This window comes from Peromyscus eremicus, chromosome 11 (assembly GCF_949786415.1).
Source record: "Peromyscus eremicus chromosome 11, PerEre_H2_v1, whole genome shotgun sequence".
In the NCBI taxonomy this organism is placed as follows: domain Eukaryota; kingdom Metazoa; phylum Chordata; class Mammalia; order Rodentia; family Cricetidae; genus Peromyscus; species Peromyscus eremicus.
Genome location: NC_081427.1, coordinates 75,688,966 through 75,977,323, shown reverse-complemented (window position 1 = coordinate 75,977,323; position 288,358 = coordinate 75,688,966). Strand labels below are relative to the sequence as shown.

Below are 288,358 nucleotides of genomic sequence, written 5' to 3'. Positions count from 1 at the left end.
AGGAAAAGAAACTGAAAGTGATTCAACTCTGTTTATGAATTGGAAAGAAACACTAGCTCGCCTTACAAGAAACACACTCTGCTTTTGAGAAAAGAGCACTCTTTTACTCTACTGTGTTTCCTATAGGGCCAGAAGAGTAAGCTTGCTCAGAACAAAAGAACTGTGCTTCCTAGACACACGGGCCATATCTACTTCAACTCTGCTTAGGAAACTGACAAGAACAGTAGATTCTCTTCAATACAATACACTGTACTTGCTGGGAACAGATGCAAATGCTATTTGCTCTGTGTATGGCATGGGAGCACAATAGTGACTTTCCTTACCAGAAAAAAACTCTTGTTCATAGGAACAGAAACTGCATGTGATTCAACTCCATTTATGAATGGGAAACAAACACTAGCTCGCCTTACAAGAAGCACACTCTGCTTTTGAGAAAAGAGCACTCTTCTACTCTACTGTGTTTCCTACAGGGCCAGAATAGTGAGCTTGCTCAGAAAAAAGAACTGTGCTTCCTAGACACACGGGCCATATCTAGTTCAACTCTGCTTAGGAAACGGACAAGAACATTAGATTCTATTCAGTCCAATACACTGTACTTGCAGGAAACAGACGCGAGGGCTATTTGCACTGTGTATGGCATTGGAAATGCAATAGTGACTTTCCTTACCAGAAAAAAAACTCTTACTCTTAGGAATAGAATCTGCATGTGATTCAACTCCGTTTATGATTGGGAAACAAACACTAGCCTTCCTTACAAGAAACACACTTGGCTTTTGAGAAAGGAGCACTCTACTACACTACTGTGTTTCCAATAGGACCAGAACAGTGAGCTTGCTCAGAACAAAAGAACTGTGCTTCCTACACACACAGGCCATATCTAGTTCAACTCTGCTTAGGAAACTGACAAGAACAGTAGCATCTCTTCAGTCTAATACACTGTATTTGCTGGGAACTGACGCGAATGCTTTTTGCTCTGTATGGCAATGGGAGCTCAATACTGACTTTACTTATCAGAAAACAACGCTTGCTTGGAGGGCAGAAACTGCATGTGATTCAACTCCCTTTTTAAAGGAAAAATCAACACTAGCTTGCCTTACAAAAAACACTCTCTGTTTTTTGAAAGGATTACTTTTCCACTCTATCCTGTTTCGTATATGGCCAGAACAGTGAGCTTGCTCAGAACAAAAGAACTGTGCTTCCTATACACTTGGGCCATATCTAGTTCAGGTCTGCTTAGGAAACTGACAAGAACAGAAGCTTTTCTTCTGTCCAATATACTGTACATGCTGGGAATAGACACGAGTGCTATTTGCATTGTGTATTACAATGGGAGTGCAATAGTGACATTTCTCACCAGAAAACAATTTTTGCTCGTAGGACCAGAAACTGCATGTGATTCAACTCCCTTTATGAATGGAAACCAAACACTAGCTCGCCATAAAAGAAACACATTCTGCTTTTCAGAAAAGAGCACTCGTCTACTCCACTCTGTTTCCCATAGGGCCAGAACAGTTAGCTTGCTCAGAAAAAAGACTGTGCTTCCTACACACAATGGCCATATCTACTTCAACTCTATTTAGGAAAGTGTCAAGAACAGTATCTTCTCTTCCATCAAATACACTGTACTTGCTGGGAACAGATGTGTGTGCTATTTGCACTGTGTACGGCAATGGGAGGGCAATAGTGACTTTCCTTACTAGAAAACAACTCTTGCTCCTAGGAGCAGAAACTGAATGTGAATCAACTCCGTTCATGAATGGGAAACAAACACTAGCTCGCCTTACAAGAAACACACTGTACTTTTGAGAAAAGAGCACTCTTCTACTCTATTCTGTTTCCTACAGGGCAAGAACAATGCGCTTGCTCAGAACAAAAGAACTGTGCTTCCTACACACAAGGGCCATAACTATGTCAACTCTGCTTAGGAAACTGACAAGAACATTAACTTCTCTTCAGTCCAATACACTGTACTTTCTGGGAACAATTGCCAGGGATATTTGCACTGTGTAAGGCAAGAGGAGCACAACAGTGACTTTCCTTACCTGAAAACAACTCTTGCTCGTAGGACCAAAACTGCATGTGATTCAACTCTGTGTATGTAGTGGAGACCAACACTAGTTCATCTTACAAGAAACACACTCTGCTTTTGACAAAAGAGCACTCTTCTACTCTACTCTATTTCCTGGAGGGCCGGAGCAGTGAGCTTGCTTAGAACAAAGGAACTGTAATTCCTACACACACGGGCCATATGTAGCTCAACTCTGCTAAGAAAACTGACAAGAACAACGGTTCTCTTCAGTCCAATACCCTGTAATTGCTAGGAAAAAATGCGAATGTGTTTTGCACTGTTTTTGGCAATGGGACCACAATAGTGACTTTCCTTACCAGAAAAGAACTCTTGCTCGTAGGACCAGAAACTGCATGTGATTCAACTCTGTTTATGTAGTGGAAAGCAACACTAGGTCGCCTTACAAGAAACACACTCTGCTTTTGAGAAAGGAGCACTCTTCTACTCTACTTTGTATCCTATTGGACCTGAACAGTGAGCTTACTCAGAACAAAAGAACTGTGCTTCCTACAAATACAGACCATATCTAGATCAACTTTGCTTAGGATAGTGACAATAACAGTAACTTCTCTTCCTTACAATATACTGTACTTGATGGGAACAGACCTGAGTACTATTTGCACTATTTATAAAAATGGGAGCGCAGTATGACTTTCCTTATCAAAAAACAACGCTTGCCCATAGGACCAGAAACTGCATGTGATTCAATTCCATTTATGTAGTGGAAATCAACACTACCTCACCCTAAAAGAAACACACTCTGCTTTTGAGAAAAGAGCACTCTGCTACTGTATTCTGTTTCCTATAGCGCCAGAACTGTGAGCTTTTTCTTTACAAAAGAACTGTGCTTCCTACACATACAAGCCAGATGTAGTTCAACTCTGCTTAGGAAACAGACAAGTACAGTAGCTTCTCTTCAGTCCAATATACTGTACTTGCTAGGAACAGACGCAAGTGCTATTTGCACTGTGTATGGCAATGGAAGCACAATACAAGAAACACACCCTGCTTTTGAGAAAGGAGCACTCTTCTACTCCACTGTGTTTCCTATAGGGCCAGAACAGTGAGCTTGCTCAGAACAAAAGAACTGTGCTACCTACAAACATGGGCCATATCTAGTTCAACTCTGCTTAGGAAACTGACAAGAACAGTATCTTCTTCCATCCAATACACTGTACTTGCTGGAAACAGAGGCGAGTGCTATTTGCACTGTGTATGGCAAAGGGAGCACAATAGTGACTATACTTAACAGACAAAAACTCTTGGTCGTAGGACCAGAAACTGCATGTGATTCAACTCCGTTTATGAATGGGAAACCAACACTAGCTCGCCTTACAAGAAACACACTCTGCTTTTGAGAATAGAGCACTCTTCTACTCTACTCTGATTCATATAGGGCCAGAAGATCGAGCTTGCTCGGAACAAAAGAACTCTGCTTCCTACCCTCACAGGCTATATTAGGTAAAACCTGCTTAGGAACCTGTCAAAAACAGTAGCTTCTCTTTCTTCCAATACACTGCAATTGCTGGGAACAGAGGTGCATGCCATTAGCACTGTGTATAGCAAAGGAGGTGAAACGTGACTTTACTTACCAGAAAACAACTCTTGCTCATAGGACAAGCAACTACATGTGATTCAACTCCCTTTATGAAGGGGAATTCAACACTATCTAGCCTTACAAGAAAAACACTCTGCTTTTGAAAAAAGAGCACTCTTCTACTCTACTCTCTTTCTTATAGGGCAAGAACAGTGAGACTGCTCAAAACAAAAGAACTGTGCTTCCTACACACATGAGCCATATCTAATTCAGCTCTTCTTAGGAAATTGACAAGAACAGTAGCTTCTCTTTGGTCCAATACACTGTACTATCAGGGAACACATGCGAGGGCTATTTACACTGTGTATGGCAATGGGAGAGCAATCATGACTTTTCTTACCAGAAAACAACTCTTGATCATAAGACCAGAAACTGTAAATGATTAAACTGCATTTATGGAGTGGAAGCCAACACTAGTTTGTCTTACAAGAAACACACTCTGCTTTTGAGAAAAGAGCACTCGTCTACTACTCTCTTTTTCCTGTAGGGCCAGAACAGTGAGCTTGCACAGAACAAAAGAACTGCGCTTCCTACAAACATGGGCCATATCTAGATCAGCTCTGCGTAAAAAACTGACAAGAACAGTAGCTTCACTTCAGTCCAATACATAGCACCTACTGGAAACAGCGGCAAATGCTATTTACACTGTGTATGGCAATGGGAGCACAAAAGTGACTTTCTTTACCAGAAAACAACGCTTGCACACCGGACCAGAAGCTGTCTGAGATTCAACTCCGTTTATGTAGTGAAAACCAACACTATAAGAAAAACACTCTGCTTTTGACAAAAGAGCAATCTTCTACTCTACACTGTTTCCAACAGGGCCAGAGCAGGGAGCTTGCTCAAAACAAAAGAATTGAGCTTCCTACACACATAGGCCATATCTAGTTCAGCTCTGCTTAAAAAACTGACAAGAACAGTAGCTTCACTGCAATCCAATACACTGTACTTGCTGGGAACAGATGCAAGCGCTATTTGCACTGTGTATGTCAAAGGGAGAGCAATAGTGACTTTCCTTACCAAAAAACAACTCTTGCTCATAGGACCAGAACCTGCATGTGATTCAACTCTGTTTATGAATGGGAAACAAACACTAGCTCCCCTTATAATAAAAAGACTGTGCTTTTGAGAAGGACCACTCTTCTTCTCAACTGTGTTTCCTATAGGGCCAGAACAGTGAGCTTGCTCTGAGTAAAAGGACTGTGATTCCTTCGCACATAGGCCATATCTAGTTCAACTCGGCTTAGGAAACTGACAAGAACAGTAGCTTCTCTTCAGTCCAATAAACTACACAAACAGGGAACAGACACGAGAGCTATTTGCACTGTAAATGGCCATGGGAGCACACTAGTGACTTTCCTTACCAGAAAACAACTCTTGCTCTTTGAATCAGAAACTGCATGTGATTCAACTCCATATATGATTGGGAAACAACTGCTAGCTCACCTTACAGGAAAAAAACACTCTGCTTTTGAGAAAAGAGCACTCTTCTACTCTACTCTGTTTCCTACAGTGCGAGAAACAGTGAGCTTGCTCAGAACAAAAGAAATGTGCTTCCTACACACATGGGCCATATCTACCTCAACTCTGCTTAGGAAACTGACAAGAACAGCATCTTATCTTCAGTCCAATACACTGTACGTACTGGGAAAGAAGGCGACAGCTATTTGCACTGTGTATGGCAATGGGAGAGCAATAATGACTTTCCTTACCTGAAAACAACTGTTGCTCATAGGACCAGAAACTGCTTGTGATTCAACTCCGTTTATGAATGGGAAACAAGCACTAGCTCGCCTTACAAGAAACACACTCTGCTTTTGAGAGAAGAGCACTCTTCTATTCTACTGTATTCTACTGGGCCAGAACAGTGAGATTGCTCAGAAAAAAAGAACTGTGCTTCAAATAAACATGGGTCATATCTAGTTCAACTCTGCTTAAAAAACTGAGAAGATCAATAGCTTCTCTTCTGTCCAATACAAGGTGCTTGCTGAAAAAAGACGTGAGAGCTATTTTCACTGTGTATGGTTATGGAAGCGAACAAGTGACTCTCCTTACCAGAAAAAAACTTTTACTCATAGGACCAGAAACTGCATATGATTCAACTCTGTTTATGAAGGGGAAACCAACACAAGCTTGCCTTACAAGAAACACACTCTGCTTTTGAGAAAGAAGCACTCTTCTACTCTACTGTGTTTCCTATAGGGCAAGAACAGTAAGCTTGCTCAGAACAAAGAACTGTGCTTCTTACACACACAGGCCATTTCTAGTTCAACTCTGCTTAGAAACCTGACAAGAACAGTAGCTTCTCTAGCGTTCAATACACTGTACTTCCTGGGTGCAGATGCGAGTTCTATTTGTACTGTGTATGGCAATGGGAACACATTAGTGACTCTCCGTACCAGATAAAACCTCTTGTTCTTTTGACCAGAAACAGCATGTAATTCAACTCCATGTATGAAGGGGAAACCAACACCAGCTTTCCTTACAAGAAGTACACTCTGCTTTTGAGAAAGGAGTACTCTTCTACTATACTATGTTTCCTATAGGGCCTGAACAGTGAGCTTGCTCAGAACAAAAGAACTGTGCTTCCTACACACAAGGGACATATCTAGTTTAACTCTGCTTAGGAAACTGACAAGAACAGTAGCTTCTCTTCTGTTCAGTACACTGTACTTGCTGCGAACAGACACAAGTGCTATGTGCACTGTGTATGGCAAAGAAGCACACTAGTGAATTTCCTTACCAGGGAACAACTCTTGTTCATAGGACCAGAAATTGCATGTGATTTAACTCTGTTGATGAAGGGGAAAACAACACTAGCTCACCTTACAAGAAACACACTCTGCTTTTGAGAAAGAAGCACTCTTCTACTCTACTGTGTTTCCTATATGGGCAGAACAGTGAGCTTGCTCAGAACAAAAGAACCATGCTTACTACACACACGGGCAATATCTAGTTCAACTCTGCCTAGGAAACTGACATGAACTGTAGCTTCACTTTCGTCCAATACACTGTACCTGCTGGGAACATTCGCGAGTGCTGTTTGCACAGTGTATGACAAAGTGATCGCACTAGTGACATTCCTTACCAGAAAACAACTCTTGCTCATAGGACCTGAAACTGCCTGTGATTCAACTCCGTTTATGAAGGGGACCAACACTAGCTTGCCTTACAAGGAGCACACTCTGAATTGCGGAAATGCACACTCTTCTATTGTACTGTGTTTCCTATAGGGCCAGAACAGTGAGCTTTCTCAGAATCAAAGAACTGTGCTTCCTACATACACGACCATATTTAGTTCAACTCAGCTTAGGAAACTGACAAGAACAGTAGCTTTTTTTCAGTCCAATACACTGTGCTTCCTGGGAACAGACGTGAGTTCTGTTTGCACAGTGTATGGCAATGGGAGCACACTAGTGATTCTCCTTACCAGAAAACAACTCTTGCTCATAGGACCAGAAACTGCATGTGATTCAACTCCGTTTATGAAGGGGAAATGAACAATAGCTCGCCTTACAAGAAACACACTCTTCTTTTCAGAAGGGAGCACTCTTCTACACTACTGTGTTTCCTATAGTGCTAGAACAGTGTGCTTGCTCAGAACAAAAGAACTCTGCTTCCTACACACACGGGCCATATCTACTTCAACACAGTATAGTTGAAGTGTGCTCCTTTCTCAAAAGCAGTGTGTGTTTCTTGTAAGGTGTGTTAGTGTTGAATTCCTCTTTATAAACTGAGTTGAATCACATGCAGTTTCTGGGCATATGAGCAACAGTTCTTTAATAGTCAGGAAAGTCGCTATTGTGCTCCCATTGCAGTATACCGTGGAAAAAGCACTGGGGTCTGTTCCCAGCAAGTGCAGTGTATTGGACGGAAGAAAAGCTACTGTACTTGTCACTTTCCTATGCAGAGTTGAAGTAGTTATGGCCAGTGAGTTTAGGAAGCACAGTTCTTTTGTTCTGAGTGTATTGGACCGAAGAGAATCTACTGTTATTGTCACTTTCCTAAGCAGAGTTGAACTAGATAGGAACCATGTGTGGAGGAAGCACATTTCTCTTGTTCTGAGCAAGCTCACTATTCTGGCCCTATTGGAAACACAGTACAGCTGAAGTGTGTTCCTTTCTCAAAAGCAGAGTGTGTTTCTCATAAGATGAGCTAGTGCTGAAATCCGCTTCATAAATGAAGTTGAATCAAATGCAATTTTTGTTCCTAGGGTCAACAGTTCTTTACAGGTATTAAAGTAATTCTTGCGCTGCGATTGCCATTCAGAGTGCAAATAGCACTTCAGTCTGTTCCCAGAAAACACAGTGTATTGGACAGAAGAGAACCTACTGTTCTTATCAGTTTCCTGAGCAGAGTTGAACTAGATTGGCCCCTGTGTGTAGGAAGTACAGTTCTTTGGTTCTGAGCAAGCTCACTGTTATGGCTCAACCAGAATCACAGGAGCGTAGAAGAGTGCTCCTTTCTGAAAAGCAGAGTGTTTTTCTCGTGAAGCCAGTGAACGCTGCATTCCCCTTCTTGAACCGAGTTGAATCCCATGCAGTTTCTGGTACTAGGAGCAACAGTTCTTTTCAGGTTAAAAAAAAAAGTCACTCTTGTTCCCATTGCCATACACAGTGCACATAGCACTTGCGTCTGTTCCCAGCAAGTGCAGTGTATTGGACGGAAGAAAAGCTACTGTACTTGTCACTTTCCTATGCAGAGTTGAAGTAGTTATGGCCAGTGAGTTTAGGAAGCACAGTTCTTTTGTTTTGAGCAAGCTCACTGTTCAGGTTCTATAGGAAACAAAGGAGAGTAGAAGAGTGCTCCATCCTCAGAAGCAAAGTATGTTTCTCATAAGGTGAGATAGTGCTGAATTACCCTCCAAAAATGGAGTTGAACCACATGCAGTTTCAGGTCCTAGGATCAACAGTTCTTTTCAGTTAAGAAAGTGACTCTTGTGCTCCCATTGCCATACACAGTACAAATAGCACTCGAGTCTGTTCCCAGCAAGTGCAGTGTATTGGACAGTAGAGAAGCAGAGTGTATTTCTCATAAGGCAAGCAAGAGTTGAATTCCCCTTCATAAAAGGCGATGAATCACATGCAGTTTCTGGTCCTACAAGCAAGAGTTCTTTTCTGGTCAGGAAAGTCACTATTTTGCTCCCATTGACATACACAGTACAAATAACACTCGCATCTGTTCCTAGCAAGTCCAGTTTATTGGATGGAAGAGAAGCTACTGTTCTTATCAGTTTCCTAAGCAGAGTTGTACTAGATATGGCCCGTGTGTGTAGGAAGCACAGTTCTTTTGTTCTGAGGAAGAGCTCACTGTTATGGCTCTACAGGAATCACAGGAGAGTAGAAGAGTGCTCCTTTCTGAAAAGCAGAGTGCTTTTCTTGTGAAGCCATCGAGTGCTGCATTCCCCTTCATGAACCAAGTTGAACTGCATGCAATTTTTGGTTCTAGGAGTAACAGTTCTTTTCAGGAAAAAAAAGTCACTCTTGTGCACCCTTTGCCATACACAGTGCAAATAGCACTTACGTCTGTTCCCAGCAAGTGCAGTATATTGGATGGAAGAGAAGCTACTGTTCTTGTCAGTTTCCTCAGCAGAGTTGAACTAGATATGGCCCATGTGTGTAGGACGCACAGTTCTGTTGTTCTGAGCAAGCACAAAGTTCTGGCACTATAGGAAACAGAGGAGAGTAGAAGAGTGCTTCTTTCTCAAAAGCAGAGTGTGTTTCTCAAAAGGCAAGCTAGTGTTTAATTCCCCTTCATATACATAGTTCAATCACATGCAGTTTATGGTCCTAAAAGCAAGAGTTCTTTTCTGGTCTTGAAAGTCACTATTGCGCTCCCATTGCCATACAGAGTTTTAATAGTTCTTGCATCTGTTCCCAGCAAGTGCAGTGTATTGGACAGAACAGAAGCTACTGATCTTGTCAGTTTCCTAAGCAGAGTTGAATTAGATATGATGGTGTGTGTAGGAACCACAGATCTTTTGTTCTGAGCAAGCTCACTCCTCTGGCCCTATAGGAAACAGGGTAGAGTAGAAGAGTGCTCCTTTCTCCAAAGCAGAGTGTGTCTCTTGTAGGGCAATCTAGTGTTGAATTTCCTTTACAAAAACAGAGATGAATCATATGTATTTTGTGGCCCTACAAGCAACAATTCTTTTCTCATCAGGAAAGTCACTATTGCACTCCCATTGACAAACACATTGCAAATAGCACTCTTGTCTGTTCCCAAAAAGGACAGTGTATTGTATGGAAGTGAAGCTACTGTTCTTGTCAGTTTCCTAAGCAGAATTGAACTAGATATGGCCAGTTTGTGTAGGAAGCACAGTTCTTTTGTACTGAGCAAGTTCCCTGTTCTGGCCCTATTGGAAACATAGTAGAGTAGAAGAGTTCTCCTTTCTCAAAATAAGAGTGTGTTTCTCATAAGGTAAGCTAGTGTTCAATTCCACTTCATAAACGGAGTTGAATCCCATGGAGTTTCTGGTCCTTAGGGCAACAGTTATTTTCTGATCAGGAAGTCACTATTGCGCTCCTATTGCCATACACAGTGCAAATAGCACTCGCATCTGTACCCAGAAAGTGCAGTGTATTGGACATAAGAGAAGCTACTGTTCTTGTCAGTTTCCTAAGCAGAGTTGAAGTAGATATGGCCAGTGTGTAGGAAGCACAGTTCTTCTGTTCTGAGCAAGCTCACTGTTTTGGCCCTATAGTAAACTCAGTAGAGCATAAGAGTGCTCCTTTCTCAAAAGCAGAGTGGGCTCCTTGTAAGGCGAGCTAGTGTTGAATTCCCCTTAATAAACAGAGTTGAATCACATGCAGTTTCTGGTCCTACAAGCAAGAGTCCTTTTCTGCTAAAGAAAGTCACAATTGAGCTCCATTCCCATACACTGTGTCAATAGCACTGGCGTCTATTCGTACCAAGTGCAGTGTATTGGACAGAAGAGAAACTCCTATTCTTGTCAGTTTCCTAAGCACAATTGAAGTAGATATCGTCCGTGGGAGTATGAAGCACAGGTCGTTTGTTCTGAACAAACTCACAATTCTGGATCAATAGGAAACTCAGTAGAGTAAAAGAGTGCTCCTTTCTCAAAAGCAGAATGTGTTTCTCATTAGGCGAGCTAGTGTTGAATTCCCCTTCATAAACTGAGTTGAATCACCTGCAGATTCTGGTCCTATGAGCAAGAGTTGTTTTCTGGTCTGCAAAGTCACTATTGCGCTCCCATTGCCATACACAATGTAAACAGTACTCAAGTCGGTTCCTAGCAAGTTAAGTGTATTGGACAGAAGAGAAGATAATGTTCTTGTCAGGTTCCTATGCAGAGTTGAACTAGATATGGCCCGTGTATGTAGGAAGCACAGTTCTTTTATTCTGAGCAAGCTCACTGTTCTGGCCCTTTAAGAAAAACAGTAGAGTAGAAGTGTGGTCGTTTCTTAAAAGTAGAGTGTGTATCTCCTAAGGCAAGCTAGTGTTGAATTCCCCTTCATAAACGGAGTTGAATCACATGCACATTCTGGTCCTTAGAGCAACAATTCTTTTCTGGTCAGGAAAGTCACTATTGTGTACCATAGCGAAACAAAATGCAAATACCATTCATGTCTGTTCCCAGCAAGGACAGTGTATTGGATGGAAGAGAAGCTACTGTTCTTGTCAGTTTCCTAAGCAGAACTGAACTACATATGGCCAGTTTGTGTAGGAAGCACAGTTCATTTTTTCTGAGGAATCTTAATATTCTGGCCCTATAGGAAAAAGTAAAGTAGAAGAGTTCTTCTTTCTCAAAAGTGAGAGTGTTTCTCAACAGGCGAACTAGTGTTGAATTCCCCTTCAAAAATGGATTTGAATCACATGGAGTATCTGGTCCTAGGAGCAAGAATTTTTTTCTGGTAAGAAAAGTCACAATTGCGCTCCCATTGATATACAATGTGTAAATAACACTGGCATCTGTTCCCAGCAAGTGCAGTGTATTGGATGGAAGAGAAACTACTGTTCTTGTCAGTTTCCTAAGCAGAGTTGTACTAGATATGGTACGTGTGAGTATGAAGCACAGTACTTTTGTTCTGAACAAACTCACAATTCTGGCTCAATAGGAAACTCAGTAGAGTGGAAGAGTGCTCCGTTCTCAAAAGCAGAGTGTGTTTCTCGTAAGGTGAGCTAGTGTTGAATTCCGCTTCATAAACAGAGTTGAATCACATGCAGATTTTGGTTCTATGAGCAAGAGTTGTTTTCTGGTCAGTAAAGTCACTATTGTGCTCCCATTGATATACATAGTGTAAATAGCACTCGCGTCTCTTCCCAGCAAGTGCAGTATATTGGACAGAAGGGAAGCTATTGTTCTTGTCAGTTTCCTAAGCAGAGTTGACCTAGATATGGCCCATGTGTGTAGGAAGCACAGTTCTTTTCTTCTGAGCAAGCTCACTGTTCTGGCCCTATAGGAAACACAGTAGAGTAGAAGAGTGCTCCTTTCTCAAAAGCAGAGTGTTTATCTTGTAAGGCAAGTTAGTGTTGAATTTCCCATCATAAACGGAGTTGAATCACATGGAATTTCTGGTTCTAAAAGGAAGAGATTTTCTGGTCAGTAAAATCACTATTGTGCTCCCTTTGCCATAAACAGTGCAAATAGCACTAGCGTCTGTTCCCGGCAAGCACAGTGTATTGGATGGAAGAGAAGCTACTGTTCTTGTCAGTTTCCTAAGCAGAATTGAATGACATAGGGCTGGTGTGTAGGAAGCACACTTATTTCGTTCTGAGGAAACTCACTGTTCTGGCCCTATAGGAAACATTGAAGAGAAAAAGAGCTCTCCTTTCTCAAAAGTGAGTGTGTTTCTCATAAGGCAAACTAGTGTTAAATTCCTTTTTAAAAACGGAGTTGAATCACATGGAATTTCGGATCCTAGGAGTAAGAGTTCTTTTCTGGTAATGAAAGACACAATTGCGCTCCCATTGTCATACACTGTGTAAATAGCATTGGAGTCTGTTCCCAGCAAGTGCAGTGTATTGGATGGAAGAGAAACTACTGTTCTTGTCTGTTTCCTAAGCAGAGTTGAACTAGATACGGTCCGTCTGAGTATGAAGCACAGTTCTTTTGTTCTCAACAAACTCACTGTTTTGGCCCTATAGAAAACTCAGTAGAGTAGAAGAGTGCTCCTTTCTCTTAAAGGAGAGTGTGTTCCTTGTAAGGCGAGCTAGTGTTGAATTCCCTCTCATAAATGGAGTTGAAACATATGGAGTTTCTGGTCCTATGGGCAAGAGTTCTTTTCTGGTCTGGAAAGTCAATATTGCATTTCCATTGTCATACACAATGCAAATAGCACTCGCAACTGTTCCCAGCAAGTGCAGTGTATTGGACGGAGAGAAGCTACTGTTTTTGTCAGTTTCCTAAGCAGAGTTGAACTAGATATGGCCTGTGTGTGTAAGACTCACAGTTTTTTGGTTCTGACCAACCTCACTGTTCTGGCCCCCTAGGAAACACAGAAGATTAGAAGAGTGCTCCTTTCTCAAAATCAAAGTGTGTTTCTCATAAGGTGAGCTAGTGTTGGATTCCCCTTCATCAATGGAGTTGAAACACATGCAGTTTCTGGTCTACCAGCAAGATGTCTTTTCTGGTAAGGAAAGTCACTATTGTGCACCCATTGCCACACAAAGTGCAAATAACACTTGCGACTATTCCCAGCAAATTCAGTGTATTGGACAAAAGGGAAGCTACTGTTCTTGTCAGTTTCCTAAGCAGAGTTGAACTAGATATGGCCCGTGTGTGTAGGAAGCACACTTCTTTTGTTCTGAGCAAGCTCACTGTTCTGGCCCTATAGGAAACACAGTAGAGTAGAAGAGTGCTCCTTTCTCAAAAGCAGAGTGTGTTTCTTGTAAGGCGAGCTAGTATTTGTTTCCCAGTCCTAAATGGAGTTGAATCACATGCAGTTTCTGGTCCTAGGAGTAAGAGTTCTTTTCTGGTAATGAAAGTCACAATTGCGCTCCCATTGCCATACACTGTGTAAATAGCACTGGAGTCTGTTCCCAGCAAGTACAGTGTATTGGATGGAAGAGAAACTACTGTTCTTGTCTGTTTCCTAAGCAGAGTTGAACTAGATATGGTCCGTCTCAGTATGAAGCACAGTTCTTTTGTTCTCAACAAACTCACTGTTTTGGCCCTATAGAAAACTCAGTAGAGTAGAAGAGTGCTCCTTTCTCAAAAGGAGAGTGTGTTCCTCGTAAGGCAAGCTAGTGTTAAATTCCCCTCCATAAACGGAGTTGAATCAACTGCAGTTCCTGGTCCCATGAGAAAGAATTCTTTTTTGGTCAGAAAAGTCACTATTGCACTCCCAAATGCCATACACAGTGTAAATAGCCCGCATGTCTGTTCCTAGCAAGTCCAGTGTGTTGGACAGAAGAGAAGACAATGTTCTTGTCAGTTTCCTAGGCAAAGTTGAACTAGATATGTCCCGTTTGTGTAGGAATCACAGTTCTTTTATTCTGAGCAAGCTCACTGTTCTGGGGCTATAGGAAAAACACTAGAGAAGAAAGGTGGTCGTTTCTTAAAAGCAGAGTATGTTTCTCATAAGACGAGCTTGTGTTGAATTCCCCTTCATAAAGGGAGTAAAATCACATGCAGTTTTTGGTTGTATGAGCCACAGTTCTTTTCTTGTCAGGAAAGTCACTATTGTGCTCCCATTGACAAACACAGTGCAAATAGAACTCGTGTCTGTTCCCAGTAAGGACAGTGTATTGCATGGAAGAGAAGCTACTGTTCTTGTCAGTTTCCTAAGCAGAATTGACCTAGATATGGCCAGTGTGTGTAAGAAGCACAGTTCTTTTGTTCTGAGCAAGCTCACTGTTCTGGCTGATTTGGAAACATAGCAAAGTAGAAGAGTTCTCCTTTTTCAAAAGCAGAGTGTGTTTCTCATAAGGTGAGCCCATGTTGAATTCCCCTTCATAAACGGAGTTGAATCACCTGGAGTTTCTTGTCCTAAGAGCAAGAGGTCCTTTCTCGTCAGGAAGTCACTATTGTGCTCCAATTGCCATATATGGTGTAAAAATCACTGGTGTCTGTTCCCAACAAGTGCAGTGTGTTGGATGGAAGAGAATCTACTGTTCTTGTCAGTTTCCTAGTCAGAGTTGAACTAGATATGGCCTGTGTTTGTAGGAAGCACAGTTTTTTTGTTCTGAGCAAGCTCACTGTTCTGGCCCCATAAGAAAAACAATAGAGTAGTAGTGTGCTCCATTCTGAAAAGCAGAGGGTGTTCCTTGTAAGGCGAGCTAGTGTTGAATTCCCCTTAATAAATGGAGTTGAATCACATGGAGTTTCTGATTCTACAGGCAAGAGTTCTTTTCTGGTCAGAAAAGTCAATATTGCATGCCCTTTGTCATACACAGTGCAAAAGGCACTCGCAACTGTTCCCAGCAAGTGTAGTGTATTGGACTGAAGAGAAGCTACTGTTCTTGTCAGTTTTCTAAGCAGAGTTGAACTAGATATGGCCCATGTGTAGGAAGCACAGTTCTTCTGTTCTGAGCAAGCTTACTGTTTTGGCCCTATACAAAACTCAGTAGAGTAGAAGAGTGCTCCTTTCTCCAAAAAAGAGTGTGTTTCTTGTAAGGCAAGCTAGTGTTGAATTCCCCTTCATAAATGGAGTTGAATCACCTGCAGTTCCTGATCCTATGAGCAAGAATTCTTTTCTGGTCAGAAAAGTCAATATTGCGCTCCCATTGGCATACACAGTGCAAATAGCACTCACATCTCTTCCCAGCAAGTGCAGAGTATTGTAAGGAAGATAAACTACTGTTCTTGTCACTTTCCTATGCAGAGTTTATCTAGATATGGCCCATGTGTGTAGAAAGCATAGTTCTTTTTTATGAGCAAGCTCATTGTTCTGGCCCTATAGGAAAAACAGTAGAGTAGAAGTATGCTCCTTTCTCAACAGCAGAGTATGTTTCTCGAAAAGCAAGCTAGTGTTGAATTCTGCTTCATAAACAGAGTTGAATCACATGGAGTTTCTGGTCCTATGATCAAGAGTTCTTTTATGGTCAGGAAAGTCACTATTGGGCTCCCATTGCCAAACACAGTGCAAAAAGCACTCATGTCTGTTCCCATCAATTGCAGTGTTTTCGATGGAAGAGAAGGTATTATTCTTGTCAGTTTCCTAAGCAGAGTTGAACTAGATATGGCCGGTGTGTGTAGGAACCACAGTTCTTTTGTTCTGATCAAGCTCAGTATTCTGGCCCTATATGAAAAAAGGTACAGTAGAAGTGTGGTCGTTTCTCAAAAGCAGTGTGTGTATCTCATATGGTGAGCCATTGTTGAATTCCCCTTCATAAACTGAGTTGAATCACATGCAATTTTTGGTCATACAAGCAACAGTTCTTTTCTGGTCAGGAAAGTCACTATTGCACTCCCATTGACAAACACAGTGCAAATAGCACTAGTGGCTGTTCCCAGCAAGGACAGTGTATTGGATGGAAGAGAAGCTACTATTCTTGTCAGGTATTTCCTAAGCAGAATTGAACTAGATATGGCCAGTGTGTGTAGGAAGCACACTTCTTTTGTTCTGAGGAAGCTCATTGTTCTGGCCCCACAGGAAACACAGTAGAGTAGAAGAGTGCTCCTTTCTCAAAAGCAGAGTGTGTTTCTTGTAACAAGAGCTAGTGTTTAATTCCCCTTCATAAACGGAGTTGAATCACATGCAGTTTCTGGTCATACAAGCAGAAGTTCTTTTCTGGTCAGTAAATTCACTATTGTGCTCCCATTGCCATACAGAGTCCAAATAGCACTCGCGTCTGTTTCCAGCAAATGCAGTATATTAACTGAAGAGAGGCTACTCTTCTTGTCAGTGTCCTAAGCAGAGTTGAACTAGATATGCCCATGTTTGCGTGAATCAAAGTTCTTTGGTTTTGAGCAAGCTGACTGTTCTAGCCCTATAGGAAAAACAGTAGAGTAGAAGTGTGGTCCTTTCTCAAATGCAAAGTGTCTATTTTGTAAGGCGAACTAGTTTTGAATACCCCTTCATAAACGGAGTTGAATCACATGCAGTTTTAGGGTCTAAGAACAAGAGTTCTATTCTAGTCAGGAAAGTCACTATTGCACTCCCATTGCCATACACAGTGCAAATACCACTGAGGTTTGTTTCCAGCAAGCCCAGTGTATTGGACAGAAGAGAAGCTACTGTTCTTGTCAGTTTCCAAGGCAGAGTTGAACTAGATATGGCAGGTGTGTGTAGGAATCACAGTTCTTTTGTTCTGAGCAAGCTCACTGTTCTGGCCCTATAGGAAACACAATAGAGTAGAAGAGTGCTCCTTTCTCAAAAGCAGAGTGTGTGTTACATAAGGCGAGCTTGTGTTGAATTCCCCTTCATAAATGGAGTTGAACCACATGGAGTTTCTGGTCCTATGAGCAACACTTCTTTTCTGGTCAGGAAAGTCACTGTAACTTCTCCTACATCCAATGCACTCTACTTACTTGAAATGGACGCGGGTTCTATTTGCACTGTGTATCTCAATGGGAGCCCAATAGTGACTTTCTTTACCTGAAAAGAACTGTTGCTCGTACGACAAGAGACATCATGGGATTCAAATCCATTTGTGAAGCGAAAATTAACATTGATTTGCCTTACAAGAAAAATACTCTGCTTTTTAAAAAGGAGCTCTCTTCTACTCTACTGTGTTTCCTATAGAGCCAAAGTAGTGAGCTTGCTTAGAGCAAAAGAAATGTACTTCCTACACACATGGGCCATATCTAGTTCAACTCTGCTTAGGAAACTAAGAGGAACCGTAGCTTCTCTTACATCAAATACACTGTACTTGCTGGGAACAGACCCGAGGGCTATTTGCACTGTGTATCACAAAGCCACCACAATAGTCACTTTTCTTACCTAAAAGAATTGTTGCTGGTAGGACAAGAGATGTCATGAGATTCACCTTCATGTATGAAGGGGAAATAAACACTGACTTGCCTTACAAGAATCACTCTGCTTTTGAGAAGGGAGCACTCTTCTATTCTACTGTGTTTCCTATAGAGCTGGAACAGTGAGCTTGCTGAGAACAAAAGAACTGTACTTCCTGCACACACAGGCCATATCTAGTTCAATTCTGCTTAGGAAACTGAGAGGAATCGTAGCTTCTCTTATATTCAATGCACTGTTCTTACTGGAAATAGAGGCCGGTGCTATTTGCACTATGTATCTCAATGGGAGTACATTAGTAACTTTCCTTACTCGAAAAGAACTGTTGTGGCTCATAGGAAAAGAGACAGTGGGATTCAACTCTATGTATGAAGGAGAAATCAACACTGAGTTGCCTTACAAGAAACAAACTCTGCTTTTGAGAAAAGTGCTCTCTTCTATTCTACTGAGTTTTCTGTAGAGCCAGAGCAGTGAGTTTGGTAAGAACAATAGAACTGTGCTTCCTACTCACACGGGTCATATCTAGTTCAACTCTCCTTAGGAAACTGAGAACAACAGTAGCTTCTTTCCCGCCAAGGCACTGTACTTCCTGGTAAATGACATTAGGGCTATTTCCACAGTGAATCTCAATGAGAGCCCAATAGTGACTTTCCTTACCTGAAAAGAATAGTTGCTCATTCGACAAGACACAGCATGTGATTCAACTCCTATTATGTAGGAAAATTCAACACTGAGTTTCCTTAAAAAAAAGAGTACTCTTCTACTCTATTGTGTTTCCTATACAGCCAGAACAGTGAGCCTGCTCAGAACAAAAGAACTGTGCTTCCTACACACATGTGCCATATCTAGTTTAACTCTGCTTAGAAAACTGACAACAACAGTAGCTTCTCCCCATCCAATGATCTGTAATTACTAGGAACAGATGTGAGGGCTACATCAACTGTGTATCTCAATGGGAGCTTAATAGTGACTTTCCTTACCTGAAAAGAACTGTTCCTCATAGGACAAGAGACAGGATTGGATTCAACTCCGTTTATGAAGTGGAATTCAACCCTGATGCCTTTCAAGAATCACACTCTACTTTTGAGAAAGGAGAACTCTTCTACTCTACTGTGTTTCCTATAGAGCCAGAACTTTGAGCTTGCTCAGAACAAAAGAACTTTGCTTCCTCCACACATGGGTCAAATCTAGTTCAACTCTCCTTAGGAAACTGAGAACAACAGTAACTTCTTTTCCATCCCATTCACTGTACTTGCTGGGAACAGATGTGAGGGCTACGTAAACCTTGTAAATCAATGGGAGCCCAATAATGACTTTCTTTATTCTATAGGAACTGTTTCTTATAAAACAAGAGACTGCATGTGATTCAACTCAAATTTGGAAGGCAAATTCAACCATGACTTGCCTTACAAGAAACACCCTCTGCTTTTAAGAAAGGGGCACTCTTCTACTCTTCATGTTTCCTTTACAGCCAGAAGAGTGAGCTGACTCAGAACAACAGAACTGTGCTTCCTACTCACAAGGGCCATATGGAGTTCAACTTTGTTTGGGAAACTGAGAAGAACAGTAGCTTTTCTTCCATCGAATGCACTGTGCTTGTGGGGAACAGACTCGAGGTCTCATTCCACTTTAACTCAATGGGAGCCCAATTATGACTTTCCTACCAGAACAGAAATGTTGGTCCTAGGACAAGAGATAGCATGTGATTCAGCTCCGTTTATGAAGGGGACTTCAACAATGAGTTTACTTACAGGAAACACACTCTACTTTTCAAAACAGAGCCCTCTTCTCCTCTACTGTTTTTCCTATACAATAAGAACAGTGTTCTTGCTGATTTCAAAAGAACTGTGCTTCCTACAAACACTGATCATATCTAGTTCACCTCCTCTTAGCAAACTGAGAAGAACAGTAGCTTCTCTTCCATCCAATGTTGCTGTGGGATGTTCTGTATGGTGAACATGTTGCTAATTAGTCAATAAATAAAACACTGATTGGCCATTGGCTAGGCAGGAAGTGTAGGCGGGACAAGGAGGAGAATAAAGCTGGGAAGTGGAAGGCTGAGTCAGAGAGACACTGCCAGCCGCCACGATGACAAACAGCATATGAAGATGCCAGTAAGCCACGAGCTACATGGCAAGGTATAGATTTATAGAAATGGACTAATTTAAGATATAAGCACAGTTAGCAAGAAGACTGCCACGGCCATACAGTTTGTAACCAATATAAGTCTCTGTGTTTATTTGGTCCGGTATGAGGCTGTGGGACTGGCAGGTGATAGAGATTTGTCCTGACTGTGGGTCAGGCAGGAAAACTCTAGCTACACAATGTACTGTACTTGCTTAGAACAGATGCTAGGGCTATTTCCATGGTGTATCTCAATTGGAGCCCAATAGTGACTCTTCGTACCTGAGTAGAACTGTTGTTAGTAGGGCAAGAGGCAGCATGTGATTCAACTCTGTTTAAGAAGCGTAATTCAACCATGAGTTGCCGTACAAAAAACACACTCTGCTTTTGAGAAAGGAGCACTCTTCTACTCTACTGTGTTTTCTATACAGCCAGAACAGTCATCTTGCTCAGAACAAAAGAACTGTGCTTCCTACACACACGGGCCATGTCTAGCTCAACTCTCCTTGGGAAACTGAGAACATTAGCTTCTCTTCCATCCAATGCACTGTACTGCTGGTAACAGATGCAAGGGCTACTTCCACTGTGTATCTCAATAGGAGCTCAATAGTGATTCTCCTTACCCAAAGAGATCTGTTGTTCCTAAGACAAGTGACACCATGTGAATCAACTCCGTTCATGCAGGGAAATCAACACTAGCCTGCCTTGCAAAAAAAAACCACTCTGCTTTTAGGAAAGGAGCACTCTTCTACTCTACTGTGTTTCCTATACAGCCAGAAGAGCAAGCTGGCACAGAACAAAATAACTGTGCTTCCTACACACACACACACAATATCTAGTTCAACTCTGCTTATGAAACTGAGAAGAGCATTAGCTTCTCTTCCATCCAGTGCACTGTAATTGCCAGAACACACGCAAGCACTATTTCCACTGTGTGTCTCCAAGGAAGCCCAATAGTGATTTTTCTTACCCAAAAAGAACTGTTGCTCATAAGACAATAGACAGCTTGTGTTTCAACTCCATTCATAATGGCAATTCAACACTGAGTTGCCTTACAAGAAACCCACTCTCCTTTAGAGTAGGAGCACTCTTGTACTCTACTGTGTTTCCAAAACATGCCTAGCAGTTTGCTTGTTCAGAACAAAAGTACTGTGCTTCCTACACACACAGGCCATATCTAGTTCAACTCTCCTTTGGAACATGAGAAGAACAGTAGCTTCTCTTCCATCCAATACACTGTTCTGGCTGGGAACAGAGACTAGTGCTTTTTCCACTGTGTATCTCAGTGGGAGCCCAAGAGTGACTTTCCTTACCTAAAAAGATCTTTTGCTTGTAGGAGAAGACAGAAGCATGTGATTCAACCCCGTTCATGAAGGGGAATTCTACCTTGAGTTGCCTTACAAGAAAAACACTCTGCTTTTAGGAAAGGAGCACTCTTCTACTCTACTGTTTTCTATACAACCAGAACAGTGAGCTTGCTCAGAACAAAAGAAGTGTGCTTCCTACACACACGGGCCATATCTAGTTCAACTCTGCTTAGGAAACTGACAAGAACAGTAGCTTCTCTTCCGTCCAATACACTGCACTTGCTGGGAACAAACATTAGTGCTATTTCTCCTGGGTATCTCATTGGGTGTCTAACAGTGACTTTCCTCAACCTAAAAGAACTGTTGCTTGTAAAAAAAAAAAAAAAAAAAAAAAAAAAAAAAAAAAAAAAAAAAAGGACAGGACAGCATGTGATTCAACTCTGTTTAGGAAGGGAATTTCAACCCTGGTTTGCCTTACAAGAAACACACCTTGCTTTTGAGAAAGAAGCACTCTTCTACTCTTCTATGTTTCCTCTACAGCCAGAACAGTGAGCCTGCTCAGAACAAAAGAACTGTGCTTCCTACACACATGGGCTATATCTAGCTCAGTTCTGCTTACTAAACTGGGAAGAACCATAGCTTCACTTCCATCTAATGCACTACACTTGCTGGGAACCAATGTGAGTGCTATTTCCACTGTGTTTCTCAATGGGAGCCCAAAAGTGACTTTCCTTCTTTTTAAATTTTATTTTTTATTTTAATTTTAATACATGTCAGTCATGGATTCCCTTGTTCTCCCACTTTTCCCTCACCGCCTTCCCCCAGCCCACCCCCCATTCCCATCTCCTCTATTGCAAAGACTCTCCTGAGGATTGAGTTAACCTTGTAGATTCTGTCCAGGCAGGTCCAGTCCCCTCCTTCCAGACTGAGCTAAGTGTTTCTGTATCAGCCCCAGGTTCGAAACAGCCAGCTCATGCACTGAGGACAGTTCCCGGTCCCACTGCCTGGATGCCTCTCAAACAGTTCAATCTAATCAACTGTCTGACTTATCTAGAGGGCCTGATTCAGCTGTGGCCTCCTCAGCCATTGGTTCATAGTTCTTGTGTTTCCATTCGTTTGGCTCTTTGTCCCTGTGATTTTTACAACCTTGGTCTCAACAATTCTTGCTCATACAAACCCTCCTCTTTCTCGTCAATTGGACTCCCAGAGCTCCACCTGGGGCCTGGCCGTGGATCTCTGCATCCATTTCCCTAAGTCATTGGATGAGGTTTCTAGCACGGCAATTAGGGTGTTTGGCCATCCTATCAACAGAGTATATCATTTCGGGCTGTGTCTTGACCGTTGTTAGTAGTCTATTGTGGAGGTATCCCTGTGGATTTCTGTGGACCTCTTTAGAACCCTGCTTCTTCTTATTCTCATGTGGTCTCCATTTTACCATGGTCTCTTATTCCTTGTTCTTCCCTTCTGTTCTTGATCCAGCTGGGACCTCCAGCTCCCCAAGCTCTCTTTCCCTTGACCCTTGCCCTTCATTACCCCCACACACATCCAGGTTGTCCATGTAGATCTCATCCATTTTTCTGTCATTGGGTGATCCCCGTGTCTTTCCTGGGGTCCTGATCTCTCTGTAGCCTCCCCAGAGTTGTGAGTAGTAGTCCAGTCATCCCTGCTTTACATCTAGTATCCTCCTATGAGTGAGTACACACCATGTTTGTCTTTCTGAGTCTGGGTTACCTCACTCAGGATGATTTTTTCTAGATCCATCCATTTGCCTGCAAACTTCATGATGTCATTGTTTTTTTCTGCTGACTAGTGTTCTATTGTGTATATGTACCACATTTTATTTATCCATTCTTCAGTTGAAGGGCATCTAGGTTGTTTCCAGGTTCTGGCTATTACAAACAATGCTGATATGAACATAGCTGAGCAAGTGCCCTTGTGGTATGATTGAGCATTCCTTGGGTATATGCCCAAGAGTGGTATAGTTGGATCTTGGGGGAGATTGATTCCCAATTTTCTAAGAAAGAGCCACACAATGGAATACTACTCAGCAGAGAAAAACAATGACATCATGAGGTTTGTAGACAAATGGATGGATCTAGAAAAAATCATCCTGAGTGAGGTATCCCAGACTCAGAAAGACAAACATGGTATGTACTCACTCTTAACAGGATACTAGATGTGGAACAAGGATGACTGGACTGCTACTCACATCACCAGGCAGGCTACCTGGAAAACAGGACCCCAAGAAAGACACAGAGATCGCCCAATGAGAGAGAAATGGAATGAGATCTACATGAACAGCCTGGACATGAGTGAGGGTAGTGAAGGGCGAGGGTCGAGGGAAAGAGAGCTTGGGTGAGTGGGAGATTCCAGCTGGATCAACAACAGAGAGGGAGAACAAGGAATAGGAGACCATGGTAAATGAAGACCACATGAGAATAGGAAGAAATAAAGTGCTAGAGAGGCCCACAGAAATCCACAAAGATACCCCCACAACAGACTGCTGGCAATGGTCGAGAGACAGTCTGAACTGACCTACTCTGGTGATGGGATGGCCAAACACCCTAATTGTCGTGCTAGAAACCTCATCCAACTACTGAGGGATCTGGATGCAGAGATCCATGACTAGGCCCCAGGTGGATCTCTGGGAGTCCAATTAGCTAGAATGAGGAGGGTTTATATGAGCGAGAATTGTTGAGACCAAGGTCGGATAAAGCACAAAGACAAATAGCCAAACAAACAGAAACACATGAAATATGAACCAATGGCTGAGGGGTCACCAACTGGATTAGGCCCTCTGAGTGGGTGAGACAGTTGATTGGCCTGATCTGTTTGGGAGGCATCCAGGCAGTGGCACTGGGTCCTGTGCTCATTGCATGAGTCGGCTGTTTGAAACCTGGGGCCTATGCAGGGTCCCTTGGCTCGGCCTGGGAGGAGGGGACTGGACCTACCTGGACTGAGTCCACCAGGTTGATCTCAGTCTGTGGGGAAGGCTTTGCCCTGGAGGAGATTGGAATGGGGGGCGGGCTGGGGGGAAGGTGAGGGGGGCGGGAGGGGGAGAACAAGGGAATCTGTGGCTGATATGTAGAACTGAATTGTATTGCAAAATAAAAATTTTTTAAAAAAAGAAAGAAAAAGAAAGAAAGAAAGAAAGAAAGAAAGAAAGAAAGAAGGAAGGAAGGAAGGAAGGAAGGAAGGAAGGAAGGAAGGAAAGAAAGAAAGAAAGAAAGAAAGAAAGAAAGAAAGAAAGAAAGAAAGAAAGAAAGAAAGAAAGAAAGAAAGAAAAGACTGAGGTTACCAGGGCAAAAGCAGAAGCTAAGAGAAGCAAGGGAAACTAAAGAAACTGTAGCAGAAAAGCCACTTAGCAACTACAGAAGCCCGAAGTGACCTGTCAGCTTGCACGAACACTGTCTCTGAGTCATTGCTGCACCTTCCAGGTATCCCATCCATCAGATCCCCGAAACTGTTGAGGCTGGTCCCCAGCAGGACATTCATCTTCAGCCTGTAGGCCTAGAGCCTCTGGCATAGTTTTCAGTGAAGCAGAAAATTTGGAGGATTGCTTCACCTATTTTGGCAATTCATCATTCACTTTTCTCTGTGTCTTGCAGAATGTCTAGCAGTTTCTTCTGTGAAGCAGGAAACTGAAGGACCATCTTGCCCTGTTTTGGCCATGTTCAGTGGTCATTTTCCTATGGGTCATGCAATCCAGTTTATATAACATGCTGTCAAGCAGTCCAGGCAAGAGCAGTTTCTTGCCCAAATGGCTAGTCTTTTCCACATTGTAAGCAAACTCCATAACAAGTTTCTTCAATGCCCATCATCCTCTTTGAAGTAATTGGTGCTGCCAAGAGCAGATATGTCTCATTGTCCAGAAAAGTCTAAGTTATTAAAACATTTAAAATGCCATATTTGGTATGTCTTTGAGGTGTTTGAAGATCACCTACCTAATTGAAATATATCTCTAAATATCTAGAAAATCTAATTAACATCACTACAAGTTTGACTATTATACATGACTATTAATTTGTATTTTTAACTATACATTATATTTTTAAATGAACTGTATAAACATAATATCTTAAACAAGAATAGAAATATATATACAGTATAACAAAATTAGCTTTAAATTTGTATCAATAAACTGAAATCCATACCAATATAAAATATTTTGAGATTAACTGTTCAGTTTTTTGGATTAAAGTAGATTCAATAATCTACCCTTTTATCCTATCGTTTCTATATCACTCCATGGACAGAAAGACAAATTATAGCCAGAAAACAAGTCATTCTTTTAATATAGTTACTACAATTTTCAGAATAGAAGCAGAATAATTTGCAACCAAAAAGTATAAGGGAGATAGTAGTATATCGGGTCTCAGCATCTTTATTTCTGACAGGGACACTGACACAGATGAGCAGGAACAGAGAGAAGGTACTCCTTCCTACAACAGCCCATGCATGGTTGGCAACCAACTAAATTGCTTCATTTGTAAATTATACTGAAATTTCGTAATTTCCAACCTCATTGTTTTTCACTACTACCACTTGAATTCAATCTCACAATGTTTTTCTCTTGTAAAAATGACTCCAAATACAATACAGGTGTGACATATACACATATTGTTTATTAAGTTAAGATGATATTTTCTGCACTGTGCAGTATTTGTTTTAAAACAAATAGCATGCTTCTTGTTTCCATAAACCAGGGAGAAGGGTGAAAATGAATTGTAACTACCTTTGCACAACCACATGTGGGACAGGCTCTACAGCTGCAACTAGCTCTTGATTTTCAGGCCCTTGGTAGAAATGAAGAACATGGGCAACCATACTGTCTGTGGTTTGAAACATAACCAGTAATGAGATGATGCCCCCCTTTTTTCTACAAAGTGTGTCACCAGTAGCTTTTAACCAAACATACCAAGCCAAGGTTGAGATAGTGGCTTGGGACATTGAATCTCAGATTTTACATGTTTTTAAATTTCTTCTCTTTCTATGGATTTTAATATGAAATTAGATATCTATAGCCACAATTTCATGTGTTACCATTTACTTATGGTGATATTTTATTTGTACTGAAATGTGATTTTATTTGTATGTTAATAAATAAAGTTACCTGGGGGTCAGAGCTAATAGCAAGCCATTTAGCAGAAGTCTGGCAGTGGTAGCACACACCCTTAATCTCAATCACATGACAGACAGATCTCTGTGTGTTCAAGGACACAGCCAGCATGGAGGCACATGCTTTTAATCTCAATACCAACCATGGAGACCTGGAGGTCTGTATTGACAGGCAGTGACGAGGAGGTCATGTGGTTGGGTTTACAACCAATGAGAAGGCAGAACAGAAAGTCAATAGAAAGACAGACACAGAAGAAGTAGTCTCTTTCTGAAGGGAAGGACAACAGCCACAGCGAGGGGTAAGAAGGCAGTCTTGGTCTTAGCTCTTGGCTGCTGCTCTAACCTCTTGGGCTTTTAACTCTGCATTTGGCTCTGTGTTTCTTATTTAGTAAAATTGTTCAGAATTACATCTACATTTACTCATGTATAATATACCATTTACAAAACAGGAGTATCTATTTATCTTATTTTTCAGAGCTAGATTTGGCCATGTGACGTGTGAAAGCAAAAGAAATGTAGCTGAAGGGAACACAAGTCCATCCAATCCAGAGGACACTTGTCCATCCCATCCAGGCAGAAGCTCAAGAGCCAGCCTGTTGTACTTTTTCTATGCTGTCTCTACTCTGTGGCTGTGACCAGCATAGATCCCAGCTGCTTTCTCAGGCTGGGTCCCTGGGTGATGATAAAGTGACAGGAAGCAGAGTTCTCAAGCAACACAGGCGGGAACTAACTGTATCAGGAGCAAGAAAAAAGCCCTTGTCACAGTAGGCCACTGCAATTTGGTGTCATTTGTCTCCACAGTATAATCAAATCAACCTGTTTTGATTGATGAAGGGTATGTATATCTACTGAATACCTACATTATGTTGGAAATATTTTTACAAGAAAGAAATATTGAAGGAAAGATAGTGTGGGTGTAACAAGAAAAATTTGGTGGAAAACAGTCTTTAAATTGTCAGTAGCACTATAAGAAAATAACCCACTTGTTCTTTTATGTTTAAAAATATGCTGCTACAAAAATAATCAAATATTTTGTTTTAAGTGATTCAGGTTAGAGAAGGGGGTGGAAGAGTTGAGATTACAACATAATAAATACAAAGACATTGAAAGTTCTCTCTAAGGTTATCATAAAGCATCAAAAAGTAAATGAGCAGAAATGCCTCTAATCTCAGAACAGCACAGCTGGTGAGTGGGAATTTATGACTCCTCATCTTAGTTAACCTTCATTTCTCCACCTGTGATCACTTCTCAAAGAAGTGAACCATCATGTCCCTGATATCACTCAAGGGTCTCTGAAATTCCCATAAGGCGGGTAAGGTGAACCGTAGAACATTGTCTGTGACTTGAGGAACATTCTCCATGGTGTTTAGCACTTTACTACACTCATGTACATGTTGTGATTAGAAAGGAGTACCTGTCTCTGTCCAAAGAGTGTTCTCCACAGAGGAATGCATGGTGTGGGTTAAAAAGTCTGTTGTAAGGATACTGTGTTGTTATCTCAAAGAAATTCAGGACAGATTACTTCACATGTATCATGAAAGTTGTTTTTGGTGTGTGTGTGTGTGTGTGTGTGTGTGTGTGTGTGTGTGTGTGTGTGTAACAGAAATGTTTCAAACAGTTATTTTCAGGGGTCCAGAGAGTTTGGTCTTCTGGCTTCAATTTCTCCCACATAGGAGAAGTAGGAAGTGTCTGTGGCCACCAGCAGGTTTAGCACATTGCTCCTTCAAAAATAATTTAATTATTCTTTGACAGTTTCATACATGCATAATATATTTTGATCATATTTACCCTTCTTATCTCTCCCTCTTTCCAATCATCACCAAATCCCCTTTCCAACTTCATGTTGTTTTAATCCAGTGATTCTCCACCTTCCTAATGTTGCAACCCTTTATATGTTGTGGTGGCCCAAAACCATAATTTTTTTTCATACCTGAATTTTTGCTACTGTTATAAATTATAATGTAAATATCTGTGTTTCCAATGGTCTTGGGTGACCCCTGTGAAAATGTTGTTTGACTCCTAAAAGGGTTGTGACCCACCAGTGGGAACCTCTGTCTTAAACAAACCCTCACTGAGTCTAATTCATATCCCCTGCATGCACAGGAGTGAAGACCTATATCAGTTTTCTGTTGACCCATTGCCAAGGCAACTTATGAGTTTATTTGAGCTTATAGTCTCAGAGATTTAGAGTCCATGATGGATGGACAGAGGAAGCAGGTAGCAGATATGGCATCTAGAGCAGAAGCTAAGTGTTTATATCTTGAACCACAAGCTTGAACCAGAAAGAGGAAACTGGGAATGGCGTCTGACTTTGAAACCTCAAAGCCCATGCCTAGTGACTTGCTTTCTTCAGTTAGGATGCACCTCTTGAACCTACTCAAACAGTACCACCATGGAGACCAAGTATTCAGACATCTGAGTGTATGGGGGTATAGGGCACATGCTATTCCAACTATTACAGCAGATATCCACTGAAGCATGGACCACTTATCAGGGGACACACCTCCCATCAAGAGAATTGACTTTCCCCAGCACCCATCAACTACTAAATCTTCTCTGCTAGCAGTAGGGCCTTGGGACCCTTTCCCCACTCCATTCTGCAATGTTGAGAGTGGCTTGATTTTGTTCAGGTCTCATGCAAGGCAACTCCAACTGTCCTGAGCCCATGATTGTAATGAGTACATCTATTTTAACATAGTTACCAGAACAACACTAATTCAGTCAACCTATATGAAATAGAATCTTGGTAAGGAGTGCTTACATTTTCTGGATGTATGTGCTATCACATGGGCAGTGTAAGAGATTGGTATCTGCTCAAGATTTCTAAGATCAAGTTCTCAACACAAAGGAAATTTATTTGCCCCAGGGGGACAAAGGGAAGGGGATAAAAGACAAAGACAGCAGATAGAGGACAAGGGAGAGGGGAAAGAGGTATTTGTCTCAGAGTGTGACAAAGGACTGCCTCTGGATAGAGGAGACAGACATGATCCATAAGAAAATGATGATTTATACTGGTAAAAGGAGAAACCCTGTGTTAGGATGAGGTATTTAATTTTAATTGAGCATATTCATGAGGTGAGCCAAAAGGGACTTTTGATACTAGAACTTCGTAATCAGCCTCGGGAGGAGGAAATGACCAAATAACAGAATAGACCTTGGTGGCTAGCTTTAGGAGTATAATCTAACAGTTTTTATCAAAGTAGAGAGAATTGGGGAGAAGGGAAAGGCCTGCCAGACCCATATTTTCCACGCTGGAGCTGGCTAGAGTCCCTTTAGGCAGCATTTTCTACAACTCCAGAGGGAAACAAATATTACAAAAGAATGTATTATTTAAAAATAAATCAATATTTTAAGGTTTGTCTTTGAAAAAGTTCAAGGAGAAAACCCAAAAATTTAGTCGGGTAGGCAGAGAAATGAAGGAATAAATTACATTTTGTCATCAGTTTGGCTGGTATATACACCATTTGCCTAAGAACAGCTTGTGCACAGATGACAAATTCAAACATTGTGACCATTTGCACTTCCTGCTGTGGTGACTGATTTTATATGTCATAGTGACTAGCATAGGAACACCTGGGTTTCTAGGTGTGTTCATAGGAATATTTTAAAAAGCAACTGACACTGAATCTGCAGAGTGAATGATGACTTTTCCTGACCAGTGTGGGCATTTTTCTCCCATCTACCAAAGCCCTTCATTCAACAAAAAGATGAAGAAGATAAATGGGCTGTCTCTTCTGCATCTGGGCCATCCACCTCTGCCCGTAGAATCACAGCTGCTACATCTCAGGCCTCTGGACTCCCAGAGTCACACCCGTGCCTTGATAGTGTTGCTCCATTTTCTCCTAAAGTCCCATGGTTGCCACAGAATTTCCACAGCCCCTTTCCAGGAAGTCCTCCTCACTTTGTGGTTAGTATTCTGAAAATTCACAATACTTTGTCAACTATCCCTTGAAGCACTTAGTTCATCCCTGAACATAATAATCAGTTCTTTTTTCAGACTTTCATTATTAAAAAGTTGACAGTGTGGGCTGTAGAGACGGCACAGCTGGCAAAGTGCGTGCTTTGTAAGCATGAAGACATGAGCTTGATCTCCAGGTTCGAAGATAAAAAACAAAGCAAAACAAAACAAAACTGGGTGTGATGGTGCTCACTTATAACGCCGGAACTGAGGAAGAGGAGGAGGATCTCAGGAGCTCATCAGATACCCAGTTTGTGTACATGTGAGAGACTCTGTTTCCTTAAAGGAAAGTGGATGGTGCCTGATAAGTTTACACCTGAGGTGGTCCTTTGGCTCCCACACTGGCACATATATGTGTATGAGCACACACGTGTACATGGATACACATGCATTCCACATGCCATACATACACACACAAAGGTTTGTATTCTTCGTCTTTCATCTTTGATATCACCCCTCCATACACCCTGTGTGTGTATATATGTGTGGGTGTGTGTGTACATATATGTATATATTGCCTAGAATATATATATTCCCTAGAGTACTATTGTATAATCCTCCTACTCATGCTTCTCTTTTTTATAGTTTGTTTTTCTTATAATCTGTTTCATTATGTGAATTTAGTTTTAAATACTTGTCTATTTCTTCTATGTAAATAAAAAATTGATTTAGAGTTTCCTTCTTCCTGTGAAGGCTTTATCTAAGTTGTTGGTTGTAACATCATCCCCTACCCTTCAGGGTGGGCTCTTTCTTCCAGTCCCTGGCAGGCTCCAGCTGTCTGTCTGGAAGCTGCAAGTCTGGGCTTTGCTCTGCCTTGCTGCAGCTGAGCTATGTTGTCAGTGAACATCTAGCACAAAATCCTTAAGACTTCCTTCTCATGAGATAATATTCAGAGAGAAATGGCATAATCTCCTTTCCGATGTTGCATCACTCAGCTGCCAGAAACCAAAGATGCAAGCAGTAGGAGATGTGTGGGAACTTCATTGTTCAGGGCAAATTCTACTAACTGCATCTCTTAGAAGACTTCCTCTCTGTCCACATTTGGCTTTTTGTCTCTATCCCCTTCTAAACTCCTTATATTTTCATCTGTAAAATTGTTTATTCTTTATTGTCGCTGGTTAAGCTATGAGATTATATCAAACTAGCTCTTCTCTCTTTATATTCACTGCTAGATTCCCAAAGTCTGAAAACCATGCCTTGCAGATGGTAGCATGCAATTTTTAAAAAATCATAGAATGAATTAAGGTAGACCACATGAAATTTCTGCTACTCAACTCTCTTTAGCTACAAAGCACCAGTTTCAGGTAGTTCATGCCAAATAAAAAAGAACCTGAGTGCCTAAGAGGCACAGCCATTTTCTTGTGACAAAGAACCCATTATAGGAGGCATTGGATATCTTTTATGATTTGTTGTGTAAACATTGTCTTGTACCTAGTAAGCACAAACCCAGAAATGCTAAATTATTCTGTGACTTTCCCAAGAGCCCATGATGCTCAGCAATCGTAGAACTGGGACCATAGTCTGGTATATACCAAGTACTGTTATCAGCTCTTGGAAAAAACAAAACAGCAACAACAACACAAAATATGACTAAAATTGATGACTAACCATTTCTGGGAGTGAGGAAGATAAAAACAAGCAAGCAGACCCAGCAGGCAATTAAATAAAATTGTTCTGCACTTCTTACAATTTCAGCTAAAGGCCCCAAACTGAAGACACTGTAGCATGAACCTTTTCAAAGTAAAGAGACTGTGTGGAGCTGCTGTATCCATTCTCCATACACAGACTCCCTATTCTCTCTGGGAAAGGAATGCTGATTCTCAATAAAGGATCAGCTAAGCAGGGAGAGAGAGCACTGCTGTTTCATCTCACTCTCTCCTCCTGGGGCTGGGACATGGCAGAGCACAGATTTCTTTCATTATAATGTGCACTTCTTACTCAGAAGGTTGGACATGGTGGAATCACAAAACAAGTCTACAGAGAGACCAGCAAAAGTAAATCATAACTTCCAATTTTTCCCTGTAGAAAAACCAAGAGGGCTTGAGGAGCTATCATGAAAATCTCCCTGGAAGTCCAGTCAGACAGCACCCCTAACTTTATACAGACCTATAGGAAGTAGCCTCTACCATCTGACTCACTTCCATTTCCTAGTATCCACCTTCATTTTACAGGAAATGTAAAACACCCACTGAGCAGATGGCAGTCCCCCTATGAGACTGAAACACACTGCCTCGAAATCCACAGCTGCAGCGGCAACAGCTGTTGACCTGAGCTAGCAAGTGTCACTTTTCCATTAGCTCAATATTCACCAGGCCATCTGCAGCTCAGAGCTAAGCAAATGGAGCCGTTTTCCCATGGTTGGCTCATTTCCATAGGTTGTTATGTAGAAAAGCTGATAAGCCATGATTGCTGCAAAAGGAGAGGTGGGGTGTCAGAGGTCCAGGCAAAGTTTCCAGGAAGGCCATCATTGAAAAGGCTGCTCAGTAAGTGCCCAGAGATAATGTACTAATCCTGCAGCATCCTGAGGCAAAGGATGTATCTGCTGGGATTGTTGTCGAATAACCATTAGGTATGAGGGAGAACTTGGTGTATCCACATTTACTATATTTTCTCATAGAAAATGTGGTCCTTTTTTTCACACACATTGGCAACCAATGTTATGGAGTAAAGTATCTTATCAGACAACAAGACTTTAAAGGTGGAAAGTAGTACTCTTAATGTTTGTCTTCTAGTAAAAAGTTGAATGACAAAGAGGAAAGCTCATTCTGGACATTGTGTTCTTATTGCTTATCACAGCATCCATCACATAGCAGGTGCTCTACAAATGCCTGAGGGACAAATGTGTGATAAGCCATATATATTCCTCAGGAATTTAAGGTTACAGCCTAGATGGTAAGTCTATAAAGGGCACACCTATGATTCCAGACCTTGTGAGGCACAAGGAGAGGAACCATTGCAAATGGAAAGCCAGTCTTGTCTATACTGTGAGTTCCAGGTCAGCCAGGAGTATGTAGGATCCTGACTCAAAAAAATAAATAAATAAACAACAACAGAAAAAAAAACAAATAAACAGAAGAGACTGAGGAGATGACTCAGTAGATAATGTGCTTGTGGTGTATCTCAGTGGGAGCCCAATAGTGACTTTCCTTACCTGAAAAGAACTGTTGCTCGAAGGACAAGAGACACCTCCGTTTATGAAGGAGAAATTAACACTGAGTTGCATTAGAAGAAATACACTCTGCTTTTGAGAAAGGAGCTCTCTTCTACTCTACTGTGTTTCCTGTAGAGCCAGAGTAGTGAGCTTGCTCAGAACAAAAAAACTGTGCTTCCTACACACACGGGCCATGTCTAGTTCAACTCTGCTTAGGAAACTGAGAACCGTAGCTTCTCTTCCAAATTCTTTAAGGGAAAGTTTCATTTCCTCTTTAAAGGTCTCTGTAGATAAAATTCTAAATGGTTTTAGTAAATAAGAAACACAGAGCCAAATACAGAGTTAAAGCCTAAGAGATCAGAGCACTAGCAAAGCCCAAGACTATCTTTAGCTTACCAGTTGCTGTCATCTCTTCCCCTGAGAGAAAGACCTTCTCCTGTGTGACTTTTCTTTTTATTTCCTTTCTGTTCTACCTTCTCATTGGCTCTAAACCCAACCACATGAGATTTCCTTTTCACTGCCTGTCTATAGAGACCTCCAGGTCTCTATGGTTGGTACTGGGATTAAAGGTTCAGGTCACCACTTGGCTGTGTCCTTGACCACACAGAGACTCTGCCTGCCATGTGATCAAATTAAGGGCATGTGCCACCACCTCTGGACTTCTGCCAAATGGCTTGCTTTTAGCTCTGATCCTCAGGCAACTTTATTTATTAACATACAAATGAAATCCCATTTCAGCACCATAGGACTCTACCATCTTCTTAAAGTCATTTTTATGTTTGATTTCTTTTGCTTCTTCTGCTTTGGGATGTTTAGGTCTTGCTGATGTAGCACCACTAGGTTCTGATGGTCCCATATTGGTCTTTATGTTGTTGACTATATTTTTGTACTGCCATCTTCCCATCTCTTCCTCCACTCAATGCAAATGGTGTCTGTGTCTGAGGGAGTCTCTTTTAGTCTGACTGATATTCTTGGTCTAATAGGAGCTCTTGGTCTAATCCAGGCTCTTTGTCCAATTGTGCTGGTGGATTCTGTGTCTTAGTCCAAAGGGCACCATTGGGCTCTGTCTCAGGGAGCAGCTATTCCTGTTCCCAGTCAGTGCAGGGTGAGCTTATGACTCTGATTGTCACTGGTGTCACAGGGGGGTGTTTTCTTGGTGAAGAGTCAACTGGTTGGTCCCTGGGACTCCAACGGCTTGGAGGAGGGGCACAGAATCTTGTTTTTTGTATTAAAGCAGATTCTATAATTTACCCTTTTACCCTGTCATTTCCATATCATACGTTTCTATATCATATCCCTCTTTCTTCTTTTAGAAAGAGACTGACTATGACCTATAGCAATTTGTAATCAACCCACTAAACAAAGACAAACATCCATAGTCCATTTTTTTTTTGGAATGTGGGCATAGTTTTCTAGGCTACTTGCTGCTGATTGGGGCTGCTGGTAGTCTTATGGGAACTCAAAGGAAATTTAGGATTATAGTCAAGTCCTGACTGGGGTTGTCTGTGAGGCTGGATTATCTTGGCCAGCAGCCTTGAATCTGTTCTTTATGTTGGATCATCTGGGCTATCTGTTCCAACTGGAGATTTTTAGGGGGTCTTGCTCAATGAAACCATATTAACCTAAAAGGAATCCACAGCTTCTCATATTCTGTGAAAACAAAAGCAGAATCTCTTTTCCAAAGCAATATATCCTTAGACAAAAATTTTGAAGTCTAGATACCTTTAAAATATACATATTGGTTTAACTTAGTAGCCCCTACAATCAATTGTCTCTCTGCAGTTTAAAATCCCAAAGACAACACAATAATATGCAATATCTAGACTCTCTGTGTAATTCCATCTTTATGTGACTTACCTTTTATATTACTTTTTCTGTCTTTTTAAAGGCATTATTTTTTAATTATTTATTTCTTTATATAAAGACTGCCTATACTTTTTCCTCTCCCTTCCAAGCCTATGTACATTTTTATACACACTGTAAACCATTTAGCGGTTTTATTCCATCTGAGTCTGTCTTATTGTATATCTGTAATCCTTTTCTGACCAGGAGAGATTCTGAATTGTTAAGCTGCTTGGCTAGGACTGAATCTGCAGCTTTGTCCACTGGCTCTGCCTAGTTTGGCTTCCCAACATGGCAGAGGTACATTTACTGCCAATTCTGGGAGCCATACTTATTGCCAACTCTCAGAAGCAGTGGGTCTATGCCTTCATCAAGCAGCGTGTAGCCTAGTAACTTTCTTTGTCCATACTAAAAAAAACTAAAACCACCACAAAGCATGCTTCATGGCAGGCTTGGAGATGTCTTTGTGTACCTTCATGGAAATTCACCATGTTATAGGTCAAGCCTACATGCCAAGGTACCTCTACATCATGGCTCACATGAGATACAACTAGGAAGCTGTTTTTTTAGCTCCATTCTAGAATCTCTTCTTAAGTCCTCTCAGGTTTTAATTTTCTCTGTGCCTCCTGGTCATACCACTCTTGGGAGCTGCTATTTCTTTTTCTGTTACCCAGACCCATCTCAGCCTTAATATTTATGCTCATCTCAGATTCAGAGTGAAGGTTAGACACAGCATTGCAGTAACTGGTGTAACTGTCCATTTGAATCTGCTTCTTGGTATCTGCATTAGAACATGTTTTTATTACAAACTGTCCTATGGCTCAGGATTCTTTCCAGCTAGCATCTTCAAAACTGTGGGCTCTCCCTTGCTGGGGGCAAAAGTGAGTGAAACCAACTGGAATGGCTTGATTAATGTGGAGATGTACAATTCAATTCAAGGCTTGCTCAGAGCTAGCTCTATTAGTGTTATGTTTGGTTCCTCTGTGTGATAACTAGTGGTTTTGTTTTTGAAGCTCCCCATTTCTGGAACCCACTGTATTGTTAGTACAACCATTGGTTTCTCCCTCGTGGCAAAGGGACAAAAGGGTGTCAAGTGCTCTGAACTAATAAAAATTGTGACGTCTTGGTTCATTTCTCCACTGATTTCTGGTATTATGTCTGGAATTTTATTCTTCCTTGTTCATACATTCATCCTCCATAAGGTGTATCCAGTTCCTAATGGCTTACATGCTTTATCACTTTTTATGCCTGCACAATTTGAATAAACCTCTTTTCCATTGTGTAAACTGGAACACTATTGCTGGGCTTTGATAAACTTCTGTGGGGTACCATCCTCATCTCAGTAGGTTGTGCAGTTTTCTGTGCCCTTTTTGTCTGGTTCTTTGTATGTCCCAGTATGAAGAGAAAAATTGAATGAGAAATAAAGTCTAGTCCCTCCAAAAGTCTCTTAATGGAAAAAAAAAACAACTTGAAAGAAGACCATGAAGAAACAAAGATATTTCTTGGGGATACTGAGAATAGAAATCATGTGTCTGAGGTGGCATGTGCCACTGGGCCTCTCCAGGTTGTGGTAGAGTAGAAAACAGTGTCATTCAAATTGGGGACCTGGAGGAAACTCCAGAGCAAGAGCAGCTTCCCATCGACTTGAAGGAGGAGACCACCATAGATGGTACCATCAATGGTGCAGTGCAGTTGCCTAATGGGAACTTTGTTCAGTTAAGTCAAACAGTCAGCAATGAGATCAACCCCATCAAAGACCCAAGAGGGAAATATTACCTGAGAAAACATGAAATGCAAGCAAGCAACTTCCAAAAAAAATTGCACTAATTAACAGAGACAACTGGCAGCCTGGATAGTCACCTAATGTTTTTCAACACCATTGGGGCATCCATTTTTGGCTACAGACCTAGAATATATGATAGACCATTATCAGAAGTAGGAATTTTGAATGCAGATGGAAGTTTTTCTGCATCCTGCCTGGTCCTGCAGCCACTTGGTCCCAAGTAAACACATAGAAGCTTATATTAATTACAGACTGTGTGGCCTATGGCTCAGGCTTCATGCTAGTTAACTCTTACAACTTAACTCAACCCATTCCCATTAAGCTATGTTTTGCTATGTGGCTTTGTGTCATTACCTGTTTTCTCACATCTTGCTTCTCCTGGTGGTGGCTCACAGCATCTATCTGACTCCTTTCCTTTCGCTCTATCTCTCTTGGATTTCCATCTGGCTCCATCCTGCCTTGCCGTAGGCCAATACAACATTATTTATTAACCAATGGGAGCAACAGTGTATAGAAAAAACCCAGAGCTTATCTCTCATCTTTTGTTTGTAGCAGCAGTGTCAATTCTTCCTCCTCATGTAGATAGAACTGTGAAATAATCACAACAGGGCTACAAAACTCTGGCAGGGAGTGTCTATGCAGGGAATTATCATTATCTTACACAAAAGAAAAAGGAGAGAGGTGATACATGTTGGTTTGGAACATATATGTGTTAGTGAGACATTGGTAGTGAGTAGGCTTCTTGGACTGGAAGTGAAAACTGAATAGTTGGATAACTGATCAAATAGGAGATTATCTGACAGCTAAGAGTCAGTGAAACTTTTTTGTGGTCCCAGGGTAAAGGAGAGTGGTATTAACCAATACAGCTGTCAGCAGAAGTCTATTGCTTGATGTGCAAAAGAAACAGTGAGAGACATAAAATATCTTGGGGTAACTTTAACCAACCAAGTTAAAGACCTATATGACAAGAACTTTAAGTCTTTAAAGAAAGAAATTGAAGAAGATACCATAAAATGGAAAGATCTCCCATGCTCTTGGGTAGGTATGACTAACATAGTAAAAATGGCAGTCTTACCAAAAGCAATCAACAGACTCAATGTAGATGTAACCAACCATCTTATTAAATAAGAAACACAGAACCAATGCAAAGAAGAAAGCCAAGAGATCAGAGCTAAGAGCCTTATCCGCATGCTGCAGCTATCCTCTTCAGCCAAGAGACCTCTCCAAAAAAGACCTACTTTCTGTCTGTTTGTCTTTATATAGACTTTCTGTTCTGCCTTCTCATTGGTTGTAAACCCAACCACATGACTGCCTCATCACTGCCTGTCTATACAGACCTCCAGACACACATTGGAGCGTGTGTCTCCAATGCTGGTTGTATCCTTGAACACACAGAGATCTACCTAGCTCTGCTATGGTGGTATTTTATTTGTACTGAAATGTGATTTTAATTGTATGTTAATAAATAAAGTTGCCCGGGGGTCAGAGCTATTAGACCCATAGCAAGAGCGTGGCGGTGGTGGCACACACCTTTAATCCCAGCACTTGGTAGACAGAGCTAGGTAGATCTCTGTGTGTAAAAGGATACAGCCAGCATTGGAGACACATGCCTTTAATCTCAATCCCAACCATAGAAGACCTGGAAGTCTCTACAGACAGGCAGTGATGAGGCAGTCATATGTTTGGGTTTACAACCAATGAGAAGACAGAACAGAAAGACTATATAAAGACAAATACACAGGAAGTAGGCCCCTTTTTGGAGAGTTCTCTTGGCTGAAGCAGGAAGGGTAAGGCTCTTAGTTCTGACCTCTTGGCTTTCTTCTCTGAATCGGCTCTGTGTTTCTTATTTAATAAAATGGTTGGTTACATCTACATTTGGCATCCAACGTGACAAGAATCCATTAAAAACCACTTGACTTGGCTTGGCGGCAGGTCTGGTTTCCTGCCTGGGCGGCCAGCTCCCTAGCCCGGGCCCAGGTCAGCTTGGCCTTAGGCCGGACTGACCGTAGTCCCAAGCAGTTAGCTTAAAGCCGGTGCTACAAACAACTCAGGCCTGCCCTGCCAAAAAGGGCCTCTGCCTGTAAAGCCAACGCATGTGGTTGGAGATTAAGGAAGCCAGAGCCAAGCCTTGACTCGGCTCAAGAAGGAACACGTGGCTGGATTTAAGCTTTAGCCGGCTACGCTTTCTTGCGTTCTCTCTCTCTGTCTGTCTGTCTGTCTGTCTGTCTGTCTCTCTCTCTCTCTCTCTCTCTCTCTCTCTCTCTCTCTCTCTCTCTCTCTCTGGATTCACACCTCGGACACTAGGTGGCTGTTTTGAAATTCTCTCGGATTTCTACTGTTCTACACAGACTTGGTAAGTCACTTAACATATCAGATATTTTAAAGGAAACTATTTAAAAGAGAAATTTTTTCCACAATAAAAAAAAATGGGTTTTCTGTGAACATTGAAAGAAAATTGGGCTTTGTTTGCAATTTTAGGCAGTCTGACAATGGAACAACTATATGAGAAGGTTAATGTTGATCGAATTATGCAGTTTATTACTATGCTTATCTTCATTTTACTATTTAAAAAGATAGTCAATTTAAGTGCCAGGATGACAGCTTTAGAAAAACTTGTTAAACCTGTAAAAATTCAGACAGAAGAAATTAACAGTGAAGTGCTTCAAGATTGGATCATAAGGTTACAGAAAGAAAGCCTGTTTTCACAGGCATTAATTTGTCCAGTAACCATAGAACAGTTGCCTAATCAAATGACTACACAAAATATTTGGGTTCCAATTGAAATGTTAGATTTATGAAGGTTTAAGGAGGCAATAGTATCTTATGGCATGCATTCCTCATATTTAAAGCAAATGTTAAACTCTTGGTCAACATATAATAGGATTGTACCACAGGACTGGCGGGAGCTGGCACAAGCTGTTCTTGAACCCAGTCAAAGGCTTCAGTGGCTACTTGGTTCAAGGATGAAGCTAAAAACATAGAAAAACAATGGAGGGATAAAGGAATACAAGTCTGTCAGGATCAGCTTATTGGAGAAGGTCAATATGCTTCAGCACAAACACAATGTTTATATGATGTCCAAACCCTAACTTTATGTTGAACAGCGGCCTTGAATGCATGGGACAGAGTTGAGGAACCAGGGAAAAAACTGAGTCATTTACAAAGGTTATACAGGGCCCAAAAGAATCTTTCACAGATTTTTTACAAAGACTGGCTTCAGCAGTAAAGAGGATGGTCCCGGATTCAGAAGCTAGTCAGTTAATATTTGAATCTATGGCCTTTGAGAATGTGAATGCAGCATGCAAAAGAATAATCAGGCTGTTAAAGGCAAGATCTGCACCTTTGGAAGATTGTATTAGAGACACGGTTAATGTTGAGGCTCATGACCATGATGATATGTGGGTAGGAGAAGCAATTTCAAAAGATTTGAGGAATGTTAGATGTTTTGGATGTGGAAAGCAAGGACATTTGAAAAGGGACTGTAAACAGGTCATTCCTAGAAACAATGTTTCTTCAAGGAACAATGGCAACAGAATGCCCCTTCCTTCTCGAGTATGCAGAAGGTGTGGTAAGGGAAAACACTGGACCAATGAATGTAGATCAACAAGGGACAGACAGGGTAATCCTTTGCCTCAGTCTTTGGGAAACTCCCAGAGGGGCCTCATGCAGGCTCCCATAGCAAATCCAGTTCAAACCCTTTCTGCAGTCATAGAGGAAACCCCTACTCAGAGCAACTAAGTAACCAAATGCCTATTGGAATAAATCATGCTAGTCAGGATGATGAAACAGAGAGAATAGAAAATTCAGGAGAAAACATAAAGAAAATTTTTTGGCAAACTTCTATTAATGAACAAAGACCAAAATTAACAATAAAAATAAATGGTGTTTTGTTGTCTGGTCTGGTAGACACAGGTGCAGACATTACCATAATTGCACCATAATTTTGGCATCCAACTTGGCCTCTTCAGGAGGTAAACATTCAACTGTTAGGAATTGGGACATTATCTCAGGTGAAACAGAGTGCAAGATGGCTCGAATGTATAGGTCCAGAAGGACAGAGAGGAAAATTAAAACCATATGTGGCTAACAAAGCTATGAACCTGTGGGGTCGAGACTTGTTGCAACAATGGAATACTCAGATTAACATCCCTACAATCTCAGAAACAAATCATAAACTAGCACATGTTTCTGAGAGAAATATTAGAAGGAATTATTCTGAGTGGTCACCAGCCATCCATATTATACAAGAACAGGGCACAACAACTGATGATCTTCCAATGACACCAACAGATCTCCTTTAAAATGGTTAACAGATAAGCCTGTATGGGACCAGCAATGACCTTTAACAACAGAGAAACTCCAGGTTTTAGAAGAGCTGACAGAAGAACAGTTAAATGCTCAGCATATTGAAGAATCAACCAGCCCTTGGAATTCTCCTGTATTTGTTATTAAATGAAATCTGGTAAATGGAGAATGGTAACAGACCTCAGAGAAATTAACAAAGTAATTCAGCCAATGGGCTCTCTACAATCTGGAATTCCTTTGCCTACTCTGTTACCAAAAGGATGGCCTCTCATAGTTATTGATTTAAAAGACTGTTTCTTTTCAATACCCTTACAAGAAAAAGACAGAAAAAGATTTGCTTTCACAGTGCCTACTTATAATAATTCTCAACCAGTTAAAAGATTTCAATGGAGGGTCTTCCCACAAGGAATGTTGAATAGTCCAATTCTGTGCCAATATTTTGTACAACAGCCATTGGAAGTGATATGTAAAAAATTTCCTAAATCTATAATTTATCATTGTATAGATGATATTTTATTACCTGACTCAAATGCAGATACTTTAGAAAGAATGTTTGAAGAAGTAAAGAAAATTTTGCCTTGCTGGGGATTACAAATTGCTTCTGAAAAGATACAAAGAGGAGATTCTATTAATTATTTAGGATATAAAATAGAGCTACAAAAAATTAGACCCCAAAAGGTGCAAATTAGGAGAGATAGACTACAGACTCTTAATGACTTTCAAAGATTATTTGGAGATATTTCTCATCTACGAACTATTGTTGGGGTAAAAAATGATGAACTGTATAATGTGTTCAAAACCTTAGAAGGTGACAAGGATTTAAATAGTCCAAGAGAATTATCACCTGAAGCTGAGAAAGAATTGGCCTTGGTAGAAAAGAAAATACATGAAGGGCACGTGAATTGTATTGATCCAAAGCTGGATTGCATTTTGGTTATTTTACTTTCTAGGCATTCTCCTACAGGAATATTAATGCAGAGGGAAGATATTATATTGGAATGGATATTTTTACCAAATAAACCAAATAAAAAATTAAAAACTTGTGTGGAAAAAATCTCTAACTTGATTTGGAAAGGAAAATTGAGACTTTGTCAATTAGCAGGAATAGACCCAGCAAAAATTGTCATACCTTTAACTAAGGAGGACACTAAAAATTATGGACAGAAAGTGAACCTTGGCAAAGAGCTTGTAGTAATTTTTTGGGAGAGATTAGCAGCAAATATCCCAAAAGCGATAGAATTGATCTTATAAAGAGAGCTGATTGGATCTTGCCTCGAATTGTACAGGAAAAACCCATATCTGGAGTTAGTACATTTTATACAGATGCCAACAAACAAGGAAAGGCATGTTACAAATCAGAAAATTTAAGTAAAGTGGTTCAAAGTCCTTATAATTCAGTTCAAAAATTCAGAATTGTATGCTATTCTGTTGGTATTAATGGATTTTTCAGAACCTCTCAACATAGTAACTGACTCTCAGTATGCTGAAAGAGTAGTATTACATATTGAGACTGCAGAATTTATCCCTGATGCTTCAGAATTAACTTCACTATTTATTCAATTACAAGATACAATCAGGAAAAGGAGTCATCCTTTATATATAACTCACATTCGATCCCATACTGGTCTGCCAGGTCCTCTAGCACAAGGCAATGATAAGATTGATAAATTATTGATAGGAAATGTGCTGGAGGCCTCAGAATTTTATAAAAAACATCATGTCAATAGTAAAGGTTTAAAAAAGGATTTTTCCATAGCCTGGCAACAAGCCAAAGAAATAGTAAAGAAATGTCCTACTTGTTCCTTCTACAATCAAACACCATTACCAGCAGGATGTAACCCAAAGGGTATTCAAAGGAATGAAATCTGGCAGATGGAAGTGTCTCACTTTGCAGAATTTGGAAAATTGAAATATGCATACCATACCATTGATACTTATTCAGGATTTCAATGGGCAACTGCTTTGAGTTCCGAAAAAGCTGATTCTGTAATCACTCATTTGCTAGAAGTTATGGCCATCATGGGTATACCTGCACAAGTCAAAACTGACAATGCTCCATCATATGTCTCTGTTAAAATGAAACAGTTTTTTGCTTATTATAATATAAAGCATATTACAGGCATACCACATAATCCTACAGGTCAAGCAGTTATAGAAAGATCAAACAGAACTCTAAAGGATATGTTAAATAAACAGAAAGGGGTAACAAAAACCCCCAGAAATAGACTGCATAATGTTCTATTAACTTTGAATTTTCTTAATGCCAATGAGAAAGGAACAACAGCAGCAGAGAGACATTGGATAATAGAAAAAACTACAGAATTAAATCAGCCTATATACTTTAAGGATGTGCTGACCTCAGAATGGAAACCAGGATATGTGTTACGTTGGGGACGAGGTTTTGTTTTTGTTTCTTCAGGAGAAGATAAGCTGTGGGTACCATCAAAATTGATAAAGGTTCGATTTGAACAAGAGAAATCTCTTAATTAGAGGAGGTGATAACTCATCAACCAGCATGAACATCCAATTTAAACTAACTTATACCAGTAACACATGTCTTTTCATTTAATCAGATAATAACCTGCCAAAAAGGAACATCCCCAAAATTAGTCTTGGGGAAAGGTTTTTGTTTTTGTCTTTTAGGAGAATGAAGGTTAAGGAATCTGAAGAACACTGGACTAATGAGACAACTGAAGAAAAGGGACAAATCATCTATCCCAGGAAACAGAGTGAAATGGCATATGGGTATAATATTATCTAAAAAATTTTATGTCTTCCTAAATGTTTGTTTCTGTTTTTCTCTAAAGATTTAACACTATTGGTCTTCTAATAGTCCCAGTTCAATTAAAATTTAAAGCTGACTATGGAGTTGGAGAATGGCTCTCTCCTTCTTTAAACTCAAGCATGTTGTTAAAAGGAAAATGCAAACTCCCTGTATCATGCCAGAATAAAAGAACCATCTTCTGCTATGGGACAGGAGAAAAGTCAAATTAATTAAGGGATTATTCTATTACTAATCTCAACTTTTTGATTCTATTCTGATTCCTTAAACTTTTCTTAAAGTATAAATTTTATATCAAAATTTACAAGATTAATATATATAGATATATAGATATATATACATTTTAAACTGTTAAGATATGAATGGTCATATAGAGTACTAACTAATTCTAGAAAAAGGATTCAATTAGCTGCATATATATGTCTTTGTGTTCGAGTCTCTTATCAGTTTTCTGCAGGAAATCATGGCCAGGCCTAACATCAACTGAAGTCTCCAGGAAGAAGATAGGGCCCCACAACAACAACAATTCCACGTGGACAATAATAATATCACTAAGCTGACAAACATCATCTACAGATCAGCTTTGAACTACAAGGTGTTCAGAGCACTTTTGAGATGACTAGCTGAGATGATCCAGTCTCAAAGACTACTTGAATAAGGATTTGAGATAAACCCTGAACTTTGGCATTATACACAGACTGGATAATGAAGGATATAGTTACCTTTCCTAGAATTTGACAATTAACCTAAAATTTTTCTTTCAGGAAGCAATTTTAAGAATATGACGCCCACATTCCCAAAAAAGTGATGTGGGGCGGGTGGTTTTTTTTTTTTTTTTTTTGGTCTTTTAATGGGTTTTGGGTCTGGGATAATTTTCATTATTTAGGGGGGTTGGTTACAAGTTGTTGTCAAGGGTTAGGAAAAAGGCTAAGCAAAGGAGATTAGATTTAAGGTTCTTGTTTAAAAAAAGAGAGAGAAAGAAAAGAAAAGAAGAAAAAGAAAATTACTAGTTTTAAATACTTTACATTGGATTGGATTGTTTTATATTGTATACAAATTATATATATTGAAATTGATATTGTTAGAAAATGTTATATGTATATTTCTAATTGTACTTATACCGTTCATTTAACAATGCAATTTTCTGGTCCTTGAATGTTATTATTACCAACTATTAAGATATAAAGAAGTGAAAGTTAGTAGTTAGACATTACAATAGAACTTGTAGTCATATTAGATATGATTTCAAGATTGAGCAGATATATTTTAGATAGACAGGTCATCTTCAAACCCTTCAGAGATCTACAGAATATGGCATTTAAAAAGGTTTTAATAACTTAGAAAATTTTTCTTTTTGTTATGACTATGAGACATGTCGGCTCCTGGCAGTACCAATCTACTTCAGAGAAAATATGGGCATTGAATAAACTGTGTATGTAGTTAACTTTCATTGTGGCAAAAGTTAGCCACTGGACAACAAAGTATCCTCGAATCAACAGGACAGAATGGACAGACAGGACACGAAACAAAGGACTACTGATTCTTGCCAAAACAAGTGTGGTTATGGCTTTATCAAAAGGCATCTTCTGAGGCCAGGAAAATATGGCACCATCCCTGAAGTGGCCTTCCCAATTTGGAAAAGGTACAGTGCCCCTTTCTTTGAAGGCAGCTGAACAGACAGTGGGGCGATGGTTTCTGATGCACAATGGAACAGCAGCTGAAACAGTTGAAGAGTAACTAAGCTCACGCCTCTCAATAGTAGACTGGCATTTGATAGAGGGATGTGGAGAAGAATGGGATGCTGAGATGAAGCCACATATACACAGCCAAGAAGAATGGACAGCTGAATTAAAAATCATCAACAATTTCCAGAATTTAAAATCCTGAATCATGACATGATACTAGTGGAATTCAGGTGTTTCTGGTACATGGACTGCTCTTACCCAACGTGAGGTTGAACTGTTGACCTTGTGTACATCCTACTTCACAAATGAGTCTGTCAGATATGCTAAGCCTATAGGCTGAAAATGATGCCCCAGCACTGCGGAGAAACCTCAGGTGACTGTCCAGGCAGCTGGCTGTTTCTGTCAACTCACAAATTATTTGGAAATTGCTTGCATGCACTTCCTGTTTTTATTTTTGTTAGCTAATATTATTTCCTTCTTGGGTCTCTGAGGGAGTTGAAGATTAGTTAGTTATAGTTGAAGGTTAGTTAGTTATAGTTGAAGACTAGTTAGGATAGAAAGTGAATTAGGTACATTTTGGACTTACCAAAATAGGATAGATAATGGAATTATTTTCTCTGAATTTGTCAAATAAAAATGGACTAGATATTGTTTAGGTATTTATTACTTGTATATATTGTATATAGTTCTTGTATTTTTGTATATTGTTTTTCTTTTGTTAGTTATAACCTTTTTCTTTTTATTAAAATAGAAAAGGGGAAATATGGTGGTATTTTATTTGTACTGAAATGTGATTTTAATTGTATGTAAATAAATAAAGTTGCCCGGGGGTCAGAACTATTAGACCCATAGCAAGAGAGTGGCGGTGGTGGCGCACACCTTTAATCCCAGCACTTGGTAGACAGAGTTAGGTAGATCTCTGTGTGTAAAAGGATACAGCCAGCATTGGAGACACATGCCTTTAATCTCAATCCCAACCATAGAAGACTTGGAAGTCTCTACAGACAGGCAGTGACGAGGCAGTCATATGTTTGGGGTTACAACCAATGAAAAGGCAGAACAGAAAGACTATATAAAGACAAACACACAGGAAGTAGGCCCCTTTTCAGAGAGCTCTCTTGGCTGAAGCAGGAAGGGCAAGGCTCTTAGTTCTGACCTCTTGGTTTTCTTCTCTGAATCAGCTCTGTGTTTCTTATTTAATAAGATGGTTGGTTACATCTACACTCTGCCTACCAAGTGCTGGGATTAAAGGTGTGTGCCATGAACGCCCAGCTCTGCTATGGCTTGCTATTAGCTCTGACCCCCGGGCAACTTTATTTATTAACATACAATTAAAGTCACATTTCAGAACAAATAAAATACAACCATAGACTCAATTCAATTTCCATCAAATTCTCAACACAATTCTCTACAGACATTGAAAAAATAAAACTAAACAATGTGGAAAAATAAAAAACCCCGGATAGCTAAAACAATCCTGTACAGTAAAAGAACTTCTAAAAGTATCACCATCCCTGACTTCAAGCTCTACTATAGAGCTGTAGTAATAAAAACCATTTGGTAGTGGCATAAAAACAGACACAAGCATCAATGAAATTGAATGGAAGACCCTGACACAAATCCACCCACCTATGAACACTTGATTTTTGAACAAAGAAGCCAAAATTATACAAAGAAAAAAAGAAATCATCTTCAACAAATGGTGCTAGCATAACTAGATGTCAACATCTAGAAGAATAGAAATGGATCTATATCTGTCACCCTGCACTCAAGTCCAAGTGTAGACTGAAGTTTCTTGGTCTTACCTGGTCCTGCACAGAAGCAGCCATTTTTATAAAATAATCACTCAGAGGCTTAATATTAATTACAAACTGTTTGGTCTATGCCTCAGGCTTAATGCTAGCTGGCTATTACATCTTTTTTTATTTTATGTAAGATACTTTCTAGTTATTTTACATATCAGCCATGGTTTCCCTTGTCCTCCCTCCTCCCACCCCTAGCCTTCCCCCCAATCCACCCCCTATTGCCACCTCCTCCAAGGCAAAGTCTCCCCTGGGGAGTCAGCCCAGCCTGGTACATTCAGTTGAGGCAGGTTCAGTCCTCTCCTCCCTACACCAAGGCTGAGCAAAGTGTCTCAGCATAGACCCTAGGTTCCAAAAAGCCAGCTCATGCACCAAGGACAGGTCCTGGTCCCACTGCCTGGAGGCCTCCTAAACAGTTCAACCTAATCAACTATCTCACTTATCCAGAGGGCTCGGTCCAGTTCCATGGGGGCTCCTCAGCTATTGGTTCACGGTTCATGTGTTTCTGCTTGTTTGGCTATTTGTCCCTGTGCTTTTTCCAATCATGGTCTCCATATCTCTTGCTCATATAATTCCTCCTCGCTTCCATCGATTGGACTCCTGGAGTTCCACCTGGGGCCTAGCTACGGATCTCTGCATCTGCTTCCATCAGTCACTGGATAAGAGTTCTATCATGACAGTTAGGGCGTTCAGCCATCAGATCACCAGAGTAGGTCATCTCAGGCACTCTCTTGACCATTGCCAGTAGTCTATAGTGGAATCATCTTTCTTTTGTGGATTTCTGGGGACCTTTCTAGCACTCTGCTTCTTCCTATTCCCATGGAGTCTTCATTTATCATGGTATCTCTTTCCTTGTTCTCCCACTCTGTTCCTGATCCAGCTGGGATCTCCCACTGCCCTAAGCTCTCTTTCCCCTGACCCTTGCACTCCATTACCACCCCTCCCTGTCACCCCACTTTGCTCATGTAGATCTCATCCATTCGCTGTCACTGGGAAATGCCTGTATCTTTCTTACGGTCCTCTTTACTAGGCTAGCTATTATATCTTAAATTAACCCATTTCAATTAATCTATGTATCATCATGTGTCTCATAGCTTTAACTGTGTTCTATTACATCTTGCTCCCATGGTAGCTCACAGTGTCTCCATGACACTGCCTTTCTTCACTCTGTATCCCTCCTGGATTTCCCACCTGGCTGTATCCTGTGTTGTCATAGGCCAAAACAGCTTCTTTACTAACCAATAGTAGCAACACATATTCACAGCATATAGAAAGACCATCCCACAGCACTTTCCTTTTTCTGTCTAATCAAAAAGAGTATTTTTAACTTTAACATAGTAAAATTACCTATAACAAAAGAGTTATTAAGAATTATAGTTACAGCCAGCACTTGGGAGGCAGAGGCAGGTGAATCTCTGTAAGTTCAAGGTCAGTCTGGGCTACAGAGTGAGCTCCAGGAAAGACACCAAAACTACACAGAGAAAACAAACAAACAAAAAAAAGAATTACAGTTACAATATCTATTCTACTTTTATTTGGCAAAATTAAAGAAAATATTCTATCATCTATCCTATATTTGTGAGTCTAAATTTTCGTATCTAATTTACCTTTTATCATAACCAAGAACAAGTATAACAAATTACATCAAAGACCCCAGAAGAATATATTAAAAGGATATATAAAATTCTTAAAACATTTTAAATGCCATATTCTGTAGGTCTTTGATGTGTTTCAAGATTATCTACCTAATTGAAATATACCTTTGTATACCTAAAAAACAACTAAATGATGATAAGTTTGATTATCATAGATGACTATTAATCTGTATTTATTAATAATATACTATAATTTTAAATGAGTTGCATAAACATAATACCTCAAACAAGAGCAGAAATATACCTTAAAATTGTATTAATAAACAAAAATCCATACCAATGTAAAGTATTTTGAGATTAACAGTTGTTTTTTAGATTAAAGTAGATTTAATAGTCAACCTTTTCCCATAATTTCTATATCATATTCCCCTTTAAATAAAAACAAACATTCTATGGAATATCTTTCTGTATGCTGTGAACATATGCTGTTCCCATTGGCTAATGAATAAGCTGCTTTGGCCTATGGCAAGGCAGCTTAGAGGCAGGAGGAAAATCCAAGGAGAGAGACAGGAAAGAGAAAGGTGAAGTCTGGAGAGGCACCAACCTGCTGCCCAGGCAGCAACATACTAGCAGGCCAGAAAAGCCATGGAACACATGGCAAAATATAGATTAATAGTAATGGGTTAATTTAAGATATAAGAGCTAGCTAGCAAGAGGCCTGCCATAGGCCATACAATTGTAAATACTACTAAGCCTCTGAGGATTATTTTATAAGTGGCTTTGGGACTACCAGGCTGGGTGGGACCATGAGGCTGGGTGGGACTGAAGAAAACTTATAGCAACATTTGGCTGCCCAACATTTAGAGAGTCTAAAACAGAGCCAAAAACAGTTTCCTATTTCATGTCTCATGTGAGCCTCAGTACAAAGATGCCACAGTATGCCAAAGTACAGAGACATGACAGCATTCAGGCTTGAGGGCAGCATGGTGGATTCCCACAGGAGTACACAGTGCTGTCTCCAAGATGCACAGCATGCTGCATGACAGATTCAGCTTTTACTTATACAGACAAAAAGAGTTTATGAGCCAGCTGCATGTTGCCTGATGGAAGCATGGACCACAGAGTTGGCAGGGTAATCGTGACTCTCTTGGGTACCTCTGCCATGTAAAAAAGCTGAAGTGAGTGGACTAAGCAGCCAGGGTTGCCACTTCAATCTGAGACATGCTACAGTTTGCCATGATCATAAAAGGATTATAGATACACAAAAGACAGATTCAGATGGAATAAACATCTAAATGGTTTACATTATGTGAAAAAATGTATGTAAACAATTCCTATCCACAAATCCAGCCCTACAGAAAGCACTAGAAGGAAAAATCCCACCTAAGGAAGTTAGACACACCCAAGAAAACACAGGCAATAGATAATCTCACATCAACAAACACCAAAGAAGAGAAACACACAGCACTACCAACCAAAAAAAAAAAAAAACAAACAAACAAAAATTAACAATCACTGGTCATTAATATCCCTTAATATCAATAGACTTAATTCACCTATAAAAAGACACAGGCTAACAGAATGGATATAAAAGCAGGACCCATCTTTCTGCTGCATACAAGAAACACACCTCAACTTCAAAGACAGACACTACCTCAGAGTAAATGGCTGAGAAAAGTCTTTCCAATCAAATGGACTTAAGAAGTAAGCTGGTATAGCTATCCTAATATCCAACGAAATAAACTTCAAACTAAAATCAATCAAAAGAGATTGAGAAGGGCATTACATACTAATCACAGAAAAGATTCAAGATGAAGTTTCAATTTTGAACATTTATGCACCAAATACAAGGGCACCCACATATGTAAAAGAAACATTACTAAAGTTTAAATTACACATCAAACCCCTCACATTAATAGTGGGAGGCTTCAACACCCCACTCTCACCACAAGACAGATCTGCCAGATTGAAACTTAACAGAGAAATAAAAAACCTAACTAATGTTATGACTTAAATGGACTTAATCAATATCTACAGAACATTTCACCCTAACAAAAAAGAATATACCTTCTTCTCAGCATCCCATAGAACTTTCTCTAAAATTGACCAATACTCCATCAACAGATACAAAAAATTGGAATAACCTCCTGTATTCTATTGGACCACCATGGATTAAAGTCAGATTTCAACAACAACAAAAATTACAGAAAGCCTACAATCTTAGGGAAACTGAATAATGCCCAAATGAATCATCAATATGTCAAGGAAGAAATAAAGAAATTAAAGACTTTCTAGTGTTCAATGAAAATGAACGTACTACATACCCAAACTTATGGAACACTATGAAGTCAGTGCTAAGAGGAAATTTCATAGCACTAAATGCCCACATAAAGAAGATGGAGAAATCTCACACTAGTGACTTAATGGCATACCTGAAAGCTCTAGAACAAGAAGAAGCAAAGTCACCCAGGAAGAATAGACACCAGAAAATAATCAAATTGAGAGCTGAAATCAATAAAATAGAAACAAAAAGAACAATACAAAGAATCAATGAAACAAAGAGTTGGTTCTTTGAGAAAATCCACATGATAAACAAGCCCTTATCCAGACTAAGCAAAGGCAGAGAAAGAGCATCCAAATCAACAAAATCAGAAATGAAAGGGGAGATATAACAACAGACAATGAGGAAATCATCAGTTCATACTTGAAAACCTATACTCCACAAAATTGGAAAATCTGAAAGAAATGGACAATTTAATGGATAGGTATGACATACCAAAGTTAAATCAAGACCAGATAAACAAACCAATAACTCCTAAAGATATAGAAACGGTCATTAAAAGTCTCCCAACAAAAAATCCCAGGACCAGATGGTTTCAGCACAGAATTCTTCCAGATTTTCAAAGAAGAGCTAATACCAATACTCTTGAAATTGTTCCACACAATAGAAACAGAAGTAATGTTACCAAACTCTTTTTATGAGGCTACAGTTACTCTGATTCCCAAGCCACATAAAGATGCAACAAAGAAAGAGAATTACAGACCAATCTCCCTCATGAACATTGATGCAAAACTACTCAGTAAAATATTGGCAAACAGACTCCAAGAAAACATCAAAAACATTATCCACAATAATCAAGTGGGCTTCTTCCCAGAAATGCAAGGATGGTTTAACATACAAAAATCTGTCAATATAATACACCATATAAAATAACTGAAAGAAAAAAAACACATAATCATTTCATTACATGCTAAAAAGGCCTTCAACAAAATCCAACACCCATTCATGATAAAGGTCTAGAAAGATCAGGAATACAGGGAACATACCTAAACATAATAAAGGGAATTTACAGCAAGCAAATAGCCAACATGAAATTAAATGAAGAGAAACTCAAAGTGATTCCACTAAAATTAGGAACAAGACAAGGCTCTCGACTCTCCCCACATTTATTCAATATAGTACTTGAAGTTCTAGCCAGAGCAATAAGACAACAAAAGAGATCAAGGGGATACAAATTGGAAAGGAAGAACTGAAACTTTTACTATTTGCAGATGATATATGCAGATAGTATACATAAGTGATGCCAAAAATTCTACCAAGGAACTCGTACAGCTGATTAACACCTTCAGTAATGTGGCAGGGTACAAGATTAACTAAAAGAAAAATCAATAGCCCTCCTATATAAAAATGATAAATGGGCTGAGAAAGAAATCAGAGAAACATCACACTTTACAATAGCCACAAATAATACAAAATACCTTGGGATAACTCTAACCAAGCAAGTGAAAGACCTGTATGACAAGAACTTTAAGTCTTTGAAGAAAGAAACTGAAGAAGATAACAGAAAATCGAAAGATCTCCCATGCTCATGAATAGGTAGGATTAACATAGTAAAAATGGCAACCTTACCAAAAGCAATCTACAGATTCAATGCAATCTCCATCAAAATCCCAACACAATTCTTCACAGACCTGCAGAGAACAACAATCAACTTCATTTGGAAAACAGAAAACCCAGAATAACTAAAAGAATCCTGTACAACAAAGCCACCTCTGGAGGCATTACCATCCTTGACATCAAGCTCTACTATAGAGCTATAGTAATAAAAACAGCTTGGTATTAGCATAAAAACCAGCATGTGAACCAATAGAATTGAATTGAAGACCCTGACATTGACCCACACACCTATGAACACCTGATTTTTGACAAAGAAGCCAAAATTGTACAATGGAAAAAAAAAGCATCCTCAACAAATAGTGCTGGCATAACTGGATATCAACATGTAGAAGATTGCAAATACATCCATATCTGTCACCATGCACAAAACTCAAGTCCAAGTGGATTAAAGACCTCAATATAAAACCAGTTATTCTGAACCTGATAGAAGGAGAAAGTAGGAAGTAGTCTTGAACACATTGGCACCAGCGATTATTATCTAAATATAACACCAGTAACACAGACACTGAGAGCAACAATTAATAAATGGGACCTCTTGAAACTGAGAAGCTTTTGCAGGGCAAATGACACAGTCAATAAGACAAAACAACAGCCTACAGAGTGGGAAAAGATCTTCACTATCCCCACATATGACAGAGAGCTGATATCCAGAATATATAAAGAACTCAAGAAACTAGACATCAAAATACCTAACAGTCCAATTAAAAAATGGGCTATAGAGCTAAACAGAGAATTCTCAACAGAAGCATCTCAAATGGCTGAAAGACATTTAAGGAATTGCTCAACATCCTTAGTCATCAGGGAAATGCAAATTAAAATGACTCTGAGATACCATCTTTCACCCATCAGAATGGCTAAGATCAAAAGCACTGAAGACAGCTTATGTTGGAGAGGATGTGGAGCAAGGAGAACCCTCCTACACTGTTAGTGGGAATGCAAACTGGTACAGCTACTTTCTACTTTGGAAATCAGTATGGCACTTTCTCAGAAAATTGGGAATCAATCTCCCTCAAGACCCAGCTATACCACTCTTGGGCATATACCCAAGGTATGCTCTATCATACCACAAGGACACATGCTCAACTATGTTCATAGCAGCATTATTTGCAATAGCCAGAACCTGGAAACAACCTAAATGCCCTTCAACTAAAGAATTGATAAATAAAATGTGGTACATATACACAATGGAGTACTACTCAGCAGAGAAAAAACAATGACATCATGAGGTTTGCAGGCAAATGGATGGAACTAGAAAATATCATCCTGAGTGAGGTAACCCAGACTCAGAAAGACAAATATGGTATGTACCCACTCATAAGTGGATACTAGATACAAAGTAAAGGATAATCAGGCAACAACCCACAACTCCAGAGAAGCTAACTAACAGGGAAGATCCAAAGAGGGATGCATGGACCACCCTGGGAAGGGGAAATAGATGAGATCTCCATAAGTAAACTGGGGATGTGGGGTGGGCAATGGAGGGTAGGGGATAGGGTATGAGAACATAAGGGAATGGAATAGTTGAGCTGGAATAGGGTGGGAGGAGGAAAGCAATGAAAGAGATACCATGATAGAGAGAGATGTCATGGGGATAGAGAGAAACCTGGTACTAAGGAAGTTGCCAGAAGTCCCCAAGGATGACCCCAGCCTGGACTACTAGCAACAGTGGAGAGGGTGCCTAAACTGAACTGGATTGCCCCAGAGATTAGACCAGTGAATACCCAACTGTCATCACAGAGCTTTTCTCCAATGACTGATGGAAGCAGATGCAGAGATCCACAGCCAATCACCAGGCATAGCTCCAGGAGTCCATTCAAAGAGAGAGAAGAGGGATTTTATGAGCAAGTGCATCAGAATCATGATGAGGAAGCATGCAGAAATAACCAACCCAAACTAGAGGGAACTCATGAAAGTTGGATCAATGACTGTGGAGCCTACATGAGACTGGACTTGGCCCTCTGCATGTCAAGAGAGTTGTGCAGCTTGATCTGATTGGGGGGGAGGGGGCTGGCAGTAGGATCAGAATCCATCTCTGGTGCATGAGTGGGCTTTTTGGAGCCCACTACTTATGATAGGACACCTCATGCAGCCTTGAGGCAGGGGTAAGGGCTTGGACTTGCCTCTACTGGATATGCCTCCCCATGGGAGGACTTGCCTTCTTGTGGGTGGGAGTGGAGGGTGGGTTGGGAGGGGGAAGTTGGGGGGACAGGAGGAGGGGAGAGGGGGATCTTTGACTGGTGTGTAAAATGAACAAAAAAATTTTCTTAATAAAAAAAAGGGGGGAAATAAAGTATATATGTTGGTTTAGCTTAGCAGCCCCCACAATCAAATGTTTCTCTACAGTTAAAAATCCCAAAGATTATCAAGGGCTATTGAGAGCCAGCTTCAAGGCCCTCTCAGAGTTTAAAGGGAAGGCTACTGCCAGCATAAGGCTCAAAGTTTCTGAGGGTTAAAAAAAAATCTCTCACTCCATGCTTCTTCATGCCAATTTCTTTATTAATCCTCTTGTGCTGCAAAGTTTTTCGGGTTTATATACACACATATAACAAAGGCAGTTTTCTAGCAATCACAAAGTTACAGAGCTAGAATTTTTTCTCAGGAATATGAAGCAGATAGGAGTTATCCCATGTGTCATCATCAGCATTTTTTTTTTATTGTTCTGGGGAGGCATGACTAGAACAGCACCTGGGCAGCACCAAGAGGCAGAAAAGCTGATTCAATAAGCTTCTAAATTCTAAGGAACTTTGTGCATGATACTACACTGCTAGGTTAATACCCTGTATCAATAAACCAAGGTGAGAACAGGTATAGGGAATTAATAGTTTTTAGGGTAGATGGAGGTTAGCACTTTTCCAAGTCAGCAGGAGAAGTTAGGGCACTCACTCTCCCTTAACAGGAGGGATGGGAATCAAATGAGCTTGGACGTCCCTTTATCTCTGAAAATGTGATGTATTTGAATGATTCCCTTCCTGACCACATATCCTGCCAAATGGGAGATAATCACAGGGAGCTAGTTTCTAACGTTTGTCTCAGGGAATGGAGCAGAAATTAAATCATGGGAACCAAGGTTATTGATGGTGTGGCTAGATTCTCTTGCCAAAAGTCCCACAGAGTGGAGAAGTCACCCAATATGAAGCACATGGGAAAAACTGTTCCCAATAATTTACACACTGCTGGGTCTTTTTTGGGGATGGGTCCCATTCAAAGAGGGGAGAGCTTATAGTTTCACAAGAGATTCACTGCAAGAACAGACATAATAAAAGGCAATAATCCTAGCATCTTGTGACTGGGTCTCCTCCGTCAGAATGCATTAATTCTGGTGGGTTTCTTCTGCTTTATCAGCTGAAATCCTACTGTACCATAGCAACAGACAATACAATAATATGGAGTATCCAGACTCTCTGTGGTTTTTTTCCATCTTTACATGGCTTTTTTTATTACTTTACTGCCTTTTTAAGGATTTACTTTATTATTTTAAAACTATATATTTCTTTTTTATGAATGTCTATATCTTCTCTTTTCTCTCTCAAGCCTGTGCATTTTTTAAACAGACTGTGACCAATTTAGTGGTTTGTTTTTATCTGAATCTGTTTTATTATGTTTCTTTTAACCTTAAATCTTCCATGTAGCATGCTGCCAGAGCTTGTATTGATATCTTAAGCCTGCAGGAAATGGCTGGAAGAAGGCTCTCTGTACCACAGCTCATGTGAGAGACTGTGGGAGCCTGCCACACCACTTACCTCATGGTGGCTGGTGGCCAGCTCCATCTCACAGGCAGCTGAGGGGAGATGCATCTCTGCACTGAGACTAGGAAGCCCAGTTCAGCCCAGTCCCATCTGAAAGCAGCCTTGTTTTATAAAATAATCACTCAGAGCTGGGCAGTGGTGGCTCATGTCTTTAATCTCAGCACTTGGGAGGCAGAAGCAGGCAAATCTCTGTGAGTTTGAGGCCATCCTGGGCTATAGAGTGAGTTCCAGTACAGGCTCCAAAGCTACACAGAGAAACCCTGTCTCGAAAAAACAAAACAAAATCAAAAACACTCAGAAGCTTAATATTAATTACAAACTGTCTATGGCTCAGGTTTATTGCTAGCTAGCTATTACATCTTAAATAAACCCATTTCTATTCATCTCTGTATCGATACATGTCTTGTGGTTTTATCTGTGTTTTATTACATCTTGTTCCCTTGGCAGCTCCCAGTGTCTCCCCAACTCTGCTTTTCTTTTCTCTCTATCTCTCTTGGATTTCCCACCTGGCAATATCATGTGTTACCATAGGCCAAAACAGCTTCTATATTAACCAATAGTAGCAACACATGTTCACAGCATATAGAAAGACCATCCTATAGCATCCAAGTGGATCAAAGACCTCAACACAAATCCAGTTACACTAAACCTGATAGAAGAGAAAGTGGGAAGTAGCCTTGAACACATTGGCATAGGAGACAACTTCCTGAATATAACACCCATAGCACAGACCCTGAAATCAACAATTAATAAATGGGACCTCCTGAAACTGCAAAGCTTTTGTAAGGCAAAGGATACCATCAATAAGACAAAACAGCAGCCCACAGAATTGGAAAAGATCTTCATCAACTCCACATCTAACAGAGGGCTGATCTCCAATATATATAAAGAACTCAAGAAACAGACATCAAAATACCAAAGAATCCCACTAGAAATGGGGTACAGATTTAAACATAGAATTCTCAGCAGAAGAATCTCAAATGGCCAAGATACATTTAATGAATTATTCAATACCCTTAGCTGTTAGGGAAATGCAAATCAAAATGACTCTGAGATACCATCTTTCACCTGTCAGAATGGCTAAGAACAAAAACACTGACAGCCCACATTAAAGAGGATGTCCACATAAGGTGAACACTCCTACACTGATGTGTGAGTGTAAACTTGTACAGCCACTTTGGAAATTAGTATGATGGTTTCTCAGATAATTGGGAATCAATCTTCCTCAAGACCCAGAAGTACCGCTCTTGGTCATATACCCAAAGGATGCTCAATCATATCACAAGGATACTTGCTCAACTATGTTCACAGCAGTATTATTCATAATAGTCAGAACCTGAAAATAGTTAATATGCCCCTCAATTGAAGAATGGATAAAGAAAATGTGGTACATTTACACAATGGAGTATTACTCAGTAGAAAAAAAACATGATATCATGAAATTTGGAGGCAAATGGATGAAATTTTTTAAAAAATCCGGAGTGACATAACCTAGACACAGAAAAACATGGTATGTACTCATTCATTAGTGGATATTAGATGTAAAGAGAGATATTCAGGCTACAACCAACAGCCCCCCAGAGATGGTAAAAAGGAGGACACTAACAGGGATGCATGGATTTCCCTGGGAAGAGGAAATAGATGGTATCTCCTGGGTAAACTAGGAGAAGGGCGGGGGAGAAGGGAGGGGATAGGGGATAGGAACATGAGGGATGGGGATGGTTGAGTTTGGGATGAGACAGAGGAGGGGAATAATGAAAGAGATATCTTGATAGAGGAAGCCATTATGGGGTTAGGGAGAAACCTGGTGCCAGGGAAACTCCCAGGAATCCACAAGGATGATCTCTGTTAAGACTCCTTGAAATAATGGAGAGAGTGCCTAAACTGGCCTTCTCCTGTGATCAGATTAGTGAATACCCTAACTGTCATCATAGAGTTTGTCCAGTAACTGATGGAAGCAGATGAAGAGATCTACAGCCAAGCACCAGGCCAAGCTCCTGGAGTGCAGTTGAAGAGAGAGGATTATATAAGCAGAGGGGGTGTCAAGATCATGACAGGGAAACTCACAGATAGCTGACCTGAGCTAGTTGGAGCTCACGGATTCTGGACTCCCAGCTAGGGAGCCTACACAGGATGGACCTAGGCCCTCTCCATGTGGATGACAGTTGTGTAACTTGATCTGTTTGTGGGGTCTCTATCAGTGGGATCAGTACCTGTCCCTGGCATATGAGTTGGCTTTTTAAAACCTATTACTCATTCTGGGATGCCTTGTCCAGCCTTGATGCAGGGGGAGGAGCTTGGTCCTGTCTCAACTTGATGTGCCATGCTTTGTTGACTCCCATGGGAGGCCTTTCCTGTTCTGAATGGAGATAAAGGAGAAGTGGGGGGGAGGTAGAAGGGAGGAGAGGAGGGAGGGGAAATTGGTTGGTATGTAAAACAAATTTTAAAAATTTAATTAAAAAGAAAATTTTTACAGGTTAGTGTGCACTGGAAGTTCCACACCAGCTGTTGAGAAATATAAATATCAGCAGAGGGATGTGCAGCATAACCAGTGGGATATAGTTTTCCCACTACTCTTGTTTTTATGTTTTATTCCAGGAGTCATTTAGAATAATAGTGAGATGGTTATTTAGGTTTTGAAACAGGAATGGCATCCTTGATTGGGGCAGTCCATTGACCCAATCTCTTGGTTTTTTCCCTCATAGATTTCCTGAAGGGAAAAATATCAGTGATAGGTGTTGGGTTGAGAATTGGGGAGTTGAGCAGTTGCAGGACAGGTTTGTAATATAACAAAGACTGTGATTATAATAGCAGAGAGTATGCTTGGGATGGGGATTATAGCTTGGGCAGTGGCCACCAGATCATGGATGTCCTTTCAGACATCCTTGCAGAACAAGAACATCTCCTTTGTCCCTGACCATTCAGTGAGAGGCAGGTCGTATTTCTGGTTGGCAGGGTGATGTCATACATTTCTGGCTGGACCCAAATAAGCCTTGATTGGACCTTTCTGTGGAAAAAAAAAACACTTTCTTTTGTGAGAAGGGAGTCAGGTCTCTTTCATATTTTATTCATGGGGTAATGCCATCTTACCAAGAAGGGAGGATATTTGGAGTTTTTTAATATTGTTCTTTTTGTTTTTAAGTTGAGTCCTTAGAGTTTGATAGGTTTTGATTTGGTTGGGTTTTTGGATTTTTATGATCCCTTATCCCTGGGGATTGTAAGGAATCCCCAATGGGCAATCTCCCATTGTGGGCAGAAGGCCTTAAATTGGGAGCTAGTATAGGTGGAGCCATTGTTAGCTTTTTGTTAAATTTAGGACAAGGTATGTGAACCATACCCTATAACAAATAGGGACTGAGGGATACTGGGAGAACCTGGAAATCAGGTCTAGCTTTGATATGTTAAATAGGAACCTCAGCCTCTTTTCCTAGGTTTGAAAACAGATAAACATTAGGGACAGAAGATAAAGTTTAAAATTGGCTTTTATTAAAATTTTAAATACTGACCAAGATGGATTCTAGTTTACAGTAGGATCTAATAACCATCAGGCTAATGGAACCCAGATAGGAACTATCATTTAGTTATTATATTAATGATGTAAGAGTCAATAGTAATTAAGAGAAAGCAGAAGGGCCAAAGGCCTTGTGAAGAACAATATGTCTTTGTTCTGCATAAAGCAGGCCAAGTGTTTATTATTGAACAATTTTAATGAATCTACCTGTTGATAAATTTGAACCCATTTGTGTGTGTGTGTGTGTGTGTGTGTGTGTGTGTGTGTGTGTATGTGTGTGTGTCAGTTGGCATTATAGGTAGTCATTGTATCCCCTATGTCAGGGAGTTTTCTTTTGACTTAGTCTTATTTAGCAATTGTTATGGGGGCAGGGACAATATACTCTCTTCTGTTAGCTGCTTTCAGATGAACTGAGGCATAGGTTGTCAGTGCCCAGGAAGGCTGAAAGGCTTGTCAAAGGTTGGGCAATGGGGCATTTATTAAATACATTTAATTATCTGCTCTAGGTGAAGGGACAGGGAGCATTCATATCAGCTGGACTGGTTCACATCAGTTTTCAGCAAGTCCAGAGCTCAGCAGCTTGTAGTTTACAGGTTCTAGACTGGGTAGACGTTAAAATTTGGAGCGTAAGAAAAATCTTACATTTGGAACCTTTTTTGATTGATTTGTTGTCAGATGGATTCAGGCCTTATGACTCTCATTCTTTGAAGCTTATATAAATTTCAGTTTACCAAAGGAGATTGAAGTTTTAGATATATTAGCATAACAATTGTATTGAAATCCATACTGTAGAGAAGTCAGTTAACTGGTGTCTACAAAACAGCTAGAACAGAGCCAGGTGGTGGTGGCACATGACTTTAATCCCAGCACTCGGGAGGCAGAAGCAGGTGGATCTTTGTAAGTTCAAGGCCAGCCTAGTCTACAGAGCGAGATCCAGGAAAGGCGCAAAGCTACACAGAGAAACCCTGTCTTAAAAAACAAAACAAAAAACAAAACAAAACAAAACAACAACAAAAAACAGCTGGAACAGATTTATACACCTTGAGGTCATAGAAAAGTCTATGGCTTTGGTTAAAAAGCGTGAACTTTTTCCTATGTCCAGAGAGTCAGATAAAGGTTGGACAGAGACGTCTTTAGTGTGATGAGAAGCACCTTTAAGTCTATATTTAGAGAACAACCAAAGGAAACTTAAAATCGAGCTTGTGACTAAACAATAAGTAGTCAGTGTTTTCAGAACAAGATTAATAGCTTGTTAGAACTCCATTTGTTAATGTTAAAACTCTGAAATTTTGAAATCTTAGCACAATAATAGCATAGAATTGAAAAGAAATTTGAAACATTTTTATATACCTTAAGTCATCTTTATAACTTTACAAATTGTACTCATTTATTTATCTGAAAACACCCTTTTAAATCCTTACCACCCAGATCTTAATGTTCTTAGACTTCTGTAACTTGCATTTATACACCTTAATACATCTTCTTAGACTGTAAAATATTTTTATAGATCCTCACAACTTAAGGTTTAAACTTCATACCTTTTTAAAAATCTAATCATTTGCCAGGAGACATAGATGGTTGATTACTGAGAGCAGTCATTGTAGAGTGAGTTCTTTTAAATAATGGAATAGTAAAATGTTACATTAAAATCTGTTTTGCAGATTTATCTCTATTCTGAGTCTGGTAACAAGGTACACTGTATCTAGACCTAGTAGGAGCTCTAGGAGAATGAGGCCTGCAACCTGAATTTTACTCACAAAGAGAACTGAGAAAGAAGCTGAAGTTTTGTTATTGTTAAAGCTACTTATTTATCAAGATTATATTATAATAAAATCTTTTATGAACTTAAAATGTCTTAAAAACAGTAAATATTTTTAAAAGCTGTTTCTTCAAATATGTCTCACATTTTTGTAATTTAAATGTAAAGTTTTGAAAGTTCCTCTTAAGATCTTTCAAAAATAAAGTACATAAAGTTTAAGATCTTTCAAAAATAAAGTACCCTTTTTTACTTCAAGAGGAAAAAACAGAGCACAACCATAATCCACAGGAGGTAAAAGCAAGCTCTAATTGTGTAGATTATTGATTATTTTATATTTGAGATTTATTTATAAACCTTATTTTTAGGACAAGACAGGAATTATCACACAAAAGTCTATCCTAATATAAAAGTATCTTGGAGACCTGTTGTTGTCTCCTTGGGAGGCCCATTCCATGTGGTCACCTTTAAATGTAGTGGTGAAGTCACATGGCATTCATTTTCTCCAACCCTATCAAAAATGGCGACCACCCATGTGGCTGTCTAGAGATGGCAGCAAGCCACATGTTGCTTATATGCCAGAATGGGATCATGGCACACATCTCTTTAAGATTACCTATGCATTGATTTTTAACTATCAACCACATGTTACTAGTTAACCCTTTTTACAGATTTAACAGATTTTTAATGAAATTCAATGAAATGAACTTATAAATATTGAAGTGTAAAATGTTTACACAAACAAGTCCAGTTTTTTGGCAGTTCTGCTTTGCTCTCTGTGCCATGAAATTCAATCTGACACAGGGCATAAACATGCTTGAATCTACAGGAGGGAAGAGCCAGACCCCAACTCTAGAAACAGGTTTTTAATAAAATAGAACACCAAAAACCATCTAAGCTTTTGCTGAACACACAAGAATGCACAAACAAACTTTCTAATGACACAGATTTCTCAAGAAATAGACAAACAAAAACTTCTCATGGGAAGGATAGTTTGTTTCGAATTATATAGATTTTTAAACCATGCCTGATGGGCAACTTATAAATCTTGAGATAAGAGTTAACAGCATAACTTAAAAATATAGAGAAAAGATTTTTAGTGTCTTTTAGGCTTCTGCAGACAGGATCATAGCTCATGGGAGAGGGAAGGGAGCAGAAAAGGAGATCTCCAGGTGGTGCTTCAGGCTGTAGGAGCCAGCCTAGCACACACATGTGTAGGGGAGAACCAGCAGTTGCAGGTACTGCAGGGAGGGGTGGCTGCCCCCGCACTATGAAAGGAACAGTAATTCTGGCAGGAAATGAACCCCTTGTGGAAGGGAAAACATCTGTATGGGTGGAGCACCGAGAGGGGGGCGGGGCGCTGAGAGCCCTGTGTGGATATCTGGCTTCCTCATCCCTGGGATTAAATTCAGCAAGCACTCTTGCTAGGGAGTATCTGCATGCATGCTGCAAAGGCAGCAGCTTTAGACATTGCAGGGAAGGGCAGGAGCCTCTCCATTTCTGACTCCCATGTTGTAACAAACATACGGACATGAAATTTATGTAGTTTAGGGAGAGACAGAGAGCATAGAGAAACAAGCAGGTTTGGGAGCAAAGGAAAAGGAGTAGAAAGTGGAGAATTATTTTTATTTTTTGATCGCTCAGCAGTAGTGGCCTGCGACCCTGCCCATGCTATAGTGGCAGCCCTCGGCAGGTGGCTATGATGACACCCGCCATTGCCCATCCCTCACTAATAATGGGGCTCTTCAGTATTCTGTGGGCACCACAAGGAAGTTTATTGCCTACTTCAGAATGCTCTGAGTACACCAAGGGGAATCTATTGCCCAGTTCTGGATGCTTTGGAAATTGTATGAAACTCTATTGCCCTTATCTGGATGCTCTGGGTGCTTCCCAGGCATCTGCATGGGGACTTATCACTTTCTTCTGGATACTTTGGGTACTGCAAGGTGGTGCATCATTCCCATCTGCTCTCTGAAAGTACTTCATGGGAACCTATCACCCTCTTCTGGATGTTTTGGGTACTGCATCACATCTAACACTATTCTGCATGCTTTCTATGGTGGTGTGAATGAGTATAGATTCCATAGCATCAGCATCGTAGATTCAAATACTTGGTTACCAGGGAATGACATTATTTGAAAAAATTAGGAGATACGGTCTTGTTGGAGGAGGTGTTCCACTGGAGGTTACAAAAAGCCCATTTGAAGCACAGAGCCTCTCCCTTCTGTCAGCTGATCTGGGTATAGATAGAATTTTTGGTTACTTCTCCAGGACCATGTCTGATGCCCTGCTGCTGTTTTACACAATGATTATAATGGACTAAACCTCTGAAACTGTAAGGAAGCACCAATTAAATCCTTTCTTTGTAAGAATTGCCATGGTCATGGTGTTTCTTCAGAGCAATGCAAAACTGTATAAGACATTTGGGTACTGCATGGAGATCTATTACCTTCTTCTGGGTGTTTTGGTACTATTGCCTTTTCTGGGAGCTTTGGGTACTGCATGTGGATCTATTGCAGATGCAAGTGAATGGAGAGCAATCACCCATTTCCAGATTTTTTTTTCCCTGCAAGGAGATCTCTTGCCCTTTTCTGGATTCTTTGAATACTGCATGGGGCTCAAGTGGTCTCTTCTGGGTACACTGAGTACTATAAGTTAATCTATCACCCTCTTCTGCCTGTTTGTCTTACTGCACAGGGCTCTATCACACTCTTCTAGGTGCTTCATGTACTTCTGGGGACCTCTCGCCTGATTTTGGTTTCTTTGCATACTGCACGGAGATTTAAATTGGGATCTATCGCCTCCATTTAGATGCTTTGGATATTGCAAAGGATTCTATTGTTGATTTCTGGATGCTTTGGGTACTGCATGGGGATGTGCATGGAAATCTATTGCCCTCTTCTGTGTATGCCTTGAGTTCGAGTTCCTGCCTAACTTCCTTCAATAATTAACAGTGATATGGAAATGTAAGGCAAATAAACCCTTTCTTCCCCAACTTGCTTTTTGGTCATGGTGTTTCAAAGCAACAATAGAAACCCTAACTAAGATAGGAATGGAGGAATTATCACCCCTTTCTGCCTGCTTTGGGTACAGGAAGGGAATCAATGACAATCTTCTGTTTGCTGAAGCGACTACATTGGAAGCTATCACCTTATGCTGGATACTTTGGGAAAGGCATGGCATCTATCATCACCCTTGTCTAGTTGTTCTGGGTACTGAAAGTGGAACTTCCCCCTGTTTCTTGATGCCCTCTTCTGGGTACTTGTATATTACATGAGTATCATAGTGGGAATCTATCACCCACTTAAGGATTCTGTGCGTATTGAAGGGGGAATCTATTTACTTCTTCAGGAAACTTGAAGTACTCAAAGAGTAATCTATCGCCTGGTTCTGGATTCTTTTGATACTGCATGGGACTCTATCTCGCCTTTCTGGACACTTTGGGAAAGGCATGGGGATCTATCACACTCTTGTGGCATATTTTGTGTACTGTATGGGGTTCAGCATAGGGACCTATTGCCTTTTCTGGTTTCTTTGTATAGTGCATAGGGATGTATTGCCCACACCTAGTCACTGAAGCAAATGGATAGGTAGCTATCATCCTCCTCTGGATGTTTTGGATACTACATGAATATATACAAAAGAATGCAAATCTCTGTTCACTCAGGATGGGGCTGTGGGCTCATGTGGCCTAGGTTTGAAGGGCCAGAATGTACAGGCAGCTGCCAAGGCTGGGCAGATCTATTTGTACTTCCATACAAATTAGCCAGCTACAGACTTACACCAGTACCTCTGACATAGATGTTGGAATGATTAGAATATTGGAAGAAGGGTAGCCCATTGTGTATATATTAGGCATGAGGAGTAATGTAAGAACTGGGGAGACACCTTACTCATTCAGCTACCCTCCCAGTATTTCTAGATAAGAATGAAGTGTTCAGCTAGGCACAGTGATACATTTCTGTCATCCCAGCACTGCTGACATGAAGGGTAGAGGGTCAGTAGGCCAAGGTCAGTCTCCACTACATATGTAGTTGGAGGCTAGCCTGGGCTACATGTAACTCTGTCTGAAAAATAAATAAGTAAATAAATAAATAAAAATTAAAAAATAAGTTAAAGTGACTCTACTGGCTAATGGATACCACAAGGGCTGTGTCCATCCAGGCCAGAGTGATGTGACAAGGAGAGGTGGGGCTGGGTCCTGGAGGAAGCATGTACATGGGTTGAAGGAGTGTGAGCAGTGGTGCAGAGCAAGATTGATGTGGATATGTGGGTGAGGCAGATGTGTGGCTGACTTACATGCCCATGGTTGGCCAAATATCAGAATCTCAAGTCTGAGTACTAAGGAGTGGGGTGCTGGGGGAAGTCACAAATTCTTTATGACAGACAGGACAGACAGAGGCTCTGACTTCCAGGGAAGGCTGGGCTACAGAGGAATACTATATCTCAAAAAAAAAAATGCAATAAGGATCGTTGAGATGGCTCAGTAGATAAAAACACTTACTGCCAAACCTGACGAGTTGAGTGTGACCCACATGGTAGAACTAGAGAACCCATTCTTGAAAGTTGTCCTCTAAACTCCACACACAGATTGTGTCTTGCAAACACACAGATAAAGTAATAGTTGGTGTGGGATATGATTACACTGTGAAACTTTGAGATTGTATTGAGATTGTGGATCAAGGGCAGAGCCAGCAACTAGCTGACAGAAATTAGCCACAAAGAGGACAGAGAAGCCAGGAAGACAGATAGAGCACAGGAAGGAGAAGGGAGGTACTTAGAGATTTGCAGTCTTTTTTGGTTTGGGATAAGTAGAGAGATGCTTCTCTTGCTGGGTCTCCATCCCAAAAGGAAGTTCAGTTGATTGCTTCTCAGCTTCTCTGATCTAGTAGGTTTTCACCCCAACATCTGACACTTGAGTGTTTATTGGTAAATAAAATGATAGAGACTTTGTTAAAACCTATTTTGGCAGCTACTGCTGAGCCCATGGGACTTGAAATTCTGGCAGTCTGCAGTCTGAAAGGCTGGATGTTGACTGTGGGGCCATGGGGCACAGATAGTAGTTGAAATATCCATAGATTTAGGTGTGGCTCCTAAGTCAACAGAAAAACATTTGCCAAATTTTTGTTTTTAAATGCAGGGTTTCACTGTGTACACAAAATAAAATCAATCTTAGAGAAAAAGAAGAGGAGGAGGTGAGGAGGTACCTTAGTGTGCAATGTGTGTAAGCATGCATACCTGAGTTTGATGCCCAGACCTGACATATGCCAAGCAGATGCCTTTTTTCCAAAAAAGGCAAGCTCCAGGTTCAGGGAGAGGCCCTGTCTTAGTTAGGGTTTCTGTTGCTATAAAGAGACACTATGACCACAGCAACTCTTATAAAGGAAGGAAAACATTTAATTGGGGTTGACTTGCAGTTTCATAAGTTTAGTCCCTTATTATCATGATTGGAAGCATGGCAGTGTGCAGGCAGACATGGTGCAGGATAAGGGAGCTGAGAGTTCTACATCTTGACCTGCAGGCAGCAGACAAAGACTGTGTGCCACCCTAGGCATAGCTTGAGCATATGAGACCTCAAAGCCTGCCCCCACAGTGACACATTTCCTCCAACAAGGCCTCTTAATAGTGTCACTCCCTATGGGTCAAGCTTTCAAACTTGTGAGTTTATAGGGGCCATTCCTATTCAAACTACCACAGACCCTGTCTCAGGAGGAGGGCACATGTTGGTGTGATCACATGCCTGGTCAAAGAGCAGGGATAAACTCATTCTCTGAATCTCACCCTCATAGATATAACAGAAGGATAGATCTTGTTTTCAAATCCAATCTGTTAGTCTGTGTTTTGAGGAGGGATTTGAGACCATTGATATTGAGAGTTACCACTCTGGCCTCCATCTGTGCACCCACCTACACACAGGTACCCACACACATGTCAATATGTGTATACACATAAGAAAGTTTCAAATTAAAACACATTTTAGATGTAATCCCAGAGTATATCAAAATTTACAAGATATATATATATATATATATATATATATATATATATATATATATATATATATATATATATATATATATTCTAAATTTTGCTAAGGAATTAATGGTCATATAGAGTACTAACTAATTCTAGAAAGAAAAAAGGCTTCAATTAGCTGCCTACACATGTCTTTGTGTTCAAGTCTCTTATCAGTTTTCTGCAGGAAATCACGGCCAGGCCTAACATCAACTGAAGTCTCCAGGAAAAAGATAGGGCCCCACAACAACAACAACAATTCCATGTGGACAATAATAATATCACTAAGCTGACAAACATCATCTACAAATCAGCTTTGAACTACAAAGTGCTCAGAGCAATTTTGAGAGGGCTAGCTGAGATGATCCAGTCTCAAAGACTACTTTGAATAAGGATGAGATAAACCCTGAACTTTGGCATTATACACAGACTGGATAACGAAGGATATAGTTACCTTTCCTAGAATTTGACAATTAACCTAAAATTTTTCTTTTCAGGATAAAGATACCTTTGCCCATACCCAGCAGGAAGTAATTTTAAGAATACGACACCCACATTCCCAAAGAGGTAGTGTGGGGCGGGTGGGTTTTTTTGGTCTTTTAATGGGTTTTTGGTCTGGGATAATTTTCATTGTTTAGGGGGGTTGGTTACAAGTTGTTGTCAAGGGTTAGGAAAAGGGCTAAGCAAAGGAGATTAGATTTAAGGTTCTTGTTTTAAAAAAAGACAATTACTAGTTTTAAATACTTTATATTGGATTGGATTGTTTTATATTATATACAAATTATATATATTGAAATTGATATTGTTAGAAAATGTTATATGTATATTTCAAATTGTACTTATACTGTTCATTTAACAATGTAATGCAATTTTCTGATCCTTGAATGTTATTATTACCAACTATTAGGATATAAAGAAATGAAAGTTAGTAGTTAGACATTATAATAGAACTTGTAGTCATATTAGGTATGTTTTCAAGATTGAGCAGATATATTTTAGATAGACAGGTCATCTTCAAACCCTTCAGAGATCTATAGAATATGGCATTTAAAATGTTTCAATAACTTAGAAAATTTTTCTTTGACTATGAGACATGTCAGCTCCTGGCAGTACCAATCTACTTCAGAGAAAATAGGGGCATTGAAGAAACTGCATATGGAGTTAACTTTCATTGTGGCAAAAGTTAGCCAATGGACAACAAAGTATCCTTGAATCAACTGCTGATAATAGGACAAAATGGACAGACAGGACACGAAACAAAGGACTACTGATTCTTGCCAAAACAAGTGTGGTTATGGATTTATCAAAAGGCATTTTCTAAGGCCAGGACAATATGACACCATCCCTGAAGTGGCCTTCACAATCCGGAAAAGGTACAGTGCCCTTTTCTTGGAAGGCAGCTGAACAGGCAGTGGGGAGATGGCTTCTGATGTGCAGTGGAATGACAGCTGAAACAGTTATTCTTGAAGAGTAACTAAACTCGTACCTCTCAATAGTAGACTGGCATTTAATAGAGGGATGTGGAGAAGAACGGGATGCTGAGATGAAGCCACATACACACATAGCCAAGAAGAATGGACAGCTGAATTTAAAAAAAATCAATAATTTCCAGAATTTAAAATCCTGAATCACGACAGTACACTAGTGGAATTCAGGTGTTTCTGGTACATGGACTGCTCTCACCCAGTGTGAGGTCGAACTATTGACCTTGTGTACATCCTACTTCACAAATGAGTCTGTCAGATACAATAAGCCTATAGGCTGAAGATGATGCCCCAGCACTGTGGAGAAACCTCAGGTGACTATCCAGGCAGCTGGCGGTTTCTGTCAACTCACATTTTTTTTTGGAAGCTGCTTGCACACACTTCCTGTTTTTATTTTTTATTAAATAATATTATTTCCTTCTTGGGTCTCTGAGGGAGTTGAAGATTAGTTAGTTATAGTTGAAGATTAGTTAGGATAGAAAGTGAATTAGGTACATTTTGGACTTACCAAAATAGGATAAATAATGGAATTATTTTCTCTGAATTTGTCAAATACAAATGGACTAGACATTGTTTAGGTATTTATTACTTGCATATATAATATATAGTTATTGTACTTTTGTATATAGTTTTTCTTATGTTAGTTATAACCTTTTTCCTTTTTTCTTTTTATTAAAATAGAAAAGGGAAAATATGGTGATATTTCATTTGTACTGAAATATGATTTTATTTGTATGTTAATAAATAAAGTTGCCTGGGGGTTAGAGCTAATAGCAAGCCATAGCAGGCCGGGTGGTGGTGGCACACGCCTTTAATCCCAGCTCTTGGGAGGCAGAGCTAGGCAGATCTCTGTGTGTTCAAGGATACAGCCAGCATGGAGACACACACCTTTAATCTCAATACCAACCATAGAAAACCTGGAGGTCTGTACAGACGGGCAGTATGATGAGGAGGTCATGTGGTTGGGTTTACAACCAATGAAAAGGCAGAATAGAAACTCAATAAAAAGCACAAACACACAGGAAGTAGGTCTCTTGCGGAGAGGTAGGACAGCAGTGGCAGTGAAGGGTAAGGTTTTTAATTTCAGCTCTTAGCTATTGCTCTGACTTCTTGGCTTTCATCTTTGAATCGGCTCTGTGTTTCTTATTTAATAAGACGGTTACACCTACACCAGAGAGTAAGTAGACTCCAAATTGTGCCTACTGAAAAGACTTCACTATCTTTGTTTTATGAGTGAGTGGCTCCCTAATAATTCAAGCTGGGTTTGAACTCATGACGTACCTTAAGCTCGTCTGAAGTTCAAGATCCTCTTGAATCTACCTCAATTCCACATCCAGCATCTCAGTAGTTCCTAGAGTGGAGGAAAGTATGGGGCCTGAGAGACAAGGAACTGACATATGAGCACCCATGTAACTGACCACTAAAAGGGTGATCATTCCAAAAGGTGTCCTATCCTAAAGAACCTGAATCTAATACTTAATATGTTCTATCTAAGATATTATATATATATATATATATTTATATATATATATATATTTATATTTATATATATACACTACGTTGTAACTATAACTGCTAGTCTTCAATCCCATCAAAGACCTGAGAAAGAATATAATGGTACTTGAGAAATGGAAGATGGATGCAAGCAAGTTTTGGGAATCTTGCAAAAGTAGACAGAGACAGCTGTCAGCCTGGACAGTCACCTAATGTGACCATTTTGTGCCAAGAAGACAAACTTCCAAATGGAAATGTCTTAGAAGCCCAATGTTCTCTTGGGATCAAATTGGTGCTGCCAGGAGCAATTGTGTCTCATGTCAACAGAATTCTACTTTATTTAAATGCCATATTCTCTAGGTCTATGAAGTGTTTGAAAATTACCTGTCCATCCGATCTATGTATCTGTAAATCTGGATAACCTAACTAACATAACTATAGAGATGACAAGCATAGGTGACTATAAATCTATAAGTCTTATCTATCTAAATAAACTAAGGACTAAGGCTTCATGTAAACAAGTTAAACAGTCTATAAGCAAATGTATGGTAAAGGAAGATGACTTCAAAATTGTGACAATACACAAGATGTTTATAACAGAGGTAGGAATGTATAATGCAATATGACAATAATTTAAATATATATCAATATACAGAATATCCTAAACAGAAGTAGAACATACATACAGTATGACAGATACAAATTTACATTTGTATCAATATACAAATATTTCAAATAAGAGTAGAAATAGCCGGGCGGTGGTGGCGCACGCCTTTAATCCCAGCACTCGGGAGGCAGAGGCAGGCAGATCTCTGTGAGTTTGAGGCCAGCCTGGGCTACCAAGTGAGTCCCAGGAAAGGCGCAAAGCTACACAGAGAAACCCTGTCTCGAAAAAAAACAAAAAAAAAGAGTAGAAATATATGTACATTATAACAAATATAGTTCTGTATTTGTATCAATATACAAATTATCTTAAACAGGAATATAAAGATAGTTTACATTTGTATCAACATATAAGAATCCATAACAGTGCAAATTATCTAAGGCTGCTATTTTACTAAATTTGTTTACGAGTATATACAATAATCTACAATAATATCTTATACCTATCCATTCTATTTCTGTTTTTCCCTTTTTTTGAGACAATTTTTTTTTTCTTAAAGAGAATACTGAGTTTAATATTTTCTTCCACCCCCAACCCTATAACCATCATCCACAACCCTGAGAAATACCAAACCTTAGGGAGAAGGGGCGTCATTTTCTTAGAATTGCTTCCTGATGTTTAGGAGGTGATGGTATCTCTGTTGGGTACTGTGAGAAAGCTCAGACAGTTAAATCTCAGTTAGACTAACTGTAGATTCCACAGCAAGTCTCCGAGTAATGGATAAGATTGTCTGAAATTATGGCAAGAAGTGTAGTATGATGATGATTACCATGGCATCATTCTGGATTGGGTAGAATTGTTGTTGGGGCCCCATCTTCCTTCTGGAGACTTCAGAGATTGCTATTGGAAAAACTTATTTTTTATCAAAATGGAAAGTTTAGATTTAAAGATGACATGACATGTAAGAAAGGATTCCGAGAAATCAAGAGTAAGCATGGAGAGAATTAGAATCTTAAAGACAAAGGTCCCTTTTTATTGGTTTCCTTCTGTCTCACACCAGAGGGCTCTTTTAATATGGGACTGAAGAATCTCTCAACCTTTTCTTTTAGTAATATGCTTTGGTTTAGAGAAGGAGTGAACCAACTCCATCTCCAAAGCCAGCTTGATTTATAATTGAATTGGAACCACAACTTTTCTAGATTGATAGAGATCTGGATGTCAGACAGTGAGATTTTACCCTGTGTAGATTGGTACCAATAGATTCTTTCTTTCTGCTGTAAACATCTGGATATCCAAGGCCTTATGATTTCTGGAAGATGGGTAATTCCATTATCCTGGAAAGACAAAAACAGAACCCTACCCCAACCTTTGATTGTTAAATTTTTCTTACAACTTGTAGAGGTGTCACATTGGTGGGTGAGCTTTTGCTTCTCCTAATCAAGGGGTTTTTCCTGTTCAAATCGAATTTTTATTAATTTTGTTGGTATTTTCACAAACTCTTCAACTAGCCAAGAGGGGCATGATCTGTCATATTGGAAAGAACAACCTGTAGATGTAACCAACCATCTTATTAAATAAGAAACTCAGAACCAATGCGAAGAAGAAAGCCAAAAGGTCAGAGCTAAGAGCTAAAACCTTACCCTTCCTCCTGCAGTGGTCCTACCTCTCCGAAAGAGAGCTACAACTTGTGTTAAAGTCTTTATATAGACTTTCTGTTCTGCCTTCTCATTGGTTGTAAACCCAACCACATGACTGCCTCATCACTGCCTAGCTGTATAGACTTCCAGGTCTTCTATGGTTGGTGTTGAGATTAAAGGCATGTGTATCCAATGCTGGCTGTATCCCTGAACACACAGAGATCTACCTAGCTCTGCCTACCAAATGCTGGGATTACAAGCATATGCCACCACCGCCCAGCTTTCCTATGGCTTGCTAATAGCTCTGACCCCGGGGCAACTTTATTTATTAACATACAAATAACATTTTAATACAAATAAAATATCACCATAACAACCTCTTTAGAAAACCATGATCCAACTTTGCTCAGTTGTTGCTGAAGGGAAGTTTTCAGTGACTGAGCCACTGGTAACTTGCCCAGAAGCCAGTAAACAACCCCCATCCATGTAGACAAACGCAATAAAATACAACAAAAGACATGAAAATAGAATAGAAAAGATATGTTGAGAAGATGGTTCCAGAAGAATTGGGGTTCCAGAATTAACAAGAGGAGCATGAGAGAGGAACAGGGTGCATATAATCAAAATGCGTGTGCACATGTGTGGAATTGCCAAAATGCTGGCCTGGTTTACCACCCATACACACTGCATCAGGGCTCCTGTCTGAGAATTTAAGGAACACAGCAGCAATTAAAATCCACTTTGCTATTGCTTTTGAGACAAGGTCTCACTCTGTACACAGACTGGCCTGAAACTTATTGCATAGATTATGCTGGCCTAGAACCCACAGCAATAATCCTAAAATAGGCCTTCTTTATAAAGCAATGGACTGGTATGTACCTCCTCTGGCCATCTCTCATAGACCTTGAGGACTCACCAGGCACTTCCCTCTTCTGTTGCCCCAATTATCCAGTTCCTAAGTGCTGTCATTTATACTAGATTCACCTTTCTTTCTCCTCATGTGGCTCAACCCTGACTTATCTTGCAACTCCCACTCACCTCATTGACATCATAACAGCAGGGCCCATATCTCCCTCCTTCTGAGACTGGTCTTGAGGATGCCAGTCATTGATAGGGAACAGCATAGCTTTGGGCTTAGAGATGCTGAAGAGGAGGGTGGTTCAGAGTGGGCAAGAGGGACCCATGTGTCCTTCTCTAGAAGTCTATCACCCCTCCCTCTAAAGAACCCATTCAGCCTAGGCACTGACCCATTAAAGAAAACCTGGGCTTGAGCCTCCATAGAGAGCAGAAAGGAGGCCATGCTGCTTCATGAGTTGTTCAGATTCTTGCTACAGGATAGAGGTAAGAGTGAAGCAGTTTGATGAGAATCCCCAGGCACCAGGCTCTGATACCTGCCTCATCCTCCCTTCTTACATTCTTAGCTCAATCTCAAACAAGGCCCAGTCACTCCCAACCTGGAAGAAAAACTGGATGGTTTTCTTTGTATCTTGGGGATGAGAACAGTGAACTGAAGGCCACCCAAGAGCTGTGAAACAAGGAGGACTAAGGGGCTGTTAGTTGGGGTGTTTAGCTATGTGCTGAGGCAGCAGGACCCTGCCCTGTGCTCTCTCCCAGGCCTTCCTTTTCCACACCTGATTTATACTGGTGCCTGCCTTCATTGGGTTGCCCAGGTCAACCATCAGCTGTTAGCTCTGGTTCACAGCAAAGTAGTCACAGCTCAGGCTGGAAAAGTTCTGGGGACAAGTGGGCACAGGTCAGTCAGGTTTTGGTATCCCTCTTAAGGGGATCACTACTGCAGCCCCACTTAAGAGTCTCTTTCAGAGCCAGGTGTTGCTGGAGAATTTCTCTCCAGCTCCCGCCACCAAATCCCAGATCCCACTTATAAAATAAACACACAGACATATTAAGTACTAGATTCAGGTTCTTTAGGATAGGACACCTTTTGGAATGATCTTTGTAACATGCCATTTACCTATACTCTATACTTCTCTGGATTTTAGTATGTTTCTTGCTTGATATTGTTTGCATTGGTTGTAGTTCCATCTTATCTAGGTCATTATCCCTCATTATTCCTGGACAATATTTGATAACCATTCCTTTGTATATAGTCTTGTATTAGGTTAGAACCTTCTTATTTAGACAAAAAGGGGGAGATGTAGTGGGTAGCCATTCCAGCTTTGATCTGGAAGTTCCAACCCCCATTGAGATTTCGGCAACTGTCACGCCTACAAGGTGGGGCCAAGGGAAGTGCCTGGAGACCCGAGATCTGGATGGGCCAGTGCTCTCTCTGTTCCGGGACCTTGAATGGTGGAGGTGGACCGAGCAGAGCTCCAGAGAACACCGCTGGACTGTGATACACCTTCCCCAGACTCCGCGACCTACCTATCCCTTAATTTGTAAGTTATGCCATTAAATAAATCTCCTTATAACTACGTGGAGTGGCCTTAATAATTTCACCAATATTCAGGCATGGTAGTGCATGCCTTTAATCCTAGCACTCAGGAGGCAGAGGCAGGTGGATCTCTCTGAGTTCAAAGCCAGACTGGTCTACAGAGTGAGTTCCAGGATAGCCAAGGATACACAGAGAAACCCTGTCTCAAAAAAACAAAACGAAACAAAAAAGAGTTCCTCCTCATCCTTGGGTGTCTGAGAAGTCCTGAGTACTCAGCCTCCAGAGAGGCTATGACCCAAAGTTTAGCCTCATAGGTGCCACTCTCATCTATATTTTGGGCATGGAACATCAGGTTCAGTGAGTTATTATCACCCAAATACACATGTTTCTTCTCCCTAGAGGGGACATGCAGGGTAAGGACACTAAAGAATGAATTCACAAACCAGGGAAATGGGGCATGGTAATAACACAGTGGGCCCTAGTTCAAGCAGGCATAAGTCATTGTGGAAGTACTGCATTTAATTTGTCAAGAGCCAGAGAAACAAGTACTCCCTATAGACAAAGATAAAATCCAGGGATGCTCACAGACCTCACAAGGCTGCTCATCTAGGGTGTCCCTGACTCTTTGTCATGTGACAGTCTCATTCACCAACACATATCCAATTGTAGGTCAGGTACACAGATGTCCTCACTGCCTTGAGAGGGGTCCTGCCATCCCTTTCCCAAAGCCCTGCCTCAGGTTCCAGGCCTGTCCTCCCATGTTCTTTCCTTTCCTTGTCCTCTATCCAACTCTTGCTCTGGTAGTGTGGAACTGACCAGAGGTCATGACTGTCATGGGCACTTTGGGTCCAGGTGAAAGTTGAGAACAATGTGAATTGGACAGAATAGGGCCAGGGGAAAGAAGGGGGGAGTGCATAGAATCAGGGACTCTGGGGCCTCAGTGACCCTCCTTTTAAGTCTCCCTTCTCCCACTATTTGCTCAGTGCTAAAATCTGACAATCCTCATTGCTCTATAGGCCTAGGCACTTAGTGTCTGGCTCTTCTGATGGAAGGCCTTTTTTTTAGCCTCCCAAGAATCCCAAGCCCTTTGGGGGAACCTCCCAGACATATACACAGACAGATAGACAGACAGACACACAGACACACAGACAGACAGACACACACACTGCTGAAGTCTTTTGTTTTTTGAGGCCACCCCCCCCCAAAGCCAGGCCACCCCCCAAGGCCAGGCCACCCCCACCTGCAGGCCTTACCCTGACATAGATCTTCATCTCACTGCAGTCCTCCTGAACTCTGTTCTGGATAAGTATGGTCAGAGTAAGAGTGTCCTGCTTGGAGGCCAAGAACAGCATCCACCAGATCACCCCCTTTTGCTTCTGCCAGTCCAGTTGGAGTTCTATCTCTAAGCCTGGAGTCAGGAAACATGGCATGAGTCTGCCTTTAGTATCTGCTGGACTCAACTCTTCCATCCCATCTTGCACTCTGCCACACTCAAGCAGTCTCCCTCACCAATAGAGTTGGGGATGTGTTTTCTAGCGGCATTGAGGCAGAAGCTAAAGTTGACATTAGAGAAAGACCAAGGAGAAAGCGCTGATTGTTATGCCCAGATCACAGGGACCCCCAAAAGACCACCACAGAGACTGAATCCTATAAGTAAAAGCAAAGAGCCTTTATTCCAAGCTTGGAACTTGGTATCTCTGTCTGTCCAATGCAGCCGTGAGAGCAGATAGCTCCAAGCCCACACAGGGTGGGGTTTTTATAATAGCAAAGTTTGGGGTGAGGTGATTTCTTGGTTCCTGATTAGCTGACATTTGTCTATGGGTATCTACAAAAGGGAAATAGGTTTGTGCTAGGCTCAGGGAAATCTGGTGATCTTATCTAATCTTATCTAATGTTTAGGTTGGAAAGTTTGGAATGTCAGATACTTCCCCTTAGATGCTGGCCCATCCCTTGGTGGACCCTTGGGTGGTGTCAGCTTATGACTTTTCCTGGATCCAGCTGTTGCCTGTTAGTAAGCCTGCCACAGCAGCTATGTCTGGGCCCCAAAGCCTGCAATGGCAGCTGTGTGGTCAAGCTGTTTGGGGCCCCTCACATTCCCTCCCTTCACAAGTACCAGTGACAGGACTCAATCATGATTCCTATCTGTCCAGGGGTTTAAGGGTATTGGGACCTAATAACCATTAGCTAACAGATTTTTCTAGGGAAGTGACATCCATATCTATTGCCATTCTTTGAGTACAGCCAGTTTATAATCCTGAATGATTTATATAGAAATAATTTCTTTTTGGTTTTTTGAGACAGGGTTTCTCTGTGTATCTTTGGCTATTCTGGAACTCACTCTGTAGCCCAGGCTGGCCTCAAACTCACAGAGATCTGCCTTCCTCTGCCTCCTGAGTGCTGGGATTAAAGGCATGTGCCACCACTGCCCGGCCGAAATAATAATTTCTAAACTCCATATAATACCTCTTTGGTTCTGGAGAAAGAAGATCAAGGGTCTTATCTTATTGCAGAACCATTCTAGTTAATAAATTCATCAACTGACAACTCTGAACTTATTTTCCTGGTATGTCAATGGGCATATAGTTAGCCATTTTGTCCCTTGTGCCAGGGAGTTTCTTTTTGACCCATCATTTCAAACTATTTGGGGTAGGGAGCATAGGACAATGTATTGTCTTCTGGAACTACTTCAAGCTGACACTGGTGCATTATATATAGTCAGGGCCAAAAAAGACTGAAAGCCTAGTCAAAGACTGAAAGGCTAGTCAAAGACTGAAAGGCTAGTCAAAGGCTAGACAATGGGGCATTTGTCAGAAGCATGTGGCTATCTGTCCCAGCTGTAGAGTCAGGGAACAATCACATTGGCTGAACTGGTCCACATCAGCTTTTAGCAAGTCCAGAGCTTGTAGTCATTTGGAGCAGGTTGCACTCAGCAACTGAAGCTTGGATGTGTCTGCCAGCCAAGTGGGAACCAATTGAGACAAGTTGAAACTAGGAACAGAAGTTAAAATTTATGCACTTAATTGGAAATTTTAGGCTCATTGTTTTAGTAATTGGAAAGGGCAGGAGTGTCAAGAATAGGAAAGAGAAAAATATCATCCTTAGGAATAGACAGGTGGGGAAAATTTAAGCTATACTTATCTGGATTCCTTTTGACCTCTGTGAAGTGGATCCAAGTTTTATGACTCTTTTAATCCTCTAGGCCTATATGAATTTTTATCTTTCAAAATTACATAAAAGTTTTAGATATATTAGTATTACCAATCTGTACTGAAATGCATATCATAGACAAAGCAGGTATCTGTAAAACATAGACAAGTGGGTATCTGTAAAACAGCAGAAGTGGACTCATACCCTTTATGAGTCCTAGCAAAAACTATAGATTTGGATCAAAAGCATGTGCATTTTTTTTCTGTCCAGATATCCAGGTATAGATTGGACAGAGATTTCTTTGGCCTGTTGAGAAGCAGTTTTAAGTTTATATTTAGAAACAACCAAAATAAATCTAAAATGTTGAGCTTGTGACTGAACAGTAAATAGTGACTGTTCTACCAGCTTATCAGAACTCTATTAAATGTTAAGGTCTGAACTTTTATATCATAGAAGGAAAAGCAATCCAAAACATTTTCATAATCTAAATCATTTATTTATATCTTCAAAACTTGCACTTATATCTTAAATCATTTCCTGAGATCCTCAAAGCTTATAAGCTTTCATATCCTCAGACCTTTTTTCAGACCCATATTTAAAGTTTTATGGCTTATTTAAAATTTTCATATTTTAGAACATTTTCTTAAAAATTAAGTAACAAGATAGCTATAGACTTGCTGAAGGATCTGGTTGTCTGATGCTGCCAAGCTGACAAAGTTATAGCGAGCCTAGCCATCAATACTATCAGAGATCTGAGGATAAATTATAACTGAGTGCAGACCAAGCAGCTTCTGAATCTATAGAAAAATGACAGGGAACCAGTCCATACCTAGTTAGCCATACCCAGGTCTTCATTGCATTAGAGGCAGAGATATCAGAACAGCATCAATCTTCACCTGCTAGGCCTAAAGGGGAGAGTTTTTCCTGTGGAAGAGGGACATGGGGGAGATTGTCTTTACTTTGACTAGGCAAAAAGTGTGCAATCAATTCTCCAGTGTCATGCTACTTGTTCACAGTCTGGGCCAGGTCCTGGTGGCAGGTGTTGCATTGGGGCATCTTGCCCTGTGGTCAGCATTACCACAACCAAGTGGAGACATCATAGTGACATAATCTTTTTTGGAGACCTTAGGTCACTGCTAGGATCTGGGAGTATGTCTGATATAATAAACTTTTTAATCAATGTTTTAAATGCCATATTCTGCAGATCTCTGAAGTATTTGAGGACTGTCCAGGTATATATGAATAGAAAAACTTTATTTCTAGTTGCTTGTTTTAAGCTCAACCTTGAAAACATATACAAGGGACTATGTAAAGCTTATCCCTGTAATTAATTACATCAGTATTTAGCATGACTACAATTAAAGAACCTCACTATTTATAAGATGACTGACTATGTACCTGTGTTCTCTAATAGTCTACAATATATAGCCTTAAAAACAATGATTTTGAATTGAAGCACTTCTAGTATCAAATATGGGTTCAGTAAAGATTCCAAAACAAAAATAGCCATTCTGTGGATAAAAACAAAACAAGTTTGTTCCAAGCTGTTGAGGCTTTCTCCTGGGAAAGCAAAGAAGTGACAAGTTAAAGATCCCAGGGTAAAATGGGCACAAAAACTGATGATCTTCCAAAGACAACAACAGCTCTACCTTTAAAATGGTTAACAGACAAGCCTGTATGGATTCAGCAATGGTCTTTAACAACAGAAAAGCTCCAGGCTTTAGAAGAGCTGGTACAAGAGCAGTTAAATGCTCAGCACATTGAAGAATCAACCAGCCCTTGGAATTCTTCTGTATTTGTTATTAAAAAGAAATCTGGTAAATGGAGAATGGTAACAGACCTCAGAGCAATTAACAAAGTAATTCAGCCAATCGGCTCTCTACAGCCCATTGCCCATTTGCCTACTCTGTTACCTAAAGGATGGCCTCTTATAGTTATCAATTTAAAAGCCTGTTTCTTTTCAATACCCTTACAAGAAAAATACAGAGAAAGATTTGCCTTCAAGGTACCTACTTATAATAATTCTCAAATGGTTAAGAGATATCGATGGAGGGTCCTCCCACAGGGAATGTTGAATAGCCCAACCCTGTGCTAATATTTTGTACAACAGCCATTAGAAGTGATATATAAAAAATTTCGCTGGGCAGTGGTGGCGCACACCTTTAATTCCAGCACTTGGGAGGCAGAGGCAGGAGGATCTCTGTGAGTTCAAGGCTAGCCTGGGCTACAGAGTGAGTTCAAGGACAGGCTCCAAAGATACACAAAGAAACCCTGTCTCGAAAAACCAAAAACAAAAATTTCCTAAATCTATCATTTATCATTGTATGGATGATATTTTACTAGCTGACTCAAAAGCAGATACTTTAGAAAGAATATTTGAAGAAGTAAAGAAAATTTTGCCTTGTTGGGGATTACAAATTGCTCCTGTAAAGATACAAAGAGGAGATTCTATCAATTATTTAGGATATAAAATAGGTCTACAAAAATTAGACGCCAAAAGGTGCAAATTAAGAGAGATCAATTATGGACTCTTAATGACTTTCAAAGATTATTTGGAGACATTTCTCATCTACAAACTATTGTTAGAGTAAAAAAATGATGAACTGAGTAATCTGTTCAAACCTTAGAAGGTGACAAGGACTTAAATAGTCCAAGAGAATTATCACCTGAAGCCAAGAAAAAATTGGCCTTGGTAGAAAAAAAGTACAGGAAGGACATGTGGATCATGTCGACCCAAAGCTGGATTGCATTTTGGTTGTTTTACCCTCTAGGTATTCTCCTATAGAAATTTTAATCCAGAGGGAAGATATCATATTGGAATGGATATTTTTACCAAATAAACAGAGTGAAAAATTAAAAACTTATGTGGAAAAGATCTCTGACTTGATTTTGAAAGGAAAATTGAGACTTTGTCAATTAGAAGGAATAGACCCTGCAGAAATTGTCTATACCTTTAACTAAGGAGGACGTTGTAAAATTATGGGCAGAAAGTGAACCTTGGCAAAGAGCTTGCAGTAATTTTTTGGGAGAGATTAACAGCAACTATCCCCAAAGCAATAGAATTGAACTTAAAAAGAGAGCTGATTGGATTTTGCCTCGAATTGTATGGGAAACACACATATCTGGAGCTCATACATTTTATACAGATGCAAATAAACAAGGAAAGGCAGGTTAAAAATCAGAAAATTTAAGTAAAGTGGTTTAAAGTCCTTATAAGTCAATTCAAAAATTGAAATTGTATGCTATTCTGTTGGTATTAATGGATTTTTCAGAACCTCTCAACATAGTTACTGATTCTCAGTACGCTGAAAGAGTAGTATTACATATTGAGACTGCAGAATTCATCCCTGATGAGTCAGAATTAACTTCACTATTTATTCAATTACAAGATATAATCAGGAAAAGGAAGCATCATTTATATATAACTCACATCTGATCCCATATGGGTCTGCCAGGTCCTCTAGCACAAGGCAATGTTGAGATTGATAAATTATTGATAAGAAATGTCCTGGAGGCCTCAGAATTTCATAAAAAACATCATGTCAATAGTAAAGGTTTAAAAAGGATTTTTTCATAACCTGGCAACAAGCCAGGGAAATTGTAAGGAAATGTTCTACCTGTTCCTTTTACAATCAGACTCTATTACGAGCAGGATGCAACCCAAAGGGTACTCAGAGGAATGAAATCTGGCAGATGGATGTGTTTCACTTTGCAGAATTTGGAAAATTGCAATCATTCAGGATTTCAATAGACAACTGCTTTAAGTTCTGAAAAAGCTGATTTTGTAATGACACATTTGCTAGAAGTTATAGCCATCATCGATATACCTGGACAAATTAAAACTGACAATGCTCCAGCATATGTCTCTATTAAAATGAAACAGTTTTTTGCTTATTACAATATAAAGCATGTTACAGGTATACCACATAATCCTACAGGCCAAGTAGTTATAGAAAGATCAAACAGAACTCTAAAGGATATGCTAAATAAACAGAAAGGGGTAACAAAACTCCCCAGAAATAGACCGCATAATGCTCTTTGAATTTTTCTCAATGCTAATGAGAAAGGAACAACAGCTTCAAAGAGACATTAGATAATAGGAAAAAACACCGAATTAAATTAGCCTATTTACTTTAAGAACATGCTGACCTCAGAATGGAAACCAGGATATGTGTTACTTTGGGGACGAGGTTTTGCTTTTGTTTCTACAGGAGAAGGTAAGCTGTTGATACCATTATAATTGATAAAGGTTCAATTTGAAGAAGAAAGACCTCTTAATTAGAAGAGGTGATAGTTCATCAACCAGCATGACCATCCAATTTAAACTAACTTATATCATTAACACATGCCTTTTCATTTAATCAGATATAACATGCCCCAAGGGAAACTCCCAAAAATTAGTCTTAGGGAAAGGTTTTTGTTTTTGTCTTTTAGGAGAATGAAGGCTAAGGAAACTGAAGAACACTGAACAAATGAGACATCTGAAAAAAAAGGACAAATCATCTAGAAAAAATGTTCCAAGAAAAAGAGTAAAATGGCCTATTGGTATATCATCTATAAAATTTCATAAGTCTTCCTAAATGTTTGTTTCTGCTCTTCTCTAAAAACATTTAACACAAATGTGTCCCAGTTCAATTAAAAATTAAAGCTGGCTTTGGAGTTGGAGAATGGCTCTCTCCTTCTTTAAACCCAAGCATGTTGTTAAAAGGAAAATGCAAACTCTCTGTATCATGCCAGAAGAAAGAGCCATCTTCTGATATAGGACAGGAAAAAAACAAAACAAACAAAAACTAAGGGACAATTCTATTACTAATAATCTCAATTCTATCCTGATTCTTTAATCCTTTCTTAAAGTATGAATTTTATATCAAAATTTACATGATTAATATATATACATTTTTAAACTTTGTTAAGATATTAATGGACACATACAGTAGTAATTCTAGAAAAAAGGCTTCAGTTAGCTGCCTATACATGTCTTTATGTTCAAGTCTCCATCAGTTTTCTGCAGGAAATCATGACCAGGCCTAAAATCAAATATGAAGTCTCCAGGAAGAAGATGGGGCCCCATAACAACAACAATTCCACGTGGACAATAATAATATCACTAAGCTGACAAACATCATCTACAGATCAGCTTTGGACTACAAACTACTCAGAACAATTTTGAAATGGCTAGCTGAGATGATCCAGTTTCACAGACTACTTGAACAAAGACTTGAGATAACTTTGGCATTATGCACAGACTGGACAACAAAGGATATAGCTACCTTTCCTAGAATTTGACAATTAACCCAAAATTTTTCTTTCTAGAATAAAGATACTTTCACCCATAACCAGCAGGAAGCAATTTTAAAAACACAACGCCCACATTCCCAAAGAGGTGGTGTGAGATGGGTGGTTTTGGGTCTTTTAATGTGTTTTGGGTCTGAAATAATTTTCATTGTTTAGAAGGGTCAGTTACAAGTTGTTGTTAGGGTTAGGAAAAGAATATTCTTATTTAATATATATACATATATATATAAAATTATAGAATAGAGGGTAGATTATTGAATTTACTCTGAAAAGTAAAGATATAGATATAATATAGATAAAAAGATAGATTATTGAGTCTACTTTTAAAAGACAATTACTAGTTTTAAATACTTTACATTGGATTAGATTTTTATATATTGTATACAAATTATATATATTGAGATTGATATTGTTAGAAAATGCTATACGTATACTTCTAATCTTGTTCAAGATATTGTACTTATACAGTTTATTTAACAATGTAATGCAATTTGCTAATCCTTGAATGTTATTATTACCAACTATCAGAATATAAAGAAATGAAAGTTAGTAGTTAGAAATTACAATTGAATTTGTAGTCATATTAGGTATGTTTTCAAGATCAAGTAGATATATTTTAGTTAGACAAGTCATCTTCAAACCCTTCAGAGATCCACAGAATATGGCATTTAAAATGTTTTAATAACTTAGAATTTTTTTCATGTCAGCTCCTGGTAGCATCAATCTACTTCAGAGAGAATATGGGCATTGAAGAAACTGCATATGGCGTTAACTTTCATTGTGGCAAAAGTTAGCCACTGGACAACAAAGTATCTTCAAATCAACTGCTGACAAACAGGACAAAATGGACAGACAGGACACAAAACAAAGGAGTACCAATTCTTGCCAAGACAAGTGTGGTTGTGGCTTTAGCAACATGCATCCTCTGAGGCCAGGACAATATGGCACCATCCCTGAAGTGGCCTTTGCAATCTGGAAAAGGTACAGTGTCCCTTTCTTTGAAGGCAACTGAACTGGCAGTGGACCGATGGCTTCTGATGTTCAGTGCAAATGAAAGACCCTAACCCTTCAGGCTTACACCCCCCAAGCCCCAGGAGAATGAGGAACTAAAAAGCTAGTTCCAAGGGCAGACTGACTCAGCCATTACTCAACCACCTTTACCACAATATATGGAGATTTTTGTTAAGATATGTTGCTCAACTGTGACTGGGATAATTGCAAGTGTTCCAGGAAAGACCACTGTAACCTTTGTGTAACCTTCACTCCCACCCTGATACCCCCCCTTTTGAGGTTCTGGGAAAAATGTGCATATGGACGTTATTGTACCTACCCTGTGATTAGGCAATGATCTTGTGAAATTAGCCCCTAGACATAAACCAATCAGAACGAAATTGCATGGGAATTGTAATCTTATGGCTTTTTGTTGGTTTTTTCCTTTAAAAGTACCTATGTGGCTGCAGTAGGGCATGCTCTTGCTCTTGGGGGGAGAGAAGCCCAACTGTACAGCCGCATCAATAAACCTCTTGCTGTTTGCATCAACTGGACCAGAGTCTGGGTTCTTGGGGTGCCCACCCGAGAAGGTAGTACCCTGGGTCTGGGGTCTGTCAGAACAATAGCTGAAACAGTTATTCTTGAAAGAGTAACTAAGCTGAGAGAGTCTAACTTCTCAATGGTAAACTGGCATGTAATAAAAGAGATGAAGCTACCCACAAGCCAAGAAGAATGGACAGCTGAATTCCAAAAACATCAACAATGTCCAGAATTTAAAATCCTGAATCACGGCAGTACACTAGTGGAATTCAGGTGTTTCTGGTACATGGACTGCTCTCACCAAATGTGAGGTCGAACTGTAGGCCTTGCGTACATCCTACTTCACAAATAAATCTGTCAGATATGCTATGCCTATAGACTGAAGATGATGTTCCAACATTGCGGAGAAACCTTGGGCAACTGTCCAAGCAGCTGGCTGTTTCTGTCAACTCACAATTTTTTTAGAAGTCGCTTGCCTGCACTTCCTGCTTTTTTAGATAATATTATTTCCTTCTTGGGTCTCTGACGGAGTTGAAGATTTAGATAGTTATAGTTATTGTTAGTTGAAGATTAGATAGTTAGTTATAGTTTTCCTTGTTAAGAATTTCAGAAAAAAAACCTCACTAAAGAGGTGTAAGTGTATACATTTGAAAGACATTATAAGACAGTTCTCTGGTAGTAATATAAGTTAGGATAGAAAGTGAATCAGGTACATTTTGGACTTACCAAAATAGGATAGATAATGAAATATTTTCTCTGAGCTTGTCAAATACAAATGGACTAGATATTGTTTAGGTATTTAGTGCTTGTATATATTGTGTATAGTTATTGTACTTATTGTATATAGTTTTTCTTATGTTACTTATAACTTTTTTCCTTTTTTCTTTTTATTAGAACAGAAGGGGGAAATATGGTGATATTTTATTTGTGCTGAAATGTGATTTTATTTGTATGTTAATAAATAAATTTACCTGGAGATCAGAGGTCATAGCCATTAAGCACAAGTCTGGCAGTGGTAGCACACGCCCTTAATTCAATCACATGGCAGGCAGAGTCTCTGTGTGGTCAAGGACACAGCCAAGCAAGGTGACCTGAACTTTTAATCCCAGTACCACCATAGAGATCTGGAAGTCTGTATAGACAGGCGGTGATGAGGAAGTCATGTGGTTGGGTTTAGAGCCAATGAGAAGGCAGAACAGAAAGGCAATGAAAAGACAGGTCATACAGGAGAAGGTCTCTGTCTCTCAGGGGAAGGACGGCAGTGAGTGGTAAGCTAAAGGCTATTCGCTAGTGCTCTGATCTCTTGGGCTTTTAACTCTGTATTTGGCTCTTTGTTTCTTATTTAATAAGACTGTTTAGAATTTTGTCTACAAATAGGAGAGAGGGATGAGTTGGGTCCTGGCCCATGAGCAGGGACTAAGGGAGCCTAGAGGCTAGCATTGCATACATAGCCTGCCTTCTAGATCTCAGCCTGCTCCATTTAACTGGACTCCCTTCAGAATTCTAGCCCTGCCACATTATCACCTGGGTGATTCTTAAATTACAAAGTTTAGCTGCCAGAACAAGGTATATTCTTATGTATAAAAGTATTGAGGTGCAGCTTTAATATCTTATTATCAAATAACTTATTTATCAAACACATGCAGCCAGCTATTTATTTAAATTTTCTAGAAGCTTGCTGTTGAACACTTGCCAAAGACATAAGTACTTTGGTGTAAATCTCTAAGTTAGCTTTTGTTAATGTGAATACATTTTTATAATCTTAAAGTTTTATCAGTTAATACCAATCTGAAATATTTAAGACTTTTGCTTCCTTAGTTTAAAAGGAGATACAATGATCAGAAATAAATGTACTTACCCTTAGTAAAAGATGGTTGCCAGACACATGGCTGCCTGCGTCATGATGAGGTCACCAGCCAAGATGGAGGAAAGTCACATGGTTGCTGTTTAAAACATGTTTTTCTAAACAATAATTACATGCACACATATGCACAGTTGGATCTAAGTTAAATATACATAGATATAGAGCTAAAGCTAGCTTACATTCACACATATAGAGTTAAATCCAAGTCACATACTTGTGTACATACACACACGTATGTATCTCTATTTTTAATATAAACATTTTGCAGTGAAGAATTATCAACTATTTTTAAAATGAAGAAAACCAACCAGAATTAAACTAATATGATCAAATTTCAAATTCAGTGTTTGCAGGTATGAGAAACCACAACAAACATAGTTCACATCCCCTCTGGCCTTCTACAACCCTCTATATACCTTCAATGTTCCTTTGATTCCTCAGACATTTTTGCTTCAGACAAATTCCTCTTTCCCTTTCCTTCTCTCTATTACTCCATTCTCCTGCCTGCTTTCTTATTTTCTAAACACAGAAACTTTTACCAAAGTCTTTCTTGTGGTTCCCCTCAGTAGTCTAGAATATATTGTATGGCTACAATATTTTAAACAAGAACAGAAATGTGGCGAGCCACAAGAATATATTATAGAGATTCAGCTGTGTATTAAAGCTATACTTTGACCAGCCAAGGGTCTATCAAAAGGCAACCAATTTATTATGAATATTTGGTGTTATCCAGCTTTTAATATTTCAGCTGTCTTCTGCTATGAAATTCTTGTGTGCCCAAATATTTCCAGACCTGCTGAACCTAGAAAGGTAACTAACTCCCCCATTGAGCCTAGAAGACAAGCTGACTGGAGACACATAGCTTTGTTTCTTGTGCTAATGAAGTTCAGATCATTCTCTTGCCTTGAGGGCTAGTGGCTTTCCTGAGAACAAAGGAGGTTTTTACATATCAAGGTGGAAGGTAGGGTGGAGCAACATTCCTGAGGAGGCAGAGAACCATGACAAGGGGAAGAAGAGAAAGGCATTTTTCTGTAGAGCAAAGAGAATGGCGTGACCAGGGAGAAGTAAAGAACACAGAGGTAATGTAAATTTTAAGGCAGAACTCTTGAACCAGGAGTAGAGAGCAAGTAGACATGGAGGGGGAAGAAGCAGAAGATGAAGATGAGGCGGGAAGCATAAGAGCTTAGTTGTTAGCAGGACTTTGAGGAAATAATAAAGAGAGGAAAAAGAGGAACTGAGTGTCAGAACAGGATGGAACTGAAGTTATGGAGACAAGATTTCATTCCAGAGAAATAAAGTAGATGGATAAGGACCTTGGTGTATCTAGATTTATTCTTGTCCTGAATGCCTGACAGAGCTGTAGCTAAGTAGATGGAATTTTGTCTTAGAGGAATAAAGTTAACAGACATAACAGTATAGTGTATGTAGATTTTCTTTTCCCCTCAGATATCCCATGCTGGATGTAGTAAAATCCCCGGACCCTGAGTAATCAATACAGAAATACATGTATATATCATAACAAGAATAACTCTAAATTTGCATCAACACTGTACCAACGTGAAGCATCTGAAACTAGCAGTAGGTTTTTCTTTTTTTTTTTAACCAATAATAATTTGTAACCAACTCCTCTAAATGATGACAAATATTTATAATCCATTAGGTCTGAATGATCAAAGCAGCCCTAGCTGCAGCATTATAACACAGCCACCATAGCTTAGCAACCACAGACAGTGACTCTCCACCCTTGGAGCCATACCTCAAACCTCAGTCAGGTTTGGCAGGCAGCCTCCAGAGCAGGTCATGGGAGCTCCACCCACCAGCATGGGAGGGAACAAAGGATTGTTATTAACCCCAGATTCTCAAGTACACTAGATCGTCAGACTGGAAATGACTCCCTGCCCTGGCCAAGTCATTCTGAGGGAGGGGATGGCAAGTGAGGTCCCATCAGTCAGGCCTAGGGACCCAGAGACAGAAAGAGACCCCTGTAAAGGTGGGGAAAGGCAGAATGAAATCAGGAGAGACTGGCTGTCTCGCCACACTGCCAGTATTGAGCACAACCCTGCCCCCTGTGAGAGCTACAGAGGCTGCAGATCTCTTCAGCCCACCAAGTACAAGTTCAGCCTGCAGCATGCCCTTGTGGCCTGCTTCTGCCACCCCTGCCACAGGCAGGAGAGTGATGACAGAGTTCCATTTTGCAGTAGTGACTTGCTCTGCCCCAATTCAACCAGTGGACCCTCTGCTGGCCATCCGGCCCCAAAGGCTGTTAATGTACAGTTTTTATCTGGAGTCACAACACATACGTAAGCCCAGGCATAAAGCATGCATACTTGTGGCCACGTTACTCACACACTCATAGGCAGGACATTCCAACAGAAAGGCAAACAAAACATTTCCCAGGGAAACAGTGTCAGCCAACCAACTCAAAATTCCTAAAATAAGAGTCTACCATTTTCATAAGTTAGGAAAAGAACTAAATTACAATACTCAAGACAACAAAACAGCTCTCCTGGCACCCCAGAGACAAAACCAAAAGTGCTGTGGGATGGTCTGTATGTCAAATGTGTTGCTGATTGGTTAGTAAATAAAACACTGATTGGCCAGTAGCCAGGCAGGAAGGATAGGCGGGACAAGCAGAAAAGAAAATTCTGGGAAGTGGAAGGCTGAGACAGAGAGACACTGCCAGCCACCGCCATGACAAGCCGCATGTGAAGATCCCGGTAAGCCACGAGCCATGTGACAAGGTATAGATTAATGGAAATGGATTAATTTAAGATATAAGAACAGTTAGCAAGAAGCCTGCCACGGCCATACAGTTTGTAACCAATATAAGTCTCTGTGTTTACTTGGTTGGGTCTGAATGGCTGTGGGACTGGCGGGTGTCAGAGATTTGTCCTGACTGTGGGCCAGGCAGGAAAACTCTAGCTACAAAAAAGGAAGACATCAGCCTCATGCTGGTCCTGCAGGAGCAACCAGCATCATCTATACAAATCAAATTCAAATACAAATCAACCAAAGAGATCCAAACCCATTCAAAGGACCAGCTTCAGGCACTTACAAATTTTGGGCTCACTTACAAAAGAATATCCAAAAGTCCAACTTACAAAAGGATAACCAAAACAGAAAGACACAAAACTGACAGGCACCATAAGCCTAAGCGACACACATGCTGCCATATTTAGGTTTCTCTCCTCTTTTCTTAGATCTAGGCCTTGCGTAAGTCTCCATAGCACCAGAACCTCTTCTCACAGATACTAGAACCTCTTCTCAGATATCAGGTGAATGAGCTACAGTTGAGCCATTAGGCAGTTAGACAAGAGTAGATAGATAACCTTCAGAGCAACATTTCCTGCTGGCCGAACAGCCCACAATTAAGTCCCTTCCTGCTTGCAACCCCCATAATTAAATCTCTTCCTACTCCCAATCACCTTTGCCTACCTATATATGCCTTGAGAGAAAAATAAAATTTTGGAGCTTAATCAGATATCCTATGTTGGGGACCGATTCCAGACAGCGGCGTCCTTACTTTATCAAGCCTTACAAAGGCAGGAAGTTCCTGGCCTAACCGCGGGCAGTACAACTTCCTGGAGTACCTGCTAATCAGCCAGCTGCAGGGGCCTGGGACCAAAGTGACCTCACCCTCCCTTAGGAATTTTCCATCCTTCTCTCCGTGCTTCCCCTGTTCCCCCTCCCTGCCTGAAGCCCTGTTTATAAGCCTCAACACCCAGTCAATAAACGAGACCTCGACGCAACTCAGAATGTCTCTGTCTTCCTTTACGCGCCTGGTCTCCTTTCTCTCTCGCCCCCATTGATCTTTCAGGAGGTGCCTCCTCGGGTCTCATCAAATAACCTGGCCCACGGGACCGGGCAAGTGGCGCCCGAACGTGGGGCTCAAGGCACGGTGACCTGCCGGATGACGGACAACAGAAGGGGCCCCAGAGAGGATCAGGGTAGAGACGCCCGGACCGCATCACTCGTGCAACGCGGGAGAGTCTTGAGGTAAGTATGTCGTCCCATGGATCATGGGCAAAAATTTATCTAAAGAGGCTGTTTTTCCAAAGGAGATGAAAAGGTAATCTTAGGGAGAGAGGAATAAGAGTTAAGAAAAAGGATTTGATAAAATTCTTCCAATATGTGGAGGAGAAATGTCCCTGGTTAGTGATTAATGGACCAGGAATTCACCCTCTGACTTGGAACAAGGTTGGAAAAGATATTAACAAATTATTCAGAGATGGGGAAAATGTCCCCGACGCCTTTTTTAGTTTTTATGGTGTGATTAGAGATGTTCTAAAGGAAGCAGAGGGAGATGGGCGTGTTTCACATTTACTAGCCCTTGCAGAGGATTTTCTCTCAAACTCCCCCTGCCTGACACCCAAGGGTCCAGAGGTTTATTGACATCTACCGGTAAGAGCGCTCTCTGTCTTGTCTGTCTCTCTGTCTTGTTACTTTTGTTTTGTACCGGTCGATCGATTTGTACTTTGCAGACTCTCACTGGGACAGACGTGTCCGGACAGTGAACCTGGTGGCGAAGGGAGACATCCCAGAGCCCTAAGGCCACCTCAGAGGTGACCATTTGGTTTAGGAGCATCTTTGGGTATCTTCCCCCACAATGGGAGGAAGTGCCACTTTGTATTTTGTCCCAGGAATTTGTCAGAGCCATTTTGTGCGTTTTTTTGTATGTTTTGTTGTGATCATTGTTACTTTACTCTCTCCTCTTCAAAGAAAAAAAATTTTTTTTAACTAAACGAAAAAAGGGGAACTGCTGCAGGCCGCAGGAATATATCATAAAAAGTCAGCTGGTTATGGCAAAGTCACTACCTGGAGGAATCAGAGGAAGCCAAATCCCAAGGAGTTTTTGGTGTTACTTGGCTTGTTATATATCAGCTGTATTCTGTTATAAAAATCATGTGTGCCTTCATAGTTTTCCCAATTGATTTTTCCCTAAAAAGGGCTAACAATGTGCACTGATCACTCTCTAGACATACACATTCCAGGCATTTGGAGAACAGCCCCAGGAAAGGCTTTCTCTGGAATCAGATATCTCCCCTAGCCATTTTCAAGGACTAAAGGAGACACCACCCAGGTGGTCACACAACTTCCGAGGACTAACAGTGATAACCACCCACAGGCGAGTCTCCTGACTTAAGGTAAATTCCACAAGGAGACACCGCCCAGGTGGTCGCTCAATTTCCGAGGACTAACAGTGATAAGAGCCCACATACAAGTCTCCTGACTTAAGGTAAATTCCACAAGGAGACACCGCCTAGGAGAGGTGGATGTTAAGTAATAGCTTTATACAGTTTAGCTCGGACCCTCCCTTTTATATACCGGGACTTCCAGGGCACAGAAAGGAAAAGAAAAAAGAGAATGGAAGAACTGGATGGGTAAGAACTTGAGAGGAACAAACTGAGATGGGGAAGAACTAGATCGAAGGGCTAAAAGAGAGGACTAGAGGAACGAGATGGAAGATGAGGAAGAGCCAGATGGGGAAGAACAAGATGAGAAAGAGCCAGATGAGAGAGAAGGAGATGGGAGAGGAGCTGATAGGGGAAAGAACTAGATAGATGAGAACCTAGAAGGGTCAGAACTATATGAAGGAATTAAGATAGAACCTAGAGGTAGATAAATATAGAGAAATCAGGCAAGAAAGGAGCTAGACATGAGAGCAGAATAGAAGCTGTGTAGAGAGAGAACTGTCACAGAATAATAAAGTGTATGAACAACAACAAAAAAAAGGTGCATGTCTGACTGACAGGGATGTGGAAGCCCCTGATGTCTGTTTGATCAAGGACAGAGATCCTTGAGTCTGGATTGTTTTTGGTGTGACTGAGCCTGGAGGGTTACCCCCTCACCCCCAGAGCACATCAGGCTGTCATTGTTCTTGGAGCTTTGTTGGTTTTTTTGTTGGGGCAAAGTTTTTTCATGTGCCCTTGGTCTTGTGTGTAATGCATTAATTGTTCTCATTGTTGACTTGACTGTGACGGATGCTATGGGACAGTTCCCTTCTTCTCTACTAGACCTTTGCCTAGCCCACTGGAAGGATGTGTGAGCCACAATAGAGGGAACTGAGTTCCCCGCCCCCACTCCCCGATTGAAGTGAGATAAACAGGTAGCTCCTGCCAGGTGGGGCTTGCATACTGCAAGAGGGGCTTGCTGGCTGTGAATGAGGCCGTCGTCTCAGTGCTGATGTTCCAGTTCTTGGATTGTCTGTGTAAATGTTATTTGTTTCTGTCTGCTAACCTCCCTTATTTTCCTAGAGGAAGAGGAGGAGAGAGAGGCATAGCAAAGGCCACCTCCCTCCCTCCGTAGCTCTCCTGCTATCAGGACTGCAGCCAGCTGGCTGCTCTCAGGAGAGTGGGGGTGCGTGCTCTCGGTACAGGCGGGCAAAGACGGGAGCTTTGGACAGGGCAATGGGGACTGCCTGCAATTGACAAAAAATGTGTGAACACTAAAGAGAGAATCTGACCCTCCCTTCCTTTACTGTGATAACTTCAAGGTCTCTTCTGCCGGCCAGCAGCTTCTCTTGTTAGCCCTTCTCTGTCCTGATATTGCTTAAAAAGAAATGTTAAATTACCAGTTCAAGATACTGGAAAATTATGCTTTTGTTTCCACAGGACCTCAATAACCCCCCTTCCTCTATCCCCTACAGACAAAGAGGAGCCTAAACCAGGATTCCTAAGTGTAGATAAGAAGTTAGACCCCTTTTTCCCAGGTGGCTTTATCAGCTACAGAAACTTAGAAAAACACAGAGTCAGAATATATGACCATCTGCAGAGGCTAAGTGGTCATAAAACATCCCAAACTTCTCGAACCCCAGAGACAGCTCGTAAAACTCCTAGACACGGTTGTTTAACAAACAAGAAATAAAGATAACATAAAAAATTACTGATGTGAACCAGAAAAAAGGAAGGCGGGCTGTGAGAGATGAATTATGTGGTCTGTGTCTTTAAGAACTAGGCTCACAAAGAAAGGGCGCGCTCCTTCCAATCTCCCTGCTGTGCGTGAGAGATTTGGAACGAGCCCCCTGCCGCCGGCTTGTAAACTTTGACTTCGTCTGAATAAACCTTGCTTTTTGCATTCTGTAACAATGGGTTTTGGTCATTTGAGTTCAGTGGGTTACAAATACTTGCCATCATTTAAGAGAATTGGTTTCAAATTATTGTTGGTTAAGATAAAATATAATATTTTTATAAAAAATGGCTTGATATATATATATATATATATATATATATATATATATATAGAATTAAACATGTTTCAGATTTCATTGTCTTGCTATTCTGCTGTTACATTGAGACTCCAAAGGGTCATAGTTGTAAAAATGTCTGTCTACTCTACAGGTATGAATGAAAAATGTGGCCACATGTATGTTTGGTTTTGAATGTCTGAGTTTGCATGTCCTTTGTGTTAAGGAATACAAGTTAATACTAGTCATCTGGCTATTCAGATACTAGTTTAAAACATAAACTGTTCTATTTAAATAAAAAAAACTGAGAGGTATATTTGACTTATATATTTATAGGAGAACAAATTGGCCTGGTTATTGTTACCAAACTTAGAGATATTTTCAAGATTAGGCCTAGATTTGTTTGGCTCAGATACATTTAATAGATAATGGTCCTCAAACCTGTCAAGGATCTGATGAATATGGCATTTACATTATTTGATAAAAAGCTTACTATAGCAAACAGAGACTCTGAGCTCCCCAGCTCCTAGCAATGACTCCCAAGGTCTCCAAAGAAGATATGAAACAACGACAAGAAGATGCTACCTGAATTGTGGACAATGCTGTCCTGACACCTGTCCTGCCAACACTATGAAGACTATAGGAGCCTGGGATGATGACAGTCTGGGTAATGGATAGTCTATGTTGTTTTTTTAAAATAGACTTAAAAGTCTGCACTCAGGTAAAGTTTATCCTTCTCAGATCTTTGATGACATTGATGACTGGACTAGCTATAGCTTTCTCAGCTTAGTAATTGATTGATCAATGGATTAATTAATTAAAGCTTATAAGTCTCTTTAAAAAAAGATAAACAGGTTCTAAATATAGACTTACAGATGTTTTTTATTGGGCCAAGGAAATTTCAGTCCAATCTATATTTGGTTCTCTAGATAAAAAAGACACTATGGATTTCAGGGCAAATTGATAATACTATAATTACTAAGACTATGGGTCTAAAAGTTCCAAATAAGTTCGTAAGTTTTAACTCCTGTTCCTAGTTTATATCTATCTCAACAGGTTTCCACTTGGCTGACAGATACATCCAAGCATCATTTGCTGGTGACAACCTACTGCAAATGACTATGAACCCTGAACTTGCTGAAAGCTGATATGGACCAATTCAGCCGATATGCATACCATCTCTTCAGCTGGTCAATAAAACATTCCCTCTTGTCTTTGACTAACATTCTGGCTTTCCAGGGCCTTGACGACAACGTCCCAATGTCAGCAGGAAGTAATTACAGAAGAGAGAAAACATCGCCCCTGTTTCCCCCCCACACCCCAGAATGTTAGATCAAAAGGGAATTTCTTGTCATAGGGAACCTGAGATAAAGTTCCAAGTTCCTTGAGGATAAGGAACTCTGTCAGCCATCATAAGGCTTTTGGCCTTGTGCTTCTGCTAATTACTGTTGGCTCTTATATCACTGATGTCTTAACTAAATGATGATTCATGTCTGGGTACCACTAAACTGAGGATGCTAGAATTCCAATATCCACCTCTGAACCCATGACACACTTGCAGATGGCAAAAACTAAATAAGGGGAAGCTCACTTTGCCATTGATAATGGGAAAACTCTTATGTTCTGGTCCAATTAGTCTCCAATATGGAATTCTTTGAGCAGAGAGGCAGATACACTCGAGAACCTATGTCTATGACTATTGCCCTCTTGTTATGTATTGGGGCATCACTGCAAGAATTGGTACAGGAACTACTGCTCTCGTGCAGAGCAACCACCTTATGCAGTTACAAATGGCTATGACTACTGACCTAGAGGCCATAGAAAGATCCATTTCTGCTCTGGAGAAATCTTTAACCTCGCTCATAAGAGGTCTGGATTTACTATTTTTTAAAGGAGGGGGGATTATGTGCAGCCTTGAAGGGAGAATGCTGCTTTTATGCCGACCATACTGGTATTGTCAGGGAATCGATGGAAAAATTAAGGGAAAGGCTGGCTCAAAGCAAAAGGGAGATTGAAAATCAGCACGGGTGGTTTGACCTTTGGTCCCTGGGCCTTTCAGCGGTTGACTCGATTTATCAAAAATCAGATTGATTCGGCCTTACCACGACACGTCTCGATTCATTATCACAGAGTAGATTCCAAGGAGGCCGGCCAGGAGCCCCATCAAGGACTCAGATTCAGTGTCCTAAGGCCCTAACGTCCCCACGGTCCTGCTAGAGGGTACTCAATGACGGGAATAGTACAGGGCCCACGCCGGAGACAACAGCATACAGAGGTCGCCCGAGACCGGCTCAACACAGCATGCTGCTGAGCGTGGGAAGCCCCCTGTGTAGCCTAAGACAGGGACTCTCTCAGACCTTAGCCACCCCGATCACATGGACTTGATCCATTTTTGAGAAAAGAGGGGGAACTGTTGGGGACCGATCCCGGACAGCGGCGTCCTTACTTTATCAAGCCTTACAAAGGCAGGAAGTTCCTGGCCTAACCGTGGGCTGTACAACTTCCTGGAGTACCTGCTAATCAGCCAGCTGCAGGGGCCTGGGACCAAAGTGACCTCACCCTCCCTTAGGAATTTTCTATCCTCCTCTCCGTGCTTCCCCTGTTCCCCCTCCCTGCCTGAAGCCCTGTTTATAAGCCTCAACACCCAGTCAATAAACGAGACCTCGACGCAACTCAGAATGTCTCTGTCTTCCTTTACGCGCCTGGTCTCCTTTCTCTCTCGCCCCCATTGATCTTTCAGGAGGTGCCTCCTCGGGTCTCATCAAATAACCTGGCCCGCGGGACCGGCAATCCTATCTTGCTCTCATTCTTTGTGTCTCTTGTCCCTCTCATTTGCCGGCCCTCCCTTTAGGTCCCCATTGAAGACCCCGCTGGCCGGGGCACAAAACAAAAGTAGACACAGAAAATTTACCTGTGTTGCCGGTCAGTAAGCCTGTCACAGGGTTGTGCCAGATTGTGACCCCCAGAGAGACCACCAAAGATGAGCATGCCAGAATGCAAATGCAAGGTTTAATTCTGGATATCCAATACAAGCCTAGGCAGGGACTTCGTCCAATACATCCAACGCAGTAGAGGCTAGAGGAAGTGCCTGCCTGTCTGCAAGCTCAGTTTTTAAAGGGAAAAGTCATAAAGTTACATCATTTAGGGGTGCTAGTACGGGTACAATTCTGATTGGCTCGCTTCTAGGGGCTTTCTAGAAATCATGGCTTAAATCTTACTTCTAAGGGAGTGGTTACCCGCCACCACTTCTCATTGGCTGCCCTCAGGTGGGGACACTTTTATGGTCAGTTACCCTGGAAACCAGGGTTGGAACATTCTATAGTCCAGCAGTCATTCCCTCATGACTACCTTGTGACTCTGTACTTTTACACTTCCTGGTTTCTGGAATCTGGACTGACTGGTTTCAGTAACTATTGGCCTATTCCTAGAAGGAGAAATCTTAGGCCTTAGTTTTTGGGTGAAAGCATTTTGGTCTTATTTCTAAGATGGTTCATTTTGGTCTCACAACAGAAGCTATGTCTGGGCCCCTAAGCCTGTCATGGCAGCTGTGTAGTCAAGCTGTTTTGGGTCCCCCACACTGAGTGTAACTGGAACTGGCCTACTACCTGCCTCAGAAAGACCCAGACTTTTTGTTTGAGTCAAAGACACCACTGTTTGTCCCTTCCTGAGGCACACATGCCACCCCACCCCACCCTCGCCCTCCTCCTCCCACCTCCTCTCCCCCAGCCCCTCACTCCCACCCCCACCCCAGACTTCCCACTGACAGGTGCAGATCTCTGCAGGCTCCTGGCTCAGCTCACCAGAACAAGGGGGTTTCCTTCCAGGCTGCAGCTGTGCTCCTCTGGGTTGAACATGGAGAGCAAGATGGTGAGAGATGGCTGGCAGATATAATGGGGTGACCCCTGCTGAGAGTGAATTGTGGGTTAAATAGAATTAAGGCTCCCCTGAGGGCTGAGCATCCTCCCCAGGACTCCAGTTTCCTCCGCACTGATGTTCCCAGTCTTAGTTCTAAAAGGCCATTTCTAGTTCCCCAGGCTGCTTCAGTCTCCCTGAGTTCATACCTGTACACCAGAACCTTGTTCACAACAAAGGACCCAAATTAGATCTGCAAAAAGCCAAGATACCACCACGCTTTACAGCAAGCCCCAAGTCAGGATCCCAGCTTCCTCATTCCATGGCTCTAGGCCTGAGCCAGGGAGTGTGCCATCTGGTGGTACCTACCTAGAATTGCACCCTAGAGCTCAAATTCTAAAATGAAAGGGGCAATGGACACAATTTGCTAGGGTATCCAGACAGATCCAGGCCTTTTCAAAGGGGCTGCAACACCTGGGAAGGTTTAGTGCACAGTACTCCTAGGCCTCGAGGAAATATAAATATGACTCCCTGTTGGGTCTTCCCACCAAAGAGAGCCCCAAAGGTGACATCTGCAGGATATAATACTCATCAGATTAGGAGTCCAGGGGGTCTAAAACCCTGTCTTAAAATCTCAGGATCATATTTTTAGCCCACCTGTCAATTCCTATTCTAACGCCTGGATAGTTTAGCTGACAGAACCCTCCTACTAAATTCCTGTCCAACCACCTTTCCCCTGACACACACACACACACTCAGCCCCAGCCTCCTAGGCCATGACACTTACCATGGTAGCCAACTTGGTCCAAGTTCCCCAGGGATGCCAAGGAGCTGCCAAATCAGCCAAACTCATCTTGGGCAGTGAGGTTAAGGGCCCGTGTTGGTTCTATGCCAGCAGGTGCTGCAGGTAGATGTAAACCCTGCCCACCTCCAGAAGTCTCCAATGAGCTGTCTGCTCTATGATCAGGGGTACCCTTACCAGTAGGTCATCAAGCCTGGAGAAAAGGACAGACTGAAGCATCTTGATACTCTTGTCTTGCCACAATTTACTACCCTCATATAGAAAATCCCAGGCATTCTGGATCCCTAGGCTCCCTGCTGTGAGTCAGACCTTAGGGCTCTGATGTAGCATTTAGACTTCTCCTTGCCTTGACCAAGGGGAAGATAAGCATGAATGAGAGTCCAGAACAAATTCCCTGAGGGGGCACTCTGCCTGCACTGTCCCATAATTTTTAAACTACCATTGGCTTTCTAGGTTTCCTTATTTTCTTTGAAACTGCATGAATATAAAACACACTGTATAGTTGGAACTGTTATGCTCAACGAGATTGTAGATTATGAGGTTATATAGTTCCTAAATTATATGTAGTCATTCAGTTCTATAGGGAATGCCCGCTGTTGTTCTACATGCCTGGGCTGGGGTCACTCATTTCTCCTTTCATTGTCATTCTGTAGCCTTTTCACCTCTGTTTTGTGCCTGAGACTGGCCAGCACTTTTGGCCTGCCTTACTCTTAGGGAATGTGTTCTATTAGTAAAGTTATTTGGGTCTGTCAATGAGGATGTTACATGAACTTTGTTAAATGCTCAGTATTTCAAAATGTCTTGCAAAGGGACAACGTCACTCATATACTTCATAGTGAGTGGGGAGACTTGACCCAGGTATGTTGCCTATCTTTACTTCTGTGTTAAGTTGGTATTGCCTTTCCCTTTCCAATGTGCTATTTTTGAGGTAATCTTCTTGCCTTTGGGTCATCTTTCACTATAGTGTTTTTACTTCTGGACAATATTTATTCATTCTTTATAGCATACTCAATCATTTTTGTCACCTGAGAGTCTATGGACCAAAAGCTACAGTGTGACCATTCTGATTCCTTCTCTACACTGTGTACCGTGTTTTAATCTCCAAGAGAGTAATTATGTAGCTCTGATTTCAATTAGAAGGAGAAAGGAAAAGGAAAGATCCCAACAGTTGCAACTGACTCAGGCTTTGTTTTCTTTCTCTCACATTTTTAATTAAGGCCCAGAAGATGGCTGATGCTCCCTAGTTTAGAAGGCTGATACTCAGAAGGTCAATAAGTCTCTTATGTTTTCTGCATAAATTGTGGGAAATCCCTATATCCTTAGAGCAGTAGTAATAAAGTTATTTATTTTAAATAAAGCTTATATTCTCCCTGAAGTTTATTATCTGTTGTCAGGGTGTTCTTTGTTGTGTGGGTTGATCAAAGAAAGAGTTCACTCCAAGATAAAAATCTTAAGGCCTATGTGGCAGCATGAAGGTCGAGCTGCTGATGAGTTGAACCTCAAACAGTTGTCTAAAAGTATATTTATTGATTATTACACAAAGTTGTTCTTTTTGGGCAAAGTATTTCCTCATACCAAGGTTCTATCTAATCTATATGTCTCTCTAAAGGAAAGCATCACATGACCACATAACTTTAGTCCTTTATTGTATACCATTTGCAGTCCACAATAATCCAAGAGCTTCAGGTATGCCAGAGGTGTCTTATGATCAAAGTCATACAAAGACTGTAATGTCCCTTCAGAATACCAATTCTATAAATCATGGAAAACAATCATTGTTTTGCAAAATGAGTCTTCACTGTTTTCCACAATGATTCTTCAAGGTCAAAATACTTCTAGAAAACAACTATTCACCTTATGTTTATACCTTGGATACAGTGAAAACTATTCTAATGTCTACCCCAGATACAGTGGCTCTGCTATATTCCTTCATCTGTCTGTCTATCTATCTACCATCTATCTTTCTGTCTACCTACCTATATACCTATCTCTCTCTGTATCAATCTACATTTGAAGATCTATAGCATCAGGACTTCTCAGAGTGGGACTCACATGTCTTTAAAACAAAACAAAACAGGTTTCTTTCAGTTACTCTGGTTTTTCTTACATGTTCTTTTGCTCCAATTTGCATACTGAACCTTTCATCTATGACCAAGTTACTGATTACAAAAAATTTAAAAAGGAGTGAAACACCTGGGTAATTTGGGTATTTTATTGAGCAGTGCATTCAACAAATTAAGTACCTAATGTAAATTTTTACTTTATTATGATCTTGCTATTTTCTTTCTTGATGGTCAGGTTTTTTTGTTTTGTTTTTGTTTTTAGATTACTGAACTCATTCAGATTCTAAGGAATTTAGCAAGGAGAAAAGCAAATCTAACACAGCACCAACATAAAATTCAGAATTCACATTAATTTAACTCATGTAAGTTTAACATCTTTGATTCTGTCTTATTCTCTTTCTCTCTTACTTTTATTAGGTTGAAAGGTGGACCAGTGGCAAGGAGTTGTCTAGTACTTTGAGTCTCTTGAGACTCTCTGCTTTGTTTGTCTGTAACCTTGCCATGCTTGCCTGCTGAGACCTGCTCTGAGGTCCAGTTCTATGGTCCTCTTCCTTTGCCTCTCTGATGTAATTCTCTTTGACTTCAGGCTTCTGTTGGTTTCATATTGTCATCTCTGTTTTATAAAGGATTTAGTCACCTTCCTTACCAAATGTTTAATTCTAGTGACTGGATCCTGGTCTCCTTAGTAGTCATGAGGACAGGAAACATATTCTCCATGAGTTTGGCATCCATTCTTCTGGGGACCAAAAGATGACTCATTGTGAAAAAATCCTTTTGTACATTGTGAAGATGCATCTTTGCCAAGGTGCCTTTTGATTGGTTTAATACAGAGCTAAATGGCCAATAGCTAGGCAGAAGGCACAGGTGGGACTTCCAGGCACAGAGAGGACTCTGAGAGGAAGAGAGGCAAAGAAGCCAGACAGATAGAGAAAACAGAAGGTGTCAGATGGAAGAGAAGTAACACCACGTAATAGAACATAGATTAATATAAATGGGTTAATTTCAGTTATAAGAGCTAGTTAGGAACAAGCCTAAGCCATAAGGCAAGATTTATAATTAATAAGTCTCTGTGTTATTATTTGGGAGCTGGTTGGCAGGACAGAAAAAGACTTGTTGTAACTCAGTTTGTGTAAGTAAAAGATTTTAGGTAGCATTAACTTCTCATTAATATGTCATAATTTGGGAGATATAGAAAAAATCTTACTAGTTTCTAATGTCTAGTTTCTTCACAAATATTTAATATTTGTCAATTGTTTCTCTTATGCATGTATCTTTTATTTCAAAGACATAGACTATCAATCCTATGATTATACATAGGCAATTCACTCAGGTACACTCACAACTGTCAGTAAAAAATAAAGGGAAATGGGTTGGGGACAGGTTACTAAGAGTGTCTGCCATTGTAGTTCTCTAGCTTAATGAAGTTTCTACTCAGAAGAAAAAACCTACAGTGTTGGAACCAAACTAAGTGAGATGATTCATGAGGTTAACTTATAGGCTAATTTTCCTGACCTTCTTGGATTGTTTTTAAAATTTATATTACCTTGTTTTCTTTCTTTCTTTCTTTCTTTCTTTCTTTCTTTCTTTCTTTCTTTCTTTCTTTCTTTCTTTCTTTCTTCCTCTCTCTCTCTCTCTCTCTCTCTCTCTCTCTCTCTCTCTCTTTATAACCTGACCAAAGTTTCTTTCTATCCTCTCCTCCAAGCCCCTCCACCCATCTCCCTTCTGTATCCCACCTCTACCCCATCCACTCCTCCTTGGTTTCTACTCAGAAAAGGGCAGGCCTCCCATGAATATCAACAAAATATGGCATATCAAGTTGCAAAAAGGTTAAGCACCTCCCCTTGTATTAAGCCTGGGCAAGGAGATCCAGTATGAGGAATAGGATCCCAATAGTTGACAAAAGGGTCAGAGACAGGTCCTGTTTCCACTGTTAGGAGTCCCACAAGAAGACTAAGTTACACAACTGTAACATACATGCATGTATCTTATTTCTTTAAAATCTTTATTCTCAAACTATTTCCTTTTCTGTTGTATTGTAGTTAGTTCTTATCCCCAAGGGCTTCTTAATTCCTGGCTTATTCACCTTTTAGACACATTGCAAATAAAATAAAGGTTCTCCCTTAAAACACAGACAACTATGCAATACACAAATGATACGCATACTCATAGAAAGACAACTTACTTTTTGAACAACTGCTGTGTCAGAGGGACCTTTATAAAGCCAAAAAGCTTGGATATCAGCTTTAATGTGTTCAGATTGGCAATATACACAGAAAACTAAATGTTGAGTTGATAGTGAATTTCAAATGTTGTAACAGAGAAGGCCCAAATCTGCATATTATGAGCTTCATGTGATTCGTCCAGATATACTGCAAAAGGAAAGCCTTAACAACAATCATATTTTGCATTTTAACGAGATTGTCTTTTCCAGTGAGTAACAGATAATCTTTATATGACAAAACATCAATTTCCCAATAGATAGATGTGTAACAAACACAAAAATACAATCCTCAAAATAAGAAATAAAAGCAAAAGCATCTCTTATAAACATATGGTCCATGTATGATATGCTCAGTCTCATTAACAATGAAAGAAATTCCAATTTAAAGAAAAAAAAACAAATGTAATTATGATTTATTTCCTTGTTGAAAGGAGTGAAAAACAAAACAAAACAAAAAACCACCAAACAAAAAACAGAATAGGAATACAGAATGCCTGGAAAAAGGGACAAATAATATTCCTGTGTTCTGTCAGGCTACAAGAAGTAAAGACATGTCTGGGTGCCCTCTTGGCAGGTATAATGGAATGAATGCTTGAGAATGGAAAGGAAATAGGAAACATGTAATCAGTCCATAGAGTCTTAGGTAGCTAGACAGTCATTAGCTAGTCTAGAGGCCAATGAGAATGGACATCTCCCTCATAGTTTAGGACCCTACCTAGCCACACTAGGAAGGAAAGCAACAGCTTTTCAGGGCTTTGTTGAGGGCCATTAAGGGAAAGTTACTCCTCCTCGTCAAAATAATGGAATTGAGTTCTGTGTCTAGCCCTGGTGGAAACAAGCCATCCTGATCTGCCTTAAAGATTAGAACAATACATATTATTACTACCTCCCTTAAGACCTAATCCATCTGGGCCTGTCAATCACCTTAGTCAGGAGACTAAGTTTATGAAGGAGGGTGGATTCACCTGAAGATGTGCTGAGGGTGTGGGAAGAGTAATTATCCCCTTAATGAGAGAATGTACCCGTTCCTCCCAAAGCTCCTTCCTCAGTTTGGTTGCTTTCTGAGCTTCACTGCAGAGCCTACTTGTTGTCCAGAGTTCTCACTTGTCTCACTTTTTCTTCTTTTTATCACCTCTTCAGATATCAAAGAAAAATCTGTTTTTAATTTATTTATGTTTTATGTACATTGATGTTTTGCCTGCACAAGGGTGTCAGATCCCCTGGAGTTGGAGTTACAGACAGTTGTGAGCTGCTATGTAGGTGGAGGAAATTGAACCCATGTCCTCTGGAAGAGCAGCCAGTGCTCTTATCCACTGAGCCATCTCTCTAGCCTGACCCCCAAAAAATCTTAAGCATGCTTGCTCTGATACTCTTGACTTCTCCCATCTTCTGTGGGCCCTCCAGCTGCTTTCTATAGCTGCTTTGGACCTCCATGGCTAATTTAAAAGTAATAATTTTGTCTCCATCTTCTTCCTTCTGGTAGCTCCCAAGTTTATAGCTTGCCTGCCTTGTTGTTTTTCTTTCAAACTAGTAAAATGATCCTTGAGCTTCTATCTGAGTCTATTTTTAAATCTTCTATTAATAAGACTAAGAAGGGAAGGCCAATTCCTTAGTAACAACAGCACCTAGATTGCATTTCAGGACCCAGTGGTTCTGGAAATTCTAGAATAGTTTTGGTGCCTTAATATGTGATTCCTACCAAGGCTATTCATTGCTTCCTTTTATGGTGCTCTTTCAAGATGATTTGAACTCTTTATATTGTCTGGCTCCAATTGGGTGAATTAGAAAAGAATTTATTATTTTTCTTGACTGCAAAGTCCAAGAGTACAGCCTACTTAGCCCCAGCTGGACACAAGGGTTTGTTACTAAGTAAGATGTGGGAAAACAACTTGGAGGATTTATTGTATTCAGCTTTATATGTTTCAGTCCATCATGGCAGGGAGGACATGGTAGAATGAAATAGTGCATAGATTCAGGAAATAGAATGTCTTACTTTAGGTGCTCCCCTTCCCCTTTTGACCCCACTCTCTCTTAGTTGATGTAATAGTGCCACCTGTATTGAGGACAGACTTTCCCCCCTTTAGTAAATTCTCTCTTGAACACACACTTAGAGATGTGCTTTGCTAGTGTCTTAGGCGATTCTCAATCCAGCTGTCTTAGTTAATTTTCTATTGTTGTGAAGACACCATTACCAAGGAAACTTATAGAAGAAAGTTTATTGGTGTGGTGGCTTACAGTTTCAGAGGATAAATTCATAACCATCATGGCAGGGAGCAACATGACATCAGGTAAACAGGCATGGTGCTTGAGCATCTTGAGACAATAACTCTAAGGCAGAAAGAGCTAACCCCAAAGCATACCCCCAGTTACACACTTCCTCCAAAAAGACCACATCTCCTTATCCTTCCCAAATAATTCCACCAACTGGGGACCACACATTCAAATATATGAGCCTATAGAGGCCATTATCATTCACCCACCACACCAGCCAAATTGACAAAGTTGAACCATCACCGAGGCCTTCAGAGGGTTTGTTTGCTCTTTCTGTTTTTCTCTGAATTGGCTGTACTTTAAGTCCAGCTCCTATATGTGGTTGCCTCTGGCAGGTCACTTACCATTTCAATCCCTCAGTTTCTTCATTATAGAAAATTACACACATATCCAGCAGGAGGCATCAGAAGCAGAAGGCAAGGAATGAATGGATGGATGCAGTTATCTCTGTTACCAGGGCAACCTTACTTATTCTGTCTTTTCTCTAATTCAAGCTTCTGAGTAAGCCAAAAGGACAGTAGAAATATTATGAAATGGCAGTAACATTGACAATCAAATAAAATAAATAAGCCAAATTTTGGCATCAATTGACAAAAAACTTATTAAGGCAGAAGTGACTCAATTAGAGAGAAACTGAACCCTGCTTGTTTATATTTGGTAACATAAAACCAACAACAATTGATCTCTGTAATACACCAAATCTGAACCTGTTTAAACAGCTCAAGCTTAAGGAGGTGCCCCCAGCACATGCCCCCTCTCTCACTTCTCCTGCTCACTTTGGACTAAGGACAGTGAAAAGCCCTGGAAATGGATAGGCTCAACTGGGCCTCCTACACTTTATGGTCAACAGTATGGGTAGTTTTCCCAACTACTTATTCTGGCTGAGAAAACACCAGGGGAAGTGTTATATATTATTCAGCATTTAAGTGGTTTTAAAAAAGAAAAGATTAGCAATTCTCCATACTTTCTCTTTTCTGCCATAAGGACCTAGGGGGTCAAAGCTGTGTACACACAAGATGAGAAGCCTCCCCAAGTCCAAAGTGGCTGTTCAGGGTGTAGTACTCTGCCTAACAACAGTGCCTATGTAGGATGTGTGAAAAGCAGCTCTGGGTGCTTAAGGGATATCTTTTACTTTTTACAACATCAAAATTTAACACTGTACTCACTCAGGAAAAAAAATCTAGACATTTTAAAAAGGTTTCTTCAGGAAAGTTTATTCATAGGAGCTGGCTGTAGATGCACTTTTAACTGGAAGTGCTGAATGAAATAGAGGTGGGGTGAGTAAGGAGGAGTGAGTAAGAACTAGCCAAGGAAACAGATTTGATGGAAAAGAACAATGACCTCAGAGTCAACAGACCTATATGTAATCCAAATAGTTTCTTTTTGACTGAGCAAGCTGCAAATTTCTGTCTTCTCAACTATAAAATACAGTACCTACATTATAGGGTTGCTGGATGGATACGGGGGTGGGGGCAAGACAGATAGACACACACACACACACACACACACACACACACACACACACAGAAAAAAAGACAGGCAGACAGAGACAGATACAGAGAGGACAAGCGAGCTGTGACTTGCATTCAAAACAGTAACTAATGGTAGGTAAGTGTGAGAGCCAAAATTACATTTTAAGTTTTAATTACTATGCCTTAGAGATTCAAAAAACAAAAATGCCTCTGATCTGCAAGTCCCTTGCCCCCAAACAGATAGTTCCTGAATGCTGAAGGCTATTTTTTATGGGAGATAACAAGCCACATGTTTTCACTCCCCTAAACAAGTTTGTTTGACTCATCTGCACAGGAAGTGCTTGATCACATGTGGGCAGGAGGTACGTAGACAGGAAATATGTCAGGATATATGCTTGCCCCTGATTGGACCTGATGGAAAATGCAATGAATTATGGGTTTTTCTGCCCGGTCCCGCGGGCCAGGTTATTTGATGAGACCGGAGGAGGCACCTCCTGAAAGATCAATGGGGGCGAGAGAGAAAGGAGACCAGGCACGTAAAGGAAGACAGAGACATTCTGAGTTGCGTCGAGGTCTCGTTTATTGACTGGGTGTTGAGGCTTATAAACAGGGCTTCAGGCAGGGAGGGGGAACAGGGGAAGCACGGAGAGAAGGATGGAAAATTCCTAAGGGAGGGTGAGGTCACTTTGGTCCCAGGCCCCTGCAGTACTCCAGGAAGTTGTACAGCCCGCGGTTAGGCCAGGAACTTCCTGCCTTTGTAAGGCTTGATAAAGTAAGGACGCCGCTGTCCGGAATCGGTCCCCAACATTTTTCTTCTTAAGCCCTTGCCATACTTGATTCTGGGCCATTTCCCAGGAACATAGGTATGGATCTAGCCAGAGTCCATCTACCTGGCCAGTGTTTAATTAAATCTTGCTTCAAATTTGGCTTTAAACTGTGGTAGTGGTCTTATTCTCTATCAGTGGGATTAACATAAGCCACAAATCTAGGTATCTGTAACATGAATCTTAAAAGGTCTTATTAAATAAAAAACCAGGTATCAGGGTTAAAACCCAAGGGATCAGAGGAATAGGAAAAGTCACAGCTAACCTCACCTCACCAACTCCTCAGCTTCCAAAGAGACCTACTTCCTGTATACCCACGCCTATATGCCTTTCTGTTCTGCCAACTCGTTTCCTAACCTCCCAGCTACATCACTTCCTGCCCATCTACATCACTTCCTTTTGCAGCCCAGCTCTGTCACTTCCTGTCTGTCTGTACAGACCTCTAGACCTTTATGGTTAGTGCTGGGATTTAAGGCATGTGCCACCTGGCTGTGTTCCCAGTGTGGCCTTGAACCCACAGAGATTCAGACAGATCTCTGCCTCCCAAAAGATAGGATTCAAAAGATAGGATTGAAGGCATGTGCTACCACTGCCTAACTTCTATGTTTACTATAATGGCTGGCTTTTTTCTCTGATCCTCAGATAAACTTTATTGGGGGCAAGGATAAAATATTACCATAGGTATCCTTTCTTTTTCCCTCTGACTATTACTAAGTTTGGTAGTTTTCAAAGTTTTCATTTCACAGACTCTATAACTGATCTTACAATTTAAATTCTGAACTCCAAGATCAGCATTTTCAAAAATGTCAGGTAATGTTTGGAACTAGAAGTCAATGCTGCCAAATCTACTCTTTTTTTTTTGTTTTTTTGTTTTTTCGAGACAGGGTTTCTCTGTGTAGCTTTGCGCCTTTCCTGGAATTCACTTGGTAGCCCAGGCTGGCCTCGAACTCACAGAGATCCACCTGGCTCTGCCTCCCGAGTGCTGGGATTAAAGGCGTGCGCCACCACCGCCCGGCTGCCAAATCTACTCTTACACTCTACTCTATACTGCTCTTTGATTCTAGAGACTAAACCACAGCCAGTGTAACTGAGGGAAATTCTGAGTCAGAGTAAGTGCGCAGTGATGTTAGCTTTTTCCTTGCCCATTGGCCAAGCTCTTTCCTGCCTAGTTCACACAGAGGCATCCACTTCCTCCTGTATTTTCAACTGACTTCTGTATCAGCTTCAAGTCTTTTGATCCATTTGCTTCTACCAACCTGATCTTCAAGGAATGTCTTTATGTCTATGGGTATAGTTCAGTGGTTAAGTACCTGCCTAGCATTCACAAGACTTGTGAAGAAGGAAGAGAGGGAGGGAGGGAGGAAGATAGTATGAATATACTGATGTAAAAGGGAAGCTTATTATTAACAACAGGGAAGCTATTACATAAAATAATAATAAACAAAATGCAAAACAACGCAAGGGTCTGAACAAGCTAAGATAGCTCTGAGTTTTTAGAGATGCCTGGAGACTTGTAAAGCTAAAACTACTTAATGATGCAAACCATCATGTGGTCACAGAAATTACCAGATTACGAAGCCCACATAGTCCTGCTTAATTTTAATAAAACACTTCCCATATTTCCTCTCTATTTGAATCTGGGACAGGGTGCTAAATTTTCTAATACAAAATGTCCCAGGTGGTACATATTTTTGCAGAAGAGAGCCACAAGTTTAAAAAAAGTGCTGAAAATTCTGCTCAGAGACTTGGATGTCAAGTTCTTAATGGGCAGGAGGTTGAGAATCTAGCCTAACCAAAAGCCTGGGAAAAGCAAGGATGGTATTTGGACAGGGAATAGAATGCGGGATCAACCACAGCCTTTGGTGAATTTGGATACTTGTGTTTTATTGCTTCTGTTTAAAACTAGGCTTTTATGGTACTTTGGGAAAAAAATAATAACAAAACCCGAGGCGGTATTATATTGAGGGAAGCAGACAATCCTCTGTGGTGCAGTGTCTCTTCCTTATTAGGGATAGGGAAGTTCTCTAATCATCGCCTCCCCACACACACACACACAAACACGCACACATACACACCCTAAAACAGCATCTAAAGTACCTACAGTGCCTAGCAAACCCCAGAGTCCTCAGAATTTTACCACTGTGTACTTCTGGATTGTTTATTTGGGGGAGTGGCGTGGCGGGCGTGGCAAGGCTATCAGCCACTTGCAGAGAGGAAATGATGAACATCTCCATCCAGTGGGTGTCCCTGCAGTCTTGGCGGGCAAAGTCAGTTTGAATGCCTTACTGAGCACCAATCTTGCACATTGTTGTGTTTCCTCCGTTAGTGAAGTTAGCAAACAAAGTAAACACACCATAAGACACACAGAAAACAAAACAAAACACTGCGTTCTGATGCTCTGCCAGCCCCGCAGCAGCAGCATTCATTCCCAATCCGGGTCCCTAAATATGGGCCCGAGGCTGCGGTAGCCCTGGCCAGGCCACACCCCGGGCTTGCTCTTCTCTCCTTTAGCACCTCGGTCGGGGATAACCCGCGCCTGCCCTTGCTGCCTCTGCCCAGCTCCACTTTCACTTTCGGTTCCGGCGGCCAGGCTGTCGGCGGTGAAGGTGAGGCGGCTTGGCTGGGCCTGGTGGAGCGCTGGGTCGGCGGGGTACCGGGCTGAGGGGTGCTCTCGCTAGCTGGCACCAGCGGGGACTCAGGCTCCAGCCGGCAGGACGGGCGCGGTGGGTCAGGAGCAGGATTCTGCAAAGCACCTAGGAGCGCCGGGACAGGGCGGGCGGGCCCGGGGAAGGCGAAGGCCGTGAGGCCTGTGCACTCCCCGACTCGAGTCACCGTCAGGCTGGCCTGCTGCTGGCCACGCTCCGCCTCGCTGCTGGAGGCTGGCCAGCGGCTCCATCCCCATAAGGCCTAATGGCGACCAGGGAGGGCGGGGTGGACTTTGGGGACAGGCCTTGGAGGGCACCTTGAGGCTGTTCCGAGCGAGGGAGCGAAGAGGCACTGGGGAGAGCATGGAGTGTCCAGAAGGCTAGCTCCTTCCCTCTGGCTCCTGTACTCCCAGCTTCGAACCCCACCCACCCACTCCCACATTGCTGAACTAAAGGAAAGCAAAGTGAGTGCCTTTTCTGGGCGCTTCACTCACAAGGTATGCTGCTGGAGTGGTTAATTTCGTAAGAGGAAGGGAAGGAGCAAGAGAACACTTTCTTAAGCTTTCGATGACGGTTCTTTGAGTAACTCAGGTTTGAAAAGAACACGTTTTTCTTTTGAATGCCAGATTTACTGTCCGCTCCGTATATGGTCAACAATTAAATTTTTTTTTTTAATTGGCTACAGTTTCACAGCTCCCACCTCCAGCTCTTTTCTGCCCAGATTTGGAAATGTACCTTAAATTGGCAGCTTTTTAAGGTGGACCTAATAGAAAAATTCTGGTATATTTACATACATTTAACTCCACATTGAAATAATTTGCCAGAAGTGATGAGCCATTTTCAATGTTTGTTAACTTTACTGTTTACAAAAGTTTGGCTTATACTGGCGGAAGTTAGGAAGCACAGGTGTTGCTGGTTGTTGATTTGTTTTGCATTGATTGTCCTAATACAAATGGGAAATCGTGCAAACAGTGGCCTTTAACTTCCTTGAGGAGCATGAAAAGTCAGAATTACCAGACAGTGCAAATACGATTTCTAAAATGGCAGACACTTCTTAAGTCTGGCTTGGGTTAAAGTTAGGTAATAGAGCCTGCCACACGTTAACCATTCACTTTAACAATTCTTCAGTTTCATCATATGAAAAATGAAAGTATTTTACAATGTTCTTAAAATTAGAATGTAATCTGTGTTAGTGTCTGCTTGAAGTTTCATCTTCAGTTTCTTTTAGATATCGAAGTTAAACATTTTAATAAATGAACCCACGATCCTTTCTCCCTTTAAAAGTTACTGTACTAGTCTTCTCTAGTTCAATAAAAGACACCAGTGCCTACCAGATATTCATTCTACACATACTGTAGCCTTTCTTGATAACTGCCTTCTCTTCTATCCCAACTTCCAGCTCATCCTAAATACAGAGGAGCTCCACTCTCTCCAGGCTTACCCTCAGGCCTCCTGCTTGCTGCTTTCATTTCTCGGTGTAGCACCAGAAGAATTTTATTAGTCTGTGAATTGGATCCCAAGACCTTCTAGCTAAAAGCTCTGTTTGTCTTAGTGTTTAGGATTGTATTCTCCTTCCAGTACTGAACACATCTGCAGGAGTGTACAGTGGTCTGGCCTCTGGCCACCTCTGCAGAGCCAGTTCCTCCTTTGTCTCACCTTCACTGGCAGTCAGAATCACTGCTGTTTACTCCTCTGCCTACAAATGTGCTGCTGTTTCCCCTGTCTGGGAACACCTTCCCCTGTTCCTAGTTAACCTGCATTTTGTTCTTTAAGGCTTAGCTAAAATATCCTTAAGATAGCCCCAGCCAAAATGTAATTTGACCTGCTCTTACTCTCTTTTCCTGTGAAGGTAGAGTGTGTGTGTGTGTGTGTGTGTGTGTGTGTCTGTGTCTGTGTCTGTGTCTGTGTTGTATGTATATACACCCAGAGCTTCACCCTGTATCTGTATAAACTTATTAATCTCTTACCACCAGCACTGTAAACTTTGAGGCCAGGGACCTGTGTCACATTGGTATCCCTAGCACCAAGCAAAAGGCCACAAATAGGCTCTTGATAAATGTTTGTGTAATCCATTACTGAAAAAATTTAAACTGATTTGGTCTTTGCAACAACCTTGTGAGGGGATATTGCTCATTTTACTCATAAAGAAAGTGAAACCAGAACTAAAGTAACATGACCAAGGTCACACAGTTGGTGCTGAAGCAAAGACTAAAAGCCAGAATGTCCCTTTTGCCTATATATACTTTAGATACTCTGTGTGTGTGTGTGCGTGTGTGTATGTGTGCGTGCGCACGTGTGATTATACACTACTAGGTCAAGACAACAAGTGTAAAATGCTGATGCTTCACCAGAGCTTAGTAGTTATTAATATTTCTCCTTGACTTCTGTTCTTTTAAGTGTTAGTGAAGCAGTTGCATATATTGAATAAATTATTGTTTTAGGGAGCTTTCTCCCCATGTGTCACTCTTAGAGAATGTTTAATAAAGTCAAGTCTTAGGAGGCCATTCGGAACTATGAAATGCTGTGTTGAAATGAATACTTATACCAGATGAGAACAGCTATTTTTTTCAAAGAAAGAGCTAAACATACTGGAACATGACCTCGGATTGTTTGAGATTAGCCAAGGAATTTTAACAGTGAAATACTTCTCACTACACTGAGTTTTATCAAACCCTTCTCAGGCTGTACTTTTAGGTGCAGTGGGAATGTGAAGATAGATGCACTATTGCTCTACATCAGTTTCTGGTGCAGTCCGGCATGCATCATAAGTGCATCAATGACAGCATTAAGAGGCAGGGTTAGGAAAATGCTGTGAGAGGAACAGAGAAAGTACTGGGAATGGGGTGGGGTGGAGTCAAAGAAGTAGTTATTTGTGCCTGGTATATTCCAGGAAGGATTCTCAGGGTTGCCTCATTTGAAGTGGACCTTGAAAGACATGAGAAAAATGTTGAGAGGGAGAGAATCCCAGAAAGAGATGCAGAAAGAGAAAAAATTCCCAGGTAAATTCTGATAATAGTATACTAGGATGTTCTGTATGCTGTGAATATGTGTTGCTCTGATTGGTTGATAAATAAAATGCTGATTGGCCAGTAGCCAGGCAGGAAGTATAGGTGAGGCAAGCAGAGAGCGGAATGCTGGGAAATGGAAGGCTGAGTAAGGAGATGCCAGCCTGCCATCCAGGCAGCAGCATGTAATGTCACACAGGTAAAGCCACGGGACATGTGGTGACATATAGATTAACAGAAATGGGGTGAGTTTAAATGTAAGAGCTAGTCAGTGGAAAGCCTGAGCTAATGGCTGAGCAGTTTTAATTAATATAAGTATCTGTGTGTTCATTTGGGTCTGAACGGCTGGGCAGGATACAGAAAAACTTCAGCTACAGGGTGGGTGTGGGGTGCCTGGGTAGAGCCTTGGTTCCCAGACTGGGGGATAGAGAGCCTGATTACCTAGCTCAGCAGTCTAGCGGGGAGAGGAGCCTTTGAAGACTACTTTAGAGATGTTTTACAGTCTGGTGATGTAGAAAAAGAATCTGCATCTTAGTGATTCAGTTCCAAACATCCAGTGAGTACGTGTGGCATATCAGATCAAAGGACACAGTCCTATGGGAAGTTCTTTTAGAAAAGAGAACAAGACGTTGAAAAATATTGAGTCCACTGAAATGTTACAGGTCCAAGATGGAACTCTTCACTGAATTAGAACACAAAATTCAGTGGCTTTTAATGGTTATTGCTAATTATAAACATCTTACCTTAGATTAGGTAAAAATGAAAGATAATTTTCTTTTTAGGAAAGACCAAGAACTTAGGGCAGTTTGCCTCATTTACCCACTGACTTTGCATGGATAAGCATTGGCATTTGAGCTGTCTGAATCACACCCCATTTTGGTTTCCTGGCCCGGAAGCCTTGAGGCACAGCTGTGTTCTCTCTAGCTCTATTATGAGCCAGTTTGTGCTAAGTCTTTAGTGTAAGGCCTGACCACACCAGTTGCTCATGAGCCTGTCTGTCAACTCAAAACCACTTGCAGCTCTTGCATCTCCTCCTGTGCTGCTGGGAATGCTGGAGACTCCCCAATGCTTGCCTGTTTGAACCTGCCACATTCATACCACTTTCTTCTGTCCTGTGCCAAGGGCCACACCTTCCAGATAGAAGCAGGATATCACTTACCTTTACTCTGTCTATCCACTCAAGGAAGTCCAGCATTTTGTTACTGATTTGACATCGTGCCTGAAAATATAGGGGCAGTAGTTCTATACCATATTAACACTTAAGGTTTATTTTACTTTAAATTGTGCTGTTCCTTCAATATTCTGGAGATGTCTTTCAATTGGTTTTAGATTAAAAAAAAAAAGAAAGAAAGAAAAGAAAAGTAAATCCCAAATCAGTTTTCTCTGTTCTTACCATGTGCCCTTTCATTTGGGTGTTGTCTTTGGAATTCAGATTGTAGTCTCTACATTGATGGTCTGGGGAACCCTTTCTGTTCCGCTACTAAATATGCTACCAACAGTGAGAAGGTAGTAGTTTTAACTCTGAGTTAGGGAGAAAAAGTAGGATGGAGAATGAGTGGTGGAGGAGTATGCATCAAATATTGCCTTGTGGTAATGTCCTGCAGCACAGCTATTAAAGGGTAGAGCCAGAGTTCGGAAGGGATTATGGTGGAAGCTTTCAACCCTGGCTTGCCAATAAAATCCCTAGGAAGTTTTTTAAAAAGTTGATTATTAGATTATGTCACTATAATATCCAGTTTAATTATTGTCAGTAGGGATCCAGGTATCAAAAACTTGAAAGAGTCAGACATATATAGTTATATATGTTAGAGTGCCTCTATCTGGCATTAATGGATACAGACAGAATCTTCCAAAAGTACTAGGCATTTAAAATTGTCTTCCTTGTGCTGTTGGGAACACTCACCACTCTTTTTGTTTTTCCTGAGACATCCTCACTATGTATCCATGGGTAGCCTAAAACTTGCTACATAAACTAAGCTCACCTTCAGCTTGCACTGCTGCTTCTTCCTCTGTCCCCTGAGTACTCGCAAGCACATCTGGATAGTAGCACTCTTCAGATCCACTAGAAAGCATCATAGGATTTTCAAATTTTAACTCTTATCTTAGTTGAAAGTAATAAGACACAGGCAATGTAAATTTGCACCCCAAATATTTGAAATAGTTATTATAACTCAGAAATTTAAGCAAATAGTAACTCCACTAAAGTTAAATAAAAAAAAATAGATTGAAAAAAGCAAAGGAAAAGATTTAGTCAATTTTAATGATATAAAACTCTTCATAAGTGATGTAACTTTGCAGCCAGATTTGAGAACCTTTGTATCTTAGAGTGAAAACTTAGGGGGACATGATCATTTTGTAGGATCCACATTTCTAATTTGGTTCAAATGTCCAGAAGCCAGAGGAGTCTGAGAGAATTGGAACCATTCCCTCAAGCTCGTCTGTTAGGGACCATTCTGTAGTCATACTTTTCTTTGGGTCACCAGCTCATGAATAATGACATGGAGACTTATTAATTATGAAAGCTTGGCCTATAGCTTAGGCTTGTTCCTAACTAGTTCTTATAACTTAAATTAACTCATTTTTATTAATCTATGTTCTACCATGTGTCCTTATCTTGCACCTCCTGTTTCCTCTCCATGTCTCCTGGCTTCTCCTGTGTGCCTCAGTTCCTCCTCCTCTTCCTTTGTCTCCCTGGAAATCCCACCTCTACCTCCTGCCAAGCTATTGGCCATTCAGATTTTTATTACACCAATCACAGCAATACATTTTCACACAGTGTACAAATATCCCACAACACCCTTCCTGGAAAACTTAGGATAAAAAGGGGTTTGTGTAAGATAATGAAACTATGCTTGACTCTGGAGAATAGATTTCAAACACATATCTTCATATGCCCTTTAGCATAAGCACAAGCAAAAATATATGGGCTGTGGCATCATTTCCAGTAGACTGTAAGTATAATCTTTATATAACTTCCTTTGAGGCTAGGCATTTTCCCACAAGTCTCTCTGGAGTATACTTCTTTCCATATAAATTTCCTAGTCTATGGTCATACCGCCCTGAACTCTGATTTCATCTGATCTCGGAATCTAAGCAGGGTCAGTCTTGTTTAGTACTTGGATGGGAAGCCATACCAATTGCCCAACAGTTCTTTCTCTGTTCTGTCTTTGTGCTTCAGCTCCTGACCTGCTTACTCGAAATGCAGTACTTGTAATGCCCTGCTTTTTCCCAAATCTGAGATGTCCTTCTGGGCTGTAATCACATTCTGGCCTTGCATCCCAGAGTCACTGCAGCCAGATTTAGTCTTTTGCTTTGTAAATATCATTCTGTTCTTCCCAATACCAAGTTATTATTGTTATTAAAACACTCCACCATCCTATGTTGTGTTGTCCATTTGTACATGAATATTTAATAGCCTCTCTATCTTGTGAGGACTGCTAGGATGCAAGGCCTGTCACCTTGTGCAGAAGCTGAACAGTCTAGTTCCTTGCTGTTTCTTTCCCCTGCTTAGAGTTGTGGACACCTCGCTTTACTTCAGACAAGTGAACTTCAAAGCTGGTGAAGCTGTTGTAGAGTTTGTGGCACATCATTGTAGCCGTAACTGCAGCAGAACCAGATTCTGACTCCAGGGCAATAGAGCACTACAGGACCCACCCGCCAACCTCCCCCACCGCCGCCCGAGATTGAATGCGGATGAGCAATGGTGCTTTCATCATATTCTGCTGCAGCTCTTCCTGACAACCCTTACCTGTTTTATTCCCAAATATCTATTTATTGAGCTACTATAGACCCTTTAATATTTCCTCTTTTTTTGTTAGAGTTTCTTCTATTACTTTGTTATTTTATTCTATTATTTTAGTTGAACTAAAAGTTAAAATTTGAAAGTCAAATGATGCTTTCTAGTGGGTCTGAAAAGTGCTACTAGCCAGTTGTGCTTGCAGTTCCAGTACTCAGAGACACATGCAGGAGGATAACTGCATGCTGAAAGCTAGCCTGGTTTATGAAGCAAGTTTCAGGCTACCCAGAAATACACAGTGAGGCTATCTCAGAAAAAAACAAGAAGAATAAAAAGTGCTCCGAGTTGCACAAAGAAGGCAATTTTAAATATCTAGAACTTTTGGAAGATTCATCTGTGTCTGTTAATTCTTGACTGATGCATTTTGGCATGCTATAATAATAACATTTAATATTACTGACTTTTAAATTTGCTTTTCTGCATTTTGCTTTTATTGTGCCTGCAGGTAATTTGAGCAAAGAGATGGTGCCTCTCAAACAGCTGATGGCAAGCAGGCCCTTTCTACTTTCCTTACTATTGACTCTTTTAGCTGTGTCATCTACTTCTTGGTGTCAGAGCAGTGATACAGCATCTGCAAAAGCAAGTAATGGCACCCCATTCCCTTGGAATAACATTCGACTCCCTGAGCATATCATTCCACTTCATTATGATCTCATGATCCATGCAAACCTCAGCACTCTGACCTTCTGGGGAACAACAGAGGTAGAAATCACAGCCAGTCAGCCCACCAGCACCATTATCATGCATAGTCACCAGCTGCAAATATCTAAGGCCACCCTCCGGAGAGGCGCTGAAGACAGGCTGTCTGAAGAACTGCTGAGTGTCCTGGAGTATCCTGCTCATGAGCAAGTTGCACTGCTGTCTCCCCAGCCACTCCTTGCTGGACCCCTGTACACAGTTATTATCAACTATGCTGGAAACCTGTCTGAAAGCTTCCATGGATTTTATAAAAGCACCTACAGAACCCAGGAAGGGGAAATGAGGTAATGGGAAGTGTTTTCAGCTTCCAGTGTGCCCACACTAAATGTATTATTTAGATGCTTGTTCCTTTCACACTGAATTCTGTTCAGTCATGTTTTCATCTTTAGCCTGTTAAAAATGACTAAATCTTTTTCCTTGCTTTTTTTGCCTCATTTTTTTCCATTTCATTTTCATTCCTCCAGCTTTAGCAGAGTAAATGTCTTTTTGCTTATATAATTAGATTTCTGAGCTATAATAAATATTTTAATTCTTTGCATTAGTTTCCTGGGGCTGTCCTAACAGGTGCCACAAACTATATCCCTTAGAATAGTCTTGATCTTCTCCCAGTTTTAGAAGATAGAACAATGAAATCAAGTCCTGAGTAGACCTGTGTTCCTCTTACTCTGAGTGAAATCCCTCCTTGCTCTGTTGTCTCCTGATCCTCTCAGCTCTAATACTCCTTGCACCCTGAGTGTCTAGAATCCAAATTTTCAAATCAGAATACCAGTCATATTGCTTGAGGTCCAGTTCCAGCCGCATCTTAGCTTTATTTCACTTACAAAGATCCCATTTCCAAATATGGGCACATTGGACATACTGAGAGTCAGGACCTCGACATGTCTTTGGAGGCAATCACAGGTAATGTTTTCCTCTCCATTAAAAATTTTTTAAACATAACTCCAATGCCTTGCTTTAGTTCTTGCTTTAGCCCACACTTCTGGCCCAACGTTACCTGATATGACCAGCTAAGGACTTCATCAGTTGGAGGGGCCACAGCAAGACTGAGGCTATGGCAAATTTATTGAGAGAAATCAGACTTTTTATACCCTTTTCAGAAACAGAATATAGGGGCAATTTCCAGCATCAATACAGCTGTAGGTGCCAGGCTACAATGATGTTTGCTGTTGGGAACATAACAGGAAGGTCCTTGTGCCCATGGATCTCCAGAGAAACCAGGAATGTTAAGCACACAAGATTGTCTTTCCAATGGGAAGGAGGAAAAACCTGTTCTTCCATCCAGACAGCTGAGATTTGGAAGTGGTTAACAGCCTTATCTGTTGAGCCAGGCCATATCAAGCTCCTACAACCAGCATCAGAGGTGGCTAATAGTCCAAATGACCTCTACATTATCTGTATCACAAGACCAGGCCAGATCCTTAGGTCCTTAAGCTAATACAGGTACTGTGTCTCTAGAGCATACCTTCTTGGAAGAAATGATGTGTTCCCTGAGTTTCTATGTAATTATGATTCCTTGTAGAGTGGGGATTGTATTACACCAGGAAATTTTTTTTCCAAATTATACATTGGGAATAAACTGCTTGTTATTAGACTCCCCGAAATCTTATCCAGGTTGACAAGGTCAATCTGCACCGGCTGTTCATTCTTATCTCTTTTTAGGATTCACTTCCTCACCTGGATACCTGCAGTGACTCCCTTAGTTTACAAGCTATATAGGGTACACAAGATTAATGTCTAAGACCAATTGTCTGTCCAGCTTCTGTGCTTTCTTGATTTCTAAGGGAACATACAGAAAAACACAAACTAGCCTAAATGCTTCACTATCTGAGGGATTACCTCCATCTCTCAGGAACTGAAAGGCATACCATGCTGTCACGGACTGGCCCATCGGGGGTACCATGACTGTAGGAGAACCAGGGCTTGGGTAGTCAGGAATGCAAGGATTCAGCGAATGACAGACAGACAACACACTCAGAAGTGGTTTGAATCTGTTGCAATTTTACTTCTGCAAATCAGTAGTTTATATACAGAAAAGAAAACTATCAAGTCATATAAGGAATAACAAGAGCTTGGCAATAATTCAATTACATCATCTTTAAAAAACAGCAAGCACACAATTATTAACCGGCGCTAGACATATCCCTTCACCCACAAGAACTTTATGACCCAAAGAGCAGTCTGTGATTTCTAAACTTAGTACAGTCCCTAGACTTGTGTAGACTTCTTGCAGTTGCAGCTGTGTCCTTTATCTTATCTTAGCAGTTTTTTAGTTTATAATACATTTTTACTTTTCTGGTTCCCATGGCACACTTAGCCAATTTGGATGCTGCAGACCCTCTCTAAGTCTTTGTTCAGTTCTCCACCACCTATCTCTTTAATATAAAACATTTTTACCTGCTGGAATATGGACTCATACTTTTACACCTGGAAGGGGAAGGGGTTCTGCTGTAGTCCTTAAGTTTCCCATGCTGAACTTCCTCAACAGAGGGGCCCACCATCTGCCTCCTATGAGATAATGTTTTCTACCATAAATCACTTTCGTTGGGATTCCTAAAGGATTCCTAGTGGGTTAATGTTCATTCCCTAGAAGTGCCTGAACTTTCTTTATCTAGTGGCTTGGGGTCTTTAAAAAATAGCTCATTCTGCTATATTTAATTAAGATCCATGTCCAGCTTCCCCTTTCCTCCATAGTTCACAACCCAAGCATTCATTAATTTTGGCTGTGCTTCATAGATTAATTAGAACATTATCAGAAAAGCAGTTATACAGGACCCATAGCCTAGGGAGCTCATGATCTGTGAAGTACATCTTCTTTGAGAAGGAAGCATAACGTGGGCACTCTGCCAGGGACCTCCAGGGCGCTTAGTCCCGTGGGACACTTATCTCCCGTCCGCTATTATTGATATAATGTTCATGTTACATGGACGACACTGGAGTTGGTGTGGCACCATGCCCCAGGAGCTATGGACTTTAACCTAAAAAACCTACAATGCATGCCTCTCAAGGCAGCTAGGTAATAAAAGGGGAGCTCTTTTATTTAGTAGTTTTTATTTTTATTTTTTATGCTTAAAAGTATTTTTGCCTATATGTATGCTAGTGTAGCCCTGAAGTACCTGTGCCGGGGAGGCCAGAAGACAGCAGTGGAACTCTTGGGACTGGAGTTATTGATGATGATGAGCTGTCATGTGCATGCTAAGAGTCAAACCCAGGTCCCCTGGAAGAGCAACCAGTGCTCTTAACCACCGAGCAGCCCATCACCACAGACCTCAGATTAGGAACAGATTACAAATTATCCCCCCTCTGCCCCCTTCCCTCCCTCCCTCCCTCCTCCTCCTCCTCCTCCTCCTCCTCCTCCTCCTCCTCCTCCTCCTCCTCCCTTCTTCTTCTTCTTCTTCTTCTTCTTCTTCTTCTTCTTCTTCTTCTTCTTCTTCTTCTTCTTCTTCTTCTTCTTTTCTCTCTCTCTCTCTCTCTCTCTCTCTCTCTCTCTCTCTCTCTCTTTCTCTTTCTTTTGAGGCAGGGTCTCACTTTATAGCCCTAGCTGGCCTTGAATTTACAAGAATCCACTAGTCTCTGCTTCCCAAATGCTAGGATTAATGTACACAACCACACTTGGCCTGTTTGAGGAGAACTTATACTGAATTATAACATCAGATTTTCTTTGTAGATTATGTTGATTCTATATTCTTTTTGGTAAAATAAAAAGTCAAAATCAGATTATTCCAAGAAAAATTTATAGCCTCCAGCTAATATCATTGCAGAGTTATTCCTGGATATCCATGTATGTTATTATATATAAATGAACTCATATTTTCTGCTTTAGAAGCAAGGTTTTTAAAAATGTTTTTTTTATCACTGTTCATCATGTCAGTAATTTTGTTGAAATATATTAATTTATTTAATATCTAAAGATCTAATGTATAGATATTAAGTTGTTTCTACTTTATAATATCAACAACAGTTTAAAGAATACCCTTATACATATTCATTAGACTAAAACCAATAAGTCAGAGTCTACAATCTTCTGAAAACCCTGTTTTCTTACTTCTGACTAAGGTCATCTTTTAAGAGCAAAATGTTAAAAAATGATGTCTCCATCAATTCTTATTAGTTTACCCATTAAGAAAGTAGAGCAATTTTAGGCATGTTTATTAATGAATAAGTTTCCTTTCTGAATTGCTTATGTCTGAGATTCCACTTATTCATTGACCATTTTCTAATCAATTTTAGAGTGTATTGTCTAGGGCTATTAATTCTTCCTTGCATATTTTCCATAAGAGATTTTGTTATAGGATTTTTTTCTTTTCCCTTTTCTTTCCTTGTGTTGTATTTGTATGAAAGTATGTGTACGTGTGTATACAAAGTCAGATGTCTTCCTAGCACGCCCTCTTCCACTCTCCCTCCCTCCCTCTCCTCCCTCCCTCTCTCCCTTCCTTCTTTCTTCCTTCTTCCCTCCCTCCATCCTTCCCTCCCTCCCTTCCTTCCTATTTATTTATTTAATTCCCTCACTTATTTAATTATTTATCAAGCCACTGAACCTGGTTAATGCTCATTGACTGGGGAAACTAGGTGGCCAGTGATCTCTGGGAAGCTACCTGTCTCTGTCTCCCAGGTGTTAGGGTTACATGTTTTTATATCCAGCTTTTCATGTACGTGTTAGAGATCTGAATTCAGGTCCTCATGCTTGTAGGATAGGCATTTTACCAGCTGAGCCATTCCATAGCTCCTTTTTTTCTTTAAAAAATATCCGCTTGCTCCGGAACTTGGGAAGCAAAGGCAGGCAGATCTCTGTGAATTTAAGATCAGCCTGGTCCCCATAGCAAATTCCAGGCTAGCCAGGGCTACACAGTGAGGCCTTGTCTTAAAAAAACAAAACAATAACAACAGCAAAAAAACAGTAGTCAAATCCAAGGACCTTAAATTAACTCCAGGAATTAAGATGCGAATACTTACTTCAGAGTCCCTGGTGCACAGCCCTTGATTTCGTTTCACTTCCTGTGGTTGTAGAATACTTGCATCAACGCAGTTTGAACCCACAGCTGCTAGAATGGCCTTTCCCTGCTTTGATGAGCCTGCATTCAAGGCGAGTTTCTCCATCAAGATAAGGAGGGATCCAAGGCACCTGGCCATCTCCAACATGCCCTTGGTGAGTGTGAATGCCATCTGCTCCTGGGAAAACTGCCTTTCTCTGTGATGTCTGATCCTCCAACAATATTTCATTTACCTTTGTTTTTATTTCCTGATGGTTATATTTAGTAACTTTTCTCTTCACTTCCAACCAATGTGTTTGTTTCAAGCCACAATTTGTTGATAGCCAAAGAAAACAATATCCCTTAAAAACTCAGGTTTTCAGTATGACACATGGGAGGGAATTGTCAGGAATTCACACTAGGTTCAACAGTTATTTCCCTTCACAAAGTGCTTTCACCCTCATTTTCTCCTGTGATATTTTATGAAGATGTTAAATAGAAAGCTTTGTCTAATAAAGCCATACAGCATCTCCTAGTGACGTCAGAAGTGACACCCATAAAGTGTCACTAGCATGATTACCTAATCATGAGCTGAACAAGGACAACATTATACATGCCAAAATGAGCAGGGAAAGCCCATGAGGGGCCTCAACCCTACACAAAAAATTACAGGCAACTAAGGAATGCTGAGAGTGGGAGAAACAGTCTTTCCTAGGGAAGAGCATACCAATTGGTTGTTCAAAACCAAATGGCCAACTCTAAATACATGACAGTAAATAAAGAAGCTGAAAACATACATACAAGTAGCATTAACAGACTCATCAGCTTATATATTCATGTAACAACAATTAATGAAAAAAGTGGTTATGCATTTAAAAGAGAATTGGGGAAGGTATATGGGAGGGTTTGGAGGGAGGAAAGGGAAAGGGGAAATGATGTATATATTATAGTCTTAAAAATAAAATAAAGTAATAATAATTTCCATTTAATCTCTACTGTCATTAACTATACAGCAGATAGTTATATGTGTGATATTAAACAGGCATCCAAAAGAGCAGTAGTCTTTTCAGAGCCTCTAATGTCAGAGCAGAATAATAATAGTTGTGTTACCTCCCTTAAGAGAAGCCATTTCTCCAATTTCAAGGCAGATGTAAGTAGCACTCAGTCTGATTTTTAAGCATGGCAGGAAGATGTCCATGCCAAAGTAAGAAAACCACTCACCTACTTTCTTTATCTCATGATCTACTGAGTCAAGCATGACTGCAGCCGTGATGCACCATTACCAGGAAATACATGGTTTTGTTGTGGTTCTTAATTTGTTGACATTAGGTGAGACCCAGGGTAGAATTCTAAAGAGTTTCCAACTTCATTATGGTGACCATGACAAAGGGACCCAGAACCCCAAATAAACATTACAACTCTTTTGAACACCTGTAAGATCCCGTTATCAAGCAAAATTCTGCCCACCCTAGAGTGCTGTGTCCTTTGCAAATCCTTATCATCTAGCTCTGTCCCTGTTCCCACTTTTGTATATAAATAAAAAAATAATTAGGCTGTATTGGTATAAATTTGAGATAGAAAATATACATTTTCATATTACAGTTTCCTACCCCAAGCACTGTTATGCCACTGCTCTGTAGCACAGATAAAGTATTCTCTGAGAGTGCCCTAGCTCTAGGGGAAAAAAAGAACATCAAGGAATTTGTGGAAAAATTCATAGGCTTGCAGATGGAAAGCAGGGAGCTCTAGAAATAGCACAAAGATAATGGCATTCTAGTCCACTGGGTATCCAGGATCTGCCTGGAAGCACAGCAAAGCCTCTAGTGCCATCTTGCTCCTGGAGCAGGAAAGTCTCCCACTAATAGGAGTGGCCCAGCTTCCCACACAGATGTGGAGCTGAGAGGAAGAACAATGGGTATTTTGAGGGGCTAGAAAGACAAAGTTTAGGCAGTTGGCAGGGACTTAAGCACTTCTTAGATTAGTACAGTTAGGTTGTTTTCCTATTAATTAGCACACCAAAATGGAAATTTTAGCTGAGTGTATATCGAAGCCATTTAAATAGAAAGGATAGCTTGAGATTCTTGAGGAGTAAAGCTAAGTTGTTTAGCAGCGTTGGTTGAAATGACCGGAAGCTAACTGGCAAGTACCATACTTAGTGACTAGTAGGTGTTAGAAAGGCTGAGGGCACAAAAATGGGCAGGTGTGGGATCGATCATAGGAAAATGTCCATCTGCATGCTTTTCCCTAGGCTGGTCCTTTCCGTAAGTCCTCACCTCAATACTTATTGTGCTGAAGTATTAGGTTTTTCTCTGGGAGCATGCCTCTTAGACTGTAACCACAAACATGCAACTCTTTCTTCAAGGTTTCTTATTCCTCGATTGGACTAAAACTCATTCCAATGAAACCAGGCTGAGACTGGAAGAGAATTTGCATATTAGGCAAAGTAATAGGGCACTTTCAACTTCATAGAAAAACCAGAAGTTCTTTTTAGATAGTAAGTGGTTATGTACGTTTTGCCCAGTGTAGAGTGTACTTATATCCCAATAAAAAAGAGATTAAATCAAATGGTCTGGCCTTGGCATCTAAATTATAGTCAGATTTCTAATAGAGACTTTTAAAAGTAATTAAAGAAATATTGTGCTGTTCTCTTCAATATGTCTGTTACTTCTGGAGATTTATCTTTATAATGTGTGACAGTGTGTTGAACAATTGGATTACTTGGTAATTTACTCTGATAATAGGTGAAATCTGTGAATGTTGCTGAAGGACTCATAGAAGATCATTTTGACGTCACTGTGAAGATGAGCACTTACTTGGTGGCCTTCATTATTTCTGACTTTAAATCTGTGAGCAAGATGACTAAGAGTGGAGTCAAGGTGAGCATGTGATTGCCTGACAAGATGATCAACCTGTGCTGGTGTTCCTGTTTTCAAAACTGGAGTCCTGCTTCCTGGGACTCTCTCAACCTTAGGGAAAACAGGATAGCATATGATTCTATTGTCACAAATACTTACCTGATAGCAATGCACTAACAGTAAAAATGTAGAGAGACCCTGGCCATGCGTAAGTCATGAATTACGTGGCTCTATTGCTAATTGGCTCTCTGACCTTGGCCATTTTTCTTGTGGAATGTAGATTATGCTTCTTTTAAATGTATAAGTTGGCCAGGCATCATGACAGAGCCGATCAGATCTCTGTGAGTTCAAGGCCAGCCTGGTCTACATATAGTGAGTTCCAGGCCAGCTAGGGCTACAGAGTGAGACCTTGACTAAAAAAACAAGCAACAAAAAATAAGTAGGTTGGACTACATCTATCAGAGGTTTCTAAGCTTGCATCTGATTATAACTGTCTACAATATTGAAGGCAATGTTGTGGGGAGGAAAGGAGATAAAGTTACTTGCTGGCTTGGGGTAGAGGGAGTGTTTAGGAAGAGCAATTTATGTCAGAGAATATTAGAATGCTGGAATAAAGCCCTGCTTCAAGCATCATTTGCGCCTGAGCTCAGCACTTCTGCCTTCACAATGCTGTCGCATGGCCCAGAAAGGAAACATTTTAAAGGGGAACTGAAGTTACTGTAATGCTGTCCTGAGGCCTGAGTGGCTGGGTCACTCTGAGTTACCATCTGTTCTTCTAGTGCTTTGGATATTTGAAAGGAGAGTTAGTGACTTAGGTGAAGAGAATAACCTGCCTGTTGCTTTGCATGTTTTCCTGACTCTATTGTGCTCATGTTTTTATAATGTCTAAGCAATGCTCACATTTTTCATCTTCCTTCTCTTCCTTGAAACACATTAAGTATACATATTTTATATCCTGGGCATGGTCATCGTCATATCTGATGTTTTTGTGCATCTTGTTTCTGCAGGCTCTTGTTCATGGTATTTTATTTCTTTGCATTTCTTATTCTTTGACTGAGTTATTCCTCAGTCAAAAGTGGACTCTTCTAGAAAATGTGTCTCTACTTCTGCCAGGTGACAGAGTTATTCCAATGTAAAGATTACTTTAAATGAGGGTATTAGCTTCAAGATTTTAGGTTATCTAGTTACTGCAGTTTCAGCTCTTAAGTACTGTAAGCGTTCATTTTAAACTATAGTTTCTTTAAGACTTTCCCATTCTCCTTTGTGTAATACCATTGTATAGCAAAACCTTTCTTTTCTCCTTCCTTCCTTCCTTCCTTCCTTCTCTCCTTCCTTCTTTCATTCCTTCCTTCTCTCCTTCTTTCCTTCCTTCCCTCCTTTCTTCTTTCCTTCTTTTCTATCTTTTTTTCTTTCACTTGCAGTTTCTTTGAGAGAATTGCAATTTATTTTTAATTTACCCATACACTAAGGAGGTAACCTTTGGGATGTGGTTTTATGGAGGGTTGGTATCTCCTGTTGTATATATTTCTTGCCTTGGCCAGGACCTGCATTCCACTCTTTGTCCCTGGAGTCTGTCAATGCCATGAGAACCAGAGCTACAGTCCATCTGTGTTGGACTAGGATCCACAGGGGAAAGGCTGGATGTGAGGCCCTGCTGACTTCCTAGGGTCAAACTGACATCTTGCTATTGCTTTCTAAGTCATATTTATTGGCATATTATGAAAACATTTCAGAAAACTGCTTTAAGCCTATATTTGTAGCTTTTTGTCCTTTTCAGAAATGAAGATGATTAGAAGCAGACAGAATTAAAATAATGGAATTCCCAAATGTCTTCTTTAATATTGACATCCATATCCCATAGTAAGGACCATTAAAGCCATTCTTCTCTCTGGTTGTGGGGGAAAACCACTCTGTTACTTGAATATCCTCCTGTGCCTTCCCCTTTAGGTCTCTGTGTATGCTGTGCCAGACAAGATAAACCAAGCAGATTATGCTTTGGATGCTGCAGTGACTCTTCTAGAATTTTATGAGGATTATTTCAGCATTCCATATCCTTTGCCCAAGCAAGGTAGTATATTATAGACATTTCCAGGTGGCATTTGATTGCCCCCCAACATAGATCACATTATTATTATTATTGCTGCATCCCCATGGTTCTCCACATTGCTCTTCACATAATGATGTTCCCAGCAAAGTTCAAACAACAAGTTGATCCTTCTGAGTATCCCCTCACCTCTGCTTTATACAACCAACTACTAATGATAAATCACAGCACAATGTACAGTTCCTGGCAATGTGGCCTGAGGATGACTCTACATTCAGGTGTTATTAGAGACAGAAGAGTACAGAGGCTGCTTTTTTGTTTTTGTCATTATCAGTACATATTTGGCAGGAGAATAGAGAACAACTCAGTATCCTTTTCTGAATGAGTACATTTGCCTAGTATAAGAATAAGAAAATTGAGATTTTCTATGAACCCTCAAAGCTATTGGGTATTTTAAATATATGTAGTTGTAGGCATCCCAAATACAGTGGGTTATGGAGATGATTCTTTTTGGTTGTTCAGTCCCCAACTCATGGTCTAAATAGTAATGATGGAGCCAAGCCTGATTCCTCAGGCCTGTATTCCTAGGTACTCAGAAGGCTGAGGCAGGAAGATTGGAAGTTCAAGGTCAGACTAATAAATGGAGTGAGACCTATCTCAAAATAAAAAATAAAGAGAGATGTGGGGATATATATCAGTGGTAGAGCACTTGTCTAGCACGCATGCATGGGGACCTAGGTTCAAATTGAAGTATTGCCAAATGAAGTCTCTCTCTCCTCTCTCTCTCTCTCTCTCTCTCTCTCTCTCTCTCTCTCTCTCTCTCTCTCTCTCTCTCTCTCTCTCTCTCTCTCTCTCTCTCTCTCTCTCTCTCTCTCTGTGTATGTGTAGCAATCAGAAGGGATATCCTGAGAGGTTCTAGCCCAAGTCTGAGTCACTTTGGTAGCAACATGATAGTCATAGAGCCTCTCTTTCTCCACAAGGAAAGCTTTCTCTCTGGAGCTCCCTAATTCTGGATACATGGCTTAGCTTTTCATTTTATCCTAATACCCATCCATTCAGATGTTTATTTAACATGTTTTGGGGAGTATATAGCTGTGAGATTGATAACGAGCTATATTCCTTCTTGCCCAAGATCTTGCTGCAATTCCTGACTTTCAGTCTGGTGCTATGGAGAACTGGGGCCTGACAACATACAGAGAATCCTCTCTGTTATATGATAAGGAAAAGTCTTCTGCATCCAGTAAGCTTGGGATCACAATGATTGTGTCCCATGAACTCGCTCACCAGGTACAAACATTTAGTCACACGTAAGTTTTTTGATCTTTGGGAATTTCATAGGTGTATACAATAACATAAGATCATACCCATTCCTTATTTCTGCCCTCATTCATTTCTGTGTCCCTCTAGCAAAACATCCACATCCCAACTTCATATCTTCTTCCTTTTTAAAAACAATTTTTTTGACAACCCACTAAATACAATTAGTGCTGCCCATAGGTACATGGGTGGATCCTTCACTGGAGAATAGGCGGTCTAGCAGCCTCAGAGAAGAATGATTCTTAGGGTGATTTAACGTTCATGTCTCTTTTGGGACAAATGATGCTACTCATATAGTTACTTTTTATTTTGTCATTTCATAGAAGAGTTATTTCCGTAAAGCATTACGTTTCTTGATTTTTAATGAATGTTGAAAAGTTCTCATTTTTCCTCTGATAAATGTTTCCATTTATAAACTGATAGTCATTTTACATGTTTCTAAGTTTATTGAAGCTATTTCTAGCATAATACATAGCAGATAATATAATTTCTCTATAAATTTGTGAATAAGCAGTCATATTTTCCTTTCAGTGGTTCGGCAATCTGGTCACCATGGAATGGTGGAATGATCTTTGGCTCAATGAAGGATTTGCCAAGTTCATGGAGTTTGTGTCTGTCACTGTGACCCATCCTGAACTAAAAGTTGTACGTGGTTGTTATTTATGTTTTTATATCTTAGGTTAACCTGTTGTTTTTTCAATATTTCTGCAAAATACTCAGCATTTTTGATTTTTTAATTTATAGAAATGATAACTTCATGGAAGTTTAGAGATGAATCATGTTTGAAAATGCTAAATGAACTTCCTATATAAATGAAGTATTAAATTGTATTTTCCCTTAACAGTAAAGAAATAGAGCTAATGATAGGCTGAGAGTTCTGTGCCATTTTCCAAATTTCAGGTTGCTCATTGCAATTTAAATATTAGATGAATATTACTGTTAATCTGCATACAAACAAAATGACAAATTGTATGAGTTATGGCTGAAGTAACCACACATTACATTATCAACCTAGACTTTTAGATAACAGATTTAATGTTTTAGAACTTATATGTATATTTAAATATCACGTGTTAACCATGAGAAAATCATAAATAGCAAACAAAAATAAATTCACTTTCTATAAAAAATTAATTTTTTAGTATAATTTTTATTTATGTGTAGCTATTTCCCTTTTTCATATATCTATACCCATAATATGCTTATAAACAGTTGTAATTATAGGTACATATTGTATTATATTGGCATGCATCATAAGTGTATCCCATTTCTACATCATCTTTAATAATAAAAAAAATTATAGATACATATTTGGCTGAATATGCCAAGTAAAGAAAGCTGAGGTTGGAATTTCCTACTAATTTATTGTCTTTCACTACAATAATGATGGTGCTAAAGTTAAATATATATGCTTTGATGGAATCACTATACATTTTTACTTCTCTGTTTTTTGTTTTTTGGCTATAAGTGGAATGGTCTTGTTTTTAGATTAACATGAGATTAACTTTATTCTAAAGTGATAAATATCCAAAATAAATGAAATATAAATTGCTTACTTACAGCCACTGTTTCTTGGGTGCTTGGGTGCTCTTTTAAAAAGCTTAGCAAGACTATTGTATTAATTCTAGAAATATGAAATCAGTTGATATAGAAATTGGAATTCTAGTCCCGTTACCACAGATCAAGCCTTCCTCTTTTCATTCTTCTTATCTTTCTTTCTCCCCTTTCTTTCTTTTCTCTATGTCAATAGGAAGAGCATTTCTTTGGCAAGTGTTTTGATGCAATGGAAGTCGATTCATTCAACTCCTCACACCCTGTGTCCACACCTGTGGAGAATCCTGCACAGATTCGGGAGATGTTTGATGATGTTTCTTATGAAAAGGTAAAAGCAGATTGCAGAGAAGTTTGGGGACTAAGTCCATTAGTAGTTGGATAAAAGGGTTATAGCTCAGGTGTGGGATAGCTTTCTCTACATCAGGGGCAACCCAGATTTGATGGTTTTGGTCCTGACTGTGCTAGCTGACGTGAGCTCTTTCAGGTTGAACTTGTAGTTTGGTCCATAATCTTAAAGATTAGATTCTGGTCAATTCTTTACTCTTTCTATGGTCGAAAATTTTCAAAAACTAAATGCAGCTGCATTGAAATGTATAAACTATAGATAACAATTATTTTCTTATCTTTTCAGGGGGCTTGCATTCTGAATATGCTAAGAGATTATCTGAGCGCAGATACCTTTAAAAGAGGAATTGTGCAGTATCTCCAGAAGTATAGTTATAAAAACACAAAAAATGAGGACCTTTGGAATAGCATGGCAAGTGTGAGTAGTGCTAGAGAGCAGCCTTGGTTTTTTTTTTTTCCCCTGTATTGTGGTACTCCTTCACAAAGAACTAAAGTGCTTTCTACAGAAATGAGAGTGATGTTTTATTTTTGGTTTTAGATATGCCCCACAGATGGCACACAAACCATGGATGGCTTCTGCTCTAGAAGCCATCACTCAGCACCAACCTCAGTAAGTCTCTCTGTCTGTACCTGACCACCCATACATGTTCTTCTCCATATTCTTTAAGGGGTATCTCTGTGCCAAACTTTTTGAGGTCCTCAGTTAAATCACTTTCATCCCATTCAACTTAAATCATTTAAACCAAACCAGGCTAACAGCCTTTTACAGATTTTCCTAAGAATTGTCTATGTAAGAGGGTATCACAACCTTGGTGACTTCTCACAAACACTCATTTCTTTCACTCCTAATGCCCTAAAACGGAGTTAGGAAAAGTTTTATTGGTGAGCTGTGTAGATGAATTTCTAAATGGTCTTATTAGATAAAAAACGCAGAGCCAGATATAGGGGTGAAAGCCTTAGAGAGATCAGGGAAATAGAGAAAGCCACAGCTAACCTTACTTCACCAACTGGGCAGCTTCCAAATGCGAGTTACTCCCTGTCTACCCATGCTTATATGCCTTGCTGTTCTGCCATCTGATTTGCTCTCTCTGTTCAGCTACATCACTTCCTCTTCCTGCCCAGCTCTGTCACTTCCAATCTGTCTGTATGGACCTCCAGACCTCCATGGTTAACTAGTGTTGGAATTAAGGCATGTGCCACCACACCTGGCTCTGTTTCCAGTGCGTCCTTGAACACATAGAGATCCTGCCTGCTAAATGGTAGGATTAAAGGCGTGTGCTACCACTGCCTGACTTCTTTGTTTACTTATAATGCCTGGCCTTTTCCCTCTGATCTCCAGGCAATCTTTATTAAAGTACAAATAAAATATCACCACATTTCAGCACAAATAAAATATTACCACAGGGCTGGGATTAGATTCTATCAGTAAAGAAGATGTCAGTCATTTCCAGAGCACTGCATTTGAAAAAAATCACACAATGGCAGAGAAAAGTCTTGGACATTTACTATGCATCAGGCTCATGCTAAACAATTAGGCATATAATCTTTATTCCTCTCAACAGACCCATGAGCCAAGTGCTGTTACTATCCAGGTCTTTAAATGTCATAATGGGAATGTGAGATCTAAGAGTATATGGTGGTAACTCACTTGCATGAATTCCATTTTGACTCATGTTTTCAACTGTTCAACAATCAAGGATTCATACCAGCTGAGCCACAAAATAATCTGACTCTGTTTAATCTGGATTTGTGGAATATTTTCATAGAAAGCTATGGATGACTAGAAATTCAACCAAATTTACTTACCATATTTTTATTTTCTTGGCCTTTTTGCTTTCAGAGATAGCTTTATTAATAGTTTCTAGTTAATACAATAGAATATTTTATCCTTTATCTTTTCTTAAAAGCTTTTTTAGTGCCAAGAAATACATCTTTTGTACTTCCAACTGCTGGTCAAGTACAGGCCATCTCAGAGCTATTGCTTTAGAAGCACAGCCCATTCACTGAATAGTTTTCCTACCTTGGTTGTCCAAGAGCCAGCACAGTCATGCTGGTGTTGAAAACCTTGCTGTCCCCTTACCCCCTTCTCTCATTCTGTTGCTCATATGCCAGCTTGCTGTCCGATGGATATGCCTGGCCATTAGCTGTGCCAAACAGGGGCAACTGTACTACCAGTCAAGACACATAGGTTTACAGGAGATGATGAAAAGGTAGATAGTCAAGGCTCAATGTCTGGGGATAGGAGGGAAGGGCACCTAGGAAAGAAAGCTGAAGAACAGAGGAGACTGGAAGTAGCTAGTGGGTCTGGGAGCACAAGCTTGTCTTTTCTCCTCAGAGGTGGATCTCAGATGATGCATTGCCCCCCCCACCCCCACCCCTTTGTCTATAAACCAGCACTGGCTTCAGGAAGGCGTAGATGTGAAGACCATGATGAACACGTGGACACTGCAGAAGGGCTTTCCCCTGATAACCATCACTGTAAGAGGGCGGAATGTGCACATGAAGCAAGAACACTATATGAAGGGTTCTGAAAGCATCTCAGAGACTGGGTAATGTTCACAGGGGGTATCTCCTCCTGGGTGGGATACAATCTTCCTTTTGAAGTCCTGCCCTCACCCCTGTCCTTAGAATGTTTCAGCTGAATCTGTGTGTTCCACTCAGATAACCTATACCCCTACCTTCCCAAAAGGATTAAAGGGGCTTTGATTAAAGCTGGCAATCTATCATTACATCATTATTTTTACATTCTCCTGTTTAGTAGTTTAATAGGATGTCATTTCTAGTTGCTGGCTTGCAGTCAGCTCTGATCTAAGTAAGCAGCTGCTGCTAAGTTGCAGTGGTGCCTGGCATTAGTTGGAGTTGACAAAAGAATTTATGTGATTTCCAGGAATTACGAGACACTCAATTCTCTTCTTTAGAATTCTGAGTTACATCCTGGAGTATTATTAGAAATGACATGTTGCTACTTGTAAGATATTTGCTATATCTTGAACTAATTTCAATTGGAACATTACAAAAGTGGTGAAAAGAATCTCTACGTATACTTTACACAGATATGTGTTAATTCTATCAAACTTGATATTTGATTCTCTGTACATATAAAAAGAAAGCATTACATAATATATAACTTACATGTGTGTAGGCAATATGAATGCAATAGCATATGTAACATATTACATATATTATATATACAGCAAGATATACAGAGAAATTATATTTTTAAGAAAATAAAAACATTTACTTATGTAATCATAGCACAATTAGGAAATAAACTTAATACAATACCATAATTAAATCTATAATGCCTATTCAGTTTTTCAAGTTGTCTTAAAATGTCTTCATATCAAAATAGAAAAATTTTACTCCCAAATTTAGTATATTTTATGTTTTGTTGCCACATAATTTTGGTTTCACTTTTTTGTAGCAATTTTCCAGTCCTTGTGCCCCTTGACATTTTTGATTTTTCTAGTTCAGGGGAGTTACTTTACTAGAATTTTCTTCAATTATATTTTCTTCTACTGTTTCTTCTTGATCAGATTCAGGTTGTTTGGAGAAACTCCACAGAAGAGAAGTGACATGTATCTTTTTGGTACATGATTAAGGAGGGACATGATGACAATTTGTGCCATCACTAGTGATCTTTATTTGAGGTTAGGCTTTGGGCTGCTAGTCATTAATTACTTGAGCCTGCTTTTCTCTTCACATTAGAGTCTGAGAAGGAGGAATAGTAGCTGAGCTGGCAGGCAGCCTCGGCATGGTATCAGGTCTTGGCATAACCTTCTCAATACCACCGTTTTAAACTGGCACCTGATGGGTAGATGTCTTAAAAGCTGCTTGTTGAGTGAATACAAACATTGAGCAATGCATACTTGATTTCTTTTAGTTATCTGTGGCATGTTCCCCTGACATTCATTACCAGCAGATCAGACTCAGTCCAGAGGTTTTTGCTGAAGACAAAGACAGGTAATTTGTCACAGAAATAATGTTTAATTCAAGTAAGAAGTATAGAAGTGGGTAGAAATTAGCTACTGAACTTCTTTAGGTATTGATTTTGGCTAAAAGAAAAAGGAATAGGTGAGAATTCTTGCTAGACTTGGAAGGTGGCTCATTGGTAGAGTGCTTATCTTATAAATGTGAGGACTTGAATTTGATCTCCAGCACTTACACTAAGAGAAGGTGAGTGTTGCAGTACATGCTTGTAACCCCAGTGCTGGGAAAGTGCAGACAGTAGATCCTGGCTGTCAAGTCCAAGGCCAGTGAGTGTTCCTGTTGCATCTCTTTTCCTGACAAAATGTACAGAATCTGAGGAACAGCCAGTGTCATCCTCTGGCCCCCACATGTGTGTATGTATGTATACATACATACATACATACATACATACGTACGTACGTACGTACATACATACATACATATGCCCTCACATACAAAAATAGAGATTGGATTTTTACAAGGGAAATATACTGACATAAATTCAAACAGTAGAGTGCTATAACACTAAAAAGAATAGATTAGCAATGAAAATTCTCATTATTTAGTTAACAATACTGGGAAATATTTGTTGGTCAGAAATGTGGTTGCATCATTTCTATAAATATCACAGAACCTGTGTCTAATGCGACCATTGACATTTGTCTACTGGGTCGCTATTATTTGATTTCTACAAGAAATAAATGAACTCCGTTTGTTTAGTATTAGAGTTTTCCCCAATCTCCTTGTATAACCTCCGATCAGAAAAGCATCTATCCATCCAGTGAATAAATAGTTCTGAGATTTAGCCTGTTTGCTCTAGATGTGCTCATCCTCCCAGAAGCAGTGGAGTGGATCAAATTTAATGTGGGAATGAATGGCTATTACATTGTTCATTACGAGGATAATGGATGGGATTCTCTGAGTGGCCTTTTAAAAGCAGCACACACAACGATCAGCAGTAATGACCGGGCGAGTCTCATCAACAACGCATTTCAGCTTGTCAGGTAATGCAAGCTGCATCAAGTTGTAGTTTATTACTGAAAGCAGCTGTTACTGTTCAAATACTTGATTTCAATCAAAAGTGATTGGTTGATTGATTGATTGATTGATTGATAATGAGACTTTGAAAGGCATCCCCTCCCCACGTTCTTCTAACAGTGCAACATAGCTTTAGCCTGAAGCTTAATCTTCTGTCTTTAACTGCTAGTTGATGTAAAAAACAGAATCTGTATTTTAATCTTTCTTATTAATAATTGAAATCAGACTAAGGCAATGTGCAGGAAACCTTGAGACAGTATCCTGGTGAGCCTCTTGCCTATTTCTACACATTTGTCTTGCAGCTTTTCTGACTGTGTGTAGGGATGGGGTTTCTCTTTAAGCCTCTTGAAGCCTTTGTGTGAGACTAATTAATGCAGGTCCAATTGTTCACATTGCATCTACTGTCAAAAATATAGATTTCTCTTTTAAAGATAATGCATTCCACTGCATCTTTAGGGACTATAGTTTATATAATTTGGCCCTATCAAATGATCTTTGACTAATCGAGGCTAGAGTGAACATTACTTATTCTTCCTTGTTTTATGAAGGAGAAAGGAAGTATTTTCTGGGCTGAAAACACGAATGCCTCCATTATTTAGGCAGTGATGAAGTTCTAAGGGAGCCAGCTGGGTGGGATGAGACAGCTCTGTAATTTTCAGATTTGTTATCTCTCTACCCTGAATGTAGAATCTTTCCTTCCGGTTCTCTTATTACTACATTGAGCCTCCCACGGTGAAAAAAGCAAAGAGAAATTAAAGGTTGATTAACCAGTTGCTTTTTCCTGCACCCAAGTTTTTCTGCATGGCCTACTGTAACTGGAATTCTAGAGGGGTCTGATATCCAGTGTATTTTGTGAACAGAGAAAATGCATTTATGACAAGAATTCTTATTTTTTCTAAGCAGCAATCTCATTGGCCTGGATCCCTGAGGATCTTGGATCGAAGTTCTTAGCTTAGTCTGAAAGTTCAACACACAGTTTGGTGTATTCTATGTGACAGACACTAACATGCATCATTTCATCTTAGCCACAAGCTAGACTTTATAATTATGAATCTTCTTTCCCAAGGTCATCTTGTGTGCATCAGAAATGATTCTGTTGCAAAAATTCATTATTTATAAATGATTGCTGCTTTTCTAGAAGATTGTTGCAATATATGTTGAAGCAAAAAGATTATCTATAAACCTGTAACCATGTTGTCTCTTGCTCAGCATTGGAAAGTTATCGATTGAAAAAGCCCTGGATTTAACTCTGTACTTGAAAAATGAAACAGAAATTATGCCTGTATTCCAAGGTCTGAATGAACTGATACCTATGTATAAGTTAATGGAGAAGAGAGATATGATTGAGGTGGAAACTCAATTCAAGGTAAAACCTAAGATAAATCAAATAGCTATAGTATAATTGCATTTTTTCTTGTGAATGAAAAGTGTGCTTATTATTCTATTTATTTGAAGGTATATACACTTACAAATACACGTATATGTCTGCTTATAATTAAGGAAAAGCAAAAATTCAGTTTGGATTGACTGAAGCAAAGATTAGGCTTTTGATACTAAATAGGAACAGTGGTGTTAGATTCTGTACTTAATTTTTTTCCCCACAAATATTTTATTTCACTTGACTTATCTGCTATAATTTCTAATCCTGATATTTTCCAGGATTCTAAGTGGCACTTGAAGAAGAAACCCAAAATTGCTATTTTTGAGCAAATGTGACAATTTGTACACTTTGCTCATAAAATTTAGTCTGTTCATCCTAATTTACATAAATGGGAAAAAGTAGATGGGATACCTTTAGAAAAGATTACTGTGATAATGTTAAAATAATTTTTTTATTTTTGTTCCTTTTATAACTGAATTAAATAGAGTTGCAAACTTTTAAAGAAGTGGAGTAGTTCCATTTGAATTTTTTTCTTGTAAGGGGGCCACTCACTCAACATTATTAAAATATGTTCAATATGTGTTTATGTGATTTTTCTCATCACCAGGAGAACTAGGCTGTGTGAATATGAAATGCTGTGACAGTACTCATATTTGTCACTGTTCCTGTTGTGTTCCTCAGGCCTTCCTCCTCAGGCTGCTGAAGGACCTTATTGATAAGCAGACATGGACAGACGAGGGCTCTGTCTCAGAGAGGATGCTTAGGAGCCAGCTCCTCCTCCTTGCTTGTGTGCGCAAGTATCAGCCCTGTGTGCAGAGGGCAGAGGGCTATTTCAGAGAGTGGAAGGCATCCAATGGAAACATGAGGTCAGTTCACACTGAACATGCAGTCTGTTAATGTAAAGAGTATCCTTCCTGTTCCCCATATTGGCACTAACCACAGGGAGAGGCTGGATAGATAAGTCTTCCCTATTCCATGTGTTTGGAAAATAAATTGCCTTTTAAAATTTATACATTTCTCAACTTTCTATTTTAAGAAATGCTACAAAGAACTTCTGTGCCTAAAGATCAATGTCTAGGGGTGGAGTTAAAACACAATTTCAGTAACTCTTACTTTGTGTAGTGTGTATAAAATGATTGAACTGATATGACCATGGCAGGCTGAAACAGAGACAATTATATTTTACAGGAATTTATGTGGGGGGATCTTCCCCCACTTTTCCCAGGGTACTCTTGAGGAGAGAGGATAAGAAACTTGTAGATAGAAATGATAGGCCTAGCAAACGAGAGGAAAGACAGAAACACAGGGTAGCTTCGGGAAGACCTGGGTCAGTACCCAACGGCCCAGAACTTTATTTAAAAGGCTTTTTATAACAATGCCAAGGGGTGAGGCAAAAGACATCCCCCTTGCTGGATACAGCCAAGTGTAGAATCATTTTTGGTAACCATTTGGATACTTGCCTTTAAAGGACATGTTTACTAACCAAAATGCTATTGAGATTCCTTTTCTTCATGGAATAAAGTTTGAGTCTCAATTGAATTTCTTCCTCATCATTACAAAGATAGATGCGTAGGCATTTATGAGTGACATTTATTACTGTATTTCTGAGGCTGCTTAAATCTAATTTAAGACATTTTCTCTTGCCTCTTTTCATAAAGTGTAACAGAAGGAAACAGTATTCATGCTTTCAGGAATGAACCTGTGAATATGAAACTGGTTCATAACTGTTCCCCCTTATGTATCCTAGAGCACTTGCTCTGTCTCAGGACCTTATGTGTTTATTCTTTCTCACAGCCTCCCTATTGATGTGACCATGGCAGTGTTTGCTGTGGGGGCCCAGAACACAGAAGGCTGGGATTTTCTCTATAGTAAATATCAGTCATCTTTGTCTAGTACAGAGAAAAGCCAAATTGAATTTGCCCTCTGCACAAGCCAAGACCCGGAAAAGCTTCAGTGGTGAGTCATGGTGTGATGTCCATGTAGCCAAGGGAAACTGAATAAAAGAGATCATTCTGGCTCTTGTTCTTGCTCTATTACCCACGAATTATTTATTTTGCCAGAAACACTGTGTAAGTGGGCACACATCTACTAAGGATGCCAAGTAATCAGAACCAAGTATTGGGAAAATATTTAAGGAAGTGTGTATTGTGTGTCTTTACAGCAATAACGTATTTGAAATATTTAGGGATACTTGTAGAAACTGTTTTGAGGAAATGAGATACTATATAGTATAGGTCTTTTAACACTATATAAATGTTATTAAACACTATATAAATGTTAGGTCTTAATCATGTTGCTATAGTGGGTTTATCAAGACTCTACCAGTTTACCTTTTAGGACTTTATTATTGGCAAACAGATTTTTTTCTTTTATAAAAGTTATTTTATTGAACATTTTTGTTACTCTTCAATCACTTAATTAATTACTAACATTTCTTTTAATCATTATAGGCTTCTAGACCAAAGTTTTAAGGGAGAGATAATAAAAACTCAAGAATTTCCACATATTCTCATACTCATTGGCAGAAACCCAGTGGGTTATCCATTGGCCTGGAAGTTTCTGAGGGAAAATTGGAATAAACTTGTACAAAAGTAAGTAGTGTCAAAAATTGTGGTAGGACTGTGTGCACTCTTTCATCTCCTTCCTTCCACATGTGCTTACCCTTTGCTATTTATATGAAGGAGTATCTTAGGTTGAAGATAATTTTCAAATTAAAATATCCCTATGTGATTTACAACCTGAGTCCATTGCTAACCCATGCGTCTGGATAGTAATGCTTCCCACCCCATCTGCTTCTTCCGGTACTCTTGGGCTTGCCTGACGCCTCCCTCCTCCACAGTCAGTGTAGCTTTCCCCTAACTCTTACAGCACTGCCTAGAGCTGTCATAAACTTTATGTACTTGATCTTTTAATTACTCTTGGTATAGATTACATTTTACAAATAGATTGTTTAAATGCTATAGGATATACAAGACACTTAAAGTGTAAATTGAATGGATACCTTTTGTCATTTTCTAGGTTTGAACTTGGCTCACCGACCATAGCTCACATGGTAATGGGAACAACAAACCAGTTTTCTACCAGAGCTCGCCTTGAAGAGGTAAAGGGGCATGCATGTGTGTGAGAAATTCTTTCTTTTGAACTTAAGTGTCAGTTAGCTATTAGAAAAAAGCAGAAACAAGAGGTGTGGTATTCTGAGAATGAATCTTGTCATATGATGCAATTTTTGAGTTCCAGTGTGCATGCATCTCATGAGACAAGCTTTGCTCTGCAATTAAAAACTTGGACTTTGCCAGGTGTTATGGCATATGCTTTTAATCCAAGCACTCTAGAGGCAGCAGCAGGCTGTGAGTTAAAAGCCAGCCTGGTCTACAAAGCAAATTCCAGTTTAGTCAGGAGTATATAGTGACACCTTGTCTCAAAACAAAATTAAAAAACAACAAAAACCTTCAGCTTAAAAAGAAAATGACTCAATATAATTGGCCCTCACTTAAAGAAGTTAAAAGTGAATCCTAGAGGTGCAGATGGACAATATGCTGACCACCTATTGTGGAAGAGGCAGGGAGGGTCCAGGTGTTTCCGGATCTAAAGTCATGTTTCTCTTTTCACTTATAGTATCATATACTTCTCAAAAGAATTTTAGGCATCTACAAGGTTCATCTGTAAAATAAATGTTAAAGAATGAAAAGCTGCATAGAAGACAGGAGATAACTATATGAGGGACCTACTACTTATTGCAATGACATTTGACAATTATCACAGAGCTTCCTAGTGGTCAGGCAAAAATAACAAATTGGTATGAAACTAGTCAGAGGGACTAACAGACATATAAATTCTACAAAAGGGGACTTTCTTCCACCCTTCTAAGCAGCGAGGCACATCTGAATTGGGTACTCAGCTGAATCTGTGTGACAGAAGACACAATCTGGGGTCAAGGAGAAGTGTTAAAAGCTGGCTTTGCTAGAGCTTGTGTAGAAGTCCACATTTCAGCCATGACACCATAATGGGCTCAAGGATAAATGAAATATTTTAGATAATAAGTGAAGTGAAATTATTGATCTTATTAACTTGCTGAGTGCCCAACGTAATAAGGAATCAATCTTGTGTCCTGCAGCAGTAGACTGAGCTGAAGCATAGGTTGGGGCAGAGAGAAGGGAATGTCTCCTCTCTCCCCCAGCCACTGGACTTTCAAGTAATTTTAGAACAACTCTGCATCATTACTAACTGGAACTTGATCTTTCTAAAAGTCACTCTTTCTCCACCTGCTATTGATAAATCATAACATGGTGTTATGATATGGGTTTTTGAGGACTTAGCTGTCTGGAATTCATAATTAATAAAACATCTTGTACTATACTTCCTTCTTGACTCCAAAAAAATGGATAAGTGCTGTGAAAATTTATGGGTTGTTGTTACAAACTCTTGAAGGTGACAGGAAATAGTACTATTTTCAGTGCTTTGACAAAGGCAGCCTGTCCATCACTTGAGCTTAAGGATTCAGATACCCAGGGATGCAACAAGAACAAAGATACATTTTGAGGAGAGAGTGTTGCAGTCTCTTATCTTTCCAGAACTGTGGGTAACTCTATGTAGATTTAATCTGGAGGGAATAAAGAAGGAATTGTGGATTGGAGTTAAAATATTGGCAAGGTTTGGGATCTTACCACCATTAACTTACTAAGAGTCCCATTTCTTTATAGTGTTGGCAGTAATAAAGGACAGGCTCCAGAAAATGACTGCACTTAATGTCATTGATAATGTTTTACTTGGCAAAGAAGATACTCTGTACATTGTGCTTTTCAGATATATTGAGAAACTTAAGTCTTTATCTGTGTATATGTAACAGAATCCATATTAAATAGACACACTTTTAAACCTTAATTATGAAATGGTAAACAGTAAAGCCTTTTAAAGTCTGGCAACTGTGAATAAATAAAAGAGCTACAGAATAAAAAAGAACCTGACATCATGTGGCATGAGCTCATTTTGTGTAGCTCAAACTTAAGTTATACATAATCATATCCAGACCCCTTGGACTTCCTTCTACATGGAGTTCTGGCTCTACTTTTCTTTTAACTGGCTTTAAATAACCATTTGCTTAATGTAACAAAACTAATGTTTTAAAATTCACCTTTTCCTCCCAAGGTAAAAGAATTCTTCATGTCCTTGAAAGAAAATGGTTCTCAGCTCCGTTGTGTTCAACAAACCATTGAGACCATTGAGGAAAACATACGATGGATGGATAAGAATTTTGAAAAAATCAGACTATGGCTGCAAAAACAAAAGCTGGAAATATAACAGTTTGTTTCTTACCAAGTTCCTGTGATTTGTAATCAACAAAATTTTGTTCAATTTGAGTATTTTCAAACTAAAGATAGTTGTTTTGGCTCCCACTGAAGATATTTTCTTATTTCATTTCACTTGACCATGTCAGAGAAAAGTTTGTCTTCAGTGTCTGTTGCTACCATGGGCCTGGCCGACAGTTATGGCCCTGCAGTGTAAACCCAAGTGCCCAGTTCCTTGCCACAGAAAAGCCAAGGGGCTTCTTCTCATTTCATACTTCAGCTCTGCAGCTCGCAAACCCCTGTGCCTCCTGTGTCGGTCACTCATCAATGTGTCTTCAAGACTGTGGCTAGTGAGGCACATGTGTAGCAAATGCTTGGATCGTTAGCCACACTGGAAAACGGCTGTGCAGCAGCCCTCCTGTTGCTCGCTCTAAGTCTTCTGTCCATCCTGTCTTGCTGGCTTCATGTCTGGGTGCTGCCTTGCAGGGTTCAGTTAACTAGGCATCTTTGCCCTCTGGGTTTTTACTGATAGATGATTCTAGGACTCTGGAGGAAATGGGTAGAGGCATTTATTTCCCTGTGTTTATGTCTGGCAGGTTTTCACAAGTCTTCCTCCTGAGAGATAGTCTTCTTTTCCACACAGTCCTTTTCTATTTCTTGTCTCTAGTAACTGCTCCTCATCCATTCAGGGCAAGGGACAATCGTGGGAACCTGGTGATACCAGTCATGGCAATACTGGTCATTTTTACATACTCTACTTAAACCTTTGTAAAAACATGTGCATCTAGAACCCTCCTCAGATAAGTCTAAATATGACAGCCACCTACTTCCTTTGGAACCTCACTCCTAAAAAAATAGAGTGCATTCAATTCTGTATCAGAAATACCCTTCATTTTAAGATACACTGGAGAGTCACTGATCCTAAAGGAGGGAGTTGTGTTTTAAATTCCTGAATGACTCATATTGGCACTTATTGCAAATATATTATTGAAGACTAATAAAGGATAATATGAATAATGTACTTATATTAGTACAAGGAAAGAATTCTTTAAGTCTTACATAAGAATTTTTAGATGAATGGCATGTATTTCAGGATAAATGAATATGACTGATAAGAATGATGTCAAAAATAGAGTGCTGTAATATACTATGGAATAGAGATACTGTGGGGCTGGGGACTCAATTATCATATTTTCACTGCTCTAAAAAAATACCTTAAATCAGCTCAAACGAAAGATTTTGGCTCAGTGCTTTTAATCTGTGGTTTGCTGGATCTCTTGTTAACTGGCCTATGGTGAGACATTATGGCAACCATAACAGTTATCAGGGAAGAGTGCTTACCTAATAGTGGCCAGAAAATAGAAGAAGAGCCAGAGAGTAGTCTGGGGACACAGTGTACTGTGTCACAGCATACTCCCACAGACTGGACCTACTTCCTCCAACTAACATCTACCTCCTAATAGCCCATTCAAATATGAAGTCATAAATGCATTGGTGACTGCAAATAGATTAACCCACTAAAGAGCTGAGCCCTCATGATCCATTCCTCTCTCTTACTATTGCCACCAACTGGGAGCCAAAACTTCAACATGGGAGCCTGCTGGAGGGATACTTCATATCAAAACTACAACGAATGTGTTTACAATTCTATTTTTTATAGTGACTCCATGTGATGGCTTGAGAATAAAATGAAAATAAATCATTTGTAATTTTTGCACAGACTACATCTAAAAAAGAACACATAGCCAAGATTTTCATGTAAAATATTTTCCTTTAATTGCGTTTTATATCTTGATTAATGAAACACAAATACTGATTTTTGCTTTGGTCACTTACACTTTTGGAAAAATCCCATTTTCTAAACAGATAAAATATTACATGTGCAGCAACATTTTGGTAATAAAATCCATCTGTTCTTTACTTCTAAGGAGATAGCTGCAATTGTTTTCTCTTGACTAGATGGATTTAAAAAGTAAAAGGCAAAAAAGAATGAAAAGGACTTCTTTAGTTCCATGGCTTATGCAAGTCACTGTGAGTTACCAGCAAACGCTCAAGTCTTGAGGATATTCCCAATTAAGAAAAGTATTATAGGTACCTTAAGTGTATGTATGATTTTATAGGCACTCTTAAATTTATGTATTTTGTTACATCATTTAAAAATATTCCTATATGTGTATGGACGATTGTATACTACAGCCATAGCCTTGGAGGTATATTTGTCAATGTCAAAGGTTTCAACATGTTTTTAGAAACAAAAAGAGCAAACACCTATATTGCCCAGATCCAAGTATCAGACACCAATGGGTTCAAATCTCTCAGGGAGTATATTCTTTTCTTGTCAGTTCCTTGAAAACAGAACAGTACCACCCTTTTTATGAGACTGGGAATTCAACACTTTTGTAGGTAGAATTTGACATCTAAAAGATGCATGGATGAAAGTACTTTTGGATGCAGTTAACAAGTATCATGTTCATTATGAGTGTTATTACTTTTGCTTAGTCTTACCTGCCCCCAGGAATCACTGGTGATGTTAGTTATGTTTAGTAAAGTTAATTAAAATCCTAATAAAATCTTTGCATTGATGGCAAAGAAGGCTGTGGTCTCTGGAAATAAGAAAATTAAAGACTGGTTTATATATATTGACATTTTTTTCCAGCATTCAATGTCAGGAAGTATAGATGGAATTGTTTATCAAAATTCCATCAGTAATATCAGTGCAGTGCTCAGAAAAATCTGAGATACCATTCAAAGATGTTAGGATACCTTAACCTGCTATGGTATAGAAGCAGATTTTAAATTTCAGTATATACATATGTATACTATATGTATGTGTGTATGTATGTTATTTTAAAAAAATTCATTTTTGTGTTTGGTAAATTTGACTTCCATAAAACCACATATAGACAGTGTGGCAAATGACTCTAAGCAAATGATTGCAATCTGGGGCTCATGCAGAGAGTGGAAACCATAGTTTAATGTTATGGTAAACCAGTATAGTTTAAGCCACATGAATAGTCTAAGAATTCCAACTTTAGTGTTGAACCTCCTGTACAGTGACATCATTAGCCTGTGCTTTGCTCTTCTGCTGACTTAGTTCAAGTCTCAGTGTGACCTCTCTGAGCATGAGTAGAAGTCCTCATTCCTAGTAAAGGAGAGATCAGGTACAAAAGGAGACTAGTGCTTCCTGGTTTGCCCAGGTTATCTATCAATTTATTACTAGCAGCCCCAAAGGAGTTATGTGCCCAACGTACAATATTTTATACTTGACTTATCAACATTAACCCAAAGATACATCAAATACAGTTCAAAAGCCGAAGAGGAAAAGAGGTAATAAGAAATCAGAATACTGACAAAAGATGAGAGCATTATTTTTCAAATGCTAAAAACATTAAGTGCAAACCAAAACTACTAATGAGATTTATAGGCACTGTATGTATAATGTGCAAAAGTTTGCAAAGGTTTTCTGGTTTGTTTGTTTGGTTTTTTTTTTTTTTTTTGGTGTTTTAAGAAACTATGAAATATATTTCTTACAAATATAAAGTTTCCTTCTCCCACCTAAAGGCAATTTAAAATCTTTGAAGTTTAATCCATACTCAATACAGTAACACAGGTAAACCAGACAAATTCATTTTCTTTTTGGAAAAGAATAACAAACCAACGTTTAAGATGTCAAAAGACGTAACAAATACCACTGTCTAGAAGCCACCCAGAAAAGTTGTCACCAAAGCCATTGTTCTTCAAAAGTCACCATCCACCAGCTGAAGAATTTCTATTCAGATACCCTGAAAATACAAGTACATATGAATGGGTTATGAATATAAAATCATCACTTAATTGAGAAAATATGGAATAGTTCTAGTTGGTGTATTGATTCCTCTATAAGAAATGAAATGGATCATGGTAAAAGAGCTGGGCCTGATTTTATCCATATTTTTCTTTTGAAAAATTCTCACTTTAAAATTTCATTTAGGTGTGTATGCCACACTGTGCGTATGGGAGTCAGGGGGTAACTTTTGTGGCTCTACCAGGTGCGTCAACAAGGGAACTTGGGTGGTCAGGCTTGGTGCCAAGCATCTTTACCTGCTGAGTCACCATGCCAGCCCCATTTCAATTTTTTTTTAGGCTTTGTTGAGCAAGCAGTTTCATTTTATGACTTGTAGGAAGGCCAGAGCCCGTCTATTGAAGGATAGGTCAGAATCAATCATTGTTCTTTCCAAAATTGAGACAAATAAACAAGGTTAAAAAGTTTAAATTGTCTCTATTTCCAAACTCTATCATTTCCACCACTCAGCATGATTGGTGTTTCAGATATCAATTAATGCCATTTTGCTACAAATTGTAATATGATAATTTGCTTTGCAAGAAAAACCTGTACAGAATCATCTGGATTTTAATGATTCCACTAGCTACTGGTGTATGATTTTCTTTAAAAATCTTAAAAGTCTGAGTACCTTAAAAGGTTTTTTTGTTTGTTTGTTTGTTTTATTTTTTGTTTTCCAAGACAGGGTTTCTCTGTGTAGCCGTGGCTGTCCTGGAACTCACTCTGTAGACCAGGCTGGCCTTGAATTTACAGAGATCCAACTGCCTCTGCCTCCTGAGTGCTGGGATTAAAGGTGTGTGCTATCACCACTCAGCTCCTTAAAAAGTTCTTCATCATATAATTCTTTTTTAAATTCTAGTAGCACAATAATCCCTTTAGTCCTTTTTGGAGAATGGAATGCTTTGAACTTTGCAACTTGTGTTTCCTGAAAGTAGTCCACAAGTATGAAGTACTCAGGACATAAACCTCATGTCTCTCCCCATAATGCAGGTTGCCAGAAGGGACAGTTATTGCTATCTACCATGAAAACTCAACTTACCAAACGTGTAACTTTAGCTTTCCTTTTCGTCCGCCTTTGGATTGGACACTTCTGTCTTCTAAGGGGGAAGCAAAGCTAGAGTCAGTGCTTTCATCTCTAAATCAGTGCTCAACCCTGTTTCACCAGGAAAGTTTAATGAGAAAATGGGCTCCTAGGGACTAAACAAATAGAAGATAAAGGGGATGGGGTGAGAGGTGGGGGAATAAAAGAGTCTAGTCTATATTTTTCTTCATTTGACACAAACATAGTCTGTCCTTTCACTCTATTTTTTTTTTTTTTTTCGAGACAGGGTTTCTCTGTGTAGCTTTGTGCCTTTTCCTGGAACTCACTTGGTAGCCCAGGCTGGCCTCGAACTCACAGAGATCCACCTGGCTCTGCCTTCCGAGTGCTGGGATTAAAGGCGTGCGCCACCACCGCCCGGCTTTTCACTCTATTTTTAAGTTATAAGCTATAAGTAGTCTTAATTAATCCTAAATTTTCCACTTTAACCTTATTTTTTTATTGGCCACTATAAGAAAGCTTTAAAATGCAGAAGTGTTTCTGGAATTAAAAGGACAACATCTCACCATCCCACAATGACCCAACCCTCTTCTGCACTGGGAAGGGGCCGACTGACTCATTTCCACTGTGTAGAGCCATTACATTTTCTATTTTCTGTAAATGGGTTGATCAGGCCCCTTTATAATTATAATTAAATGATAAGGGATTAATATTTTAACCTATTTGAGACATAATGTTCTTGCATCCTGTGATAAAATCAATTACATGAAAATTTCATTAGCTTGTTCTTAAGAAGTACTGATGAAAAAAAGAGGCCATGAATTTGAAAGAGAGCAAGGAGTTTGGAGAGTTTGGAGTAAGGAAAGGGAAGGGGAAAATAATTTAATTATATTATAATCTCAAAGAGAAAAGAAAAAAAACGAAGTGTTGATGCAACTAGATAATGAAGGTCTAGTTTAATTTCTCCTGGTCAGAAGATTGTAGTTAAAGTTATACATGAAATTGAAAGGAACTTAAAAATTGTCTGAGTCAATATCCATTCCTGACTCCAGCTTGAGGGATTTTAGTGATAGGAAGTGTCCAACTATTGTGCTACATATGCCCAGTTCTCAACACTTAGTTTGAACCTGTAACTTTCACCCATTGGTTTTCATTCTACTTTTCACAACATGGAAAGTTATGTACTGCTACATGAATTGGATATGGAATGCCCCTCGAAGAGCCATGAGTAAAATTCTTGGCTGCAGGCAGGAACTACCAGGGGTGTTATAGACTTTTACAAGGCAAGGCCTTATCTGATGTCCTTAGGCCATTGGTGGTGTGTCCTTATCTCTCTCAGAGTTGTGGTACCCCATTCTCTTCTGTGTTTACTGACTTATGAGGTGAGCAGTTTGCCCCCCAATAGACTCAACCAGGGGAACCAAGCAATAGGAACCAAGCAATAGGAAATAGATGGAACCCTTAAATTGATCAGAATCAATCTTTTTCTTTGTAACTTAATTATCTGAGGTATAAGTGACATAATGCTGGTCATTATATGAGTTGTCTCATTATTTACTATCTCCCTCACAAATACTGTGCAACTAATACATTGGACTGTGAAAACTCTAATAGCTTTCCTAACTTTACAAATTACCTTCTGTCTGAGTTAGAACTTTCTGTCAATTTAACATTGCCTAGAGGCACCTGAGAAGGGATTCTCAGTTGAGAGATTGTTCAGTTCAGCCTGGTCTGTGAGCATGTCTGTGTAAGACTGTCTTGACTGGTAATTGATGTAAGAGGGCTGAGCCCACTGTGAGCGAGCGACATTAGTCCCTGGGCAAGTGGACCTGGCTTGTATAAGAAATCTGGCTCAGCATGGGTCTGTGAGAGAGCTAGCAAGCAGCATTATTTCCATGGTTTCTCAATGATTGAATGTGATCTGAAGTGTGAGCCAAATAAACCCTTTCCTCCAGTAAGGTACTTTTAGTCAGGGTGTTTTATTATTGCATCAGAAGTCAAACTAGAATAAATTCCCTGTTCTAAAATCTATGTAAGCCATATGCTCTGGTGGTACTGTAATAAAAGCAAGAACCACATGCCACTTGAATTGTGTGAATGACACATTTCATTTATATTTTCAAAGCACCGGTTACTTAAAAACATTATATATGCATATGTGTTCCTATCTTTAAAGCTTCAACTTAAATAGCTTTTAAAATCTTTTTTTTTTTTTTTTAATTTTATGTGTACTGGTATTTTGCCTGCATGTATATCTGTGCACCACATGTATGCTTTGTGCTCCAAAGGCTGGAAGAGGACATCCTATCACCTGGAACAGGAGTTCCAGATGGTTGTGAGCCACATGTGGGTGTCGGGAACCAAATCCAGATTCCCGAAAGAGCAGTCAGTACTTTTAATAGCTCAGCCATTGCTCCAGCCCCCAAGAGATGCATTTTATTTATTTATTTATATACCTATCTATTTATTTATTTTAGTAAAGCATGCAAGGAGGTAGCTATTGCTTAAAAGATGTTTGCTCTAAATAGCTTACAATAACAAGCTAAGTCGCTAACAAGTAAATCTTACTTCTTTGCAATTGTTAAACTAATACTGATATGTTTATGGCCATGTTTACCTTGGAGGAATCCTTTGTTTTCACTCCATTCTTGGGTGCTTTGGAACTTGAACCCATCTTCTTGCTCTTCTCCTATAGCAATGGAAATGTAATGAGGCTAGTATCATCATCAATCCATGGAGACATTGGTCATCAGATGAATCCAGACTACTCTTGTTAAACAGCCTGCACATTCCCAATTTAACTGAATAAAAATGGGTAGCTTGGTACTGATTTTTAAAATAATAGTGAATATACTCATATTTTAGTCTGTACACTTAAAAAAAAAAGCTGGTGTGGGATGTCTTTCTGTACACTGTGAGTATGTGTTGCTCTCATTAGTTAATAAAGCTGGTTTGGCCTATGGCAAGGCAGGATAGAGGAAGGTAGGAAATAGAAGCAGAAATACAGGAGAAGAAGGGCAGAGTTGGGGAGATGCCAGCAAATCACCCAATATGCAAGATGTGAAAGTATTGGTAAGCCACTGGCCACATGATGATACATAGAATAATAGAAATGGGTTAATTTAAGATATAAGAGTTAGTTAGTAATAAGCCTGAGCTACTGACCGAGCATTTATAAATATTATTAGCCTCCAATTCAATTATTTAAGAAGTGGCTGCTAGGTATTTAGGAACAGGCAGGCAGGAGAGAAACTTCCACCTACAAAAGACTACAAATAAGAAAACTGTGGTTCACACTGGTGTTTAATCATGTCATGTGACCCCAAATATATACCTACAAGTTTATTTTAGAAAACCAGAGGTTTAAAAAAAAATTCAGAGCTTTTCTTTACTTGGACTGACTTTTATGTGCCATGGAGGAAAACAAAAACAAAAACCCAAACTCTTGTTTTCAGCGTTAGCAGAGAAATGAATCTAACAATAGGAACTGTTACAGAAAGATGTATAGGCTGCATGTAAAAGCACAGTACATTTACCAAAAAAGAAGAAACAAAAGGAAAGAATGGATTGGAACCAAGTGGAGAGAAAACAGGGGAGGAGGGAAAATAAAGTGAGACAAGAGAATAAAGAGGAAAGGAGACAGAAACATCAAGTAGGCATTTCTAGAAGAAGCAGGAGGCTGAAGGAATCTGTCAATTAAATCACTTGGTGTGGAGGGCATGATCATGTGTTGTGTTTAAAAGCACCTAAAACAACAGCAAACAGACAGCAACATCCACCCTTTTGTGTGATTTCAGACATGTGCTTTATAGGTTAAGTGCACCACAACTGTTGTTGAATTACACATTTGTTTTCATTCATTTTACTAACATATTAATGGAACAAAACAATGGGTTTAGTTTTTTATTCAATTCAAATTACATGTTTTGAGCACTTATTAAATATTAGCACTCTGCTAATCTGAATACAGAAATCAAAGATCCAACTATAGATGCAGTACCCAGCTCAATGGGAAATAGGTAGCTGGTGACAGGTGACCACATGAAGGGAAACTGGGCAAATGCTGTAAGGATGGCCTAAGAGGGGACAAAAACCAGAAATGGCCCTGCAGAGCCTGAGTCTGCCAGCTGCACCAAGAGGGACAGGAGGAAACTCCAAAGAACAAATGAGTGGAAGAGAGTCTAGGGGTTCAAAGACTGTCATGAAAAATGAGCACAGACAGACTTACTGTCACTCACAAAACCATGTGGCAAACAAAAATGATGGCTTTGGAAGCTATAGGCCACATGCAGAACCTTGATGGAATTCTGTTAAATTATGTGTAATAAACAAACCATGAGAACAATTTTGTAAAAATATTTACTGACAAAGACAAGGAAATACAACAAATAATAATGCTGTGGGCAGTAGAATTATAACTTTCCTTTAAGGTTCTCTATAACATTATTCTATTCATTCTACACTGTAAAAATCGTATAGATGTATACACACATGCTCATGTGTATTTCAAAGAAACAAGTATGAAAAAGCAGAGTACCTTTGCTATATTCTGTGAGGTCTCTGTAGTTGAGGGGCAGCTATCCAAATCTTCTGAGAGGGCATCAATGGGGTCCTGGTCATGATCAGGCTTCTAAGATGTTAGTAGAAACACAAGGGGATTGCCATAGAGCAACATCTCACATTCTTAACAGTAAAATATGTTTAAGAAGAAAAGCTCACTGGCATTTATTTTCTTAAAAATACTACACTATGTAAAGGAGACACAAAGCATGAAAACCTGAGCATTCAGTCTTATGTATCCTGAACCAACCTCAAATTCACTATGTAACTATGAACTTCGTATTTTTCTGTTTCCCTTACCAAGTGTTGGGGTTATAGGCATGTACCACCATGCTTGGTTCATTTTATATTCTTTACTACAAGTTTTCTCACTCAGAAATCTGGTGCTATTTTTAAAAGGCTCTTGTAAGAAATAAATTAGAGTTAGTAATATATAGGCTTATCTGCACACACTGACACAGGACAAAAATACTTAACAAATTTTAGTTTCTTTAAAATTTAAAAGAAGGCTACATCTATACTAAAAAGAATGAAAGTATATATCATAGTATTTACCTTTGATTTCTTTGTAGGTGGCTTCTCTGGTTTGCCCTTAAAAATAAGTTAGACTTTTGTTTAACCACATTATCTCTGTATAGGCTCACTCAGTCAAAGACAGTATTTTTAGAATCTATTATTCAAGGACTATACAGAATTGATAAACTTGGCACCTAAGCCAGATCTCTACCAGATCTTCATCTTCACAGCCATTTCAATAGCAACAGGGATACAAGGATTTGATTCTGGAAGTGACACAGAGACTATGTAGAAATTTTCTCCCACTAGATATTAAAATTTATATCCACTTAAAATATTACCAATGATACTTTGAGTTTTTTTCTTTGTTTCATTGGTTTGGGTCATACTGGAAATGAGCCTAAAGTCTGGTACATTCCAGGCAAAGAGCTCAGTGAGCTACATGCCTAGCTATCTTTTTTTTTTTTCTTTTTCTTTTTGTTATAGTTTGTTGTTGTTTTGTTTTCTAAGTTACCCAGGATTGCCTTGAACTTCCAATGCTTCTTGCTCATCCTTCCAAGTAACTGACTATAGGCCTGCACCAAGGCTGATGCTCATTGTATTTCAAAAGATCTGAAGATTCTTTTTAGACAGGAATTATAAGTACCACTAACTTAAAGGATTTTATTCTTCTTAAGGTGAGAACACTAAATGAAACTCCTCCAATGATGGCAAACAAGATGATATGGCAATATCAACATGGGGGACGGTGAATGATAGCAGGATACAGAATTGCCAGGAACACTTAGTGTAAGCAAAACAAAGGACTCCTATTTCAGCACGCACTGAGGCCCCACCAAAGGCTTCAGAGCATGTGGATGAAACTTGGACTCCCTTGCTCCATTTGATGAGCAGGACTGGGAAGGATGATTTATCCATCCCCAAACAGAAAGGGAAGGCATTCAGATGGATTTAAGAAAACGAAAATCTAGGGACTCTGTGATGAAGAAATAGACCGATGACTACAGAGAGGTTTTGTCTGCCCTCAGGCTCTGCAGTACTGCAGGAGAAGGGAGGCCAGGGTGGGAGGGCAGTCTTGTTTATTTGTCCTCTAAGTTTTCCCACCACTGCTCCTCCTCTGGTCTCTTTATACACAGACTGCTTCCTTTGACATCTCATTCCTTCAGTCCTTTTTAGAGACTTTTCTTGAAAAATTAATTCTTAACTATATATTTTTTGGAATCATTATTAAGAACCAGTAAGCATTACTCAACAGTGTTTTCACAGCAGGGCTCAGAACATGAGTACCTAATAAGACCATCTCAAGAAGATATAGCAGAGGGGTAGACAGCCTGCTTGTCACCTCTGGAGGGCCATGAAAAGTACTGTCATGATGTGCTTTTATGCACTGTAAGAATGCAGGTTCCATTCACTTCCAGTGAAGTTAGAGCAGTGGCCTAATCTAGACTGTGTGCCTTAGTTTTACCTGCCCATCATTGTCCAGGAGATGCCTATACTCAGGTGGGATAGTGTCATCTCTTTCTCCAAGTTTCTCACGATGTTCTGCTTTAATTTTTTCCTATAAACATTGAAGAGATAAAAGGATGTTCATTTCCTTTCTCACTTACAAAATACAATTCAAGGTGCAGATGCTACAGTTATTGTATTCTCCTGAAGCAAAACATAAGAAACAGAGCAACAAAATGGATGGTAAGCAGAGAGTTGCTGAAAAATGTGAATATAAATTCTTCTCTATGTCAGCCCATATCTGTGAATTTTCAAATGAAAGGGTCAAGTAGCTATCCTCAGAAAACTTACTGGTAGCTAAAAGCCCATAGGAATAAAATTTATTTTCCTGATTGAATTTTGCTTTTCATATTGAAAGTAAGGTCCCCATGCCATGGCAGGCAGAGAGATAATATTTCCAGCTCTATTTTAAAGCACTGTAAAGGAGCAAGCCAGGAGAGACTGACCATACCCATCCTGGTACTGCGCCCTGTGAGGTTCCCTGGTCTCTATCACAAATTCTACGGAGGACAGATTAATCTCTGTGCAGCGTTACAATTTAGTTTTTAAAATATCAGTTAAGTTAATCTCAATATTCATACAATGGTGAGAGAATGACAATGACAATGTCTTGTCTTTGGGACATTGTTTCAGATGCTCAGAAAGTTACTTCTCTTTTATTATTTTATTTTTTGTGTGTATGATTTGTGTGTGTGTGTGCGTGTGCATGTATGTGTGTGCACAGGCATGTGCATGCCACAGCATGAATGTAGAGGTTGGAGAACAACCTTGAATGTCATTCTTCCACTTCCACTTTGTTTAATACAGGGTCTGTTGCTTTTCCAATGCACATGCCAAACTAGCTGGTCCACAACCTTCCAACAGCTCTCCTGTCTGTGCTGCTGATCTCTGTGTGGGCTGGAACTATGGACACTCACACTACATGACCAAGGATTTGAACTCATGTTGTAAGGCTTGTGTGGCAAGCACTTTAGCCACTGAGCCATCTCCCCAACTCCAGTTATTTCTTGATTCTAAAATATGATCAAGTCAGTTGAAATGGCTTGTTAAATGTTGTGTCTTAAATATAAATGTTTATACACATTGAACATAGTGCAGTTAGTTCACTGTGTCTTTCTAGATATACCTCTGCGGAATAAAGCTTCTTACATACAATTTGAATTCAGATTCAGTTATGCTTGCAAAAGAGATGCAGGGGAAACCTGTGCTAAGCATGTGATCTCTGCCACTATGAATACAAAGTGTAGCCACTCAACAAGTATATTCCTTTGGGTAATGGTCCCAAGTAAGACCAGGAAAAAAATATTAGAAGAGAAAAAACTTAAAACATAGCTTTATAATTCAGTCTGGAAACAGGAATGTTTCCTGTAATGCAATCTGCACCACAAACATAATCTTTAGTGAGAAAAAAGAAATGCAAACTACACCACAAAACAGGAAAATTAGATGGAACAGTCGAGCTGTTCACCACCTCCAGACAATGCCAGAGTGTCTTTCTTCTGTGTGGAGGGTAAGGGATTATCATTTACCTTCACTTTATCATCTACTGGTTTGTTCTCATCTGGGTCAGGCTGTCTTTCCCCAAGACGGTCAGAGAGTTCATCCAAGGCATCACTGAGTTCTTTGTCTCTGTGCTAAAAGATAAATAATTCTGAATTAGTCACAAGTTAGTCAAACTGTTCATGGAAATCACCCAGCAACCCCATCATTTTAGAATGGACATCTAGGAGTAAGTCACAGGGATAGACTGTCAGAGAACAGATATGCTGATGGTGGAAGAGACAAAGAGCAGTGAAAACGTTTCCTCCCCTAGTCAGCTGCCTCATGAAAATACCACCAGGTTAAGGAAGTCTTTTAGTGGAAACATCAGGGTCTGCACACAAATAAGTGACCTAAATCTTACTAGAGGCTCCACCAAAAAAAAAAAAAAAAAAAAAAAAAAAAATCACTTTCCTTTTTAATCCACTGATAGAGTCAGATGGCTAGCGAGCAGAATTTTCAGTAGAGCATGAACATGTCTTTGGTTTGTCTTTGGCTACTCTAAGATCAGATTGGGGGAGGGGTGGATATGACAAAGTATAGCCATAAAACTCAGTGCCGTTATCCCCCCATTTCTTGAAGCACAAAACTCCACAGAAGTACAGTTGGTGTCACTGAGTGAAGAGAGTGTCTCTGACACATTATGTGGGTTCCTAAAAAACTTCAGAGAACTTTGGAACTAGTGGAGAATCTCTTTTTTTTACCTCCAGGAAGGCCATGAAAGCTAAACTGAAGAAAGTGATGGAAGGTATTCTAGGGGAAAAAACTCACCAGATCACCGTAGTTCAAGCTAACCAGAACAACATTTAATTTTACATTTGTTTACTGTACAATTCAGGTAAGGCAATTCACCTCTCAAGCCTGAGTTTTCTCAGCTAGGAAAACTGAGTGATACCTACAAGTCATACTGTTGAGAGGACTATGCACTGACACTCAGTAACAGTAAGTAAATAATGCATCATTATTGATCTTGTTATTGTAGTAAAGTTCTACAAAGCTATTCCAAACTATCTTAACATAATAGGTTCAAAATGTTGGCTGTCTATATCTATGTGGGTTTAGTTTATATCCATACAGATTCAATTTAAAATGTCTAACGTCTATATTGTACAAGACACTCTGCTGGGCTGTGTCCTGCACTGTTCTGTAATTACTCGGAAAATGTGCTATCATATCCAGTCTTATTTGCTGTCCATGGGAATCCTCTGGGTAACACAACAGTGTATTTCAGAAGAAACAAGCACAGGGAAGCTAAGCTAACTGCTTAAAATACATTGCTAAAGAATGAATGGAAGCCAGGTCCTGGACTGGAAGCCAGCTGAAGAGAGGAAGGAGAGATTGTATGAGCAAGGGGGTTGAAGAGCATGACAGGGAACTCACAGAGACAGCTGACATGAGCTCCTGGGAGCTCACGGACTCTGGACTGACAGCTAGGGAGCCTGCATGGAACTGACCTAGGGCCACATTTGGCTGACAGTTGTGTAGCTTGGTCTGTTTTGGGGGCCTCTAGCACTGGGATCAGGACTTGTCCCTGTTGTATGAGCTGGCTTTTTGGAACTTATTCCCCATGCTGGGATGCCTTGTCCATCCTTGATGCAGGAGGAAGAGCTTGGTCTTGCCTCAACTTGATATGCCATGCCATGGAGGCCTGCCCCTTTCTGAACTGAGGAGAAGTGGATGGGCAGGGGGGAGCATAAGACAGGAGGTGGAGGTGGGGAACAGGGAAGAGAGGAGGGAGGTGAAATTGTGGTTGGTATGTAAAATAAATGAAAATTTTTAATTAAAAAAAAAGCATGGTGAACCTTTCCCTGCTATTCTCAGTAATATTTATGTTTTTTCTAGATCCTTCTCAAAAAAGGCTTTCTTGCAAGGGTGATTTAATCATATAGCTTTTTGAAAATATTTCTCAGGGTACTCCACACATATACAATTTTTCTGACAGGCTGTTAGACACAGCAAAGAAAGTTTGCATGAATGATGATAGTTTAGTTAACTCTGATGCTCACATATAATTCATTAAAATAAAGCTTTTCATTTAGTTTTACTGACATTCTAAACACACACACATATGGAGAGAGAGATTACACATCACTGTGCTTAAAATAGACCAACAGCAACATTAAGTTCCTAGGCTGGAAGTGAAATATTTTCATGTTGTTCCCTCACAGACAGGATTTGTCATCTTCCAGAATCACCAATCTAAGTTTTTCTGTAATACAAGGTACTGGATTTTTCTAATATTTTTTCCTGTTTTCATTTGTGCTAAACAGGTGCCTTGTTTTCTTTCTTGTTGCGGTTTTAAGACTATTTCCCAAGGACGGTATGTTGCTCACCTCAGTATCAGGCGGAGGGGCTGCTGCATGGGTGCTAGGCACAGGTGTCTGGGAAACGACTTCAGAGATGGCAGCAGAAAGTTTGGCATCTTCAAATTCCTTTCATTAAAAAAGTTATTATTAACATGTTGCATATAATATTATGACCATAATATCATTGTTTAAAATACAGGTCTTAAAACCATTTTATTTTATTTCTTTATTCAAATACATGCCTCATGGCAGTGTTTAAAGCACTGTTTTCCCATTTCTGTCTCTACGGTATTTTTACAATTTCTCATTTTTATTTTCTTAGATCTATTTTTATTGTTAATTATGTGTATGTATGTGTGTCTATGAAGGTGTATGTGTATGTGAGTACAGTTGGCCATGACGGTCAGAAGAAGGCATTGGATCACCTGGAGCTGTAGTTAACGTAAAGATATGAGCTACCTTATGTGAGTGCTGGGGACTGAATTTGGGCCCTCTGGAAGAACAGTATGTGCTCTTAGATACTGGGACATCTGTCCAGCCCATGATTTCCTGTTTCTATTTCACATCTGGTATTCTAAATGTCATCCAACAATTTACTCAGAGTTCCGTGACTTATTTATGTGTTTCTTCTTGGACACTGGGTTATTAAAAGTTTTTAAAATTATTTTGCAATTAAGTTCTATATAAGTTATAGATGTGTCTTTTGGAAGGGGGCACTTAAAATGTTTTTTCCAGCTTAGCTTCTGTTCAAATGAATTCAAGGACAGAGGCAAGATGTAATGGGAAGTGCCAATGGGATAAGACCTATCAAAGTTATGAATCTAGCATCTTGGAGTAGCCGAGAGAGAGTATATTCAAACGTGGACCATTTCCCTTAGATGGACAGAAGTCTTTGGGTGCCAAGATGAGGAGGGCTTTAGAAGGAAGAGTATAGCCTCATATCTGATGCTCCAGTTAGATAGAGAAAGTTAATCTTTAAAAATTGTCATATTCAGTGTTACAGTCATTGACAAGAGATAGGAATTCTGTAGAAGAGAAAATTTTAAACTTGTTTATTTTTAACTGATACAGAATGGGAAATCTGTACACATTAATGGAGTAAAGTACAATGCCAAAATGCATTTATATATTATGTAATGTTTAAATGAGGTTAAATCTATTTCTGCAAATATTTATCATTTCCTTATGGTAAAAAATTTCAAAATATTTTCTTCTACCATTTAGCAACATTTACCTCATCATTTTTTTAATAAACGAGTCTTTAAAATCCACAGCACTGGCACTCTCTAATATGAATACATACTGCTGAAAAAAATGGACAACAGTCCTGTTTGCTATTGCCATAGTTAGACTTTTATATCATATGTTCACTTCTGGTAACTGCACAGTGACATACTTCTGTCACTGTCACACTGTGCAGTAGTGGTTTATTCTAAATGATGCACAACAAATTATTTCTGAAACTTTCTGAAATAATATTTATTCTCTGGTTCCCTTTAACATGCTACATTTCTCGTCTATGTTGATTTCCTTTTTTACTCCTGTGAACTCTGTTGTAAGTTTATTCTTGGAACCAGTGCTGTAGTTTTTACTTATTATTACTGTATCAAAGGCCCAAGGTTTTACTGGGTAATAATACCTAAAACAAAGCTGGGCAGTGGTGGCACACGCCTTTAATCCCAGCACTCGGGAGGCAGAGCCAGGTGGATCTCTGTGAGTTCGAGGCCAGCCTGGGTTACCAAGTGAGTTCCAGGAAAGGTACAAAGCTACACAGAGAAACCCTGTCTCAAAAAACAAACAAACAAAACCTAAAACATTTCAAAATAAATATGCTTTCATATTTTTATACATTTACTTCTCAAATACATTTTAGAATAATTTTATTGAGTTATAGAAGGTATCTTAGGGATATTTTAATAACAAAATAATTTATTAACTAAACAAAGGGATAGCCATTGTTCTTTTAAGAAAAATGAACCCATCTTAGATAAATAGATTCCTATTGCTTTGCCTTTTTCTATTCATTTTTTATTTTGTGTTTTTTATGTAAATTTAGAGTCTCCTATTAATGAAATTTACTGATTTGTTTTTAACAAGAAACTAGCACACATAATGTCATTTATATGTCTTATCTCAAACAGCCATACCCACAAATATATGAAGGTATTCCTTTTGAATGTTTGTGAATTACTTTTCAGCTATTGCTAATGACTTTCTCTTATCACATTTAACAAAAATTAAAGTTTTATAATTTTAGAAAATGCCTCTCATTTTATATTAAATATTTTGTTCTTGGCAATGAACAGATACCATTAAGGGACTGCCACTCTTTTAAGGTTTTTATTTAAAGCATGAATGTATGCTAAATTTCAAATATATAATTTTGTTTTAAAGATTTATTTCATGTGTTTGAGTGTTTTATCTGCATGCACATATATATATACCATGTGTATTCCTGGTGTCTGTGAAGGTAAGAAGTGGGCATCAGATCCTTTGGGCCTATAGTTACAGACAGTTGTGAGCAGCCATGTAGGTGCTGAGAATCAAACCTGGGTCCTCTATAAGAGCAAGTGGTTAAGAGATCTTAACTACTGAGAAAACTCTCTAGTCCTGTTTCAGTTTTTGAGACAGTATCTTACTATTTACACCAGGCTGGCATTGAACTCACAGAGATCCACCTGCCTCTTGCTGAGATTAGAGGCAGACACCATCATCCCTGGTCTTTAAATGTATCTTTTATATGGACATAACTATTTGATTATTTCTAGTGGCTATATTGGCAATTTCCTTGCCAATGAATATGATTTTGGCAAATAATGACTTCAATACATGTTATAGTGAATGTCAATACTTTTATACCTGTCAACTAAAGTGACCTTTACTGACACTGTTATAATTGATGAGATTTTTAAAGTGAGGATGATTATTTGTAAGAAGCAACTTTGCAGAACATCCCCCTTTTCCCGACATATTTATGTCACAGCGGGGCTAACCAGAAAGTGACCTTTAGAAGAATAAGCAGTTCTCACATTTTCTTTAGTTTTGCTTTTTATTTTTTTAGGTTTTATGAATTGTACTGACTATGTTTTTGTCTAGAATTTCTTTAAAATTCTTGTGCAGTTTCTCCCCACATCAGTTTAACTCTGCTACTGCCTGTTACATCTTTCTTGTTTTTACATTAAATTTGAGTTTACTGTATTCTTTTTTCCTCTATTATGTCTACCAGAACATTTTAAGATTTGACATTTGTAAGAACAAATTAATGGTTGGCTTTGAAATATAAAAACAGAATTGGTGTCTGACATGCATGTGTACTTGCCAGTATTTTACAAAGCACTCATGTTTTCAAAAGAAACAGCTTCTGGTCAGTTAGCCACGAGGCTGTGGTCCTGTCCCAGCATGTCAGGCTCAAACTTCCTATACTACATACTATGGCTGTTAGAAAATTAAAATTCGACAGATATCTATTGAGAGCCGCTGGTAGCAAAAAAACCATGGGAGTATACAGCAGGTGACAACTAGAGTTCAGAAGGTCAACCTATCAGAACTAAGGGTTCTGTTAGAAGAAACCATCACACAAGGCATTATGGAATTACTGCCTTTTGGATGAACTGGCTGTTTCTTGTTGTAAACTTCTTGTGCAATAACAGCCATGATTCTCCCCATTTACCCTGCATCTCCATGTCACGTGTACATGTAATCTCACGATTGCATCTCAATCTTGGGCACAACTTTCCCTATACATTTGGAGTAATTGCATAACTGTCCCCAGCTGTGCTTATTTTACATAAATCTGGCCAGGGCCATTCTCCAGACAAAAGTATTTCAGCTAAGATACCTTTTTCCAAGGACAAAACTGTACATTAACATTAGCTCATCTCACCCACAGCTAGAGAAAATAACCACTAGCAATTAAATCCTCAACTCCTTACCTTCACCCCTGAGTTATTTACACAAGACCCTAATTTAAGGTGGATTTACTGCTCGCATTCCTGGGATGATGTTTTAGTCACTTGCTAGTTACTGAGTTAAAGTAGTTACTTCCCACTGACCAAGGAGATTGCCTTCAAGGCCAGGCAAGTGATAGGTGCCAAGCTTCCTTCTTGTGCAAATCAAGTTTTAATTCCTTCTCAGCCAGGGGCTATTCCTAGATTCCCTAACTGATCTTAGCCTTTAACCAGAGAACTCCCTTTAGTCACTCCCCTTTTGGGTTTTAATTGGAAGCTGACATTTATTGCTTTATGTGTGGGTCCTTATCACCTCTCTCTGCAACCCTGAAAACTCCAAGCCTTGAATTGCTTTGCCAAAGAACCATTGCTTGGGTATACGTACTGGTTCCCGCACAGCACTGAGGGAATTGATTGAGAAGAACAAGATGAGGATGAAGATGGAAAGAACTAGATAGGGATGAGAGAACAGCAGAAGGGACTGAGAGCTGAAGGAACTGAGAAGAGCTAAGTATGAGAACAGAAAAGAAACTGTGTAGACATAATTTACTTAGAAGAATAAAGTGAATGGACTAAAGAACTCAGTGTGCTTAAATTCATTTTATATCCCTTAGATCCTTAGCTGCTTGTAGCTTCTATTCTGGACCCTGGTAGAAATCTCCTCAGGGCAGGCACCTGGGGAGAATTTGTTAGATATCAGATTTATCAAATTTACCTGGTTTTGTTTTTAAAGATGAATGGCAGGAAATACATGAATACTGCTTTGGCTACTTTTTAATTTAACTTTATGTTGTTTTATTTTCAATAGTGTATTCTGAATTTATTTCTTGACATTAGTATTATTTGATAACATTTTAAAATTTTACTTACCCCATAATTTCCTTTCTACTTTACTATGACCAACAAGGAGGGCATATACAGTAGTTACTCCATTCTATTTGAATTATGAGTCAAAATATGAGACTTTGTCACTAGAGTTTGTAACAGTGTCCCAAATAATGTTCTAGTCTGTTATCTGTTATTTACCAAACTTAGTATTTGTATTTCATTTACTATATTTTTAATACTGACAATTTTTTCTTTGATTGTTAATTTTCTAAAAAAAAAAAAAAAAACATGGTAAAAAGTAAATTGCTTTAACTCAAATCTGCTTAGACATGTAGACATGTCTCAGAGAGGGGGTGACACATTCAGTCCCAAGTGCTACAGAGAAACCCTGCCTCAAAACAGAGAGAGAGAGAGAGAGAGAGAGAGAGAGAGAGAGAGAAAGAAAGAAAGAAAGAAAGAAAGAAAGAAAGAAAGAAAAGAGAGAAAGAAAGGAAGAAATGACAAGACAAGACAAGAAAAGAAAGCCAGTTAACCAGGCGCTTCATACTTACAAGAGACGATATGTTTGTGGTACTGCAGAAGTCCTGAGACAAGGCATCAAGAAGGAAGTCATCACTCAAGGGCTGCAAGAGACAGAAAAAATATCAACAAAAGGAATGCTGGCGTACCTCTTCTTTGGTATCTACCATATCACACTCTGATAAGCTCACTAAAAGGGAAAGCTATGCCCTTCCCAGATTACCAATCAGAGGACACAGAAGACTGACTCAGAGAAAGCAGATGGCTTACTGGAAGTTGTTCCTTGGGCTCTTTTGGCAGGAGTGGCTTTCCATCCTTATCCTATTCAGAATAAAAACATGGTATTAATTATTTTACATACTATCCCAAATATGGAACCTATACACCTTATAAGGAATTAACAGGCTAAACCTACTGTATATTTTCACATGGGTTATTCATTTAAGAAACATTATCATAGCAGAGAATATATACACTGTAATTCCATTCATATCTAGAGTCAGTTTTACATGCATCATGCCTTCCTTGGCCAAGGGGTCTAACAGCACATTCAGTGTGGCTTGTGACCCAAAGAACAGAAATGAATACAAAAGAAAAATATGTGAATTTTTTAAGTGGTATGTTTTAGGGGTGTATCAGCAAACCACTCTTTTATAAGGGAATACTGGGACCTCAATCAGCTAAAGTTCAAATGCTCAGGGAGCTTGTTTTCTGGATGGAGGACTCTCAAATTTAGGGCTCAGATTATGTTAAGCTTCAAATGTGGTTTCAAGTGGTACTTTTGAGTGACAGAATAAAACCAATAAATTATTTGAGCCTCCTTAATAAAAGAAGATCTATAAATTAATGACAGATTCCATTTATTTGTCTGTACAAAAATAAATGAGTTCAAGGGTACATTCAAAGATTTCTCCTAGGAAAGTGGTCAAAATGTTTTGCTTTGTTTTCTGTATTTCAAATGTGCTATGTAAATGTTTAGAGCTATCTGCTGCTTTCTTATAGCTAAGACAACCCTTCTTGCCCTCTGAATTCACTTGTAGCTTTAGCCCCTTTTAAAGGAAGAATCTGCTACTTCCAGACCATGTTTTAGCTGAAAAGTCAGTGAAGATCCCAAGTGAGGCATGGGACCCTGAAGGCTCCTTTGCTCTGCATTAAAATGGAAATCTACCTTTTACTACCTCATAATCGAGTAGCAGGAAGGGGAAATTTGAGGTCTGACCACAACAGAGAGCAGACCCTCACTATAGTGACCTGATGTGAGGTAGGTAATTAATGACAACAATATTTAAACAAGAGGTCAAGCCAGCAACCTGGAAATGTGACAAAGCACTGGGTAACTGACAATGTCTGAGATAAGTTCAGAGGACAAACTAACACTAAATAAGGGGGGACCAGGGAAAGCAATCCCTGAAGTAGCACTACTAAGCTTCAGTGAGGGCAGGGAGAAAGTAGCCAGCTTCCTACTGAGTAACTGCATATGGCCTGCTTCTATGGAACTAGGATCAGAGACAGATCTGTGGCCTTGAAAATGTCCTGAATAATTTTTAAAACAATGTATGTACGAGCTGCAAATAATTGAAACTCCACCAGTTTTGGATGCAGTATGAAATGCAGAAGTGTTCAGGATAATAAACTTTAAGTAAAGGAGAATTCAGTGTAAGATCTTGAGTTGCAAAATAAACTAGTGCATGTGGATGGGTGAGGACTCTGAATTCAGCTTCTCAAAACTGCTGTTAAAGTACATTTGAACTTTCCTGTTGGTGGCACATTATGAAGATGACTATTTGTTCAACTGCCTATGTGTCTACTCTGTTTAAAATGTACACTGGAACTGATAATAATGGGATCGCTCCATTGGTTACTTGGTCTACATATCCTGTCCTTTCAATATGAAGAGAACAGGTCAACTTATCACTCAGTGTTTAACAAGTTTTCATGTTTTCAACTTATACTTAAGGATTAAAAAGTTTCTGTAGGGTTGGGGATTTAGCTCAGTGGTAGAGCGCTTGCCTAGCAAGTGCAAGGACCTGGTTTCGATCCTCAGCTCAAAAAAAAAAAAAAAGTTTTCTGCATAACTTCTGTTTAACCTGCAGAAAGTATTCCTATATTGCTTGTGTTATCACAAACCACATGTCTGAAGGGAAAAATATTTGGTGGCCTAGATGTTAATTTTTCTTTATATTAAAGGAAGAAAAGGCTACTTAAGAATATATTTTAGTCTCTATTGCTATCGCCCTTGGTTGCTTCCCAGAATTTGAAGGTAAGTCCCTATTGCTGACACCACTACAATTTTGGACACAGGACTTGGAGGAACTGACCTGGAAGACTCCTCCCTGAGGACTAGCTTTCACTGTATTAGAAGATACTATGCAAGCTGCCCAGGGAGAAAAGCAGTCAAAAGTCCTACCCAGCTATGATGGGTATGAACCACAATGACTAGAATGACAAGATATCTCTAAAGGTACAGTAGTGACATATATCTTGGTGCTACCCATCAGCTTTCTAATTAGACTTAAATCCTGCCCAATAGTAAAGAATTTGTGTTCGGTACTGTATACATAGCCAAGAATCCATGGCTGGTGAGGCCATGGAACTTTATAGAGAATCTATTATTGCACCTTTCCCAAACCAATATTATCTTTAACTGCATTCTTTTGTTTTTGATATTTTATTTTAATTACAACATCTCTCCCTTTCCTTTTCTCCCTTCAAACTCTCCCTTACACCCCTCCTTACTCTCCTTCAAATCTGTGGCCTCTTTTTTCATCAATGATTATATGTATACATGTATTTGTATATACATGTCTATTCCTAAATACAAGCCATTGAGTTCATATAATGTTACTTATTTTGTTTTTTGTTTTGTTTTTGTTTTTTTGTTTTTTGTTTTTTTGTTTTTCAAGACAGAGTTTTTCTGTGTAGTTTTGATGCCTGTCCTGAATGTCGCTCTGTAGACCAGGCTGGCCTGGAACTCATAGAGATCCGCCTGCCTTTGCATCCCGAGTGCTGGGATTAAAGGCGTGTGCTACCACCGCCCGGCACTTATATATATCTTAACTGTGTTCTTAATACAAATCCTTATACCCACAGAGAAGTGTAGCTCTCATCCCTCATCAGAGAAGCTTCTTGTTGCAGCAGATGAAGACTATTACAGAAAGCTACAACTGACCAAAATGCACAGAACAACTGACCATGAGGTGTCCAGCTCCAACTGATATATCTTCAACACAACCCCACAACTAAGGCTTAGGGAACATCACAGACAAACAGGCAGAAAGAGTGTAAGAGCCAGAAGACCAGCACGTCTGCTGCAGGATTGCATCTTCTATATGATGGGAAAGCTGCACTCATGAAATCTCACAATTTGATTGCTTAAACAAGACTTGAACAATGACAATATCAGCTGACATGCCAATGTAGAAGAGGGAAATCTTAAGGGGTCTCATGTCTAGATGAAGAGTATAGGTGACTAATGAATGCTGAGAGAGGAAGAAACAATATTCCCCAGGGATGAGCTCCATAACTGCTTATCCAAACCAAGTGCTAAGTCCTAAAAACAGACATACAAACAAAACTAAATGACTCATTAGCTTGTATTTATATATTAACTTATGTGTATACATGTATGTGTGAATGTGTGTGTGTGTGTGTGTTTGTATGTTTTCAAAAATAAAGAAAGAGGCCTTGAATTTGAAGGAGAAGGGGAAAGGTAGAGACATAGGAGGAGTTAGAGAGAAGGAGGGGAAATGATGTAAATTCAGTATACACACACATATATGAAATTAAAATGAACAAATTTTAAAAGAATATGATTTAGCTCCATATCTAGTATTCTAACATGGTATTAGTGCTCACTGACAATTTAGGGTCAGAACATAAAGAAATGGCATCTTTATATTCCAGATCTATTATCAGCTCCCTCTTTATGATTATAAAATTTAGTTAGAAAATGATGTGGGAAAATACTCAGCCTGCTTACCTTGACCTCTTCTAGTTTATAATCAGGAGGAATTGTTTCTTCTTTTTCACCAAGTTTTTCATAGTCTTTTTCTTTAGCCTTCTCCTAGATAAAAGTGGTATCATTTTTTAGGGTTAGTGTCTCCTCCTACACAATGCATTCCTCAGAGATTAAATTTTAGGTTTCTATTGTTAGCTGCAAACATGTATATGACCATTGTTAACAGATCCTCAACAGCTTCAACTTTTAACAGTTTCCAGTTAGCAGGCTCAGATACCACCTCTCAAACTGCTGGGCTAACCACCTGTTGGGAGGAGTATTATTCTACTTTTCTTAGGAGCCCTCAGCAAAGGATGAATATAGGTAGACAAAGATGGGATTCATGAAACTTAGACACAGGCATATCACCTATCCACTATAGTGATTCAATATTGGCACTTCCTAAGATTTAGCTTATTAAACAGGATATATGCAGTATCAGAGAAAGACCACTGATCATGCTTTAAAGATAGATTTTTAAAAACAGAGTGTTAACTTATTGGAGGGCAGAGGTGGATGGTTAATAAGTCATTTTGTAGACGCATTGGAGCTACCATTACTTTGACTTTATCCACTACAGGCTTTTCATCTTCTGGATTTGCTTCTTTTTTCCCCAGGCTTCCAGCCAAGGTTTCGACAGCATCATCTGGCGCCATGCTCTTCTGCAAGGACAAAGGTGGTAAAACCTAAGTTGTTACTCACGCGTACCAATTCAGAAAGGCACATGCTTATTTCAGGTCTACACTATCTTTAATAACTTGAGCCATCAATTTAATTAGAATGGAGGTTTTGAAATGTTAAGAATGTTAAAAATTAGAGCAAGTTTCTCATATTAAAAACTGTGCATGCAATTTGTATATGGACACTAAAGACCTTACAAGATCCAGCTAGAATTTTGGCCCATGAAAAAAGAAGATAAAGATAACAGAAGCTGACAGAAGGGAAAGAAGGCAGAATTTCTGCCACCAAGCTTGGCCAGGCCCAGGGAAGAAGGCACAAGTTTGTTCTCTGATGCTTCCACTAGCCACATGGTTAACATACATGGGCTCAGGATTCTCCTGCTTGTGACTGACCATCATCAATGCACAATGAGAATGACCTACCTGAGTCTCGCTATTCTGAACGAAATATGCTCACTCATGATGTTATAAGCCAGATTTGGCTACACCAACATTCAAACAAATGAACAAGAGTACAAATGAGGCATGTAAGGGGGAAATGAAGAAACCATGTATGAGTCAAAAGACAGGACATGTTTTGGCTTTCCAAACTATGGGTCATAAATGTTCCTTAGTGGTTTTAAAAAATTTATTGAATGTTTCCTGGCCAGAACATTTTTCATAGATAGAAAACAATACAACACACTTAACCTGAATAAATACCACTCATTAAAGTGTTTCTTTTTTATTTTTATTATTGTTGGTTCTCTCAAGCATCTAAATGAACATATCCAAGTACACCAAGTGCTTTGCATTTCTGCCTCACTGTTTTCCTTGGGAAATGTTATTTTCACTTCTCAGTGTGACCCTGCCCTCTACATGGAAGCCTTTGTAAATTCCTAAAAGAAAAGGTTCCTTCATCCATGTTCCATCTGCCTGTTTTCCATACATGAAAGTTCAGACTGTGTCATAACTTGATGTCTGGCTCATATCTGTAGAAAACTGAAAGGTATCCAAGACCACCACCATATTTCTCATTCGCATTACAGTTAAGGACCAGGATACAGGTACACTGCTGAAGGTCAACAAAAAGCCTGCGTTCCTCATTTATACAGGAAGGTGATTGGAAAAGACTTTACAGTGTCTTTGTAAACATCAAATAAGGAGACTAGCAGATGTAGGTCAGTTAAGGAATGCCTAGGAAGCATGTCTCAAGCCCCAGCACATCCTTAGTGCCACAAACAATAATGAGAAGATGCTATGGAATCTGGAACATATATGTCCTAGAAGAGCAAAGCTAGTCATTCAGAATTCAGATTTTGTAAGTATAAAGCAGTAGTCTCCGAGTCATCAGAGGATAGAAACTAAAACCATAGAAATCAAAATTAAATAAGGATTTAGGTAAACATCACTTAACTCAAAAATTCAAAGAAAAGCAGAAAACAAGAAACAGTGAAAGCCAGGCAAAGGGATGCTTTGATCTTTCCTCCAACGTGGAAGGGGGCAGAATTGTGGTCATGATTTGGATACAAAGCCAGGAAGAAATGTGACACTGGACATTCAGGACACAGGGACTATTGGAGATAGTTATGGACCTACAAGGAGTTTCAGAAGATAAAAGCAAAGCAGCAGACAGCACCTGAATTAAAATAAAAGTTAAGTGCAGATGAAGTTTCCCGCACAGCCCTGAAGCCGGAAGAACAATGAATAGCAACTCTGTATTAGCTTTCCCTTCATTTTCTTGTCATAGTATGGCGACATACAGTAGAAAGTGGGGGGAGACAGAACAGGGCCTGCTCAAGACCCTTTCAGTGCTAGGGCATCACTCACCGAAGATGCTGGTTTGGGTGGTGCTGACTGTATACTGCACATGGAGGCCTGAGGCACAGCCTCAGCCACAGGAGTTGGGGATGTGTCCTTAGGTTTCTGAGAAAAGAAGCAAGTATTCTGAATAATTTTAGAATTACCTGACTAATAAAACTGAACAATAGTGACTCAATTAGACACTACGAGATGTAAGTTGTAAGCACGAGTCTTTTGAATGCTTATTGAGCGATATGCATACCAAAGCATGTTAAAAACTTTTCAATTACTATAATTGCAACTTGCAGACTCAGTTTCACATTTGTGAAAGGAAAACATTGATAAATACACATAACATCTCAAGGATTGATCTGAGAGCATATTTTAAGTTATAAATCTGCATGAATGTAAGGAATGATACTGAATAGGAGTCTCAGAGTGGTCCCTGGACTTGTAACCTCAGCAGCACTGGATATCTTGTGAGAAATATATGTTCTTAGGCACTCACCACAATGCAGTGAGGAATTCTAGGGGCAGGGTCCCAGTAATTTCCAAATGCTTTTAATCCAGACACTTTAGCAAAGCTTTCCTACATGCAAAGCACCCAGGAGAAAGAGTAGTGCTAAAGCATGCTCTCATCATCCTTGAGAAACTGTACTGTTTACAATGACAGATGTTAGGGTTAAAGAAGCACCAGTATAGCTCAGAACCTTTTAAAGTAATTGCTTTAACAGGGATACACACACACAGACACACACACACACAGAAAAAAAAACAAACAACAACAACAACAAAAACCCATAAACAAACAAACAATAAAGCAACTAAGAAGCCCTGCCATGAGAATTTCTTTTAATAAAGAGTGTGTTGAATGAGGAACGGAAAGTACCAATAACAAAAGGTTGCTTTTGCAGAGCCTTCCCATCGAGTAATGCAGTAATGCAGTAACGCAGTAAACCTGGTAGAAAGGAATCCATGACTAACATATACTCGTGGCATGTACAGAATCTGTTCACAGGGAGTGGCAACTTCAAGGTTGGAGTAGGGGAATGCTGTAACTAGAAACATCCTTCAAAAAGGGTGACTCTGGTGGACATAAAAGCGGGAAGGGCTGAGAGGCATGGCAATTTCATTTAACCAGCTCCGTGACAGCAATCAAAAGGGAAGCTTGGATATAAGCACTTCACTGAAGGAATGACTGCAGGTTTTAAACTTCAAGAATATTAGGGATAGGCTGGGAATAGAAAATACATCTAGAAAAAGGCAAGAAGAAAACACCATGTACAAAAGGTGACACGTAGACCTTCATGGGGTTCCTGTATCCAATAATAATCAGGGCTTCACACGTTTTCAGATTAAAAATGAACATTAAAACCCCTTAAGACATTATTAGAACATACTTCTATTTTCTCAGCTGGTATAGATGGTTTGTCTTGACATGTAGATCGGCCAAAATCTTCTGAAAGTTGCCCAATCAGCTCTGCTTCACTCAGGCGCTGTAACAAGAAATGCTGCATTATGAAGATGCTCTGCTCTGTAAAATCATAGGGCAGTATTTTTTTTGAGGTTAATATGGTTTAGCTACATTGTATTATCTAAAAACAAAAGCTAGCTTGATAAGGCATATTCTTCATTTATTGATGTGAGGGGGGAAAATGGCACACACGTATATTTTACTTGCCACCTTAATGCTGTGAAAGTGCTAAAGGTTTATTTACTCACCTGATAGGTCAGCTCTAGGACCTACACAGAAGTCCATGGCGAGGTCCAGACTTTTAGTCTGGCTAATCTCACTTTGTGATGATTTTATTTACAAGTACGTTACAATAAAGTTTTAATTATTTAAAAAAAATAGAGTAAATCATTTTTCAAAGTAACAAAAGGATTTGCTGTACACCTTTACTCAAATAAGATTTCCTGTTTTCTCCAGTGAGTATTGCAGTTATTAAAGGTGACTATTCATTTCCTAGTCCTTAATGATTTTCTTTCAGAATAAAGCAGAGAAAACACATTAATGTACTCATTTTCTATAACCAGGGAAAGGAAGGGAGGGAAAGTAGGGGGATAGAAAACGGTCTGTGGCAAGAAAGTTTGATAGCCCCCATTCCCCCAGCAGAGTCAGTCCATGCGGGGATTCTATGAAAATATCCTGTGGAGAAAAGGAAGAAGGAGCAGAAAGAGAGGCAGTGGTGTGAGTGCTGTTTCTAGAAAGGACATGGCTGCTGCACTGAACTCACAGCAGCTCAAGTCTGAGTCCAGTTGCCTGCACAAGATTGAGCTCACTAGCATTCCATCACAGAGGGGGAGGGGGTCAAGAAGCCACATAATTCTTTGAGGAGCTACTGACACAGTAGCTCTACCAGGCATTAGAACACAGGAGCTATTTTTCTTTAGTGGTATATCTACTGAGAAATTGCCCATGCTCTAATAAATAACCCCACTCATGGGCTCATGTAAGCAACACTAACTTTATTCAATGGCTCATTAAAAATGAAATGGAGATGTGAAAAGCACTTAGAGCAATGTTAAGCACATAGTAGGTGATTAAAAATGCTGATTGGTGTCATCATGACAGGAAACTGACTATATATATTTAAGACAAAATAAAAGTGTTAAGAGTAGTTACTAAATCAAATTCTAAATTAAATGCCAAAATAATATAATGTAAAAGCTCTTTTAGCATTAACTCCTAATGATTGGTGAATGCTGCTTAATAGTCTGGTAATAATTCATAAGAGAAACCATCATTAAAATATATGCAAAAGAGCAGAGGCCTCAGCCTTGAGTTACCATAAGAATTCACCCCAGTACTAGGTTGCATGTGAAATGTGGTCTTTTAAAATGATCCTAATTTACACTTTATATTTTTGCTGGTTTTGAGTGCTAAGAAAATTTTCCAACCTTAGACTTTTCTTCAGGCTCTGGCAATAGTGGTTTTCCATCTTTATCCTGAAAATAAAATTAGAAATTTAATGGAGATAAAATAGAAAAATTTGCTTTCATGTTCTATTATGTTTGTTTTAGGCAAATCCAGGATGTGAGAGGTAAGCTTATTTTTTCTTATGCTCGAGTGAATTAATTTTAGATTTAATTTCTATAACTACCAATATAGAAATCTTTTCTAAGGATGCTATGATTTGTTTTTGATTACAAGTTACTGAAAGATTTACTGTTTGGTAAGGCAAAAAGATAAATAAATAAATAAATAAATAAATAAATAAATAAATAAATAAATAAATAAATAAATAAACAAACAGACAAAGAAACAAAGAAACAAAAGAGAATAGTGCAGTTGTATTAATGAAATTGTTTTTTGAGTATTTATTATGTGTATGGGTGTGTGCAGAGTTAGTTTTTCCCTATCACATGGAATCCAGGGATCAAACTTAGATAGTCAGTCTTGGTAACAAGTGTCTCTACCCACTGAGTCATCAGGCTATCCCTTCCTTAATGGGATAAATAAAGAAAAAACTCAATTCTACAGAGCTGGGTTTGTAATCCCAGCAGTTGGGAGCTAGAGGGGATTAGTCCAAGGATGGTCTCCACTTCAGAGTGAGTTTGAGGATAGTCAAGTACACCTTGAGAACCTGTCTTAAAATATAAAAAGCTTCAATTCTCCAACCCAGGATTGGGATAAATATCATTTTTGGATTTTAAACACCATTTAGTTTTTGAACATGAGTTTTCACAATTTAGGAAATGTTTTCTCCTCTTACCAAATACTCAAATAGGTTAGAGTTTTAACGACTACTTTAGAAGCCATGAAAGGACAAACCATCCCTGGGGGATTGGTCCTGTGGCTTCAGAGAGCCAAGAGAAACAGGTCCAGCATGTTCACAGTTAATATCTGCAGTGCGACAGCTTTGTTCCTGGTATCAAGGGGAGGAATATCATAAGCATGATGCCGATAAGTGTGCTGTTATGCAGAGAGCTTACCACAGCCGGCTTTAACCTGTACTCAGCCGGGACTGTGTCATCGTCTTCACCACACTTCTCCTGCCTTTCTTCTTTTGCTTTTGCCTGATGAAAATGGGAAGGAAAAAAAAGCAGCAGTTAGATGATGTAAGTAATATAAACTGTTATCACCTACTTCGTATACTACAGAATAACCCAGAATAAGGTTAGAGTGTTTGGAATGCTCTGTAAACCACAAAGCGCAAGTCTGTGGAAAGCAGTTGTGAGCAGGCACTGGGACAGACACTCTGCTTGGTCCAAGATTTAGGAAGTCATGATGCCCTTGAGAGTGTTGCCTCTCTAGCTAATAATCCTTCCTTAGCTCACTGACTCTGAAAGTTCACCAAAGTAAATAAAGGCCCCTTGGAGGACAGTAAGTATAGGCAGAAATTAGCTGCAATTATTTTAATAGCTTTCATATATCTTGCCCAACAGGGCAGTTATTTAAGAAGGGAGAAAAGCACATATCTAATTCTCTCATCTAGTTCAACAATGATAGAAGCAGATAGTCACAAATGTGGCTTCTTCATGGAGAACTGGCTTTAATGATTTATAAAGGACTCATTCAATAGCAGCAGGACTTACTTCACAAGATCACTGAACCAGGAGCAAATAAATACATTAGAAATAAGTACCTCAACAGTACACGACTAATTCTCCTCTATAGCATCTGTAATGGAATCTGCAGGTGAGTCCTATAAAATACCATGTGTAAGGATTTGTATCTATTTCAAGGCATGGATTTATAATTTAGAACCTAAGGTATGTGGTATAATTTACTTAAGCAAATCAGGAGTCAACTCACTGATTCCATCTCCACCTCAACCTCAGACTGGACTGGCTACTTTCTTGATTAATTCTTAAAAATTATCAAGAAACTTTAGTTAGCCATGCACTGTTCTTTGTTCTGGGACTAGAGTTGTATGTTATTTAGGATGGAAAGGTCTTCGTCTCTTTTCAGATTTCAGGTTTTACTCTATTACTGTCTGTGGGCATTCTGATATGCAGCAATACTGCCCAACTCAGGGAAGTATGCCATGTCTAGTCCCTAAGGAGACTCCATGAATATCAAGGTCCATCTGTACAGGAAGACTATCTCCATACTTCCAGGCTATGAGCAGATATACACACAACAGGATCCATTTTTTTTTTTACCTCTTTGATCTTTATATTTTTAAAATGGCCACACTATTCAAGACACCAAAAACACCAAGAGGAAGTCTACCACACTGCAAACATGCTAGACCAGGTACACATACCTAAAAAATGAGAGTGGCTTAAATGATATCATTATAGGCAAATAAATGTTCATTTTATGGTATGATGTAATATAAGACAAAGTAGGATTGGGTCTGTTTTCTAGAGACTTCCATAGTTTGTACAGGTGCCATTTAATAGGGGAGGTGATGGGACAGCCATAGACTCCTATAAGAAGCAAGGACCTTTAGGGGCCTTATCAAAACACCAGGCTAATCATTATAAACAATCACCCCCAGACTCCATAAATTAGCTCAAGAATTTAGAGGATTGAAAGATCTTCTTAGGAAATATAGTTTAGGACTAGCAGAAAGCTAGCAATGACATGAATGGAAAGTTATTTAATTAGTTTATTGATACTGGTTTCTAGGACAGTGAACACACTCCTATACACACTTCATAGAGTAATGGCATTGTGAACACATTGCTATATACACTCTGGAGAGTTACCCATGCTGCTGCATGAGTTCCTTTCATGTCACTGTTTTCCACTTATTCATCTGGGTTAGTGACTGGGTTAGTTAGACTGTCCTGGGACTTCTATCAGGTTTACACGTTCTCTTTCCATATATATTATCTTATTAAATTACTCTATTTATAAAAAGCCTGAGGCAAAAGTGAAATCCACAGCTCCCAGGTTATAGAACCATAATATAGCAGCTCCTGGCTATACCCAGGGCTCCACCAAGACCACCCTCCTTAGAGACAACATGACTCTGAGTAATATGCACCTCACAGTGTTTGGACCCATGTTCTCTTTCTTCTGAGCACATTACATGCTCCTGAAGGACAGGGATTGTTTCTCCAGCTCCTTTGCGTTCAACATCATGAAGCTTCTCATGCCACACTGCAGCAGGTGAGCCCTCCCAGAAAGTAGAAGACAGAAACTGGCCCATAGTAGACTTGGGCCAATTCAAACTCAGGCAGGGTTCCTGGGAGTCAGGAAGACTGCCCTTCCCTGACAACTCAGAACAGGAAGTGACAGCAGAGTCAGGGGCATTGTGACAATGCTGCTTGCCAGTTTCCTTTCCCTGATTTGATAGGGTAGTACTCCCAAAGCCTTTGATTGTCTTCCTCCAGGATTCCTGCCTTGTTAGATATAGGCAGCTTACTTCTGTCCTTTTTCTTTTCCCCAGAGAACTGATTTGGAAAAGCATACAAAAATCCTAACTTAATATCACACTTCTACACCAGCTACAAGCTTGGATGGATTTGCTAAGGGCATGGAGGCTATGAGACAAACATGGTGTAAGTGTGTGTGAGCTCCAGTAAGCAAGTAGTTGAGTGATTGTGGCTCACTTTATTTCAACCTGAGACAATTTTGTCAACCTTCTTCCTCATAAATATACAAAAGAAGGCTCATCGCATTCTCCCTGATCATCTCCCTCCATAAGCACTCTTTGGAAAATACAAATTCACAATTCTCAGCAAAAGCTAACTTTACAGGTTCTCACCAGACTACTACTGTTATCATGCTTTGGCAAAGCAGATTATTGTTTCTTTTTCTCCCTGCCCACCCCCCATCTCCCTTTCTTTCTAGACAGGGTCTCACTACACAGCCTAGGCTGTTCTAAAAAGTGTTCACAATCCTTCTGCCTCAGCCTCCTAAGTTCTGGGATCACAATATATGCTAACATACTGGACCAAAAGGTTTTGCATTCTTGAAGTGCTGGATTCCACCCCAGGTCCTTGCACAGACCAAGCCCAGTACCCAACCACTGAGCCACACCCCCACTTTTCAAATATTGACACAGTAAATGTTTTACACAAACACTTAACCATCTGCCTTGGTTGCTCACTCCCCAGCAATAAATATCTACATTTACCAGACTCTGAAAATGAGAAAATGAAGAGTAATTCTAACAATGTAAAAGAATTCTAGTCATGTGCCAGTGCTCAGCTTTGCATATGAATTACAAGGCCAGTACCTCTTTGACTTGTTCAGCTTGGCTAAGATGGCTCTCAGGGTCTGGCTGCCGGGTGCCCAGTGAATCTGACAGAGCCTGCAGGGCTTGATCACTCATGACATCCTGTTAAAAGGGAAAAAGTCTGTGCATAAAAACAAAACAAAAAACTCTTCAAAGTTTAGAGCTTAGATAATCCACATAATCAATTTTCTTATTTGTGAAATATATATTTTAAATTCACAAAAGGTAAATTGTGGATTGAGAAATTACTATATGAAGGAAAATTAAAACAAGAAGAAAAAAGGACTTACCTATGAATGAAAACTTGGTCTAAGACACCAGACCTCTTATTATAGCAACAGCTATAGGGCACACTTCAACACTTACTTTGCAAGTAAGATATATGATTATAATAGAAATGATATTACAAAAGACTCTTATCAAAAAAGCTGCCAGCAAGTAAACTTGAATGACCCTGTTTTTCTTGTAAAATGTCTTCTGAAAGCTTGGCTCTTCAGCAAAACAGCTAAGCTCAATCAAGTGAGAAAGCTGAAGTGACCTCTGAAGATACAATTTCGGGGCTATGAGAACTTCCACTGTCAGGGTGTGGTGCTCCCCACAGCTCTCTCAGCCATTGAGATAAAAATAAACTATTCCCTCCAGCAGGGCAGAAGCAGGGGCAGCCCTGATAGAAGTGGTCCTTAGCATTATCAGCACCATTCACACAGGGCGCACCTGCCCACATCTAGCCTGGAGCTGCAGGATCAACTTTGAAGACAGAATCAGCTTGTTGCTGAGGCAGCAGAAACAGCTGTGCTGGCATTCCTATAATGATCCACAAAGCTCCCTTTAGGAACTCAAGCCTAAGATTTCATATTTCAAGAGCAGTTTCTCTGTGTTACAACATAAGATGGTCTTGTATGACAACAGTAAAGACTGTGCTTTAAAATTATTCATAAATAAGCAAAAATCAGGTAAGTAACTGTTGTCATATAGGCCCTTGGCTATTTAAGGAAGTAAGTACCTCTTCCACCTTCCTTTTTTTCTCCTGGGGAGGAAAAGGACTTCTGGTCACTCCAGCAGCCTGAGCTTTGAAAACGTCCCCTGTAGATTTCTGAAAAAGAAAATTCAAAAGATTTTTACAGGTGATGGAAATCCAATTGTGACAAACAGAACTAAAACATTATTTTTATACCCAAGATACTTTCTAGCAAAGTTCTCTTTAATAGGACTAAAAACAACACCTCTTTCTTAGTTTGCTTCCCAGGCGGAGAACTACAGGTGAAGTCAGATGACAAGGCATCTATAGCATCATCAGGTCCCATGGGTTTCTAGAGAAAAGAGCACAGAGTAACTCCTAAGAGCCAAACTAGAGATTAGGAGTCCAGAAAAGAAATATTCTTTGCATTCTTTAGATATCAAATGAGAAATGTTAATGAAATAACTCAGAAGGAAGCCTTGTTTGGAAGGCAGTGGGTGCGCCTCCTCCTTTTCCCTCCTTCTAATGTAGTTACATGTGGTTACATGTGCTCATACTACTAATAATTTTTAGCATTTACTATATCTTTCTATCTTCTTGACCCCATCATCTCCACCTCCATACATATATATAGACAAGGAACAGTGAAACAGCCCCATGTCCACCATCTTTCTAGGAACAGAAAGAAACATCTGAATGAGAGATTACCGTGGTCATCACCTTCAGATACAGAATTGACAGGGCTTTTTCATTGTGAATCCAGGCCCTCGTGCACACAATGCAAGTACTCTGCCACTGAGCTATAACCCCATTTTACTTTTAATTTTGAGACAGAGTATAATTTACCCAGGCTGGCCATGAGCTCAGCCTCCTGAGTGACTGGGATTATAGGTGGGGTAGTTCTATGGCCCCCAAAATGGTGACATAGACCTTAGAAGACATGTACACAAACTCACAGAATCTGAAGGAGGTCCTGTGATCCCTTCCTTTTTCTGAAACAAAAATGAAAGAAGTTGAGAAGTCAAAATTAATTCTTCTGATTGATAAAAATGTATTCTCAGTCTATGATGAACTAAATTGTGTGCTCTCTCACTCATATGATGAAGTTCCGAAGAACCTCAGAATAGTACCTTATGCGGATATAGGATCTCTATATAAGAAATCCAGTGAAGCTAGGTCATTAGTGGGAATCCTTATCAAGTGATATTAATGTCCCTATGAAGAGAGCAAATAGGGGCCCAGAGAAACACAGAGGGAAGGTAATGTGAAAGGACTCATGGAGAAAACAGCCATCTATAAGCCTAGCAAGCAGGCCTAGAAGAGAGCTACCTCTCAGAGTTCTTAGAAGGAGCCAGTTGTTCCCAGACCCTAAGTGTGACTTCCAGCCTCTACAAATAACAGAGAAATCTCTTGGTTAAGCTATCCAGTCTGTGGTACCTTGTCAGGTTCCAAAAGGTTAACACACAGAGGGTACTTTTCAATAATAACAACTGTATATGCCCCATTCAATTTTCTAAATTTTGATATTGATATGAAATTATCTTCCAAGAAATAAATGGTGAAATAAAAGTGAAAGATAACTTACAGCCAGAAGTTCTCTGTACTCTGGAGGAATAGTCCCTTCTTTTATACCCAGTGCCTCAATGTAGGTAGAATCCATTGGGTCCTGGAATTAAATCACACATAAAGACATATTATGCGATTAATATGCTGAGAATGATATGTGAAACCAAAGTACTATTCTAGTACTAATTTTCTGTAACTATTGAGATGAAAATAAATCATTAAGAAGCTACAACTGAACATAACCCTTAAGTTCTAATGGTATGCTAACAATTATTTAACTAGCTTTATAGATAGAACCCTGCACTTTAAGTTTATCATTTCCATCATTTTCTATTGAATTATCTTTTTCTCTGTGTTTTTTATTCTTTATAAACTTTAGAAGTAAATACTTTGTTACTTTTGAAAATATGGTTTATTTCTAATACCATGATACATGTAATTTTTATCATTTTTTAGAAACTAAACTGGAGCATATTTTAAAAATATTCTGCATGTAGGAATTCATAAACATTATACATAATAACTTTGCATGTTTTCAAATGTTATATAAATAGTATCATTTTGTTGCTCTGGTTTATTTTACCCAAAATTATGGCTTTATATTATACAAATGCATGAGGAAGCCATTTTCCCTTTAGAAAAAGGAAGCACTGAGTAGCTTCCTATATTGTTAACCACATTGTTTCCAAATGTTCTGCCAGTTATCCTTCTCTGTACACACTAGTAACACTTCCAGGCTCTCTCTCTGGAAGGGATCTGTAACTGAAAGGGACACTTATCTTTAGTACCTAGTGCCTTAGCTGAGTTGTCAAACTTTTAAACTTCTGGTAGTCTGGTCACACAAGTGGCACCACACCATGTGGCTTTATGTCATTTTCCTAATTCCCTGGTAGACCTTCATGTTATTTGTTCATTGTCCAAACAACTTTTTCTTAATTCTCTACTCAGTTGTCTTTTTCTCTGTTTTTCTATTTATTGTAAACTTTAGAAACTAATGTTTAATGGTATCTATTGACAATGTTTTCATCTAGTCTATATTTTTAATACCAGGAAACAAAATTACATTACTTTTTGGAAAATAAGAATAGATTAACTTAAAAGATCATAAGGATATAAAACTCAAAATAAGTTCAAGTCCACTACATCACATCTAAAGGACAAAAAACAAGACTTTCTGGCCTAGTCAGTTGTTCCAGTAAGTGCTTTAGCACCATCAAATATTTTCTGAATCAATGCAATTGTGTAGCTGTCACAAGGCAGACTCTTTCCACCTTTACCACTAAGTTTTGGTTTCTATTATCAATGCTGATACCATCCTGTTTCTACATAATCAACAGAACATGAGATTGCCTCCTGTGCTTAACAGTCATGGCTTTACTTGCTTTCCTATTCATTGAGGATGAATTCTTACTGGCTTCCAATCACATACCAAAACTATTGGTCCAGTGTATCGTGGATCATCTTTGTTAGTTTCTTCAGGTTCCCCTAAAGTGTCTATCAGGTCATCTAAAGCAACATCCATGCCTGACTGGAAATGAAAGAGAAAGATATGTAAATGTTATTTGGTAGATATATTATCCTTGATTTTTAACTACAAAACATGTACCAAATACTGTAATTTTTCCAAGCACAAAAATAGTTAAAATTCAGTCCATTTTTATTATGAAGATGCAGAGTCTAGATTCTGAGTTGGAAAGATAAAAAGCCACATTAAGGAAAGAATAACCATTTCAAAATGTACCAAGTCATTAACTACAGCAACAAATTTATTAGTTCACAATGGCTATCAAGCCAAGGTACTGACAATTAAAATGGAAAAAGAAAAAAAATGCAAGGATTAGCCATGTGGCACTTGTTGCTTTTCAGTCCCCCAACTTCCAAGTTTCATACTACAAAATCTGTAGATAGCCCCTCTTCCAAATAAAATCTATTTTTAAAAATGAATTTTCCTGTATTTTTCCCTTTCTTTATGAGCATTGTTGTTTATCACTTGCTTGCCCAAAGATAGCTCTGAAGAGAAATCATGTGAGATCAATGGTAAAGACATATGAACTGACAGTTTAGACTGTCAACATGAACTCAATATATTAATGAGAGGCTTCTGCCACCCTGTTTTGTAGTTATGGATGACTCAATATGAACAGGCACCTGAAAATGGAAAGACCCTCACTACAGACCTCAAATCTAAAAGTATCACTGAAGATGAGCACATTCCCATGATGGTTTTAGGACTCATCATTATTGATATATGCAATAGAAATTAGGGCCCATTAGCTTTAGACTATTTTTCCTTTTTAAATTATTGTTGTGGTTTCTTGGGGGAAAGGGGATAGATTTCAAAGAAGTACCATATATTCTTTACCAATAGAGAGGCAATACAGAATACTTAAGACAACCCCCAAGATGTTCTCACTCTAAAACCAAGTGACAGAAAGAGTCACTTTCCAAGTCTCAATCAGCTATATGTGTTGCTAAAGAACACATATTTATAGACTAGAAACTGTTAATAATCTCTGTGTCCTGGAACTAGAGTTTCAAAACAGAGGCTTGTACCGTGAATTGGTATAAAGTGTGAAGGTTGCACTTTCAATTCAGTCATAATTTCTTTAAACTCTAAGTCATTAAATTTTTCCTTTAAAACCACAAGAAATCAGGCTGAGACAAGCAGCAGAGGACAAACGTGTGATGATGAACTGGCATGTGATTTCCATACCTTGCCAGATGGCTTGCTTAGTTTGGACTCCAATGGTGAAGCTGGCGTTAATGACTTCTTTTCTTTTTTCTAGTGGGGATTTAGAAGGACTTTAAAAACTTTCATATACCTTTATGAAACAGCACTATGATACAATGAAGATGAATTATTCAAATATAATAGCCTCGGTCATGTACTTAGTCCCCTGATCTGCTCTGGATAGTAATGTTACATGTTTAGAACTATCACAAACATTAAGCCTATTTAATGATGAGAGAGAGGGGCTTGGAGAGATCAGGTTCATGGACAAAATTGGATGTATCTGATTTGTGATAGACTAATTTAAGCACATGACAAGTCTAAGGAAAGACAGATAGAAAGGCAATAAGAATATTGTTTGGTATATGAAAGAGACGGAGGTGGAAGAGGAGGGAGAAGAAAAGGAGAGAAGCAAGGCAGAGGAGGACAGGGAGGGAAAGATTGAGAGAGGGAAAAGAAGAAGGAAGGTGGAGGAGATGAGGCAGAGCAAGAACAAAGCCATGGTCTGCACCAGGCCTGCCTGGCCCTTAGTTCACCATACTTGTCCTGGGCCTTGCAACCCTACTAGTTCTTTCTGAAGCTGCTACTTGCAGCCACTGTTCCCTGGGTCTTTACTTCCACTCATCAAGACCACTGTGTGTCTTGCCTTAGTATATCATTGTTCTTTTCGTAATTTTCCTCTCTCACCATTAATTATTGTGGTTCCTCTCAAAGACAGTAACTTTCTTACAACCTTCCTGCCTCTGTTGAGACATCAAGTATCTCTGAGGAACATCACTGTGTCAGCTCTCACCTCTCACACCTGCCACAGCAAAGGAACATTCTGATTCTGTGTTTGTGCTCTTGCCCTGTCACCTTGGGCATCTCTTCTGCTTTGTTTCCAATAGCACATATTCTGTATGTTCCCGACTCAATATGGTGGTCTATTCCAAATTTTCTAGGGCAAGGGACTAAGCTCTTGGCAGGAGCTTATTAAATTGGTGAGGCTATTTTATTAATTTATGGTCATCCAGAGCCATGTATCATTTGGAAGCATCATATTTGGTAAGCAGATCCCAGGCTGCCTGCATTTGTACACCAGCAGTGATGTGCATGGCTGTTTGAGACTTCCCAGTCACTTCCCCTGTCCCTTGGTTTCATAGTGATATGAGGACAACGATGCTACCTAACTAGGGGTTGTGAGGATTATGTTAATGATAACTAGTGTTTGATACTTGGAAAGCACAATGCAAGTACTTGCTATACAGTTAAATACTAAATAATCAACTGCTATGCTTTTAGTGTTGAAAAAAAGGTAGAAGTCAGAACCCCCTTTTGGGAGTCAGTTACCACCTTGTGTAGACACACTCACACACCTTCCTCTTCCTTCTTCCTGTCTCAATCTTTTCCTTTCTCTCCATTATCTCCCTTACCTCCTCTTTCTCCCTCTTCCATTCTACTTCTTCTCTTCTTCTGTGCACCGAACAATACTTTAATTACTTTGTTACATATCTTTCCTTAGGCCTGTCATATACTTCAATCCAGTCCAGCCTGAAGTAGGCACCCTTTCCCCACATGAATTCTACGAGCTTCTGTTGATTTTTGAAAGGTAACCAGAGGCTCAGGGACAGTGCTACAAGGCCCCCACTCCACTCATCCCACTCATAAGGAAGCACTTGCTCTCAGTGTTGACCCTGTGCTTGGACCACATAGTGAGAACTTCCAAAAGTCTTGTGCTATGGCACCTGTCTTATCTTACTTCAGTGTTATCAGCCTACTCATGCCAGATTCTGAAGCCCCAAAACATTGTACATTTTACTTTACCTCTGCCCTCTTTGGCCAACTCCCTCCTAAATCTGAAGGTTTCACCTCTGTAATAACTTTGACTAGCTCCCCCCTTCTATTCTAGCTCTAAGCCCCACTATATAATTACTCACCAGCACCACTGAGACAGGCCCCAAGCAACCTTCACCTCCCTGTCACTACCCACAAGCTCTACAGCATTCTCTCCAGCAGCCTTAACCTGTCTTTCTGGTCTTCCTGCCACCCCTGGACTCTTTGCTTTATGACACTGGAATGTGCTTGTGCCCAGAACTCATCTGAAAATTTTCAACACTTTGAAGTCTTTGCAAGCCTGGAGGAATCCTGGCTGTCCTTCCATGCCTACCGCAAAGGTCTATACCCTCTCAAAGTCCTGTGGATTCCCCAAGTCATATGAAATCCACTCTTTTCTCACAAAGTGTCTCTCCTACTCTGTCCTGAGTTAAAGTTCCACCTACTTTGACACTAGATGGGCTAGCCTGCAGCTAGCACATTCTAAGGTCAATTATGAAATGCCACATACTAAAATAGGACAGATCTAATTAATACTACTGAGTTGGGGAATCAGTAGTAAAGTCAAATAAAATAACTTATGGAAAGGACCAGAATCAAGCCAATGCATAACAGAATTCCATGCAAACTTTTCTTAGTAGGATCATTTAGCTTTTACCGATAACTTGGGCTAGTTTATACCTAGAATAAAATCTCAAATTTTGAATACATTTAAAAGAATTTGTTGTAACATATCTAGTCCTTGACCTTAAATCTACTCATTTTCAAATTAGATCATTTAAGTACACCCACAGTAACAAGACTGTTCCAAGGGATGGTGGGGTCCTGAGGGAATATACAAATAATTTATTGCAAAAACCCATATGTGAGTGTTTCTACTTAAAAGTTTTTATGAGTTTGGTTAAAATAATGTGCCTGGTATCCCAAGATCCAAGAAAGCAAGATGTTTCAGGGTATGTGTCACACTTTTTACCTTTGTCTGTGACTTTCTGCACACTTCCAGACTGGCATCTGAAGCTCCTCCAAGGCTCTAAGGCAGGCTTCCTGGACTGGCCAGGACATCTATAATCGTGCTAAGAGGGCTTGGCAAGCTATCAACTCATGCCTCTGCTGTGCCTCTGACTTAGTGTTAAGGCTGCTGATGCAAACATTCAAAGCTGAGTGTAATGTCTACTTAAGCACTTGTGAATGTTTTATGTCCTTGATTTTATACCTTTGAGTCTGGAAGGCAGGGCCTGAACCAACTCACATTTTAATTCTTTTAGTATTGATATCAGGCTTTGTATGCCAGGTGCCCAATAAGAATTTAATGGATATACACATTTCAAAAGTATTTTAGTATTTTTCTCTCTTTAAATTCCCAAAACATATAATCTTCTTCACAAAAATTCATACACAGTGCCCATTATTTCTGAATGTCAGGTTGTCTGTTGTGTGCTTCTTAGAACAAGTCTGATAAGCAGAGAGGATCATGTTACATCTGCATGTATGCTCACCTTGTCATCCGCCTTGTCTGATGCTGCAGCCACAGTCACACCAGCAACCACACCCCCTCCAGCAGCAGGAGCATCTTGTGATTTTGTCTGAGAGCAAAGATAGAAGAGTGACAGGACTAAATAAGTACCTTTGACTATGACCAAGATCATGAGTTTCAGATGTCACCAACACCTGGCAGTTTGCTTTCATGGAATCACTGTCGAGAGAGTTTACTAGCTTCTTCTGCATATGGTGCAATGTTGGGCACAACATAGGGCTGGGCTCAAGAGCCTGCAGAGTCCATTCAGGTTACACAGATGTGAAAACACCATTGCACATGGCCAAAGAGTCAATGTGCTGTGGTAAACTGGATCCCACAAAGGAGTTGTGGTTGCCCTGTCAACTGATGTCATCAACTGATGTCATGGATGTCATGTGAACCCAGTTCTCCAGATAGTCTGACTTTTTTTTTTTTTTTTTTTTTTTTGGTTTTTTGAGACAGGGTTTCTCTGTGTAGCTTTGCGCCTTTCCTGGAACTCACTTTGGAGACCAGGCTGGCCTCAAACTCACAGAGATCCGCCTGGCTCTGCCTCCCAAGTGCTGGGATTAAAGGCGTGCACCACCACCGCCCAGCTAGTCTGACTTTTAAGAGAAGCTGTAAAGTGGGATTTTATGTGAAATGTCCTGACATCTTTTGCTAGCACCTAATTAAAAATAATTTTGAGACCGTTAAAGATAATTTTCAACATTTTTAACCAAACAAACAAGGAGTTGTATTTAACTCCCGAGTCACGTATTTGTGAACTCTGATATAAAACGCATTGTAAAGTGGGCCTAGTTTCTATCTTCAAATGTTCTGAATGAGAAACACCTCATAGATATTTCTTCTTCTAAGAGTAAAGTGCCTTTAACTGTATAATTACAGAATAGATTTCTGAGTTTAGGTTTCATGAGTTCATGTCTTCCAAAAGATCCTACAAATGCATCAGGACTTCTGTGTAAAAGCAGAGGGAGTCAGTCATGCCGCAGTCCCAGGTTGAGGCAGGAAAATTATCTGAGCCCATGGATTCAAGCATAGATGGAGTAACACACACACACACACACACACACACACACACACACACACAGAGAGAGAGAGAGAGAGACTGGAAAGGGAAAGGAGAAAGAGTGAGAGAGAGAGAGAGACGGACAGAGAGATGGACACAGAAAGACACAGAGACACCCAAACACACAGAGAAACAAAAAAGAAGAGACAGGGCAAATATGAACGAGAATGTAAGGCAATAGTTCTCTGACCCATGTTTAGAGGGGACTAGGAGGCAGCCTCATTTCAAACCTTTCTGCTTGGGAGACACAAGAGTCTGCTACCTTGTTGTCATGACTGGTCACCATGAGCAGCATGAGAAGGTTGGACAGTACGTTTCCCTAAATCTATTTGCTGGCCTTACTCAGACCCTCCATAATTCCACATTCCTTCAATGCCTCTTGCAAAACCAGTGCAGCAACAGTATCAAATCATTACAATACCAAACGCATCCAGTGCAACCCCACAGATTCAACCTTGGGCCAATAGGAGCCATATCCTAATAGTACACTGATATTAGTTGCTTCATATTTATCAAGCTCACCTTCGGTTCTGCTGATTTTTCTGACACCATCTTCTCATTTGATCTGGAAACTGCTTTTTCTTTATGAGCATGCTTACTTCCTGTATCTGATGCATGCTTGGGAAGGTTTTGGGGCTGAAAGCACACACATATATTATTAACATGATGGTGGTTTAAAACAGCTCAAATATTTTTCTTTATAGAATAAGGGCTGTATATAACAGTTGTGCTTTTTGCAGTTGTGAACTGAACAAATATCAATCAGTGTGAAATAAATGCCATTGTACTTTACGTACAAAATCTGAAATATTGCAATTCCTCCCAAAACTATCATTAAGAATCACTGAACATGCCAGGCCATGGTAACACACACCTTTAATCCTAGCACTTGGGAGGCAAGCAGATCTCTATGAGTTCAAGGCCAGCCTGGTTTATAGAGCTAGTTGCAGTACAGTCAAGGATACACAGAGAAAAAACATTATCTTGGGGGGGAGGGGGGATCAATGAACACTGCTATTGCCACACAATGGCGCTGGGTCAGCTGAGTAAACAAGTCAGTCTCACAACAGAAACTGCTACCTACACAGGGTCAAGTCCTAGTGAAAAATGCTTACCTCTGAGCCTTCCTTTGGCTTTCTTTCTTGGGACTTTTTCTCATGAACCACAGATGGCTGTTAATTTCAAAGAAGTAAAAGCTGAATTAATGTATTGGAATCTACTATTTTTATAATTACATTGGCCCACGAACACAATTCAGACTAAACCACTCTGTCCTCAGGAGAAGCTCCAGGCATACACAGTATCACCAGTGACCTGCCAACAGTCTCCATTGATGGCAATTATCAGAAAAAGGAAAACTGAGTCTTTCCTGTAGAAAGATGTCACCAAAGACACACATTTCTCTAAACTCTGGGCTGCTTTGCATATTCCTTAAAACAGATCAGTAGTTGTCAGACTATCTACAAAGGCATCAAAAGATTAAGGTGAGCATTAAGTTTGCTGAGCAGTGATGTGCTCTCTGCCCCCTATGGAAATCATTTGGAAAATTCTCTGTCCATAGGAGATGAAATATGGTCACATCCCCAAAAGTCCAATTCTCTTGACATTTGGTAGATAAACCACAAGCATTGAACTATGGAACAGAAGACAATTTTCACCTAGTTGCTAAATTCTTCCCTCTAGAATCCACTATGCAAAGGCTTCAGTGGGCAGGGCCCACTGACAGACAGTCCCTTTACAGAATCAGATAAGCCTTACCTTTCACCCCATGGCCCTATCTATGTGTCTCTGCTTCCATGTTCCACTCAGGTCTCTGCCCTACAGAAAACCCTGTGGTCTTATCTAAGTATTTGCTTACACAGTTGAAAGAGTGAAGTGCAGCACCACACTGAAGACAAAGATGTGCTGCTGCTGGCACTCTGGAATCACCTTTCTATGGAGGCAGAATGACTTTCAGAATGGACAGCCAGGGAGGCAAGAATAGTTGTTCCCAGGGGAAAGGGCTTGAGTGACTCATAACATCTCCACAATCCCAGAGAAGACTGTCAAGATTAATTCACTCTCTGTCATCAAAAGATGTAGGGCAGGTTCAGCACACTGCTCCTAGTGTTTGAAGGTACCTCTAACTTGCACTGTCCTTTATCCTTTTAAAATATTAGTGTGTGTGTGCATGTGAGTGTACATGTGTGTACATGCATATGTGCCTGGGTGAGTATGTTGTGTGTGTGTACATGTGTGTGTATGAGTGTGTGAGTGCATATGTGTAAGCATGTGTATATGTGTATAGGTGTATGAATATGCATGTATATGTGTGTGAGTACTTTTTCTGTGTGCATATGTATGCTTGTACACACATGTGTCATGGTAGAGTGGTAGAAGTTAAAAGGCAACTTTCAGGAATTGGTTTTCTCCTTCTGCTGTGGGTTCTGGGGGTTGAATTCAGGTGCTCAGGCTTACATAGCCAGCACCTTTATCTCCAAGGTCATCTCCTCTGCTTGACCTTTCCTCCTTTGTTTCTTTCTTTAAAAATATTCATTAAGATCTAGATTTGAATAAAATAACTTGTGAAATACTTTAGTTTATAAAATATTATATATCTTTTTAACAATGTATGCATTTAATGTTGTAAATATTTTATATGCATTCCAAAAATTTATATTCAACAGAATAGTCAAAGTTATTTAAATTAGCTGACAAATCCCTTTACACATATAGGAAACTACTAATTCATTGTTATTAAAAAAGGGTCAGAAAAATTCACTCACAGACTTAAATTACTTACCTTACTTGATTGTGACTTCTCAGACTCTGTTTTCACAGCCTAAATTAAATAAAAAAAGAAAAGAGAAGTTAAAAAATAACAATGGAGATACTTTACTAAGATTGTAATAAGTTTTCTTCAACTAAGTAATTTTGCTATTATTATCAATATAAAATTTATGACTTAAGTTGATCACTCACTTCAGCTATTACTAGTCATAAGGCAAATAACACTTTATTTCTTGTTGTGTGTATGAAGGATATACAAAGAGTTTTACTAATAACATTGTAGTAAACACGGAAGCAACATAAAACGTAAGTCTTCCTCCTTCAAATCCAAGGGCTGTCCTTCCAAGTTACTAATGTAATTTTTTTTTTATCATTGAAATCCTTACCATAGATTGGGTTCAAAGTATTAAAGAGTAGGGTGGTGGCAGCCCCGAGGCACAGAGAGCAGAGCAGTTATTTTTAGTACCAGCATGTGCTTAATGGTTAAGCCTAGAGGAAGCCTGTGATGGAGTCATGCTGTTACAGATGACTGTGGACTGGAATTACAGTGTGTGCTGAGAGGATGAAGTGACTAGTAAACAGAACTGCCAGGCACAAGTGAACCACATCACCTGTTTTCTGTGCCTTTTCTTGTCAGGCAGATGAGGTCCTTCCATTTGTTTGCATTCTGGAATGGCCTAATAGAAGAGCATATCCCCAAGAGTGATTTTATTTGTATCTGACAATCTACATAATGGGCCAAAATGTTCATTCAAGATCCATTCTTCTAGCCTAACATATCTCCTCCACAAATACATATCTAAATCTTACGGGATTTAGGCACATAAACACCTGGTACCAAGCAAGTCTTTCAGGTTGTATATGTTTTTTCATGAGGATTTCATCTATAAAATTAATTTTTACAGTTACATCTTTGTGTAAACTATTATATTTCTATCTGTATTTCCCATGTTTGACTATGACCAAAAAAAAAAAAGCCACAAGTGTCATTATCAGCTTTATGAAATTCCATCCATAGTTTTAAAAACAAATTGGTAAATTATGTGTTATATTCCTGAGTGTAGAACTGTATTCTAAAGTTCTAAGCATGCTTCTAAAGGGCTTCTTGGTGCAATATTTTACAGACTTTTAACCAGCTAAAGGTGACCTGTCCATAAATGCATACAACCAACACTGATGGAGGCAAGGTAGAAATCAGAACTTGATTCCTTTTTATAGACATTCCAAGGCAGTGACCACAAATCAGTCCCAATGTCTCCCGTAGCCTTTTCCCTTTTGGCTGCTTGAAGATGTCCACAAAACTTCAATTTAAATTGTATTATTTGAAGAAGCTAAGTAAAATACTGTTTTAATTTATCATGTCTGATGCTTTGTTGGTGAAGGTACAGTCATCTTCATGAAATGCCTCCTAGTTACACCAGTATTCCTATTGTTTGGGGGGAAAATAAGTTTATTATTAAATGTTTCTGAAGAAATTTGGGGTTCTTTCACACTGTGTCTTTGCTGATGAATTTTTGTTTGCATTCCTCTGTGAATGTTAGTTTGCACAAATGTAATTTATTAAATAATTTACAAAGGCTAGCATTATCATAATTAAAATTTATTAAAAGCTTCAAATTCACAATTTGGTAATCAAGATATTGCTTGGGAAACCTTTAAACTACAATTAACACTGTGTATTCAGACTTAGAAAACTTTTAATATAATGTACATTTAAATCAATAATCACAACAATGATTTTTGGTAGTAATGGTGCCAAAGTTAATCCTAATGGGACAAATAATACATTAGGGCCTACCCATCAGATCACAGTTACCAGGAGTTTTCCTAAGTTCAACTCACCACTCAATTGTTATGGGCCATGACTCACAGAGACAATATTATTATCATACCTCTTTTCAGTAAATAATTCAAGATCTAAAACAAATAAGTGCCCAAAAGGAGTGAGTGATGGAGCTGGAGTTGTGTATTTAGTCACAGGGCTTCATGGTCTCTCTTCATGGCCAGCAGTTCACTCACAGTGGGCATTGGCTTGGGGACAGGCACTGTTCACCATTTGTTTCCTTATGCAGTCCTCTGAAATGGGTGCTATTATCCTTTTTCTTCACATTGTTCAGATAAGGGAACTGAAGCAAAGAGGGACTGTGCAGTACCATACTGGTAAAGAAACAACATTCTCTGATGTGCTGTCTGGCTCCAATGTCCATGAAGCACAGATTGTCAGGAATTTCATCATGACTACAACTTATCTGACCTTTCATCCTACAATCAATGGTATGAAAACCAATCTAACATTCCAGGGCAAGAAATACAGAACACAAGTCTAGACACACAATCTTCTTCATATATAGTCTGGCCTACTTGAAAAATGTAAACAAGACAAGGATTTGTAATTACTATATCCCTGAATTAGCATATTTTCATTAAAAGCTCAAAGTATTTGCAGACATGAACCTATAAAACTCAAGATCCAGACATCTCCAATAAGAGGCTACTACAATCATCACTGCATAATCATGAGAAACAGCAGAAGCAGTGAAGATTTGATGATTGAGAGCTGTGTGACTGAAATACACCAAGGAAAGAAAATAGAGAACAAAACTAGTTTAAACCAGTCAATGGTAATACTTCATCACATGGGTCTCATTCTTTGTCCCAAGCCCTCTTTTCCTCTCCTATGTTCCTTCCTTCTTCCAAGGTTTTGTTTGTTTTGACTGCCAGGAATAAGCATGATTGATGACTTGTGATGCACGAGGATTGCTGATACATGCTCTGGAAACCATGGGACCTGGAAATAAGCACTAGCCCTCAGGCTGCAACATGTGATCCCACCTGAGCAGTGGCTACATGAACCAAAACAATAGAAACAGCTCATATATCTGTCTTTCCTAGCCTCTGATGACAAATCTAATGGGGTTTCATTTTGCATTTTGTTTTGTATATGCTTCTTCTTTAGTCTTTTAAGATTAAGATAGATTGAAGCAGCTAGGGACATCCCTCAAAAGTATACTATGTAGTTGCTTGCATACATGAAGCTTCAAGGTCTTTTGTTCAATCCCCAACACTACAAATATATGTATGCATATTTGTATAAATGATTTTTAAAAATAATTGAACAAATGACAACTAATTAGTTACTGATAGTATAGTTAATATTTTAATATGATTAGGAAATCAATATAAAATACTAAATAAATACCAATATCAAATACTAAATAAAACAGTCAGGAAAATACAAAATTTAAAGCTAAACTTTATAAAACTTAGGTAAATGGACACTCTCAGATATTTGCACGGTTCTAATTCAAGATAAGGCAAGAGGATCCCTGGTAGTAACTTCTGCTGCTACATCCCCTGGAAAAGGAGACAGACTGCTGAGGCAGCATAGTGACAGGGGACACAGACAGCAAACGTAAGCTGGAAGCTGTAGATAGAGCAATTTGATAATAATGGAACTGGGAGTTCTTAATGCAGTCAAATATGGGAATACACAAACAAACAAGTTGAGAACACTTTGCAAATGCCTCCTTTTTAATTTCTACCATTAAATAGTTCTAAGAAACAGCTTGAGTCACAGTAACTAAGGTGGAGACACTAAGGCACCTTCAGTCATCTGTCAGAACTGGATTCACCCTATGCAGCAACTATACTTCTTTTATTCTTCTGAAATTCCAAGGAATAAATATAAAAATAAATACCTAAGAGAGCTCTAAGGAGTTTTTCATAGAGACAATACTCTCCTCCATGACCCACATATCAGAAAGCATCTCAAACCATCAGTATCCTGTTCTTTTGCTTCTGTGGTCACTTAGTATAAGCTTTTTCTATTCTAAATGTCTACCAAAATATTACAACTGTTACCAAAAAGAGGGAATCCCTATTCATTCAGTTCCAGAGGAATATACTCAGAAAGATTATCTCCTTGCTCTTGAAAAACGTAATCAAAGGCAAAAAACTCCAACAGTGACACTTTTGAAAGATTCTGAAACAATAGAAATCTCTTAGAGGAAAATTTGCACAAGATTCCAACTCAGGAAGAAGCTGCTGACTTCCAGAGTGTGAGCTTCCTAAGCTAAGGAACCCATCTGTCAACAAGCATATTGTTCACAATCAACTTAAAGTGCATTTGCTCAGGCTTCCCCTTGAATGTTCTTTACCTTAGCTTCTGTGGTACTCATACCGGGAAACTTGCTGACTGCAGCAGATGAAGCTGGCACCTAGAAAGGAAACAAAAAGTCAGACTTGCCATAATCCCCCCTGTACTGGCTGGTTTGTGTATCACCTTGACACAAGCTATAGAGTCATCAGAGAAAAGAGCCTCAGCTGAGGAAATGCCTCCTTAAGATCTAGCTGTAAGGCATTTTCTCATTTAATGATCAATGGAGGAGGGCCCAGCCAACCTGAGTTTTCTCAGGTCCTCTCAGGCCCTGTGGTCCTGCCTGGCCCTACAGTCCTGCAGTCGCTTATAAAATAATCACTCAAATGATTAATATTATTTACAAACTGTATGACCTATGGTGGGCTTCTTCCTTGCTAGCTCTCTCATCTTAAATTTACCCATTTCTATTAATCTATGTTTTACCACATGGCCATGGCATTACTGGTCTGTTGGCATCTTGCTTCTCCTTCAGTGGAAGCTGGCATCTCTCCAGACTCCACCTTTCTCTTTCTTGTCTCTCTCCTTGGATTTCCTACCTGAACCTAAGCTGCTTGGCCAAAGCAGCTTATTTATTAACCAATGAGAACAACATATATTCACACCATACATAAAGATCTCCCCCAGCAGCCATCCCTGGGCTGCTGGTCCTAGGTTCTATAAGAAGGTGGGCTGAACAAGCCATGGGAAGCAAGCCAGTAAGCAGCTGCTATTAATAACCTCTGCATCAGCTCCTGCTTCTGGGATCATACTCTGAGTTCCTGTTCTGACTTCCTTCAATGATGAACAGCAATGCTGAAGTGTAAGCCTAATAAACCCTTTCCACCCCAACTTGCTTTTCGTCATAGTGTTTTGTCACATCAATAGAAACCCTAACTAAGACACCTACTTAAAATTATCCTCAGCTTTTCTTTACACTGCCCCTAACTTTCCACCTTGGTTTCGCCTAGTTTATTGTATCATGTTCACAACATGTACACAACTCCCAATATGTGTTGCCGGACATGGGATAAAAGTCTGTGACCAGATCAAATGGGCTCAGACTTAGAGTCTGTTATGTGCTACATAATATTAGCCAGTTACTGTGTTTCTGATCTTCAGTTTCCCACACACAACTTTTCTTCAGTAGATAACAATTACCTTGCAAGTTTATATACATTACTGTTTGGTAAATTTGTTATAACTGTCAATACTATTTTTAAAAAGAATGTGCACTTTGACACTTGTTAGAACCCTTTTTAAACTTTGTTTAAATCCTAGCTTGCTCTGTTATTTACTAGCACTGTGACTTTAAGCCTCAGTTTTTCAGATATGTAAAATGGGACATAGTATCTATTTCACAGGTTTTATAAATATTTGCAATAATTGTGTAAAATTTCTGCGACATTATAATGTTAACAAAATTACTAGCACATTATTCCTAACAGGACATAATTTGAGTGTGAAGGAAGCTCCACGTATATTTGAATACTTGGTCCCCAACTAGTACTTTTTTGAGAGCTATGGAACTTTTAGAAATGGACTCTAGCTGGAGGAAGTGGGCCATTAGGATGGCATGGTTAGGGATGGACTGTATCCCCGAACCCACAAGCTAAAATAAACTCTGCTTTCTTTATGTAAATTCTTTCAAATATTGTATCACAGCCATTAGTAACTTATCTATCTATCCATCTATCAACTCTCATCTATCTATCTATCTATCTATCTATTTATCTTCTATATATTATAAAATAGAAGAAACAAGTATGTAACATGAATGGCAATTGTCCTTTTAACGCAATATAAGAAAAAGAAGATGGAAGATGGATATAGAGAGAAAGTTGCTGTATATCTGTCTCATATCAACTCCTCCTTAGAGCACAAGACTTAATAAATAGTCCTCCTTTGGAATGCATGGGGGAGGTGGAGTCCTACAAGTGAATAAACTAAGCAGTGAGTGACACCTGAGCATGTGGATGCAAGTATGGTATTGAGTACTATTCCATTACTTAGCTTGTATCGTTGTGATAATATTAAAATAGGCATTTATCATGTTGGCAAATACCAATCCAGGTTCACTTAAACCTTTTCACATTTGAATTCATTAGGATTTCCAGCTCAGGGATCCATCTGGGAAAAAGCTGTCTACTTAACCAATCCACTGTCAGTAATTAGTTGTGACTATCAGGAAGATTGAAAAGTCTATAATGTGGGTCTCACTCTGTCTCCAATATCTGGCCCAGAGCCACTTCAGAAGCTATATTAAGAGCAGCATAAGCCTGTCACTGCTCTTCTCCCACTCACATTCCCATTCAAGGGGATGTTAGTATGACTCTGTTACTATCTGTTGCCCATGACCAAAATCACTTTCCCACAGACATCAACTAACACTATAGTTGAACTATGGTAACTTACAGATAGAAGACCACAGTTTTAGCACACTGACTTTTTGAACAAAGTCATATGAACTTACTCATTTCTAAGCACTCTTAGGTAGCAATCAGGTGTGTCTTTCAACAGCATGAGCATACACACACACACACACACACACACACACACACACACACACATTTATTTAAATGTTAATATTATTATTATTTATTTTATTTGTATGAGTATTTTCTTGCATGTAAGTATTTGCTATGTGCAAGCCTAGTGTCCAGTGGAAGTCAGAAAAGAATATCATGATCCCTGGTACTGGAATTGTGAACCACCATGGGTGTGCTTAGAATTGGACCAGGATACTCTGCAAGGGTACCAAGTACTCTTATCCATGTAACCATCTCTCCAGCCCATCAAATATTAATTTTTAAACATATAATTTATTAAACTGTTTATAAAATCATATATCTTCTGGTTATTCCTGCCTGACTAATAATCCCTGAAAGTGAGCCTCATGTCCAATAATGGAGACACTCAAAGGCCCACCAAGAATAATCAAACCTCTCCATATAGCAGCTACAAATAAGTATGGTCATAACAGGATTTTAGCTTAAGGCATTGGCTCCACCTGTCCTCATCATGGAGTCCTCCATGGAAGTTTCACATTAAGACATGTCAGGTTTTCTAAAACTGAAATACAAATGCTGATTCCTGGGGACTGGGGGCAAGGGGAAATGATGCTATCCCATTATTGACCTGCTCAACTCTGGGTTATTGCATCTTGTTCAGCTCTTATTCTAGAAGTGAAGGTAAAGAATGTTTAATGTTTATTATCTCATGTAAAGGACTGAATATGCTTTCATTTTGTACCACTTGAGTTGCCAAGCATGAATGTAAATAATGAGTAAAAAGTTATGAAAAGTTAACTCCTAGATCTTTAAAGAATGTGAACCTTAGCAATGAATGACCTTGTTAAAGACTAACATATAGACTTTAAACAGATGAGAAAATGGAATCTCATGTCCAGGGGTCACCACAGTTTACTGGTTCCTTCATTTTATGTGGAAAAAATGTGTGTACCTCTGTAAAGTTCTGGGGATACTGTGGTGAGATAGATAGATATGCCTCTGAAATACCTTTTCATGGTTGGCAAGAGTTAAACAATCACTCCAGCAAATCAGAGTCTCATGAAAACTCCGACCATGAAACCAGAGCAGAGGACTGCTGAGACAGGTGATTCTGAAGGTATGACAGATTATATGGTGGCATAGGACAAGGAGGAACCACAAAGGCAAAAGGCCAGTGTGATGGTTTGAATAGGTATGGCCCCCACAGACTCATGTGTTTGAATGCTTGGCCCACGGGGAGTAGCACTCTTAGGAATTGTGGCCTTGTTGGAGTAGGTGTGGTCTTGTTGGAGGAAGTGTGTCATTATGAGGCCTCATATATGCTCAAGCTGCATACACAGTCACTTCTACTGCCTGGGATCAAGTTGTACAACTCTCAGCTCCTTCTCCAGCACCATTTCTCTTTGTACACTACTGTGATAACAGACTAATGTAAGCCAGCAAATTAAATGTTTTCCTTTATAAGAGTTGCTGTGGTGATGGTATCTCTTCACAGGAATAGAAACTCAAACTAAGACACCCAGGGAGATGCATCCTTAAATAAGGCATGCATAGCTGTATATGTCAGCTATGCCATATACTAATGCCAAGTCCACCTGTGTCCCTGTACTGCAATGCTTAGCACCATTGGTCCTCGGAATGTCAAGGGGCTGCCAGTTTTCAAGTATTCCCATACACTGAAATGCCTCCATGGAGCTAGCACTGGGTGTCAGACCACATTGCAGCTGAAACAACACTTGCCCTTCCAAATATCCAAGGAAATTTCCTAGTACCCAGAGTAGTACTAATTCTTTATAATATGAGCTAAGGCAAAATCAGAGTAACAAGCATCAGAGAAATGCCCTGATAAAAATAATGCACCATCCTCCCATTCAAGAGCCATTATTTAAAAAGCACTGCTCCAGGAGTTGAGAATACACAGACAAAATCACGTCCTTGAGGAGTTGAGTCTAGTGAGGCAAAATAATCACCAAGGTTTGTCACATAACTTAGGTGATTTAGCAGAAGTGTTAAGAATTTTCTCATAGGATATGACAAATGTTTGATTTTTAAATAAAGTTCAGGTCGAACTCAAGCTTGTTATGAGGCTTCATGAGAAGAGAAGACCATTTGTAAAGGTAGAGTAGATTTTTGTCCCTGAGAGCCCTTGAAAATTCTGATAAATGGGAAAAGGTGGGAGAGTAGGGCGTCTGATAAAGGGATGGACTTCTGTAATGATCTTTTATCCATTGTGTTGACGTTAAATCCAGTTAAAAGAAAAATTATTCCCTCAGCTCTTTACTTCTCTGGCTACAGAACAGAGACCTAACTTAACGTTTGTCTGCCAGAGGCACTTGGCTTCTTTTCAGGCATGTTCACGTCTTCCGTTATCCTCACTACCTCTGCTGGAGCCAGCCAGGCTCACTTCAATCTCTCCTCACCTCTGCCTGCTGATTCAGTGTAGAAAAAACAGAGTGGAACATCAGATGTACTAGATTTTCTTCTTCTAAACTAGACCTTGCTTCGTTTTCCAACTAGCAATACCAGCCTTAACATTTCCCCACATGCAGCATTGATGACCCTTCATATTCTTGGGCCTGCCTTTGTTGAAAGTGACCAAGACATCAGGCCCCATGCTTGAGCTCTTCTTTTCCACTTGATAATTCAACAGCAGCTTCATCATGAAACATTGACCCTTTTCACTTATTGGCTGCTGTCACACTGGGAGTCTCAGGTTCTTTCCTCATTCTTCTGATCTGCTTCCTTCTGGAAGCTTCTTTCACCTACTCCATGATCCTTACTACTCACAATCTCATCAGTTACTATGACTTTTAAAATGCTTTCTTAGAATATTGAATTCTCTAGAATTTTAAGTATCTTCTATTGTGAGAGCAATTCACTTTATCTTATCAACAAGCCTGCTTTGTCACGAGACTACCTTAGAAAGAGGAAACTGAGAGAGACTCAGACTAAGATTCCTGCTTTGTCACTTATTTACTCAATTATTGAACTCTTTGGGGCCTCAATTCGACATCTGTAAAATGGGCATATCACCCGTTGGCTTTGGACTTGCAAGAAATTTATCCCATTCAGAATCATCTGTATTCAGAATGAGTGTTGGTTGTCAACCTCCTACCATTTCATTTTTTTTTTTTTCATTTCTACTGCCAAACACACTCCTGGTCTAGTCACCCACACCAGCACTTAGATTATTCCAAGGTTCCTCTAATAGTTTCTGGGCTTTGTTCTCTCCCACCTGCATCCCTCCCTATTCCAATTTATCTCTCAATCCTTTTGATCTAACTAATGTTTCCAAAATAAATAAGTCATCCTATTTCCACACTAATAATATCAATAGTCTTCTAATATATGTTGGATATAGTTCAGTGCTTTCTGTCTTTTTGAAGTTCTGCATTATTTGATCTGTTTAGTCATTCATTCTCTTACTATGACTCCCTACCCTGTATTCCCTCACACCAGAATGGAGTCCTTATCATCTCATCAGAATCTTAGCAGATAGTCCTATGCTCTAATTCATAGTGCAATGGGAGAAATCTAGCTTTAAGACTGCTTGGTGGAATACAGCTGACAATTCAATGCATGCACAAACTCAAGCAAGTTATTTAGCCACTCCGTGACTCAGTTTCCTCAGAGGCAAAATGAGAATAGTTATAATTTTTATTAGTTAAAGCATTTTGAAAACTGTTTTAAGGGTAAGCTAAGGTATTTGAATGAATGATGACTGGTAAATAGCAACCGCTTTAAAATCACTACTTATTGTCAAAGCTTCAGCATCATGCTCCTCCCATCTCAGACCTCTTAGCTCTTCACCATGCCATCCCTAATGCCTAGGAAACCTTTCATAATGGTTCAAGGTATAATCCATAAATTCTATACTTCTCACTTGAAGTGTAATGATATATTCTACACTGGAGGCTGACCCAGCTCTTGTGATGAAATTGGGTCATGATTTATCAATGAAGCTATAGGCCTATCAAGAAACAAGGTATTCTCACTCTTTCCAGTGCCTATTATGGTGCTGAGTACAGGGTAGAAGAAAGGAGCTCAAAAATCATAGGTTAATTGAAGTCTTGATTCCATTTCTAACTGTAAATAATAAACTATAGTTTTAATACATTGGTTTTTTTTAATTTTAGCCTACAACAATTATATAATACGTCATAAGATTTAAGTTTCAGTCTTGGTGGCTTCTTTGTGCCCTGTGCAGAATGTCAGTTAAACCTAAACATCGCCTGACTGCAGGACCAGGTGCTCTATGGGGTTATTATAAGATCTATTTCTATACCCCAAAGCAAAGGGCAATTTGGACAAAACACAAAATACTAAACCCTATATAAATTTAATAAAAAGACTGACAAATCAACACTGATTTTTAACTTTTAAAATTAGCATTACTAGATGTACAAGAAAAAAGTAAGTCATTCATTTCTGATTCACAAACTAGGTTCTTACTTAATAACATGTTTCAACTAATATAAAAGAAATCAGCTGTAACCACAAGATCTCTGAAATAAAGAAGAATGTGCACTGCACAAGGCAGCAGCCAGTCCCATCCCAGGTGGTGTGTACCCTGCCAGTTCCCAAAGCTGGCCAAACAGAAGTTGTTCATTGTGCATTTCTATGAAATCTGTACATCAATAAACACAAATTATTAGTATACAGTTCAAATGCTGCACTGTGTGAACTTTACTGCATGATCTCTAGAAAATTCACCTACAGACTAGAAGAGAAAAGTGTAAAGATAACATATTCTGAACATTTCATCATTTACATGACTACTGTCACTATTTAGTTGTTGAACATCTTAGAAGATGGAGATATAGACAAACAAGCCCCTGAGCCTCTTTGTACAGGACACCTTTAAGAAACACTTAGTAAATGCCTTATTCCCTAGCAAGCGCCTTCTTAGGGAAAGCTACACTCTCTACAAACAGCAATACTGCACCCAGTGAATACGTTTACATGTTTCCTTAATAATGGGTTATTCACTTCAGGGAATGAATATATAGACATTCAGACTTGTTTCCTGTATGCCATGCTGTCATATCATAGCATACATTGGTGTACTGTTAACTATTAAATACAACTGTGCTTTAATAACTGAAATTTCTTGTGGGGTCATTTAAATGAACATAGAGGTTACCAAAATGATGCCTGTAGCTACAGTTTTCCTGTCTGGCCCACAGTCAGGACAAATCTCTCTTACCCGCCAGTCCCACAGCCACTCAGACCCAACCAAGTAAACACACAGAGATTTATATTGCTTATAAACTGTATGGCCTCAGCAGGCTTCTTGTTATCTAGTTCTTATATCTTAAATTAACCTATATCTATTAGTCTATAAGTTGCCACATGGCTCGTGGCTTACTGGTACCTTACATCTCGATTGTCATAGCAGCCACTGGCAGTGTCTCTCCAACTCAGCCTTCCTCTTCCCAGAATTCTCTTCTCTGCTTGTCTCGCCTATACTTCCTGCCTGGCTACTGGCCAATCAGTGTTTTATTTATTAACCAATCAGAGCAACACATTTAACATACAGAGCATCCCACAGCAGATGCCAACAGTAAAAGATTTCTAAACATGAAATGACAAAAAATTAATTCAAACACATAAGAATAATTGTGGGCTCTAGAGCATTAAGATGGAGGGTTTGGGACATATTGAGAGCCTGAAGGGCTCCAGGAAGACCCACTGAAGATCTTTGGCAGGATCCTCCCGATTGGAGGTTGGCAGAGCTCTGCCTAAGTTTCAGGCCTTCTTGGAGTTGAAGATGTAATCTCTCAGCTCACTGCTCCTGCTGCCCTGCCTGCCACTAAGCCATAATGGACTCCTATTACTCTGCAACCATAAGCACAAACAGACTTTCTTCCATTAAAAAGAAGAGGAGGAGGAGGAGGAAAAGAAGAATTAAGAAGAATTGTGAAGTGCCCATCTATGTCACATGATGGGACTTTACTGTGGCCTCGATTCTGAACACACAACATAGCCAATCTGCACTGTGCCTGAGATCACATCATTCAGTGGCAATAAATGCTTCCAGAAGAACCTCAGCTGAGATTGTAGGCTACCATTATATTATGAATCACAGAGGTTTTATTGTACATACAAAGTTTCCTGATTTTAAAGACACATAATGACTTAACTGTGAAAAACAAAGACTTTTAACATTTCCCTCTTTTCATTCCTCAACATGTAAGTATGGAATTGGTTTGAATTGTGTTGTGGTAAAATGTTTGGTTTTCAAAAACTGCTCTTTGAGTTGCTGCCTTGAATTTCACAAAAATACAATTAAGTGAATTTTGGCTTGGGATTAGGACAGAGTTTTCAATAATTTTTTTAAGTAGTCCTACACATCCTTCTGCCATTTTGTGTGAAATAGCATTCTCAGGTCTGGAAAGTATAAAATCAAAACACTGACCAACTACAGACTACACTGAAGATGTTGTATGTCCTTCAGTATCAAGTGTTCAATGAAGATTTAATTCTTAAAGTAGAAATGAACAATCACATCCATCTTATCAGTCTGCAATTTGACTTTTGTCTTTAATGGTAAAATTATGAATATAGCAAATAATTATTTCAAAATAAAATTTCCTCGTTATTTATTATCAGTAAATATTCAAATTGTATACCTATTCTATACACCTTGTATCCAGGGTTATATAAAATTTCTTGTGCTAAAAGGGGTTATTGTGGAAAAGGTTTAAGACACTCCGATTAACAACATATAGTGCTAAATATAATAAAATAGGAATCTGATGACATATAAGCAAATGGTCATTTATAAATGAAGGTGAGCTATCTCAGGGAGAATACAACAGTGTGCTAGCAAGTTGTTTATATTTCAGAGCATAGTATATAACAAGGCTGATCATGGGGTCTGGAGAGATGGTTCAGTGGTTAAGAGCACTGGATTAAACATCATAGGTGGTCAGCAGAGACAATCTGCATTTCTCAAGGATGGTTCCAACGACGATTAGGAAAGCCTTGACAGAGGAAGAAGATAGTATTCACTGCATATTTAGTGCAATGTGATCAATAGGGAGGTGAGGAGCTATAAGAATCTTCCCCTTGTTACGAACTGGGTCAAATGGTTTACATAACTAATTTCAGGGTACCTCTACAAACATTTAGGAGGTAAACATCATTATAAGTAAATGAGCAAAGTGAGGCTTGGAAGTGATGGACCCTTGGTTTGAACACAAACCTGATAACAAGGTCCATGAATATTTTGCTATGACAAATTCCATTCCTTCACTTAAAAAACTAAAAATAGTTGGAGGTTGCAAAAACTACAGATGAATGCTTGAAATGAGGAATCATTCCAGATGAGTAAAATAGCTTAGGCAAACTTGGATATGGAGAAATCCTGCAGCCACTCAGTGCAGAGTGTAGCAGATCTAGTACTCCAAAATGAAGCAATCTGAATATCACCTTGGGGGAGGGGTGGACCATGACAGCTCAACTGAGAATGTCATACATTTATGAGGTATATTAAAGAGATGAACATATTTAAGATAAAAATAGAGTGTCAAAAGTCAAATTGCTCTTGGCAGTGGAGCATACATGAAACTTTGGCCTCTGATGTAATCAAAATAAACAGGCAAATGTTGCCTAGCAACTGGGACAATGGCCACAGCTGATGTATGATCTCAACACAAGCTAGGAAGATCAGAGAGTGGGTGACTATTCTTATGTGTATCTGATTATAAGTCCTATCACTGGGCACAGGTCCACAGAAGTCATGAAGTCAAGCTTTTGTAGTGAGTCAAGCTGTTCCAGCATGGCAGGCAGCCCTGTAGTTACCATTGCTTTAAGAAGTTTCATACTAATTTTGTTTATCTTTCTCAAAGAAGAAACTGTCTGTCTTTGCAATACTGGGATTATAGGTATGTATTACAATGTCTGGCTCTGAACTGTGTTCTTAACATGAATGTTAAGATGGCAGAAATTATAGCAAGATTCTCTTATCCAAGATGACTTTCAGAAGAACAAAATTAAAACAGGGAATGAAAAATAAGACGGCACGTGGAAATTCACAATACACAAGGATCACAAGTCTTCATAAATACTGAAGAGTCATTGTGACAGTAAAGAGAAGAGTATCTGTGGGTCTTGACTCTGTATCCTGACTGCATGAACTGCTGTGTGACCTTCAGCAAAGTCCTGAACTGTTCTGTGCCTACTTCATATAGCAGTGCCTCCCAGTTTATTACTAATTCATCCCACCCTTGCTTCAGATAGAAATGCAGTGGGATAGAGTATATTTTAAGGTACAATTGATTTGAAATTGAATTAAACAGTGTGGTCAATTGCCACACCAACTCCAGTGTCGTCCGTGTGACATGAACAATTATGTCAATAATAGCTGATGGGAGATACGTGTCCCACGGGACTAAGCTCCCTGGAGGTCCCTGGCAGAGTGCCTGTGTTATGCTTCCTTCTCAGAGATGTACTTCACAGATCATGAGCTCCCTGGGCTATGGGTTCTGTATAACTGCTATTTTGATAATGTTCTAATTAATCTATGAAGCACAGCCAAAATTAATGAATGCTTGGGTTGTGAACTATAGAGGAAAGAGGAAGCTGGACATGGATCTTAATTAGATATAACAAAATGAGCTATTTTTTAAAGACCCCAAGCCGCTAGATAAAAAAAGTATAAAGGTTCAGGCACTTTTAGGGAATGAACACTCACCCACTAGGAATCCCTTAGGAATCCCAACTAAAGTGATTTATGGTAGAAAACATTATCTCAAAGGAGGCAGATGGTGGGCCCCTCTGTTAAGGAAGTTCAGCATGGAAAACTTAAGGACTACAACAGAACCCCTTCCCCTTACAGGTGTAAAAGTACAAGAGTCCATATTTCAACAGGTAAAAAGGTTTTATATTAAAAGAGATATATGGTAAAAAAAAAAAAAAAAAAAAAAAAAAAAAAAAAAAAACCTAAAAAGGACTTAGAGAGGGTCTACAGCATCCAAATTGGCTAAGTGGGTCATGAGAACCAAAAAAGTAAAAGTACATAATAAACTAGATAAGATGAAGGACACAGCTGCAACCGCAAAAAGGTCTACACAAGTCTAGGGACTGTACTAAGTTTAAAAAACACAGACTGCTCTTTGGGTCATAAAGTTCTTGTGAGTAAAGGGATATGTCTAGCACCAATTAATAATTGTGTGCTTGCTGTTTTTTTTGAAGATGATGTAATTAAATTATTGCCAAGCTTTTGTTGTTCCTTGTATGACTTGATAGTTTTCTTTTCTGTATATAAACTACTGATTTACAGAAGTAAAATTGCAGCAGATTCAAACCACTTCTGAGTGTGTTGTCTGTCTATCATTTGCCGAATCCTTGCCTTCCTGACTGCCCAAGCCCTGGTTCTCCTACCGTCGTGATACCCCCGGTGGGCCAGTCCATGGCAGTCAATGACGGTTACCTTTGAATGTGAGCAAAAGTCTGTAATTTCCTACATACTAAGGGAATTTTTGGTTATATACTACTATTAATTCTACAGTATAACAGTATTAATACTACTATTAATATTTACTACTATTAAATAAAATAATATTTTTTACATTCAAAGATAATGAACACTTCTTTCATGCTGCCTATGTAAGGGATCTAAATAAGCCCAACTAAGCTAGTATCTTCTGTCTTAGGGTTAGTATTGTTGTGATGAAACACCATGACCAAAATCAACTTAGGGAGGAATTGGTTTATTTGTCTTAACATATACCAAGTCACAGTCCATTGAGGGAGGCCAAGCAGGAATTCAAACAGGGCAGGAACCTGGAAACAGGAACTGAAGTGGAGTCCAAGTGGAGTGCTGCTTACTGGCTTGCTTCTTATTGCTTGCTCATTCTGTTTTCTTATAGAATACAGGACCACTAGCAAGGTGTGGTACCACCCACAATGAGTTGAGCCCTCTCCCATCAATAACTAATTTAAAAAATACGCCACAGGTTTGCCAATCTTATGGGGGCAATTTCTCAATTGAGGTTCCCTCCTTTCAAATGACTTTAGCTTGTATCAAGTTGACACAAAACTAACCAGCAGATCTCTGATTCTAATCAGTTAACATAAACATAAATAAAATCAGGCAATATTAATACAATGGGCACAACAATAAAAGTGTATGATTGATTTCCATTGCTTACTTGAATTCAGATACAAATTCTGCTTAGTTATTCATATAACATAAATAAACTAAGCATAGGACTGCATAAGATCAGACACTAACAATAACCAGAATTAAATCAAATCTTCCTATCTGTGTGACACATGTTAAATTCTCTGGGGCTATGGTTTTTTATTTATAAATATGTCTTCATATGAATATGATATATTATATATTATATTAGAATATGATATATTAAAATGTCTTAATACATCTTCACCTTATGAATATACAAATACTGAGAAGAATAAATGAAATATTATGTGAATCCTTTAGACTAGTAGTTGTTGGAGAACACCTCTGAGCATACTGGAAGATGATTGGCTCACAGTGATGTCAGAAACAGACCTAATAGCTGGAACTGGGAACCCAGTATCTCAAGATGAAAGGAATCCTGGCTGCAGGCCTTGTACAGAGTTATTGGCATAAAGCTGGGAAATGCAAAGAACAGACTATCCACAGCACATATTAAGCAATACCACCCCAATAACCTCTGCCCTGGGCAATGGCAATGCACTTTTTCTCTGGATGGAACCATGAATTTAAAAACACACTTTGACAAAGAGGAAAGCCATACCTATGCCATTGAACATTCAGAAATCAAATCACTCTCTCCGTGTGGCACAGGGGTTTCAAGCACAGGCATCCACACACATAAAACCTGAATGATCACAGGTAGGATGTTTTATGAATATCTAGTAGAAACAGGTCTACAACACAAGGAGATAGACTCCTGGAAAACAAGCTTCCCTAAAGAAGTTTCAAGTCATATGTTTCAAATGCCGTTGGGGAAGAACACACTATTAGTGAAAGTCAACAGTTTCAAACACTGAGGAAATGATCTTCAAGGGCTGAAGACAACAAAGTAATATGAAACAGACTTTATACTTTTTAAAGTTCAGAGACAAAGGAATGAAAATGCCACATCATTCATAGACAAAGATGTGAATTATGGTAGGCATCCCTGAACAGTGATGAACATAAGTGAGTGGATGAGACAATTGCAGATATTAATCTAACTACAGCAGAGGAAAAGAGATGGAGAATATTAAAAAGAAGTCACAGTGGTGGACAGTATAAATTATATCCATGAGTTTCAGTTCCTTGTTGTAGGGCCAGCCCTCGGAACTGAATACATCTTTGAAATTGTGTCTTATAAAAAAGGCACACCTCTAGAAGATTATAGTATGTGACTAATGATGGCTAGTCTTTGAAACTGAGTTATATAAAATGATTTTATTTGTCCTATTGATATTGCAGCATAGAAAAAGCACATATAACTGGAAAACGGACTAATAATTCTATTTTCTGCAACTTTCTCTGGCTACATTCTTAATATAGCTGATGACAAAGTAGAATAAGAAAAAAGCCGAGCTTCCGATTTCTCTGAGGAACAGTATTCTTTCACACTTTTCACGGTAACTGTTCAGGATATCCTTGGAGGTAACAGGGTCTGGTTACTTGAATCACTTGTATGAGGAACCTTACTCTATCACAGGGTTCAGGGGGTGCAACAGCATACTAAGAGAACTTGCTGTCTTCTATGTGATCAGAACTCTAATTCTGACTGATGTTTTGCTGTGCTGGGAAGACTAGAAGGCTGCTTACAGGTGGGATCTTTGTAGTCTCATTCCTACTCAGAGCAGTGGTCATCAAACTTTTGATAAATATTAAGAACTTTTCCAGAGATTTAGATTCTTCAGTGGCCCTGGTTGGGTGGCCAGAGAAAGGGCTTGAGAAATTTCTCAAGAGAAATTTTAACAAAATTTATCCATGGGACTTTAATGCAGATACACCCCAGTTGACACTTCATGAAGCACTGCCCAATCGATTCCAGAAAGTTGCATGACACCCCCAGGATAAGACTGGGAGAGCATAAGTGTCATGGTCAATCTAGAGTCACCCTAGTGACCCATTTCCTCTATTTGAAGGCCTCCTCTTCTCTAAGGAGATTCCAACTGCTAAAGCATAGATCACTGTGTCTAAGGAGACCTTTGTTAGACATAGCTACATTCATCACTCTTTTGATATCCATCAGAAAGTCTCTTATCAATGTTCCCCTCACCATTCACCTCACATATGACCCATGTCATATGCACTATAGAGCCTACATAACAGAGGCAAATTATATAAGGTTAACTCAGTGAGCTCAATAAAAGCAGATACGAATCCTTTCCTAACATATAAATATCTCCTCTCTCCAAATAAATCTAAATATTGGATTTTTTTAAAGACAGATTGTATGTAACCTTGGCTGGCTTAGAACTTGCATATACACCAGGCTAGCCTTGAATCTGCAACAGTCCTTCTATCTGTGCCTTATAAGTACTTGTTGGATAGAACACAAAGGTTTCCTTAAAGGACTGTTTTACTTTCTGAACTCTAATTGACAGTGGTCACCTGTCAATTTATTTTATTTTATTTTTTGAAACAGGGTCTCACTATATATCACTAGTTGTTCTGGATCTCGCTCTGTAGACCAGACTGGCCTTGAACTCACAGAGATCTGCCTGCCTCTGCCTCCCAAGTTCTTGGAGTAAAGGCATACACCACCACATGTGGGCTCAAAGTTATATTTTTAATCTTTATGACTTTAAGAGTATTTCAGGGGCTGGAGAGATAGCTCACTGGTTAAGAGCATGTACTACTCTCTTGGAGAGGACCTGAGTTCAGGGAGCATACAGCCATCTGTAAATCCATCCGTGATCCGAAACCTACAGTCTCCATTGGCACTCATACTCACATGCACATGTCTACACACAGATACACACACATACATATAATTTAAAAAATCCAAATCTTAAAGAGTATTTCAAAGGGATTGGTAATAAAACACATAACTACTATCAACTCTAAATATTAAAAACTTTGGAATGAATGTATTTGAACCATTTGTGTGAAAGGAGCTAAGCAAATAAATTTTCTAAGTAAGCAAAACTGTATGTGATTCTTCTTATCTAGCTAAAGGCACAAATCCTCCAGATGTTGGATGCCAAATATGAAATCAGAAACTAGACTGAAACAAATATGTCATTAGAGATAAGAAAAGCATGGGATTCCAGAGCAGGTGAGTCTAGCTTGCCTCTCCTTTTTTTATACCTTTGTGTTCTTGGCAAGGAAAATAAAGACACTAATGCGTACAAACCAAGATGAACAGCTGGAAAGAATGACTCTCAAAGCTGGTTTGGACTGCTGCTGTGAGGCTTCCAGTTTACCTGTAGGAAACCCCAGGACAAAATGAAAATCTCTGGCACACATGACAGTGGATGGAAGCCTAGTCTATGCACAGGGGAAAATAGTCAAGGGTATCTCACTAGAGAGTTTTAGAATCATCCAGATTAGTTTTATTTTAGTATGAACAGAGTCCCTGAACACTGTTGTATTAATGTAGAGACTTGTTTGAGGTTTGAAAGAAATGATAAAACAACATTCATTGTTTTTCTCTATACATTGCAAATAGTTTTTGAAACTTAATATGCTCATCATTTGACTAAAGCTTAAGAGTATATTATATAAAAGATAGAAATAAGGAACAGATAATAATGCAACAGCATCCTGGGGTTCTGTTCATATTAAAATAAAGCTAATATAATTTGCAATTCATTTAATGTAATATTTATTGAGTAAGTGCTGTGTGGAAGGCACTATGGTAGATGTGTGGAGGTTCAAAGATGAGGTTGTGTTTCTGGCAGGTTCACAGGATAGTAAACCTTAAATTCTGAAAACCAAAATGAGACTGTAATAACTTTTCATGCATTAAGACTCAATGTTTGGGAAGTATTTTTCAGAGAGCTGTTGAATATATACTAAGAAATAATAAATGGGGGTGGATATTACTTTCCTAATCTTTAAAATAGATACAATAAAAGTATTTTATATTTTCATCATTACCATGTTATATCAATACTCAGGGTAAGTCAGAACACAGTATTTTTCAGTAAATGTAGCAATGAGTATTAACATTGTTTCAATACAAATTATGCTAGCCTATTTTCATGGGGCCTATTGCAGTCACTTTGAAATAACTTATTACTGTTTAGTATAGACAAAAGAACACTACTGTGCATGAACTAAGCAATGCCTCTTTGCTACTAGCATGAGTACAGTTGTTACCTAAATAGCTAACGTTCAAATAAATAGACTTACTCAAGTTCTAGATATTGTAAATTATCCTTAAAATATGAAGTAACAGAATAACTCAGAACTGTTACAGAAAGTGCCAAAATAAGTCCGTTGAAAAGCATTGGGTAGCTGATGTGCTTTCCTTCAAGCCATTCAGAAGGACATATGAAGAACAACTGTGCTTTCCCAGAAGTCCTATTATTAATACAGCATATTAGAAAAATATGTTGTTCTCAGGCCAAACATAAGGATGCTAATACATATGTTCCAGATTCACATCATCTCCAAAACGAAGGAACTGTAAGCTATAAAAAGGGAGAAGATGCAAAGACATGTGTGTGTACAGGAATACAAGCCTAGTTTCATCAGACAGTTCATATTTTAGTAAGGGAAGTATTTCTACCTAAGAAGTGGTAAGGACTTAAAGGTATAGCTGTTGTTATAAATCATCAATAGGGAAACTAATACCTGACCAGTTTTAAGAAGCTAGCTCAAACTAATTACTCCTTTTTCGTTGGTTTCCTTTTGGTTCCATTCTTCTAAATTATTGTTTTATACTATACCTCTTACATTTTCATTGTGGGGGAGATATATTCTTGTCCAGTTCTACCAGAGACTAGAGGAACTGAAACTGAAATTAGTGGGGACTAATTCTATGTAATCAGCTCCTTCCATGCACTGGGAATCGTCTCTCAAAACTGAACTGCAACACAGACAGCATTCATATCAGAATGACTGCTTCATAAACACCATCTCACAAGTTTGTAACAGATACAAAAATAGTTAAAACACAGGCACACACACACACACACACACACACACACACACACACACACACATGCTTTCCCTCTTTAGCCTCTCACCCTAATCTCTTCTTCTCCATCACTCTCCAATGTGAGTTTTCTAGTTTGACGTGAATTTGCTAACCTCTGCCACTTCACTTCAGCCCTTTATGCTTCTAGAGCCCAAGTGTAACCCCTTACCACATCCCCATGAAATCAATACTCCTTTCAGATACTGAAAAATCAAACTCATCCCCACAAGCAAAATATCAGCTCTTGGCCAGAGAATACACTTCCTGCCTCTGAGCAGTACGTGCCGCTCCTTATTGAACTGCTCTGCAATGCAGAAATTTCATCTAGAAAAACATTTTGACAGGCAGGAAGTTTCCAGAGCTTCTGAATAAGCACGCCTGTTTCACTGATGCACAGGAAGACTCCTGACTCCCAAGACCCACTGAATAGGGGAAGCTGCATAAACTCTTGGCCTCATTTTCTCAGGGTGCATGCACAGCGGGAATAATGAGCTTGCTTCTCAGAGAGTAAACAACTGGAGAATGTGAGGCCCTAACACTTCGGGAGACATCCTGAAATCTCTGAGAAGACACCGTGTTCTTGAAAGAGCAGAAGTCTCTATCAGTGATGTTATCCTACTACAGTCTTGGTTTGTGTTCAGGGAAACAGAGCTAAAACATGTTACAACACTTGCCCTACCACACCCAGTATGTGTCAGGTACACAGAAAGGTCACGCACAGTGAGCTCATTCTCTGAAACAGAGGTCATAGACTGGGGGCCCTAGGGAGTGGGGGGGTGGGCGCAGGCCTCCAGGGTCGGGTAAGGGGCAGGCGTCTAATGCTGGAGACCAGAAAGTGTCAAGCCAAATCATTAGATAGCTACTGCTGTACTTTCAACATGAGGTCCAGGGGACGCAAACCCCGGTTTTGTAAACCTTCATGTCCTGTCAGCAGATAAATTCCCAGCTGTAAGTCCAGTAAGAGTGTTCCAGACAGGAAGGGTGGGGGACAAACTCCTTCAAAGTTAGAACCTATCTGGAGAGAAACGATAGCTTCAGTCGTGGCAACAGTAAGAGAACGAGTCCCCGGCCGGGAGTCAGCTGGCCAGGGGATGCTTAGGGCCTGCAAAAGTCACACGCGGTTTTGGAGCAAAGCGACCCAAATCAGTACTCACCGTGAGAGTGACGTCGGGCCAGAAGACCTCAGCTTGGTTTGGAGGATGATTGCATTCGGGTTGAAACTCAACCTCTGCCTTTCAGTTCCGAGCCTAAACTGAGCCCTCAGAGTGACGCACAGGGCGGGGCGGGGCCTGCCGCAGCTCCCGCTCCGCTCTGCAGGATGATCGCCCTGAACCAGCGAGCCTGGGCTGAGGTCCCTTGGTGCTCCCTAGTGGTGCTTGGCTTCCCCGGGCTGGTTAACTTAGCCCACAGCCTGTGATGCAGACCAAACGCCCTATGTGCCCTATGTACGCGGCAGGGGATGGCAGGTCTACTGCTCCAGAATGTCACTTGTTGTTTTTTTTTTAAGATTTATTTATTATGTATACATATCCCTGCAGGCCAGAAGAGGGCACCAGATCTCATTACAGATGGTTGTGAGCCACCATGTGGTTGCTGGGAATTGAATTCATGACCTCTGGAAGAGCAGCCAGTGCTCTTAACCGCTGAGCCATCTCTCCAGCCCGGAATGTCACTTCTTGAGTAACAATATAAACAGCAATGGTGGGCGCCCTTCGCCAGTACACTCCCTAAATAGCCCTTTGAAGCCCTGAAGCTAATGAAAGGTTATAATCCCGGATTCCAAACACCTAAAACTGTATATTATATATATATATTTTTTTAAGAACAGTCTAACAGAATACAAATTGTACTAAATCATTGTACATTATACAGTTTCATGATTGAAAACTTCAAAGAACGGATTTGAAACCATTGCATAAAATGTGTGAATGCATAAATTGATACTGCTATTCTAGACTGATAAATTAATTAATTAAGGTAACAGTCTAAGAAGAAAGCCAAGTTATAGAGTGACTGATGCAGTTAGTTACCATATTTTAAAAGACATGCAGAAATCCAAGTTTTCCTAAAGCCACAGACCAACCAAGATAATCACTCTGGTCGCTGGGCTTGGGGTTGGAGTGGAGGAGTGACGGTGACCAGTGTTTGAGGAACAGAGGACCCAGCGAAGAGGACAACAGCGGAGCAAAGACTCAGTGCTGTGTTCAGCCATACAGAGGTGAAAACTGGGAATCACAAAGAGGGAGCTCTCCCTTTAACTGCGGTGTCAGCCGGGAAAGGTGCTGCCCTCCACCTTCCCACTTAGGAAGTCCCACACAATGGACTTGTTTTCGTTTTCCATTTACTTCCATCAAATAGAGCCTGAGAAGTAAGACAATGTCCAACGCTGACATTTTATAATGCCCCCCCAAAATCTTGTTAGAATTCTTCTTAATGAAAATATAACCTAAATTTCACTTCTTGTTTATAGCTAGAATTGTCCTTTCTTTGGGAGAAGTTAGGTACTTCAGTCCTAGTTTTCACTGAGTTATTTTCCTCCTGATAAAAATAGCACAGACTTAGTTGGGACATACTCCAATAGGCACGAACCCGGCTCGGAGCTCCCAGAATTAGGCAGCTGTGACTTCTTCAGTGAAAAGTGGGAGGAGGGAAGGGTTTCTGTGCTGCAGATGAGTCAGAATAGTAACCACAGGGATAGGAGCGCTCTTTCCAGAAATTCTTAGCCAGGGAGAAAGGGGCTCCCAGCTCAGAAATGAGCAAGCATGTTCCTTACTGCCTCCTCTGCCAGGCAATGCTGTGCCTGTCACGCTCTTTAAGGGTTGTCCCCTGTCTGAGTGTGATTTTCAGATCACATGGTGTTTTCATTACCTGGCAGTGCCTATTCAATACTTAAATACTAGGCCTTGCTCCACCCTGGGAATAAATTCTTTGGCCTCAAAGCTGAGCATCTTCATTTTGGACAAATTCTCCACTGATACACAGGTAACCTAAGACAGAGTCGTTAAACAGTTGGGAGCTTGTAAGAAAAGCAGGGCATCAACCTCACCCTAGACTTTCTGAATCAGAAATCTCATTTATTTTAGTAACTCCCAATGATCCAATTGCATATAAAAATAACATGAGGGTTACCAACAGGAATACACTGCCAAACGTTGGTTACTTATACATTACTCTACATAATATTTTTAAATCAGCTACAATTATATTATGATTACTAATTTTAAAATAGATTTTCCTTTAAAATCAGAATTTATCCTTGTCTTAAGCAAAAATATTGATATGATTATGAACTTAATGTGCCACTTCGTAGTACATTAAAGTATATGTATAATTATTAAAATAAAAACGTTTCCTATCTACCTGAGTCATCTCACAAACCACATGATACCCAGAGGATTCTAACTCTGAACGTCAGAATTAATCCAGTTCCTGGCACAGATTATGGAGAAGAAAAACAGGAACTGTAGTTCCAAAGTTAAGAGAACATAACCCATGCACAAAGCATTTTCCCAATGGCTGCTTTCCTTTTGTTGATCTCCTCCCTTTCAGATTGGGGAAAACATTGCTTGCAGCTTCTTCTGTTTACAGACAAGTTGCTGCTGAAGAACAAACCATCAGTGACCTAACCAAACTTTCTGTTCAATTAGAGAGTTCTCCTGCCTCTCTATCCTTAGTGGATACTTGCCAGTTGACAGCTGATGGCATATTCAAAAATCTTCAGCATATTGCCAATTTTCCATTTCAACAATGTGTCTCCCAAAACTAGAATGTAGAAAAATTATATATCTGTAGTCTTTTGTAGAAAGATTGAGTCATGCCGGGCGGTGGTGGTGCATGCCTTTAATCCCAGCACTCGGGAGGCAGAGCCAGGCGGATCTCTGTGAGTTCGAGGCCATCCTGGGCTACCAAGTGAGTTCCAGGAAAAGGCGCAAAGCTACACAGAGAAACCCTGTCTCGAAAAACCAAAAAAAAAAAAAAAAAAGAAAGAAAGATTGAGTCATTTTTGTTACATTGGCCAGTCAAATATGCTATACTCAGAGAATTCAGAGAAGGCTGGGGTTAAGAGTGCTTGCTGCTCTTCCGGGACACCTGAGTTCATTTCCTAGTACCCACACAGGGCAATTTACCATTGTCTAAAACAGCAGGCCCAAGGGATCCAACACCTTCTTCTGGCTTCTGAGGGCACCTACTCACATGGCCCATACCCCCACATAGACATACACATTTACATAAATAAAAATAAATCTTTTGTTGTTGTTAAGATGAGCTTGGAAATAAGCAGCGTGAGGACCATAAGGACAGCAGTTCTACAGATAGGTTTTGACAGCAACCGTTTCTGGTATCAGCCCTAACTGAGGTAAATGCTGAGCTGTGGTTGTAGCAGGATTTAGGCAGAGAAGCTCCATGTGCTGTTATATAATACTCTAGGCAACAAAGCCTGAGTCTCCTTCTCCTGGATTCCTGTGAGTTGCCTTTGAGCTGCTTACTGTCCCTGAAGAAATTCTTTTCTACCCTAAACTAGACAGGGTGGATTCTAATCAGAAATAACTTTAACTATTATATCTTAGTAGCACATTCTTCTACTGAGATATTCCATACAATCCATTTTGATGGTCCAAATAGTTGTCAGAAACCTTCCAGCAATAAAACTGGATGACAAATTATACATCACAATTATTGTCATATTGACTCTAATCGGAGTCTATATAATGTCAACAATTTCATTAGTGTTCATTATCAATTTATTAAAAACTGAATTTTTAGTGCTCAACATTTTGCAGTAACTATTTTGAGTTAGATCTATCTAAATTACATCAGAGTTTTGGATCTTTTAAGCCTATAATTACATGGTAGATAGGATATTGTTTACAGAGATAATCACTCACTTTGTTAGGACAAATTCTGTTTTGGAGTAGGCAGAAACATTCTATAAACACATCACTAACATAAAATCCAATATATGTTTATTTCTGAATACCAATATAATCAATAATTACAGTCATTAGTTATTTTAACTGTCATGTTGAATGTGTTCATAATCAAGCAAACTAGGACTAAACTGCTGTGGGATGTTCTGTATGACAAATGTGTTGCTCTGATTGGTTGGTAAATAAAACACTGATTGGCCAGTAGTCAGGCAGGAGGAAGTGTGGGTGGGACAAGGAGGAGAATAAAGCTGGCAAGTGGAAGGCTGAGAGAGACACTGCCAGCCGCCATGATGACAAACAGCATGAGAAGATGCCGGTAAGCCACGAGCCACGTGGCAAGGTATAGATTTATAGAAATGGATTAATTTAACCTGTAAGAACAGTTAGCAAGAAGCCTGCCACGGCCATACAGTTTGTAAGCAATATAAGTCTCTGTGTTTACTTGGTTGGGTCTGGGTGGCTGTGGGACTGGCAAGTGAGAGAGATTTGTCCTGACTATGGGCCAGGCAGGAAAACTTTAGCTACACTAAACCTCAAAGCCTCCACTATCTGCCATTTGGTCATGACTTCTCTGTTTCGGGATATTTTCTTTCTTATATGTATTATGGTAATTATGCAGGAAAAGTCTTCACTTATCTCTCACCAATACCCCCTGCTTTTTTCATTGAGGCCTGAGATTCTGTTACTGAGCTGTAGCCCTTTCAATAAGGTATCAAAAGAAATAAGAGAATGCCTATGTGGCAGTTTGAATGATAAATGTCGTCCCTAGGCTACTGTACTTGGATCCTTGGTCGTCAGTTGGTGGTGCTGTTTAGAGAGGTTTGGGAGGTGCAGCCTTGCTGGAGGAAGTTCTGCAGCGGTGGCATGCTTCACACTGCAGCCAGTTCACTCATTTGTTTGGTGATTGATGTTGAAGACGTGTTCTCTCAGCTTGCTACCATTTCTCTCCACTCTAATGGACTCCTATCCCTCTGTCACTGAAAGTCCAAATAAATTCTTCCTTCTTTGAGTTCCTTAGTCATCATATCTGATCACAGCAATAGAAGGTAACTAATACACCTTAAAACCTAAGATTTAAGGTTGTGAGAGAGGTTGGAGAGAAGAATTAAACCCTGTAAAATCTATATTCTTCCAAGTTTGCCTTTAAACACTAAAACAAAAAAGATGTGGTCAAAATGCCTCCAGTTTCCACCTATGCTATGTCCCTCTGTTTCTAAAGATAGAACAGGGTTATTGACCACATAACCTCAGAAAGGTGGGCTTGTAGCTTCTTGTGTGGAAAAAAAAAAAAAACTGATGGAAAAGGCCTCTCAGCTCACAAACCTATTCTAGAAAAAAAACTAGGTGTTGTGTTCCGCTCACTAGTACTTGCTGGGGGATGGTCTGTATGTCAAATGTGTTGTTGATTGGTCAATAAATAAATCACTGATTGGTCAGTGGCCAGGCAGGAAGTATAGGCGGGACTAACAGAGAGGAGAATTGAGAGAACAGGAAGCTGGGTGAGAGAGACACTGCCAGCCGCCATCAGGACAAGGAAGATGTAAGGTACCAGTAAGCCATGAGCCATGTGGCAAAGTAAAGATTAATAGAAATGGGCTAAATATAAGAGTAAGAGCTAGACAATAACAGGCCTGAGCTAATGGCCAAGCAGTTTAAATAATGTAAGAGTCTGTGTGTTTATTTTATAAGTGGGCTCTGGGACTGGCGGGACTTGGTGGCGGGAGCTGGAGAGAAATTCTCAAGCAACAAGTACTGAGTATCCAACAGTTGCAGTTAACAATAATTCTGGAACCTTCAAATGACTTCACTAAATACCACTGTGTACATGGGTTTGCTAATGAATTAGATCATATTTTAAAGGCATTATTTAGATGTAAGTTAAATACAGGTCCCAATTACATAAAAATTAAAACTTGGAAAATCTTCTCCAGCACATTAACAACAAATACTGAGGACTGACCAGAGGGACCACAGTGAGCAGGTTTCCCAGGAGTTGGCAGCTGTCCAGCCCTAGTGCAGTGCTTCATAATTTTATTTCATTTCCCCCTTTGCAGCAGCCATTACAACAGAGATTGTATTCATCTTCTGCTGAGCTCAGTTATACTGAGGAAATACATGGCAAAGAGTAAATCCAAACTTCGGACTGTTAGACTGAAGAAACAGTACCTCTCCGGTGAGCAGCAGTGTTGTGGGGTCCCCAGTATCAGCAACAAAGGTGAGAACAGTGCAGCTCTAACATAGCAAAGCATCCCTGTAGTTAAGAGTCACGGTCTCTCAATGTTATTTGCCATTGTTACTGGCTGATAGAAGAGAGATTTGAAAAGGTCTGTAGATACACTCAAGATCTTAAATTTGGGTGGTACTGATCCCAGTCTAATTTTACAGGTTCAACATCTTTTCACTGACTCTTGGATTGAGTACCTTGAGGATTCTGAACACAATAAAATATCAACCATTCATCAAATAAATGGTATAAATGTAAAAATTAACAGACTTCATGGGGGTAATCATGAATTTTAAAGAACAGGTACTTAAATGAAATAGTGTGTGGAGAAATCTGAAATAGCATAAGATTTCAGATAATCTTGTATATAACTGATCACACACAGAGTTGCAATAGGATCAACAAAAATTTTTCTCTTATTTGTGGACTTGAAAGGTGATGTTTCAGTGATTCCTTTATAAGTTGCAAAGCTCAAAAGTGTTAATATTGCAAGAAAATACTCAGAATTTATGAAATTGTCAAGGACCATTCATGAAACCAAGGTCAATCCTACCTCTTATTGTTTGGAGAGCTCATCAAGGTTACCTAAATTCTCTGAGCTATTGTTCCCTAAGGAATAGAGGAAAAATAATATAAGGTTCTGAGAGGGTTTTATAACATAATTATACACAACACTCAGCAGAGAACCTGGTGTGATGAATGATTATGAGAGATATTTGAGTCACTTTTTGAATAATTAGAAGAACAGAACAAGAGTTCACTCACACTATATGCAAAAGCCCAAGACTATCTACAAATATTTATTATAATAATAATACCTATTGAACACATTATATGGCAGCAATAATTATAGCATTAATGGTTTTAATAGATTTTAAATCATTCGAATCATTTCAAGTGGCTAAATCCAGGACGCAAGAGATGGCTCAGTGGGTACAAGCTCTTATTGCACTTGAAGAGGACCTGTGTTCATTTCCCACTCATGTCAGCTCAGAACTGCTTGTAATTCCAGTTTCAGGGGTTCCAACCCCTCTTGCCTCAGAGGGCACCTGCACTTGTATGGTGCACAAAAGCTCACACAGGACCTAACACACACATAAATAAAATGTTCTTAAAGAAGCTACATCCTCTCTCCCAACATAGAAATAATATGATACCCAATAAGTTTTCATATGTCATGCCCTTCCAATCAGATGTCAAAACAAATAAGCAAGCAGCTATGTGGCTGTATGGATGATAAATGCCTCCTGTAGGCTCCAGTACTTGAACACTAGCTTACCAACTGCGGTTTAGGGAGTTTTAGGAGATGCAGCCTTGCTAAAGAAAGGATGACACTGAAGGCTGGGGTCCTGGGGTGTATGTGTGTTTGTTACTTTCCCTCTTGGCCCCATTGACTGATGCCTTCCTTGTAGAGCAGAGAGGATCAAAGCCTTTCTTGGATTCAGAAATGACCTACTTTGGTGGCTGTAGCAGCTCCACCAGCATGGTCTTTGGAAGGCTGACTGCTCCCCAAAATTGCTGTTTTTTTCTTGGAAACAGAAATTATTAATTTCAGTGGGAGAGAACACCTTAACAGTGTGTAAATTATCATCCCACTAAAAACACTTTATTAAACAACAGTCAGATTAATACACTAAACACATACACAAAGTAAACAATCATTCATAATGTTGCCTGGAGAGTATATAAATAATGAAAAGGAAAGCAAGTTTCACAAAAGTTCTCCCCTGAGCAGTCATATTGAACCATAAAGCCTTTCCAAAAGTGTCACTCCCTGTGTAGTGGCTACGTCCTTTTTTTTATGGTTCAACAGAGCATGTGTAATGAGCGACACAACCTCTATGGAGGGTGATTTTAGTAATAAATCTTAAAGGCACAATTATACTTAGAAAATGTCTTAGAAAAATAAAAGCAAGAACTTTTCAATTAAAATGTGAACTACTATAACATCAAGAAACTGAAAACAGTATACACAATACTTAGGAATATTGAGTACTTATGATGTGCTAAATACATGCTCACTGCCATCCACAAATGGAAGAAAACTCTGAGATAAATATGGTAGGAACAAATACATATGAACAAGACACTATTCACACATATCTGGAATGTATTAAAAAGTTATAAGATAAGACATACACAGACAAAATAAAATGCAGCGCTATTTTACATACAGTGTTTCAAGAGTAGGTGTCTTGTGTCCTACACCTGTATCTTGACTGAAGTGCTGGCTACACAGACCTGCACATATAATAACATGGCCAGAACAATGTATACATGATGGATAAATATCAGTTCCCTAGGATTGATATTGTACTATGGATATATCATCAATATCAATATATAATAAATATGGATATGGTAATCAACATCGATATGCCATTCTTACAACTTCCTGTGAATCTATAATTATTCTGAAATCAAATGTTTTAAACGTGTTAGGGAAAGACATGGAAAGTATAATAAAGATATTAGCTGAGTATCTATAAGCAAAAAGCACAGTGCCTGTGATGAAAATTAAAGCAAGTACAGTTAAGAACTGATTAGATGTCACAGAAGAAAAGACCTGGAGACGGGCAACAGAAAACATCCCAAAAGACCCCAGAGAGCAAAAGGGCCAGAAGAAAGTTATAAGGAGCATGTGGGTGTTAGTGAGGGAAACCAAGCTGCTAGCTCACATGTAACTGCCAACTTCCAAGGAAAGGTTTACAAACAAAGTACTTAAAAAATACGGCCAAAATATTTCCAAATGTTATGAAAACTATAACCCTAACAGTCCACGAATTTTAATAAATCTCAAGGAAGGGTTGGATATTGTGACAATGCACTATTATGAAAATACTTCTTACATTCTGAGAGACTGGAACTTTTGCTGGACCGCACAACCAGAGGTCACCTTGAAGTCACTTAAGACTAAAGACTGCTATCCTATTGTGTACTCTGCCTTTAAGAGGACAACGTAACAACCAATCTTACTTGTCTTGGATTTCCAGGTAATCAACGTTTATTATCCAAATTAAGGCATAGCTGTAATCTTAAATTATGTACTCTTCCATGCCTTGACCCAGAGTAATGCATATGTGTCAATTGCTGAAGGCAGCAAATACAGAGGTAGAAAGCAACTGCCTAAAATGCACCATAAAGGTTGAACACGTTAATGGACATTGGCTGATGAACAATGATGTCTTTAGCACTGTCTGTTGTCAGGACCAGTTGGGATAAGTTGGATCCAGTGACATAGTCCCTTATGAAGCTGTTAAAGATTTCTGTGAAGTATCCTGTTCTTTCCCCCGTGGGATACTTACTGTGCTGTTCAATAAAGACAGAGCAAAGTCCTTTGTTAGGGACAGAAACACACAGATACACATAGTGAAAGACCACACAGACACAGATTCACAAGACAGCCTTTAGGCAGGCACAGATTCAGACTCATGCCACAGAGAGAAGATGGAAGGCATAGAGAGCATAGAAAGGAAAATTCAAGTCTGGACCACTCTTGGTTAAATGACTCCAAGAAGTTCTTCTATTTCTTTCTTTAATAAAACACTGATGCATTATTGGTGACTTGAGTTAATCACTATTGCAGTTAATTCATGCAGAGTATAAAATAAAGGAACAAGCAGATCTTCAAGTTTATATCCCCCAGATACCCAGTGACGATGCCATCTGCCTCATGCAAGGAAGTTGGTGAGACTGCACCTTCTCCCAACCCAGCAATTCTCTTTTCTGTGTTCACATAGAGTAAAGAGGAGTGTATGAGGCCACTGGCCTGCCTTTCTACTTAAGACACAGAAAACAGTCTAGAGTCTTCAAGGGAGTGGGATGCTGACTCTAGCTCACAATGATTTACACAAGACTAATCTGATGTTACATGTGACAGTTTTGAGTACACAAACTTTTGGGTCTGAATGACTGTGGAAATTTTTAAAGGTTTAACTTTGAAGCCAGCATGCACAAATAACTGCTAAAATGGATTTGTATCCCTGTTTGTTGAACTACCTTAAGAAACTGTAACAAGGGCTGGAGAGATGGCTCAGAGGTTAAGAGCACTGACTGATTTTCCAGAGGTCCTGAGTTCAATTCCCAGCAACCACATGGCGGCTCACAACCACCTGTATTGAGATCTGGTGCTCTCTTCTGGCCTTCCGGGACACATGCAAGCAGAACACTGTATACATAATAAATAAATCTTTAAAAAAACAAAGAAAGAAATTGTAACACACCATCTGAATATCCTCAAAGGTAAAACAAATGCTTATCTTCCTAACATACAAATAGTAACTGAAACTGCCAAAGTTACTCAGATTCATATCTGGGTAAACAGAGGAGCAGATAATAATCTTAGTGAAAATAACTGAGAGGGGAGATAAACTGTTTTATGGTATGAAGACAGTGGAAAATGGCTTTCAAATTATGTCAACAATGGAAATTATCTTAGATTATTGTTGAATTTTATTGTTCTGAAGTCACCCATTTCTTGTTTCATACTTCTAAGCATTACAATGCACCCTTAAATATATGAAACAGCATTGGTCAGATTTTCATCTTTTATTTTTTAATTTGCATTTAACCCATGCATTTTAATTAATAGCATATTAGACTTAGTGGAACATGATTTATAAGCTCTGGCTAAAATATGTAGCTTTTGGTGTGTTTGTTAAACCAGTTCCATACTTAATAGTCACTCCATTAAATGACAATAGTGTATTACAACATGAAAACATATTATCTGGAAACATTATCCAGAGAAAAGATACCTTTTTAAAGGGCAGGCAGATTCCTCAGCACCAGGAATTATAGTACTTTAATTATTATTCACAAAAATTTTGTACAGCATGATGTAAATGCTCCGCAAATAAGTACAAGTTACTTTTATTATAAAGGAGTATGAATATGTGCTATTGCAAATGTAACACAGTAAATGGGATATTCTGATTGGGGAAAGTATTGATAAATGTTATAAGGAGCAAGTCTAATGAGTAACTCCTAATGCTATGTAGAAATTTTAAATGAAAATATGTGCCCTGTTTCATATTCCAATGACACACACTCTGGCAACACCTCTGGCAGGGTTTTGTTCTAATTTTTTTTGGTTTGGTTTGGTTTGGTTTTCTTCTTTGTTTTGTTTATTACTTAGTTCCTGTTCAGCATCTCTAGGTAGAAGTCTGCAAGGTGGTCCAGTCTCATCTTCTGGTCTAGAGGCAACTGAGCTGCCAAGGAGTCTGGAGAATGCTATCCTCTCCAGGCTGTCCCTATATTTTATCTCAGCAAGGAGGGAGGGCTCTGCCTGCACCATAGAACTCCAAATGACTTTATACTTCTTTGGATGATAGAGTACAATGAAGAAATAGAAGAATGAAGAGATGTAGAAACAAATTACAAAAAGATGGCAACAGTAATATGAAAGTCTATGGAGTGTGGTCTTTGTATTTTTAGGTACAATTATTTTTTAATTAATTTAAAGAATTTTGAGAATTTCATGCATGAATACTGTATTTACATAATTTCCCCTTCCCCTCTCCTCTCATGTCTCCCATCATAAATAAATAAACATATATACACACTGTGATGTCTATTCTTGGTTGTCAACTTGACTACATCTGGAATTAAATAAAATCCAAAAATGGAGGGTACACCTGTAAGGGAATTTTACTTAATTTGAATTAGGTAGATCCATTTCTAATCTGGATCTCTGAGGCAGGAAGACACATTCTTTTAATCCAGATCTTGAGGCAGGAAGATATACCTTTAATCTGGGCCACACTTTCTGCTGGAAGCTATATAAGGACATGGAAGAAGGAAGCTTTGCCTGCTTGCCCTAGCCCTGCTAGCAAGTCCATTGCTTCACTGACATTTAAGCCTACTTCTTCGAGATTCCAGCATCTACCTAGATAAGCTGAGACATCCAGCCTCGTGGACTGAGCAACTTCTTGATTCTTAGACTTTCTGTTCACAGCCAGCCATTGTTGAATTAGCTGGACTGCATCCTATAAATCATTCTAATAAATCTACTTTCTATATATAGAGAGAGACATTCATTCTATAAGTTCTGTTATGCTAGAGAACCCTGATTAACATACATACATATATATATATATATATACACACATACACATACAGATATATACATACTTACATACAAACATATATAGTCACACACATGTATACTTACATACAAATATAAAACCTGCTGAGTCCACTTAGTGTGTCTGTATACCTGTTTAGTACTGACCACTTAGAATTGGATAATCTGTCAAACAGCCCATCCCTGGAGAAGAGTGATTCTCTCTCTTTCAGTAGGTATTAATTGTCCATAGTTCATCATCTGGGGTGGGACCTTGTGAGGTTTCCCCCATATATATTGGCATATGTCTTAGTTAGACTTTCTATTGCTGTGTTAAAACACCATGGCCAAAAGCAACTTGGGAAGGAGAGAGTTTATTTTAGTTTACAATTCTCCACTCATACTGTATCACGGAGGGAAGTCAGGACTGGAACTCAAGGTAGGAACCTGGAGACAGAAACTGAAACAGAGACAATGGAAGAATGCCGCACACAGCTTGCTCCTCATGGCTTGCTCAGCCTGCTTTCTTACACAATGAAGGTCCACTTGTCTAGGGTTGGTCCCACTCACAGTGGAGTGGGCCCTCAGACATCAATCATTAATCAAGAAGTCAAACAGACTTGCCTTTAAGTCAATCTTATAAAGGAATTTTCTGAATGGAGGGTTCCCCTTCCCAAACGATTATAGCTTCTGTCATGTTGACATAAAACTAACCAGGACAGCATGACAACTTGTGTTGTTATCGTGCAGGTCTTGTTTGGGAGACCATAGTTTTGAGATTTCATAGGTGCAATCTTCCCTGTCATTCATAGAATATACTATCTTGAAGCAGATGTCTCATTCTGGTCCTCTGACTCTCACAATATTTGTAGCCCCTCTTCTGTGATGTTCCCTGAGCCTTAGGTGTAAGAGTTGTGTTGTAGATGTATCAGTTGAGGTTGGGTACCCCACAATCAGTTGCTCTACATTTTGACCAGCTATGGATTTCTATAATAGGGATTAAGTTCCTCCATACATTTCATTTCATACCTGATGTATACATAATAAAATCCCACTAGAAAAAGGAATTATAGCAGGGCCTAAATGCTCCCTGTCAAAAGGCTTATAACTGAGAAAACTCAATTTAAGAACACACACATAGGGAACAGAATTAAAAACAGTATAGCATACTCATAGCTATTGTCGATCTCCAAGTAGAGACAATTATCTACTTAAATTTGAGTAGAAGGAACTTAAAAAATACCAAAGAGAAAGGAAGTCAGGCATTTTTATCCTGAAGACCAAAGTACTGAATATCTCATAACATAATACCACCAGAAGAAAATGTGGAAAAACAAATGCCTCCTGTTAAACATAGTATATTACCACTATAACCAGACTAAAGAAAATAACAGAGAGACTGAAGGGGAGGTGAAGAGAGGTAAGAGAGTCACAAAGAAACAAAACACAACATTTAAACCTATATTTTAAGTCTCAAAGAGCATAATTTACAAAACAGAAATGCAGGGGACAAGTTTCAGTACCACTAACAATGCAACATAATAGTAAATTGGGAAAGAGGATTAACTGGAGACTGTTGTGGAATATTCCTTTACACTGTGTGAAGGTGTGAGACTGTTGTGGAATATTCTTTTACACTGTGTGAAGGTGTCTTACTGTGATTGGTTTAATGAAAAGCCAAATGGCTAATAGCTAGGCATGAGGTATAGGTGGTATTGACAGAGAGAGAGCTAGGGGAAGAAAAAAGGCAGAGTCACCAGCCAGGTGCCAAGCAGGATGGGCATAATGGGAAGAGGTAATGAGCACATGGAAGAATGTAGATTTAAAAATGTGGGTTAATTTAAGTTATAAGAGCTAGTTAGAAATAAGCCTAAGCTAAGGGAGAGATTTGATAGTTAATAATAAGTCTCAAGCCGGGCGGTGGTGGTGCACGCCTTTAACCCAGCACTCGGGAGGCAGAGGCAGGTGGATCTTTGTGAGTTCGAGGCCAGCCTGGTCTACAGAGCAAGATCCAGGAAAAGGCGCAAAGCTACACAGAGAAACCCTGTCTCAAAAAACCGAAAAAAAAAAAAAAAAGTCCCCACGTCATTTTTTGTGAGCTGGTGGCCCAAAAAGAAAAGTCTGTCTACAGGAGGCAAACAATTAACACATCAAATCTCAGTGTTATGTGAATGGAGGTGGAAGCAGGATGTTCACCATCTGCTCCACTACAGCAAGTTTACAGCAGTCTGAGGCAGCTTGCCTGAAATATAAGCAAGTAAAAAGAGGTGTGTATATGCAGCTCAGTAGTAGAGTGCTTGCCTAGGCTGTGGGAAATCCTGGGTTCAGTCCTCAGTGTAACTGGGAGTTTGGGCTAAAGTAGGAACAATAAAGAGATACTTAAGTCACAGACATCCCAGGAAAAATATTCATTTAAAAAACACAAAATGAGTACATTTGGGAATTTTTAAACTGTGAAAACAAAATTAAGACTAATGTATCAGAATTGAGCTGCACCAGTCATCTTCTCTGTAAAACAAGAAGCCTACACAGCAAGACGTAGAAAAAATTTGAAAGAAAATACAAACAAATGTTCATAATAATTTTCTGCTGATTGACTTTGTTCGGAGAAGCCGATAGGAAAGCACATTCATAAAACTGCTTCTTCCTAGGGAAGAAAAAAGCATCTTAAAAATACTCTGCACTAAAAAATACTCTGCACGTAAAACTTTAGAACTAAATATGTGGGTGTGCGGGTGCTAGAGACGTAGTTCCTTGAAAGCCTGAAGTATGGTGGTACACCTGGACAGCTTCTGAGGACTGACATATAAAGCTTCTGGCCTTAGTATGCACAGGTGCATAGGCACCTACATATATATGCACTCCTGTGTATACACAGAAACATGCATGTGCACACACATATATACACACATCCCCAAAATCAACTAAAACTGGGGTTCTGAATCCAAAGAATTTTGGAACCTGAGTTTAGATGGATTTGGTATTGGGCACTATTGTCCAGGAAAGCAAATGGGACTGACCTTCGCACATCTCTACCACTTTAGCTCCAGTTTGGTACATGGACATGATAAAGAATGACCTACACTCAGAATGAATTCTTACAGTGGCTTATAACCATAAAACAATGTTTAGGAGTCTGCTCTAGGACTTGATTTATAATGATGGCTAAATCTGTTACATGCCAAAACACTGTTCAAACTATCAAGACAGGCTCTTCCCATGTAGCCCTGACTGGCCAGGAACCTTGCTATATAAATCTGTGTCAGTTCTCCTACCTTTTCCAACCCAGTGCTAAGATTACAGGATTGTGCTACTCTATACCCTTTTTGTTATAATTGGAAAATATTTATCTGCCTCAAATTATTACTCATTTCCAACCCATGCTCTTTTCTTGTCTTTGCTTATAAAAAATGGTATTTCACTAAACACACAGTCTTCCTTGTCTATGGTTTCAACCAACCATAGATCAAGGATATTTGAGGAAAATTACAGATCTATACAACACAGGTATGACTTCCCCTTGTTATTTTTCCATAAATAATATACTACAACAACTGTTCCAATGACATTCACTTGTACTAGGCATTCTTAGTATTCTAGAGGATATGGAAGGACTTGGATTAAGTAGACATCCTGTGTCACCTTATGTAAGGATGTGAGCATCCACGGAGTTTGTTAGCCACAATTGGCCTTGGAATCAGTTCTCCATGAAAACAGAGAAATGGTACTACAGAAAGACATAGGTCAATGCACCAAGATGTAAAAGGTGGCCATCTTTCTAGGTTTTAGATTCTAGAGATGGTATTGTGTCCTTCAAATAGTTTTTCCAATGATTATATTTTAGATGTATGACTTTTAAAGATTTCCTAAAACCTAATGTATTTAATAACTATAAATATGACATTATCACATTAACTAAAAATACACACAAAATTATAAGTGAGAATTGAGACTGTGGGTAATATTATTTTTTCTAGTTATACATTAACTCTCTGATATAAAAAGACTGACTTCATTAAAAGAAAAATATCAGAAGCTTGAATCATCCAATAATTGATTTACACATGTTAGAAGAAGTAAGTAATGAGGAAGACAAGGCTAGGCAGGCTCTTCAGGCAAGACAAACATAAGAACTACCTCTCCCCTTCATTGCTACTTACAGAGTTCTCTCTTTAGTTACAAAACACACCCATCACTAAATTTGAAGATTTTAAACTTGTCTCTGAAAGATCTTGCCCTTTCAGGTTTTCTTTAAATTTTATTTTCCAGGACCCCACTAAAGTTAAGTTTCTAAAAGGCTCATACTCCCCCAGTGTGGTCAGTTATGTCACTCAAATACTTTAAATAGATTTGATTGCAAGTCTTGGGAGACTTCTTTGTTTCAAAGTATTTAAAGATGCTGGTGTTAAATGTTTTTGTTTTTCTTTTTCCCTGGACTCTGGTTCTATTTTAGACTTTTCAGCCCATGCAACTTTTGGTTTTAGAACTCTCCTACATTTAAGAAAAATTTGATGAATTCATAACAAATGGTGTACACAAACTTTTATAGGTCTTACTCAGTTCCATCTTCAGGCATTGCCATTTGAAATGCAACATAATAAATGACACTTCACATGCTTCATGCTATTAAACTGCTATAGGCATCTGCAGACCACTTAGCTACTATACAGGGAATGCATTCCAAAACAGTAAAGGCTTATTACTAATCGACAATACTTAAGGAGAAAGTTTTGAAACACAGTAGTTGTCATTCATCATTAAACATAATCTGTTCCTATTAAACTACCCTCACCCACAAGGCTTTCCTTTGGGCCTTTGTCTCATGCCTCTAAAGGAAATGGAGGAAATAAAAAGGGAAGAAAAAAGTCATCAAGACCTACCTCTACCCATGGAAGAGTAGTTTTCACACTGATTTTTCTCCTGTAATTTCATGTTCCTGGGGATAATATAGTGGAGTATTCTGTTTGAAAATGGATTACCAAAACCCAAAACTGTATGGCTTCCGTTTCTCATGTGTTGGCTTGCTTTGAAATGGGGCCTCATTTTGTAAGTCAGACTGACTTGGAACTTAGGCCCCCTGGCCTCAGCCTTCCAAGTAGCAATGACTGTCCTGTGACAGAACACCAGCTCAAACGTTCTTAATTCTACCATTTTTTTCAGAGGAGGGGTAGAGAAAAGAAATTATATATGTTTGGAGAGAAGAATCAGTTTCAGGAGGCCCTTCTTCAGAAATTTTGGAAAGAAATGATGCAGTAACTGACCATGAATGCTAAGTACAAAAGCATTAGCCAGAAAACCAGGAATACAAAGGCTAAAATAGTACCTAACATAAGACTGCTTCTTGAACTATCCCCTGGGTCACAATATCTCATCATTTGCTATATTTGAATAAACCATTAGAGACTTTGAAAAGATATCATTTTGGAAACATCTTAGTTATTAAGTATCAATTTCCATGCTTATCTTCTTTGGCCAGGGAAGTAGTCAGAATTTGGTGAGAGCCCAGAGCTCATAGAATTCTTCCTGTCAGAACAAATAGTTCTCTTCCTTTTGTCTCCAAATCTGAATGACCTGTTAATTTGGCCATCACTACTCTCAAGAAAACATCTGTCCCCTCCTGCCATTGCATTTGGCTTCCTTCTATATTTGCCATGCTCACCAACAAAACAAAAACTTCCAATTCTTGTAGGAAGATATTCAAAATTGAAGCTGTTTCTAAATTAAAACTGTCTAAAAAGGTTGCTTTCTGATGGTCACTAAGGAGATTTTATTTTTAAGATTTCCCATTAATATTCTTTAATCACATCTTAGTTCAGGCTAATTTTTAAAGGCTGGAACGTGGCTCAGTGGGCAAATGCACTTGCTGAGGTCAAATCCCCAGAACTTGGATCCATAGTGTGAATCCCAGGGCTCCTAGAAGGGGATGAGAGGCAGAGACAGGAGAGTTCCTGGGAACTTCTGGGTCAACTCACCTTGTGTACATAGCAGAGAAGTAACAGAGACCCTGAAAGTTGAAGGCAACTGACCTCTGGCCTTCAAATCCATGCACACAGGTACACGTGCACTCATAGTATCCAGTTACAAACATCACTGCACAGACATACACACATGCAACATAGTCCAAATACATACAAAAAACTCCATAAATTTGTTAACTGACCAATAAGTATACCTTACTACATCATTATTTAATATTGCAAAACAGAACTCATAATTTTCAAAGCAAAACAAGGAGAATGATAATCAATATTATAGAAATTACCTCATCTGATCCTTTCTTTTCTCCTGATTTGGAAGATGATCTAGTATTCTTCTCATTAACATGCTAAAAATAAAAATTAAAAATTAAAAACAAAAAGACAATTGCATCTTTAATTCAAAAAGGTTATCTGTACAAACAACAACAAACAAATAAGCACCTCTTTCATGTTGCCCTAGAGAACATCGGGAATTCTCCATTAGTGGAGCCTCTCAAAATCAAAGGATCATACAGATATTCATTTAGGAGCCAGGAAATCAGTCTATAATTAACCACGTGCAAAGCTGATGGTAATGCCACTTTGGCATCTAATCCCCTATAAAGTACCTCATGGACTGCTAAAGCACAAATTGCTGGTAGGGGAGACATCTGGCTCATCGCTGAGATGAGATCTTTTAAGGACCATGTTGTGTGTAAAGCCATACTTAAGCAACAGTTCAGCATGGGCACAAGAAAATAGTATATGATAAGGACAAAGGTCTACAACAACCTTCTAGATCACCCATCAGCTCTGAATTCTCTCAGAGTTCTTCCATTGAATATTCACCAACATGAAATGATAAAACGTGAAGGAAAGACCATGCATGTAACTGCTCCTATTTATGCTTTTAAATTTTAACTACATCCATATAGAATAATCATTATTTTCCTATACAAAAAAGATAGATATAAGTATTTTTTATGAGGAACATAGAGCTTCAAAAAGTTCAAATGCTCATTTGTTTTGACAATAAGGTAAAATAAGTCAATATATTCATCACTCTCCTCTATTGATCATCTTTTTAAGAAAAAACTATTTGCATGTTCCTTGGAAGAGGAAACAAAGTATTATTTATTTAATTTTTTCATATTGTGAGAAGTGCTAGATACTGGAAAAAATAAGACAAGGGAGTCAAATGTGAGAAAAATGGCAGTTCTCTCTTGGTTTCAATCCTGATCATCCTTATTGAAACCGAATTATAGGAGCTAGAGATGGCTCCATGGTTAAGAGTACAGGCTACTCCTCCAGAGTACCTGGGTTTGGATTCCAGTATCCTCATGGTAGCTTACAACCATCTGTAACTCCAGTTCCAAGGGAAAGCCCTCTTCTGTCCTCCATGGGCACCAGGCTTGCACATGGTGCATAGACATATAGGCTAAACACTTATACACTTAAAACAATAAAATAAAAAATAAACCAAATTTAAAAGGAATATTGTATTTTCTATGACAGAATCATAACATGGATATGTAGACAGAAATTATAAGAAGAGTAATAATAATTATTTGTATTATCCACAATTTATTTTATGCCTTCTTATATGATACTGAAAAATGAGCTGTGCGGTTTTATGAATGAGAAGTTAAGCATATTAAGAAATCTGGTGTTTTGGGGACACATAACTAGTAAATGTGAAACAGTCACAAGGCAAGTTTTTTACTTCAAGTCTGTTGTTTCCCACTTTACCATGCTAGATGAAATTGGGTAATAGCAACCTTAGCCATATCAACAGATATATTAAAAGGAAAATGAAATGGCCAAGATATAAGAACTCACTCATGTCAAGAATACTTCTTGCAAACTTTATCCCCTACAGAAGCACTTGCAGAGATTAACTGAAATGAGCCATATTGAAACAATTTGATGAAAAGAATTCCCTGCAGGGTTTATTATTGCTTTGTGGATATCCTATCTAGATCTAAAAGTGAGAGCTATCAGCACTGAGTAATTGATGAATTTTGAAAAAAATCAAAAACAAAATAAAGCAAACAAGCAATAGGACCTAAGAGCCTGTGCATAACCCAAGTATGACAATGTGGACTTACTGGAGCCTAAGGTGGAGGGGTCACTTGATCCCAGAAACTTGAAACCAGCCTAGGCAACATGTTGAGACTGGGTCTCAATAAACAAACAGGTAAGTAAATAATAAGCAGGTCCACAAGGCCACATGTACACTAGAACTATATACCAAGTTATACCTGGTGAACACAATAACAACACTAAGGGCTAGAGAATAATTTCCTCAGATCATGAAGCCGTTAGTTTGAGGTTAGCTCTGTAGGATATTCTTGCATAAGCTCCTGAAACAGAAGCTGGATGCTGTATTTGTAATGGACTATATAAAAATAATCCAGCCACCTCAGATGATTACAAACAGCTAGCTAGATGATTAGCTACAAAACTAGAGGCCTCCTAGGAGATCAAAACCCAAATAAGGCAAATCTGGTAATTTCTTTATCTGTGTTCAGCCTGTGAAAGCATCCATCACTCCTGCTGCTGAAACCCAGCTCTCTCAACGTTTAGGTTTTAATGTTGCCCTATTCATGAACTGTATCATAGCTCAGAAAAACTCACTTAAATTTATTTTGTCTGAACTCTTTCACATCTCTAAAAGAGCCAGTTTGAAGATAGTATTCGATAGGGTCAAATCTACAAAACTACTCAATCTGTCTCCTTGCAGATTCAGTAACTTCAGAACCAGGACAGCACATTCACTCATCTGTAACCATATAGCCTTTTCAGTAAAGTAACAATACACAGGGTTTCATTGGTTGTTCACAGCTTTGAGTGGTTTTTTGTTTTGTTTTGTTTTGTTTTGCCAGTATGACATTCCGTTCTACAAGTGGGACAGTCTAAGTTGCTCTTTCCAGTACAAGTCTCCCCTCTCCACAGGACCTCACTCTGCTTCTTGTTCATGGGGCAAATGTGAGCCATAGGCACCAGCCACCAGCAAGCATGCTGAGAGCCATTTCCCCATTGAGTACAGCAACATGTATGATTTAAACACATTCTAAAAAAGGTTTCATTGGGGTGCTTTATGATTTCTACCACAGTCCCAGACATTTAGCTTCTTCTATAGAGACACTAAAAATTGTAGATTCCAAACATTATTTCCAGAGAGTTATATGCTTTTTAAAATGCTGAGTTACAATTTCAACTTTAAATGTACTATAAGCACTGGTATTTTTTAATATCAAAAAAATTACATTTTTTAATAGAATAGAAAGGTTTTTATTAACAATAATTGATACAAATAAAAATCACTTATGATCAAGCTCCAACATTTTTTACAGCTTCCTGAATAAAATTCTTTAATCAAGCATTTTATTAAAGTTTTTCAAACATACATAAAAGTTTTAAGACTAATATCCTGATTTCCTGTATTTCCACCACTTAGATTCAGAAGCTAATTAATGTTATTACTGTATGTCTTAGTTGGGGTTACCATTGCTGTGATGAAACACCATGAACAAAGCAACTTGGGGAGGAAAAAGGTTATTCAGCTTACACTTCCATATCACTGTTTGTCATCAAAGGAAGTCAGGATAGGGCAGCAACCTGGAGGCAGGAGCTAATGCAGAGGTCATGGTAGGGTGTTGCTTATTGGCTTGTTCCTCATGGCTTGATTAACCTACTTTCTTATAGAACTCAGGACCATCAGCCTAGAGAGGACACCACTCTAACTAAGAAAATGCCTTACAGGCTTGATGCAGCTGGATTCTATGGAGGTATTTTCTTAATTGAAGTTCCCTCCTATCACAAAATCACTCAGTAGACTGTATTTTGCTATATTTGCACAAACATGTGCACAGGATTATGATGTATACCTGTATTTGAAACTGCAAAACTCTTGAAATTTAACACTAAACATTTCAAACACTAAGCATTTCCTTAAATTTAGCACAGTTCCCAGTATAAATCCAATGCCATTATTATGCTAAGAACATTAACAAGAACTTCCTAATCACATTCAATTTCTAGTACACAGCAACTTTATAATCATTGCCTGCTGTAGACTAATCCTCTCATACACTGTAAAGATTTGTCACTCGAATTGGTTTAAAAAATGCTAATTGGCCAGTAGCCAGACAGGAAATATATGTGAGTTGGCCAAACTAAGGATGATGGGAAGGAGAAGGGCAGAATCAGAGAGATGCCAGCCAGTCACCCAGCAAGCAGGACGTGTAAAAAAAATGAGGTAACAAGCTATGAGCCACGTGGCAAAGCATAAATAGAAATATGGGTTAATTTAAGTTAGATAGTAACAAGCCAGAGCTATTGGCCAAGCATTTATAAATAATATTAAGTCTCTGTGGTAATTTGGAAGCAGCTGCCAGGATGGGGAGTGGGCAGTCCACATAGGAAATGCCCATTTACAATTGCCCTCACAGCTTCTTGGACTTATTCTATAAACAGCATATATATAATCCTCTAAATAACATCAAATCAATTAAATGTTTTCACTGAAATTCAAGTATTCACTGGGAATAACTGACCACAAGTCACTCAATTCAGATGGTGAATAAAATATATGGGGGTGATATTTGATCTATCTAAGAAACCTGCAGTGAATCTTTCTAAAAGGTAACAAAGAAAAATTAGTTTACCACAACCACATGTGGCTGGTAGGATGACAACAGAGGAGAGAGAAGCATGGGGCAGAGAAGGAGCAATGGATTCCAAAAGAGAATGGACTAAACTATTAATGGATTCTATATGAGGGGAAAGAAACTAGTGACAGTGCTAGGCATTCTGCATGTGTTCCCCTTTGCTCTCCACAATGACGCTAGAGACTACACAGTGTCTCCTCATCTGTGGATAAAGAGAGTTGATGCTCTGCTTTGCCAAGACACTTAATGATTACCATCTGGTAAAAGACTGGGCCATATAGAATCAGGTACAACCTAGATAGGAGTTTGTGATTTGCATCAAGTCTTTATGGTAATCTAGCATTCTAACATGAAAACAAAACAGCAGAGCAAAACATATTCTAATTCTAAAACCAATCTGTTATAAAGAATTAATCAACACTTAATAAATGTGGATTAGAGGAAAAGTCAAAGCCAGAAAAGAGCAAGACAGAAAACCATGCAGGGTTAAGACAGATAGAGGTGGCCAGTGCTACAGGAGTTTAGTGACAGGTGTGTGTTTAGGAGGGGTGGCAGATAAAGACCTTTTCTCTCTTACATCAAGGAGGAATAATTCTCCAAATTCTTTCTACCCCAGACACTGCCAGATATTTGGCAAGGATAGCTTTCCTGTGTCCTCATTCTAAGACATAACATTTTATGCTTGAAATAGTTTCCCACAGCAGAGCCATAAACCTATGAGGAAGTTAGGAGTCACAAGGATTGCAGCAGGAGCTCTTACCCTGCTAGGGACTTCTGCTTTGCAGCATCTGGGGACCTTCCTTAGTGTTATCTAGACACACACAGGTACACACACAGACAAGGGGTACATGCCACACAAAGTGGGATACAAACAAACATCTGCCTACAACTGAAGACAGAGAACCAGCAATTCCAGGAGTATAAGAAGTGCTTCAGGCTAGTGTGCTTCTGAAACTAAGGATTAAAAAGGAAATATAAAGTTTCTTTTAGGAGAAAATAGAAATAATCTATAAGAATGGCTGCATCAATCTGGAAATATGCTTTAAAATATTGATCTTGTACTTTAATGAGTAAACTACATGGTTAATGTGTGATGTCTAAACAAAGCTGATCGAAAATGTTACTTGAAAACTGTACTTCAGCATGGAGATATGTCACTCAGATATACACAGTCATATCCAGAGACACGACAGCAAAATTGTGAAGCAAGGACAAGGTTTACTGAGGAGCCCTGGATCTCCCCAGCACATACAGCTCAGCTCTGTCAGTCCTGTCACAAACTCGAGGAAGGCTTGTCTGGGCACCCTCCAGAGGACAGAAACCACCCAATTAGGTTAGCAAGGCTTCCATCCTGCCCAGTATGCTATAAGCACTGAAGGAGCTTTGGAAGACAGTTGTGCCAGAGTGTAGGATATTAGATTGTGTCTGTGTAGGTCAGGGAGTGTATAAACTTCTAAAATTCCTTTGCCGTTTCTATTATGCATGCAGGATCAGGGACAACTGGTTTTGAATGGAGTCTTGTACACACTATAAAAGAACTCCCTGCTTTTCAGAACACCAACTGAGCTTGTACCATGGGGAGTTTCCCAGGGTCAAGCAGGCTGGGTATCACCTGGGGAAACTGATTGCTCAACAATGGTGCTCAGTGCCCTATTTTTACACTGGCATTTCCGGTCCAATTCCAAGCCTTTGTAGGGAAGGACTAGATCTTCCTATCTTCACAACATCCTATCTCTCAGTAAAGCAAACAAACTGCCACTTGATTGCCACTTGCTCCCTGATGACTTCCTAAATGCACACACTGCTTTTCTAACCAGATGGAGATTATATTCTCTCTTTTTCTGGACATAGAGTAAGACTATGAGTAACAGTGCTTGTTTAAGTGCATTTATTTCCATAAACCTCTGAAAATCCCTGGAGAAGTATGTTTGGTCTTTTTAGGTAACTAAACTAGATGAAGTAGGAAGACTGAAATTAAAGGGCCATGTGCAAATTGGTGTTTTCCAAAAGAAAAATAAAATAAATAACAGCAACAAACCCTTGGAGATCTATGCGTGCATGTGGTCTGCTAATTAAAATGAGATTATTCACCAAGCAAGCCAAAGGACTGAGATGTAAAGCTGCATTTGCTTCAAAACAGGGGTAGTCCTGGGCTATGCCCCTGGAGGTGGATTCCTTCCCCCACACTTTTGTTGGTATCACCAGAGATCTAGGCTGGCTACTTGTCAGAATGGATAATCTCAAACTGGGTTTGGTCAGTGAGAGGTAAGTAGTGTCTGGTGAGAACCTAGAGCTGTGGTTCTCTACTTGTGGGATGAAACCTTTTTAGGAGTCAAATGACCCTTTCACAGGGGTCGCCTAAGACCATCAGAAAACACAGGTATTTACATTATGACTCCTAATAGTAGTAAAAATACAGTTATAAAGTAGCAATGAAAATAATTTTATAGTTGGGGGTCACCACAACATGAGGAACTTTATTAAAGGGTCGAAGCATTAGGAAGGTTGAGAACCACTGACCTAGAGTGATACGAATGTGTGCACCCGCCCTTAATTTCTCTCTGATCTCAGGGCCTATCCAGGATAGTGTCTGCAGCAAGCCAAAAAAATTGTCATTTAGGCTTCTACAAGGTGATCTGGAAGCTCCTTTAGTGCCTCTTACCTATGACTATTGTAGCTTTTCCTAACTTCTAAAGTCTGGATACCTTACCTTTCTCTGCTGGCTTTCCAATCTTATCTGTTGCCTGAGTAGCCTACTCCCTATCTTAAATTACCCTAGACTTAAATGCTCAGAATCACTGCTATCTCTTAGCTGATGTGATAAACTGATAGAATAGAAACCTGAAGGCTATGTGATCTTGGGTAAATAATTTAACCTTTAAGTTTCTCCTCATTTAATAGAGAATGGTACTATCCCAATAGCTAGTATATTTTCAGTGTTAAAGTGTACCTGGCCCAATGTCTGGTTCTTTTTTTTTTTTATCCTGGCTAATAATACCTTTATTAAGAGTTATTGAAAAAGATGCTACTGTAGAAAGAATGAGATTTTAGAATTGTCTAAGCCCATGTTTCTTGCTGCACTGGGAACACAGTCAACAACAATAAAGAATAGAAGTAGGCCTAAAAGACAAAGCTGGTCTTAAAAAATACAAAGTGATACCATAGCTCTTTTCCTCTTTACATCAGTGTGATTGTGTGAAACAAATATGAGAACTAAGTATAGATATGAAAGTTTCATTTTCTAAGTCAAGAAACACCAAAGAAGAATAATTTAGTGTTTTACTATCCCTAAAGTATGAGGAGCCCTAGTTGCCATGGTAAGTGTTTGGTGCTCCAGCACATCACAGTGCATGAGATTATCTCACACCAGATCACACCAGAGAAAATTAACTGCACGTAGAATAAAAAATCCATTCTTTTCAAGGGCCTACAACTTGGCTATGCATGGAACACTTAAAGTAGCAATTTACATGCATTAAAATACTTTGTGTGGGAGCAGGATCTGGTGATAAATCAAGATAGAATGTTGACTATTAATGATGCCAGCTGATTTGTGACAGTTCATTATAACCTTTTGCTTCTGTTCATATGTAAAAGTTTTACTAAGAAAAAGTTTAGAAAACTGTAGGTGACTCTTATCTCAAGAGCATTTTCCCCATAGAGTCCCCCAAAGGCAAAATCCTAGCTATTTTAGTTTTAAAACTGAAAAATGTCAAAACTCACAGAAAAGACGACTGTGAGGGATAGAGTTTATTAACAGTAAAAAAGAAAAAAACAGTGAGTGTCCATTATAAGCTAATGTTGTGGGAACAAAATAAAAAATATCAGAGAACGTAGATCAGTGAGATGGCTCAGTGGATAAAGGCACTTGCCACCAAGCCTGGCAACTGACTTTGATACCTAGAAGCCACACAGAAGGTAGGAGAGATTTGGCTCCACAGGCTGTCCTCTAAAACTCCACATGCACACTATGGCATACGGACACCCACCCCCTTGCACGCCCGCATGCAGGCACGCATGCAGGCCTTCCTTCTCCTGAATTAATTGGCTCTCCATCTGAAATGTTAACTTATCCAACCAAATTTCTTCACTGGATGGAAGAGTTTGGGCAGTTTTTCTTAACTAGTAAAGTCTGATAGATGTTTTTCAAAGATATGGTAGTCATAAAACTTTCTTAGTAAGTTTTCATAAAAAGAAAGTGAAACAACTTGAGGAACAGAACTTCACTGTCATGCTAATAAGATTTTATATCTTAAAAATACCCTAAAGTGGGGAAAATGAAGGTCTGACTGATACACCCTGCAAGTCCTGAAATAGCCTGCTTGCAACTAATTACCCTCTTGTCCACCTTGGACTCGCAAATGACCACCTTTGTTTCCACCCCAGAGAGCTACACCACTTTTTAAAAAGTACTTGCATAATATAATTAACTTTCTGGGAAGTTTCAAAACAGATTAAATAACAATATCATCATATGTTACTTAGTTTTAAAGGCTTTTATGCAATGGAAAATGATCCATTCAGGGACTGTCAGCCAAAAAAAGTGAAAAAGTGACATTTAACCTCTTCACTCTTTCTACCTTAAATACTATCCTCTTTGTGCAGACCTTATAATTTTGTCTTTTGTTTTGTTTTGTTTTTGTTTTTTTTCCCTAAAATTCATTGCATCGAAGTTGTCTGTATTGCCATGGGAAGTTTGCAACACTTTGCCCAGCCTGGCTGAAATGATGGAGCCTTCCAAATGACTGGGCTCCTTGAGTATGCTCTCATTGTGGCTATGAATCTAATTAAACTAAGAAACACCTTTAATTATCACAGGATAATAGAATCAACTTATGACTCAGGAATCTGATTACTGCTGTAACCCAAAATCAGGATGCTCATCAGATATTCTGTAAGTGTAGTTTTTAATATTTTATGAAGTGACTTTTTTACTATAATCAGAAAATTCTTCAGACTGTGATGGTATTCAATGTGAAATATATACAATATTATGTTTCTTTGGCTGGCTTTACAGGTAGCATCTTCTTAAAAGAACATATCTTTACATTACTCTAATTTATTCTGCCTCAAGTTAGATTATTCACATTACTGTTAGCATTTAAAGAATCCTACTAAAGATATTATAGGATTTGCCAGAAGTATTCTGAGATGGATGTGTGCACAGCCATCCATTGGTATCATTTGGAAACTGACTTCAGGAACCAAATCCTACAGATGCTCAAATGGCTTGTGTAAAATGACATGTTTACATCTAACTTATGCATGGCCTCCCGTGTGTGCTTTATGCAAAACAGTTTTACACTATTTTGTTTGATGAATAATAACAAAAATTAGTGCATGTTCAGTAAAGACACAATTTTTAAAATTATTTTTGATTGGTAGCTGAAAATGTTGAGAAAAGGGTCCAACTGCCAATCTTTATTCATAGGCACATAAACAAATAAACAAAACTATATATACACTGCACGTATGAAAACATGTATACATATTTTATATATACATAGAATATATATAACATATGCACATATATGTATCTATATGTTTAAAGTTGGTTCTGCAAACCATTTGAGAGAAATTTATGGACAGGCTTTGCATGCCCTAAAGCTGCACTTTATATATGTATATTGTTGAAAGTACTATATGACTTCCATTTAATTTTCAAAATGATCTGTGATCACTTATAAATGGCTTTTTTTTTTAAAGTTTAGGAACTGCCCCCTAGAGCTTTCCCGTCTGATGCTATACCACTAGTCACAATAGCAAGTGTGATTGGGAGGGACTGTGGGTATAAAACACACAGCACATACAGATTTTGAATAATTAACACAAAAAAGAGGTGAACAATCATAATTGTTAGCACATAGTTACATGCCTAAAGGGTTAACAAAAACGTTACTAACATTAATTTGACCTCTTTAAATATTTTTGTTAATGTGGCTGTTAAATGCTTAAAGCCCGTGTGTGGCTCACTGCAAGTTTCTCCTAGAGCTTGATCACAGGCATGCTGAAAGAGTCTAGAAAGTTGCCACCACGCTGAAGTCTAAGCAATAGTTCCCAAACTGGCTTCTAATGAGTATTTTAGTAGAAATCTCAAGGTGGCTAGCATGGTGCAGTTGGCATTAAAAGGAAAGATTTAAGCTATCTTCATCTAAGGAGTCTGGCATGATTTCCTTTAGACACTGCTGAGCTTGGACGGAGAAGTCTGATATTAGTTGAACACCTGCCATCCATATTTGCAGATAATTTAAAGGGTGCATTTTGATAAGACTCCTGGGACAGTCATGACTCAAAGAAAACTGCTCTTAGAACATATCAATAAAACTATACATTTAAACAACACAGAAAAGTGTTAAAGCATCACTGAAAACACATATGTGGCATGTCTGGTGAATCTAGTCCTTATGTTTATCTTGGCTATTTTACAGATATGGAAACACATTTTAAAAGACTGACTTATTGAAAGTATTGCCATTTGAATCAAGAAGAGAACTCTACAGTGCACTTGAAGCTAGCACACCTGGGTGATCAATGAACCCTCACTGCATATGTAACCATTTTCTAATTTAATACAAAGTTTCTAGATGCAAAGATTGTCTGGTTACTATATCTTTACTTTTTCAATGCCACATGCTGAAAAGAAGGTGGACCTAAGTTTTTGAAATTCTTGCCATAAATCAACTTATGACTCTCAAAGTGTTTGTGAAGTCTTGTTTGTTTGTCTATTTTTAATGTCAATGTTAAAACCATGCTTCCTGGTTTCAAAACATACATGTGCCAGCTTGACTGGGTATCACACCTAATTGGTAGGACAGGCGTTCAGTGCACTAACCAAATAGAACACGTTTGTCCTCTTGCGAAGTAATACAGACTAGTGAGATATCTCATTCTCTCTCTCCCATCCCAGCCCATTGTTCACATCTCTCATTCCTTTCAAGAGTATCATTGATCACAGTTGCTCCCTGATGTTTTCTTCTTTTCCATTCCCCGCCCTCCACTTTTGAGTTTGAAACTGCACGTTCAGCATTCTTTTCTTTTTAAGTTTTAGCTTTATTTAGCAGTTGAAAAACTAGATCTGGGCTCCAGTGGCTCTTGTCTATGTATCTACATATGTGTTCGAGAGGGCAGAATTAAGGATTACTTTCCATTCAACTTGGGAGCGCGAGCTGAGCTTGGTGCACCTCGCCCCCTAGACTCCACAGCCCAGAGCGCATCCGCATACCACAAAAGGGTGAGCCTCCTCCTTCTGCCCCAGCCTAACCAGAAGGTCTGCAAGGAGGTTGTACCCGAGCCCCACTCCTGCCCCTTCAAACTTCTGACAGTATTTCCTCTACCACCCAGAGTGGCGAAATAAATACACTCCCTTCCCAGTCCTGCCCAGGCTTGGTCGCTTCTATTTACCGTCTTGTACCACCAGCTTGCGAATGCCATGGCGACAACCCCCTGACTTGCTCGGAGACGCGCGGATGGGGATCCTTCGAGGACGCAGAGTGAGGTGCTGGTGGGCCTAGGCTGACTCTGCCTGACTGGGACCTGGCTGACACCCTGCTGGGCGTCTCACAGCTGCCAGGTGGGAGGGCACAAGGGGGAGGGGCGCTACGGCCCGCCCACCGCTAGCGCGGCCCCGCCCCATCCTATTTGGCCCCAGGCTAGTTAGGGAGGAGGTGTTGGTTCTTCAGGCTGCCACTCCCTACATGAGGTTTAGGGGGGACACACAGAGGACAGGCTCCCTCTGTCCAGTGACACGAGCCCACTCATTCTGGAGGTCGCGAGTGAGCTTTACTCGCCCTCCACTCCCATGCACACTGCCTCTGTCTCACTAGCCCTCTTTGCTCCACGAGCCCCTCCACCCCGCTAATGTCACTACCCAATTTGGAGAGCCTCGGGCCACCTGCTTTCCTGCAGGCACTGAGCCCTAATCCTTTCCCCGACCCTGGAAGGTGCCAAGCCGGGACAGGTTGGGCAACGCCCCAGGACGGCGGCCAGGCACTCCGGGTGCAGGGTCCCTTCGTCTCTTGCCCCAGGGCTCAGACAGGAGAGCTACTCACCTCCTGGGTGTGGCGGGCTGCTGCGCGGCGCCGGGGCCTGGGAGAGGCGGCAGGCTTCGGGCCGGGCTGGGACATTGTGGCGAAGCCGCTGCGGGCTCAGCCTCCGGGTAGGAGCAGCGAAACTGTATAAGAGGCCTCGGCCAGACCTCGGGGCCGGAGGGGCAGGACGGTGCAGTGAGGCAGCTTTTCCGACCCAGCCCTGAGCCCGCGCCCCGCTCCCACTTGCCCGGCTGGGCCCTCCCCTTCCTGCCCGCAGTTCACAGCAGCAGGCCAAACTTGTCGGCGGCCCAGAGCGGTAACTTAACACCCTCCGCTCCCGGTTCGTACCCAGAGACCCTCCCTGGACGGGCCCCAGAACTTCAGGGTTCTCCGTGGATGACAAACAGGGGGAGCTGAGCCGTAGGTTACAGTTCCTGGGTCGAGTTGTCCAGGCCAATCTAGTGATTGTGAAACAGGAGAGCTGGACTGGGGCGTGGCCTAGACCTTTTTTCCTAAGAATTTGGAGAATTAGACACCTTTTCTTCCATCTGTCATTAACTCAAATCTAGCCTAAGTTTGAACTGTAGATAAGAAAGCGGATCTTAAAAACAAATTGGTCTCTGAGTGCGAGCATGCATTTGGATATTTGTGTGTTTTTGTGTCCCTTTCTTTTTTGTGTGTGAGGGGCAATTCTGAAAGTATACTAATGTTTTACAAGCAGGAGCCTGCTTGCTCTAATCCAAACCAGCAGTAAGCACAGATTTTAAACACATATCCTTTTCTGGAGACTTGTGGGTTTTGTTTCTGAGGTTGGATTGCTTTTGTCTTGGGCTCATCTTAGGCGGCACTTCCTGGTTTGGGGCTGGACGTGAAATTTAGCAATCCCTTTGAGTGCTCATCAAGAGTCTGCCAGCATGCAGCTGCTGTTGGCTGATGATGCTGGTCACGGAAAAGCTGTGCCACCGCAATATCATCGTCCTTTCCGGTCTTGAGTCAAAATGCTGGAGTACTGTGTTTTAGACAGTTGGAGAGAGAGAAGCCAGATTAGGCATGCTACAAAGAGCTTGACAGAATCAACATACGTTAAAGATAACAACGCTAGTTCTCAGGCTTTGCTTGACTCAGAATTCACATTAGTCGAATATTGCTGCCCAGCACATTATTGCCATGAATAAAAACTAATCTCGGGTGGGCTGGGGGGAAGGTGAGGGGGGCGGGAGGGGAAAGAACAAGGGAATCTGTGGCTGATATGTAGAACTGAATTGTATTGCAAAATAAAAATTTAAAAAATTATAAAAAAAAAAACTAATCTCAAGGAAGCTGAAGTATTTCACTTTGTAGTTAAGAGTTACTGAAATCATGAAAGGAAGGCATCTGCATGTGGGGAACTTAGAGATCTTCTGTATAGATAGAGATGGAATTTCCTACAACAATGTTTGGGCATATTGTAACTATCCTTTAAAAAAAAATACACCATCAGTTTCCTGCTACAAGGAGGTATCAGAGACCTGTGCTAAGGGATTTTATAGTACCATAAGAGAAACACAAAAGAAAACATAGTTGCTCCCCACCCACCCCCACCCCCACACACAGGACAGGGCCAAAGGCAGGCAAAGGCGTGGTGGGGGGTAGAGTAGGGGAGGGCTGTAGGATCCTGAGAAGGGGCTTCTTGCTTTAATGGAGGAGGGACTGCTGGTCAACCATGGAAAAAGACTGCTCTGACCTGTTCCTTTATCATATGCTTGATCCCAGTGTGTTGAGATCCTCTCCAGGCTATTTTTACATTTTACATCCTTTTTCATCCCCTCTGCTTCTACTCTGACTCAGAATTTACCACTTTTCATTGGGAAATGCATAAAAGGAGAAAAGGAAAAAAAAATGAAAGTGGAGCTGAGAGGGCATTTCAGGGGCAGAAGGAAATTGGTAGACCATTAGATTCCAGAGGCCAAGGCAAGAGTGAATTCTCAAAGAGTAGGTTGCCCCACATTATGGGTTATATAAACATAAAAGATATAACCCTAAGGTTGAATCAGATGAGGAAGGAACAGTGCTGTTATCTCAGACAGTAGCTAAAATTGAGAATTCTAAGTACTTTTGAGTTACCCATAGTAGAAGTCCCTTTCCACTTCAGGTAGTGTTTATTTCTATACCAGTTCCTATCCCTGGAAAAGAAGCACTGCAAAAACAAAAACAAAAACAAACAACAACAACAAAAAAAAAAACAGATGATGTGCAACGTCCTCCAGTTTCCCTGTTATTTTTTCCCACTTCCTTTTAGCCAAGTTTTCTTTGCTCAATTGTTATTGTTTCCTAAAAGAAGAAAAAGAGTCTTCACAAATAGGCAGACTGATTATAGGTACAATTCTCACAGCTCCTCCTCCTCTACCCCATGTATCATGCATGTGTCTAGATAGGAGCTTCATGCTTCTGATTGTTAAATTCCCCAAAAGTATGGTTTTACAGGTTAAAAAAAAAATCTATGCATAAAGGAGAGGAAAGTATGCCTTTCTTGGAGAATTATGAGAGGCCATAGGAGCCTTGGGGTGCTCTCAGGTCACCCACTTAAAACATGCACATAAGTACAGATGGAATGAGTGGAGGGAAATGAACTGATATGGAAGAGCAAAGGAAGATGAAAGAAAGAATAATGGCAAAAAGCAGTTTTTGATTGGCACTGCCGCCAAGCAAGAACTTGAGTCATACATTACCTACAGCTGAGTCCTTAGGAGTTTATTACTCATGAGTTCTGCTCTGCTTTCCTCCAGATGAAAAACCAACAAAATATCTGCAAATGACCTTCACATGCTCTTTTTCTTATTTCTATGAACCAAAAAAGACCGTTTGAATCTTCTCAGGAGTGCTCTTAGAAGGGACACTTGAGGAAGGTGAGGCAAAGGGAGGCAAAGGGAGAGGTTGAGCTGGGAGACAGGTTCAATAGATGTCTCAGGTAACATTGCAGGATGTTATCGTGGGATGGCCATTTAGAGTTGTCTGGGATTAAGTCTGGAGAACAGGAGCTAACCCTTGAATATACCTAGATCAACCAACCACTAGCTATTATTATTGGCAAAGAGATAGCAACTACCAAATTAGGCTACCAGATAAGGTCTGTCTCATAGAAGTGTTCCTGGGAGCTAGGGCAAAGTCTCTGTTGCTGCTGGAGGACATAAGGATGGTTTGTCGCATCTAATACGCTATTCAGTGCTCTACAACACCATAAAGCTTAGCAAGGAAAGTTTAGGAGGGAATACACTTTGCAGAAGCATGTTGTCAGACTGCCTCATCATGAAGCACTGTGACTGAAGACATGCCTTAACCTTTGGAAGAAACCCTTCATGCTCCCAAATGTCCATGTACTTCACTTTACCCCAGACTCAATTGTAGCTAAATTGGAGCAATGAGGACAGAATTAAAAGAGAAAGTAATGTAGTTAACTCCAAGGCAACGAAAAAAAGAGCAATATGAATTCTCCACATTTTCTCCATCTTCTGCTGTAAGCCTCAAGTTAAAATGTGTTAAATGTGAAAATGGGATGGGCCAGTGGAAACAAGCTGCCTTGGGGAGCCACTGGGAATGCAACAGACATGACAAAGAAGTACTTTCTTGTAGGTACTTTTTTGGCCATTGAGGACTTAGGGAGGCTGGTTATTGTTCTGTAGCCTGCCTTAAACTACTAAGAGGAATATATTCATATTTTTTCTTTGTATATAGAAATTTTAATCTGTGCCTGGGCTTTGAAACTCAGTACAACAACCAGAAAATTTTCCTCTAATGTATAAATTCTATGTATAATTAATTTTTGCAATTAGCATGACTCTTCTTTCTACTTTTCTTTTACTTGTTGACAATTTTACACATTCATCAACATATCATGATCATATCCACCCAAATCCTCCTCTCCTCTTTATATCCTTCCTTTCTCTAAACCCAGAGTCCTATTAATGCTACCTGCTTGAATATTGACTAAGCTTCTTGGCTTGACCATGTGGAGACAACCATAACTACAGTACAAGAGTGTAAATAGCATGTAATAGCCATGTCATGTCCAGAGGACAGAATTTCACAGCACTCCTCATTCTTCAGCTCTTACATTCTTTCTGTCCCTTATTCTGAGATATTCCCTGAGTCTTGGGGTCAGGGATTGACATAGATGTCTCATTTAGGGCTGTGCACTCAAAGGTCCCTTATTCTTCATATTTTGACCAATATGATTAGGAAGTTTCAATGGTTAAGGCTTAGAGCAACACCAATCCATGAGTATAATCATAAATATCTAGAAGTTTGGTGTCATGACCATTTATCAGAAAAAAATGGCAGTAAATCACCCCTAAGGCCTGTAACCTCCCATGCTGGCTAGTTTTATATCAACTTGCCATGAACTAGATACATTAATGAGCAGTGAAGATGAATTGAGAAAATGCTCACACCAAATTGGCCAATGGGCAAGCCTGTCATGCATTTTCTTAATTAGTGATTGATGTAGGAGGGCCCAGCTCCCTATGGAAGGTGCCACCCTTGGGCTTATGGTCCTGGATGACATAAATGGAAGGCTGAACAAGACATAAGAGGCAAGCCAGTAAGCAGCACTCCTCCATGGCTACTGCATCAGTCCTTGCCTTTAAGTTCCTTCCCTAGCTTCCCTCTGTGATGAACTAATAAGTTGTAATGTAAACTAAACTCATTCCTCCTCAAGTTGCTTTTAGTCATATTGTTTTATCACACAGTAGAAACCCTAACTAAGAGACCTCCAAAGTCAAGGGTTTTGACCAGGTTTACAATAATAGGTACCGATTCCCTTCTGAGCAGCAAGACTCAAATCTAATCAGGAATCAAATCAAATCAAGAAGTGGTTGGTTACACTTCTTAACAGTCTTGCCATTATTGGACTAGTAGGCACATCTTGCCTTGCAGACCAATATTGTAGCATGCAAGGATCACTGCTGGGTGATACTATTAAAACTTCTCCCTAGCCCCAGCATCCTACTTAGCATCTTCTGGCACTATGAAAGCTACCCAACAGATAGGAAGATTTTTAGATCAGTTCTTGCTTAATTTCTTTATGTCCTGCATCTAAAGTATGTGATGTCTTCAGCCATAGGGTCTTGTTATCCAGTTATTGTAGAGCTCCACAAAGATTTCTTATTGAGATCTGAGCTTGCTTTACCTAGGAGAGCTGCATTAGAGGATTGCTTGACTATGTGCATGGTTTCTAGGTGATTGGAAGGCTCTACACTTGGCTGAGCTAGGGGGAGGTCGTCTGCTCCACCCCTTGGCATTCCTATAAATAGCCCTTTAGAAGAGCCAGAAGGGGCTGGTGGATAAGGATCCAGGCCCTCTTGAGGCTATATTGTGTTTCTATCTGTCTCTCTCCCCTCTATATTTCTATTTAAATATTTCTCATTTCTCTCTCCACAAGAGTACCCTGAGGTAAAAGTAGGATTGGATCTCCCACAAGTTATCCAGTTACGGTAGATAACTGAGCTATAATAATAGTCTGTGTTGTTCTGGGTACTCCATAATACTCTCTGAGCATTCATCAGGAGGTATCCCATACCTGGCATTATTATGTCACCATAACTTCCTATTTTCTACCCATATACTAAGATAGTTTTAGTGCATACAGTCTATCTCTTAAATAATCTTGAGTGTGCTGTATTTACATATATATGGACACAGTGCCAGTGATATGCCCAGGTGATTGATGTGTGTGTGAGTGTGTGTGTGTGCGCGCGCGCGCGCATGTGCGTGTGCGTGTGCGCGTGCGCGTGCGCGCGCGCGCGTGTGTGTGTGTGTGTGTGTGTGTGTGTGTGTGTGTGCGTGTGTGTGTGTGTGTGTGTTATAGAGAATAGATGGAGGCAAAGAAAAGAAAGATACCATTCCAAACAGTATTTATTGTTTCTCAAATTTACACTATACTTTAAGGATGGATATAGAGAGAAATAGGAAAGAATTTTTTTTCTCAAGGGAATAGAACAACTCAGATAATTAGAGCTGTGCTTGAAATTTGAAATTCTATTTTCAGATTTTTGACATTTAAGTATTTGTTGACTAATATGTTGATGTATTCTTTTCCCACAAAATTGAACATGGCTGACAGATAATCTCTAAAAATATACTGAAAAAAATTTTGAATGAAGAAATGAAAAAATCAGATAAATATGACTTTGGAGAGAAGCTACTGTTGATTTAGTTCTCCTCATGTCATTTATATGAATTAAACAAAGACCTATTGTGGCCTGGATTCCTCAGCAGCAATGCAGGGTTTCCTGCAGAAAATGCCAGAGACTTGTGGTGAGGTGAGGGCTCCCAGTGATCTGCAACACTGCAGAGGGTGTCCCCTGTGTCTCTAGAATGTTTTCATTTGGGACAAAATGCCGGTGATGTGCCCAGGTGTGTGTGTGTGTGTGTGTGTGTGTGTGTGTGTGTGTGTGTGTGTGGTATTGTTTTGTTGCCTTCTCTTTTTAGAACTTCTACTAGGCAGACACGGTGCATTTGAGTAGATTCTATAATTTTATCCTCCCTGAACTCTCTATTTTGTAGTGAACCTCTTATCCTTTTAAAGGTTGAGATGGTACGTTTGCCTTGCTGTTTGAAATGAAGGAAAGTGCCTGAGATGTTGACTATGAGCTGCAAAGCCTCTCTTTCCAGCTTGGGTACAAAGCGAGAGTCCTCAAACTGGCATTGCACCTGGCTCTGTACTATCAGAGTCCACCCCCAGGGCTCTCAAGTTGTAGCTTTCTCCAGTCTTTAACAGGTCAGTTTCCACTACTCCTCTCCTACTTTCCATTTGTAAGATTGTGTGGACATCTATGTCTGCAATTGTCCCATGTCCTAGTCCCTTTATCTATGTAATTTTTAACTTTCCTTTTTTTATTTAAACTCATTTTTTCCCATTTTACTGGGATTCCATGGGAGAGAAGTGACAAAAAGACATGATCAATCTATCCATTAAACTAGAATTTCCTTGTGATATGGATTAAAAACAACAGCTCTGATTAACAGACTCAGTTTATAGAAAAATATATTGAATCTCAGAGAGGTCCACTAAGTAGCTTAGTACCTTAAAACTAGATCACAGCTGTTTTTACCTGAGTCTGAAGTCTACATTCTTTTTTCCATATAGAATTCTATTTTCTATGGCCACGTGGAGCAGAAGGCAGGCAACTCTTGTGTTAACAGGTCGTTCAAGGATGACCAATACTAAGTCATTCCCAACATTAGGTACAATGTTTGACTTTTCTTTATTTGATAATTACAAATGATTTCCGACCTTCAGTCTATAATTAGAATATTTGTCGTGTAAGAATAACAAACTTTAGGGGAGACTATACAATGAATGGGTCATAGGGACTATCTTTAAGCAAAGATAATTGATATAATTTCTTTTTATCCTAAGCACTAAATACTGCACAATTAAAACTCTGGAGGAGAGACATAAAGCAGAACTGAGTAACCTACCATACCTAATTATAAATTTGGCTACTGATACAATCAGGCACCCACAAAAAGAAACCCCATGTTTAGGTGACTCCTCTTTGAAGCTTCCTTAAATGTTCATGGGGAATCCTGATACCCAGCATTCAGCCAAACCCACATAAGGAATGAGACATGCACCTTTATTCAAGATGGTGTCTTGACTCTTTGCATGTGTGGTCACCTTGTCAATCTTAAAAATGATGCAATGCAAAATATAAGATACAATGAGTGAAAGATTCCTAAAACAAGAAAAAGTGGTGACAGAAATGGTGGCCACCAAGATTCCAAGAGCTGAGTATTGCACATTTGTGAAGAAGCACACAGTGCATGAAACCCTTTCCTATAGTACACAGGACTGAACAAGAGCCGAGACCACATAAGGAGCTGGACTGATCCAGCTGAGTGCTGGAGGAGAATCTCTCAGAAGACTCGGCAGGCTCCCCTGTCACTGCCATTCCCTCAGTCATTATTCCCCAGATCAAAGAGCTACTGCCTAGGCTATATTCTCCCAGGCTCCAGGGAGACACCACTCTGTACCTTGTTTTATCTTGTATCTCCAGGGTTGGACCAGACCTCCCACGGAGTGTGAATAGACTTCAGGCCAGCCAGTCTAGATCCTCTGCCTTGCAGCAGAGCCAGGGCCAAACCTGCAATTGAAGATAAGCAGACAGGTGTTCATCATCATGGCCTTCTTCTCCAAAGCCAACTACTTCTTTCCCCCTGGGTACAGGGGTGAACGAACACTGGGTATAGGTATGGGTGTGTGAGTGAACTAAATGAAAAACAGGCTCCTGAATGATGTCCCATTCAGTGTGTGTGAATTTGTGTGGTGGGGAGAGGAATCTGGGGGGAAAAAAGAGGCAGTTAAAAGGGAATAATGAAGGTATTGCTTTTAGAAAAAGGGCAGCACCTGGAGGTCAGGAATTTGTGACCTGTCTTTGGAGCCTGGCCTGCCATCTGCAGCTGTGGGATGAACAGTTCTCTTCTGAAACCTCCCATCTCCTCTGTAACATGAAGATACCAAGAAAACCTTGGAGCTTTGCAGCAAGGATTCACAAAACCCACAAAACAATAGAAACACGAATAATTTTTAAAAATTATTTTCTTTTCCTTGTATCCCCTCTCATCTTTATTTTGTGCTTTGACCCAATATTGGAAAACCAAGGAATATTTTATTTTGAAAATAAAAAATAAAATAATAATAAAATAATAAAAAATAAAAAATAAAAAAATAAAAAAATGAAAAAAGTTTCAGGCACCACAACAACTTTCTTAAGCATGTATAACAAGCAAGTACTCATCGTGCATCCCTTGGGCATTCTCAATCCTTCCTAGTGGCAGCCTTGGTTTAATATTTGTTTTCCTTTAAAGCTCCCACTGAGACTTCCCCTCTAACTCCTGCCCTCTCACAGTCCATTCCCTTCTTCCCTTCTCCTTTTCTCTTCGGTCTCCTCTCCTGTTTCTTTGTTGTTTTCTTGTTAGGGGTCTCTCTTTGTTTAAATTTTCTTTTACTTCCTCTACTTTCCACATTTTCCTTTAAGTATGCTTATAACCATCTATAAACCTGAATTGTGGAGAATGTGATGTAGGCAAAGGAATTCATGTGTTTGCAAGGTTACCAGCTTTTTTCAGTTTTTTTTTAAACTTTTTAAAATTAATTAATCAATTAATTAATTTTTTCCCAGCCCAATTAAGTTTCCTGTCCCTCACTCCTCTCTTCCCATTCCCTCCTCCCAATCCTATCCATCCACTACCTCTCCCTTCCCTTCAGAAAAGAACAGGACTTCCATGTATATCAGCCAGACATAGGATTTTAAGGTGCGGTAAGACTAGGCACCTCCTCTCCTATTAAGGCTGGACGAGACAACCCAGTAAAAGGAAAGGATCCTAAGAGAAAGCAACAAAGTCAGAGATAGCCCCTGCTCCCTCTGCCAGGAGTTCCATATAAAGACCAAGCCACACAATTGTAACACATGTGCAGAGGGCCCAGATCAGTCCCAGGCAAGTTCTCTGGTTGGCGATTCAGTCCCTGTGAGCCCCCATGAGCCCAGGTCATTTGATTCTGCTGATTTTCTATGGTGTCTTTGGTCTTTCTGGCTCCCTCAATCCTTTCTACCCTTCTTCCACAGATTTCCCAAGGTCCACCTAATGTTTGGTTGTGGGTATCTGCATCTGTTTCCATTAGTTGTGGGGGGGAAGCCTCTCTGATGGCGATTAAGCTAGGCAATGAAACATGAGTATAGAACAATATTGTTAGGAATTATCTAATTGCCTTTTCCCCCCTTTTTTTGCCAGTCATATTTCATCTATTCTAGGTCTCCGGGCTGTCCAGCTTCTGGGTCCTGGCCCTCTAGAAATTGTCAGGGGTAGGTTCCCTCTCATAGTATGGGTGTCAAGCTGGACCAGTCATTGGTTGGCCACTCCCATAATTTCTGCACCACCTTTGTCCCAGCATATCTTATAGGCCTGCCAAATTGTAGGTCAAAGGTTATGTGGCTGGGTTGGGGTGCCAATTCCTCCACTGGTAGTCTTTCCTGGTTACAGTAGATGGCCAATTCAGGCTCCATATCTCCCATTTCTAGGGGTATTAACTAGGGGAACCCTCATAGATTCCAGGGAGTTTCCATTGCACTAGGTTTCTAGCTTATCTCAGAGATGCCCCTGATTGGAATTGTCTTTCATAGTACTCTCTCCCTCCATCCTCCTCTCACCCGATTTCTCCTGTTCCCATGCCCCCAATCCAGACATTATCCCCCACATCCACCTGTGATGTCTAGTCTATTTCCCCTTTGCAGTGAGATTCATGGGTCATCTCTGCCTCCACTATGAGCCTTCCTTGTTATTTAACTTCTTTGGGTCTGTGGATTGTAGCATGGTTATCCTTTACTACAGCTAGTAGCCATATAAGTGAGTACATACCATGTTTGTCTTTCTGGATCTGGGTTACCTCAGGATGATTTTTTTTCTAGTTTCATGCATTTGCCAGCAAATTTCATAATTTGTTTTAAACAAATGACTAATATTCCATTGTGTAGGTGTACAGCATTTTCTTTATCCATTCTTCAGTTGATGGACATCTAGGTTCTTTTACCTGACTTCTCAATGCAGACTCTAAAAGCCAGAAAGGCCTGGAAAGATGTCTTGTGACTCTAAGAGACCATGGATGCCAGCCCAGACTACTATACCCAGCAAAATTTTCAATCCCTATAGATGGAGGAAGCAAGTTATTCCATGACAAAGTCAAATTTAAGCAATATCTATCCACAAATCTAGCCCTACAAAAGGTAAACTCCAACCCAAAGAGCTTAATTGCACCTGTGAAAACAAAAGCAACAAATAACCTCTCACCAGCAAAACCCCAAAGAAGGGAAACACACACTACCACCACCACCAACAACAACAACATAACAACAGGAATTAACAATCATATCTTTCAACATCAATGGACTCAACTCCCCAATAATAGACACAGGCTCACAGGGTGAACACAAAAACATGACCCATCCTTCTGCTGTATATAAGAAACACACCTTAACAACAAAGATAGACATTACCTCAGAGTAAAGAGTTGGAAAAAAGATTTTTCCAATCAAACAGGTCTAAAAAGCAAGCTGATGTAGCTATCTTAATATCAAACAAACCAAAATTAATCAAAAGAGATGGGGAAGGACATTTCATCGTCTTTTCTTAAAGTTACATTTTAATCTAAGAAACAGTGTTTTGCCTGCTATCCAGAACTTTCAGTTGTTTGAAGGAAGTAAGATATTCCACAAACATGTAGACATGTATGGTATAAGCTGTCATTTGACTGTACTCAAATGTTGTCAGGAATAAATTAATCAGTTAATAATTAGCATATAAAATGGGGAACAGAAAGTTGAATAGTAAGAAAAAAAGCAGTGTGTGGAGCTTTAAGAATATTGTAGCATTTTTTACAAGTGGAAGCTAGGCTGAATTAATTAGCAGAGAACAATTAATGAGTATAAAAGATAGTACTAAATTATAGAAAGGCTCAAATTCTGGAAGTCCTTGCAACATCAAGAAATTTAATTTTTTTTTACTACTTTTATTATACTATGTTCTTGCTGTAGAAATGATTGAGAAAACATAAACCAAGATGGTTTACACCAAATGCTAGTACATGTCATGTTTTTTCTATATGGCTATATAATATACACAATATTTTTTCTAACATTGGTTCCTGAACATTTATCTATGTTACTGAGAAAGAAATAGAAAAGCTTAAAGCCCTTAAGAGATCAGAAAAAGAATAGAAAAACATGGGACAGAATAATGCTGAGGCCTCATGGTGGGTAAACCTGTGCCAGGTCATATAGACTATGCAGGATTTGAATTACGGGGAAAGACCTCTCCAGCAAGAACAGCAATGGGGAAAACTTCAGGAATGGAGTACAGAACATGGGTCATGTGTGGCCTAGAGGCAGAAAGCACTATGATTAGGGAGGACAATTGAGCTGGCTGTATGTGGACAAAGTTGGGAGAGCTGAAAGACCCAAGCAAAGGGAGAGCTTATAGGACCTGCTCTTTACCATTTCTGAAGATCAGGAAGGAGAAGTGGGTTTGAATGGGGACGCACAGTCAAGTGAAAATGCCTTCTCCCCCATCCAAAGTAGCAGTTAAAAGCAGTACAAGAGTAAAAATGGAATTACCCATGGGGAGAGTGTCTAAAATGAGAGCAGTCTATGTGAGAACAAGGCTATTGCTTGTGGTTACTTGAAAGTCCTTGCTTTTTATTAGCTGTCCTTGAGGTAGGTACTTAATAACATATTATTAAAACCAGGGTAAAATCAGTATATTGTAAAATTTGGTGGGTCACTATGAGCAGTTTTAATCCCAGCACTCAGGAGCCAAAGGCAGGGAGATCTCAGTGAATTCAGGGTCAGCCTGGTCTATATAGTGAGTTACAGAATAGCCAAACAATGGAGAAAATAGGAGAGAGATATGACAGAGAGAAGACAGAAGAAGAAAACAAATAGAAGATAAAACTTATCTATGACCTGCCATCATCATCATTCTCAATAATTTGTTTCAGTAAACCAAGATTTTTAACCTTGAGTCCATTTTTTTTTAAGAGAAAGAAAAGAAAACCACATTTAATAGTGTACCAGAGACACATGCGCGTTGCTTTTCATGTGTTCCAGACTGAAATAAAAGTGAGTAGGCGGACCTTAGTTCTCTTTCCCATCTTGCAAGATGGCGGGTGAAAAGGGCGAAAAGCCTGACACAAAAGAGAAGAAACCTGCGGCCAAGAAGGCTGGCGGTGATGCCCCTGCCGCCGGTGCCGCCGCCGCCAAAAAGGGTGACCCTAAGGTTAAAAAGACCAAGAAGGGGAAGCCCCACTGCAGCCGGAACCCTGTCCTGGTTAGAGGAATCGGCAGGTTCTCCCGATCTGCTATGTATTCCAGAAAGGACCTGTATAAAAGAAAGTACTCAGCTGCCAAAACCAAGGTTGAAAAGAAGAAGAAAAAGGAGAAGGTCCTTGCAACTGTCACAAAACTGGTTGGTGGTGACAAGAACGGTGGTACCCGGGTGGTGAAGCTTCGAAAAATGCCCAGGTATTATCCCACCGAAGATGTGCTTCGGAAGCTGCTGAGCCATGGCAAAAAGTCAGCATGTGAGAAGGCTTCGGGCCAGCATCACTCCTGGGACCGTCCTGATCATCCTCACCTGGCGCCACAGGGGCAAGAGAGTGGTTTTCCTGAAGCAGCTGGCCAGCGGTTTGCTACTTGTGACTGGACCTCTTGCCCTCAACAGAGTTCCTCTGCGAAGAACACACCAGAAATTTGTCATCGCCACATTCACAAAAGTTGACATCAGCAAAGTTAAAATCCCCAAACACCTGACTGAGGCTTACTTCAAGAAGCAACTGCGCAATCCCAGACACCAGGAAGGGGAGATCTTCGACACTAAGAAGGAGAAATGCGAGATTACAGAGCATCGAAAGGCTGATCAGAAAGCTGTGGACTCGCAGATTTTGCCAAAGATCAAAGCTGTTCCTCAGCTCCAGGGCTACCTGCGATCTCAGTTCTCTCTGACGAACGGGATGTATCCTCACAAACTGGTTTTCTAAATTGCTAACAACCTAATTAAACAACTTCATGTTAAAAAAAAAAAAGTGAGTAGGCAATTACCACTGTGTATTAAAACATATTTTTCTTAATCCTTGTTTTTTATTTTTGGAATTGTTCCCATTTATAAGACATATTCTACATTACTATGTTTTTTACTTGACAATAAGTAATAAAGACAAAATTTGTTTAATGAAACTTCATGCTGTATTTATTTGGCAAATTATTTGGACTGGTTGCAAGATAAAATCTTTTTCCTTCTTGAGGACTATGTAGGAGAAAAGTTAGAAAAATCAATTATCCAAAACTGATTTGCATACTTTATATGTGCTTTGGTTAACCTCTGAATGTGGTAGGAATTTAATACTTAAGTAACAGGAAAGCGTCTTGTACAAGTTCAAACAAAACCCAGGAAGATGACTTCAGAGATATAAAACACCTTTTACAATCAAAGACTTCTGACTGCAATGGGACTCCAGAGATGGCTTGCACAGCTGAGGGCTGTGGATGCTCCGAGTCACACTCCCTTCCCTCTCCTCAGAGCCCAGGTCATTCTTATTGCAGAGGCTAGGTTTCTGGTCCTTGGTTCCCATGATAAAGGCTGGGTCTGGCTTCCTGCCACAGTTCCTGCCACCTGAAGATATTTTCTTGTTCTAGTTTTCACCTCCCACTAGGGAAAGCAAACCCATTTGGGTGAGTTCAAAGCAAGTCTGCCTTGGTCAAATGTGGGCTCAGGAAGGAGTGGGATGGTGGAGCACTAATTGTCCACTCCTAGAGGATCTGAATGAGATGGAGCAGAAATTCCAAATGGTCTCTGGGCAGTCTCATTCTAATCCTCTCTAGAAATTAATGGGTATAATCAATTGTTTGGGGATTTGTTTATTTTTATACTTATACATTTACAAAATACATTTCCAATTAGTATTAAATTGGGTTAAGAAATCAAGATTGTCTATATGCCCAAATTGTCTTTATCTAAAAAGACACTTTTTCTCCATGAAAATAACTATGTATCATTCTTTTAATGGACTTGTAGGCCATTAAAAAGCCTCTTCAGCATGTTGTCCTCATGTGGTAACTTGAACCTGACAGAGAAAGGACAAGAAGAAAATAAAAGCAAACCCAAGGACTGTACATGAAGGTCAGTGACAGCACATTTACCTAGCACATACAAAGGAATGGCTTCTAGCCCAGTACCACAAACAAAAATAATTTTAAAACTTTTAAAATAAATAAGACAAAAAACTGTACACGTAATGTGAAGTGATTTGCAAGAAGAGTCAAGATTACTATAAACACTGGAAAGAAGTGCCATTTGGCTGACATTGAAAAACAATTTTACCCATGATGATTTTATTTTCTGGGTTAGTCTAACCAGATCTTCTGCAACATTGTGTGGTTTGGGTGTGGCAGTGGAAGTCTGGGATGAGTCACACTGATGACCAATAGTGGGAGACTTTTTTTTTCTCTTTATGATGGAATGTGGTTTGTTCAGCTTTGAAGGCCTTCTGGATATTCTGCAAGCAGTTTTGTGCTGGTGTGCATGCCTGCAATTCTAGCACCTGTGAGACTGAGTAGGATAAAGAGTTTGAGGCTAGTCTTGGATGCATGGGGGAAAGGGGAGAGGAAAGGAGAAAAGAGGAGGAGGAGGAGGTCAGGAGGGAAGGGAAGGGGAGGGGAAGGGAGAGGAGGGGTAAGAAGTCTTGAAAGAGGAAATGAGGGTTAGGTCAGGGAGGGATATTCCTGTTTCCTAGAGAAAATTTAAATAATTTTTTTTTTAGATTTATTTGTTTTATTTTATGTGTATGAGTGTTTTGCCAGCATCTATATCTGTGTACCAAACACAAACCTGGTAACTGAGGAGATCAGAAGAAGGTATTAGATGCCTTGAAACTGGAGTCATGGAGGATTGTGAGTCAACATATAGGTGCTGAGAATCGAATCCAGGTCCTCTGCAAGAGTAGCAGATACTTTTAACTGCTGAGCCATCTCTCCAGCACCAATATGACTATTTTATGTTTTTAATAGGAGGTGGTAGACTTAATATAGATATTAGAAAAGACTAAACTATTAATTTGACTTCTGTCATAAAATGATTTTATGGGATAGTCTTTGGTGCACTGTCTTTGCCAGGACACCATTTTATTGGTTTAATAAAGATCGGAATGGCCAATAGCTAACCAGGAGAGAATAGGCAGAATTTCTGGGAAGAGAGAGGAACTTAGAGAGGGATGAGTCTAGATATGCTAGAGAAACCAGTGAGATATAGAGAGAGTCAGACATACAGAATGAAGAAGGCGTAAAAAGCCATGTGGCAGAATGTAGATTAATAGAAACAGGTTAGTTTAAGTTATAAGAGCTAGTTGGGAACAAGCCTAAGCTAGAAGCCAAGCTTTCATACTTAATAAGAAATTTCTATGTCATTATTTGGGAGCTGGCAACTCAACAAGAAAGTCCAACTACAATGAGTTGATTTCTGTGCATCATTTTCTCCTAGGAAACTCTAGATAAAATTAACACATTAAGAAATTCATCCAGTTTTCTTAAGTATTGGAAGCAAGCTGTTTGCTATGGAGAGGATTGAAATTTTTGTATAAGAAATTAACCCAACATAAAGGTTGTTTACAGAGTGGGAAAAGAAACCACAGGACAGTGACCACAGCTGAAGAATCCAACTCATTTGTTAAGGTTATAGAGTATGACTCCATCTTCTGTGCTGCCTTTAGGTATGAGGGACCATAATGAACATCTAACTAGTCTCTAGAAAGGAGGATGGCAGGGGTTTGTGTTGGATACCATCATTACTAAGCATATATCATGCCAGAGTTATCTCAAATAATCAGTCATTTTATCAGCACTGACATAAACTAAACCCATTTCTCAATCGAATTTGTATTTTCTCAGGAAATTAAAAACACCATTCTTGAGCATGAGCATATACAGTTAAATTCTGGCTGTTAGCGTGATCAAGAGTGTGGTCTAGGCCAGAACTTTCCTATTGCCCAACCTATATGGCTCACCCTCTGGTCTGGAGAATGTCTAGAATGCTGGCAGAATAGAAACAGGTCTGGAGCATCCATTCACTGAGTAGGAGATTGCTTCTCACTAGAATCCAGTAAAAAAAAAAAATGCTTTACTCTATTTAGAAGACCACCTGCAGTTTTTAGTAACTCAATATATTAATAATAACACACAATTTAATTACTTTAGCTAGGATGTATTGTGCAATTATACACAAGACACTGAATGCTTTAATACATCACCTCACTCAGCCCTCAGAAAGACTTCAAGAAGTAGCTGCTTAGTTTTACTACCCACAGGTAACAGGTACAAGAACTGAGGAACAAAGTGGTCAGGTGACTGACTGCTGCGAGTTGCAGAAAAATGAAATAGGAATTGAGCTGACAATGGCAAAAGCTAATACCTGGAAGAGCAGTGCTCTTCCAGAGGATAAAGCCAAAACTCAAGGGGTCTTGGTGATACTGGCTTTTGAATGTATTAGCTGTTTCCTGCAGTGAATCTCTTGTGTGCTGTTGTAGCTTTTCCATTTGATTATTTTCCCAAAAACTTCTAACAGTGTGGTTTTTTCAGCTTTACTGTTTCAAGTATATATTGATACATAAATTAATTCTTAGTTATTTTTTCAAAGATATTTTTAGAATAATTATAGATTTACAGAAAAGTCATAATTGGGCATAATTTCCCTGAATTCCTACTTCATATTTCTGCGACTCACAACAACTGACTAGCTCAATGATACACATTGAAATTTGAACACAGCTGTGTGGATCTCCTAGTTCCTATGCTTCACCTACTATGCCCCATTGCCAACTTATAGCTTCCTCCAGCAAATGGGAACTCATATATACCTGAAGGTTTTTTCAGCTTTACTGTTTCAAGTATATATATTGATACATAAATTAATTCTTAGTTATTTTTTCAAAGATATTTTTAGAATAATTATAGATTTACAGAAAAGTCATGATTATGCACATGGTTTTTAAATTCTGTCTGTGGCTTCTTTCACTATTTCATTTACTTTTAGTTTATTTTACTTTGGTTTCATTATAGATCCCAGACTGACCTTCATCTGAGATCCTTTTCAACCTGGCTTCCAAGTGCTGGGATCTCAGGCATGCATGACTACTCCTGGCAGTTCTCCCATTACTAACACTGTGCATTACTGTGATTCATTTAATGAACTAATTTAACAACTAATGAACCAACACTGGTATTCTACCATTAACTAAACTGTAAATAGATTTATGTTTTGTTTTTCCCTAATATCTTTTTCCCATTTTAAGATCCTATCCCAGACATTATTTTACATTTATTTGTCATATCTTAATAGGCACTTATGCGTAATAGTTTCTCAGATTTATCTTGGTCTTGATGACCTTGAATGTATGAAGAAATGCAAGTTAGGCATTTTAATTTGGGTTTTTCTGGTCTGTGGGTATAGGTTTTTGAGGACTATCTCAGAAGTGAAGGATCATTTGTACTGTATCATGTCAAAGACAGAATGTGAGCTATCAGGTATAATGTTACCCTTACGGTCCATAGTGCTTGTCAAGTTTCTCACTGTAAAGTTGCTTTTCTCATATTCTCTGTGAGTCAACCATTTGACTAAAAAGCCAAGCTCACCACCTTAAAGAAGAAATAGCTACAACATTAACTGGCATTCTTGTGTGTGGGATTTTTTTCTCATACGTATTTATTATTTTATATAATAATTTATGCATCAATATGGGTTATATGTGTTTGCTTTATACTTTAGTCTGAATTAGAGCATTTGGGTTGCTTTAACAAAATACTATAGGGTTGGGGATTTAGCTCAGTGGTAGAGCGCTTGCCTAGCAAGTGCAAGGCCCTGGGTTCGTGATCCTCAGCTCAAAAAAAAAAAATACTGTAAACCCAATGGTTTATTATCTCACATTTCTGTGGGTTAGAGAGTAGAAGATTTGATGTCAGAAGATTTGTTGTTTGGTGAGAGCCACATCTTCTTACTGTAACTCAGATAGTGAAAGGGTGAGGGATTTCTCTGGCTTCTCTTTCTCAAGGGCAATAATATCCTTCAGGAGGGCTCTACTCTTATTTTCTTATCATCTCTCAAAAGCCCACCACCTAAAACCTTCCCTTTGTGGGTTATGTTTTAAGTGTGTAGACCTTGGGGGGGGGGGGGCGGACATTAACACCAGAGACAAGAGGATCTACCAGCCCAGTCTACACAGAGATACTTCGTCTCAATAAATCAAGAAAGGGAAACAAACAAAGGAGGCCAGTATGATAGTCCGTGCCTTTATAGCTCTCAGGTGGCACAGGAAGAGGATCCACAAAGTCGGGGACATCCTCAGCTATACGGTAAGACAGCTGTGAAACCCATACTCTAAAAGGACAGTGTTTATGATTATATATTTTCTTGCCCAAATTGTTTTGGCTTTGGTCATTGCAGCTCTTATAATTCTTTATTAGCACATGTTAATTGTGAAAAATAATGCATTTCATTAAGAAATGTTCATGCATATATCTGTTACATTGATCACAGTTACTATCCTATTATCCTCTCTTCATCATCTCTGAAATTAGCTCCCTTTCTGATTTCATGCTACACACACACACACACACACACACACACACACACACACACACACACTATATGTATTTTCTTCATGTAACAATAAACATTTGCTTTCCTCGTTACTTTCTCTAATTTTCCCTTCCTACCCCATTATACCCCATTTTTCCTCCTCACTATTTTACTTTTAGGTCATGTATGTATATATTATGTGAGAAAATAATACAATATTTGTCTAAGTGTTACCTATTTCTCTTGATCTCTGATTCTACCCAGTATCCTGCAAATAACATATTTTTTCTAGTTAATGAGAACAAATATTTACTAAGTAACTTTTTTTCATAACTTTTGATATCAGAAAAATAAAACCTATAATTCTCTTTATAGCAAATATATAAATAATATCAGTAATTTGGCCATCTTAAATCTAAGGCCCTTTACCACAAAATAGTTTTAAACTTTATTTAAACTGAGTTTGTAATCCCTATGGCTTCCCTAAATATATATAATAAAGGAATATAGTAAAAGTAGCAAATACTAAACTACATTAATAGTTTATCATTCTTAGTTTGTGAATTTTAGAAACATTACACATACCTACTATATTTGGGAGTCCTTGGCTTAGTTGTAGCATACAATGCAACTAAATATGAAACACATGCTTGGTGACACTTGTCTACATCTACAAAAAGCTAGATATTAGGTTTCAATACTAACAATTAGACATATACTAACAACTAATTATCCTACAAACAATTAGAATTACATCATAATATGCCTCCAAGGCAACTTTTTTATAATGAAGAAAAAAAATCAAAATTAAAGTCCTTATTTGTAAACCTTTATTCAAAATGTAACTTTTCAAGTGGAAATAAAAATAAAATTTCTCTACTTACTAGTGAATACACATAAGATTTTAATTTTCTTTTGTGGTAGGAAAATAATGCTTCAAAAAATAACTAGTAGAAAAATTCACCAGCCTAATGTTTGGTCCTTTCAGTGTCAGCGAATTTGGGTATGTAAGTGTGAATTCTGGTTCCTGGCTGTGTACTCCTGAGCTTGAGTGAAGACAGTCTACTTAAAGAGGTGAACTACAGAGAAAATTCCAAGGAAAGCTTTTTTCATTAAATGTGGTTTTCTATGTTCTTAAAAAATGCAATTATATCCGACTAAGACTGTGTTTCTACTCTGTAGAGGACAGAAGGGAGTACTGTGCCGAGGGAAGTACAGGAAAAGTTCTTAGTACGTATACTTGGATCACAGCACCAGGTTCCTGCAATGGCAAATCCTCTGCTTGTACACCCCTTTGACTTAGGGTAACCTCGTTTTTCCCAAGACAAATAGGCCTAGAAATGGGAGTTACATAATTTTGGTATATGACCCACTGATGCTGGATCTATTGATACTTATCAGGAAAGAGTCGTGAGTGGGCTATCAAAAGATATAAAAGTTCACAAGCAGAGGAAATCATCCTCAAGACACATGTATATAGAAAAGGAATGACACCCTTAAGGTCAAGTTATCTCTTCCGCAATATTCTCCCTAGAGGCAGAGGTAAAGAGACAAAAAGTAAAAAAGGCAGAGAAATGTTGCAGTCTTTAAGGAATAAAAGTACAACTCATTTAATGGGTCATTTAGAAAAGAAACCCTTGGGAGTTGATGGAACTGATAGGAAATATTCAGACCTATGAATTGCACAGGCCCCAGGGAAGTGCAAATTTCTTCAGCCTACTCTCATCATCTGGAATATGTTTGCTGTGAGGGGCTGGATGAGCTTACAGTATATCTACTGAGAGTTGCAGAACTATGTTTGAATCAACTGATCAGAAATAAGAGGAAGAAATGCCAGCTGTCTGTCAGGCTCTCGCACAAGACATCCTAGGAATTTGGGAGAATCTTCTAATGAATCCCAAAGGCATTTCCAGTGAAGAAGTAGAAATGGAATCTAAAGCTTTTCCACAAGGGAAAGAATCAGTTGTGGTATATGGCCAAGTAAACCATTTCCTTTGTACTTTGTATTGCACATATGAACACGTAAGCGAGGCCTCTTAGCCAGTCCACTCAAGGAAAAAACTTCTGCCAAATTTCCTAATTACTTTTCAAAAGTAATGATGACTCAGGAATGCAGCCATCTCTCCTCAAGTCCCAGTTATACTTTTTCTGGAAAAGTGAACTCAGTATATAAGGCCAACCTTTGAATCAATGCACAAATTTATATAGATTTCTCATGTTATATTTCACTTAAGCAGTTAAATTTACTTTTATGATAAGACAATTGTTTGGTTAATGCAATTGCTAGTCTAGCAAACTATCTTTACCCTAACTCTTAGAGGTTAAAAATATGACAGCACTATAATTTCTAAAGGTTAATTGAGCTGTTTGTTTATATGTTTCATGTTATTTTAGAGACCTAAACTTCCTTTGATTACTGTCCCTACAATAGATCACAGGGGAAAATATTTACAAAATACATTCTAAGAAGCCAAATTCATTTACCAATAGAAATAATTTTCAATGGAGTCCTGGAATGCTGACAAGCCACACCCCAGGATATAAATAAATAAAATTGGCAGCCATTGCTACTAAACCACTAGCAACACTACAGACAGCTTTAAAAACTAAGTACATTAAAGAATTAGAGAAAGTTTTGGTTTGATATGGAAAATAGTTCATCGATTTTTTTTATCCTAAAATTACCCTTCTTTACTTTACTATATAAAATATGTGTGAGAGCTGTTGGGGTTTGGGGAGTGCATTCATTAAGTGTTGCTGTGTGTCAAGAGCTTAACAGCTTGTGAGACAGACCTGGTTATACTCACTATGAAATGAAGAACCTTATAAACAGAGAAATCTCGTCCAATGTTTTTCCTCTGATTTTTCCAAACACCTGGGTGCCAAACAGATGCAAACATTTATTTGCTTTTAATCACAGGTAGCTTTATGGATGTATTTCAGTCTTGAGGTTTCAATGAGCTTCTTAAAACCTCAAAAAGTACAGAAAATTACAGTTCCATAGAACATATTTTTAAAAGGTGGCTCTAAATACAAACTGGTTTTGGGTGACACAAATCCCACCTCAGAGGGTGCCCTACATGAGACATTGTGCTGGTGGGACTTGGACTGAAGACACTCTTGGTATTTCCTAAAACTAGTGCACCAGAGGAGAGTCAGGAAATGGCACCGACTTTGTCCTATAGGGTCTCACTCTTTTTCCAAGAGAACAGTGCATGTTCCCTGATTTGGTTTGTTTGAAATTCAAGTGATGAAAGTGGGCCATGGATTGAAAAAGAAGAAAGAGGAGCATTTACATTTGTAAATCAAGACTTCATGTTCACATGGTAATCATAACATCTTTAATTTGGGGATTTAATAATGATTAGGTAATATATGTAATGAATAAGGCAGGGAGTATTTGAACATTCTCTACTTTTGCTGAGTCCCAAGTCACTTGAAAAACAGGCAAAAGCAAAATGGGATATATGAAACTGTTTGTATCATATGAGAGGATGAGTAGTTATTTAGTTAGTCATCACAGCAGTGGACACAAAATTTAAAACTTTATTTTCCCAAGAACTGATACAGCTTGGCATAGGGAACTCACAAACATAATAAATAATAAAAGAAATCATTTTTGAGCTTTTGAAATTTGGAAGTTAGGATGAGTTACTGGTTGGAGAACTAGCAATTGGACCTACCCTAATGAAAAGAAAAGGAACAGGTTTTAGGAAAGGGGAGGCCTGTGGTGTGATCTCCCTAAAGGACAGCCACACCATGGTTTCCTTCTCTAAGCTCTCTTACTAAGGATTCAAATCTTTCTTGCCTTTTTCTTTTTTAAAGACTTATTTATTATGTATACAGTGTTCTGTCTGCCTGTATGCCTCCAGGCCAGAAGAGAGCACCAGATCTCATTACAGATGGTTGTAAGCCACCATGTGGTTGCTGGGAATTGAACTCAGGACCTCTGGAAGAACAGTCAGTGCTCTTAACCTCTGAGCCATCTTTCCAGCCCCTCTTTCTTGCCTTATTTATGAAAAGCTCACCCTTTCTTTCAAATCATGTTCAATTCTGGTCTTTACCAATCCTATTCACCCGACATCCTGGGGGAAAGCGGAGATTGAACACTGTCTTTGTCTGTAAGAAGGGAAATAAGAATTAGATAGATTTCTGCACCTAGTAGAGATTCATATAATGTAAGTATGTGTCTAGAATATTGAAGACATCACATAGGTCTGCCAATTGCCATTTGGAGGATGTGAAGAGCAAATTGAGTTTTACATGAGAGAATATTCTAATCTGAAAATTCAATTAAGAGAATAATTACACCTTTCATGGTACCAATGAAAATTAACCTTAGGAAAAAACTTAACCAAATAACTGCAAGGCTTACACACTGAAAACTAAAAGAAAAATTATTGAAAGAAATTGAACAAAATCTAAACAAACAGAAATACATTTTGTATTCATGGAGTAGAAGGCTTAATATTGATCTCATAACGCTACCCAAAATTTGGCCTATATTGAATGAAAGTTCTATTGAACTTTCAGCTACATTGGGTACCAAATAGCAAACATTGAGAGAGAAAAGTAAAGTTAGAGGATTCCACTTCCAATTTAAAATTTTCTATCAAGAAAATGCAGTACTGACCTGCATGGAAATCAGGTAGAATAGAAAATAATTGTCAGAAGAGGAATAAGCAGTTTATTTTTGATGAAATTGTTTGACCAGAGTGCCAGGAAAACCCAGTGAAAGGGAGAGGGTCAGTCCACTGCCATTATGTGCCTATAATGATAATAATAGAAAATGCAGTAACAGCTGCTGCTGAGGAGGTGTGGAAGCTAGAAGACACACACATTGCTGGTTGGAAAGTAAAATGGTTGAAGTGAAATGGTGATTGTGAAATAAACACAATTAAACCTGGCATTATTACATAATGGGGCCATTCTCTTCTAAATACATATTTGAGAAAATTGAAAATAAGTATTCACTGAAAAAAAGTGTACACAGATATTCGTAATAGCATTACTCACAAGAGCTGGAAAGCAGAAGCACCTTTTATCAAAGGATGAACAGGTAAGAATGACTCTATCTACACAGTAGAATTTAGCCATCAAAATAAATAAGTGCTAATGCTTGTTATAACACAAGTGAACCTCGAATACATTACAAAAATTGTGTTTTCTGACAGTAAACCCTGTGTACAGGAGATATAATTGATTGGTTCACTGATTTACCCCTAGTGCCTTGTACAGGCTACGAAGCTGTGAGAATGTAGATCATGCCTTCTCCCTTAAGGGTCCAGAGACAACCAGGAATTGAATTGCTCTATAATCTTGCTAAGCCTAGTCCACAATATACTAGTCCTGGCTGGTATAGCCCTTAGCTGTGGTTTAAATTCGTATTCACAAAATTCATGGCATTAAAATATAGTAAATTAAATTCACTTCTGCTAACATCATCAGTCAAGAGGTGCTGGGACTCATTGTCCAGCTTAGTCAAGACTGAGCTTAGAGCAATGCAGAGGGACAATATGTCTCCAGGCAGCAGAGCAGTGGACTGTAAAGATGGGAAGTAAATATACGCATGCACTTTGATTGAGAGGCTTATGGATGGAATGCTGGAGGGTGGGAGAAAAAGTGAGGATATGTTAGAAGTTGAGGTCAGATCAGCTAGCCTAGAAGAGCCCTCTTGTTGAGAACTGTGTTAACTTCCTGATAATCTTCCAGGTTCATTCCAGATATCCTGACAAACAGCTATTGATTTCTAGAACCTCAAAGAAACCATGACTTCTTCTCATGTGTGATTCTCATCTAGCTGTAAACACCTTTTTCTTTTAATAATAGCATAAGTCCATTACAAAGACTGTACTGTGCCCACTGAAGACTGTTGCACATCACCTAAGTGGGTCTCACATTAACCCTTAAAAGTAAATATTCTTATTTTCATCTTACAGAGGTGGTGAGTCAGAGACTCTAAGCTACCATCACCATTGAGGTACAGATATAGAATTGGAGTAGGGTCTTTGTACTCCTGTCTTTCTCATTCTGTAATACTGGTTCCTAAAATTCAACTTCAATAGTTCCTTGTTTCTGCCCTTGGCATGTAGCTGTTTTTTACATAGTTTTGTTTTGACTGAGACCTTATAATATGGTCTATATAGCATGCAACTGTTTTTGCATAGTTTTGTTTTTTGTCTGAGACTTAGAATATGGTCTATATATTAATACATATTCTGCCAAATAAAATACTTAAGGTGAAAGTACTTAGTTAAGGTTTTTATTGTTGTGAAGAGACACCATGACCATGGCAAATATTTGATTGGGGTGACTCACTTACAGTTCAGAGGTTCCATCCATTATTATCATGATGGAGAGCATGGTGGCAGGCAGGAAGACATGGTGCTGGAGTAGTTAGTAGCTAAGAGTCCTACATCTTGCAGGCAACAGCAAGTCAACTGAGACAGAGGGAAGAATCCTGAGCACAGGAAATCTCAAGGCCCACCACCCCCACAGTGACACACTTCCTCTAACAAAGCCACACCTCCTAATAGTGACACTTCCTATGAGACTATGGAGGCCAATTACATTCAAACTACCACAGTACTGAAAAGTATCATAGCATTTACCTGAAGTTGTGAAGCTGGGATAGTTACATCCAATGTTAAACCTTGTTTAATGAGTACAAGTCATTAATTTAACAAACTGTTCATGCGGTTCCTGCTGTGCACAAACATTGTGGTGAGTACAGGCACAGAGCCACAGGGTTTCTGGTAACAAACAGCTTCTATTTTGCTTTAGCTTTAGTGAGAGATGACAACAATATAGACAGTATTGGAGAAACTTATCAAGAAAGTTAAATGGGAAACTAGAGGAAGGGCAGAACACAGGACTTCAGAAGAAGCAGAGAGTCCTGCTCTGAGGCATCAATGTTGGATTGGGTCTCTGACATTGAATGAGCAGCTTGGTCAGGGGAGGATTGGCGTGTTTGTAAGAAAGAGAATGTATGAGGAATGTCAGGAGAAAGCTCCTCAATGCCTTTGAGAAAGGAAAAAAAGGCCAAGCAAGAGGGTTGGGGGGTAGAATAGGAAGAAACAAGACTGGAGAAGGAAGCAGTGCCTAGACTAAAAGGCCTGTGACGGTTCTGATGAACTGATCATAGTGTAAGAGAAATGGGAAGGTATATATTAGAGAAGACCTAGCCTAACCATCTCTTTTATTTTAATCATTATAGGAGTTAGGAGAAAAGCAGGTCAATCAGTAATTACTGTGTAAAAAGATACCTCTTGGCTTTTGGTGTTATCTATGTGAAAGGACGCAGCTAAGTTGATGAAGGTTCCTGATTCCTTGAATAGCCCGGGTCTTCAACTGGCTCTTTCCACCTGCACCAGCTCTTATCCAAGCAGTGAATGCCAGCATGGTGTTAGATATGTGTTAGATTCACTGGGAAACAACTGTGTAGGAGGAAAGGTTGACTGGGGAGGTTAGGAAGAAGTGGGGGCATCAGACTGTAGTGTCAGCCTACACCTTTCCAGAGATGGAAGGATGACTGGCAGGTATCTCAGACTACAGGAGAATTTCAAGTGTCTAACCTGGCTGACAGGGAGTCCAAGAGAAGAAGCCGGCCATGAATGCTCTGCATGGATCAAGAATGAGCCTCCCACTACTTTTGCCATGCTCAAAAACTGGCAGCAGACAGATGGGTGTAGGCTCCGCATAAATACTGTGGGGCATCCCACAGTGCAGCAGCTGGGATGGTTGCTCACCTGTACTATCAAGGAGTCTCTAGATTTCACCCTTTCCACTCTGAGTCATCATTCCTCCTAGCCCTAGGCCCCAACTCCCAGAAACTGGAAGGATTAGTCTCCATGGACCTACCAGGTCATTTGTCCCAGAACTATTCAGAAGTCAAGTTCTTTCTCTTTCTCTGGCCCTTCCACCTCATTGGTTCAGATGGTGGTGAGGAGCTTTCTTCACTCAGCCTCAAACTTTAAAACGTAGAAGATAACATCAATTGGGAATGCAACATAGCATTTTCTAGTGCTTGAAAAACAAAACAAAACAACATGCTGGTTTAGGTAGTCATTTTCATTTCTAGAACACTTCTGGCCTTAGCTATGGGCTTTCATTGTGCCTTCAAACTGGTCTTTCCTTTGTTGTTGCAGACCGTTTGACTAGTGAGACACTGGAGGCATATGAAAATGGGAAGAAGGCAGAGAACAGCAAGCATGGTGATGCTTTCCCAAATATTGTTTTTCTAGTTTCAATTATTTACCTGGAAAACACTATAAGAAATAATTTGAGGAGAAAAGTTTATTCTGTTCCATTACAATAAAGACAAAGGGAAAACCTCTATTTTATATTTTTTAGTGAGAGTGAGAAAGATATTTAACATTGAGAGAGAGAAACACCATTGCTATCCTACTCTATAGCATCTATATTGAAAAGGTGTTTTATTTTCTGACCCCTTCTGAGAGTGGGGATAACTGTAGTCAAAGTATATTATATATGTTAATGAAATGTCAGAATGACACCTATAATTTTATACAATCAATATGCACTAATAAAAATGAAAAAAAAAAAGGCTTTCTGTGCTGCGCAGGGACAGGTCCAGACAGCATTATTCTTGATTCCTGCCATTACAATGTCAAAGCCCTTAGTGTCCTGCAGATGAAGGAGGATGTCCTCAAATTTCTTGCTGCAGGAACCCACTTATGTGGCACCAACCTTGCCTTTCAGATGGAGCAGAACATCTACAAAGAGAAAAGTTATGGCATCTACACCATAAATCAGAAGAAGGCCTGGGAGCTGTTGTTTGCAGCTCGGGCTATTGTTGCCATTGAGAACCCTGCTGCTGTCAGCACCATCTCCTCCAGGAAAGATTGCCAGCAAGCTGCTGAAGTTTGCTGCTGCCACTGGAGGCTCTGTAATTGTTGACCGTTTCAAGCCTGGGGTCTTCACTAAGGAGATTCAAGCAGCCTTCAGGGAGTCACATCACTTAGTTGTGACTGACCCCAGGGCTGACCACCAGCCCCTCACAGAAGTATCTTATGTCAACCTGCCCAACATTGCTCTGTATAACATAGATTCTCCTCTGTGTTACATGGGCATTGCCATCCTGTGTAACAAGGGAGCTTACTCAGTGGGTCTGATATGATGAATGCTAGCCTGGGAAGTACTCCGTGTGCATGGCACTATCTCGTGTGAGAACCCTTAAGTAGTCATGCATGATCTTTACTTCTACAGAGACCAGAGGAGACTGAGAAGGAGGAACATGCTGCTGCTGAGAAGGCTGTGACCAAGGAAGAATTTCAAGGCAAATGGACCAACCAGCTTCTGAGTTCATTGCTGCTCAGCTAGAGCAGGCAGACTGGTCTGAGAGTGTGCAGATGACCTCTGTACCCATCCAGCAGTTCCCTACTGAAGTCTGCCCAGCCAGTCACTGGGGACTGGTCAGGAGCTCCCACAGCACAGGTCACTGAGTGGGTTGGAGCTACCACTAAGTAGTCTTGAACTCCTCTGCAGGCACCTGAGCAAAGGGATAAAAGCTGAAAGGAAACTAAAATTCCTAAAACGTGAAAAAAAAGAAGCCAGGCTTGGTGGCATGTACCTTTAATCCCAGCGTGTCAGAGACAGAGGCAGGTAGATCTATGTGAGTTGTAGGCCAGCCTCGTTAAAAGAGTGAATTCCAGGACAGCCAGGGCTGTTGTTACACAGAGAAACCCTGTCTGAAAAGAAAGAGAGAAAGAAAGAAAGAAAGAAAGAAAGAAAGAAAGAAAGAAAGAAAGAAAGAAAGAAAGAAAGAAAGAAAGAAAGGAAGGAAGGAAGAAAAAGAAATAAATAGAAAACAGAAAAAAGAATTGTCATGAAAAACATGACATTTCATTGAACTCTTTATGGCAGCTTAAAGAATTATGGATATTATTGTGAATACTGAATGCCAAATTATAACTCTCTGTTGCTTCAAATATTTATCACAAATGGAACAATCTGGCAGGAAATTAACTTTCTATCTGAGAGGACAATGCTGTAAAAATCACACAAAACAAATAGGAAAGATATCAATATCACTTTGTCAAATCCATGTTGCCATGGAAATGTATACCCCAAACTATGCCATGATTCTCATGTCTAGAAATAATCCTTGCACAAAGGAAATACAAACACAAAGTCATACAAAGGCAATGATCCTATTTGCTTATTAAATGGTGTTGGCTTAGTGATTGGATTATTTTACAGAGGTTAGTTTATACTTCAAGCAATGCAAGTGTTAAAGATGTTTATATTAATGACTACAATGCAAGAAGAGACCATGGAACAAAAGAGCTCAATGTAACTGTGCCTCTGGCTATTCGTTTTTTGTTTGGGGAACACCCTTGTTCTTTAAAATATCCATTAAAAATATTGCTTTGGGGGTCTTGCGTTAGTAATGCATTCAGAAAGAACAAAGAAGGAAATTCACTTAGAATTTTATAATAGGGCAGTTATCTCTGTTACAATTCGGCAGAAATGCTTTCAAGATCATTACACAAAAAAAATATAAAACAAACTAGACATGTTCTTTCCTCTGACTCTATTTTTCTTCCTTCCTTCCTTCCTTCCTTCCTTCCTTCCTTCCTTCCTTCCTTCCTTCCTTCCTCCCCCCCTCTCTCCCTCCCTCCCTCCCTCCCCCCCTCTCTCCCTCCCTCCCTCCTTCCCTCCCCTCTCTCCCTCCCTCCTTCCTTTCTTTTCTTTTCTTTTTAGGAAAAAAAAGAAAAGAAGGAAGTTTATTTAATATGACCAAACTGGGAAAAGGGACAAAAAGATCCACTGGCTTCTGGAAGTCTGTCTTTGCAGTCCTGGAGTGATATTGAAGTTTAAATAGAGGAATGAGAATATGCACATCTAAGCAGTCCTGGTCAAAGTGAGGTACTGCCCACCACAGTCTCATCCTGTAAGGAGGTCTGACAAGTTGTTAGAAGTGTGTGAAATCTCTTTCTGAGAGACTAGTTTCCCCTCTGGGTGGCAGAACCTTTTCCTTATCCCTGCCTGAAACTCCTGGGGATTCCCACCTCTTTTAAGCACATTCAGTGTTATATTTTCAGTCTGTGAGTTAACACATCCTATTGAATAGGGAGTTTCCACTTTCCCAAAGAATGGTGTGCCTGGCTGATAACCAAAACACCATAGCATAGCATGAGTCATGACACCATTCCCTTGAGTCAGGTGTGATTAATTCTTCATTATACCTCAAAGCATTTGGAGAGAACTTCATGTAACACACAAATAGAAGATAGACAATTAATAACTTAGGAAAATGGGCAGAAAATGTTGGCTGCAACTTAAATCTGACCCTGGTATCATGAATTAGATTACATTGAAAAGTTAAGGAAATTTCTAAATTAAATCAAGAAGTAATAACAACAAAATCATCGTTCACATTTCTTCCAAGGAGATGTGCCAAACGTCAGGAGAAAGGAATTTGAATCTCCACAAATGAATAGGAGAAAAGAGCATGGTTTTGGTGTCAGGCAGGCCCAGTTTTAAACAATGACACTGAATTCTAATTCATCAAGACCTCAAGTCTTACTTCTTTTGTCTTCTGAAAGATTAGAATGTGAATGTAAAGATTAGAATGTGAATGAATCTTTTAAGCATCAATGGAGGAATTAAATGAGGATATAACTCTAAAACAACTCACAAAGTGTATGGCTCACAGCAGACAACATACTTGATAGCAGCTCTAACTATTGTTATTGACTTTTGAAAGCATCCACTCAAAGGCTCCATGCTCATACTTCATACCATGTACTATTTATTTCACAGTGTCTGTTTTAATCTTCACTTGACTGGTTGTTTTTGAACTATTGGAAAACAAATGGTACTATTTGTGATCTGGATTCTGTGACCTGTAAGATCCAATCATAACAAAGGACACAGAAAAGCACTGGCATTACTCCTGGGTGGGTAAATGTGGAGACACACGCATATACCTCAGGTTCTCACCATGTGAAGGAGGATCAGCTGGGGTCAGGAGTTCTAGGTCAGTATGAGAAAGTTTAAAGAAAATATGAAAGCTGGGCATGTTAATGCACACCTGGCACCTAGCCCCTGGGAAGCAGAAACAGGGCAATCATAAGTTTGAGGTCAGCTTGGGCTAAACAGTAAGTTCCAGATCAAATAGCAAAATTTGATTACACAGTGAGTCTCTGTCTCAAAAAACAAAAAGGTATATTGTACATGATTTAATTTGTGGGACTGAGGACATAATCAATATGTGCAGGACAAACAACTTATATTCCTCACAAGATCTTCTACTCTAAGAAAAGATTGGATAGGACTGCTTTGAATCCAGAAAATAGCCAGCTCTAAACTAGAATAATGCACTTTAGCCCCTACTATTGCCACTGCCTCTGAATCATCTTTTAGAGTCTTCCACGAGGCATAAATCAACAAACGGCCATCCATGGCTTGTATACTTTAAAGTTCTTTTTTTTTCTAACTAAAAGACCTGCCTATTTTTGTTTTGCTGTTTACAGTAAATGTATACCAAGATTTATTTTGCCTGAAGTAGTTTCCTAAGTGGGTAGATGCTCTACAGGCCAGGCAGGTTTTTTATCCTTTTTCTGGCCCATCAGAATTAGGTATCTGGGATGCACAGGACTTAGCTGTTGTATTTGTGCAGCCAACACTGACACTTCTCACTACTACCTTCAACTGAAAGGATGTTTCAGTATTGAATTCCCAGGGGTCCAGGGGTTTAGCTACATCTGGTGTGGAGTATCTGAGGGGAAAAAAAATCTACATACACTGTGCTCTTATGTCTGTTAACTTTATTCATCTAAGACAAAATTCTATCAACACAGCTGTAGCTCCATCAGGCATTTAAGGCAGGAATAATTCTAGATAGACCAAGCTCCATATCCATCTACTTTATTTCTCTGGGATGAAATCGTGTCTCCATAGCTTCAGTTCCGTCCAGTTCCCTAACTCATAGTCCTGCTAACAAATAAACTATGCTTCCAGCCTCATTTTCATCCTTTGTTTCTTTGTTCTCCATTTCCGCTACTCTCTACTCCTGGCACTCAGAAAACTCTACCCAGGATCTGCTTACCCTCTATGGAACAGCTGTCTTCCTCTCTTCTCTCTCGCCATGCCGATCTGTCTGTTTCTACAGAAAATCCCTGCTTTTTCTTTCCCTGGGCAGGGAGTTATCTGCCTCCTTAGGAAATGTTGTTGCCCAGGGCGGTGGTGGCACATGCCTTTAATCCCAGCACTCGGGAGGCAGAGCCAGATGAGTCTCTGTGAGTTCGAGGCTAGCCTGGTCTACAGGGCAAGATCCAGGACAGGCACCAAAACTACACAGAGAAACCCTGTCTCAAAAAAAAAAAAAAAAAAAAAAAAAAAGGAATGTTGTTCCACCTTGTACCTTGACGTGTAAAAATCTCTTTTGTTCTCAGTCAATTGCTCTGGAGAGCCACTAGGCTTCAAGGCAGGAGATGATCTGAGCTTCATTTGCACAAGAAGCAAAGCTATGCATCTCCAGCCAGCTTGTCTCCTAGGCTGGGGTGTAGGGGGAGTTAGTAATCTAGAAGTTCAGGGGGTCTGAAAATATTTGGCCACACAAGAATTTCATAGTAGAAGACAGTTGAAATATTAAAGGCTGGATAACACCAAATATTCATAATAAATGGCTTGCCTTTCAACAAGGGTCCTTGGCCAGTCAAAGTATAGCTTTAATATACACCTGAATATATTATATAGATAATTATATAGATAATATATTCTTGCAGCCCACAAGATTTCAGTTTACTGCCCAGATGAATGAGATTAAAGCTCAGTGTTGGGAAGGATCATGTACCTAAAGAAAAAGTATCAGGAGAGCGTATTTGGCATCAGGCTCCACAATGTACTATGTGCATGGTACCCATTTAAAGCCTTTTAAGTCATGTTGAGTGAGAAATTCTAGCTCCTGTTTGCACATAGCAACTGAATGATTCACTCCTGGGTAAAAATTGTTCAGTAAGATTTATGTTTCCATCAACAATCAGCCACCACTGTATTACCAATTTTAAACCATGGGCTGAATTTCTACTCCTCCTGTATATAGGTGAATCCTAATCAATATATATTGGAAAAGGAACAAAGACCTGCAGCTACTGTGATCATGGCCACATGCCATTAACTAACCAGTCACTAGGGAAATAACACCTTGGGCTTAGGCTTTGGTGCTTTTCCTAGATGCAGTCTCCTTTTTCCCCCTAGTATCCAAACATTGACTTTTAGGAAGGCTACAACAAAGCCGGAGGAGACTAGGTTTCCAAATGCCTTTTGTAACTAATGATGGAAGTGTGACTGTATTCTGGCCACTGTGATGGAAACCTAAGAATTGCACAGGACTTCCAGAAGGTTGGCTTAAAGAGAGCTGGTCTTACCAGCAGGCATCCCCTCTACCCACTTCTCTTTCCTTAAAGGACCTGTCATGGTTAGAGCTCCAACAGACTTCTGAGATCAAAAAGTGACAGTAGGGAAGGAAAACAGCCTTAGGACAGAGGCAAAGAGGGAAGATAGCTGATCCACAATGGCCAGCAAACCGCCATACTAGCCTTTGACTGTGTTGAAAAATAAACTCCCATCTTGCTAAATGGCCACAATTGTATGTATGCATATGGGCAGCTAGCTCTAGCTGAACTGATACAGTTATTAAAGGATCAAATCTCTGGTGTGTGAATTTAATGGGAGATACAGCTTTCAGGTATGTAAGACAAGAGAATTAAGATGCAAACACTAACAGTCTGTTTTAAATAATTTTTTTTTTTTTTTTTTTTTTTTTTGGTTTTTCGAGACAGGGTTTCTCTGTGTAGCTTTGTGCCTCTCCTGGAACTCACTTGGTAGCCAGGCTGGCCTCGAACTCACAGAGATCCTCCTGGCTCTGCCTCCCGAGTGCTGGGATTAAAGGCGTGCGCCACCACCGCCCGGCTTAAATAATTTAACTCACTGGTGACTGTTAATAATCCTATTCTGAGAGAATTTTGGGGTAGAAGTTTGGAAGTTTGAGGTGTAAAGGGTTTGAAGGAAGGGTAGAAATTAAAAACAGCAAAAGAAAAGTTAAAAACTTGTAGCATGAATCTTAAAGGGTCTTATTAATAAAAACAAATCCAGAGCCAGGTATTGGGGTGAAATGCTGGATGGTCAGAGAGACAGAACAAACCACAGCTAACCTCACCTGGCCAACTTCTCAGCTGGTCTTGTTTCCTCAGACTGGAAGCCTCTGTGTCCTCATATCCGAATGGCTCTCAGCTGAACTGCTGGTAGAAGCCTAAAAGCCTAACCAGCCAAATGCCTCTAGTTTCTGGTCCTCACGCCTTACATACCTTTCTGCTTTCTACCACCACTCCCTGGGATTAAAGGCTCGATTTCTGGGATTAAAGACATGTGTCACCATGCCTGGCTGTTTCTAATGTGGCATTGAACTCACAGAGATCCAGAGGGATTTCTACCTCTGGAGTGCTAGAATTAAAGGTGTGAGTGCCACCATTTTCTAGCCTTTGTATCTAGTGGCTGTTCTGCCTCTGACCCCAGATAAGTTTATTAGGGTGCACAATATTTTAGGGAACACAATACCACCACAAAAACTAGTTTTGCATCTGTAACATTTTAATCTTGAAGATGTCCTTCTGACTCCTGATGGCTAACTGTGGAATTTAGGGCCTGTTAACTGTCTGCCTTGAGGCCAAATAAAGTGAGGGAGCAGGGAATTGTTTGCATGTAGGCAACCACTGCAGAGGTCCTGGCTTTCTCATTCTGATAGTAGCAGCAATACTAGGCTAGTAAACTGTAGGGCCCTGGTCTCCTCCCATATTGAGTAAAGCCGTTGCCTGCTTGCTGACCTTGACCAGATGTCCTCCCTATGCTAATTCCCTGCCGGTATCCACCCTCCTGAATGCTTTAGGGAAGTTCCTTGTTTGTGTATCCTGCATATTGGGCGTTAACAGCTTAGATGCAAGAATGTAGAACATTCAGTAGCAAACTTCTGCCCTCCGGGGATCTCCCATTGTACCGTAAGCCTGTATTTAAGGTTTCCTCCCTCTTTCAATAAACGGCATTTGGCATTTGGCATTCTGCTGAGGCAACTGACCCGCTGTCTCTTGTCCCTTATTTTTTAATCCACAGCCCCTCGCTCGGACATGGTGAACGGGTGACAGTAACGCGGGCGTTACTGTTACAGTAAACCATTGTTGCACCAGGCAGTGGTGGCGCACGCCTTTATTCCCAGCACTTGGGAGGCAGAGCCAGGTGGATCTCTGTGAGTTCGAGGCCAGCCTGGGCTACCAAGTGAGTCCCAGGAAAGGCGCAAAGCTACACAGAGAAACCCTGTCTCAAAAAACCAAAAAAACAAAACAAACAAACAAAAAAAAAACCATTGTTGGACTTCTAGGGCTGGATATTTAAAATGTATCTCCATTTAACTGAGTCTTTACCACTTCTTAAATTATGTTGATATTGTCTTCACTTAAAGAAGAAACTTTAAGAGGGTACATGAGATTAAGCACCCTCTTAAAGTCACACAGATGGTGAGGTGAGGAACCTGGATTTGAATAGGGTGACTATCATTCCTGGTTTTTCCAGGATTGAGGGCTTTCCTGAGATGTGAGAATTTCAGCTCTAAAATCTGGGGCGTGCCTGAGAAGCCAGAATGGATAGTCACCCCAGCCTGACTATAAATCTCTGTTCTACTGCCTTTAGGTCCAGGATGCATGAAGCTCTGACAGACTTCCCAGGAGGGTAAGGGGCTCTGCAGAGCTGCTTCTGTCAGGCTGGAAACCTATTCTTCCTAGAGGTAGGCCCTGAAATCAGCTGGGTTGGATCGCGTTAATGTGACTCAAGACTTGGCTGTGTTCTGATTCTAAGCCAAGAACTTTCCTCCTGTTCCCTTAGCCAACATCCTCAGAGAACTTTACCCTGTTTAGACAGCAGAGCTATATCCTCTAAGGGGTAGATCTCTGGACTTTGTCCACTTGTGTAAACACCATTCTTTCTGGCTGAAATTCTCTCCAAATCTTCCTCACCACTTTAGGCACTGGACAGGACTATTTAATCTACTATAATTATTTTACAATGTGCATTTGTAAAGATAAAAAGGTATAAACTTAATGTCTGAGTTCCATCCTTTCCTGTCTTAGCTTGCCACTTAAAATGCTGACAATGGTATTTTGTAGGTGCTGCCCAACTGTATCTGCTGAAATAGTGGCCATCTAGGGTAGAGAATCCCCTTACAGGAGTTTCTCCAGAGGGTTCAAGGAAAGTAGAAACTTTCTCAAAGTTGTCATCCTGGTTGTGTGTGTGTGTGTGTGTGTGTGTGTGTGTGTGTGTGTGTGTATAGAGAATAGGTCATTTTTAGTAAATTACCAGGAAGACTGTGATCTAAAGATTAACGTACAATCAATTTGGAAGAATGACTTTTAAACGCATCTTTGTTCTGCAAAGTGATTCACTGTGGTAACCCATCTCAGAGTCTTAACTGTGATTCAAGTTGTAGCCTAGGTGTGTCAGAGTGATAAGGTGGAGTTTGATGAGAGGCGTGGTCACAGCAGTGCTGAGGAAATGCAGCTATAGTTCCAGTCGTCAGGGTACCACACCCTGGGGTGCACTTAGAACTGCAACCCTCAGACCCAAAGAACAGAACCTTGTGGTCTGCAGCAGATGCCAAAGGCTGTACCATTCTTTGGGCCAGAAACTTGTCTTTGGATTATTGGATTCTTAGTTCTCAAAGTTATCTTCCAAAGTGTAACTTTTTTCATAAATTGTTTAAGGCACACTTACTGAATATTGTATTTTGGGGTCTAAAATCTCATGTATTGGGGCCAAAACATTAGTCACATATTTATATTATAGCTGTACACTTAGTAGGTACATGATTTTGAAGTGACCTGGCCAATCTATGTTGCTGTTTACTTATGTATAAAGGGTTACCTCACAGAACAGTAGTGAGGATAAAGTATAGTAAAGTTGACCAACAAGAACAGTTCATGCTCTATTAACACTGACAGAGCCTCTGGCTTTGAGGGGTTACAAGAGGCTGGAGGTCATCCCTCTGGAAACTTTCTCTGTCTGACTATGATCATAGGACTTTGTAATGGAGTCAGGGCTAGGGAGGAGGTCTCCTAGGATCTCAATGGAAGATCACTTACAGACTAAGAGGAACACCTTCTGGAGATACAGGTGAAAAAGAAATACCTGAAGACTGAGGAGTAAACTTCGACAATTGTCCTGTAAAGAGCATTGAACGTCAGTGGTGTGTTCCCTGCTTCCCCCAGAACATACACAAAAGCAGGGATCCTTAAACAATATGGTTGGTTTCTACTCAGGGTTACACTCCTCCTCTGGCCCTTCTTATGTTCAGGAGCCTGCCTGAACCCCAAGGAGCTGGTGAGCTCTCTCTCAGCCTTAGTAATCATGACCTGTGCTACACTTTTCTGTTCCACACTCTCCACACCACTGCATTGTGAAAAACTGCTCTAGACTGTGCTAGTCCCTTTTGGGAGACAGCCCTGGGCTGTACACATCAGTAGAAGAGAGGTTACTGCAGGATAAGGGCTGAAGAAAATTCAAGACCTGTTCAGGATTACAGAATGTCGCCAAGCACACTAAAGGCCAGTGCTGGAGCCCCCTCACACACAGGCTTATGCTGAAGATTAGTCCCAACAATACAGTGAAATCATTACCCTTGCAACTGGTATTTTCACCTGACCAAGCTTAGAGAGAAAGATTAAGTGATGGATTCCTTTTTATGATTAAAACATATATTATTATTATTATTATTATTATTATTATTATTATTATTATTATTATATTATTATTATTATATTATTATTAAAGAGAAGACTTGAGAAGGAATAACAATTTGGTGCTGCTGGGGATACCCATCCTGGGCTCTGGAATGAAGCTGGTAGTCCTCTGCATTGAGATTGGTTTCCTGAAATCAGGAACAAGGCTGCTGGGGCTAAGATAACAGCCCCCCAAAGCAGGCTTGGGTGTCCTAAATCCTAACCCCTGACCCTATGGGCTCTGGGGTAAAGCTGACAGCCCTCTGCATCAGGATCAGTTTCCTGCATCTGGGACAGGACTGCAGGTTTCTTTGCTTGAGTAGCACCTCTGACCCCACAGTAAATAACTCCTTTCCTCTTCTCATCTCCAACCAAATGTTTCACATTGTACCTCCCTTTTGCAGTTAGGCACCCACAGTATGAAAAGCAACCCAGGGAAATCTTGATTTCCCTTCCCCTTCACAAATCTCTTGACGAGGTTTCTTTGGAAAGTTATGAGCATAATTGTGGCAGCTAAATGCTTCTAGTGAAAATACACTGTAAGCACAAGTGCTCTTGTGGGCAGGCCTGCAGGGGCAGCAAGAAAGAGTGTGAGGCCCTGAGTCATGTCCCTGGAATATGCAGCCAGTTATCTGCCAATAGTCAGCCTTTCAGCTACAAAGCCGCAGGGGGGGAAAAAAAAATCATTAGAGATAAAAATAAAGACCTTTTGCTGCCACCTAGTGGAATTTCCCCATCAATAATGGTTAGAGTGCTGCTGCTCCTTCTTCCTCTTCTCCCTTCTCTTACCTTCTCTTCTTCCTCCACTCCTTCACTTAAAAAATGTTTCTAATATTTATTAAGTTTATGAAATAATAACATCATTTCCCTTCTTTTTCTTTCTTCCATCCCATCCCTTTTGTTCTCTTTGAAATTGTTGCTGTGTGTGTGTGTGTGTGTGTGTGTGTGTGTGGTGTCCGTGTCTGTGTGTGTGTGTATACCTAAATACAAAAATACAACCTGCCCAGTCTCAGTCCATATAATGTTACTTGTATGTATAACCTCAGGACTGATCAATTATTGTTGGATAACCAATTGGTGCGCTGTTCTTTGGGCAAGATTATTTCTCCCACTCTCAGCATTCCCTAATGGCCTGTAGTTCCTTGTTTGGGGTTGAGGAAGCCTGAGGTTTCCCATTCCACATGATTGTGTCTACTGCTGTTTTCATCACTGTTTGGGTCATGTGTAGGCAACCATTTTGGTAGTACTTCATTGGTGTAGTCTTTCTGCTCGTTAGAGTGGTTCCTGAAGTGAGTTCGTAGGACCCACTTCCCACCATTGACATTATTAATCATTTTGTACCTTAGTCTCTTAGTTATCAAATGAGAAATCAATAAGTTTGTGACTTAGACATAGCATATAAGTAAGAAACCACAATATTAAATAATTTAAAGTGGCAAGTATCAAATTTAACAAAATATGCACAATTATGAAAAAGTTTCAAAGTTAGTGGAGATATATTTAAGAATCTCCAAATGCCTTCAGACTCCACCCCAGACCTATGGGATTAAGATGTACATTTTAACAGAGTTCCCTGGGTTATATAGAGACATAAACTTTGGGTGGTACTGTTCTTAGTGTTTTTACAAGAGATATAAATGCTATTACTGCCATTTATTTGTAACTTAAGCTGTTTCATTGAAAAATGTTGTCAATAAAGACAACTATCAAGAGACAGAGTATAAAATGGAGGATAAGAGCACTGGATTTAGAATTTACTCACTCTGTGTCTCCTAACCCTCATTAGCTACTGATGACATGAGAAAAATAAATTATACAAGTCTGCCTTCCACTTCAGTCCTGGGGATTGAACCTAGGGCCATGTACATGCTAGGCAAGCTTTTTACTACACTAAGCTACATCCTCAGTGTAAGTAAATTGGTTGCAACTCTGTGGGTTTGGTCCCTGGTTTCAGCACCAACAATGTAAGTAATTTGTTGCAACAACTCTAGGGAAAGGTGTCCTGACTACTTGGGGAGTCAGGCAACACTTTGAGCTGCTTAGGGCTGCTCTGATGGCTGGAACTGCAAGGAGACAGTTCAGCCCTGGAGGGAGAGGTAACCTGGACACCTCGAGCTGCTAAGAACAACAGCTCTGCCCTGAAGGTGTCCTGGACACCTGGAGCTGTTCAGCACAGTTCTGATGACTGGAACTGCAAAGAAGCAACCCAACCCTGGAAGGAAAATTTTTCTGACTTCTCTGGAAAGTCAGGTCTGGAACTGCTTCAGCAGGGAAGGGTATCCTGAATGTTTGGGAAAGTCAGGGTATACCTGGTGTGATGGGGGATGGTCTCCCTGCAGGATATAGCAATTTTGTTCCTCTCCTGGAGAACTGCTACAGCTAAGCTTTGCTCAGCCCCCACATAGGGGGCTTCCTAGCAGAGCTCTGCTTCTCCCGCCTAAGATGTTGCTTCTTTTGCTTCACTCTGCAAAAAGGGAAACCCCTGCAGAAATGTTGCAATCTCTTCCAGCTCCAGAGAAAAGTATTACTTTTTCAGCTCTCTCTTGCTCTGTCCACAGAGAGACTTCTCAGCAAAGATCTTCTGTTCAGCTCCTCCTTGCTCTGCTCTTTCAGCTCTCCCTTGTTTTGTCCACTGAGGGACGTCTCAGCAAGGATCTTCTCTAAGCCAGTGAATGAAGATCTTCACACTCAAAACTCTTTTGAGAAAGATTTATTTGGGAAGGAGGAGTCTAGGAGAGTAGCTGCCTCTACCAGGGTGAAGAGAACAGCCTTTTTCTAACTGACCAGGCAAGGCAGTTTACATAGGATATCTTGAGGGTGTAGTCAATCAGGGGTTGACTTGGGGCCCAGGGTTCTACTGTCCTGCTCTGTGATTGGTTGGTTTTACAAGTCAGTTGGCCAGGGGGGCAGAGATGGCTCTGATCTGACTGAGCCAAACTGTTTCTTTCTGCCCTGATCTGAGCCATCTTTCCCTAGTTCTAGGCTCCAGGGTCAGGGTGGGTTTCTTTAGCCTGTCCCTTTTTCCTACACTCAGAACTTCATCTTTCTGAATCTTAGTTTAATTACAATATGGACACAATAATAGACAATGTCTTATTCATAAGACTGTGAGGATTTAACATAAAATTCAGGTAGAATAAGTCATAGTGATAAAAATATAAGGTGCCTGGCAGTAAGTCAAGCCATTATGAAAATGCAATTATGAAAAAGTATGAAATTCCACTGAAAGACATTTGAGAATATATAAATGAAGGGAGAGATGAAATCATGTTCAAGGATAAGAAGACTCAATATTGTAAAGCTGTCATCCACCTTGAAATTAATTTCTTCTAATGCAATTCAAATTACAACCTCAATTGAGTTTCCTTTTTTTTGTTGAACTTGACAAGCTTATTTTAACATTTGAATAAAGGAAAAGAGCTGAGAATAGCTTACACAATTATGAAAAAGAAGAACAAGGTGGGGGTGGGGGATTACTATTCAGATGAACTATAAAATTTTATTATGTAAGGCAGTGTGGTGTTGGACAGGGGTAGAAACTGGCCAGTGAACAGAATAGAGTGCAGACTATGCCTTGAGAAGTTGATATATGACAATGGTGTCATCATACATACACAGAAAATGCACAGGACAATTATTAAAAGATCCTACAATGACTGGCTACCCATAGTGAAAAATTACACATATAGTTAGAGTTGTATATATGTATATATATATATATATAATATATGCATGTATATATGTATACATATATGATATATACTCTCTCTCTATGTGTGTATATATATGTCAGTATATATAAATATATTTCAGTATATAACTAGATTTCTTTTTATCATACATATTTTTTTCAATACAATTAAAGATATAAAATATAAAGCAAAGCTATAAGAATTTTACAGTTAACACTAGACATAAACTTCATGATTTCAATTCAAGAAAGAACATAATAAAACCAGGTAAGTCTAAATTTTAGTGTTGGAGTGACTAGCAAGTTGCTGTGCTTTGGGGAATGACTCCCCATGCTGGCTCATTTAAGCAGCTTTAGGTAAACTCAGTTGTGGACAAAAACAAAACAAAATCATATAAGTTAGAGGAGGGCTTATTGGGAAGAGTCGTTTCAGCAAGACAGGGTTAGGGATGAGAGGTAGTAATAGGGGTTGAAAATGACCAGAATACACTGTATATATGTGTGAAATCATCAAAGAATTAAACTATGTATAGAACTGCTGTACTATTGGGTATCTGTGTAATTCTGACCAGAGTTTATTTTCAATGCACTCTAAACAACTCTACAAGGTTGGTCACAAGGAATAATATAAGGAATTCTATATTGCATATTTGGGGAGTAAATCTGTTTCTCCTATTGGAGCAGCTTTATCTGGGTCTTACAAAAGCTTCTTGAAAACATAGCTATACTATCAGAGGAAGAGATTATAGTCATGAAAAAACAAATTTTACCAGCTGACAACTAGATATAACAGTAAAATCAGAGTCCCAAATAATGTTTAATGAAGAGCTGGTGATGAAAGTCCTGTAAATAACATTTCTTTTGAATAAAATGTCTTCTTTACATCATGAGAAGGTAGTCTTTCTTGGAACCCAGCTGACAGAACTATGTTCTCAGCCTCAGAGGTGCCCAGCTGTATGCCTCTGAGCATGAGATACTTAACTGCACTCATTTCTCTTCCTGCCCTAGCTAAGGACAAAGTGAATGATTCTACTTATTTCTTTTTCAGGCAAGGAGAGATTTTATACCTGCATTTAAAATGGTGAAGCTTAAGTATTTCCTAAAGCTCAGCAGAAAACTCTGAAGAACAGCAGCAAAGCAAAGTATATTGAAAAGTATGGACATTTTAGAAGCACATAAAACCCAGATTCAAATTCTGACTCTGCCCATCATTACCTGTATGAGCACTGGCAAGCTGATGTCTCTCTGTACTTACTCTGATTGTATAAAGGTATAGAGCATGTGTTCTGAACTTTGATGTGTAGCACATGGAGACATTCTATGAAAAGTAAGTATCTCCACGCCTAAGAGAATGGCAGGAACTTGGATATTTAATCAAAGGCTTATAGTTCATCTGGATGTTTCCTTGGAGTTTCAGACACTGTATTGGGAATTTGAATAACATTTTTCAGTTTTCTGTATCACAGTGCGACATCACTTGTCCCCTACATAGTAAAAGACCTCCTCCTTGCTCCTTCCCTCTCATCGTACAATGCAATGAGCTTTCTGTCTCCCACAACTTATGACATCTATTCTCTGCTTCCATAATCCCCAAGAGAGTCAGGCTTTCTGGTCTTTAGCCTGTACAAGTGATAATGAAGAATCCCAACATTCTCTCTATAGCCTTCCTGACTCTTAGTTCATTAAGCTCACCTTGTGAGCTGATGACAAAGTCATTTTTTCAGCTCCAACATTTTTTTATTATCTTTTATATTTGATTATATAATATAATTATACATTATATTGTATAATTATACATTATCTTTTATATTTGATTATACAATATGATTATACAATATAATTATGCCATTTTCCCTCTTTTCTCTCTCCATTCACCCCCACATACTTCTCCTTGCTTTCTTTTAAATGCATGGCCTCCTTTTCATTTTTTGTTGTTACATGAATATATATATATATGTATACATATGTATTTATAAATACAACATTCTCAGTTTGTGTAATGTTACTTGTATGTTTTCATGGCTAATAATTTGATATCAGCTAACCAATTGGTGTGCTGTTCCCTGGGGAAATCTATTGCTCCCAGTCTAAGAATCCTTTAGTTGCCTGTAGTTCTTTGTACAGGGTTAAGACAAGGCCTATCCATTTTGGCATGTCTATTGTTGCTGTCCATGTTCAGCTTATGTTTATGTAGTCCTGCTAGTGGTGAGACTTTATGGGCACAGCTTTGGACATTAGTAGGAGACACAGTCTCAGATCACTAAACCTCTGGGAATTAGCTCTTACAATCTTTCTGCCTCTTTTTCCAAAATATTCCCTAAGCCTTAGGTGCTGTTAGGGTTTTTTTTTTTTAATCATTTTTAAACTTACACATTATTTGATGGATTACAGATCAAAATTTGGGGCTTATTTTAGAGAAAATCTGCATTCTAGCCTCCAAGTCTTTTATCTTCTTTATGCATCTACCCCACACTTCCTGTTCCATCCCACAAAAAGACATATCTGATTCTGTCCAATAAAATTATTTCATACCCCTTAATATACCTCTTAATGCCATAATTAGCCCTTTCATGTTCCCGAAATTTCTTTCACTTCATCACCTATTCACTCACCATGGAGGACAGACCCACAGCATCCTCAATTTCTTCTTGTATGTTCTTCAGCACACCTCTACCACATTGTTTACAAACTGTCACATGGGCTCCAGGTGATGGTGGTGCACGCCTTTAATCCCAGCACTCAGGAGGCAGAGCCAGGAGGATCTCTGTGAGTTAGAGGCCAGCCTGGTTTAACATGAATCTTAAAAGGTCTTATTAATAAAAACAAACCTGGAGCCAGGTATTGTATTGAATGCTGAAAGATCAGAGAAACAGAACAAGCCACAGTTAACCTCACCTAGCCAATTCCTCAGCTAATCCTGTTTCCTCAAACTGGAAGCCTCTGTGTCCTCATCTGAATGGATCTCAGCTGAACTGCTGCTAAAAGCCTAAAGACTTAAAAAGGCTCTAGTTCCTGGTCCTCATGCCTTATATACCTTACTGCTTCCTGCCATCACTTCCTGGGATTAAAGATGTGTGTCACCATGCCTGCCTGTTTCCAGTGTGGCTTTGAACTCACAGAGATCTGGATGGATCTTTGCCTCTGGAATGCTAGGATTAAAGGTGTGTGTGCCACCATTTTTTAGCCTCTATGTCTATCTAGTGGCTGTTCTGTTCTCTGACCCCAGATAAGTTTATTTGGCTGTTCTGTTCTCTGACCCCAGATTAGTTTATTAGGGTGCATAATATATTGGGGGACACAATATCACCACAGCCTGGTCTACAGAGAGAAACTACTACCAAAACTACACAAAGAAACCCTGTCTCGAAAAAACAAAAACAAAACAGAACTGTCACATGGTGCTGAATAAGACTGTGTACATTCTATCTGTCCAGTCCTACATTTCTAAGGTTTTAAAGAAAGAGCCCACATCTTATTTATTATCT

The 288,358-nt window shown here is 39.6% G+C and overlaps 3 protein-coding genes, 1 long non-coding RNA gene and 2 pseudogenes across 11 annotated transcripts; 4 read left to right on the top strand and 2 right to left on the bottom strand.

Annotated features, from left to right (window-relative positions):
* Positions 1-74,154: 74,154 nt before the first annotated feature.
* Positions 74,155-115,801, bottom strand: LOC131921588 (integrin alpha-5-like; annotated as a pseudogene).
* Erap1 (endoplasmic reticulum aminopeptidase 1) lies at positions 110,470-145,743 on the top strand. 2 transcript variants are annotated; one of them, XM_059276597.1, is made up of 19 exons: positions 110,470-110,721; positions 118,007-118,544; positions 123,265-123,403; positions 125,969-126,103; positions 128,030-128,150; positions 129,259-129,413; positions 129,975-130,088; positions 131,194-131,325; positions 131,629-131,760; positions 131,881-131,952; positions 133,737-133,891; positions 135,226-135,305; positions 136,132-136,315; positions 137,559-137,715; positions 138,412-138,596; positions 139,525-139,686; positions 140,181-140,321; positions 140,749-140,830; positions 142,876-145,742. In XM_059276597.1, exons 2-19 carry the CDS (start codon positions 118,024-118,026, stop codon positions 143,026-143,028), a joined length of 2,820 nt encoding a protein of 939 aa, XP_059132580.1. In that variant the 5' UTR covers positions 110,470-110,721; positions 118,007-118,023; the 3' UTR covers positions 143,029-145,742. The 2 variants fall into 2 exon arrangements, with proteins under 2 accessions (XP_059132580.1, XP_059132581.1); XM_059276598.1 differs by lacking the exon at positions 131,881-131,952 and having other exon boundaries at positions 142,876-145,743.
* An 833-nt stretch (positions 145,744-146,576) lies between these two features.
* On the bottom strand, positions 146,577-243,665 carry Cast (calpastatin). 7 transcript variants are annotated; one of them, XM_059276600.1, is made up of 31 exons: positions 243,264-243,665; positions 230,848-230,910; positions 193,769-193,828; positions 190,223-190,288; positions 189,625-189,663; positions 187,958-188,014; positions 187,365-187,478; positions 185,757-185,843; positions 182,431-182,499; positions 181,147-181,245; positions 179,737-179,817; positions 179,108-179,143; positions 178,417-178,503; positions 178,197-178,286; positions 177,194-177,295; positions 173,991-174,074; positions 172,956-173,003; positions 171,455-171,550; positions 170,082-170,177; positions 168,153-168,254; positions 167,575-167,658; positions 163,866-163,916; positions 163,628-163,699; positions 158,329-158,427; positions 155,986-156,090; positions 154,416-154,508; positions 152,990-153,025; positions 152,412-152,486; positions 150,492-150,563; positions 147,875-147,932; positions 146,577-146,797 (listed from the first exon to the last, which is right to left on the bottom strand). In XM_059276600.1, exons 1-30 carry the CDS (start codon positions 243,336-243,338, stop codon positions 147,888-147,890), a joined length of 2,283 nt encoding a protein of 760 aa, XP_059132583.1. In that variant the 5' UTR covers positions 243,339-243,665; the 3' UTR covers positions 146,577-146,797; positions 147,875-147,887. The 7 variants fall into 7 exon arrangements, with proteins under 7 accessions (XP_059132583.1, XP_059132582.1, XP_059132584.1 ...); XM_059276599.1 differs by having other exon boundaries at positions 152,412-152,504; positions 243,264-243,660; XM_059276601.1 differs by lacking the exon at positions 243,264-243,665 and adding an exon at positions 242,617-242,733 and having other exon boundaries at positions 152,412-152,504.
* A 12,244-nt stretch (positions 243,666-255,909) lies between these two features.
* Positions 255,910-256,848, top strand: LOC131921839 (large ribosomal subunit protein eL6-like). Its single transcript, XM_059276606.1, is given in 2 exon segments — positions 255,910-256,345; positions 256,347-256,848. Coding segments are annotated over 2 exon segments (876 nt in total). The 5' UTR covers positions 255,910-255,932; the 3' UTR covers positions 256,810-256,848.
* Positions 256,849-270,890: 14,042 nt separating this feature from the next.
* LOC131921586 (small ribosomal subunit protein uS2-like) lies at positions 270,891-271,883 on the top strand (annotated as a pseudogene).
* Positions 271,884-284,089: 12,206 nt separating this feature from the next.
* Positions 284,090-286,072, top strand: LOC131921847 (uncharacterized). Its single transcript, XR_009382118.1, has 2 exons — positions 284,090-284,178; positions 285,922-286,072. It is a non-coding gene; the product is annotated as an uncharacterized LOC131921847 (long non-coding RNA).
* The last annotated feature ends 2,286 nt before the right edge of the window (positions 286,073-288,358 follow it).

Excerpts from the sequence above, each read along its gene's own strand:
- Cast (XM_059276599.1), bottom strand. The coding sequence starts at position 243,338 with ATGTCCCAGCCCGGCCCGAAGCCTGCCGCCTCTCCCAGGCCCCGGCGC. Across the intron at positions 179,818-181,146 it reads ACACTGGACCAATAGTTTTG|GACCCAATGGATTCTACCTA; the intron begins GTATGTGATTGG and ends ATTTAATTCCAG. Across the intron at positions 150,564-152,411 it reads CCTCACAGAATATAGCAAAG|GAGAAGAGCAAGAAGATGGG; the intron begins GTACTCTGCTTT and ends CCATTGCTATAG.
- Erap1 (XM_059276597.1), top strand. The coding sequence starts at position 118,024 with ATGGTGCCTCTCAAACAGCTGATGGCAAGCAGGCCCTTTCTACTTTCC. Across the intron at positions 136,316-137,558 it reads AACGCATTTCAGCTTGTCAG|CATTGGAAAGTTATCGATTG; the intron begins GTAATGCAAGCT and ends TCTCTTGCTCAG. Across the intron at positions 139,687-140,180 it reads GACCCGGAAAAGCTTCAGTG|GCTTCTAGACCAAAGTTTTA; the intron begins GTGAGTCATGGT and ends TAATCATTATAG.